The following is a 235,739-nucleotide window of genomic DNA, read 5'->3' on the forward strand; positions in this document are numbered from 1 at the left end:
AGGCAGGGACAGATAGGTTCATGAGGCTCACTGGCCATTCAGACTCACCTACTCAGAGTTCCATGCCAGTTAGAGACACTATTCCAAAAACTAAGGTGTTTGGCATCTGGGGATTACAGATGTGCACACAGGTACTGGGGATCTAAACTTCCCAAGCTCGTATGGGAAGCACTTTACCAGCTAGCCATCTCCCACCTCCCGAAATGTTCCTTTACCAAAGTTCACCTTTGGGCTTTGATAATTTGTCCCTCACTAATAGTCACACATGTATAGAACGAAAGTTGAGAGTCAACATTTCCTCGGGGAATACATTTTTATCACTAGGAAATTTCAGACCCTTTAAAAGAAAATTAATTCTTCAATGCCTTTTTGGTAATTGTGTGTCTGTGTACAGGGGCAGGTGTAAATGTGTGTGTGTGTACATAGGAGCTAGTGTAAGTGTGTGTGTGCACAGGAGCTAGTGTAAATATGTGTGTGCACAGGAGCTAGTGTAAGTGTGTGTGTGCACAGGAGCTAGTGTAAGTGTGTGTGTGCACAGGAGCTAGTGTAAGTGTGTGTCTGTGCACAGGAGCAAGTGTAATTGTGTGTGTGCACAGGAGCTAGTGTAAGTGTGTGTGTGCACAGGAGCTAGTGTAAGTGTGTGTCTGTGCACAGGAGCAAGTGTAAGTGCGTGTGTGCACAGGAGCTAGTGTAAGTGTGTGTGTGTGCACAGGGGCAGGTGCAAATGTGTGTGTTTGTGTACAGGAGCTAGTGTAAGTGTGTGTGTGCACAGGAGCTAGTGTAAGTGTGTGTCTGTGCACAGGAGCAAGTGTAAGTGTGTGTGTGCACAGGAGCTAGTGTAAGTGTGTGTGTGTGCACAGGGGCAGGTGCAAATGTGTGTCTGTGCACAGGAGCTAGTGTAAATGTGTGTGTGCACAGGAGCTAGTGTAAGTGTGTGTGTGCACAGGAGCTAGTGTAAGTGTGTGTGTGTGCACAGGGGCAGGTGTAAATGTGTGTCTGTGCATAGGGGCATGTGTAAATGTGTGTCATTTGTGCACAGAGGGGCAGGTGAGAAGGAGGCTGCAAACTCCTTAGCACGCTTCTTTTTGGGAAAAAAAGAGGAAGCTTGAAAAGTTTGCTTTCAATTCTTCATTTTACTTTCTTAAAATATAAAAAGTTCCACACTGGTTTGAAGAGATGGCTCAACAGAAGCATGTACTGCTCTTGCAGGAGACCTGAGTTCAGTTCCCAGCAACTTCCTGTTATTTACCTCTGGGGTAGCTTCTGGCCTGCATGGGTTCCTGGACTCACAGGCACATATACCCACACAAATAGCCACACAACTAAAAATTAAAAACAAAATCTTTTTTGAAAAGTTTAAATTTTTTAAAAAGTTCCATAGTGAACACATGTTATTCTTTTTTTTTAAGATTTATTTATTTATTATGTATACAGTGTTCTGTCTGTCTGTATCCTTGCTGGCCAGATGGCCAGAAGAGGGCACCAGATCTCATTACAGATGGCTGTGAGCCACCATGTGGTTGCTGGGAATTGAACTCAGGACCTCTGGAAGAGCAGTCAGTGCTCTTAACCTCTGAGCCATCCCTCCAACCCAACACATGTTATTCTTGGGCAATGAAGAATTTACTAAACAGAACAATAACCCAGACCTTTTCTCATCTTTCCTCAAATTGTATGGCCCTTTATCAGAGGAGATGGATGGCCCTTTATCAGAGGAGATGGATGGCCCTTAGGGATGAAATTATTATGGCAATAACACAATTCTTAAGCTTTTGTGATTAAGTTTTAAACGTTGCTCAAATTAATGTTTTGATATCACCTCCTGCTTTCTAGTGGGAGAGGGATTGCTCAGCTGTAGCTTGCCCTAGGGACCCAGTAGGGTGCAGAGATGGACAGGATCACACAGTCCCATCTCCAAACAAGGACTGATGGCTGGAGTTTGGAACCATCCAGCAAACTGGGAGCCACAAAAGGCTCGTTTATTCTGGGACCATCCCTAGAAATAGGCACAGGACCCAGGCCTCTCTGTTCACTCCTTCCACTCTTCAACTTAAACTAAGATTTTCACAATATGAAATTTTCATGGAAATTGCCTCTGGCATAATAGGTCCAGGTAATTTACCTGATAAAAGAATGTCAACATCAAGTACAGTATAATTTGTGTAGTGACAAATTGTAGCCATCCTTCCAGGCAAGAAAGGACACTGCTGTGCGTGGAATGGATCAGGGCAGGGTCAAGTACAAGCCCTTGGATTTAATATGTAGCTCCCAGAATCATCACTCTGTCCTTTCAGAAGATAAATGTAAATTATAGCTAATAAAGTTATCATGAGTGATTGCAGCCCCTCCTCTCCTGCATGGCCAGAGAATTGGGAGTGGGGAAGAGGCAGGTGTGAAGGAGACACCTATAAATTATGAATTAGGAGGCATCTGACGGAGAGTGCTCCTCGGTTTTAAAGATTAGTAGGACCAACTACTGAGGTGGCTGTGAGGTCAAATTGACCGAGAGGGGAGAGAAATGCCACATCGAGAATGTCTTCAAGACCCTCATCTCTACCTGTGGAGGCGGGCGAGGGTATGGGAGCAAGGCAGATGAGTGGTGTTTACTTTTCACTGGATGATGGCTATACAAAGTAGGAGACAAGAGCTATAAATGCAGAAAGCAATCACCCACACAGTATTATGGACAGTTAGGATTATTTATTCCTCTGCTACTTGCTGAAAGTCAGACCCCACCAACTGTGAGCCAAGTAGGGGAGATGTGACAGGCACCAGACACACAAGTCCCAGTACTTTCTACCAATATGGCAAACAGGCAACAGAAAGTAGTGGGGAATCTAAGGCTCGCCCCCCACCTCCAATTTATCTCTGAAAGCTGAGGGAACTGTGGGAGGAAAGAGAGGCTTGGACCAGTCATTTGCTCCCAGTAACTAGAGTGGAACAGGCAATAGTAGGAAGGCTTCTGGGTCATATCCAACTGTCTTAAAACCAAAGGCCAAATACTCAGCTAGGGATGGCTGAGAGCAGGAGAATCTGGTCAAACGGGAGTATTCATGGAGAATCTGGTCAAACGGGAGTATTCATGGAGAATCTGGTCAAACGGGAGTATTCACCTTGACTCAGCTGCCATTATTTCTCCTGGGGCATGGGGTAGAGAAAGTAAATCACTGGGTCTCCATCTTTGTCTCTGTCTACCCAACCCTGTCCAGTTGCTGTGAGGTGAGATGCCTTTTCTAACACATGTTCTTTCCAATATATTTTACCACAGCTACTATCCAAAGTGATGGAACCCACTGACCACAGCCTGAAACCCTGAAAACCATAAGCCGGAAGGAATCTTTAACCCTCTAAGATTTTTTAAAATATCTGATTGAACATGATATTGGGTTGGCTACATTAGCGCCTATCCATTCATAAACTCCTTAAATGAGTATGAAGAAATGGGTTGAAATCCGCTAGAAAGAAGAGAATGGGACAAGCAACAGCATGACCATGGAAGACAAAGAGCAGGTCAGGAGGTAACTCAGCAGCTCTGGGGAAGGTAAGCTCCACACCAGCGGCGAGGAAAGCTGAGCAGCAAGCCAGTACATGCCACACAACTCCCACAGCCTACCCCTGCCATGGTACCCTGGGCATTCGAGACCCCTCCCCCCAACAAGACAAGACAGCAGAGTCCAAGTCCAAGGTTTGGTAAAGTACGCAGAGAAGAACCACTCCGGAGACGTAGATCAGCTTCTGCTTTATTGTGTATGAGCAACCATTACAGAACAGAAGCCTATGGGCTGTGATTGGTCAGCACATTACCACGGATTGGAGAGTGAGTGCTCACACCACCATGGACTCTAAGTAGAAGCAGCACTGGGGAGCCCGGGGAGCCAGCTACTATCTACTCACACTACTTAAGAACCTACTGTTCTGGCTTCTGGGGCTCCGTGCTTCTTATTTAGAAGTCAGTATGCCGAGTAGACTGGCTGCCGAATCATGTCTGTATTTTCTCCTACACCCCACAAAGTACCATCAACTGGGGACCAAATGTCCAAACACGATCCTGTAAAGACGTTCGACATTCAAGCCAGGATAGCTACTGTTCATTCTTTTGCTCTTTTTGCTTCTCCTGCCATGCTACAAAAAGTCACTCACCAGGCTTATCAAACACTGGCACCCTGATCTTGGATTGTTTAGCCTCTAGAACCATGGGAAATTCATGTTGTTGCTTAGAAATTACCCACTCGGTGGGTTTCTCTAGCAGCTCAAACTGACTGACAGGACATTTCCGTGCAGTGAGAGCAAAGCACTGCTCCGTCTGTGATGGGAGCGACCCAGCATGGCCGCGCTGCCACCAAGCCACATGCCTTACGAAGTATCACACTAAAGGCACAGTGTGGTCCAGTGGCTGCTTTATTGTGTGTCCTCAGCAGTGGCTGTAGCCAAAAAGCCCCACTGAGTAGAAATCCTGATGGCAAGCACCCACTAGCTTGATCTATACAAAATGCCACTTTGTTCACCCCCCCCCCAAAAAAAATCAGGCAAGGAAGGGCAGGGCTGACTGGATCAGAGGCATGCCCACAGCTGAGTCATCTGACTTACCCAAAGATCACAGTCTGCCTCCCGTGAGTCTTTGTGTGGGTCACACATGCACACAGGGAGGTCACACATGCACACAGGGAGGTCACACATGCACACAGGGAGGTCACACATGCACACAGGGAGGTCACACATGCACACAGGGAGGTCACACATACACACAGGGAGGTCACACATGCACACAGGGAGGTCACACATGCACACAGGGAGGTCACACATGCACACAGGGAGGTCACACATGCACACAGGGAGGTCACACATACACACAGGGAGGTCACACATACACACAGGGAGGTCACACATACACACAGGGAGGTCACACATGCACACAGGGAGGTCACACATACACACAGGGAGGTCACACATACACACAGGGAGGTCACACATACACACAGGGAGGTCACACATGCACACAGGGAGGTCACACATGCACACAGGGAGGTCACACATGCACACAGGGAGGTCACACATACACACAGGGAGGTCACACATGCACACAGGGAGGTCACACATACACACAGGGAGGTCACACATGCACACAGGGAGGTCACACATACACACAGGGAGACCCTACTGCCAGGTGTCTTGATCTCTTTATCAGCAGTTTCCAGTGTATTTTTTTTCTGAATCCTGAACACCAAGTATCCAGTACAGAAGGTTCTAGCCCTGTCTCCTTTCAGGTAAAATGAACAATAGGGTCCAGTCTTGGGGACCTTCTCACAGGAGGATTGTCTGTCATTGTTGGCCTTCAACAACACCCCCAAACCTACAGTGCTACAACTACCTGCTTGTCGAGTGTTTTCCCATATGGCATGAAGAACTCTTTGTAAACAAGGCAATGGTCCGAGTGCTTGTCCATAGGTGCAGCTAAGCGACACAGCAGAGGCTTGGGGAGAGGGAGCCTGACCTGTTTGCTCAACAACATAGTTGACTTTAGGATCTGCTCTGTCCTAGACCTAGACTGTTGATAAAGTAGGACAGATAAGACTCACTTTGAGTTAGACACTTCATTTAAAGGGGTTTGAATGCTTTTTTTTTTAAAAAAAATTAAGACTTACATTTATGTACATCTTGCGATAGTTTGAATGTAATTAGCCCCCATAATTTTATAGGGAGTGGCGCCATTCACAGGTGTGGCTTTGTTGGCGTAGGTACGGCTGTGTTGGAGGAAGTGTGTCACTGTGGGGGTGGGCCATGAGGTTTCCTATGCTCAAGGTACCACCCAGTGTCTCAGTTGACTTCCTTTAGCCCACAAGATGTAGGACTCTCAGCTACTACTCCAGCATCATGTCTGCCTGCATTTCACCGTCTCCATCATGATGATAACGGACTGAACCTCTGAAATTGCAAGTGAGATGCCCCAATTAAATGTTTTCTTTGTAAGCATTGCCGTGGTCATGGTATCTCCTCACAGCAATAAAAACCCTAAGACAGTATTTATGTATGTATATGTATATAAGTATATATGTATGGTTGTGTATTAGTCAGGTTTTTCTAGAGTTATAGAACTTACAGATAAATATCCCCATCTAATATTCTAATGAATCCCCACATATATAATGTATATATGTATATTATAGATAATATATTATGTATGATGTGTATATGTATATATACATTATATGTATACATTATATGTATATATATATATATAAAATTTGCAGGCTAATCCAACAATGGCTATGAATGAAAAATGCAATACAGAAATACATGAGTTGCTTAGTTCACAAGTCTGGATGTCTCAACTCGTCCTCAGTATACTCTGAAATCCAGAAGAAGTAGGCACTAAAGTCAGTGAATAAATGGACTTGCTAGCAAGGTGCTAGAAAACAGGCAAAGAGCAAAAGCTTCCTTCTTCCAAGTCCTTATATAAGCTTCCAGCAGAAGGTGTGGCCCGGATTCAAACTGTGTATTGCAGAATAATATAACTATGTAACAGTGTGTTGCATTTGTTTATGCTCTATTTGTTTAACTTTGTAAAGATGTGTTGTTACATTTGTTTCACCTTGCTTGCCTAAGGCACCTAATTGGTCTAATAAAGAACTAAATGGCCAATAGCTAGGCAGTAGAGGGATAGGTAGGGCTGGTGGGCAGAGAGAATAACTAGGCAGAGGACTTGGCTCTGGAGAGAACCAGAGAGAAAGAAAGGGAAACGCCAGTCAGGCAGACACAGAGAAAGCAGGAAAGTAGGACATAAAGAATGAAAGAAAGGTTAAAAAAAAAACCCAAGGCAAATGTAGATACAGAGAATCAGGTTGAAGTAAGTTATAAGGACCAGTGGGACAAGTGTAAGGTAAGGTCCAGCATAATAATCATTCTCTGTGACATGATTTGGGGGTTGGCAGTCTGAGAAAGCCTACTGTAGGGGTATCTTGTACTGATTTAAAGGCATCTCTTCCTGCCGTAAAGCTCTAGATTAGAAGTGTTAAGGGATTAAGCAAAATCCCTCCCAGGTATACCGTACATTTTGGGGTTTTAGTTAATTCCAGACGTAATCAAGTTTTGACAACCAAGAAAACCCACCACAGTATGCATGTATGTATGTGCATGTCTGTACATGCTCATGCTATAGTGTCCATGTGCAGATCACAGGACAGCTCGAGGGAGTCTGTTCTTTCCTTTCATTATGTGAGTCAGCAAAACTTCTACAGCTTAAGCCATCTTGCTGGCACTGGACCTTCTGGACAGTTGACGATTTGTTTTGGTGATAGGCTCTTACTTGCTTTGTAGCTTTAAAAGTCCAAACCTGAAGCTGGGTATAGTGGTGCACGCTTTTAATCCCAGCACTTGGAAAAGAGAGAGAGAGAGAGAGAGAGAGAGAGAGAGAGAGAGAGAGAGAGGCAGAGAGAGACAGAGGCAGAGAGACAGACAGACAGACAGACTTTGGCTGGGCTAAGTCAAGCAAATCAATCAAACCACCCCATTCAATCCATTCAACACCCAAAGCCATGTGCTGGAGCAGTTCAACAGGCGTGAATGGGCAATAGAAAGTTAGGCTGAGTGAAAACAAAGACAGCCTGGTAGAAGTCAGGAGTTTGGGAGGCATGGGAGATGGTCCAGCAGGCCTTGGGGTACACTTGACTACTTGACAGGGCCTGATTAAAGAAGACAGTAAACAGTTTGGGGGGCATTCCAAAAGCACTGTCTAGAGTTAAGAACAGAATGTGGTTCTATGGTTGGCTGTTTTCAGAGCAAATGAAATTTGCCATTTCTGTGGGGCTTTTTGTTTGTTTGTTTGATTTTTACAGCATGTAATCTGAGGACTGAGTTATGTGTACAATGAAGCCAAGGGAGGACCAGTGTGGTAGTGATTTTCATTGTCTACTTGGTTGGATTAAGAAGAGCCTGGGAGTTCAACAAATCGCACCTCTAGGTGTACCCTTGGGGATATTTCTAGAGAGGATAAGCTAATGCTTTGAATGTAGGTGGCAGCATTCTCTAGGCAGGGGTGCCTGATGAAATAGAGATGGGGAAGGAGGAAGCCTGCTGATACAACCATCTTCTCTGTCTCCATCCCCCACTCTCTGAATCCTGTATCCCAAGATGTGAGTTGCTTCCTCCTAACGCCTCACAGTTGTCATAAACTGAAATTCTGCCATTGAGAGCCAAAATCAATCTTTCTCTTAGATTGTTTTGCTCAGATCTTTTGAGTCTTCACTCTGACCAAGATGCATAGATATCTGGTAAACATTTCTCCCTTTCTCAAGTTGCTTCTGGAGGAGACGAATATTTGGCTCAATGGACTGAGTAAAGCAGACGGCCTTCTCCAATGTGGGCAGACGTCATCTGATGCACTAACACCAGCGATAAACCCAAAAGGCCAAGAAAAGGTTGAATTCACTCTATGTGAGCTGGATACTGTTCTTTTGTGTTTGTGGAGCTCCAGGTTTTCAAGGCTTCAGATACATCCTGCAACCAACTCCATGGCTTTCTGGGCCTTTGGATGATGTTACTGGCCTTTCTGGGTTTCCAGCTGGCAACTTGATATGTCCTGAAATTTGTCAGCCTCCATAAACATGTGAATCAATGTACTATACCCTGTTACATATCTGGTCACACACGTACACACAAAAACACACACACACACACACACACACACACACACACACACACACACACAGAGATCACCTACAGGTCCTGTTTCTCCTGAGCAGGACCACTCTGCTATGACTCTTTTTCATGATACCTATGGATACATAGGTGTGATGGTTAATATTGATAGTTCATTTGAGTGGATCTGGAATCAAATGAGCCAGGCCTTTGGGAATGTCTGTGTGCCCAGTTTTAGGAAGGATTAACTGAAGTATCCTGAGGATACCTGAGGATACCTTCTGACTCAGCCCAGATAGAAAAATGTCTAAGGAAGAGGCATGCTGGTTGTCTGCCTGTCTCCATTTCCTGAGTCTTTATTTCTGCTGCTGTTGCCATCTAAATATCAGACTTCTAGATTCTTTGCATCCCAATGCAGACTAAAGCCCAGTGACTTTTCAAGAATCTTCTAGGTCTTTAGTGCCATATTGGTACTGCCAATGTACTGGGCTTCATGGACTGAGCCGCTATGAGATTCTCAGGCTCTGTAGTGTGCAGATAGCCTATGGTTGGATTACCTAGTCATAACTATGTAATCTGATCGAATAAATTTCCTTTATTCTATATATTCATTCTATCATCTTTTCTCTAGAGCAGTGGTTCTCCACTTATGGGTTATGACCCCTTTGGGGATCAAATGACTTTTCACAGGGGTTGCCTAAGACCATCAGAAAACACAGATATTTACATTATGAGTCATAGAGTTAACAGTAGCAAAATTACAGTTATGAAATAACAGTGAAATAATTTTATAGTTGGGAGTCATCACAACATGAGGAACTGTATTAAAGGGTCACAGCATTAGGAAGGCTGAGAACTGCAAGAGAATCCTTACACCACAGGCATATAAGATAGGTATCCAAGTTAAACAATTACTGATAGCAAGTCATAATTTAAGAAAAATTATGTACATATAAATTAACAGTTTATTAAAGATGGAAGAAAACTTATACATTAATAAGATGGATGTGCTATTTATTTTCCCATGAAGAATTAAATACTGTTGGAAGATTTGATATTGCAGAATATTGAAGGTGGCTTCAATATTTTCAAGAGTTCATCAATATTTTAATTTTATAACATCAATGTTAACAATGCTACTTCACATAAATATAAAGTACAAAATGGTAGAAGTATATTCAGAGTTATTTTGAGAATTGTAAAATTTTGTCTTCATTCCAAGTCAAAATTCAGTTAATGATTTTTTAGTAAAACACAAGCCACTCACATGCCATTTCCAAATCAAACGTCTTAACACTAGTCAACTCAAAGATATACTAATCTGAAATTTATGTAATGATGGTAAGAAAACATCACACATCTTTGCTTTCTTTAATTAAACTGTTGTGTTTCCTCAAGAGCAGAAAACTTTGTATACATAATAAAACACGACTCTGAGCTGAGCTGCTTCAGACAGAGTTCATTGGCACCACTTGGTGTGACATTATGCCCAGTGCAAAGTGTGTGGGTGCGTGCTCAGAGACAAGACTGCAGTGAAGTCACATGATGCAACTCAGGCGCGCACTGCCCAAAACAGTTCAGATAGGCAGTTTGATTTTGAACTAATTTTTGGTTGTCAAACACTCAGAAACCTGTTACTGTTCTTAAAACTATTCTGACTTTTACATTATATGAAACTATGTGGAGTCATATTTTTTTAAAAACAATTATGAACAAAACAGCAAACATAGAACTCTCTGGAGACTTAACTGTTCAACTACACTAGTAAAAAAATACACTTTTGAAATAAGGAGAAAATCTCAGCATGTTTCAGTGTAGAAAAGAAGCATGAAACACATGAAACAGTGGTATGAGCTGTGCTGTCTCAGAAACCTAGATCGACAAGCTTAGGTCTCTGCAATGTCAGAGTTCAGCAAACACTTGATTCACGAGTCACATCGGCTTCTTTGCCTTTGACCATGCAATCCAATTACTCGGCAGAATGTCCTTTGCAAATTCTTTTAATTCCCGTTTGTATTGGTTACTTTTCATCTTGGGACAAAATGCCTGGAAACAAAAAGCAACTTAAGGGTTTGTTCTGTTTCATGGTCAGAGTGCCTCTAGCTAGGGTGGCAGCACTGTGAAGAGGGAGAGAGGGAGAGAGAGAGGGAGGAGAGAGAGAGAGAGAGAGAGAGAGAGAGAGAGAGAGAGAGAGAGAGAGAGAGGAATGCTAGTGTTCCATCATGTCCTCTTCCTCATTCAGTCCGGGACTCCGGAACATGGAACGGTGTCACCCATTCTGCGTGGGTGTTCCCATCTCAGTTAAAACCTCTCTGGAAAATCAGTCATATCCAGAGGGTTATGTTCCAGATGGTTTTATTTTATTTATTTATTTTTATTTAGCTTTTTGTCTTCATTTTATTTGGTTTGGGTCAGTTTGACCTCTTCTTTCTATTAACTCCTGTGCAAATATATATATATATATACACACATATATTATATATTTTTTTCTCTCATATATTATATACTGACCTCAGTTTCCCCTCCATCCTCTCCTCCCAGTTCCACCCCCAACATCCTCTCTCCCCCAGATCCATTCCTCCTTTTTCTTCAGAAAAGGGCAGGCCTACCAGCCACATCAACCAAACATGACATATCGTTATAGTAAAACTAGGCAGGCACATCCTCTCATATCAAGGCCAGATGAGGTAACTCAGAAGGAAAAGTGTTCCCAAAGGAGGCAAAAAAAAAGTCAGAGGTAGCCCCTTCTCCCACAGGAACCCCTACATAACCATAACATATATGCAGAAAACCTAGCTCAGACCCTACAGGTTCCCTGTTGTCAGTTCAGTTTCTGTGAGCCCCTGTGGGTCCTGGTTAGTTGGTTCTGTGGGCCGGGTTCTTGTGATGTCTTGACCACTCTGGCTCTTAGAATCCTTTCTCAATCTCTTCTGCAGGATTTCCCGAGCTACACCTAATGTTTGCTGTGGGTCTCTGCATCTGCTCCCGTGAGTTGCTGAATGAAGCCTCTCTGACAGTTATGTTAATACTGATCTGGATCCAGAAGATGACTGATTCAAGTCCATATCTTCCATTACGAAGACTCTTCACTAGGGTCACACTTCTGGATGGTTTTAAGTCTCAACTTGACAATCAAAATGAAAACCACATCCTTTTAATTCACTAACATTAACTCTCGGAGCATACACACCACATCCATTCAAAACCTTCTCTCACTCTCTCAATGGCAAAGGAAGGGGTAAAGGCTGTAGAGCTCAGAAAAACTGTCTCAAGTGGGAGGCAGAACATCTGTAGTGGATCACACAAGAAGTCACATGAGGCACAGACATTTCTAGTGTCACTATGAAATGACTATGGTGTCATAATCAGGAGAAACTGTCTTGGAATCTTTGGGGACAGAGGCAGAAGTCCTTTGCTATGGCTATTCCCTAGAGGTTCCTTAAGCTATGCCTAACACATTTTGGTCTTGGGGTGTTCTTTTTATAGTCCCAGGTGCAAGGTTTGATTGAGGTGCAAGGTTTGATTGATAAATGCACATGCCTGCTTCTTCTGGTTTGATATTTTCATAGGTGTTATTATTTATTGGCATAAAATAAATGATCAGTTTGTGCCTCCTGGTGTGCTGGCAGATGGTGGGCACTTACCTGTATAAACAAAATTCAGAATAGCTAAGTTCAAGGCTCTTGGTTTGTCAAACAGAGCTGCTCAAGGATAGGCAGAACCTGAACGTGGCTATTCTATACTACAAAGTGACTCAGAGCAGGCCCAGCTTATTCTTCAGATGGAATGAAAGATAACTAGCAGCATAAAGGAGGAGTTTGGTCGACAGTGGAACACAGAGAGGAATTAGCCCTGGTGTAGCATAGACAGCCCCACAGGTATTGATGAGGATCCTGGGCTGGTCTAGGCTGAGAAGTGTAGTGGCTTTCACCATCCACCTTTGCAAATGAAGGCTGGACCTTTGATGACTGAATGAGTTCAGGTCTGGAATGGCACAGGTAGGGTTTCCAAGCATGTGAATCCTGCCAGAACCTGACTTGCGGGCTGCATTCACCTTCACTTCTACAGCTAGGCTTCCAAGAAACTGGAGACAATAGAACCACTGGGCTAGAGCACTCCAACAAAGGGGGTCGGTTGCAGGGCCGGTGTGTGTGTGTGTGTGTGTGTGTGTGTGTGTGTGTGTGTGTGTGTGTGTGTGAGAGAGAGAGAGAGAGAGAGAGAGAGAGAGAGAGAGAGAGAGGAGTGTCAGAGAGGATGGAGACAGAAAGAGACACAGAAAGACAGAAAAAGAGCAGAAAGAAACACAGAAAAAAAGGAGAGAAACAGAGTAGACACACAGGAGAGACAGAGAGAGAGGGAGGAGAGACAGAAGGTGACACACGCAGAGAGAGAGACACACAAAGAAAGGCAAGGAAAGAGAAGAAAAGGAGACAAGAGGGAAGAGACAGAGACAGAAAGGGACACAGAGAAAGGGACACAGAGAGAGAGGAGAGAGAGAGGAGAGAGAGAGAGAGAGAGAGAGAGAGAGAGAGAGAGAGAGAGAGAGAGAGAGAGAGAGAGAGAGAGAGAGAGAGAGAGAGAGAGAGAGAGAGAGAGAGAGAAGAGAAGAGGAGAGGAGAGAGAGAAGAGAGACTTAAGAGAAAGAGCCTCTGGCAATACTGTAACAGTTGGGTGACAAAGGACAGGGGCGGAGCTTAAGAATGACAAGGCGACTCTCTTTTCAAATCTCCCTCATCAGACACTGCCGGCAGGGGTGGGACCTGTGACAGCCACGCCCCAGAGCGGTCTTCCGCCGCTCTGTGACGCCATCAGCAGGCGACACTCGGGGGTGGGGCGCCGCGCTGGGGTGCTGTGGCCCTGGCTGGAAGTGAGTGTACCCGGCTGGGAGGAGACGCGGAGTTGAGTCTAGCTGGCGGGGCTGGCCGGAGCATGGCGGATCAGATCCCTCTGTACCCGGTGCGCAGCGCGGCTGCCGCCTCAGCCAGCCACAGACGCGCGGCCTACTACAGCGCCACCGGGCCCGGGCCGGGTGCCGACCGGCGCGGCAGGTAACCGCGGGCCCGATCCTTCCCGGCGCCGCGGGTCGTCCCCGCCGCCCGTGGTCCTTGAGGGGTCGTCGAGTCGGGCGTCCACCAGGCCTCGGACTCCAGAGTCGAGGGCGGCGGACTGAGCCGCGCCCAGGCGCTCAGGGACGCCGCTCCGCCTCTCCCGTGCGTCGGGAGTCCCAGAACTTACCGTGTGGGCGAGCTGGCCGAGGTGACAGGTGCAACTCACGTTGAGTGTGAAAAGCACGTCTTCTGGGTGTCACTGATTTTTCCCGACGCGAAGCGCTTATTAGTCCCACTTTGTCCTGAGCCACGAGTGTACGGAACAGTACTTTCTGTTGACAGCTGTTTTGGAGGGTAGACATGGATTCTTTAGAGAGGGGCCATAGTTTATCAATGCATTTAAAATGTGCAGACCTTGCTTCAAGCGGAAGTCTCATACTCATATATAATGTCTTACACAAAGAAAGTAATACTATGGTTTATAAAAGAAACTTTAAAGTGGAGAGTTAATTACCTTGTAGTTACCAATACCTCTGTATTGAAGAAACAGCCCTTAGTACGAAGAAGAAAAATGTAGATATCACTGAGCTAGTCCCTTCCAAATCAGAGCTTTTAAATACTTTTTGGGTTTAACATTATTTATTTTTCTGTTTAAAAACAAGGTTTCACTGTGTATCCTTGGCTGGCCTGAAACTGGCTCTGCAGAGCAGACCGTTCTCTAAATCATAGAGCTAGCTCCATCTGCCTTTGCCTCCCCTAGTGCTGGGATTAAAGGCATGTGCCACAACGCCCTGCCGGATTTGTTTTTATGGAAATTATTGAGTATACTGCAAGGGTCATCAGGCTGGACACTAAGGACTATTGGAAATCTAGAGACTAACAGGGCAAGTGTTCGAATGATGTTAGAGAACTGATTTGGATCTTGGTCCATGTACTTAACTACTATGACCTGGGGTCGTTTCTTTTCTCTAAGCCCCAGTCTCCTCATCTTTAAATTGGTGGTTCATATATTTTACTCTTATGGGAACGTTGGTTGTTAGGTGCTCCTTTTCAGAGTGCTTAACGTCCAAGAAGTAGATGCACCAAGCCACCATTTCTCCCATTCTCTTTGGTGGTACCCAGAAGAGAACTGCATTAATAGTTTTATAAGTGATTCAATTTTAGGAAATTTGGAGATGTGCAGCTTTTTAAATTCCTTCTTGTCATATTTTGAGTCTTTTTGTTCTACATACTCTGAAGCTCTCCTGTTTGATACCTACATACTGCTTGATGACTCCTGAGAGTCAATGTCTAATGCTGGGTTTTTGGTTTTATGATTATGTAATACTCCTCTTTGTTTCTGATTATTTTCTTTCTTTGTTCAGTTTGTCTAGGTCATCCCACTCCTTCCTTCCTTCCTTCTTTCTTCCTTTCCTTTTTTTCTTTTTTTCTTTTTTGAGTCAGGGTCTGACACTGTAGAGCAGTGGCCTAGAACTCCTTATCCTCCTGTCTCCACATCCCGAGTGTTGGGATTACAGGCCTACACTATCATGCCTGGCTCAGTACTTTTTGAAATAGGTATCTGAAGCCATTAATCTTCAAGCTGATTTTCCATACATTAGAACCTAAGTGCAGCATTTTACTTTCCATTTCTCATTTTCATCCTTTTCTGGCTGTCTTTTGGGTTATTTGAACAAACTTTTTTTGAGGCAGGTTCACTTTGTAGACCAGGCTAGCCCAGACTAGCCTTTCGCACTCATAGAACTGTTTTGACTCATGTATAGTGTTTTTCAGTGCCTCTCCCTGTGTTGCAGATAGAGTAGCTCTAGACATTGTAGTATATACACGTACAGTGCACCACAGTATACTATATTTAAGTGTAATATTTACCTCTTTATGTCCCTTTAGCCAATTCCTTGGCAATGTACTTGTAATGTTCTATGTAAGTTTTGCATTTTGAAAGTATACAGATGTTCCCCTTGTATATATTGGAAGCCCACATCTGACACTGTTGTAGCTTTTGCTTCATCTTTTAGTTTAGAAACCTCAAGAAGACAAAGTTTCTTGCATTGAGTCATATTTTTGCCCTTTCTGTTGACTGCCCATTTTCTGATATTCTAGAATTTCTTATTTCTGCTCCATTTAAACAATTCTGTAGTGATTCTTTGGGAGTAGGTTTGTTGAAAATAAGTTCTCTTAGTTTTCCTTTATCTGAGTAGGTCTCTGTTTCCCCAACCTTTCTAAAGGCCAATTTCACCAGTATAATAACTACCCTTTACACTTTTACTTCGTGTGCTTTCAAGTGGATGTATTATACACAGCATGCTTTGAAAATATTAAATGCAAATTTCCAGAAATAAGCAGTTTAGATGTGCTGCTCTGGATAGTGCATGAAGTCTCTTAGTCCATCCTGTCTGAGATGAGTGAGCCATCCCTTCTGTGCTCTGTCTCTATTACCTGATGATTAGCCACTTGAACTTGCCTCTATTCTTGTGTTGACTGTCATGGTGTTGACTGTTCTGCAACTTTAGTGTTTAAATAATTCCCATTTACCCAATAGTGTTCCCAAGCACAAAAGAAATGAATGTGTCAATCTCTTTAGACATGTATTGTTATTAAATTGTATTATAGGTGTATATGTATAGGAAAAATCGTAGCCATGTGTATTGTTTGGTAATGTGTGTTTTCAGACATCCACCAGGAGGCATTCCTGGAGGAAAAGGAAAAGAACTATATTGCAAATGAGAACGACATTTCTTTCAGCATCTGAAAAAGTTACGCCACAGAGAGCTCGTGGTTCTGATGAGCAATCCGTTGTCAGCTGAGTTGCTTTCTCTCTAGATGGGATTTCTCTCACCACTTAAAAAAAGATCAGTAGTTTAATAGTATGAGTTTTCCATGGATTTCTTTTGGTTCATCCTTTTATTTTTTGTCCTTGTGGAAATAGTTTTGAGCCTCTTTCTCTGGCATTTCTTTATCTGTGGCATTGGTAATACTTGAGAAGTTTTTCCTTGTGTTGTTTCCAGGCCCCGAGTGTCTCATTTGCTTGAGGTCCATTTCCTGTTCTGTTGGCCAGTTCCTCTTCTGTCTCAAGTTAGCCAGTTCTCCCATCTATTCTGCTCGCCTTTTCATCTTTAAATTCCACTTGGTTTTTCTTTATGTTAGCTCCCTGTGGGGATTATTTTTGCATTTATTATTCATATATTCAAAGTTGCCCACTGAAGCTTGTGTGTATATGTAATGTATATGTTCTTGTGGGTGTATCCATATGTTCATGTATATGTATTTATGTGTATGTGTGTTTGTAGGCCAGAAATCTATTTGGGTATCTTTTTGATTTGTTCTGCATCTTGAGTTCTTCCTTCCTTCCTTCCTTCCTTCCTTCCTTCCTTCCTTCCTTCCTTCCTTCCTTTTTTTTTTTTTGAGATAGAGTCTCTGTTGTATAGTTCTGGCTGTCCTAGAACTTTTTGTGTCCACCAAGTTGGCCTTGAACACATAGAGGTCCACCTGCCTCTACCTTATTTCCTGAGGCAGCATCTCTCATTGAATCTGGACTCAGCATTTGGTTAGGTTGGCTGAACAATGAGCTCAAATGTTCTGCCTGTCTTCATGTCCTCATCTTTAGGGTTAGAGACGTGCTGCTTCTGGCTTTTATGTGGATGGTAGGGATCCAATCTGAAGTCCTCATGCTTTTATGGCAGGCAGTTTACCAACTGTGCCATCTGCATAGCTTCCCATTTTCTTAGTTCGTGTTTCTATTTCTGGGAAGAGACACCATGACCACAGTAACTCTTTTTTAAAATAATTTATTTTTATTTTATGTGCACTGTTGTTTTGCCTGCATATATGTCTGTGTGAAGATGCTGGATCCCTGGAACTGGAGTTAGAGACAGTTGTGAGCTGCCATGTGGGTTCTGGGAATTGAACCCAAATCTGGAAGAGCAGCTAGTGCTCTTAACCACTGAGCCATCTCTCCAGCCCCACAGTAACTCTATAAAACAAAACATTAAATTGAGATTGTTGCTTATAGTTTCAGAGGGTTAGTCCATTATCATCATGGCAGGGAGCATGGTGGCATGCAGGCAGAAAAGGTTCTGGCTGCATTTTTATCAAAAGGAAATAGGAAATTGTCTGTGACGGTGGTTGGTTTCTTGAGCATAGGAAATCTCAGATCCTGCCCCTACAGCAACACACATCCTCCAACAAGGCCACTTCTCCTGCCACTCTCTATGAGATTATGGGGTCAATTACATTAAAACTACCACACCAGTTAAGCATTTTTTTTAGTGATAGATTTTTAAAATTCATGTCAGAAAATTTTGTGATCTGTAATTTTGATGCTAACATCTCTGGATTTTCTTTTTCTCATTCAAATTGAGATTTTTTTTTCTTCCTTCCCTTCTTTTTTTCTTTTCATTGCATCCTGGACACTGGATATGTGATAAGACTTGAACCTTGCTTAATCCTCCAGTTTTACCAGACTTCCTGTGGTATCATCTTAGTAGTACCTGGGGAATGGCGAGACACTGCCTTGAATGACCAGGTTCCCTACATAGCACCATTTGGTTAGGTTGGCTGAACAACCTAACCTGAGTGGGCAAGGATGTTCTGTTTGCTCCCATTTGAAATTCCCACTAGTCTTGTTGGCTTGCTAAAGGAGTGTCTGGTTACTGAAGCCTGAATGCCCCACAGCCTTAAGGTCTTTATATCTGGAAAGTGGTCTGAGTTCTTCACACACCCTATTTTCTCCTCTCTTCCCTCTTCTCACCCTCCTCCACTGTGTGTGCCTGCGTGTGTGTGTGTGTGTGTGTGTGTGTGTGTGAGAGAGAGAGAGAGAGAGAGAGAGAGAGAGAGAGACAGAGAGAGAGAGAGAGAGAGAGAGAGAAATTGAGAGAGATTTTAAATAAATTAAACCCAAGGAATGATTTGCTGCCAAACCCCTTGTCACCAGTGCATTCCTTCAGCTCTACTCTTTCATTTACAAAGTACTTTTTGCTGGGTGGGTGATGGTGGTGCACACCGTTTATCCCAGGACTACAGAGGCAGAGGCAGGTGGATTTCTGTGAGTTTGAGGCAGCCTGGTCTACAAAACCAGTTTCAGGTTAGCCATGGCTCTTACATAGAACAACCTTGTCTCTAAAAGCCAGTAAAAAAGAAAGAAAGAAAGAAAGAAAGAAAGAAAGAAAGAAAGAAAGAAAGGAAGAAAGAAAGAAGAAAGAGAAAATCACTTTTATTATGTATTTCTTGTTGTTTAACAGTATTTTGATATTTGTATATTTGTCATCCCATACACATCACTAATTTTAAGTGTGCAGTTTTTTGCTTTTTAGCTCAGTTATAGATCTGTGCAGCCATTACTGGAAGTGCTGGAGCATTATCATCATCCCCAGCAAACAGACAAGCGAACAAACTGCTTTGTGCCCTGTACCCTGAACCGTACCCAGCCACCTCAGCCTTCATCTTCTTACCCTTCCTTCTGAGTCATTCGGATCTATAGGATTTTTGTTTTATTTTTTGTTCGTGTGAGGTTTTGATTTCTCTTGAATACAAGTAAAGCATCTGTTGGTTTTGTGTTTTGTTTCTCTGTTTTAAGTGATGACTGATTTACTCAGATTAACTTTATAGCTGGAAGATGACTGAATGACAGTGAACATCAGGGTGTTGTTTACCCATGTTCGTTAGTACTTTTTCTTCGAGTTTCCCAGTGTTGGAGTTATTGGCCCTGCTTAGAGGCACTTGCCATATTATAATAGCTAAATTTCATTCTTTAATAAGAGACTCATGCTGAGAACAGATGGGTGTTGTCTGGTTATCTGCAAAATATTAGTGTTTCTTGGTGTATGTAACAAAGATTTTTATAATGCTAGCTTTCTTATGTTGATGATCTATACATACTTTCTTTTGATTTCTAAAAGTTTCATGATTCTGATGATTTAATATTTTAGTAATTATAAAGATGAAATTTTTTTGCTGTGATAATTACAGCTAAAGGGATCTGGCTCATTTGTGGTGTTGAGGATGAGCCCAAGACTCTGTCAGGAGCACTCAGCCTCACGGTGGGTCTTAAGATGGTGCTTTTCTGCTTGCTCTTTGGCCCATGCTTTTTTTGTGGGGGGGGATTTCAGAATTTTTTTTGTACAAGTTAACAGAGAATTTCTCTGGAAAGGGATCCATAGTTCAACTTGAAAACAAGAAATTCTTTACACTTTTCAGAGTAGGCATGCTTCAGTTAGTTTTTTCACATCTGAAGTATTAGTATGAAGATAGAATTGAGTCCATAATAGTTATAGGCAACTAGAATTTATGTCCTGAGCTAACAGGTCATGACCCTTAACATTTCTGTATTTGTATTTATTTTTGTGTTTAATAGTGGATATTATGTCATTATAGTTCAAAAGTTTCTATGTATAATATTGGTATAATTTCTTATTCTAAGAATTCTATAGGACTTTTTAGAAATCACTAATACATTGGGGCTGGAGAGATGGCTCAGTAGTTAAGAACACTGGGGGCTCTCCTGGAGGACCTGGGCTTGATTCCCAGCACCTATGGCAGCTCACAACCATCTGCTAAAACAGTCCCAAGGATTCCAATGCCCTCATTTGGCCTCATGAGCACCAAGCATACACGTGGTACACATACATACATGGCAGGTAAAACACCCATACATGATGTTGTAATAGGAGCAGCGGGGCTGCTTTTCATCCTGCCCGGCTCCCACACAGCTAGCTTTACACCAGAAATAACAACACACAAATTGTATTCTTTTAAACACTGCTTGGCCCATTAACTCTAGTCCTTACAGGCTAATTCTCATATCCCGATCAACCCATCTCTAATAATCTGTGTAGCATCAGTCTTACTGGGAAAGATTCTAGCCTACGTCCGTCCTGGGTCTGAGCTTCATGTGTCTGCCCGGGAGAGGGGAGCAAGCCTCTGCTTCAGAGAGCAGAACTGTCGAGTCTGAGCTCACTTCCTCTTCCTCCCAGCATTCTGTTCTGTTTACTCCACCCACCTATGTTCTAACCAGTAAAATGGGCCAAGGCAGTTTCTTTATTAGCCAATGACCTTCCTCCATCATTTCCCCTTTTTCTGTTTAAACAAAAAGAAGGAAGGCTTTAACTTAACATAGCAAAATTACATATAACAAAACAGTTATCAAGTAAAAATTACAATAATCTTTATCATAACTAAGGAAAACTATAACTCTAACTAACTATTCTTCAACTCCATCAAAGACTCCAGAAAGATACAATATTACCTAAGCAAACAAGAAATAAGCAACTTTCAAACTCTAGAAATGACAGAGACATCTCACTGCCTGGACAGTCACCCAAAGTTCTTTTGTACCGCTGGGGCATCCATCTTCGGCCTACAGGCCCATAGTATCCAGAGACATTTCCATGAAGCAGGAAAATTCAAAGTCAGTTCAGTCACTATCTCTTGTGTCCTGCAGAATGTCTTGCAGACTCCTTCATGAATCAGGAACCCCGAAAGATCATCTCACCTTTAGGCAAGTTCAGTAGTCCTCTCTCTGTGGATTCTCTGTTTCCAGTTTATGTAATAGTCCAGGCAAGAGCAGTTTCTTGCCCAAATGACTATCATACTCCATAAGGAGCCTCTTCAATGCCCATCTTCCTCTTGAAGTAGATTGGTGCTGCCAGAAGCAGAGTGTCTAAGTTTTTAAAACATTTAAAATGCCATATTCTATAATCTTTGAAAAATATGAAGAATGCCTATCTAAAATATATCTATGTACATCTAGAAAATCTTAACTAACATGACTACAAACTTGACTATTATGATTATCTATTAACAAGCTATATATATTACATTTTAAGTGAACTACACAATCACAATACCTTAATCAAGATCAGAAACACATATACATAGAACAATATTGACCTTAAATTTATATCACTAAAGCAAAATCCATGTCAATGCAAATTATTCATACCTATATCACATACACATAAAAAAATAATAAAAAATTTAAAAGACAAAAAAACCAACCCTACTAGTTTAATGTTGTGGTTACTTCCCAGCTCAAGGAACTAGCTAGCCTTTCTCCTTGTGCTTGTTATTTCAGCCAGGACCATGGCATTTCTTCCTGGTACTGTTTCCCTTGTTCCTTTGATGATGGTGCTGGTCAGTACTGCCTACCATTAGTCTAGTTTTAGTCTGTTGGTAAAGGGCAGACATTGCTCTCTAGGGCTCCATGTTTCAGTGTCAAGGTGCTTTAATGCCAGCATGTCTTCTTGCTTTTTCTGGGTGGCACCAGACCATGAGAGAGCCAGCCTCCTCCATGATCCCATTCGGCCTTTTTGAGGGTGACTCACACAGGAGTACCTTGGGTTAGGTCCTGTCCTGACGCTGAGACATTAAGCTTTTATCACACATTTGGAGAGGCTCAAAATAAAAACAGAATGCCCACACTTTAATAATCATGCCTGATCTCTAGTGACCCCATAGTACCTTACAGAGACATTTGGAGCTCAACACCCATGACCGAGGTACCTTACAGAAATGACCATGGGACAGAAGTGACCAGACTCAAAACAACTTAAGGCATAAAATTTACTACTCAGCAAGATAATGAGATGCCTGCCAGTTCACTCACATGTAGACAGATCTCAGATGACCCATAGTTAGGACACCAAGCAGTTTCCCTCCAACAGCAATAAAAGAATTTCAACCACCCCATGACTTGATAAACTCTCTTGCTTTTTGTTATTGTTTCTTTAAATTCTCTCTGTCTTTCCATGCACTTGGTGAATTCTTTGTAGTAATTGTGCCTCTACCTTCCGTAAGCCATTTTTTATGGCCAAGGGGCAGAGCATTCCAGCCTTCGAACCCTTTTTTTTCTGCTCATAGAGGCTGGAGAGGCTTAGTTTCTCAGCCGCTTCTTAGTAATGACTCGTTAGTGGCACAATTGAACTCCTCGGCTCCATTTAACAGGATGTATGCAATTTACTTATACAGCAGTTACTTGTTTTGTTGTTTTTTTACTTTGTTAGCGTGCAGGCAAAGGAGGTTATTTTTTCTAAAGTTTTGAGCATTTGGTTTACTTTAAATTTTTTTAATATAAATTCCCAAGAATAGTTTGAAACAGCAGAGCTTCGACACTTAAGGTAGCAGGCGAGTGTGAGATAGCCACCGCCCTGGCTTTCACTCTCTTGGGTCCGTGGAAATTGCGTGCCCTCCAGTACTTGAGCAGTCGGTCGCTGCCTGCGGCAACAGCTGAGGTGGCACGTCCTCCTTGAATGAGACAGTACACTTGGGTCTGTGTCATCTCTTGTTTTCTTTGTTCTCATTGTTTTTACTCATTTTAAAAATGTTTCCAGAATTATACTTAATTGCTGGAAACGTTGATTTCTCTTGAGTGACAAACCAATTAAGTGTGTATGACACCAGGCAACAAAGACACTTAGGATTCTCTGCTTATCCTGCCTCTGGGAAAAAAATCCATTATTCATCATCTTATTGTTTTTAAATACTGAGGTAAAATTTTCAATACAATAGGAAAATTGCTTTGGAGAGGGAACAAATTGCTTGCCAGTTCAAAGGCTGCATTACTAGACTTGGTATTGCTCAGAGTGAGCTTCCGGAGCCCATCACACTGCTCTTCCAGCATTCAGACTGGTAAGAATGCGACTCTTGCAACGTGATCATTGAGAGAACCTTAATGAAAAAATACCCTAAAAACTCTTATGTTTATTAGCTGGTGTTTTGAATTTTGATTGTAGTTTGAATAAATATTCATTTTTCTAGTTTATTTAGAAAGTTTGTTGAAAGATAGAATCTTATGCAGAAAAGAAAAAAAACGGACCATTTCATGGAAAATACTTGCTTCAAGCTCCTTTGTGCCCTCGCCATCGCCTACAATGTAATTTGTAGAAGGTAATATGGAGCCCCTAAGATGAGCTGACAGTTTGATTGGTAGAGAGGTTGTTTAAAGTGGGAGAAAATAGGTGCCATTTCTTTCTGTGTACTTACGCTTCACAGAGGTCTTCCATGTCATCACCCTTGGTGGCAATGAGGGCAGGGGAGCTGTAACCCTGCACTGTTGCCTGTAGCCTCAGGAGTTCCTTGTAGAGACCTCTGTCGCCCAGTCGGATGCTCGACTGCTGCAGAAAAGAATTTTAGGCCAAGTTAGCAGGAAGTAGCGTCAGACTTGAGGTTTGAATACAGATTTAAGCTCGGCATTTAGAACATAGGACAGGTCTAAGAAGAGCTCCAGGCACATGCTTTTAGTCCCAGGATGTACGAGGTAGAGGCAGACTGGTCTCTTGAGTTTACCGGCCTATATAGTGAGGCACTGTCAAAGAAAAGAAAAAAAAAAGTAAAATAGTTTTGGGCCAGTGAGAGGGTTCTTTAGCTGTGTAAGCTGAGGAGATGGGAGGAAAACCAGTTCCTAAAAAGGGTCCTTCTGACCTGCACATGTGCACAGACATGTGTACACGTTGTGTAATATTAAATAAGAAATCAAGAAGGCAGTATTACATATCCAGAAGTGTGCATGGCTTCTCAAAACTTTGAAGTTTCTCACTATAAGCTATTCACATGATTTTGTGGCTTTTGAAATTATAATACTGTAAGAATCTAAAAGATTTAGTAAAGAGTAAGTTTTGGTAAACTTATCTAAGGCATCTTTATTGAGGAAATGAGATCGTGGGTTGGGGGTGTGGCTTAGTTGGTTAGAGTGTTTGCTTGCCTCTCATGAAACTGAACATAGTGAACTGGAGGCCAGTTTGGGCTACATGAGACAGTGTCTTAAAAACATCAACCTAACCCGTCTAAAATCCCAAACAAGAGTGAGATCATAGGGTGGCTTCTGAGGTGTATTGATCATCTATAGACTCATAAGATAAAAGCATAGGTCACAGAGGGCTAAGGAATATTCTTATTTATAGACAGGTCAGAAGGAAACCAAGACATGTTTTTACTGATGACGTGGTTCATAATCTGGTTTGGGAGACCCTCTTGATTGCCAGTCTGCAAGGGTTAGGAGCCCCTTTTCTTTCTCATGATTCTTTAGTTTTTCCCTGTTTTTCCCCCTCCTGTACCAGCAATATGATAATCCATTTGTATGTGTGTGTGTTATTTTATGATGTGGGAGTCTGCTGTTTTGATTGTTGTTTTCATTGGTTAAATAAAGAGACTGCCTTGGCCCTTTAAGAGGACAGAAAATTAGGTAGGCGGAGAAAACAGAACAGAATGCTGGGAGAAAGAAGCTGAATCAGAGAGTCGCCATGATTCTCCCAATCCAGACAGATGCAGGGTAAGATCTTTCCTGGTAAGCCAGCTCGTGGAGTTACACAGATTATTAGAAATGGGTTATATCGATATGTAAGAGCTAGCCAATAAGAAACTGGAACTAATGGGCCAGGCAGTGTTTAAAAGTGTTTACAGTTTCCATGTAATTATTTCGGGGCATAAGCTAGCCATGTGGGCGGCCGGGTGCTGGGGACGCAGCCCCGCCGCTCCCACAACAATTTTACATGTATGAATACTTTTGTCTGCACGTATGTATAAAAGTACCATGTGTGTCTTGGTGCCTATAAAAGCCAGAAGAGGGTGTCAGATTTCCTGGAACTGGAGTTATGGACAGTTGTGAGCTACCATGTGAGTGCTGGGAACTGAACCTGGGTCCTCTGCAAGAGCAGCAAGTGCTCTTAACCACTGAGCTATCACTTCAGCCTTCCGCTGTGTATTTGGTCATGGGTATTAAAACCTTTTCTATTTCCTTGGCTCCTCTTTCAAACAGCCAGTGCAGTTCTGGTTACCTTTGCAGATCAATTTCTGCACATTTATTTCTATGGATAATGTGAACCTGCAGTTACAATTGCAGAGGCAGTAAGGTCTCAAGTGAGTTTTAGGCCAGCCTGATCTATATAGTCAGGCCCTATCTCAAATAGCAAAAGCAGAAGAATTACTTTGTCCTCTTGACAAATAAGGCAAAGCATGTTTTTAAAGTCCTTTTTGGAAACGAATTATTCTCAGGCTTAGAGCTGCTAATAAATAATGATAATTGAAATGAGAATAAAACTCCATTCTGATGCTTCCCTGGCAGTCCATGTCTTGTCCATGCTATGTGTCACGACCCTCTCTTTTCTATGAACATGGCAAGAACAGTTTTCAGAGTAGTATGGCTTTGTCAGTTTATATTTGTTTTGTATCAGTTTTATTGCATGTGCTTTGAAGATGCTTCTCCAGTACTTGCACATTGCTGCTCCAATACCTCTCCCTCGTCTTCAAGATCCCTGCTCTCTCTGGGTGGTGGTGGTGAACTCCTTTAATTCCAGCACTTGGGAAGCAGAGGCAGGAGGATCTCTGTGGGTTCGAGCCCAACCTGGTCTACAGAACGAGTTCCAGGACAGGCTCCAAAGCTAAAACAGAAACCCTGTCTCGAAAACAATAACAACAACAATGAAGGTCTCTTCTCTCTGGTCCTTTCAGACCCTCCATTGGGTGACCCCAGTACGTAAGGAAGTACACTGCTATTTCTCTTACTGCTGTAAGAAATACCTGATAAAAACAATTAAGGAAGGGAGGGTTTACTTTGTCTATATGGTCTGTTCTCATTGGGAAAGAGGAATGTGAGCCTCCTAGCCACATTGTATCCAAAGTCACCAAGCAGAGAGACACAATATTGATTGCTAGCTTGTCTTTTCCTGCTTATTCATCATGGGGCATCAGTCTATGGCATGGATGCACACACATTGAGAATGGGTTTTCCCTCTTTAACCAAACCTCCCATGAAACATTCTTCTCATGGATGTAGGCAGAGGAGGTTCTAACACCCATCAAGTTGACAGCTAAGGTCAACATCACAGGGAGGCTTGTTGGGTTTGCTTTCATTCTGGATCTCTCTGTAAGTAAACTGTTAGTTTACTTGTTTTGTCCTTTGTGCTTGTAGCCGTCACATGAGAAGGGCACGTATGCTTGTTTAATGCTGTGTGTTCATGCCTAGGACAAGTATAGCATGTGTGGGCTTCATCAGGCTTGTCAGTCTCTATGACCTGCTGACTGAAGAAGCCCTTAGGAAGTTTTTTTTGCATCCTGCTTTGTAATATAAGTGACAAATATACTTATTTTTGTTGCTGCTTCATAACTGTAATTTTGCTGTTATGAATCATATATCATATCTGATATACAGAATATCTGATATGCAACCCATGTGAAATGGTTGCTTGTGACTCCAAAGGGGGTCACAACCCACAGGTTGAGAAACTGCTCTATATGATTCTTTTTTTTTAAAAATCCTTCTTTTATTGATTCTTTGTGACTTTCGCATGAATTCCAATCTCAGTCATCTTTATCCCCTCACATCTTCTTTCTGCTCTTGCAATCTTCCCCTCAAACAAAACAAAATTTAAAAGAAAAACTTAAGACCAAACATAATAAACAAAACAACAACAACAACAACAGAAGAATCTCTTTTTGGAAGCTGTAGTATGGCCTTTAGTCCTTCATCTTTGCTTGCAAGTCTTCACTGACACATGTCATTGATGTCATTGGTCTGGCTCAAGGCTCTGGCTTCTGCTACACCACTGATGCTGGGGCTCCTCTTGGATATCCTTTGTTATAGAGACCCTGCCGTTTTGGAACTGTAGGTTCATCCTCTACCTGCTCCAACAGTTCATAGATGAGGTGCCAACTCACAGCCCTGGTTCTAGCTTGGTCAACCCATCAACTTTCCCTCAGTCACTACCTGGGTGAGCTCTCTAGTGCCACCTCAGGCGGCTCACCCAATGCAGCCTGCAGAAAGGAGCAGGGTCAGTTCTTCAGCTCTCAGGTCCTTAGATCCCAGTCACCCCTACCAGTCCAGCTCTACTGTTTTGTCCAGGCAAAGCTCAGGGCCCTCTCTCTCTGGATTGCTGTAGGGGACATTTGGGTAGCCAACTCTCCTTCTGCAGTAACCAGCAAAGTGCAGGGCCAGCTACACCAGGGCCACTGAAGAGTGGGACTTGCTCATCACAACATGGTTCCAATGACCCCCTGTGCTAATGTGGGCCATAAACATCAGCACAGACCCCAGCTGCAGTGGGACTGCAGCTCAGAGCTGGATGTCACTATGGCCCTTGATAGCACCATGGCCCTTGGACATCAACATGGTCTCAGGTGGCTGACCAGACCCCTGGACATCCACAGAGCCCTTGGTGGTAACAAGCCACGGACATTAACTCAGACCCTGGCTTCTATAGGGCCATGTGCCCATACATGGCTAATGGCAACAGCCGTGACGTGATCTGTGAATGAATTAAGTAGAATGTGGTTGGATAGAGGTTTTGTTTTTTCTTGTTTTTGTTTGATTATTAGATTTTATTAGTGATCTAAGCCTTTTAAGTAACAGTGGCCTTTTTAGTCCTGGCTGATTAAGAAACTGTTCTGAGGGGCTGGAGAGAGAGGATGCACCTGAATTCAGTTTGCAGCACATGTTGGGCAGCTGACAACCCTGTGTAACTCTAGCTCCAAGGGCTCTGATGCCCACTCCTGGCCTCCCACACTTGTGGCACAGTCACACACATATATACATGAATAAAATTTAATCTTTAAAAAGTATTTTAGTTGTCTTAGTAGAGCTATTTAGCTTTCTTTTGAGTAGTCTTCATGTTATGTCTTTTTCACTGTTTTTTAATTTTTTAACACTACATATTCCTGTATTTAAGGTTCTTCCTTGAGGAAGTGATTTTTGTACTCCAGAAGTTTTTTGGCACTACACAAAGACATTGTTGGGGCATTTTTATTGTCTCCACAAGGGGTGATGCTGCTGGTATTTAGGACCTAGAACTAGGGATGCTCTAGAACATTCTGTATGTACAGAACAACACTTCACAGTAAGGATATGTGGTCACAATGTAAATTATGCCCCTGTTGAGAAGCCCCACTCTGAGGGTTGCAGTAGCCATCATTACCTTAACAGTGTTCCTTGAACAGTGTCTGCTAATACCTTGTGTAAAACTAGAGGACCTTTGTTCTTCTTATTCTACTTTTACCAGTTGTCTTCGCGTTTTAACGTTGGAAATATAACTACACAGTGCTGCCATTTTTACATTTAGTCCTGCATATTCCTAAAGAACTTCTCTTGTTGTTCTTGATTTTATAGTTCTCATTTTCCTTTGGATGCTATTTTTATCTTGGAACTTTGCTTAGCGTTCTTATAGGGTGGAGCTGCAGACAAAATGTTGTCTTGGCTTTCCTTTATCTGAGAATGTTTTTTTTTGTTGGAATAGCATTCTAGCTGGCATGAACTAAAGTTTCCAGAAAAAATGTAAAGGCACATCTGTTGAAGAAGCTGTGAAACTGGATGACTGGCAAGAATGCAGTGGCTGCAGAGGGTCAGAGCACTGAGCACCCCACATTATCCTGGACTCTTTGTTCCTTTAGTAACAGTTTACTTCCCCTTGTGGGTCCCACCTAATACTCTGTAACATTTTAAAATTAGTGTTTTCAAACAGTTTGGAAGATTCTTCCTACTCCTCTGTCCTCCATTCATTCCCTTCTACTTTGATGTCTCCTGTTACTCTCTTCCCCTCCTCAACACCTTTTCCTCCTCTTGGGGTCCACCTTCTAGCAGTATAGCCTCCATACTGCATCCGCTTACATGGAGAACATGCAGTTTTTATCTGAGCTGTCTCGTGCTATAATACTTTCCATTCCATGCATTTTTCTTGCCAGTTTTCTTTTTCTTTTGCAGCTGAAATAAATTCTACTGTAGTATACATGTGTTACAAGGAGTGGTGGCTTGTTTGTCCTGGCCTCTGGCTAGCTTACACCTGAAATAATCACACAGAAACTGTATTCATTAAAACACTGCTTGGCCCATTAGCTCTAGTTTCTTATTGGCTAATTCTTACATCTTAATTTAACCCATTTCTATTAATCTGTGTATCTCCATGTGTCAGTGGCTTACTGGGAAAGATACAGCATGCCTGACTCTGGCAGCTTTATGGCGGCTCTCTGACTCTGCTTTCTTCCTCCCAGCATTCTGTTTAATTTTCCCCGCCTACCTAAGTTCTACCCTATCAACTAGGTCAAGGGAGTTTCTTTATTCATTAACCAATGAAAGCAATACACAAACAGAAAGACCTCCTACACCATATATGCACAGTGATTTCTGTAATAGCTGAATGAGTTTTCACTCCTCCAGCCGTGAGTACAGTTACCTGCACTGTCCCACATCCTTCACAGCGTTTGTTGTACCTTTTCTTATGTCATCCTGACTGCAGGGAGATGGGATTGTGAAGTAATTTTGAGTGGCTAACATTTAAATATATACAGGGCATTATGTGTCTGTTTTTGAGGATGATGTGTTCATTTTGTAAGCTTATTTGTCATCTGTCAGCTCTCTCTCTCTCTTTCTGTGTGTGTGTGTGTGTGTGTGATTTCTTTGTATAGTCTAGACAACCCTGTCTGTAATGGAGCTGGAAAGTGAGCTTATCCTGTAGGCTGTGTTCACTTCTATTGTTTTTCTTTGCTGAGCAGAAACTTTTAAGGTTTCATCTTCTCACTATTCTTGAGGCTGTTTCCTTTGTTATTGGAAACAGTTCAGAGAGTACTTGCCTATATCTATATATTGAATTATATTTACTATTCCCTAACTTATCTTGTATCAAGTTTTTTTTTTGTTGTTGTTCTTTTGCAAAGGGAATTTATATCATTATGTAGTAGTTTGTTTGCTTTTCACAATGGTTTGCCTCAGGTGAAGGTAACTTAGTTTTGAGAAAAACAGAAGATGATGTCTTAGTTATTTTTCTTTTTCCATGAAGGGAGAGACAGCATGACCAAGGCAGCTTATAAAAGCTTGATTATGGTTTCAGAGGGTGAGTCCAATTGTCTGTGGTCATCATGGCAAGGAGCACAGCAGTCAGGCAGGTGTGGTGCTGGAGCAGTAGCTGAGAGCTTATGTCTGATCTGCAGGTTGGAGGGAGGGAGGGATAGAAGGAGGGCAGGAGAGAGATTGATTGGGCCTGGAATGGTCTTTTGAAACCTCAGAGCACACTCCCAGTGACACATCTCATTCAACAAGGCCACACCCCCTAACCTTTCCCAAACAGTTCAACCAAAAAGGGACAAAACATTCAAACAAGAGCCTTTGGAGGCCATTCACATTCAAACCACCACAGGGGATTTATAAAATTTAGCCTGATACTATTCTAGAAACATACAGTAACAAAACTGCTTAGCTCTCTGTTTTCCCTTTAGGTACCAGCTGGAGGATGAATCTGCCCATTTGGATGAAATGCCACTGATGATGTCTGAAGAAGGCTTTGAGAATGATGAAAGTGATTACCACACTTTACCCCGAGCTAGGATAACACGGAGAAAAAGAGGACTAGAGTGGTTTGTGTGTGGTGGATGGAAATTCCTCTGTACCAGGTTCGTCTTCTGTTACTACCTGATTAGTGTGTACATGAAGAGTATGGATAGACATTTAGTGGCTAGAGTGTTTGTAAGTGGTGTCAATCTATGTTGGTATGAAAGCCAAAGAAAATGCACCATCATGGAGTGTTTTGACAACATTGTCCACATCAGAGCAAGTGGGTCTGAAAGGGAAAACATAATTCTATGGTGATATGCAAGATATTCATCAGTGTGGCTGTAGGATAGGGCCAGTTCAGGCGCCCTCTCTTCAGCTGCGCAAGGAACAAGCTGGGCACATCTCCTTGGACACCTGGGAACCCCTCTAGAGTCAAGTCTCTTGCCAACCCTAAAATGGCTCCCTTAATAAGATATCTACTTCCCTGCTCCCATATCCACCCTTCCTCCATCCCAAGCATCCCATTCCCCCAAGTTCTCCCCATCCTCCCCTTCTCCCTTTTCTCCCCCATTCCCCTTAATATTCTTATTCTTAAGAAAAAAGTATTTTCTTATGCAGTCACACTCCGGTAACCAAATTAATGAAATTTACCATTATTACAATACTTTGTATATTTTTAAGCCCATATTCAATGCCGTCTATTTTTGAGCAGTATTCTTTATGGTCCATTTCCCTTAATCCTTGGGATCCTTGTGTAGCATCTAGGTGGTATGCCTTTCTACTCTTGATTTTATCTGGGCCAGTTATTTAATGTTTATCTTCTGTCTCTAGGCATTTTGAAGAAAGCAGGTGAGTTATTATGTAGAATGCTTAAAGTCTTGGTTTGTCCAATGTGTGTTATTTTGAGGCTTCTGGCTGGCTGGCTGGAAATCACTCTGAGGCCCAGACTTGCCTTCGGCTTGAGGCAGTCCTTTGTGCTCAGCCTCCTGAGTTCTGAACTTACAGGCATGAGACACTGCTCAGCTCTCTGATTTCCTCTGTTGTTGTTATTTTTTGGGGCAGGGTCTTTTGTTTCTTAGGCTGGCTTCCCACTCACTGTGTAGCCAAGGATAGGCTTCCATTTCTGATCTTTCTCCTTCCATATCCTAAATGCTGCCATTGCAGGCCTGTACTACCACACCTAGATTTAACGGTGGTAGGCATCTGTCTTAGGGTTTCTGTTGCTGTGAAGAGGTACCATGACTATGAGAACTCTTGTAAAGGAAAGCATTTAATTGGGTGGCTCAGAGCTTTAGTCCATTATTATCATGGTGGAACATGACGGTATGCAGGCAGACATGGTGCTGGAGAAGTAGCTGAGAGTTCTACATCTTCACCTCACAGGCAACAGAAAGTGAACTAAGTGTCACATTGAGTGATACTTGAGCAAAGGAGATCTTAAAGCCTACCCCTATCCCCTATAGTGACACATTTTCTCCAACAAGGCCACACTTACTCCAGCAAATCCACACCTCCCAATAGTGCCACTCCCTATAAGATTTTGGGAACCAATAACATTCAAAAGACCACAGCATCTAATTCCAGGCTTTGTGCAAGTCCTCAACCAACTTAGCTATGTTCTCAGCCTCCTCTGTATCATTATGTCTAGGTTGACTGATATTCTCCGTGCAATATTGTATAAGTGATGCTTTGTTCCTCTCAGGGTGTTTGATTCTTGTTTTGTTAATTTTTGGTTCTCTTTTAATTGTTTTGTTTTGTTTTCTCTTACAGTGAATGATGTTAGTTTTTCTGATGGTCATTCAAAAAGTGAGTTGTTCAGTTTCCATGAGTTTTTATGGCTTCTGTTGTTTCTTTTAGGTTTAGCCAGCTTTAGTCTATGGTAGTCAGATAGGATGTGAGGGGTCATTTTGATCTTTTTTTTTAATCCTTTGTTGAGATCTGCTTTGTGTTCAAGTATGTGGTCAACTTTGGATAAAGTAGCATGAACTGCTAAGAGTAGTTTTTTCTTCTGCGTTTGGGTGAAATGTTCTATAAATATTTGCTTGGTTCATTTAATTTATGATGTCATTTAGCTCTAGCATTTCTCTGTTTAAATTTTGTCTGAGTGGCAAGAGCGAGGTATCGAAGTCACCCACTATCACTGTGTGAAGGTCAATGTGTGATTTTAGATGTAATAGAGTTTCTTCTATGAACTTGGTTGCCCTGTGTTTGGTGCATAGATGTTTTTAATTGCAATATCCTCTGGTGGACTTTTTTCTTTGATGAGTAGTGTAGTGTCTTTCCCTATCTCTTTTTATGAGTTTTGGTTTGAAGTCTATTTTGTCAGACATTAAAATAGCTGTACCTGCTTAGCTTCTTCAGTCTAGTTGCATGCAATATCTTTTTCTGTCCTTTTACCTTGAGATGATGTCTGTTCTTGATGGTAAGGTATGCTTTCTGGATTCAGCAGAAGGATGGATCTTGTTTTCTAAACCAGTCTGTTAGTTTGTCCTTTTTTTGTGGAGGTTGAGACTCTTGATATTGAGAGTTATCAATGACAAATATTTATTAATTCTTACTATTTTGTTATGGTGTCCCCCACAACTCCCTTGGTTTACTAGTCTGAGATTATTTTTGTATTATTTTGGTTATAGTTAACCTCTTCAGACTGAAGTTTTCCTTCTGGCATGCTCTGTAGAACTGGATTGCTAGATAGATGCTGTTTGAATTTGATTTTATCTTGGAATATTTTTCTTACTCCATCTATTGTGATTGATAGTTTTGCTGGGTATAGTAGTCTGGGCTGGCATTTGTGGTCTTTCAGAGTTTGTAGAACATCCATCTAATGTTGAAATAGGTGTGGCGGGGCTGCGTCCCCGGCACCCGGCCGCCCCCACGGCTAGCTTTACTCGAAATAATTACACGGAAACTGTATTCTTTTAAACACCGCTTGGCCCATTTTTATCTAGCCTCTTCTAGGCTAGCTCTCGCACCTGAATTAGACCATTTCTAATAATCTGCTGTAGCCCACGAGCTGGCTTACCAGGAATGATCTTAACCTGTGTCTGTCTGGAGTGGGAGAACCATGGCGACTCTCTGACTCAGCTTCTTTCTCCCAGCCTTCCGTTCTGTTTACTCCACCCACCTAAAGGTGGGCCTATCAAATGGGCCTAGCAGTTTCTTTATTGCTTAACCAATGAAATCAACAGATTGATATATGACACTCCCACATCAATCTAAGCCCTTCTGGCTTTCGGAATCTTCTGAATACTTCATTATTCAAAAGGGTCTTCCCTTGTTACTTAGTCTTTTTTTCCTTGCAACTTTTAATATTCTTTCACTATTCTGTATGTTTATTGTTTTGATTACTATGTGCCAGGGGGAATTTCTTTTTTGGTTCAATCTATTTCGTATTTTGTATGCTTCTTGTACCTTAAGAGGTAGGAGGTTTTATTTGGGTTGGGGAAATTTTCTTCTATGATTTAATGAAAATCTTTTCTATGCCTTTGACCTGCATTTCTTTTTTTATTTCTATTATTTATAGATTTTTTTTTTCATAGTGTCCCAGCTTTCCTGGATGTTTAATGCCTTTTTTTTTTTAGGTTTAACATTTTCTTTGACTGCACCATCCATTTCTTCTACCTTGTCTTCAGTGACTGAAATTCTCTCTTCCATGTCTTGTACTCTTGGTGAGGTTTACCGCTGAGGTTTTTGTTTGACTTCCTAAACTTTTCATTTCCAATTGCATTTTAGTTTGGATTTTCTTTAGTCATTCTATTTCTTTAATTCTGCCTTCATGCCTTGAATTGTTTTTATTATTTTATTCAACTGTATTTTCAAGACTTCATTAAGGGATTCATTCATATCCTATTTAATGTCCATGAGTATATTAATAATTGTTTTTTGAAGTCCTTGTGCTTCAGTTATAATGCATTTTCAGGCCTACTGTAGTGGGTTACTGGTTTCTGGTGGAGGCATGTTGTCTTGGCTCTTGATGTTTGTGTTTCTGCGTGGATTTCTAGACAGCTGGCGTTAGGATGATTGTGATTCTAGGTGTTGGATGTCTGGTATCTTTGTTGGGCAGGTGTTCCATTCTTTGGGTCTTGTTGCCTTCTCTGGGTTTTAGGAAAGCTATGAGTTCTCTGGTAGAATGTTTCTGTAGGTTGGTGGAGGCAGAGAGGAGTACGGATGGACTAGGAGAAAAGGCTGAGAGGGGCCTTGAGAAAGCCACACCAGGAGGTGCGGTCTCCTGGGGAAGCTGCCCACATCAATAGGTGCTGCATCTAGGGATTTGGTGGTGTTTGGGAATGAGAGGCTCCTCCGAGTAGGTTGCAGTAAGATAGAATATGTTTGGGGAGACAGAGATGAATGTGCTGGAGGACCCTGCATGAAGTTGAAGGAAGGGCACCTACAAGCAGGCTGCTACAGGCAGAGAGTGAGAGTAGAGAGATGAGGTAGTGGGCAGGAGGGAGAGTTGGTAGCACCTACCTGATTCCCAGTCTGGTGTGGCCACTGGGGTTCCCAGGTAGACAGTGTTTTCAGCAATCAGTGCCTTACACAGGGAATGAAGATGGACTGAGAAGGTCTACAGCACTGCTTCTCAACCTTCCTAATGCTGTGACCCTTTAATACAGCTCCTCATGTGGTGGTAGCTCCCAACAATAAAATTACTTCATTGCTACTTCATAACTGTAATTTTGCTAATATTATGAAAATATGTGATAGGCAAGATATCTGACAGGTGACCGCTGTGGACTTGGCAGCTCACTGCGAAGAGCTGCTGGTCGATAGGAAGAGGCAAAGCTGGGTTGCACCAGTGTTCAGTGTTGTCCCCAGGGTAGAACGAGAGGCACCTGCAAGCAGGCTGCTACAGTACTAGGGGTGATGTAGAAATAGAAGACAGGAAGGATAGTGAAAATTGCCTACCAAGTCATAGCCTGATGTGGCCACTCTTGTGTTTTAATATAGTCTATTAGATTGTATCATTTAAATGATAAGTTGAGGCCATTTGCATTTAAGGTTATTATAGAGAAGGGTTTCGCTGTTTTCTATAATTTTTAAAAGTGGTCTTCGGTGTTCTTGGACTATTGGCATTTCTTTTCAATTTCTTGCATTAGTTTTGTGGTCTTACGAAGTTGCTGTGGACATGGTTGCTAAGTTTATTTATATATAGTTCCATGGTCTTTCATCTTCCCCATTTAGATTGTTGCCCTAAGAACTTTCTGGAGTTCTGGCTTGGTTGTCATGAATTGCCTCAACTGTGTTTCTCCCCAAATCCCCTTATCTCTCTGTCAGTGTTGAAAGGCAGCTTTGCAGGCTCCCTGTGTTCTTGTTTCAGTCATTTACTTTAGAGCATGGAATATTTCAGTCTAAGCTCTTCTGACTTTTGTGCTTACTTGTCAGAAGTCTGATAATTCTAGTATTTCTGCCTTTGTTATGTGAGTCGTTCTCTTTCTCATCTTGATATTAAGATTTTTCTTAACTTTGTATTTCTGACATCCTGACTAAATGTCATGGAGAATTTCTTCACTGGTTATGTCTGTTTGGTGTTCAATTACCTCGTGTGCTGGAAGCTTAGTTTCTGTAAATTCGGTAATTCTATTCCATTCAATTTTTCTTCAGTTTCATAAATTCTCAGGTTTAGCCTCTTGAATGCACCACGTACTACTTAGACGTAGCATTCTTGTTCCTTGTTTTTGTTTCCCCCCTTACATACATACATGGTATATATGCATGTATGTATGTATGTATATCTGTATTTCTTTGTCCTCCCTTTCCGAAATTTGTTGGTCTTCTTGGTCTTGTCTGTTACTTATAGTATCTGTTGTGGTTTTTATTTCATTGGCCATCTGTCTCCTTTATTTCAGTTATTTCTGTTTTTCAGTGTTTCAGTCTTATTTTTCCTCTCTTTTGAACTTCAGTTTCAATCTAATAATTGTTGTGTTTACTTTGGAGATTGTCTTGTAAAGGTCTTGGACAGATTTTCTTAATTCATGCATGTTTGATAAGATAATTCTTTGAACAATAAGACTAAATTCTTTCTCAGACATTTCAGCTCTCCAATTTTGGATTTCCTTCTACAGGAGTTGGTCAGTTGGTGATGGGCTGGGTGGTGGTTTTGTGTTGATTTTGTCATGTTTTATGAGTCCTTTGGAGTGGGTTTGGTTTGACTTCCTTCAAACCCTTTGAGATATTCTCTTCTGCACAACGCTAATCTAGGGAGACTGATAAAACTTGGTATTGATTATGGTATAGATTGCTAACGTGGTCCTCTCTTGGCTATATGCTAACAGGACCAAGGATGGGACTAAATATTTAACACCAAGGTGATCAGATTGAATGAAAACCTGGGTCACCATTTGGATTCTGTGCCCTTGATGGAGACAGAATAAAAAACTTTATGCCCAGTGATTCTGTCTATTCTCTGGGGATGATAGTTAGAACCACAGGTCCAAAGAAACCTCTGGGACCACAGCAGTGTACAGATTCTGGTTCCTGCAGTGACCACTGGAACCTCAGAGATGAGAAACTCATTCCCATAGTGATGTCAGAGATCACTGAAATCAATGTTCTAGACTCTCAGGGGACCCTGGGCATACCGAACCTGAAGCTTGGGCAATGCATTGACCTTTTGAGACCACTGGACTGAAGTCCTGGTTTCAGGGCACTTTTTGGTCCCACAGAAACTGGAGGTCTGAGTACTGGTTCTCTCTAGTTCTGAAGAAGACAGAGGCCTGAGCACTCTGCTTTAACATAGTGGTAAATACACTAGTAAACCAATGTTTTGATTTTTTTTAATCTTTTATGACTTTTGTTTTTAAATGGAATATATAGCTGTGTTTTAGTTTTTATTTGTAATATGGTTCTTTCTTCATGGAAAATATTAAGAATATATTTTAAAATGTTTATGTCAATACCAAAAGGACCCAGGTTTAAGAATAGTGAAACAGCTCAATAAAATCTAAAGGTGTGTTTATAAATGAATACTTTATATGAATAAGTTGTGATCCCATGGGAAAAGCTAATAGAACCATCTAGAGTAGGTTGATAGTGGATATGGTGTTAATGCATGTCCCATTGTCTTGTGGAACTTGTAACCTGAGATCCTTACAATCCTGTGGTTTGGTTGGGGTCTCCTCTATAGAGAAATGGTAGAAATTAAACACTGTACTTAGAGAGTCCTTATATATTTAGCAATCAGCAAGGACCTAATTCGTTATTCCTTATATATTTTCAGTTTTGAATGTTTGTTGCTTTGTTTTCTAAATGCCAAGCATTCTTGCATTCAGAATTATTGTGGCTGTTTATGGTGGTTCTCATAGCAGATGGATAATATTAATTGCAGGAAGAAAATTTTAGTGACTATTTCAGTACAGTTAGATTAGAACTAAGGTTAGTGAGTTGTAGTGTTTTAATACATTATTATTCATCCTGTGAGTGGTTAAGGCTCATTTTAAAATTACTTTTAGTATCACCTCCTCAGTACTTTATGACTGCAAACTTTTATTTTTTTCAGATTTGTTATTTGGCAGAATTTCTAACCTGAAGACTTAGATATTTCTTGCTGAAATGTTTATTATTGCTATTTTTTTCAATTTGGCTTTGTGTCGTGAGAGTGAATGCTGCTTCCTGTAGATGCAGTGTGGGACATTGATGTATTGATCTATCTCTTTCTTTGATCTGGGCTGATGATCTTTCTCACGAGATTTACATTTCACTCATTATCAAAAATCACTTTGTCCCTAGAAAACTGGAGCCGGGAATGGCATTTCCATATGAAGGGAGGAGAAGGGGGATATCAGATGCTGGGCTTATTCCTGGTTCTAAATGGCTTTGAGTTAATCTGTAAAACATTTGGGGTGCAGAAGCATGGGAAAATGCTCATCTTGCAAGATGACATGAATACTATGTTGTTTTGGTCATGGTAACCAAAGATGCTTGCAATTAGATAGAATGGTCTAAGCTGTGGGAAATAATAGGAAAGAACTGGTCTATTTTGAGAATTTCATTATGAATAAAATTCTAAAAGATTCTTGATATGTAAATATATTTTACTTAATGCTAGAAGATTGCTTTGATTGTAGAGGCATTTATGAAAAGCTGATCATAAAACATTTTAAGGAAAAGTATAATTTGTATATTATTGGATTTACTTTTTATACAATGCCTATGCTGTCAAATCTGAAAGTGTTCTCTTTATACTTATTTAGGATACATAGAAATATTATTAAGGAAATATTCAGTTACCTCTTCTAGAGGACCCTCCCCTCTGGTTTTTTGAAGTAGGGTTTCTCTGTGTATATCTGGCTTCCTGGAACTAACTCTGTAGACTAGGCTGGTCTCAAACTCGGAGATCTGCCTGCCTCTAGCCCCCTTCCCCAGTGCTAGGATTAAAGGTGTGTGCCATCATTACCCTCAAGATTTCTCTTTTCTTGTCCCTCTTATTTTTCAGTGTTTTCTGATGTTTTACTTACATTACTTTGCCCTAAAAATTTTCCCCACAATTTAATTTTTTCCCTTAGTTCTACCAGTCAGTAAGGTTCACACATAGTTTTTTTGGTGGGACTAGGTATTTAGGATTTAGAGTTTCACAGTATAGCACAAGCTGGCCTAGAACGCACTGTGTTGCACTGTTTGGTTTATACTTTGGTGTCAGTCTTCCTCCAAAGGACTAGGATTACAAGTGTAACTCATCATACTCAGCTATTAGAGGATATATATATATATATATGTATGTATGTATGGTCATATGCCCTTTCCTCTGAGCACCAAAGTCACCTACCTTTTCTCTTTGACGGTCTTTGTGGTCTGTCTATATGACCGAGTGGGATTTGTCAGGACACTTCCACCCCATCATGAGTAGATTTATTCAGTTCTGTGTAGTAGTATGGGACCTGATAGTTGTTCTCTAACAACTCTATAATTCTGTCTGTGTGCAATGATATAATTAGCAGTAACACGTTTCCTAAATTTGTAATGTAGTTTTCAAATGCTTAGTCTTATGTATTTACTGTTTTAACTTATCTCTGTCTCTGTATATTTACATATCAGATTATTTGTTGAAGAACAAAGCTTTTTAACAGTGCAATTTTGAGGAATTACTGCTGCATTTTGAATGCTGAAAAGAAATGTGTTCATAAGTAGCTGTATTTGCTTGAGGTACCTGACCCTAGTTGGTTTGTTTATGACAAGTGGTGTCCTGTAGGACTCACTGTAGTAGTGGGAGCATCTGATCTCTAATGTTCCATGGAAGCTGCTAACCGCGGTGGCTGTTGAACTCTTGAAGTATAGCTGAAGATCTGAGTTGTCGGGGCTGGAGAGATGGCTCAGAGGTTAAGAGCATTGCATGCTCTTCCAAAGGTCTTGAGTTCAATTCCCAGCAGCCACATAGTGGCTCACAGCCATCTGTAATGCGGTCTGGTACCCTCTTCTGGCCTGCAGGCATACACACAGACAGAATATTGTATACATAATAAATATATTTTTTTATAGAGAAAAAAAATTCCGCCTCCTCCCAGCCTCCCACTCTTCCCCCCTCCCCTCCCTTCTCCCCCTCCCTTTCCAGTCTGAAGAACAGTCAGGGTTCCCTGCCCTGTGGAATGTCCAAAGTCCTCCCCTCTCCATCCTGGTTTAGGAAGGAGAACATCCAAACTGGCTAGGCTCCCAATATTAAAAAAGATGTTCTGCTCTAAAAAACAATCTGAGTTGTCATTTAAATGAATTAAAATTAAAATGCCCATTGGTGGCTACTGTATTCTGTATTGGGTTGTCAGTGTAGGTCTTCTTGAACCAGAGTCGACATTCAAAAACTGTGACTTTGTAATAGGGTATTAAAGGGCATACAGTAATGACATTAGCATTAGATAATCGCCAAGGAATACAATCAGTTTTGACTCTAAACTTGTAGAATTAAATTGGACTTTTTAAAAAGGCATACATCGTGTAGCTATATTTTTTGTTTCATGCAGTTGCTGTGATTGGCTGATAAATGTTTGTCAAAGGAAGAAAGAACTGAAAGCTCGAACAGTATGGCTTGGATGTCCAGAGAAGTGTGAAGAAAAACATCCTAGGAATTCTATAAAAAATCAGAAATACAATGTATTCACCTTTATACCTGGGGTAAGATGATTAAATCTTCAATGTCAATTGTATGTCTGAGCTTGCTACCTTTCTTTGCTTTCTGCCGATACATGGAGAGACTGCTGGCTGATGTCAGTCTGTCCACGCCAGCATCTTCCCATTTCACACCTTTCCATTTCAAATTAAGACTTTATTTTTTTGCATTTTTCTAGCTCTGTCTACTTTAAAAAAACGCACAGTTTGGTTCTTGCTTTCAGTTCTTGATAAACATTTATGTTATAGGAATACAAAAGAATAGAAATACTAAAAAAACGTAAATGATCCGGAAGCACATAATTTTGGGGACACTTGAAATTTGTTTGGAATGAAAAGTAGAATGTAGTGTTGAAGTCTGCCAAGGAATTTATAAAGGAAGTATACAATTTGTTCATATAAACAAAGTATTTCTATGTATTTATTTATAGATGCCCTTTCTATATTCAAGCTGTTATTCTCAGGCCTCGTTACATTGTTAACTCATTAGTTATTGGTAGTTGAATATATTGTTAAATTTAAAATCTGAAGTTTAAATATCTTAATCCTTTTTGTTATTAATTCTTTTGATTACATTATAAAACTAGTTTTGTCATGAATTTGGAATAGTGGATTGACTTCTGCTTTATATCAGTTTTTTTCATCTTTCTATTTATTTATTTATTTATTTATTTATTTATTTAAGATTTCTGTCTCTTCCCCGCCACCGCCTCCCATTTCCCTCCCCCTCCCCAATCAAGTCCCCCTCCCTCGTCAGCCCAAAGAGCAATCAGGGTTCCCTGCCCTGTGGGAAGTCCAAGGACCACCCACCTCCATCCAGGTCTAGTAAGTTGAGCATCCAAACTGCCTAGGCTCCCACAAAGCCAGTATGTGCAGTAGGATCAAAAACCCATTGCCATTGTTCTTGAGTTCTCAGTAGTCCTCATTGTCTGCTATGTTCAGTGAGTCCGGTTTTATCCCAGGCCTTTTCAGACCCAGGCCAGCTGGCCTTGGTGAGTTCCCGATAGAACATCCCCATTTTCTCAGTGTGTGGGTGCACCCCTCGCGGTCCTGAGGTCCTTGCTCGTGCTGTCTCCTTCTACTCCTCATTCGGACCTTGAGATTTCTGTCCGGTGCTCCAATGTGGGTCTCTGTCTCCTTTCATCGCCTGATGAAGGTTAATATTCAGGAGGATGCCTATATGTTTTTCTTTGGGTTTTCCTTCTTATTTAGCTTCTCTACGATCACTAAATATAGGCTCAATGTCCTTTATTTATGGCTAGAAACCAAATATGAGTGAGTACATCCCATGTTCTTTATTTTGGGTCTTCTTAAATGGGACCTCCTGAGACTGAGAAGCTTCTGTAAAGCAAAGAACACTGTCACTAAGACAAAAAGGCAACCCACTGACTGGGAGAAGATCTTCACTAACCCCGCAACTGACAAAGGTCTGATCTTCAAAATATATAAAGAACTCAAGAAACTAGACCGTAAAAGGCTAATCAACCCAACTATAAAATGGGGCACTGAGCTGAACAGAGAATTCTCAACAGATGAAGTTCAAATGGCCAAAAGACACTTAAGGTCATGCTCAACTTCCTTAGCGATCAGGGAAATGCAAATCAAGACAACTTTAAGATACCATCTTACACCTGTCAGAATGGCTAAAATAAAAAACACCAAGCCTTTGTTGGAGAGGTTGCGGAGAAAGGGGTACACTCATCCATTGCTGGTGGGAATGCAAACTTGTGCAACCACTTTGGAAAGCAGTGTGGCGGTTTCTCAGGAAATTCGGGATCAACTTACCCCTGGACCCAGCAATACCACTCTTGGGAATATACCCAAGAGAGGCCTTATCATACAACAAAAGTATATGCTCAACTATGTTCATAGCAGCATTGTTTGTAATAGCCAGAACCTGGAAACAACCTAGGTACCCTTCAATGGAAGAATGGATGAAGAAAGTATGGAATATATACATATTAGAGTACTACTCAGCAGTAAAAAACAAGGACTTCTTGAATTTTGCATGCAAATGGATGGAAATAGAAAACACTATCCTGAGTGAGGTAAATCAGTTCCTTTTTTTAATAGGTTCATGTTTCTTTATGAGCATAAAGGCAACTGATGGAGTATGAGTCTTTTTTATTCTACAGGAATTTGTTTTCTTTCTAATTGATTCTTTGGAGATCAATAAAATCAATCATGTATCTTACATTTCTGTAACAAAAGTGTTGGCAAAGTTTAGCTGTTGGTTCTTACTCTGTTTTGTAAGAAATGCTCTGTCTTATACGTTTATTCAACTAACTATGCTAAGTTTCTTTTAGACTGTAATGGTCTTTTCTACCCCAGTCCCCAACCATTCACTAATAGACTTGATATCTAATGTGCTTCTTTATTAAAACATGAGATTAATGACTCCATAATCAACAGAGTAATTTTTTATCCTAACAATAAAATGTAAACCATTTTGAGTCAGATATTCTCATTTTTTTTGAACAAAATCACTGTTTTCTCCGTAAGTATAAAGTACTAAATGCAAAGTGTCTAAGATGGTACATTGTCCTAACGGTCACTGGTCACTGAGGATATTGTAAAGTATTGGTCATAGTTAAAGCCAGTAGTGTAGCTCAACTTTGAGGAGTATAAATTCCCACAGCCATTGGCTGCATCCTGAGAATACCTGTTGATGGCTCTGCACAGTGCTTGGTTACTGTGGGCATGATTTTCTTCTTTAGCAAGTCTCGGGAATTAGTCTTTTCATCTAAAACGTAGTATTTCAGAAACATTTAGTAATTACACAGTAGGAATTCTATGCCATTTTTAGCACAAATGGCAATTTCTGAATTGCTAATAGATATAATTTGTGCTGAGATTTTACAGAAATTGCCGAAGAAAAAGAGCTTTCTTTCCTGCTGAGATTAGTTTATGAAATAATTCAAAACATTTTTAGACAGCAATTGAGCATGATTATGGATATAAACATATTGAGTATAACTCTTTGTTACACACAGAATTGTATGACGATGCAGGTAGCTTCCGTGTGTACAAACTGGCTCTAGCTCTTTAAGGCACAGTAGCCATTTACCCCATTGTTCTCTTGTAGAAATTGCTGGGTCTTACACCTGACACAAGGAATGGCTTTACAGCTTTGTAAGCTTAACTGAAAGTATTGTTATTTGGATTATTTTTTCTTTCTTTTCATTTTTTTTTTTTGATACAGGGTTTCTTTATGTAGCCCTGGCCATGCTAGAATTTACTATGTAGACCAGGTTGGCCTCCAACTTTCAGAGATCCACCTGTCTCTGTCTCCTAAGTGCTGGGATTAAAGTTGTGCATAACTGTGCATGCCTAAAATTATTCTGTTAACAATAACTCCAGTTGCTTGTTTTTAAAATTATTTTTAGCTTTGTTTTTTGCTATGTCATGATTAAATATAGGGCCTCATATGTGCTAGCCTGCTGCTGAGCTATTGTCTTCAGCTCCAGAAGACTTTTTCTGGATTAAAAAGAGGAAAAGAAAACCAAAACGAGCAAAGTAGCAAAACCTTTCAGTTTTAGTAATCTTAAAATGTATTAAATGATGAAATTTATTTTATGTTTGAAAATAATGTAACAAATCAAGTACTAAAAGACACTGAAGCAGATGTAGGCTGCTGTCCTCTGAAAACTGGTCTGTTATTTACATATGTTCATATGAATAGTTTTTCTATTCTGAGTGCTAGTAAGTCAAATATCTTTAGTCATGTTTGGATCTATTGACTTGTTCATTATATGTTTGTAAGGCTCAGTGTCTGCTGAAAAGCACACTGGTATTATATTTCATGTGTGTATGTATGTATGTATTATATTCTCCTGTTTCATAAATATTGAACATTTAGAGTTTTCCTTTTTAAGAGCTTTTCAAGACTCGTTGGTACTCAGATATTATCTGTGTGCTCATTTAAAGCAGAAGGGTGTCATCTGCTGTGATGTGTGTGTGTGTGAACAATGTAGATTTCATGCAAAGAAATTTCTAGGAAAGTGTACTTTTAATATAGTTGAAAGTCCTAATTATATTTAAAACTATATCTTACAATTAGAGTAATCTTAGCATACCTTTTGAAAGCTAATGTCAGAAGTAATTTACTCTGAATCAGCATACTTTCAATGATGGAAATGTGTTTGCGTGCTTTGTTGAGTTTAACTATTGGTTGAAGTATTAATACATTTTTGTTGAGGGGATTTTGCTAATTTCTTTATTCCTTTTTAGGTTTTGTATGAACAATTCAAGTTTTTCTTGAATCTTTATTTTCTGGTAGTGTCCTGCTCACAGTTTGTGCCAGCATTGAAAATTGGCTACCTCTACACCTACTGGGCTCCTCTGGTAAAATACTTCTATAGTTATGCTATATTATTTAATGCTTAGTATATCAAAGTTGACTGTATTTTTTATATGGCATTTTTGTGCATCATTGAACTTTTGGAAAGGACCATGCTGAACTTCCACGAGTCCTGTAGTAAGTGTGTTGTCAGTGCACTGCCTGCGGAGCTGCAGGAGTGTAGGTCCTTCCTCCTGGAAGGGTCAGAATGTATCTTGCCTGTGGCCCTCTACATCTGTACTGGGATAGAGGTGGCCTGCCTGCTCCTGCTGCTCCTGCCTGTGCACTGCAGGAACTGCTACTGGCTGGCTCTGTTGATTACTCTCCTGACACTTGGTTGATGGTGAAAGTTCTGAGGTCTTTGGTTGCAGGATAGTTTCTGGTTGCTTGCCCAGTGTTTTCTCAAAGGCTGATAATGGTATACCTCTTTCAGATATATTCTTTCTTTATGATTTGTTGATTGTTTTGCTTGCTCTTTCTTTGGTTATATGATCAGAAATATTGCAATAGATAAACTTATTCCCTCTGTGCAAGAAGGTGAAATGTTCAGGTGTTCTCTAAATGTGACTTTAGAATTGGAGGTCTAAGGTCTGCTCTTTAGCTGATCCATGCTAGGTCGTGGCCCTTTTCCCACCTAGAGACTTCTCAGTGCCGCTGTAGAGCTGAAGGGGAGTAAGGTCCTTGGCCCAGGTCGGGTCCAGTAAAGTTGTACTGAGGCGTTACTAATGACTTCCAGTCCACAAGCTCTAGCAGTACGGTTTATTTGAGGAATAACAGCAGCATTCCATAGTTGTATGGGATATAAATACAAAATTACTGAATAAATTAATGCATGTTTTACTTGCTAAATGTTTTATTGTTGTGAAGAGACACCATGGCCATGGCAACTTTTATAAAGGGAAGCACTTAATTGGAGTGGCTTATTTACAGTTTAGAGGTTTAGGTCATTATTGTCTTGGCAGGAAGCATGAAGGCATGGAGGCAGACATGGTGCTGGAGAGGTAGTTGAGAGTTCTTCTGGATTGGCAGGCGGCGCTTGGCTGGAAGAGAGAGTGGCACTGGGCCTGGCTTGAGAATCTGAAATTTTAAAGCTCATCCCCAGTGACACACTTCTTCTAATAAGACCACATCTACTCCAAGACCACACTGCCAATAATGACTTTCTTATGAATCTGTGGGGGCCATTTTCATTAAAACCACCACAAGCAGTTAGGTTCAAAGAGACATTGGCACTGATCTACAAGAAAATCTGATTTTTGACACACAACCACTGTAGCATAAATCTGTGTGGGTCACCCCTTTAGAGGGTTATCAGTATGTATTAAAGACCTTTAAAATGAGCTTACTATTTTGAAGGGGTTTATTCTAATGTGGTGCTTGGTAAGACCAAAAAATGCTTAATACTGTTTTTGAGACATTTTAGTATAAAACTGCAAAGGCTATGAAACTAGAAAGAAGTCCAAGGAGAGACAGAGAGGTGTGGAGGAGTGAGGGGAGACCAGTAGGACATGTGAGACAAGGAAGCTGTAGGGAGTGGACAGAAGAGTGTAAGGAAGGGGTGGGAGTAGACGATAAGAGCCCAGGAGAAAAAAGGAACATTTTGTTTGAAAAGGCTGTAAGGAAACGGATTACTATACATGCTCATTATAAGATCTTAAAGTACGTGTAGGCTGAATTCACAACTCTTGCAGGTCATTTGTGTCTAGCTCTACCACAGGTAATGTTGATAAAGTGAACAAAGCCAGACAAAATCCTACCCTTACAGAACCTGAATTGTCAGGGAGAAGATAGTTTAGAAACAGATACTGGGCGAGGTCATAGAACAAGTGCATAAACTTGCATTTCACAGCGAAAACAAAGCCTGGAACAAACCTCCGTCGTTTTCGCCTGGCCATTCTCATTCTGCTTCACTGTGAGGTAGCCTCGGTGGCTGGGCAAATGTTTGCGTGACTACCTTAATCTAACTGTGTGATGTTTTATGATAAAGTGATTTTTAATAATAAAAAATATCAAACCTATCTTATAAGTTTGAAATAAATTCCATATGGTTAAATTAAAAAAAAATTTCTTTGGTGAGTTTGTAATTAAAGAGCCAACAACATACCAAAAGCCTGTTTCTGAGATTTGATGATGAACCAATGTGCTCACCAACTCTTTCAGATTTCTGCTAAATCAAATGTTAAGAGACATGTCCACAGCACAAGCATTCATCAGTACTCATCCTTCTGATCTCTCAGATACAAGTTTTGCTACTGCAAAATCAAGAAACAAAAGAAAACTTCAAAAAATAATTCAATTCTCATATCTAAATTTGACAACCAAATTCAAGTCATGAAAGAAATAAAACAAAAAGGACTTTTCATTCCTACCCCTTACTTGCATAATGAACTAGTTCATATTAAAATACATATCTAAATACAATTAAGGCCTTATCTGCCCAAAAAATGATAAAGCACTTTAAGAACAAACGAAGCCAACAAACTTAAAATGAAGTCGGAAGAGGAAATGGGTAAAAACATGAAAGCAAGGACGCTGCCTTGGTGTACTGTATGTTCTATGGATGCATAAGCACTTGCACATGTGCATGCACTCGCATACATATACACGCAGAGACATACACATACAAATACATACAAGTTCATTCTAAACCTTGGTTAATTAACCAACTTTATGAAAAGATCAAATAAAATTCTTAATGAATTATCCAAATAAAAGCATTTTCCTTTTTTTTTTTCCTCGAGAAGCCTTTGGGAGACAGAGCCAGGCAGATCTCTATGAGTTGAGGTCAGCCAAGTATATATAGGGTGTTTCAGACCAGCCAAGACTACATAGTCAAACCTTAGTAGTAAAAAGAAATTAACTAAAAAAAAAAAAAACTAGTGAAACCAGAGTTAATAATAAAGGCAAAGTGCCCAAACAAAATATGACTAAATACATTTTACCTCAGATTTTCAGGAATTTGTAGTCTCAAACTATCATTGTTTAACTTGAAATAAATTTTAATCCAAACTACAAATATTATTTAAATGATGAGCGAATTATAGAAAATAGGGAAGAAATAAATACATTAAAAGCATAAATATGATTTTATTTAGTATTAACAAGTATTGTTTTAAATTTTCTTTAATGCTATATTATCTTTATCAGAAATAATAAAAGTAAGCCAGACATGGCGATGTGCACCTTTTAATCCTAGCACTAGGAGACAGAAGCAGGCAGATCACTGTGAAGCTGAAGCTAGCACAATCTACCTAGTGAGTTACAGACTACCCAGGCTACATGGTAAGGCCTTCTCAAAAATGAATAAATAAACTCTAAACTCCTAGAAAGTATGTAGCATACATAATACTTTGCAAATGCACATAAGTAGTTATGAAGAAACAAATTATTAATTACAGCATTCTTCAATAGCAAAAATTTAGAAACAACCTATCAAGAGAATGGGCATATACATTACAATATAATCTAATTAAAAATAGAGAAATAAAGATGAAATGGATACACATGTGCAAAAATGGACCAATTTCATAAATCTATGTTAAGCCAGAATAACATGTTGCAGTAGGATACAAAGTAAGGTAACTTTCACAGAATTCTTTTAAAGAATATAAGACAATAGTGTACCCTATTGTATTGATATATTCCTGAGTCCTAAAAGTTACTAAGAAATGCAGAAAGTTACAATCTTACCTTCTATTCAGAGCCTATGTCTAGTGGCCTACAGAGCAAGTCCTAGGATGGCCAGAGCTATACAGAGACACTCTGTCTCAAAAACCCAAAGGAACTACAACAATAAAAGCAAAGAGCAAATCAAAACAAAAAAGAAAACAGATAGGCTTCTATGGGATGATAATAAAATATAGTAAGATAAAGCAAAAACTTACATGCTCATTTATACTGAGCAAACTTCAGGAATAGAGACCCATTCCTTCACACTCTCGGTAATTATATCAAAATACTAAACTGGAAGCCGTAATATATATGTATGTATATTATATAGGAATACTATATATTATATATAATATTATTATTGATCTATAAGGTAAAAAGAGAAGAAAAATATAAATAAGATAAAATGATGATAAACAATAATGGATCAAATTTTAAAAAGTAAAGAATATTCCTGATACACATTGTGAGTCAAGGAATCTTCAAAGATATCCTTGAGTTCATTTTCTTTTGTGCATCTACTGCTGGACATACAGCCAGCCACCTGTAAGAGTAGTTTGTTTCCCCAGTGATACTCTCTTGAAGGAAACTAAATTTTTATTTGCAAGTGGTTATCAACTGGAGATGGTTTCTGGGTTAGAGATGGGGACATGTGTCCACTTCTCTTTTCAGATGTAGGACCCCATCTGCTGAGACCTGTGCAGACCCGTGCCTGCTGCCTCAGTCTCGGTTCATGTGTGCATTGCTCCTGTTGCTTTAGAGGGCCTGGTTTCCTTTGGTGTCCTCCGACTCTTACACTTTTCCTCCCTCTTCTTCTTTATCTTTCCTGAGCCCTGAGGGGAGGAATTTGGTGGAGAAGTCCTGTTTAGGACTGAGTGTCTCAGAGTGTTTCAAGGTCCCTCACTACACAGTGTCTGGCTGTGAGTCTCTGTGTTTGTTCCCATCTTCTGCACAGGGATGTTATCTCTGATGATGGCTGAACAAGGCACTGATTTATGAGTATAGCAGAATGTAATTAGGAGTCATTTTATTGATGGTTTTCTTTGTTTCTCTCCCTCCCTCCCTCCCTCCTTCCCTCCTCTTCTTCCCCTCCCTCTCCTCCCCTCCCTCCCTCCCTCCCTCCCTCCCTCCCTCCCTCCCTCCCTCCCTCCCTCCCTCCCTCCCTCCCTCCCTTTCTCTCCTCCTCCTCTCCTCTTTCTCCTCCTCCTTTTTTTCCTTCCCCTCTCCCCTCCCCCTCCTCCTCTTCCTTTCCTCCTCTTCTCCCCTCCCCACTCCTCCTCCTCCTTCTTTTTTTTTTTTTTAAAGAAGAGTACTATTTGCTTTTACTCTGTCTCTGGGCTATCTAGTTTTAGGTTGTTCACCCAAGCATTGTTGTATATGGGTTCCATCTCATGGGTTGGGCCTTAAGTCAATTCAGGAATTGGTTGATTACTTACACAAACTTTGTGTCACCATGGCACTAGCATATCTTAAAGGCAGAACACCATCGTCCATCCCAGAGTTTGTAGCTGGGTTGGTGTTCATATTCTTCTTTTGGTAACATTCTTGTACCAAAGACACTAGCACACAGAGCTGCAGGCTCTGTGTAGGCCACCAGCTCAACCCTCCATGTGCAATGAGTTGTGTAGGCGTTATCTTCAGCAATGGGACTTGCTACCATTTTGTCTAGAGCAACCTATAGTTTTGGCCACAGCCTGGGTTGTTTGGGGGTTAGAGTTAAACCGAGATATTTTATATTACTTGAGGCTATTGTGAAAGGTGTTTTCTCTGACTCTTTCACTGTCCATTTGTCTATTGGACATAGGAAGGCTACTCATTTCGTGAGTTCATTTTGTATCCTGCGAAGTTTGCTGAAAGTATTTATCCACTGTAGTAGTTTCTGAGTAGAATTTTTCAGGTCAGGTATATATCCTATCATATCATCTGCAAATACAGATACTTTGACTTCTTCCTTTCCAATTTGTATTCCTTTGATCTCTGTCAGTTTTCTTATTGCTCTAGCTAAGACTTCAAGTACTATATTGAATAGGTATGGTAAGACTGGACAGTCTTGGTCCTGATTTTAGTGGAGCTGCTTTGAATTTCTCTCTAAGTTGATGTTGGCTATGCACTTGCTATAAACTGCCTTTATTATGTTTAGGTATGTTCCTTGTATCCCTAATATCTCCAGGACTTTTATCATGAAGGAGTATTGGATTTTGTCAAAGGCCTTTTCTACATCTAATGAGATGATCATGCTTTTGTTTTCATTTTATTTATATGGTGGATTATATTTATTGACATACATGTGTTGTACCGTCCCTGCATCTCTGGGATAAAGCCTAGTTGATGATGGTGGATGAGTTTTTTGATGTGTTCTTGGATTTGGTTTATAAGTATCTTATTGAGAATTTTTGCATCCTGTTAATTAGGGAAATAGGTCTGTAAATATCTTTTTTTTTATTTAGTCTTTCTGTGGTTTGGTTATTGAAGGTAACTATGTCCTCGCAAAACAAATTGGGCAATGCTCCTTCTGTTTCTATTTTGTGGAAGAATTTGAAGAGTTTTAGCGCTAATTTCTTTGAAAGTTTGGTAGAATTCTGTGCTAAAACTATCCTCCTTGGGTTATATTTTGCTTTTTGTTTTTGCTTTTGTTTTGGACTTTTAATGACTGCTTCTGATTCCTTAGGGGTTATAGGTCTATTTAATTTGTTTATCTGATCTTCTTTGATAAGTAGTATGTATCAAGAAAATTATCCATTTCTTTTAGATTTTCCAATTTAGTTAAGTACAGGTTTTTAAAGCATATCCTTATGATTCTCTGCATTTTCTTGGTATGTGTTGTTATGTCCCCTTTTCATTTCTAATTTTATGAATTTGGATGTTCTCTCTTTGCCTTTTAGTTCATTTGAATAAGGCTTTGTCAATCTTACTGGTTTCCTCAAAGAACTCTTTGTTTCATTGATTCTTTGTATTTTTTGTTTGTTTCTATTTTATGAATTTCATTCCTAAATTAGAATATTTCTTACTGTCTTCTCTTTTTGGGTGTGATTTCTTCTTTTTGTTCTAGAGCTTCTAGGTGTGCTGTGGTTACTAGTAGTATAAGGTCACTCCAAGTTATTGTTTAGTTACTAAGTGTTGTGACCTTGCCTCTTAGAACCATCTTCATTGTGTCCTATAAGTTTGGATATGTGGTATATTTGTTTTCATTCAATTCCGGGAAATCTTTAATTTCATTGTTTCTCCATTTTTTCTTTCAATAGTTAGTTCAGTTTCCGTGAATTTATAACGTTTTTGTTGTTTCTGTTTTTGTTGATAGCCAGTTTTAATGCACGGTGGTCAGATAGGATGCATGGTGTTATTTCAATTTTATTTTATCTGTTAGACTTGCTTTGTGTGTGAGTATTGGTCAATTTTTGCAAAGTCCCATGAGATGCTGAGAAGAAGGTTCACTGTTTTGTGTTTGGGTGAAATGTTGTGAAAACATTTGTTAGGGTCATTTGGTTTATGTCATCTGTTAGCTCCAGCATTTCTCTGTTAGTTTTGTCTGGGTGATCTGTCTATTGCTGAGAGTTGGGTATCGATGTCTCACTCTCAGAGTGTGAGGGTCAGTATGTGGCTTATGCTGCTGTAGTAGTTCTCGTATGAACTTCGGTGCATACATTTCTAGAATTACAATGTCCTTTTGGATTTTTCCTTTGAGTATGTAGAGTCCTTTCCTGTCTCTTCTGATTAGTTTTGGTTTGAAGTTTATTTTTGTCAGCTATTAAAATGGCTATACTGACTTGCTTCATGGGTCTATTGGCTTGGAATATCTTTTTCCTCCCTTTACCCTGAGGTGATGTCTATTCTTGCTGTTAAGTTGTAGTTCTTGGATGCAGCAGAAAGATGGGTCCTGTTTGTGTATCCATTCCATTAGTGTGTATCTGCTTATTGAGAAATTAAGACCACTGAGTTGAGGCATATCAATGGACAGCGTCTATTGCTTTTTTTTTTGTGGTGGTGGTGGTGATGGTGGTGTGTCTCTCTGTGTGTTTCCCCACTTTTGATTTGCTTCTCCCAGATTATTTCTTGTGTTTTGTTGGGTGTAATTAACCTCTTTAGATTTGAGTTTTCCTTCTAGCCCTGTTTTTAGGGCAGGGTTTGTAGGCAGATACTGCTTAAATTTGGTTTATCATTGAATGTCTTACTTTGTCCATCTATTGTGATTGAAAGTTCGGCTGGGTATAGTGGTCAGGGTGGACATCTGTGGTCTGGTAGAATCTGTAGAACATTTTCCTGCCCTTCTGGTGTTTAGAGTCTCCATTGAGATGTCACTTGTTCTAATTTGTCTGCCTTTATATTTTACTTGGGTTTTCCTGTTTCAGTTTATAATCTTTCTTTGTTCTGTACATTTAGTGTTTTAATTATTATATGCTGAGGGGAATTTCTTTTCTGGTCCAGTCTATTTGGTATTCTGTATTCTTTTTGTACCTTATTAGGCATTTCCTTCTTTAGATTAGGGAAATTCTCTGATTTCCTTTAAAATTTTCTGTGCCTTCAACCTGGGTTTCTTCTTCTTCTGTTCCTATTATTTGGTTTTTTCAGACTGTTCCAGATTTCCTGGATGTTTCAGGAAAAGTCATTTTCTTTGACTGAGATATCTATTTTTTTCTATTGTGTTTTCAAGTATTTGAGTCTCTCTTCCACATCTTGCATTCTGTTGGTGAGGCTTGCCTCTGAGGTTATCCTATTAGAATTCCTAAATGTTTCATTTTCAGATCTCTCCCAGTTTTGGTTTTCTTTATTCCATTTCCACTTTCAGGTCTTGAACTGTTTTATTAATTTTCTTCCATTGTTTGTTCCTAGATCCTTCAAGAGATTTATTCATGTCCTTCTTAAGGACTTCTATCATGTTTATAAATGCAATTTAAAGGTTGTTGTCTTGTACTTTTAGCAATGTGACAATACCCAGTCCACAGGGACTGTTGTGGTATGCTTTCTGGAATCTAGTAGAGACTTACTGTCCTAGCTGTTTGTCATTGTGTTTTTATACTGACTTTTAGTCATCTGGGTTTGGGAAAGATTGTAAATTCTGGGTACTGATACTTGGTCTTGTCTTTGGTGGGTATTTTGTTCCTTGGGTACTGTGTCCTGTAGTAATATGGGCGGCGGCAGGGTTGTGTCCCCAAACACCCCAGCCGCCTGCCCGGCTCGGCTAGCTTATGCCCCGAAATAATTACACAGACACTGTATTCTTTTCATCACTGCTTGGCCCTTAGCTCTGGCCCTTACTGGCTAATTCTGATATCCCAATCAACCCATCTCTAATAATATGTGAGCACCGGTCTTACCGGGAAAGATTCAGCATGTCTGACCTGGCGGCTTGCTTCATTGCGTGCGCCTGCCTGCCTGGGAGAGCGGAGCATGGCCTCTCTTCTGCTCCCGAGAGGAGAGCTGTGGAGTCTGACCTCACTTCCTCTTCCTCCCGGCATTCTGTTCTGTTTACTCCTCCCACCTATCTCCTAACCAATGAGAGCCAAGCGCTTCTTTTATTTTAACCAATGACCTTCCTCCATCAGTGTCCCTCTCTGGTTCTTTGGAGAGTGTGGTGGCTATGTGTTGTCTGGTAGGTAATTCTTCTGGGATCCTGAGAGGCATTGCCAATGTGGGTTCCAGGTAAAAAGTATTGGGACCTGATAATTAGAAATGGGGATGAGCTGGTTTGGGGGCTCAAGGGATCACAGGAGGGAAGAAAGCAGGGAGTTCCACCATGATCTGCTTAGGCCCCTGGGAATGGGAGCAGAACGTGAAGAGAGGCTACAGCATGTAGTCTGCTACAGAGCTGATGATGAGACCTGGGAGCTGGATGTGGAGGAGAGGAGGGGAGAAGCTCGGAAGCTCTGCTGCTTGCTTCACTGATCTCCTTGCTTCTCTGGCAGCCTTGAGTGGAGGATTCCTAAAGAAAGCCTGCTGGAGCTGGGGCCTGAGGGAGCAAGAGGGGTGGGGAGGAAGGCTGGAGATCTGTGTGGTCTTGTGGATATGGAGGCAGAGAGGAGGGGGGTGCTGCAGCAGGTTGTCTACTGCAGACCTGGTGGTGAGACTAGGATGAATCTGGGAGGACTGGAGCTGCAGTCAGCCTGCCTGCTTCCCTGGCTGGAGTCTGTCGTTTTCTTAATGACACCGTTCTGACTGGGAGGAGATGGGATTTCAGTGTAGTTTTAATTTGCATTTCTCTGATGGCTGTTGAAGCTAAGGATTTCTCCATATGTTGTTTCTTGGCCATTTGTGTTTCATCTTTTGAGAACTGTTTTCATTTTACTAGCCCATTTATCATTTGGGTTGTTTGACTTGGTGCTTTTTTTTATTGTTGTTGTTGTTATTTTGAATATTTGTATATTTTGAAGTTATTACTCTATTTTCTTCCATCCACAATAGTTCCGTTTTCCCATGCAGGTAGTCAATGTAGATGAGAAATCAGCTTAAAAAGTGTCATATTTTTTTCAGTCCCATTCTTCTTTTTTTTTGTATTTAATGTATATGTGTTTAGAATTAGAGTTACAGGGTGCTGTGAGCCACCAACTGGTTGCTGGGATTGAACTTTGTTCCTGGAAGATCTGTCAGTGGCCTGAACTGTTGAATCTCCTCCCCAACCTTTAATTTTTTTCTATAGTTTATATTTTTTATGAAATTTAATTCATTCAGCCTTCCATTCATTTGGATCTTTTTTTAATTAGAAAGTTTAAATTTATACAGTAAGAACTAACAAAAGATACGTTATCAAGATCAAAATAAAAATGAAACTCACAGGAAATTGTTAAATATGTAGAAATTTGCAAAAACAGGATATCACAACGTTTTCAGCAGAATTACTAATCAAGCAGAAATATATCTGGAAGTGAATTTGAGTAATTCCTAAGAGAACATAATCAAGAGTTTAAAATTTTTCATAAATGATTAGATGCTAATAGAATCAATCATGACTTTTTAGGTTTTAAATATAGCATAGATAACATTTACTGTGATTTAATTATAGGGTAATTTTCTGTTGAAAGTAATTTTTCCCCTGTCACAGGCCCCTTTTCTAGTTTCCTGGCATTTACCCTCCCTCACTCCCACATAGATACACTTATATAAAAACTACACACATGAGAAAGAACACATGGTTTTTGTCTTTATGAGCCTGTGCTACCTCATTTTATGTAATTTTTCCAATTCTATTAATTTTTCTGCAAGTTGCATAATTTTATTTTTTCTGTATGGCGAATAAAACTCATTGTTCATATGTGTACCATATTTTTATTGTCCATCTATCTGTTGATGGTCATCTAGGCCAAATCAATTTCCTTGCTGTTTTGAATAGAGTAGTGGTAAAGCTGGGCGTGGCAGTGTCTCTATTGTAATAGGCAAAACCTTTGGAAGACCCTGCAGTGGTATAGCTGGGCTTTATGGAAGTTTTGTTTCTAGCTTAGGAGAAACCTCCAAACTGATTTCCACAGTGGCTTTACAGTTTATATCCCCAGCAGCAGCAGGAAGTGTTCTTTCCTATCCCAACATGGTTGTTCCTGAGATAGTCCTTCTGACTGGGATGAGCTGGGCTCTCAGGGAGGTTTCGATTTGTGTTTTTCTGATGTGGAAGGACGTTGAACACTTCAAAAATATTTATTGGTTATGTTAATTTCTTTTGAGAACCCTCTGTTCAGCTCTCAGCCTGTTTTTTGTTTAGTTTTCTGAGTTCTTTGTGTGTTGTCGATGCTCCCATTTACTCTGTACTCAATTAGCTTTTTATTTTGCTGTACAGAAGCATTTTTAATTTCATGAGGCCCCATTTGTTGATATTTGGCCTTATTTCCTGATACTGAATTTCTATGAAGTGCTTCCTGTTCCCATACCCTACTTTTTTTTCCTCCAGCATTTTCAGAATTTCAGGTTGAATGTTAGATTTTTGATCCATCTGAAGTTGATTTTTGGCAGAATGAGAGAATACAGGTCTAATTTGGTTCTTGTACATGTGTGTATCCAGTTTTTGTAGCAACAGTGTTAAAGCGGCTGTTTTCCCCATGAGTAGTATACGTGTTCTTGTAGTGTTTTTATTTTCATTCATTTGGTGTCTTAGGGAGTAATATAAATTGAAGGGGAAGAAGTAAATCTAAATAATAATTTCCTCTGCTTTTTTATTCTGCTTTCTAAAATACTTTTTGTTTTATAGGGATTTGTCTTGGCTGTTACTATTGCACGAGAAGCGATTGATGAATTTCGACGTTTTCAGCGAGACAAGGAAATGAATTCACAATTATATAGCAAGCTTACAGTAAGAGGTTAGCAAGAGACTTTTAATCCTCCTAGCATTTGCATAGTATAAGCATGTTAGAGTTAACATAGAAAGGGGAGCATGCTCGTTCTGGGCTTGAAAGCTCATGTGACTACATATGGGCTCCCATTTTCTTATAGTTTATAATGCTAGAATTTCAGGTAGAGTTTTATTCATTTTCTTACATGTGTACGTATGTGTGTGTTGTACATGTGCGCATATGTATATTTTCATATTTATACACTAACAAATGTATGCATACACTTACACAAACCTATATGCTGTGCTCTGTTAGAAAGCTGTAGCAGATATGAAAGAAACATGTTGTGTGATCCACAGTAGCTCTTTAAAGCACGTCTTAATTTTAATGACAGCCACAGAAGTCAATGTTGATATCATGGCATTAAGCATCTGAGTAAACGTCATTACCCAGTGCACTACAGGTGCATACACATAGTGCTCTCCCCGCATGTGGGCCTTTACAAATGCCTAAGAGTCATTTTCTTCATTTTGAGTCTGTATAGGAGTCAGTTTATGGGGAAGAGAATGGGGTACGCTGTTACAAACAGGGTTTGTGATAGTAGAAAAGAGACCTGATGAGTAAATAGTGTGGGGCACCCTGTAACTCTAAATGGGAGCTATAACCTGGAGTTCTGTTGAGAAGTAAGGTCCGAGTGGATATTGTATGTTCTGTCTCTGGACATATATAATGACTAACTTACTCAAAAAATCCCCTTATGCCTTTTGTTTTTAATACCTTATTGAGTATGATTTAAGACTTACAATCAGTGTTTTTGCTCTGTTCATCCATCACCGTCTAATTTTAGAACATTTTTAGCATTTCCAAAAGAAACCCAAAATTCACTGGATCATCTTTTCATGTTTTCCTCCTTTTCTCCCACTGAAGCCCTAGGTGACCTCTGCTCTACTTTTCCATCTCTAGTTTTGCCTACTCTGGACAGTCAAATGTATGGAACCATGTACTGTGAGATCTTCTGTCATTGGCTTCTTTGTCATGTTTTCAGGGCTTAGACATGCTGTAGCATGAAGTAGTGTTTTATTTTTGTTGACAAGACCTTGCTGCAGACACACCACATTTTGTTCATCTAGTCAACACTTGTGGGCATTTGAGTTGTCTGTATTCTGTAACTGTTACAAATAACCACACTCCTATGAATATTGTTTGCCAGCTTTTCATAAACTTCGTTTTCATTTTTCTGGGCTATCTTCCAGCAGGGAGGTTCCTAGACTGGGCAATGAAAGAACCACCACCCTACTTTTTAATTGGCTGTATCATTGGCATTCTTGCCAATAGTGTACATGGGTTCTGATTATGCCATGTCTTCATCAGTTACTGTCTGCCATGTTTATTGTAGTAGTATGGGTTTTATTTGCATTTGCTAATGATTATTGAGATTGAGTGTTTTTGTGTGTTTATTGGACATATGCCCACAATTGTATATTCATTCCTTCAACCACTTTTTAACTGAACTGTTGGTCTTTCTGTTGCTGAATTCTAAGTGTTCCTTTGCTATCTTGGGTAAGCCTTTGCCAGATTTGTGATTGCAATATCTCTCCCATTTTGTGGGCCTGTATCTTCACTTTCTTGATGCATAAATGTTTTATTTGGTCTGAATCATCTACTTTTCCCTTTTGTTTGGTGTTGTAGCCAAGAAATAACTGGCCAACTTTGTAATGATTTCTCTTTTTTTCTATTGGCTATAGACTTACCTCTACATTTAAGTCTGGTCCATTTTCATGTACAGTGTGTTATATTGGTCCACCTTGGTTTTCATAAATATGAAGTTATTTGTAACCATATGCTAAAAGACTAATCTCTCCACTCTATTTTTAAATTATTAAAAGAAATGAAGTGAGTTGGAGAGATGGCTCAGTCAATAAAGTGCTCGCTGCACAAACATAAGGACTTGAATTAGGATTCCCAGAACCCATGTAAAATGTTGGGTATTGGGATGAACATCTGTAATGTTGGATGTATGTTTGGGGAAGGGAGACAGCAGATTCCTGAAGCTTACTGGCCCAATCTAGCCATAACATTGAGCACCAAGTTAGTGAGAAACTCTGCCCCCAAAAGAAGCAGGACAATGGAGAAAGACACCCAACATTAACTTCTGACCTTCACCTATGTGTGCATACACACATCAACACATGTAAGTACTAGAAAAGAAAGATTTATGAAAAAGAACCCTCAAAGGGCCAGGTAAATTAGGTTTGACTTTATATTATATTGAGAACAGTTTATAGATTCTAGCTTATTATGAAATTAATTTTACTTTGGTATTTGTAGTTAAGCGGAGTGTGTTGATGGAGAAAAATAATTGCAGACTTTTTCTGATGAGGGTCAGATGTGGCCCTACAAGACATGAAGTTTAAACCAACTGTCTTTCCCCTGATCAAGAAGACAAGGAAGCCATGGGAGAAATTGTAGAAAAATATCAAGAGAATGATATATGAGTACTTAGAGAATAACTATAGAGATATGGCAGTTATATGAATATGTAAAAGAATTCAGGGTCTGAAAAATAGCCTAACTAATAAAAGAAACTTACCAGAAGGTTTTAGTCGCAGACTTAAGTGAACTGGAATGTCAGTGACCTTGACTCTATGTCAGGTGAAATGATCCAGTTTGAGGGGCATAAAACAAACATAAAGGAGCAGTTCTTGAGAGGCATTACAACAACATAAAGTGTATGACATGTCCGTCATAGACTTCCTGGAAGAGGAGGCAGAGAAAGGACAGAGTAGGGAAGAAGTAACGGCAAGAAGCTTGCTCTGTTTGATCAAAGACATGAACCTGTGCCTTCAAATTCCAGCTACCCCAAAAAGGATCAAGAGGAAGAGGTCATCACTGAGGCACAATCAGACTGTAGAAACTTGGTAACCCGGAGGAAAGGCCAAAAGCAAAGCAAATAGTCCAGATGTGATGTACTCAGATCAGCAGTCATGGAGGTGACAGGACGGACAGGCTTTTACAGCAATGAGAGTGGGACTATCAGCCAGGTCTTCTGTCTGGTAAACCCTGGCAGGGGTGGTGCACTCCTGTAACCCCAGCACTTGAGAGGCAGAGGCTTATAGATCTATTTGAGTTCAAGGCCAGCCTGGTCTACAGAGTGAGTTCTAATGATTGCCAGGATTGTTACAGAGAAACCCTGTCTCGGGTGGGGGAGACAAAAACTGAAGAAGGAATTAAAACGTTCTTAGATAAAATTCCCTGATAACCTTTTAAATTGTTTATGTGCGTGCGTGCGTGCGTGCGTGTGTGTGTGTGTGTGTGTTTGGTGTCTGTACATGGCTTGCACATGGATGTTAGAGGACAACTTCCAGGAGTCAGTTCTCTCCTCCTACCATTTGTTTCCCAAGGATCCAGCTCGGAGAATCAGGCTCAGCAGCAAGAGACTTTACCTACTGAACCTTCTATTTGGTCCACTGATTGGCTTTTATGCACTGAAGAAAATTGTCAGAAAGTGGAAAAAAGGGCCAGAGAGATAACTCAGCAGTTAAAGTCACTTGATCTTGCATAAGACACAGGTCAGTTTCCAGCACCTACCTCAGACAGCTCAAAACCTTCTGTAACTCTACTTTTTGGGGCTCCTATGCCTTCTTTTGACCTCCTCTGACATGTGTACCAGTTGATACAGAGAGCATACACTTAGCTACAGATGTGTAATAATAGATAAATAAATATTATAAAGGAAATAAAAACAGAGGAGAAAATATGTATGACCTGATAAAGACTCAATATCTAGATAAGTAAAGAACTCTGCAGTTTACCAGCAAAAGAAACTCAACTTAGAAATGGACAAAGAATCCAAATAGGTGGTTTTTTTTTTCAAATAAGATAAATAGCTAATAAGCACATGGTGTTCAGTTAACAGCATTAACTCATAGGAAAATGCAAAGAAAACCTCAGCAAGGTAATGCTACTAGGTAGGCCATCACTAAAGTATTGTAAGATGACAAAGTGTAAGGGCTGATGTAGAAATATTGGTATCCTGGAACATTATTTGGGGGTATTATCAGTGTTTAATCAGTTACAGTCATATCCTTCATGTTTAGATAGAATTTAATACAGAGACCCAAGAATGTAGTAATAGGAGTGGCGGGGCTGCGTCCCCAACACCCCAGCCGCCTGCTCGGCTAGCTTTTGCCCTGAAATAATTACACGGACACTGTATTCTTTTAATCACTGCTTGGCCCTTTAGCTCTAGCCCTTCCTGGCTAATTCTGATATCCCGATCAACCCATCTCTAATAATCTGTGAGCACCGGTCTTACCGGGAAGATTCTAGCCTAAGTCCATCCTGGGTCGGAGCTGGGGCATGGCGTCTCTCTGAGGCGTCTGCTCTGGAGAGGAGAGCTGTGGAGTCTGAGCTCACTTCCTCTTCCTCCCAGTGTTCTGTTCTGTTTACTCCACCTACCTATTTTCTAACCAATAAAATGGGCCAAGGCAGTTCCTTTATTAGCCAATGACCTTCTTCCATCACAAGAACATTTGCCCATGTTTATTATAGTCTTTAATATTTATGACAGCCCAAATGAAAACAGTCTATGAGTGGTTAAATGCCTAAGTAAAGTGCAGAATGTAGATTTATAAGTTACTATGAATTAGGGAAAGAAGGAAGGAGACAGCAAGTACTTACTGGGTGTGAGGGTGAGGAATGCTTTTTCTTCTGTTTGTTTTGTCCTATTCTGTTTTTTTTATTTTATTTTATTGTGCTTTAGATGCTCCTTTGTTTGCTTCCTTCCTTTCTCCTCTTCCTCTTCTTCCTCCTCTTCCTCTTCCTCCTCTCTTTCTCTTCCCCCCTCTCTCCCCCTCCCCTCTCCCTCTCCTTCCCCTCCTTTTTCTTCTTCTTCTTTTCTTTTTTCCTTCTTGTTTTTGGTTTTTCAAGACAGGGTTTCTCTGTGTAGATGTGGCTGTTCTGTAACTCACTTTGTAGGCTGAAGAGGCCTAATTTAACGTTAGTGCAGCCATGACAGGCTGCAGACTAACACTCGTGGGACTAGAACTCACTATTAACAATAAGCAAGAAAAGCCACAGACTATATTTTTCAGGGGACCAATCACAATTAGGACAAACAAGTACTAGGTGCTCCAGCACATTAAGAATAGCTTATCTAACTTGTATATAGATTGTCAATTGCCAGTCTTTGTTTGACAGGCTTCCTGCCACCCCACTCCTGTCCAATCAGGAGTGCAACCCTCATCTGAATCCGGAATTCCCCTACCGCCCTGTCCTTTACTCCTCCCTGCCATAACTGAGCTCAATGCTGCTCTCCCTAATCCAACCACTGTGCAGAGGGACAGAGAGCCCAAACTCGAGCTCGCAATAAAGGCTCTTAGCTTTTGCATATGAACTTGGACTCCTGGTGGTCTCTGGGGTGCTCATGATGCAGGCATAATATAGATCAGGCTAGCCTGCAACTCAAATAGATCTGCCTTTACCTCTGGTGCTGGGTTTAAAGGGGTGCACTAGCACTGCCAGGCCCCTTTGTTTTTTTAACGAGACAGAAAAGGAGTAGATTTGAGTGGGAGGGGAAGTGGGAAGGATCTGCAAGGAGTTGGGCTATTCCATAATCAGAATATGTTGTATGAAAAAATATTTTCAATACAAGAAAGAGAGAAAGATAAAAAATAAATGTCTCAAGCAGCCTAGTGGAAAGACACTATTGAAATAAAAGAACGTAACCTGAAAGTATAGTTTTACAAATGACTGAGTTAAACCAGAAGTAATCAAGTGTTTTAAAGTTATACAGTAATCACATATTCTGTTGGTATTGTTTATATATGCTGTCAGATCCTGGGATATCTAAGGACTTAAAAAAATTTCTGCAAGAAGAAATAGAAAATGTATATGATCCTCTGTATTGAGATTAAATTTCAAACTCTATGCTATTTATACAGAATGAGATAGTCTGTCCTTTTTTTAATACCTTTATAGCAATCACCAATTAATAGTGATTGCTTTGTGACTGAGTACATTTTGCTAATACCTCATCATGCAGCTTATTATTATATGACAATAATCTAATTCATTATTTAGTCAAATAATATAAAGTCAAAAAACACTGGCCAGGGTACTTTCTTTTATTTGAGTTTTTCCAATGTGGCCTGTGAATTTGGGGAAAAAAATAGGTATCTATAGTCAAAAAGCCCCACAGTTACTTATAAGTCAGTTTCCTATTTATGTTTTATCGGTATAAAATTTCAAAATATAAAATCAACAACCTTAGAAAAATGTTATGCTAACTTTTTCATGAAAAGAGCAAAATTTTATTGTCCTTACTAAACAAATTAGCTTCTGGAATTCCCAGGGCTATTGCCTCCTTAGACTGCAAGCTCCATGCAAAGCTGTGTGGTGGTTGTTTTTAATGTGTCCACAGCAGATGGCCACACGTGTTGAGGTGAAGCAGGGCTTCTAGAAGAAAGAACTTTTGTCTCACTTGAGGAAGCATCACTTTTATGGATTTTCCACTTTTGTAGTGCTTGAATTAAACATACTCTAAAGTCAGTTGTCAGTAGGTCTGTTTCTAATGCAAATAGCAGTATACCTTTTTATAAGTCAGCCACCATCAGGAGCAATGGAAGGCATGAGAATTTTACATGTGGAAGTGAAAACGACAGCTGTTTGACCCCACTCATAGTGTAGACGCCATCACTCCGGGTGCTTTTGGGAGCTACAGAGGGGACATCTGAAGTCTGTGTGGACTAACATGCCTCAGTCACAGCTGCGTGTGAGGTGGTGCAGTGTCCTTGCTTTGTGAATGAGTATTTTGACAGAATGCGTGGTGAGTGGAAGCTAGAGTGTGAAGGGAGCATCTGTTTAGCTTGTGACTAAGCACAGTGTAACTATGCATTTGAAGACTTTCATTTCTAGTATTTCATAGACGGTCTGTTGGAATAGTGTTTGTGGTGGCTTCCTTTCGTGCTTTACTGTGGTTGTGACATATTACTGCAGTTCACAGGCGCATTTGGATTGAAGGCAGCTGGGGAAATGGTCTGTTATTTCTTTTGTAAAGGAATGCCTCTTCTTGCTTTAAATATGCTAATGTTCTGAAAATGCTTTGTTTGGAAGCAGAATCTGCCCAAGAATATCACCTACTCGCAGCATGGATTTTGAGCTGACTCTTTGCCTCATTATCTGATAAGCTGCCTGCCTTGCACAGGAGTTATCTGCATTTCTGGCTGCTACCTCACTTCCTTTCTCTACGTGTAGGACTGTGTTACTACTTGTTGCCATCATCCATGAGTCTCGGAGGGTATTCAGTGTGCTAATGGCATTGTTTTCTTAAACTTGGTAGGCTCACCCACTGAAGCCTGTACAGGCAGACAGATTGCCCTTGTGCTAACTGGACAGCTACGATTGCACCAGCACTGCGTATGCCTTTTATCTGACCTGCTAATAGAGACAGTCTTTACTTTTTGAGATGTTTGCCAGATGTCTCAGGCTGTTGTCATATTTTTATGAGTTCTTTACCTGATGTGAATAAACTAGGAGTTTTATTTCAGTGTCTAGTTTTGCATATCACATTAGACAAACATGTGTGCATTGTTGCTCTCTGAAGTCTGTGGCAGTATCCATATTATTTTTTGATTATATGGTGCTTCAGTTACTGAGGTAGATATATCTAATACAACTCACCAATTATCATTTCATATTTCATTAACTCAGTATTCTTTCTAAAATTACCAAATTCATTTTTGCTAAGATATTTAGAAAAAATGAGGATCTTAAATTATGTCGATATAGCTAAAGCGTTGTCTAAAGCAAAGCTGGTGGGGAGACTAGTAATTTTTGATTTCCAGAAGTAATGATTTTTAACCCAGCAAGCCAAGGAAGAATATGGCATCTCACAGTAAGGAATAATAAAAGACACTGAGGGTTATAGTTAAGGTAAATGAGACTGCTCAGGCTTTTGTAATCTTTTGTTTGTTTTTCAACAGAGTTTTATTATGCCATCCTAATTGGTCTGAAACTGGCCGCCTGGGCAAGACTGGCCTTGAACTCACAGAGATAAGTCTGCCTCTGCCTCCAATCCAAGTGTTAGAATTATAGGAGTGCACCATCACAAGGGGCCAGAAGTCTTCCTTTTTTTTTTTTTTTCGAGACAGGGTTTCTCTGTGGCTTTGGAGCCTGTCCTGGAACTAGCTCTGTAGACCAGGCTGGTCTCGAACTCACAGAGATCCGCCTGCCTCTGCCTCCCGAGTGCTGGGATTAAAGGCGGGCGGTGACCACCGCCCGGCAGTCTTCCTTTTTTTAATGGTAACATTTTCAGGTCTGTATGTAAGAGATACTTCTGAGCTTTAAAAGATACATAGTTACAATTGAAAATAATTTTTCCCACAGGGTAAGATTATGTAACCCAGGCTCGCCCCAAACTCCGTAGTGCTGAGATTATAGGCATGTAGCACTGCACTAACTACATGACCTTTTGGTTAACTGAGCATATTAATTTTTAGGGTATGTACTGACCTTTGCTTTGGCCTAGGTACTTGGATTTTACCAGTGTTTTATTGCCACTGTTTTGGTGATGTAGGGAATTGAACCCAGGATTTTGTTTAAGTTCTCTACCTTTGAGTTATAACACCAGTCCGTTTAAATTTTGAGGCAGGGTCTTCTCCAGCTGTCCCCATGTCCACTCTTCCACTAGCACTTCAGGTCCTTACGCTCTGCTCTCATCATTGCTTTCTGTCACACTGACCACCTCCTGACTTGCCATATGACATTTTAAATTTTTGACTTGCTATATGTGTACGGAAGGTCCCTAGGCCAGGGCTTGGATAGTGGAGATGCTGCATTCTGTCTTCATGTCTCACTTGGGGTTTGCTGTACCTTAATTGACAACTGAGAACAAGCCAACTATGGTCTACCTGCACGAGAGCTCTTCTGGGCCAGGACACCAAAACAGCTATTGATGATTTGTGCGACAACATGTGTGGACCTCAAAACCAAAACACTGAGAAAACAAGAACCCTGGTGCAAAAGATGAGTCATTGTGTGGTTCTACCTAACAGTGCTTTAGTGTGTAGTTTAATTTGGCTCCTTTTATTTATTTATTTATTTTGGTGTTTGGCACCAACAGTATCATGTGTACTCTATTGTGTTTGCTTCTTTCAGTATGCTTTTGAGATAGGACTGATGGATAAAGTCCAGTGTCTCTACTACCCAGTAGGATTCCACTGTACAGTCGTCTTCTCTCAGGAATCAGTGCCTGGCTTTCCCCAACCATCGGCCATTCTGAACCAAACTTCTATGAATGTTTTCATTTAAAATTTAGGTTCTTGTTTTGTTTTTTGTTTGTTTGTTTTGGGATAAATACCTAAAGGTGAAATTCCTTGGTCACCAGATGGATTCTTACTTTTGTTTGCTTTTTAGTTATAAAATTTACTTTTTAAAAGTGGAGTGGGGCATGCCGCAGCATGCGTCCTCGTCCTGAAGTTTAATAGCCACTAGTAATATGGTTAGCATTTTAAGGTTAAGCATATAAGCTTTAAAGGTGTTTATCTTACTTAGGTTTTCTATTGCTGAGATAAAACACCATGACCAAAAGCAGGTTGAGGAGGAAAAGATTTGGCTCACACTTCCACATTGCTGTTCATCCTTGAAGGAAGTCAGGACAGAAACTCAAACAGGGCAGGGACTGAGGCAGAAGCCATGGAGGGGAACTGCTTACTGGCTTGCTTCTCATGGCTTTGCTCAACGTGCTTTCTTATAGAACGTGGTTTCTTATAGATCCTGGACCCACCATGGGCTGTGCCCTCCCCCGTTGATCACTTATTAAGAAAATGCATTCAGTTGGGTCTCATGGAGGCATTTCCTCAACTGAGGCTCCTTCCTCTGATGACTAGTTTGTGTCAAGTTGATACAAAACCTGTCAATGCAGTGTGTGAAAAATACAACTGGTCTTGATTTGAGTCATTGTAAGTTTACAGAACTGTTTGCTGTGTGATTAAGAGTTCTGGGATAGAGGGGTTTTGTTAATGGAACAAGTGCAGGAGTGAGAGTAAGCAAGGACCACTGTGCAGGTGCAGGGTGAGCTACTAGGTTGGCACCGAGCAGGCCAGTGAAATAGCAGCAGACATTAAGAAAAGGCAGAAAACTGATTTGAGATCAGCTATAAAGAACTTATTATACAAATCTGTATTGTCTTCTAAGTTATTGTCAAATAATGGAAGTTTGGGGGTTTAGAGATAGACCTAATGTTTAGATTTTTAGTTCTTTGGAATTCAGATTGAAGGAGATAAATTACAAGTGGAGTCTATTTTGTGTTATGTTCTGCATATATAGGTAAAATGAGGAGTATCCCTGAAACTGAGAGACTGGGCATATGTGTAAGGAGCTTCTAAGGGAGAACACACTGCTGTGCTTTGCCTGGAGGAAAGCTCAGTTCCAGGGATAAGCCATGTGGATGCTTTTCTCTGGCAGGGCCACTCAGTTGCTCTGCCTTGGCAGCACAGTGTCAGGTCATATGGTGACTGTGCAGAGCAGGCAGCTCCTCCAGTGCCCCAGGGCTCCTTGCCAGAGCATGGAAGGAAGCTATTCCGGTTCTGTAGTGACAGAGTCACCAAATAAAAAGCAAGCAGTCTTGTGAGTGTAAGGTTAAACTGTCCAGGAATTTAGGTCCTATTAAAACAATGTGAACCAATTTTCAAAATGTAAAATCATGACCTTTTAACTAGACACATTTTAGGCAGATGCTCTATGGTTTGCTATTTAGCTCTCTATAGTTCCTTTTTAGAGGACAGTCTTTCTGTATGCCCACACTTAGACTGCTGTGGTCAAGTGGTTCTCTTGAGACAACAGACATACACCACTATGACCAGCTTAGCCTTCTAACATTTTGTTCATAGCATAAAATTACTGTCTCAAAACTTTTGATACTATTTGCCATAAACTTTCCCCTTAAACATGTAATCACTGATTCCACAGAAATGAAAAGCAGTCACTATAGCATGTCTAAATGTTAAATACCATATGGTAAAATAGCCAACCTTTTGGGGATTTAAGGGTTTTATAAAAGAATAAAATATGGCCATGTCTTCTATGTTTTAAAATTATTTTAAACAATTTATTATTTTATATCATCTAACTACAGGTTTTTCTTTTCCTCCTTTTTAAATGTGTGTACTATTTAAACTTAATTGGCAGGAGAGAAAGTGAATTAAAAGACAGCACAGGGATTCTGTGGAGAGTGGCCCGAAAGGTCCGTGGCAACCCTTCTTATTTCATACTTAGCTGTGAGAACAACAGTGGCCCGAAAGGCCCGTGGCAACCCTTCTTATTTCATACTTAGCTGTGAGAACAACAGTGGCCCGAAAGGTCCGTGGCAACCCTTCTTATTTCATACTTAGCTGTGAGAACAACAGTGGCCCGAAAGGTCCGTGGCAACCCTTCTTATTTCATACTGAGCTGTGAGAACAACAGTGGCCCGAAAGGTCCGTGGCAACCCTTCTTATTTCATACTGAGCTGTGAGAACAACAGTGGCCCGAAAGGTCCGTGGCAACCCTTCTTATTTCATACTTAGCTGTGAGAACAACAGTGGCCCGAAAGGTCCGTGGCAACCCTTCTTATTTCATACTTAGCTGTGAGAACAGCAGTGGCCCGAAAGGCCCGTGGCAACCCTTCTTATTTCATACTTAGCTGTGAGAACAACAGTGGCCCGAAAGGCCCGTGGCAACCCTTCTTATTTCATACTTAGCTGTGAGAACAACAGTGGCCCGAAAGGTCCGTGGCAACCCTTCTTATTTCATACTTAGCTGTGAGAACAGCAGTGGCCCGAAAGGCCCGTGGCAACCCTTCTTATTTCATACTTAGCTGTGAGAACAGCAGTGGCCCGAAAGGCCCGTGGCAACCCTTCTTATTTCATACTTAGCTGTGAGAACAGCAGTGGCCCGAAAGGCCCGTGGCAACCCTTCTTATTTCATACTTAGCTGTGAGAACAGCAGTGGCCCGAAAGGCCCGTGGCAACCCTTCTTATTTCATACTTAGCTGTGAGAACAACAGTGGCTAGAAGCTTAGCATGACCATGTTTGCAATGATTAAAAGACTAATTCTTTTGTAAGTGTTTAGAATTACTGACTGGGAAGCTATGGTAAGATTTGTTTTATATATAGTTCTAAAGAACATTGCTGTCTTATGAATAAATGTAGTTGTAGCCTTTCTTAGTTTTCCTCATTGAAGAACACGGGAAAGATGTGCTGTGTGCTAAACAAAGCAACTCCAGAAACTTTGCCAATCAGACTCAGCTTCATTAGGGGGTGTTTAGGAAATCAGGCTTAATGAAGAGTTGATGGGAGCAAACTTGAGTAATGAATCTTGTTATGTTAGTTTTGGTAAAGCTCCAACTATGCTGGCAGTTAGAACACAATGCATATAAAAGTTGCAAACAAACCTATTGGTGCCATAGAGCTGTAGTTGTGAACACAGACCATCGGGTGCTCGTTGTTCTAAAAGGCAGAGGGAAGGCTGAGACAGGAGGAGGGAACGCTTACTTGAGTTTTTAGATAATCTGCTGAACATCCTATTGTATGCAATATTTTGTAGATACTTAAGTGTAATACATATTCATCTTTATTAACAGATATTCCATATTAGATAGACATTAAGGATTTACTCAAATATGTACATGGAAATATTACTTTTAGTAGTGAAATTTTCAGTTTTCAGTTCTGACTTGTATAGGCAAAGATACTAGTGGCAGATGATTTCATTTATTATTTGCTTTACTTTGTGTCTTTTGTGCCAGTCTGTGTAATTTGTGGTGTTAAGTGTAGTGATACGGTGAGCAGGCCTGCTTTTTGTCCGGCCCGGCTCCCACATGGCTAGCTTAGCCCCAGAAATAACAACACACAAACTGTATTCACTTAAACACTGCCTGGCCCATTATATCTAGCCTCTTCTTGGCTAACTCTCACATCTTGCTTTAACCCATATCTAGTAATCTGTGTATCACCATGGGGTCGTGGCTTACTGGGAAGATTCTAACCCACGTCCATCTCGGGCCGGAGCTTCATGGCGGTTGCCTGACTCTGCTTTCTTTCTCCCAGCATTCTGTTCTGTCTTCCCCGCCTACCTATGTTCTGACCTATCAGGCCAAGCAGTTTTCTTTATTAATTAACCAATGAAACAACAGATAGATAGAAGACCCTCCTACATCAGTTAAGGATTTATACATTTCCAAAATAACTCAGCTTCAGTCACCAGATTATTTTATTCAGTAATGTTCCTGATCATTGCTACCTTTTCTGAGAACTGAAATGCTAGCGAAGTGTGTGAAGTACTATTTACATAAGATCCTAACTTATCATGAGGAGGCCTGGCTCTGTTATTTTTACTATTATTAGGGGGTAGTTATTTAATCATGTTTGGTAGTTTAACAAGATTAATTAGGTGTAATTGCATATCTGAAATATAACTTGAAAATATGAAGAAATTCTGCTTTTAATTTTTTTTAAATTTGTATTTGTTTTTTGCCCTAGAGGTATTTAAAGTACTACGTATCAAAGTTCCTCCAGTGCACTTTTGTTTCTCTGAGTTGATTGTACTTCTTCTTTTCTTTTAGGGAAAGTGCAAGTTCAGAGTTCAGACATACAAGTTGGAGACCTCATCATAGTGGAAAAGGTTGATGCATTTTAATATACTTTACATCTGTACATATATCAGTCATTAACATTAGCTTAATTACAAGTCATTTGTATTTTGAAGGAACTGTTGAGATATTTTAATTCTTAATGTGTGTTTGTAAGAATTGATGTATTTTAATATAATTAATTATTTACATTTTCTGTTTTGCTAAAGTGTATTTTAATGTCTTTAGATAAAGCCATGTTTTTAAATGTAAGACCTGTGTTAATTGCTTAATGTATCCCATTTGTCTTAAGAATTGTGTTCATAGGTTAATAATTTTCTATCACTTTTCAGAATGTACTTGTCCAGATGGCTATATTAGACAAAATTATTGGCTCTAATTCCTTCGGTTTAAAATTGTAAAGAGAGAAAGCGAATGAAGGCTAAAAAGCACTAGAAAAGTAGTTTAGGCCATGATGAGAAGCCATGCTCTAATAAAAGCATGTCGGGCAGGGAGAGTGAATGGATGGGCGGTATACAGGTCAGGGCTTCCTCCTGGGGTGCTGGCCCTGCCTGTCTGTGACATGGAAAGGCCTGTGTGCTGCTATGTCTCTCTCTGTAAAAGATTCTTCCTGTTGTGCTGTCTCTGCCTTGTTCTTGATGTGTTGGGAGTGCTCTGCACACTACCTGGTGTGTGATGTCAGTGTGTGGGTGTGTCTTCTCTGGATATATCCTTACTTTGCCGTCTATATTCTTGGGAAATTCTTTACTGACTTTTAAAGTCTCTCTGGCATATTCCCATTTGACTTCCTCCAGAGCTGTCTGCAGTCTTTGGTGTTAGCCTGCATCTCCACTGCCTGGGGCTGAGGGTGTCTTCTTCCCATAGAAATGATCTTCTTGTTGCTCTATTCTGTATATAGGCGATGTGGTTTGATTTTACAAAGTGGAACAATGCTTAGTATGCACAGGGTACTAACACAAACATCTGTAGTGTTTCATTGTATAAATGCTGGAAATTACTAGCCTTGTATCCATTCAATTTTTGGAAAATTTCTGCTTTATGTATTTTTCTTATGCGGTTGAACTATTTCAGTGATCATTCTTGTATCTTTGCACATTTCTGTAAGGTAGATTCTGACAAAGGTGCATATAGATTTTGTTAAGTGTTTGCTTCTTGGCATAGGCTAGATGTCTGCTGTGTTGATTAATACACAGTTTCACCTTTGCCTTGTTTTTTTTTTTTGGTGCTGGGTAGTGAACCAAGGGCCTCCATTATGCCAAGAATGTATTCTGACACTGAGCCCTTTATTGCAATTTATTATATCTTACATTTAGAAGGGGAGGACGCTGTTACAAGTAAGGAAAATGGCTGAAAAGGTTAGTGACTGTTCAGAATGTACAACTCATAGGGAATTTTAAGCTATCATGAGTAGAGTTGATATTTTTGAAGTCAGATTAGATTAAGTACAATGTTTTTATGCCACATTTAGTATATGGAAGAGCTTCATGCCTGTGTTGAGCGTTGTACTTGGCCCTGGGGGTATGGCACTTGTGTTCAGGCTTTGCCTAGGTTGACTCCTTGTACCACATGCAAACAGCAACAGAAAGGACAATAAAAGCAGTTTTAAGGCTTGGTCCATATGAGAATTTAAGTAAAGAGTGAAGTGAATTCACTTTACTGTTTAGTCCTAATTACTTGATCTAAGTATTTTTCTTAAAATAATGTCATGACAGTACATTCATAATACTGAAGGTTTGAGTGCTGCCACTGATCATGAAGTCTGCTTCTTTATGTGTAAGCTTTTAGGTTTAAGTAATTAGCTTGGTGCTGGGGACCTTGTTCTTGCTGGGCAGTACTCTGCCACTAAGCTCCCTTAGACTCCCCCTGTGTCTGATGGTCTGTGCTGCTTTGATGATGGTGCTGAACAGCTCGATCATCCTCCAGTGCATTGACTTACATGCCCGGCAGTGTGTGTCTTGGGTGGAAAACTACAAGTTCTAACATTTCTAAGTTGTCCCCAATATTAAAGGGCTAACTTTTTAAAGAAACTTTTTACAGGAGTTCTCTGTTTTTTTCCCCTCCCCTTTCCCCAGGAAGCAACGTTTTGTTTTCAAAGTAAGCATTATATGATAGCAATTGTATTTGCCTATTCTCATTTGTTTGTTTGTCCGTGTTATCTCCTGGTGATGTGCTCTTTGGTGTTGACCTGGAGCAGCCACTGCCCATTTTCCAGGGCGTTTGGACTGAGGAGGATGCAGTTGTTATGTGACATACCATTGTGGAGTGTTATTTATGGTTAAGATGCTGTGGAGATAATATTTAAGCTTTTTCTAGACAAGAAAAGTCTGAATGCCATGTATATGGCTTGCTATTGTTTAACAAAACATCTGAATGAGAATTAAAATGTTAGCTTTTATGTAAAATTATGAATAATAGCTATTTTAATAGAATTTTACTTAATATTTTATTTGTCTTTTTATTAACTATTTCTTCTCTGTAATAGTATTATGTTAATGTACATCTTCAAATAACAATTAGTATATTACTTTTTTGCAGAACCAAAGAATTCCATCAGATATGGTATTTCTTAGGACTTCAGAGAAAGCAGGTAACTTTTAATGTTTTCTTTTACATTGCTGTAGTTTTTTTTTCTCCCTCCCTCCCCTCTTCTCTCTCTCTCTCTCTCTCTCTCTCTCTCTCTCTCTCTCTCTCTCTCTCTCTCCTCTCTCTCTCGACAGGATATTACCATTTAGCTATGTCTGATCTAGACACCAGGCTGGCCTTGACCTCACAGAAGTCTGCTTGCCTCTGCCTTTCAAGTGCTAAGATTAAAGACATGCACCACCATGTTTTGCTAGATTTCTTTGTTTTAAAAAGTAAAAGCAAGATTTCTGCCTAGAAAACTTATTTTTTATTATTTCAAATTCATTTCCAAATGACATTTAATTGTTGCTATTTTAAATAAACACTTTAGTGTTTAATAATTGCTTGAAAAGTTATCTGAGTAGATTTTCTTTCATAATAGTTTTGAGAACCTAATTACGTCAATAACAGTGTAACTCAAAATTTGATTGCTATTTTATATTTTCAGTTTTACTTAATTTCACATAGTGTTATTTTCCATTTGTTTTGTACACAGTAGTAATTGTGTGTTTGCTGCAGAAGAGACCAGCATCTAGTTGTGGATTCCTGCACTATAGTTATGGGTATTTGCCATGACCAGTTCATGGTCTGTGTGTGCTAGCACACAGATGCCCCAGTGTAATATCCTATTCTCTAGGCACTGTCTCATAGTGGAAAGCACTCTGTGTACAGGCATAGACATTTGGGCCTCTGTGAGTTGCCAGGCGCTTTGTGGGAAAAGCAATATTTAGAACCTGAGCTTTCAACTGGAAACCTCATGTGACTAAGTAGAAAAGCCAGGGAATCTCTGTCAGGGTCTGTTTGGCCATTTGCTAATGACTGGCTTAGTTGTGTGGGACACACTTTGGTTATCTCTAGGATGAGACAGCACATCACAGAATGCCTATAGCCTCTTTCTGCCCTATTCTTACAGTTCATAAAGCTAGCTGTCATTATTTTCTTTTCTAGGTTCAGCATGAATGCTATTTGTAAGTGTAGATATGCTTCAAAGGCCTGGGTGGGGTTCAGAGTTCATTTCTTGTTTCCTCTATGAAAAGCAGTGTGCTTTAAAAATCAGACTTAATTGTGTGGGCCTCTGAATGTGAGTGGCCAGAGAGTGTGTCAGGTTCCTTTGAAGCTGGAATTAAAGGCAGTTGTGAGCCATCCCATGTTGGGTGCCAAGACTGGAACTTAGGTGCTCTCCAAGAACAAATTAGGTCTTAACTCTTGAGCCGTCTGTCAAACGCAAAGCAGCAGACTGTTCCAAGAAACATTTTGAGTCCTGATAAAGAGAAACTCTGCAGCGCTGTCGAGTGCTGTGCTTGCTTACCTTGCTGCGTGAGCTGCTCTCAGGAGAAAAGCTATCCACGGTAGGCAAAGGACCTGTGAGCTGCTGTCTGTTTTGTGTTACTTAGTGTGAGCTCTATCTTCCCAGCTGCTGTAGAGACTGGCCAGGTGCTTCTAGATTGTCACGCACCAAAATTACAAGTTTGTCGTTATTGTGACTAGAGAACCTTAGCTGTCTGTCATCTAGCCCAGTTACTACCACTGTAGGTTGTAGCACTGATTTTTATCAAGAGAAGTTTTCTTCTTAGAATGTTTCCCTTTCTGTTTTGAGAACATCATTCGGATAACATACTCCGAATACACTTCCCAAGCATTGCTATCTAGCGAGTGTGGTGTGGCCTCCTCCTGGTGCATCAGCCCATCAGTTGTCCCCCGTGACGTGGCACCTGCAGACTGCCCAGTGCTGTAGGGTCCGTGAGACCTCCGTCTCCTCCAGAAGCTGTGTGCCTTAGCTGTGGACATGTGCAAGACTGTAGACCTCTTAATTATGGCATATAGCCCCCTTTGTCTTGCTAGATTTGACTTCTAGTGATTTCATGAGGATTTTTGGTCATAAAGGCTATATTTGGGATTCTGAAGAGCCTTTGTGAAACCTTTATTTTAATATCAGAGTAGACTGGCCTTAGTGTCCCTCAGGGTTGTTCTGTTCCTTCCTACTTTTTGAAAGAATCTGTAAAGAATTTTTATTTTTTAATGTTTGATGCAATTCATCCATGAAATGGTATGGATCTGGCCTTTGAGGATCTTTGTTTTATTTTTTAATTTCTAATTCTCGCTAAAGGCCTACTTACATTGTCCTTTTCTTCTTGAATTAGTTTTTTGTAGTTTGTGTCCTTTTTTAAAATAATTAGTCTACTTTAGGTTTTCTAATTCATAGACACGCTTCAATTATTCCTTCATGATCTTTAAAAAACAGTTTTAACACTAGTAACAGTAGTAGCAATGTCCCTTTCTTTGTTCTTAGTTTTAATAATTTGAGTCTTCTTTTTGTTTTGTTACTCTGATTAAAAGATTGTCAATGTTACTGATCTGTTGAAGGAACACATTTGGGTTTCAATGATCTTTTTTATCAGTTGTTTAGCATGGAACCTGACTACAGAGAGGAGTTTCATCACAGCTACCCCAGTGACTTCTTTGCATTCTCCAGATGCGTTGATTTCTTGCTATAGACATTTTTCTATGCCCACAGACCCACTCTCACCCCACCCCAGCCTTCACCTGTGAGCTCATGTAATTAGTTATTCTCCTATTTTTCCTGTGCGATGTCTTAGTTACTTTCTTTGCTGTGATAAAGCACAATGCCCACAGCAACTTTGAGAAGGAAGAATTTATGTGGGTTTTCAGTTCTTGAGGGCTAATAGTCTGTCATTGTAGCAGGCATAGCTGCAAGCAGAAGGCATAGTGGCTGTATCAGAAGCTGAGGGTTCCTACCTCGAACAGAAGCAAGAAGCAAAGTGGGGTGGGGGTGGGGTAAGAGGCTTTGGAACCTCAAAGCCTAACTCTAGTGACATATGTCTACCAGCAAAGTCACAGTTCCCAAATAGCACTACCAACCAGGGACCAAGTATGTAAATACATGAGTCTGTGAGGGCTACTTTAATGCAAGCTGCCATAGGGGATAGCAAGGAGCTTGTTCTTACCGCCTCCAGGATAATTTTTTCTCTGTTCTGTTGCAGGTGCATCTATTTAAAACTCTGTTGTTCTGAGAGGGGGTCCTCATATCCCTTTAGTAGTCATTGTCCACTGGTTATTTTTAGGGCATTTGGAAGAGTCATGACTGATAAGTTAAAGGATATAATGAAATAGAATTGGTCAGCCTCTGCTTTTTGTCTGGGGCCTTTAATCCATTTCTATATAGTATAATTATTGAAAAGGTAGTATTTACATCTATCACTTGCAACTAGTGTTTTCATTGTTGATATAGAGAAGTAGATTTTCAAAGGGTTTATCTAACCTTCATTCCTATTGATAATAGCTATTTTCTTAGGCTCTCTGTCTAATAGCGTACATGTAGTATAATAGGTTACTGTGGTAGTTTGAATGAAAATGGCTCCCATAGACTCCTGTGTTTGAATGCTTGTTCTGCATTGTTCTACCAAATGTTGTTCTATCAAAAAGTTGGTAGAACTGTTTGAGAGGGATTAGGAGGTGTGGCCTTGGTGAAAGAGTTGCATCACTGGGAATGGATTTTGAGCTTTTAAAAAGCCCATGCCACTCCTAGTAAGCCTCTCTCTTTCTACTTCGTGGTTGATACTCAGCATGTTAGCTCTCAGCTCCTTCTCCAGCACTGTGCTTCCCTGCTTGCAGCCACATTCCCTGACATTGTGGTCATGGACTCACCATCTAAAACTACAAGCAAGCTTTCTAATTAACACTTCCTTTTATGAGGCACTTTCGTCACTGTGTTTTGTTGTGGCAGTAGAAATGTAAGACAGTAAACTGAACAGTTGTGTTTGAGAGGTACTTTTACATATGAATGATTGTGGTCTGGTGGCTCCCAGCTTTAGTCTCATCACTTAGGAGGCTGAAGCAGGGATACTGAGATGCCATGAGGTCTGCTCCCTGTGTACTGAGTTCCAGACTACTGCGCTGCAGAGCGAGACACTGTTTAATATGAAACAAGCAAGACAGAAAAAAATAATATTCCAAATGCAAACAATGGTTTTGAGTAATTTCCTTTAAAAGGAAAAGAGTATACAGATTTTGTTGGGGAGTAAATTATAAACAGCATGCAGTACTGTAAAGTTAGGAGATGTTATAAATACTGATTTATTTTCAGAGGAGGTATGTGAGGACTGAAGACTGAGAACACTATTTTTAAAATTATGAAATTCCTAATAGTTTTGGAAATTAGCCAGTTTCCTCATCATTTTTCACTGCAACATTGCATGGCCTTAGAAGTCACCAGAGAATAAATGGAACACCAGTGGATTAGCAGATGAGATATTCTATGGTAACCTCAGCTAGGGAGCAGTCCAATTGAAGACCATTTCTTCAGTCTCGCCCAGTGTCCCTTGAGAATACCGATATCTTTGTCTCAGAAAAATGTACACAGTATATACATGGTTACTACATTCATATTATTTGCATACATAATACTGCGTGAGTACTAGTGGATTTGCGTTTAGGACCTCTGTGTAGCTGACGTCTGACTTAACCTATTCTGGTTCTATTATAACCTTCTGTTTGTCAAATTTAAACATTACTACCCGTTCATATGCAGATATTAAGAAGTCAGATTGCTTTTAATTGAGTCCTCCTTTATATAATAGATCAAATGGCTTCCAAATTTGATTCTGGATTCTTAGTTTCAGAAACTCTTGGGTATTTTTTTTTTTTAGGTAAATTCTGAAAGATCAGAGAGACAAAGGAGCAAGCCACAGCCATTTCTTACTTTGTTAACTCCTCAGCCCATAAAGGGCCAAGCACCTGTCTCCTCCCATCTATGTTCATCTCTCCATCCAGTCATATTACTTCCTGTCTGTCTGTACAGACCCTTAGACTATGGTTAAATAGTGGCTAGCTCCACCCTCTGATCTTCAGGCAAGCTTTATTTGTTAGAGTACAAACAAAATATCAACACAGTCCTCCGCATGAGTAGGCCACACTCTTAACTGCTGAGCCATCTCTTCAAGAACTAATAGACCATTTTAAAGAGAATCCCTGTGGTGGTTTGAATTGGTATGGCCCCCATGGACCTAGAGTTTGAATGCTTGGCCCATAGGGAGTAGCATTTTTAGGTGACCTTGATGGAAGAGGTTGTTTGAGGAAGTGAGTCACTGTGGAGGCAGGCTTTGAGGGCTGGCCAGTGCAGCATCATTTTCCCTTCTGCTGCCTGCAGATCAAGTTGTAGTACTCGCAGCTCCTCCTGCAGCACTATGTCTGCCTGCATGCTGCCATGGCCTGTCAAGATGAAAAGGCATACCAAGTGAATGCCAAGTGTGGATCTATCTTGCTTGGGTTCTGTGTTGGGTACACTGTAACTACTAATAAGGAACTAGGGAATCTCAGCAATAATTATCTGATGATGATAAAGAGTTCTTGATAATTTATATATGATTATGATTCTGTGATTTTTAAAATGTCTTTGTCTTTGGAGATGCAAATGAAAATACCGTTTAGATGAGATTATGTGTGGAATTGTCTTGAAGTTTCTATTGCTGTGAAGAGATACCATGGCCACAGCAATATGAAGGAAATTATTATAGAGGAAAACACTTAATGGGGACTGGCTCACAGTTTCAGAGATTTAGTCCATTATCATCTCTTGAGTAATTTTTGCGCTCTGCTTTTAACTGTAAAACGGTCAGAATGTACCGTGTACATTCAGCTAATCTTGCTTAAACATATGGTTGTGTATCACCTCCAGACCAGCAACTTCCAACCCAAGGTCTTCTTCCTTAGCAACCACAGTCAAGCCTTCTTCTCTTTGTTTCCAATATCCAACTTTTGCTTGCTGATTCTTCATGTTGCGGTGGCTCCTCACTGTGTTCCTGTAACACTCATGACCATCTCTCCTTCCTCTGGATTAGACCTCACGTGGGCAATTATATTTTACACTGTCTTGCAACTCTTCTTTCTGGGGTCTGGAGGGACATTTTACATGGAGGTCAGCAAAATGCACTTGGTCTTTTGTGTGGTTTTAAGTAATTACATAAAGTTTCACTGTTGTCTAGTTATTTTCAGAAAATAAACATATTCAGGATTTTTGTGTTATTTACTAACACTATTTTTTTGCTTTTCAATTTTAGCTTTAAAAAATTCTTTATAGCATGTCATTTTTTATAATAAAATTCTAAACTTTTGTCAGTGTACAAGTCCTAAGTAACATTGTGGTTTAGAGCTGGACATTAGCATCCGGGTGCTTGTCAATATAGCATGGTAAGTCAATCTGTGGCATTGTATTGACTGAGTATTAATAAGAGTATTCTATTGAGCCATGACTGGATTGTTTAGAATGTAAATGGAGCTGTTGATGGATCTGGTGACTGATGACTTAAATTCCAATTAATCAATTGTTCCATCAGTTTCTTAATTCAGATCAAATATCTCCCGAGTGCGCATAGTTCTTCTAGTGGTGTTAGCAGAAATGAATGCTTTAGAACTAATTTTTATCAATCTCTTATAAATGTCTATATCTTTTTCACTTGTATCTAAGTGATAACGTTATAGTTTAAGTGTTTAGAACACAACACAGCACCTCAGCTGTCACTTGTTAGTGGGATGACAGGCAAGTGGCACTGTTCTCATCCACATTATCTCTATAGAAAGATATATATTGCCACCAGTTTAAAAATTTCATGCAGCCATTAAGTCATATAAATATTTAAAAATCAACTTTAATGGCCAAAGATCTGATATTATAAATCCAAAGTCAACGTCTATTTTTCTTTCATAGGACATATACTCTAGCTTTTCCCTTTCATAGCTTTTGGATATGTGAGCTGTTGCAAGTTGCTGATGATGCCTCAGGATAGCTTGTTAGTGCTGTGACAGCTTCAGCTACCTCACAGGTCCCCTCACTTTGTCATCCCTTCATGTGGCTCTTAATGCGACACATACACTAGGTGATCTTAATTCGAGGTCATTAAACTGTCCTTTCCTGTCAACTCTTGTTAATTATACAAAATGAAATCAAGTATTCATAAGAAGTCTGTAATAGGATCTAAGCAGACCAGTTTAATAATTCAGTTTTACTGAGCTTTAACTAGTGTCAGTTATAGTGCTTTCTGTTACGTTGCTCTTGGTAAGATGGGAAGACAGACCATCCCAGCTGCACTCCAGAGTTTGTTGTGGTGCTTCCTCTATTGCCTCTGTTTCTTTTTATTTTTATTTAATTTATTTATTTATTAAGGATTTCTGCCTCCTCCCCGCAACCGCCTCCCATTTCCCTCCCCCTCCCCCGATCAAGTCCCCCTCCCTCATCTGCTCGAAGAGCAATCAGGGATCCCTGACCTGTGGGAAGCCCAAGGACCGCCCACCTCTATCCAGGTCTCCTAAGGTGAGCATCCAAACTGCCTAGGCTCCCCCAAAGCCAGTACATGCAGTAGGATCAAAAACCCACTGCGATTGTTCTTGAGTTCTCAGTATTCCTCATTGTCCGCTATGTTCAGCGAGTCCGGATTTATCCCATGCTTTTTCAGACCCAGGCCAGCTGGCCTTGGTGAGTTCCCGATGATAGCCTTTGCTGGAGAGGTTGTGGAGAAAGGGGTACACTCACCCATTGCTGGTGGGAATGCAAACTTGTGCAACCACTCTGGAAAGCAGTGTTTCGGTTTCTCAGGAAATTCGGAATCAACCTACCCCTGGATCCAGCAATACCACTCTTGGGAATATACCCAAGAGAGGCCCTATCATACAACAAAAGTATATGCTCAACTATGTTCATTGCCTCTGTTTCTTGAAGTTAGTAATTTTTGGTCTTCTTAGGTAATTTCCCTTTAAAATTTGAAAACAGTCTCTGCTTATTTAACAGGCACAAACCTTTTATCTTTAAAAGAGTGCAGGCTTAATTGTGTTTATAGTATCTGCTGTGTTGCTTTTGCTTTTGTGCTAGTATTGGAAGACATTTCAGAGCATCTCATCTGTTCCAATATAAATTTTGGAAAACAAGGTTTTAACAGTGGACAGGCAGAAAATAGAATTTTGTCCATTGAAGTTTGATTTTCTCTTTTATCAGAATGCATATACTCACATGTCTGATGGAAAAAAACCTCAGTTTTGAGTAAACATTTAACTTTAGAGTTACTTGCATATTTCTTACTGCTCTTTAGCTTTTCTATTCAGCATGTGAAGAATGTTTTCCTTTTTATAATCCTTTTGACAGTGTACAACAGTTTGTTCAGTTCAATTGTGCATATCTTCCCGAGTGCATATACTCAAGTGAAAGTCCCTTAATGTAACTTCAGCTGATAATGCAAATAGAAAAAAATCTTCTTGCCATGCTCCAGAGTAGGTTCTGACCTCAGAGTCCCAGAGTCCTTGTCACAGTGATAGTGCTCATGCTTGGGTCATTAGAGGGACTAGAGGAAGCGAAGTGATATGTTGATGGAACTGGGCAGTTTAGATGCTGGGCTGCTGACAGCTTTGGCTGAGATGCTTTAGCTCAATAACAGCAAAATGAACATTATAGAGTAGGGGCTTGGTATAGATACTGTTCCTTTTCTGGCAGTCAAGGAGAAACATGGTAATTATATGTATGGACTTTCATCTCTTTTCATTTCAAATGATTGCATAGAAAGGGTTATTGGATGTAGCTATGTAAAGATACAGTCTTACCTACTTTTGTCTTTTCAGATTTGAGAAATAATAAAAGTTATGAACAATCAGTTATAAGTTCATGTAACATACATTCTTTTCAGACTTCAGAAAAATTATTCTATAAGTTTTACAATATGGTTTCAAAGATATTTTTCTCATTGTGCAGATGAAGGAAAAAGAAAAACTAACTATAACCTTACATGGCACAACAGTTAGGTGTTGTCAGATTAGTGTTTGGCTCTAGGTTGTCTAATTCTTACTTCTGCATTGTGCTACACTTAAGTTTTGTTTCGAGAGTCTATTGTGGTTGATTCTTTATTACAACTTGACAGAATTTCGATCACCTCAGATTGGTGAGGGATACCACTGAGTGCACCTGTGAGAGCATTTCCATCGAGGGCTGACAGTGGGGAAGACCTACGCTGAATGACAGTGATATCTCACAGATCACTCCCCCCAAAGGGAAAAAGTAGAAAACATATCGAGCATTATCACTTTTCTTTGACAAGCACTTGTCCTTGGTCATGACTAGTTGTCTTCTCCCATATGATTGGCTGCCCTTTGGACATAAGACCAAGTGATCATAGATTAAATGTGATGAAAGCACGAGTCAACATACGTCTTTCTCCCTGTGGTTTTGACAGGCATTGTTTCACAACATGAGAGCAGTAACTAAAATAGGGGTACCCTTCTGCATTGTAGCTTCCTGAAAATACCCGTATCTTAGAGACTGGGTTCCTGGAGCACCTACAGCACATGATCTTGTGGAAACCAAGTGTCTCCTAACGCTACCAAGTGTAAACCAGAGTAGGGTTCTGGTTCTTGCTCAAGAGAACCCCCATGCTAACCTTAAATGCTCAGTTATATATCTATTTTACCCCCTCCCCACTTCATGTCAGTGTTTATCAACTTCCTTTTCAAGCAAACAGTTACTACTGCAAGACTACCCCAGTTTAAAAATGTTGATTGCACATCCATTACCTTCTTCCGTTCTTAAACATAATGTTTCAATTTTTCCCCCCTGAACTGGGTGTCCTATAGCCCAAACATTCCTCAAACTCTTTTTATAGCTGAGAACATCCTTGAATTCCTCTTGACTCTACCTTCCAAGTGCTGACATTGCAAGTGTGTGCCCTCATGCCTCAAACAAGTCTCTCTCTCTGCATGTGTGTGTACATATTTTTTCCACTTAACAATGTGTCCTATGGCTCTTTTCGTAATGTTGAGCTCTTTGCTCTTGTTCTCTTTTAATTGCTGCCTCAGCTGTTTTAGTCCGCTAGTTCTCTAGTCCCTGTGCCAATCTATCGTTATTGTAAACACTGTTGCAGCGAATGATCTGTGTATATCGTTTAGTGCATTTGTGTTTGCTTTTATCTCTAGATCAATTCTGAGAAAAGGGATGGTGAATATGGTCTGGGGGTAATTAGATTCTTGTGATTCAAATTTTTCCCCTTCTGAAATTTGATGGCTTTCTTATTACATATTAGTATTTACCTGGGTATTAGCATTTTAGTTGTGCTTATATTACCGAATGTTATGTTGGTCAATTAACATTTTATTACCAAGGTAATGTCAGACTCAGATATTTTTGTATGTATCTTATTATGTTGTCATCATCAAAACTTAGATTAAAAGTAAATGATCAGGATAGCTTTCTAAAACAAAATAGTTGATATTAAACCTTCACAGGCAGGGTTGTAGCTCAAGGGTAGGGAACTTGTCTAGCATGCTCAAGCATGGGTTTGAGCCATAGCACCATGCAGAACACAGACAGATACTGTCACTACCACCTCCAACAAAAGCAAGGTCACCAAACAGGACATAAGTAATTAAAAATTAGATTGATGGCTGTCTTTTTACAGATTTGTTCTTTGAACCAAATGATATCATCTGAAATGAGGGCTTTTAAAACTTTCTTCTTTGGGCTATTTAGATGAATCATTTTCTTGTTCCTGTTGTATTGACATCTGCTTGAAAACATAACTCAGTAGAACTCTTCTCCAGTGCAGTTCCAGATGGTGACATGTTCTTCTCTACCTCCAAGGTTCATGCTTTATCCGCACGGACCAGCTAGATGGTGAGACCGACTGGAAGCTGAAGGTGGCGGTGAGCTGCACACAACGGCTACCAGCCCTAGGGGTGAGCACCACTGGGCACTGTTCTCTCTCTCTCTCTCTCTCTCTCTCTCTCTCTCTCTCTCTCTCTCTCTCTCTCTCTCTCTCTCTCTCTGTGTGTGTGTGTGTGTGTGTGTGTGTGTCTTTTGTCTCCCTCTCTCTCGGTCTGTGTCTCTATCTCTTTCTTGCTCTCTTTCTTTTGAAGTGATTTCTAGGTGGTAAGGGAAGTTTCTGTGTCATTTTCTTTTTCCTCAAGGTCATTAAAGATGATGTGGTTTCCAGGTTGAGAGACTGTTTCAGATGGTTTTCCATGTCCTGTTGATTTGATACTTAGACTATCTGTGTTTTTATTTGTTGTAAGCTTCTTAATTAGATAATCTGTGTTTGACCTTGAAGTGCCAGGCAGGTGAGTCTGTTTCTAAGAAATGCTACTCACTGAATAGCAGGGTAAGGTCTTTCGGGAGAAGACCTTTTGCCTGCATCTTTTCCTTCTGAGGGCAGGAGAACTGATCTTGAGGAAGTGAGTGCTGCTGTCTTTTATGCTGAGGGAAGTGGGAGATCCTTTTAGATCATTGGGACACAAAGTCTAATTGGTCTTAATAATAAAAACTCAGAGTCAGCTATCAAGGGGTGAAAGCTGAAGGATCAGAGAAGCAGAGTGACCAGCCACTAGAGTTCTTACCTCTGCCAGTGCTCAGATCAAAGGGGTGAGCGATCCTGTCTTCAGACTGCTGCTTCAGACTGCACTGAGCTCTTGTCTCCTCTCTCCTTATATTCCTCCCCCTGCCCAGCCATATCATTTCCTTTCTCTACCTGCCTAGTCCTGAGATTAAAGGCATTGATCCCAAGTGCTAGGATCATCTTTGTATGAGCTTTGTTTCTCTTTTAGATTGGATCAATTTCATGTAGCCCAGGATGGCTTTAAACTAACCGAAGTCTGTCAGCCTCTGTCTCCCCAGTCCTGGGATTAAAGGTGTGTGACACCACTGCCTGGCTTCTAGTGGTTTGGCTTTGCACTCTGATCTTCAGGCAAGCTTTATTTGTTAAAATAAAATATCACTATGGACCACAGCTTAGTGGGTCCTCTCCTCACACACATACTCAGGGAAGCTGCAAGAAGAGCTTAGAACAAAGTATAAATCTTTGTAGATTTAATGATTTCTAAAGCAGCTCTCCTAGATTTCTGAATCTCTCCTGCTAGTATACCTGTTTCCCTCCCTCCTGTAATAATGAGGATAACTGCAGTTTTCCTAGTCTAGTTTGCCTAGAGGCTTGATATGTGAGGGGGCAAAGTAAAGAAACTGTTGACGTGAGTGCTCTTTGATACGGTTAAGATTTTTATTGTAGATAAGAGAGAGGACAGCCACAGATGTCTGGAAGAGTCCAGAGTAGAGAGAGAAAGAAGTAGGTTGTCCATGGCTAGCGGATGGGGCATGGCCAGGGCTAGAGAAATGGGAGAGGAGAGGATAAGGCGATAGTAGATGGCGAGATAGCAAGAGAGTGTAAGTGGGAATAAGAGAGAAGAATGAGACTAGCTAGGCTGTAAGACGGATGAGTAGCTGGGGAAGGAAACCTGCCAGCTGGAGGGAGTTTAGGGTAAGGAGGGGGTAAAAAGGGAGGGGCTTCTAGCTTGGACTTTGATGCCAGAGGTACTTGTGATACTGAGGGAGCCTGGGCTTCTTTTTTTTTTTCCTTTTAATCTTTTTCTTTATTGAGAAAATGAGAAAAAAAACAAGTTTCCACCTCCTCCCAGCCTCCATTTCCCTCCCCCTCCTCCCACCCTTCTCCCCCTCCCCCCACTCCTTTCCCCCTCCCTTTCCAGTCCAAAAAGCTGTCAGGGTTCCCTGCCCTGTGGCAAGTCCTAGGTCCTCCCCCCTCCGTCCATATCTAGGAAGGTGAACATCCAAACTGGGTAGGCTCCCACAAAGCCAGCATATTACGTAGGATCAAAACCCCTTGCCATTGTCCTTGGTGTCTCATCAGCTCTCATTGTTCGCCATGATCAGAGAGTCCAGTTTTATCCCATGCTTTTTCAGTCACAGTCCAGCTGGCCTTGGTGAGCTCCCAATACATCAGCTCCGCTGTCTCAGTGGGTGGGTGCACCCCTCGTGGTCCCGACTTCTTTGCTCTTGTTCTCCCTCCTTCTGCTCCTCATTGGGACCTTGGGAGCTCAGTCCAGTGCTCCAGTGTGGGTCTCTGTCTCTATCTCCATCCATCACCAGATGAAGGTTCTCACTCAGGATAGTGTTTTCTATTTCCATCCATTTGTATGTAGAAGAATGAAAATAGACCCATATCTATCACCATGCACAAAACTCAAGTCCAAATGGATTAAAGACCTCACTATCAGTCAGAACACATTGAACCTGATAGAAGAGAAAGTGGGAAGTACCCTACATCAGATGGGCACAGGAGATCGCTTCCTATGTGTAACCCCAACAGCTCAGACATTAAGGGCAACATTGAATAAATGGGACCTACTAAAACTGAGAAGCTTCTATAAAGCAAAGGACACTGTCACCAAGACAAAAAGGCAACCTACTGACTGGGAGAAGATCTTCACCAACCCCACAACAGACAAAGGTCTGATCTCCAAAATATATAGAGAACTCAGGAAACTAGACTTTAAAATGCTAATTAACCCAATTAAAAAATGGGGCACTGATCTGAACAGAGAATTCTCAGCAGAGGAAGTTCAAATGGCCAAAAGACACTTAAGGTCATGCTCAACCTCCTTATCGATCAGAGCCTGGGCTTCAATGTGCAGCCCAGGTAGCCATGTGTCCCTTCTGCCTGAGGTAAGGGAAATGACTCTTTTTCTGCAGACAAGTTCCTGAAGAATCTTGACTTCTATAGTCCAGCTCAGTATGAGCAGTGGGATAACCCGAGGCCTAACAGTAACAAAAGGGAATTCCATTCTTTCAGAGGCATTTCTATATCTTTGGAAATAATCTTGTATTTTTCTCTTTTATTAATATATAAATACATAATGTTTGCTTTTTATACTGACTTTGTTTTGTGCCTACCACAAAATAGATAAAAAAGATACCCAATGGGAGAAAATCCCACTTTCTCCCATTGGGTATCTTTTTCATGTATTGTAGCATTTGACTTTCGTATATTTGCCGAGAGAGAGAGAGAGAGGAGAGAGAGAGGAGAAAGGGTATATGTACATATATAGTCATTGTCTGTGAATTTTTTTTTCCTTCAGGGTCTCTTATGTATATTCTTGGTTCAAAATCTTGCAGCTCATCTTAGTCTTATCAGGACCCTGTTTACATATTTCTAGAGTGGGTTCCTTTGTGCTGTAATGCTGGTTTAATTCCACTGCTAGGGCAAACTCCTTCTAGGATCTACCAAACTCTTTGGTCTCCCCCCCCCCCAAAAAAAAAAAACTTGATGTCTTCTGAGCTCTCAGTCTGGAGGTTAACACAGTGCCTGGCCAGATGTGCTTAGTGATACTGTAGGCATCCAACTCCAGTGGAGATCTTTGCAGACTCCTCTTTGCCTTTCCACCACCTTCCCAGCAACTGCAAATACCCTCATTGTTACAGTTTTCCTGAGCTTGGTCTCCAGGTCAGAGCCTTCCTCCCCTGCTTGGCATCTTCTCTTGTCCTGTGAATTGGTGCTCCCTAACAAAGGGCACACAGTGTATGTCTGTCTTCTCGGGTCATTGTGTCCCTGTCTGAATATGGCTGCTTCCTGATTTAATCCCTCTTTATAGTTATTTTTGCCAAGAAAGCGGGTCTCAGTGAATCAACACCATGTAGAGAAGTTCATTAATTTTGGATGAGAAGTAGGTGGACCAAACAAGATGTATGTTACTGCTGACTATATCTGAATTAAGGCTTGATTTGTCAGAGTGGAACCCCCGCAAAATTGGCCTTGTCCTGGTCAGGTAGCCTCTCTGTCAGGGCTTTGTCTCTGTCCTCACTTCTGCATCAAATGCCGTGCAGACTTCTTTCTTAGGGTCCATTCCTTCAGAAAAAGAGATCAGGGTAAATTTGTCCCGACTTTAATATTAATGTGTCCATTGAAAATGCCCCAAGTGATAAAATGGAAGAAGCTCCCTCACAGTTTACCCTCAGCACTGGCTGCCATTGACATACCACATACATCCTCCTGGATAGCCGCATTTAGGACAGATACCATATATACTGTTTGCCAAAAGGACGTTTAAGAGTGTGTCCTGGGTCATTTTTTAATGTAAGTTTCCACAAGCATTTTTGCAGTTTCATAGTCTGTTTTTGAGCTCGAGTTCACTGTGTGGCCTAGGCTGGCCTTAAACTTGAGACTCTCACCCTTGCTCCCCAAGCGCTAGGATTATGGACATATACCACCATGCCCGATACATTTTATGTTTACATAGATTTTCATAAGAAAATTTAGTTAGGCCTGTAATGCCAGCCATTTGGAGACTGAGGAAACAGCATTGCAAATTCAGGTACCACCTCAGCTACAGCGTGAACATGAAGCCAGCTAGAATACTTAATGTGAAACCCGTCTTAGAATAAAGAGTAAAATGGGCCTGGGGATATGGCTCAGTGTTCCTACCTAGCACCCTAGGTGCCTGGTCTCTATCAGTTCCCAGTACTCCCAATGAAAATGTTTGTTCATATGTATAGTTTGTTGTATGGCCTACCAGTATCTTCAAGTATATTTTTTAAGTGAATACTGCTCTTAATTTTAAACTTAGACTATTTGCACTATTATAGTTTACATGATTTTGAAGTCATTTCTTCTATACTAACCATTTATTTCATACTAAACAGGTTATCTGTCTAGTGTCTATACAAAAAAACATAGCTCTCACCTCAAAGGTAATAAGAGATAATTATTATTTTTTTTCTGGAGCAGAAATTAAGTGACTATGGCCTAGAAACTCAGATTCAGACTAACTAAATTCTATGTTCTAACAGTTTCATAAGTTTTTAGAAACTTTTCCATTATTGTGTGTGTGTGTATGTGTGTGTGTTTGGTGGACTTGTGTGTGCTACAGTGCACATATGGAGGTCAGAGGACAGTCTGTGGGAGTAGTTCTCTCCTTCCACCATGCAGGTTCTAGGGACCACACTGAGGTCATTAAGAAAGCCCTTTTCCTACTCAGGCACCTTACTGACCCTCATGAAGGTGTTCCTTTTTCTTTGTTTCTTTTCTTATTCTTATTTTTATTTTTTGGTCATAATTAGCGTTTGATTTGGTGTAAACTCATGGTCAACTTGTACATTTCCAAATGCCCTAATTTACCTGTGATCATAAGATGTTAAGAGGTCAGGGTTAGGCAGGTAGTGAATGGGTACAAGGGAGGTTAAAGTTAATTCAAGATAACCTGAAACAGTACTTGAGAAACTCCATACTCATCATCCATGTTCTAATCAGTCAGTCTTATCAGCATTAATTTCAGGAGAATTTCTGAACGAGAAATCAAAATCTAATAACAAAACCCTGTTAGCCACCTGCACCGGTACTATTCCATGAACAAATTATCTCTTTTCCAACCTTAAAATTACCCTCAATTGGTTATACAGTCTCCGGTCCTCTTTCATAAGCAGGTGTGCCTGTTCTTTAGACCTTGGCTAAAAATGAGTTATTTTGATCTCTGTTTTTACTGCTGTCTTCATAATGTCTGTTGCTGTATAAATGTGTTAGGTTTTGTTTGGGTCAACACTAGCATGTTTTCCCAAACATTGACTGGTTTCCTTTTGGACCCTAATGCTGCTTTCCTGACAGCTCTAATTTGTCATTTTAATCATTCAAGTGCCTGTCAGTAGGTGGAGTCAAAGGGGTCATTAGCATTGAAAGTGCTGCTGTTGCTGAAATATTCAGAGGAAGAAGCCCATTGCACATCTGGGTGCTATAGAGTATAGGCCGAAAAGCTCCTTCCCACTGCCCACTTGAGCCAGGGCAGTCCCTTCCTTTCCTGTTTTTCTCAGGCCTTTTCCATGCTTGCCCTCCTTTTCAGTGTTTTACATTTTTATTTTATTTCTTATGTTGCAAAATAAAGTTGTACTATTATCTTAAATGTAGGACAACTGTCTTCTTATTTTCTTTCATACTTTGTTAAAATGAATAAATTTGGACAAGTAAGATGGCTAGCAAGGGTGTTTGTCATCAAGTTTGCTGACTTGAGGTCAATCCCCTGTAGTCCACATGGTGGAAAGAGAGAAGTAACTCCCTCCTACAAGTTCTCTGACCTCTACACTTGTTCTGTGGCCTGTGTATCCTGGCATACACACAATAAAGATGTGTAAAAATGAAAACATAAAAGCAAATAAAATTTCCTTGGGAAGTTACTTAAAATCCTGTGTTGAGTTGAGAGTTACTCCTTGGTTACACATGATCCCTTGTGTTACTGGTTTGCCAGTATGTCTGGAGTAAACTAAAAAGGATGTTTTGAAACTATTTGAAGTGGGTGATGACTCCACTTTCTGTTTCCCCCTTGAACAGCCTTCAAAAATGGCACTGACAGTAGGCAGCTGGTCAGTATCCACACTACTTGATAACTGTGTGATAGATTTGGCTTTAAGAGTAACAGAAAAGGAAGTGCAGAATAAGGCCTTGTCAGAAAGAATTTGAAAGAAAACTGAAACTTAACTAAACAAGAATATGCTGTTTGTGATTCAACTCCAGCAGTCTGGGAAGAACAGTTGGGCAGTTGAGGAGGGTGGGGTGGCGCTGGAGGACAACAGAGGAGAGCAGGAGAGGAGGGGCATTGTCAGACTGAGGGCTCACAACCTGCGCTCCAAGTCAGGTCCAGCCACTTGTCCTTTATCAATCAATTGGAAGAGCCAGGTTAAAAATGGAAAACAGAAAAGGGAGATTTATTCAATGTAGTCACATTGGGCAGAAGAATGGGGTACCCAGGAAACCCCTCAAGTCCATGTTTGAGCTCTGAAGTGATGAAGTGAGATCAAAGTTTAGAGGACCAAGGACACATACATCTAAGCAGTTCTGGTGAAGGTCTGGTCCAGCCAACCACTGTTGATCACTGACCGGGTTTTGGTGGGTCCCAGCCTGTAAGGTGGTCTGACAAGATGATAAAACCGTTCTAAGAGACAAGTACCCCGTCTGGCTGAGACCCTTTCCTTCTCCCAGCATGAGATTCTGGGGAAAATCCCCTTTCTTTGGTGTCTGTTGTTTCTAGATTCTCTTTAGAATGGCTTCTTTTCCACCAGGCCCTGCAGGGGGTGAAGGAGGGTAGAGGTGGAAATGGAGCTAGAGAAATGTAGAGGAGAATACAGGTGTGTGTGGGGTGTGTGGAGTTGAAGGTAGGTTGAATTGGAGAATGGATGTGGAGGTGCAGGAGATAGAAGTAGAGGAGAATGGAGATGGGAAGTGGAGGAGGGTGGGAGCACAGTGGGTGCTTGAAGGTCATGGGAATGTTGTGTACCTTGATTGTGATGCTGAAAATAGGTGTATATGTATATCAAATTTAATTTTGTATTTTAATTATGTGTAGATTATAATATAAATTATGTGCTATTAAATAATAAAAAATTTAGTATACTATTTTCTGTCTATAACTTTGAATGACTTCTATTCTATCACCATAGGAAGTCATGCTTTATTCAATATCTGGAAGATCTTCTCTTCATTTTTATTAATGGAAAATATGTATGTTAATTTTATTTAAAGTATTGTGTTATATATTTTATATAATGCAGTATTTAAAGAGGTATATATTTCACATAGTGCTACTTTCAAATTTTATGCCTGATATGGTATGATAGGAAGTATGAGTAACTATTGTGAAATAATTGTATAATTAATTAAGACATTTTGATATTTTATTTGGTGGTTAACTAGCAAGAATATTTCTTAGATGAGAACTGACCTTCCGATCCACAGATCATCATAAAAGCTGGACTCACTATTCTTCATAGAAAAGAAAGCTCTGATTTTACTATAGCCAGGCCGTTCAGTTTGTCATCATTTTATAGCTTACAATGCCATAGCTATTACTTGTTTTAACTCCTGTGTCTGTGAGTGATGGGTTTAGAGATACTTTGTGTCACACCACCAGTAATGTCCTCCCAGCTCCTGACAGTGTGGTGCAGGGTAGGTGAACCTGCTTGTGCTAGAGCCCCACCTCCCCAATGTGGTCAAAGAGTGGACACTGGGGACGGTGTTCCCGTGACCAAGGCTCCCCTGCTGCTCTCTGGTCCCAGATGTGGTTTCCACTTGCCGCTACCGAGTTGGCAGAGCACTTTCCAGACACTGTAGACATTTGGGAAATATACTTCTGGCTTTTGTGATCAAGCAAATTTATTAACAACCATGAGGCCCCAGCAATTTTCAATAAATCATGACTTGCTGATTTATTTCAAAAGATCCATATAGCAGTAAACAATACCATTTACATTTAATTAGTTTTATTGAACAAGAGGCAATTTTATTTGTAATGAAACACATGTTATGATTAAGGATGTATTTTAATGACCTTTAAGTAATGCGAACAAATGTTGCCCTTGACCTAATAGCGGAGGCTTTCCTACATTATTGAAAACTTCAGAATGATTTTTAAATTATCATGAAACGCTTCGAATGACACTCTCATTATTGTGCCATTATTCAGTCATTTGATGTCTAATATACTAAATGAAACGCATGCTTGTAAATGTTCATGTGTGCCTGGAAATGAGGGTTGTCGCCAGCTTGTTCATTATGTCCCTGTATCAAAAGGTGCTGTGTGCTGTGGAAGTTTCATGTCTTGAAAATTTCTACGACCATGTTTGCTCAATCATAAGATTTATGTTCATTTTTATTTTTTATATTCCAGGACCTTTTTTCTATCAGTGCCTATGTTTATGCTCAGAAGCCACAGCTGGATATTCATAGTTTTGAAGGAACATTTACCAGGGTAAGTTAAAGATTTTCAATATTTTTATAGGCTAATGGCAGTGCACCTTTGTTTAGAGAGAATAATTCAGTTAGCATAGCTTAACACAGAAGCTCTAAGCATGAAACAAAAGCTGTAAAATGTGTAAGTTCTTAGAGGTATGTCCTTTGCGCCATCCCTTTCTGGAGCACATGTGGTGCAGGCTTCCTTGTTTTTAGCACATGTCCAGTCTGTAAGATCCGGTTCCCATAGGATAAGAGTCAGAAAAATCGTACAGTGTAGCTAATTCAGTCTTGACTTCAGTTAATAGTCGGTGACCAATGTGCCCAGCACTTCTAGCTTCTTATTTCCCTGGAGGAAAAATACGTGTTTACATGAACGTACATCCTTTACTTCTGTGATGCTTGTTGTTATGGAGACTTGCTAAAGCTTGAAGCCCCATTTCTCTCATGACTGTTGGAAATAGAACAACTGAATACTTGTTTTAACAGCTTATAAAGGTTAACATATTTCTTAATAAGGGTCTTTATTATAAGACTTTTTAATATAGGAACACGGACATGTTTGTTACTCATCATACACGATTTAGCTCATGATCATTATCACTTGCAAAACTATTTGCAGATGCTAAGTGATTGACAGCTAATATACAAGTTGTGGGGATGCTAGTTCAGGACACCTGTAAGGCATTCAGAGCCCACGGGGGAGATAGAGATCATTTTGTAGCTGCTTATTTACATGTATGCTGTATAACTACTTGCCAAGATGTAATGGAAGCATGTGCACATGATGCTCTGTGGTATTTCTGTGCAAAGATTTTAACATATAAACAGCTGTCTCTCAATGTAAAAATTAATCCAACCTTTATTATGAATATTTTTTTTCAAGATAGGGTTTCTCTGTAGCTTTGGAGTCTGTCCTGGAACTCCTTCTGTAGAGCAGACTGGTCTTGAACTCACAGAGATCCAGTGTCTTTGCCTCTCGAGAGCTGGGATTAAAGGCATGTGCCACCACAGCCCGGCTACAAATCTTAAATGTTATTGGCATTTTGCTTTTTCTTCACTTTTTAAATGTTGGCAATATTTGTTAGACAGATCTTTGCAGACCTCAAGGTTAAAGAGTCAGAGTAGGCTGTCCAGAGCCTGGAGGGCACGTGTGCCATTGTGGGTGGGGATGTTAGATTGGAAACCTAATCAGTCATGCTGGAGGAAGCTGCACAGGAACCGTCAGCTTAGGGAAAGTGGCAGTGTTGGGGAGTTGAAGAGAGGCTGCGTTAGACTCCTGTCACCTCAGGATGGCTATGGCCACCCAACTCTATGTTGGACAGACCTCCAGCAACACCTGCCAACAGTGAGAGCAGGTTGAGTTCACTCCTTTTTATTCATGGATAAACTTGGGTTTGATAATTTCTCATTTTCTCTCTCCGAAAATGTGGTAAAATCCAAAATAGCAGAGTCCGTGCCAGGCTAGTTTCGGTGTTGGGAGAAGAAAAAGGTCACCCTTGGACATTGATGTTAGATAGATTTTTGCTCTCTGAAGAGTAGGTAGGATCACATGTCCTCTGTGTGGATTTGGTTAGGGTAGCCCTCCAATCCCCAGTGGACTTTTGGAATATATCACTCATGACTGTGTGAGAAACTTGTGAGGCAAAAGTGAGCTTCTTAAAGGTTTGTGTATCAAGGAAGCATAGTGAGGAAGGGAGACAACACTGGAGCACACAGGAGAGTCAGCCCACACCAGTACCACACAGTGATTGGGCTCATAGATGATGAGTTAAGGAGATGCCCTGTGTAAACTGAGAGCAGATCCCAGTTCCCATCATGAGAATAGAATCCCCTCTGTGTATCTGGTTCAAGAAAACAATACTTTGTTATGAACAGAAAGTTCATATCTCTGTGAGTTCAAGACCAGCCTGGTCTACAAGAGCTAGTTCCAGGACAGGCTCCAAAACCACAGAGAAATCCTGTCTCGAAAAACCAAAAAAAAAAGAAAGTACCTATGTACTGTATATAAAAGAATTAATGGGAAGATGGGAGAAGCAAAACTTTCCATTTAATAGAAATCCTCCAAAAAGAAACAAAGAAAAACTCCAAGGCAGAGGAACACTTGAACAGCTCTTGCTTCTGTCACTCAGTGGCTTGTCTGTCTCTTCTGTGCTAGGAGCTGCTTGAGGAAAACCCAGCAAGGGTCCTCAGACTTTCTTGGCAGTTATAGTACAACGTACCTGGTCAAAAAGGATCTCTTATACTAAATGTATTCAATAGGGTACAATTCAGGCCCTGGTATATATTTTGTAGATGAAGTCCTATATATTTATTTATAACTGCAGTATAGATTTAGAAATAAATAAAAATTAAACTACCCCGATAGCTTCAGGCATTTGGAACCTAAATTTAGAGACTTCTTAATAACTTGTGTACAAATGTAAATGATCTATATGCCAATTCCATGGAAAGAGTAGTCAGACTGTACACAGTTAGATCCCAATATATGGTGTCTAAGAAAACGCATTAAAGCCACTTATATTTCAAAAGTAAGAAGGTAGGAAAGTATGCCTTAGGGTGCCGCTAAGTAAAACTCAAGTGCTTATAGCAGTATCACAAGAAGCTGGGTTCAGGGGATAATGAGGAAAGGTTTAATTTATTGTCAGGACATAAAACCATAAGCATTTATGTCCCTAATAACAGCTTTGAAATTCATGAAGCCAACTCTTAGGACTGAAAGAGAAACAGATTCTTAATGGTAGTTGGAAATTTCAATGCCCTCTTATGAATTAATTGAACAGGTATAAAAAATATGTAGGAACATAATAGCTTTGAAGATTATCTTTAAAGTTGATTGAACTGACAGCTATACAAGATATCATTCAGCAGTAGAATGTAAAATATACTTATGGGTATGTGGGACATTTATCAAAGTAGGTCAAACAAATCTTAGTATATTTTTGAAAAAAATCCATTCATGTTCTCTAACCACAGTGTAGTTAAATTAGGAAGAAATATTTCTTGAAGTTTCTAAAACTTTAATAATAATAATATATCTTAAATAACTTATAAATAAAAGAATTGATTAAAAGAGAAATTAAAAATTGTTCCAGTATTGGAAGAAAACATTTATGATCATGAACTGTCTCAAGAGTTTTTCACTGTGACCCAAACTCTAGAATTGTTTTGAAAAGTTGATTCATGTGGGTGAGTGAAAATAAGAGTTTGCATATCAGACATAAGCACAAACATGTCAAAGCCATATGAGTTATGAGAAAATATATGTAGCTTACATTGTGGCTATATGGCTAACCTGCATTAGGAAAGTACTCTTAGAAATTGATCCAGAAAAGAATGATATTCTTATACATGTTACATAACGGGTGAAACTTAAGGACATTATTTTAAGTAAACTAACTTTTCCTGAAAGAACAAATATTCTATGATTATGCTTGTAAGAGGTGAGTAATCAGATTCTTAGAAAGTGGATGGTAGGTACTGGAGCCTTTGGGGTAACAGATGATATTTAATAGGGACAGAATTTCAGTGTTATAAAATAAGATGGTTAGTGGGGATAACCGTGCAGCATGATAAATGGGTTTAATGCTGTGCAGGTAAACTTGGTTAGGTCAGCAGATTTTTTAAATACATTTTTTTATTGATATTTATTGAGCTACATTTTTCTCTGCTCCTCTTCCTGGGTCTCCCCTCCCCCCTTCAAACCTCCCCCAAGGTCCCCATGCTCCCAATTTACTCAGAAGATCTTGTCTTTTTCTACTTTCTACTTCCCATGTAGATTAGATCTATGTAAGTCTCTCTTAGTGTCCTCATTGTTGTCTAAGTTCTCTGGGATTGTGGTTTGTAGGCTGGCTTTCTTTGCTTTATGTTTAAAAAAACACTTATGAGTGAATACATTCACAGAAAGTTGACTAAAGCTAGAGATGCCCACTGACTGCTGCAGAGACTGAAGATGTGTTCGTTAGGAGCAGGCGGTGGCATGTGTCCTTACACATTTCATTTGTATGGGCTCACCAAAATATGCAGAGCATGGGAAAGTTAGGTGTTACTTTGTGGAACTTTCTAGATTATGTATTTCTATTGATTTCTTAAAGATTCTTCATCTACAGAGCCTCAGAATATAGAGTCAGCTTTATGTGCCATGGTGCATATTCATAATTCTAAGCTAGGGTTCCTGTTTCCCAGATACTGTTTGAATTTAATGACAATGCCTTGTTTGTACTGACCTCCTTCATTGCTCTCTGTTGAGCATTTTCTGTATCCTCTTCAAGGCTCCTTTACTTAAAAGAAAAGGTTAAATGTATGAGTTTCTGTAGTTTTCATGTACTTCTATAGCCTGCTACAATTCAAAAGCTAGACCAGGGAAGCTACAGTATGTTGGCAACACATAATTTCTTTGGTAGTCCATATTGCATGTGTTTCTGTTTATATATTTATATATATATATATACACACATTCTCAACTTGGCACAAGCTAAAGTCATCTGAGAAAAGGGAACCGCAATTGAGAAAATGCCCCCATCTGTTTGGCCTAGGGGCATTTTCTTGATTGATAATTGAGGTGGAAGGGCCCAGTGCAGGTGATACTGGGTTGTCTTCAGAAAACAGACTAAGCAGGAAATGAGGAGCAAACTGATAAGCAGTTTACTCTATGACCTCTGCTTTGGTTTCTGCCTGCAGGTTCCTGCTCTGTTTGAATTACTGCCTTGGCTTCATCAGCTGACTGGGATCAGGAAGTGTTAGCCACATAAATTCTTCCCCAAGTTACTTTTGGTACTGTGATTTTGTTGCAGCAATAGAAATTCTAAGAAGGTGTCCCTGAGTTCCTATGCTGGAGACTCGATCCTCAGCATAGCTGTACTGGTACATGGGATTTTTAAGAGGTGCTTAGGTCACTATGTTTTGTGATACACGATTGGTGCTAATTGCAGAAACAGTATAATTGTCATAGGAGTGTGTTCTTGATCAAAGGTTCAGCTTCCCTCATTCCTCCCCATCATACGCATTATAACCTTGCCACTCGAAACTTCTTGGCATAATACATGCAGCCTGAAGGGCCTTACACCTGGTTTCATACTTTTTTGCCTCCATGAACCACAGATATACTTGTATTATTTATATGTTCCTAGTCTGTGAGATTCTGTTATAGCAGCATTTTCCCCTCTGATGTGATTTATAGTATCCTAACTTGTCAGGTTTCTGGGTCTGATGAATGCCACCTCTTCCTTGGTTGTGCTTTTCAGAATTTTCAGAAACACTAATCAGAAAGCACATAGGTTCTTCAAAATGTATGTTCTTTGCACTGTGGATGCATAAAGGTGGGTTTTGTGAGAAACTCTGCAAACCCACACACATATAAATGTATACACACATACTCACAAACATACACACACATATATACATGTATACACAAACACACCTATCCATGTAGACACACAGATACACACACATACATGCACACACTCTTATACATGCAGACACATACACACACACACACACACACACGAACATATATGCTTAGGCCAGTGAGAAGGGGAATAAGAAAATGGGTGCAGGCCCAGGTCTAGAAGAGGTCTGTGTGTGCCTGCTCTGTTGTTATTCAGTGTGAGGTTGATGGAGGAGGAAGCTTTTTATATGAGGGCCATTCCCATCTCTCATAACATAACAGAAGTCCTTTTGTCTTAGTTTTACATTGTGTATACATTTCTGTTCCTTTAGAGAGTAATACTACCAGAACCATCTAAAATGTTAACATCTAAGCCTTGTCTGTGATTTATTAAAACAAAGAAATATTTTGGGAGATGAGAGAACACTATGGGCAATACTGCATATCCAGAGTTTCATTTCAGAGGGATGTAGCGGGAAAGGGACTATCCTATATTATACAGAGTTGCACATGCTGCCCGCTGTGGATGCTCATTATGGAGGTAGATTCCAAGGGAGCCCCCAAACATGCAGAAAGGCAACATAGCTCCTTCAGGCTCTGCATGAACTTGACGAGCCTTTACTTGTGTTTCTTAAGGTCGTATCTAAGGAGCACACTTCAGGTAAATGGCCTTTTTGTACCCACATTTGACATTTTTAGCCAGTTTGTTTTTCTCTGTTAAATATATCAGTCTAGAATTTTAGGTTAATAAAGTATGAAAATAATTTTGCATGTACTTTTCAAGTATAAAGAAAGAAAATGACATTTAATATCTTTATAATTAGAAATTTAAATTTCATTTAATTATAGAAAAGTATTAGTTGAACATTGTTTTAAAGTGGTAATCCTATATACTTTTTAGTATAGTACAGTGAAGAAGCTACCCCTGTTGGGGGTCAGTTTGGAGACTGAATTAGGAAGTCATCCTCCTACATCTTGGGACAACCTGGCTGTATAGTGTACTGGAAGTCACCCCCCCCACACACACACACACACATCTTGGGACAACCTGGCTGTATAGTGTACTGGAAGTCATCCTCCTACATCTTGGGACAACCTGGCTGTATAGTGTACTGGAAGTCATCCTCCTACATCTTGGGACAACCTGGTTGCACAGTATGCACCAGGTCTGAAAGAGATATATAGAGACAGTAGGCAAAGTCGGAGAGAAGCCATGTAGCCACCTCCAGAGACAGATGCCCCAGAACCTAGCCTGTAGGACACAAGTCTCAAGGTAAATATAAAATAATAGAAATGGGTTAATTTAAGATATAAGAGCTACCTAGCAATATGCTTAAGCTATTGGCCAAACAGTATTGCAAATAATATAGTTTCTGAGTGATTATTTTGTGGTCTGGGCAGCTGGGAATGAACTAACAGCTTTCTTCAACAGTTACCCTCCTACATCTTAGGGCCACTGAAAGTGGTCTCTGCCTTTCCTCTAAATGTTAACTTTTCTTTTTATTTAAGACATAAGCCTTACCTTGGAAAGACAGGGTCAAAGTGGGCTAATACTTTTTGTTATCCATTACCAACATACCCCCATGTACCCCTGCTCTGAGTTTTCTACCTTGCTTTTTTGTAGAAGCCACAAACACACCCAACCTTTATTCATGCCTCTTCCTGTCAGAACATTGGACAGCTCCCTGCCTGTTACGCAGGCCACTGCTGAGGGACCAGCCTGGAATTAGAATATTTGATATTCCCTCAAAGTACATTTTTTTCAAACTACATAATCCTAAGAAAAAAAGAAACCAAACTGAAAGTGGTTTTGAAATTCCTGTTTTTGTCATTCCAATCTTTATTATTTATGCATGAGATTGGTAAAGAACTTTATAATGTTTTTTTTTGATATGTATTTGATATACTTAATGCTTACAGACTGTCACTCGCATGACAGAAATGAAGGGAAACCATGGAAAGATAACATGTTATAGAAAATGGGAAAACAATTTACATTTCTAAAATTAAATTGTATAGGATTTATTTCCACTTTAGATAATTGTAAAGACTGTTACCTGCTTTAACTTCTGTCTGTCTCTGAGAGTTTGACATAAAGGGAAAATACTAAGCCAAATGGTAAACATGTTTGAATAATCTCTAACACTTTTTATTAAGGAAATCTGAGGAAGAGGTTTTGTTGTGTTGTTAATTTGGTTTTATTGAGACAAATTCTTGTTGTAACCTTTCCTGGCTGTATATTTTTGCTGTCTAGACCAGGCCCTACCTCCAGTTTTAGTAGTTTGTTACCTGTGCTTTCTGATGGCTGAACTTGAGTCTACCACTGTGCCTTTAAAAAGCGCTCTAAAGGACTTTGTGCCTTTGTGCTCACCAGGTAAATAAAGGACATGCTAAAGGGAAGGCTATCCACACCCCTCCCTGGTGTGTCTGCTTCTTCTCTTGAGGCACCATGCTTCACCTACTCATGGCATTCTGTAGGATAGCTTAGCTTAGTGGTTGGCATGGCCTTGTGTGCTGCCAAGGTTGTGGGCTCATGGTGCCTGTAGAAGGTAGAGAGTTCCTCTTTATTTTTCAGTTATTAATGTATTGGATCACTTTATGTTACTGTTCCATGTGTGGAGGGCAAACATTAACCCTATAGTTGTTTAGGTTATGATCCTTAAGTGACAATGATATTAATTGTTAGGGTCTAATAGAAATGTGTAGTTAGGTCGTAATTTCATAAAATGATAAGTGTGCAGATCAGAAAGTATCTGCATCCCATTGCTGAAACTCTTAGACCAATATAAAATTGAAGGCTATACCATATTGGCTGTATTTAGTAAATAACGCAAAGAGCATCTGGATCTATCTCCAACAGTATTTTTCAGAACCATACTCTCTAAGTGATTCAGAAGTTGTCATTTCATTTCAGCCACAATGTCAAATAAAAAGCAGTGTGGTCCATCGAGATGACTTGTGTTTTCTAAAATTTGATTCTTTTGTTCTGTTAGACCATTAAATAAAGTAAACCTAATTTTCCTTAGATAATCATTATCTGTTTATCTTGAAGAGTGATTTCAGTTTTGAATTGGAGAAAGAAAAGCAGTGTATTCTTGGCATTGTCTATAGAAGACAGTGTTGGGAAATAGGAAGCAGGTTACTTTAATGTTTAATGTGTGTTTTAAAGACGAGTGATGATGTGGGAGTTCCCATGAAGAACCCCAGTAAACATTTTATTGCCTTTATTATATCAAAGTAAATTGATTAAAGTATAACCATGCTTATAACTCTGTCATTCTTAAATTTTGACTCTATGTTTCCCCCCTGCATACCTGAGCATTTATATTGTGCTGATATAACCCTCGGCTTTTCCACATAAAGAGGTGTTAGCTGGCCTACAGTTATTAGCCTGTGGTAGAGCAATTGTTTACATGTGTTAGATTCCTGCATTTATGAGTCGTGTCACCTGAGTAGACATGAATTAAGCTTTGTTCTGTGTTTTTGGGAGAGTTCTTTTTAAGCATCAATGCCCCCTCCACACACATGAAGATAACATAGTTTTAAGGCATGTCTATGTTTTAAACACTTACTGATATGACAGCTTTCACAGTCCCAAACCCGAAACCCAGGGCCCGACTAGGGTTAGGGTGCTCTCTTCTCTGGGTACTGGAGAGGGATGCAGGAGTCACACAGTTCTAAAACACAAGCTTGAGCAGTTGCAGGAAGGCAGTAGATTTCATAATTACTGATTTACTGTCAAGTGCATACCAGGCACCTATAGGACAAAGCAAAACCTTTTACTTTGTAAATGTTGGCATTATTGGTAATATTTTTGAAGTAGAAATAAGATTCTCTGCCTTATCTTTAATCAGATAATTTTGTACCAAATATATTAATTTCCTAGCAAGATAGTTGAAAAAGGTACCATTTGAAGATGGCCTGATCAATTAATGGAAAAGGTACACCCATAGGTCAAAACTCTGTTTTCTCCCTTATTTCTTTATTTTGGATGTGTCTTGATAGCATATTACAAGTTATAATAAAGATCCTGTGAAAGTTGCTGTTTTAGGGAGAAATTCTAACAGTCGACACAATGTGAGCTGTTTCTGCCCTGTGCAGACATTGGGGCCATTTACTGCAGCATGTCACTGTCAGATTCACATCTTTGGGCTCCTATGATCTTCCAGCAAGTCTCCCACAATCACAGTATGGACAGAAGCTGTTCATTAGGGTAATGTTGTACTGAGGCTGCTTGTTTGTTTCCTGGCTGCTCGGCAGCTCAGATCCAAAATAATCACATGGAAACTATATTATTTAAATCACTGCTTGGCCCATTAGCTCTAGCTTCTTATATTTTAATTCATCCCATTTCTATTAATCTGTATATCGCCATGACCCTGTGGCTCACTGAGAAAGGTTCTGTCATCTATCTCCAGCCGGGCTACATGGCTTCTCTTCTAGCTATGCCTTCTTCCTCCCAGCATTCAGTTTAGTTTTTCTCGCCTAGCTAAGTTCTGCCTGGCTATAGGTCCAAAGCATTTTCTTTAATCATTAATGATATTTACAGCATACAGAGGGGAATCCCACATCACCTTTCTTTTTCTGTTTAAATAAAAAGGAATGTTTTAACTTTAACATAGTAAAATTACTTAAAACAGTTATCAAGCAAGAATTGCAGTTACAGTATTTATATCTATTTTATCTTTTATCATAACTAAGGAAAACTATAATTATCAATTCTTTAACTCCATCAAAAACTCCAGAAGGATATAATATTACCTAAGTAAACAATAAGTTCATTATAAGCAACTTTCAAAACTCTAGAATTGACAGAAACATCTCACTACCTGGACATTCACCCAAAGTTCTTCTGTACCAGTGGGGCATCCATCTTCAGCCTAAAGACCCATGGTATCCAGCAGACTTTTTCATGAAGCAGGATATCTTAAAGACAGTTCACCTATATTGGCAGTTCTTTTGTGTCTAGGATTACTTTTTCAGCTTTTACATGGGTTTAGTCTACCATGTTGGTGAACCAATTTGTTGGAAAGGCTGCTTGTTTGTTTCCCAGCCACCCGACTCAGCCCAAAAATAACCACTCAGAAACTATATTAATTAAACCACTGCTTGGCCCATTAGCTCTAGCTTTTTATTTGCTAACTCTTATATCTTAATTTAACTCATCTCCATTAATCTGTGCATCACTACGAGGTCGTGGCCTACCAGCAAAGTTTCAGTGCATCTGTCTCTGGCAACAGCTCCATGGCTTCTCTCTGACTCTGCCTGCTTTCTCCCAGCATTCAGCCTAGTTTTCCCCGCCTAGCTAAGTTCTGCCCTGCTATAAGTCCAAAGCAGTTTTTTATTTATTAATAGTATTCATAGCATTCAGAGGAGAAACCCACAGCAGGGTGACATTCTCAGCTTTATATTTTATCTCTGAACATCAGCATGAAACATGTACATGTAAAACTAAACTGAATGTCTTACTACATATTGTGACCATCAGCATGAAACTTGTACATGTAAAACTAGACTGTATGTGCTGCTACATATCATAGTATTGCTATTTGGGCACATTTGGTGTTCACACGTATATTAGCAAGAAACAGCTTGTATTTAAGTTCTGATTAATGAAAAATATCTCACATTGTATTTGAAAAGGGAGCTTCAAGAGGCGACCTCTTCTTCCTGTGTGTGTTATTACTAATAGTCACAGAAGCATTTTTTGCTGTTCGTGAGCATATTTATCTTTTAAAGAATAGCCCTTGTCTTTGACAGATATTAGGAGAGGAAATTCTACCATACTTACAAAATTGTTTATTCATGGTTATGTCTGTGCTAATATTAATTTTTAAACTTTCCAGGAAAAGTGAATCTCAGATTAGGAAGCGTTGCTTGTACCATGCGTTTAAAAAAATATTTTATTCTATTCTCTACAAATAATCAGCATACCATAAGTGCACCTATGAAAATTTTAAATTATTTATTATAAATGTAAGCACTGAAGTGTTTATGCATAGATCAATCAAACTGTAATTCAGGTTTTTATATTCCCCTTGAAACTTATATTTGTAGTTAGTTGGGTATAGAAGATGGGTATGCTTCTTTTCTCACACTGCAGATACCTAAAATGTGAATAGAACATTGCTAATTTTCCAGTTTTGTTTTGTTTTGTTTTTCTCCCTGAACAGGAAGACAGTGACCCTCCCATTCATGAAAGTCTCAGTATAGAAAACACATTGTGGGCAAGCACCATTGTTGCATCAGGTAAGGGGGAAGTTTGCATCGATCTCACAGACAGGATGTTAGTGTTGTCCAGGCATTCTAAAACAGCTTTCCTAAACTTCCCTGTGGGATTTAAGGACTGGAAGCTGAGGAACCAGGAGATAGAGTTGGGAGTCTCTGGAGAGGCCTGGGTTACAATTCCCTCATGGCAGAACAAGGCCAGAAGCATGAGTGTGGTCTATCCATTGTTGTAGAGCAAGGGCCATTTCTCTATGTTGGGCATGTGTTACTTGATGCTCACCAGTGTGCTTTGATGAGGGCTGGGAGACTATTAATAACTTTTGATGGTTCTTACTTTTTGTCCAGTTGACAAAACCTAGAAGAGACTGATTGGGTAATGTAGGAGAGTGAAGGGTTAGATGAAGCCATTCAGGTCAGAAGAGATAGGACTAGACAGGGCTTTGGAAGCAGGGAAGGTCTGAATGTTGTTTGGGAGAAATTGGAAGACTGTGAACTACTGGTGGTTAAAGAGGAGGTTACTTAAGTTGACAGTTTTGCAAATAAATTTCTGTGGATATGTTGGAAATGCAAAGTTTTACCACCTTGTCAGAAGTAGGTTGACATCAATGATGATGATATTAGGAGGGAATCTCAGAAGTAGTTAATTGACCTTAAGGAAGGTACCAGGGATGAAGCTCGGTGTCAGGGAGCACAAGGAAAAGGATACTAGAGAAGATAGGAGCCTAGGGACACTAAAGGGCACTTAGCAGTTTTGAATAAGATGTCAGTTCTTCTTCCATAGTGCTGGAATGATGTGGTAATGGAACCTGTCAATAGACAGCTTTAGTGGGTAGGAAAGGCATGAGGAAAACGGTCCAGTTAATTTTATCTACACCAAATACCACAAAAAGTACCATGTCTTATGAAAGTATGTGAGCCAAGAGTCTTACAAACATGGTCTAAGAAAGACTTCTCTGAAGAAGAGGTGTTTAAGATTGATTATCAGGTGTGAGCAGGTGTGGTGGACGACAGGACAACTGTGGGAGTATTTCTGTCAAAAGACAGGTGGGAGAAGCCTGTGCTTGAAAGGACACAGTGCCCTGAAGAAGGCTGAGGTCCCTGAGCCTGGCCCCAGGTATGTGTGTGTAGGGGGAGAGAGGGCTATCAGACAGGAAGGCAGTTCTGTGATCCTTTCTTTAAATGGGTCCTGTTTACACCACAGCCCTAGAGAACTACAGATATTCACATTTGGGGCTAAAATATGAAAATTTTATTATACTATTTCATATTTTACAAACAAACATGGAGGCAAATTTTGAGAATCTTGAAAGTTTACTTTTATGAATTGTTTGATGCTTTGATACCCACATATATTTGTAAAATTGTAGATAGAGAAGCAGAGTTATCTCAGAGTGGAAATGCCAGGTCCTCAGCTCTGAAGACCACAGAGCTTTGGAAGCCCTCATCCCCTCTCCGACTTTTGCAACCCCTGCAGTCTGATGAGCCCTGTCCCTGTTCAGTGAGGTGATGCCAGTATTGGTTGTGCTCCTTAGAGTGAAGGATACAACAGAATGCCCCTGTGTGTCAGGCCAGAGCTGTCCAGCATTCACACCAGACTAGAGTACATGTGTTGTCACTGAGCTCAGCATCTGTTTATAAGAGAGCATCTGCATTATGGGACATCTAAGCACCTTTGCCCAGAATTTAAATTTTTCTGTCAATAATCATACTTTTTATGGTGTTAAATTGATAGTCATTAAGGGATTAAATATTTCACATTTTGTTCTTTATTTCTGTTTTAAATATGTATTAGACTGGTGACACCAAATCCTAGTATAACATTGATTTGTGGCCTTTCTTCTCAGAGACAGAAGCAACTTGAGCTTAAGGCTCTGAGACATCCTGTAGGATTTCCTGGACATAGTTTTTCTGTTTGACTTTCATTTTCAGAATGACCTTGGTGTGCAGTAGCTGCTTCTTGAATACTTTTGCAACAGACATTAACATAGGCATCATCATATCTGTTACCTCTCAGCCCTTTCATATTTATTGTCCCTTGTAGTACTGGGTTTGATGGGGTTGACTTTAGAACATCTTAGAGGGTGTTCTAGAGCATCGGTCTCAACCTTCCTACTGCTGTTATACTTTAAAGCAGTTCCTCCTATCTTTAAAAACAGGGCCTTAGGAATGTTGCAAATCTAAGACTACCGGAAATAATCTGAGCATTATCTCTCTGTAAGTGATCACAAGTTTAGAATTCTTTTGACTGAATTTAGGATGGCACCTTTTCAAAATTAGGTTATACTTATATCACTCCCCCTTCCCACTCTAAAGCCATGCATATATTCCCCTTTCCCTTTCAGATTCATGTTCTTTCTTTAACTGTTGTTGCACATATACACATGTGTTTGTGTGTGTGTATTTCTAAGAATTAATACAATTTGTAATTATATCTATTCTTAGTCTGACCATTTGGTGTTGGATACCTAATTGGTGTGCTCTTTCCCGAGGCTGACTTATTTCTTCCACCCTCAGCATTCCTTAATTTCCTGTGGTTCTTTGTCTAGGGTTTAGGCCTTGTGAACCTTCCCAGTACCATGTCTGTTGTTGTGTTATCCTTGTTCATGTTGGTGAGACTTCATGGAACTTTTTTTACGCTGTGCTGTCTTTTCTGTATCTCATGGCCTGGCACATAGTAGTCAAGCATTGTGCCACTGCACTGTACCCCTAACCCCAGTGTAACTCAGAATGGAGTTATTTCTGGCCTTTTTCTCTGTCATAGAGTTTTAAAAGTTTGGGATTAGCAACTCAAGTTACACAAAGCAGTAAGGTGCCAGGTGACCAAAGAGAGACCACTCCATGCTGCTCTGTGCATCAGTGTCCCTATTGACTCAGAGAACATTATTCCTTTAGATCACTGGCTGTCAACCTTTCTAATGCTGTGACCGTGTAATATAGTTCCTCATGTTGTCGTGACCCCCAACAAAAAACTATTTCATTGCTACTTCATAACTATAATTTTGCTCCAGTTTTGATGTGTAATGCAAATATCTGTTTTCTGATGGTATTTGGTGTTCCCTGTGGAAGGGTTGTTCGACCCTGTCAAAACTCACAGGCTGAGAAGCACTGCTTTGAAACGCAAGTCAGGTCCTTACATGGAGTTGCTCTAAACTTGAAAACAAGCCTTCTGAAGCAATGTATGGTAATGTATGTGCACAGATTGGATTGTCCATGATCTCTGCCTCTATATATGCTACTTATACAATGATGTAGCATACATGCAGATGGGGCTTCCAAAAGTAGTTGAAGTATTATGAAAAATGCAGAAGCTGAGAATAAATATTTTTAAACATTTATAGGCATTTGGTGTAATTTACTAATACCAAAAAAAAAGAGGAAAAAATAAAGATGTATTTTCTTTTGCTTGACTTCTAATTTATTTTCCTGGTAATTCATTTTTATTGTCTAAGTAGCATAGTTATGGCAGCAAATTTTCAGAATAAGGTCTGGCTGTTTTCTGTGTGTAGTTTGATATATTCCTATTCTAGCCATACATAGGTTGCTAAGAATTATTATTTGAGTGGAAAAAGACCACAATCCTGTAGAAAGTCATTCAAATATCAACCAAGAAATATTGTGGTTAATGGTGTTTACAGATTAATAATGCTTAAGTGTAGCATGCTTTCTTTTGGAGCCACTAACCAGCCCCAAATCATGACATGGAGGATTATTATTATGAATACTCAGCCTTATGCTTGTCCCACTAGCTCTTTTAATTTAAATTATCCTGTTTCTCTTCATCTGTTAAATATTTATATGAAGAATATCTTTTCCCCCAAAAATTGATGCTGTTAACATCTTTAATTTTCATATAGAAGTTATTTACTTTAAAATATAACTCAACTATTTATTTGGAATTGCTGTTTTATGACATTTAGATATGATAGCAGAGAGGCCATAGGATAGCCAAAGCATTAATAACCAACCTCCTCAAATGAAAGTATAAGGGATCTGAAATTTGCAGTCATACAGATGGACCACTCAGTGATCTCCAGACTCACTCCAAGAGGCCAGCCCGTGGCCTGGGTTTCTAGTCAGTAGTCATTGTGTCCTGCTTACACCAGCCATGCTTGGGACAGTTAGCATATGAATCTTTACTGTGATTTTCAAGTGACTTCAGTCCATCAAAGATATAGATTGTGACCAGATGAGTATATTTCAGGGCTAAGTACTCATAAGTCTTAAAATATTTTCTTGCTGCAAACAGCTAAATTTTGGTTCACTTCTAGACATTGTATCACATTGCCGTTACGGATTTTGTTACATGGTACCTACCTGATAGGAATTTCTTTGTGAGTGGAGTTTAACATGCAAACATACTTACAAATTTACTAAAGTTTCTCAATTTGGAGCCAGAAAGATAGCTTAATTTTTTACTACAAATATGGATTGAAATTCTTTCACTTACGTGCCCCCCCCCTGGAAATCTGAACACATTCGCAGCTGTTATATTTTGTCTTCTGTTTATCTGCTGCAGTACAGGAGTATGTCATATCTTATCTTCTCTTATCTTCCTTTCCCATTCTTCTTTCTATGGGATGTACAATGGTCTTAGTGTACACCATTCTATAGATGCAAACTCATTGTCCAAGAGAGCTGAGTGTCTTGTATAGCACTGGACTAATTCAAGCAATTCCAAGTAATTAAAAAGCATGAGGCTCAGAACAATAATGCACTTGAGCTAATTACACTGAGTAGTCATTTTTAGCAACCATCAAATGAGAAAATACAATGAGAGCCTTTAGCTAATGTTAACAGATTACACAACTCTAACATCAGGAATTGTGTTATATATGCTGTGTTTCTTGTTAGTCTTGCATTTCTTTGTTTAATTTGAATACTGTAAATTACACCAGCCTAGAATCTACATTGTTCAGAATCTGCCTTGGTTTTTAGGACAGGGGTGTAAAGCTTGATGGATCATTCTGAAGGCTTCTTTGACACTTGTTTGTTCTGCTGCTGTTAAGTTGCATTGTTTTGCAGTTGTGATTATTCAACAATAATGGCAAGTTTACATTTTGAAGAAGTAAAATTGGCAAATAGGAAGAAAATCTTTATCAGTTTATATTTAAAATTTAATTTTATTCTTTTAATATTGAAACAATTCTTTGGTATGAACTTTTATATGTGAAAGTTTCTGATAGTATTACTTCATATAGAACTAATATCCTATACACTAAATCCTATAAGTAAATCTTGTGTAGACTGTAAGTGGATCATGATACAGAGACAACCCTTGTGCTTCTGGGTGAGCTCCATGCCCCTTGTCGGCCAGTCGCTCCTTTCTAGAGCTTGGCTTCTCTGTGATACACAGCCAGGGCTACAAGCTCTGTAGCTTCTGTGCTGTGTACTGCTGCTGTGGACCATATGGCTCTGCCCTTCCTGGCTTGCTGAAGCAGAAGCTCAAGTTATATCATGTGCCATGTGTTGCTGTTAGTGCTCAGATAGAGCCAAAATGATGGAGCCATATAGTAACTTGTATTTACTTCATGGGTCCTAACTTATAGTTTGCTAAGTTTCATATGTTAATGCTGCACCTAGGGTTTATATGTGTTGGGAGTGTTGTTCTTTTGAGGTAGGTTCTTGCTGTGTATTCCAGACTGGTCTTGAGCTTACTAGCTTTTTTCCTCTGCCTCTGAAGCAAAACAATTTTTATATAATTGTTAAGAGTTAATTTTGTTTGGATGTTAATTTCAATAATATATGCATATGTATAAATGTCTTTCTACTTTTTCAATACCAAGAGTTTTAAATTTGAAAGACAATTAGGACATAAATGGTACAGATGTGATGTGGAGATCCATGGTTTTAGGCTTTGCAGTCTATGTATGTATGCTCTCAGCATTTTAGCATAGACTACCATTTTCTTAAGTTTAAAAAATATTACATCTTCTTTCCCTATTAACTTAGAAAACTAAACTTTTATAGATATCCATTAAAGAAATGAGTAGCTTCTAAGTCTGAAATCATATATTTTAAAATTATATTTCTGGTGGGTTTTTGTTTGTTTGCCTAGTTGATATTGTGTTTCTAAGCACATGCTCGCCCAGGGCTCCACTGAAAAACATCCTGGTCCTCTGATGTCGTCTGATGATGAACATCTGAAACAGCAGCAGACACTTCCTGGTCTGACACACACAGGAAAGTACTTAAGCAGAGGAGCTGGGTCTCCTAGCGCATCGTGGTTTTGAGGTCCAACACTGTGCTTTTCTGTTAATAATATAGCCTTTTGATGCCATTTTAACTTAAACTTCTTACTGTTTCTGTAGGCAGTAAGGAAAAGCCATGTCACTTCCATTGTCAGGGAACATGACCATTAATACATTTTTAGTGTTATATACAGGCAAATTTGTATTGTTTAACAAATCATTTCCCATCTACTTCCTTTTTAAAAGCTAAGGTTAAGTTTCTTGAACTAACCAAATCAAATAGACTGTTGGATAAATGTGTATAAGCTCAAATGGTATCGTATATTTTCTATTATGACAGTTCATTTGAAAGTGTCATCTCTGCTTTCAAGTGTTGCTATAAGGACCACTTTCCTGTTTTTGCAGGTACTGTAATAGGTGTTGTCATTTATACTGGAAAAGAAACTCGAAGTGTAATGAACACATCCAATCCAAAAAATAAGGTAGGCTAGACTAAGGAGTGCCTGCTTTCATCAACTTGCTTTTCCTTTCAGTAAGAAAGTCTATGTAGTCCCGAACAGCTCATTTATGTAGCTTAATATTTAATATGAAAATTAGACTCAGTTGCTGGTGGTGGTAATGAGTCCCTATGTTTGTGCACATTCTCATCAAATGTCCTCTGCCTCATCCTAGTTTGACGTGCCTTATATTGGATAGTTAATTCTTGGTTTCTCATTTCAAGTTTATTTTGTAGTTTGTGTTCTTTATCTTGATGGTTTATTTTTAAAATACTCTGTTAATCTTTAATATTATTGCTCTTGATAATATTAGTTGTTATATCCGGGTTGTTTGTTTCATTTCAGAAGCATGTTGAAAGCCTAAAGACTCCTGGTCACCCTCCTAAAATTATCACTTATGCAATCAATATATAAGTTACATCACGACTAAAATCAGTGTGAATTCTAATATTTACTGTTTGGCTGATTCATTGTTCACAATGAACTCAGTGTGTTCGATAGTACAGTTGAATGAGAAACTCCTTCTTACTGTTCAGTTTATGTTTATTTGAAATATATATAACATATGTATTTAAATAAAACTAACAATTTTCACTTATCCTTGCCTTATTCTGTAGGTTTGTAATAGTGAAAGTTGTTTTTTGCTAGAAATTTTTCTATTCAGCAGTAGAAATGAAATATACCCTTAAAAATATGTGTACATGTCTGGTATGATATAATCCACTTCTTCAGTTCAGAACTATTTTTAAAAAAATGGAAACAAACCAAATGTAGTGCCTTATGTCATTAAGTCCACTACTTAGGAAGTTGAGGCAGGTGGAAGATCCTAAGTTTAAAGCCATCCTGAGCTGCATAGTGGGTTTTATAATAAAGACCCTGTCTCAAAACCAAATCAACACAAACAAAACAGGAAAACATCATCAGCCCCAGTGGATGGCCAATCTCCACTACAGCAGATTTACCCCTGTGCATGCTGATGTCAGTGGGGCCTGCCAGAGACTCTCCCCCAGCACTACTGATCAGTTATGAGTCTCCAAGTGTTTGTGTTTGACTCTAAAGATGATAGATAGATTGAAGCAAGGAAAGGAGGAAAGAGACAGTAGTAACCCGATAGGTACATGAATGATGAAAGTTTGTATATATGATAGAATTTGCCAAGTGTTCAGTGTTAGTTTCACCAGATTAAAATTCAATGATATTGTGTGTATGCATATGTATGTGTATGTATATACTACTGTTCCCTTTAGGTTTATTAGCAATTCTATTCTGGCTATCAAATATACCTTAGTCACTACTTCACCAATAGAACTAAAGTTGTGTTAAGTTTATTTAGTATTTCAATTCAGTAAGCTAGTTATAGAATGATGCTCATGTTTATACATGTTTTCAAACCTGTTCTGTTTCCTCACAAGAACAGGTAGAGTACTACAATGTATATGCAACTTCAAGAGCTTTTTTGTGTTTTTACTTTTGAGTGTATGGGGATGTTGAGAAGAAATTTAATTTTAAACAGTAAGTTTAACATCTTAAAAGCTACCTTTTAATCAAAGTTTTAAATTCCATGTTATTCTTCAGCTGAACTTACATCCTATTGTTTTTTATTGTCTACAATTATCAACTTTATTCTTTACATATTTCATGGGCTCTTTGTGGTTCAGATAAGTTATGATCATGGTTAAGGATTCTGTCACTTGAGGTTTGTCAACTGAGGAAGAATCTAGGTTTTGCCATGGACCAGGTTCGAAACTTTTAGTAAATGGCTTAATTCTGCATCTTAATTGTAGTAATAAGGGCAGCGGGGCTGTGTCCCCAACACCCCAGCTGCCTGGCTAGCTTATGCCCGAAATAACAACACACAAACTGTATTCATTTAAACACTGCTTGGCCCTTTAGCTCTTGCCCTTACAGGCTAATTCTCACATCCCGATCAACCCATCTCTAATAATCTGTGAGCACCGGTCTTACAGGGAAGATTCTAGCCTAAGTCCATCCTGGGTCGGAGCTGGGGCATGGCGTCTCTCTGAGGCATCTGCTCTGGAGAGGAGAGCTGTGGAGTCTGAGCTCACTTCCTCTTCCTCCCGGCATTCTGTTCTGTTTACTCCACCTACCTATGTCCTAACCAATAAAATGGGCCAAGGCAGTTCCTTTATTAGCCAATGACCTTCCTCCATCACTTAATTTTCACATTTATAACATAGAGATGGTGCCCACATGTGGTTGTGAGTTATCCCCTGCACGTATTATTGTTAATAAAGAAATTGATTTCTAACAAGTGCTCAGTAGATACTGCATTGCTATTATTGTTGTTGTTGTTATTAGGGTCTTGCTGTGTAGCTTTGGCTGGCCTGGAACTTGCTATGTAGACCAGACTGGCCTTAAACCCATGGGGAGCAGCTGCTCATCTAGAGTGCTGGGTTAAAGGTGTGCATCACCATACTCAGCCATGTTCCATTTCCTAATGCTGTTCTGTGACATGAAATATTTTCAGTCTCAGACCTCATTTCCAATTTAAAAATACTTGCTGATTCATATGTAGACATCATATGTGGAACTAAAGAGAGGGCCCAGTTCAATTCTCAGCTCCTACAATCACTGTAACTCCAGTCCCAGGGCATCTGATAACCCGCTCTGGCCTCTTTGGGTACAGTAGTTTACCTCGAACTGAAGTTAAAGATGGTTATCAGCTACCATGTGGATGCTGGGAAACAAACCCGAGTCCTCTGAAAGAACATCAAGTGTTTTCAACCAGTGATGTGAGCCTTTTCTGCAGCACCTTTGAAATCTTGTTTCCTTGGTGTTAGGATATTACTAGAGAGTTCCAGGGTCCCATCAGAACCTTTGCAGGCTGTTATAAAGGTGCTCTTCAGCCAGTCCCACCCTGGGTCTTCTTCGGTACTCAGGTCTCTCCCCTTTTAGCCGCACTCATGGCAGTGATGGTTGAGGTCTGCAGAACACTTAGTACACTGTGGATAGTTTTTAGGGGAGGGGGAGGGAAATGGGAGGCAGTGGCGGGGAGGAGGCAGAAATCCTTAATAAATAAATAAATTTTAAAAAAAAATAAAAAAAGGTGTGCACTAAAAAAAAAGAATCTCTTTTTAAAATCATTTATCTTAAAACTTTTAAATTTTCTAAAATCTAATCCTAAAATCATTTTATAAATGATTTTATGTTTTTCCCCAAAATTTGTCCCTTCTGTGCACCTACTTCTACCTCTGCTATTTCACTGACATCTGCACCTTCATGTCTGAGTTTGCATATCCACACAGTGGGTCCCTAAAGAAGGTCACATGCCAGTGGGGATCACTGCTGGGGACCCTGAGTGCTCAGGAGGGCTTTCTTTCTGCAACTGAGTCTACGTACAATGAGGCTTCTCTAGGGAGTATTTCTCAGGCTTCATATTCAAATACCTATTTGTAAATTGGGAGTTAAGCCAAGAGAGGAATAAATTAGATGTGTTTCTATATGCAGTAAAGTCTTTCCAAGTGCTCAGTACTAGTTTTATAAGAGTAAAATTCCAGAAAGGACTTGAGCCAGGCTACAGTGTACAAAACAGCTAGGATTTCTTCAGGGAAATTACTGGGTTTGATGTATGTTAAATGAAAAAGAACATGTGACATTTGATTGTAATTACAGAACAGAAGACAGAAACGAATGTTTGCTGTGTGCATGAGATTTTCTGAAAGCTTTATTGTTGCTACAAATATTCCCCATCCCACTGGTCCCCCTGGACTGGGTTTTCTCCACCCACCTGTTCCTGAAGCTACTTATAAAATAACCACTTTGAGGCTTAATATTTATTATATACTCTTCGGCCTATTTGCTTAGGCTTCTTATTAACTCTTACATCTTAAATTAACTTATTTCTATTATTTTTTATTTTACCACAAGACTTGTGGTTTGTTAGCACACATCTTTCTTCTTGGGCTGCCATCTTCCTGCATTCAGTTTAATTTTTTTCTGCCCCACCATAAGTGAAAGCAGCATATTTATTAACCAATGGTAATAAAACATATTTATAGCATACAGAGGGACATCCCACATCGCTGTATTCCAGTGTTTTGTAGCTTTTATATTTCATTGATTAGTGCAAGCTAAACTAAACATTGCAGAGGAAAATCAGGTTGTTTTCCTATTTTGCTGGGTTTCATCCAGCAAACAAATGTATCTTGAACTCTCATTTCTGACAGTGATTCTAAGCATAGGACCTTGATTAAAAGAGTGATTAGCCAAGATTCAGCTGTGGAGCTCATTGCTAGCAGAATAGTTGTTACTTGAAATATGCATAATTCTGAATAAGTGAGTAAGTGCTTACCAGCCAAGATGAGCTAACCCATGCCAGATGATTTACTCTACAAACCATGGTGACCTCTGTAGTAGGCCCACACATATTTTGTGTCTAACTCCATCTAGCTCGCTCATCATGGTGCCTCAGGGATAAAGACTGGCATCTCATTTACCGTCTCTTAATGACTTTTACCAATGAATGACATAGGACTAATTTCTTTGGCCAAAGCAATTCAGTGATCTTATGTTAGTTCAAGGTATCAGGAAAGTACAGTCCTGTCCTGTGATCCAGTGGGAGAGGATATCTATTGACTAGTCTTAGTACACTTAGAGTTGTTTGTGGATGATATTTTCTTGGAGTCCTGCGACTGGTGAAAAGAAAAAAAACTGGAGTCCCAAAGAATGTTTGTTTCAAAAGTTTAACAGAAGAAGGAAATAATGAAGGAAAAAGAAAATTGAGTGAAGAGAACATTTTATTCAGTGGGACTTAGCAATAAGCATTGGTGAAGATTGCAGGATTCACTGATATAAAAAAAAAAGGAGGGGGGAGTGGTTAGTAGACTTAAAAGTCTGAAAAATATTGGTCCACTTTAGTACATTCAGTAGTTGCAGTAGATATTCCAGATTCAGGTAGGGTTCTCAGGTTTAGGGAAGTTTAAGGGGGACTGCGGGATGTGGTTGTCATGCTGCGGGACTGGGCTCAGGGTTAAGAGAAGGGAGGCTAACATGTTTTATGATCAAGATGCCAAACCAGGGAGAAGTCATGTTAATAAAAGACTTTGAGGAAGAGGAAGGAGGAAGAAGAAAGGGAGAGAAGGAGAGAGGAAGGAATAGAGGGAGTAAGGAAGGGAGAAGAAATTAAGGGAGGAAAAGGTTACAGTATAAGAGGACGATTTTATTGATTTGATTTTTTTTCTGGTAAGAAGACTTAGCATCACAGGTCCTGGCACTGCTCTCACAGAAGGGTATAAAGGGCATTGATCAAGAAGGAGAATACTCATCTCCCGAAAGATCAAGCCTCGTGCAGTCATCCAAGGTTCCCTGGATGTGGAGGGTTCATATGAGGTTGAGCACATAGAAGAAAAGCACATAGTGTTTCCTGACCACTCTCTTCCTGCTTGGGTAACATCCTGCTTTCATTATGGTGTGCATATGAGAAAACTGTGCTAACTTGTGGGACTTTTCGGGACTCCTGAGGTTAAGGTGCTAAGGAAAACCAATCTTGACCTGATGGTAGTGAGTCCTAATAGCTGGTGCAGTAGCCGAGTTGGCAGGATACTTGGACAGGGCTCAGCACACTTCCCCATAGGAGCAGGGATTGAAGCCTAGCCACTTAGCTTTGACTCTAGTGAGCAGTTTGAACAATATAGCTCTTAGAATTACATGACAGTACTATAGTAGAGATAAACAAAGGCCTTTTATAGTCTCATATATAAGAACCTCAGCTCAGGACACCAACAGATGGATACCGGTTTATCCAGGTCTCCAGATTGATAGGAGAAGCTATCAGAAGAGGACTGCCGCCCTAGAGGAAGACCAGCAGGTGATAGGCGCAGCTAACTATGCCAATAGCGGCCAGAATCCTCGTGTACTGGAGATTATAAGTCCTCTAAAAGAGGAAAGAGCACTGCAAATGGTCATCCACAGGCATAGCTGCCAAAGGAAGTTGTAAGCGGACACTGCTCTTCCGTTTTCTGGCCACCCAGACCAAATAATCACACAGAAACTATATTAATTACAACACTGTTCAGCCTATTAGCTCAGGCTTTTTATTAACTAACTCATATCTTAAATTAAGGTGTATCTATTAATTTGTGTATCATCACGAGGCTGTGGCTCACTGGTAAGGTTCTGGCATCTCTCTTTTTCGGCAACTTCATGGCATTTCTCCGACTCTGCCTATTCTCTCTATATATCCCTTCCAGCCTGACTGTATTCTGCCCTGTCGTAGGCCAAAGCAACTTTATTCATTAACCAATAAAAGCAACACATATACAGATGGACAACCCACAGCAGAAAGTAAGACTGCACTTGGTAACGAGGCAGAATACAGCCAGGGAAAGGAACTGTGGAGTGGAGGTATCATGGTGTCCTGGATACTAACCTGTGAATGTTTTGAGAAGCCATCTTGCCTCTTCATCTCATAAAATAAATGTGTTTTCAAGCAATTGTTGCTGACAAACAAGGACATAGGACTACCATTCCAAGAATTTTCATATCTTCAGTTTTGTTATCCAAGGAAGCCTTCAAACCTGGCTCCCTTTTATGACTTAGAGTCAGCTTAACAGTTCTGCTGCTTGTTGACTCACAGATGAGGTCTCCCACATTTGTTACCTCTCTGTGCTTTCACCCCTGTTCATCCTTGGCACTTCACTGATACCTGCACCATTATTTGACTTTGTTTTTTGCCATGAGTGTGGCTACCTAGCAGGTTTCTGTCCGTGAATTAGACTTTGTGAGTAACATTATCGTCTAGCTTAGTTGATTTTCAGTGGCTGTGATAAAACACCGTGACAAAATCAACTTCAGGTAGAAAGGATTTGTTTTGGCTCCCAGTTAGGAGTGTATAGTTCATCATGACCAAGAAGTGCTGGTGTTGAGAAGTGCTGGTGTTGGGAGCTTGAGGGTGATTATGTTACTTCCACAGTCAAAATGCAGAAAGAGCTGCTTCTTAGATGCCTTTCTTTGCTCACACAGTTCAGGGTCCCCACCATTAAGTGGTAACACCATAGTGTGCAAGTGTTCTGTACTCAAGTCAAGCAGGATAATCCTCACAGGCATGCTCAAAGGCCCATCTCTTCTAGATTCTGTGAAATTGGCAGTGAACTCATAATCATTGTCACAAACGACAGTTTGTAATGTGCTCTGTGGGTCTAGCAGAAATTTAATGCATGCCTGTGGCTCTAGCTGAGACATAATGCATACCCTCCAGTGCACACCCGCTGTACCCACAAAGGTCATCACTTGTGACCTTCCTAAGAACTATCTTGTACTCAGACCTCCCACTATCAATCCCCAAAGTCATATTAGCCTGCCAGGCTCTCTGTTCTTGGTGATGCTATTCTAGTAGATCTCTTCTGTGCCAAGAAGGGTACCATCTCCCACCAGCCCTCTTTCTCCTTGGATTCAAGTCAGAGTGTCAACTTTCCCAGTTAGGCTGGTGTATCTGTACAACCTAGCAGGTAGACATTGAATTTTCACCCAGTTTCCTTGATAATTTCATAAATCTATTTTTAAACTTGCTATTTGCCTCAGTTAATAACTCCAATATCTTTGGCCAATTTCCCTTTTCTCTTTGTTTCGTCACCTTGTTTTTTGTTTATTTTCCTTCTAGTAGTTTAAAAATAAAAAGCCAGCCCTGCAGCCTGGTGTGACATATGCCAATAGGGAAAGTAACCTCATTACTGTGAAGTACAGGCGGGACCTGAGACACCCCAGTTCCTTTTTTTTTCTCTAGGATTATAGATAGCTGGCATTTAAGCCTTTATGCATTTTCTTGATGTTAAAGTATAGATAAAATATGCCTAGCTTCTGACCTGACATCCATCTTCTGTAGCATGGGATGTCTGTCATTGCTTCTGCTTTACTGGGCTGTCAAGTGCAACCCCGCAGTTGGTAGTGCCAGCAACATGGCTGGCTGCTTGCACCAACCCTATCCCCATGTAGTACCTGGAAATACAAACTCTTGGGTGAGACTTCCTAAATCAGAAACAAAGGGCTTCTGCTTCCTGTGGTGCTGGTGCACACTAGAGGTTACCTCTGCTCTGGTGTCTGTTCCAGAAAGGTCCTGTGTCAGTCAGGACATCTGTAAGTAGAGAACTCTGATGTGTTTTTTAGATTCCTTCTTACTCTCAGAACTGGGAAACAGAGCTCTATGCTTATTTCAGGGGTCCCTGGAGTTCAAGAGCACAGCATTATCATCCAGACAGAGATAGAGCTCTCTACTTTTTCTAGGTGGAGGAAAACTTGCCCTAATCATAGGGCTTAGTCCGGAGAGTGACTCTACTTATATTTGGAAGTTATAAAACTTGGAGCAAATAAAAAGTTTTTATTACTAAGCAACTTCACAATGAAATTTGGTGAAAGTTTAAATTACAAGGACTACAACTTGAGTAATGGACTACTTTATAAACCTAGCCTTAGATGTATTTAATAAAATGATACTTGATTACATTTAAGAGGGAAAAATTCTTAGAGAAGGTTAAGGAAAATCAATCGTGACAGGTTGCCATTTTCATGCCGTTCATAATAATAAGTTGCTGAGAGCAAGAGCATCAAGGATGAAATGATAATACAAATTGCTTCAAGCAGTTATTGTAATCCCTCGGGCATATTGATTTGTGTTTCTAATAAAAAGATGCTTTCAGATGTCCCATTGACAGAGAGACAGGTGACATGTGCCATTACGGGAATTGGAGCTGCCTCTCGTTATCTGGATTGTTGCGAAGGCATTTTCAGACAATAGAACAAAATAGAGTCAGCTGCGGTTATGTTCCCAGTTGAAATACCAAGACAGTTTTGGAAAATGGATTTTTTATTTTAAAAAGGACCATTTATTAATATTTTAAGAGTCCTCTTGATCTATAGTAAAACATTACATTAGAATTGCTTGCTTTTGTCTTCCTGCAGTTGTATGCCATCGTAGAACCCCTTTGTTTTTCTAACAGCTACTTTCCTGAGTAGTAAATTCTCCAATTTAATGTGTGCTGCTCTACTTCAGCAAGAGCCGTATGGGGAGAACCTAGTGTTGCGGCCGGTCTCATGGATAGAGACCTGGATGCCTTCTTCACTGTTTACTGATATTAATAAACCATAGTGTTTCCAAGCCTCACCAGGAAAATGTGAACCATCATCAAGCCAACCATGAGGCCCTCTAGTAGGCAAGAAACACCCGTGCTTGGACTGTACTGACACCCAGGTTACCAGTAAATGCCCTGCGCACTGCGGCATCACAGCCACACACAGCATTGCTTGCATTGTGAGCATACACTTACAACTTCATGAAAACAGGGAAAAAGCAATCCTGATGGTAGCTGAGACCTGCTCTGCAAGCACATAGAAACATCTGAAGTACAAATGCCGTTGTCTCTGGATTTCTTTAAATATGAATCTGACTATAAAGCGAATGCCCTGCATAGGAATATGTTATATTTAAGTAAATATAACATTTAAGCTCACTTCTACATAACATTCTGAATAAGAAGTGCTTGCTGTATGTATATCTGTTTTAAGTAAGAATATATTTGGTATTGTTTCCTCATGCCTAAGAAAAATTATCTTTAAATTTGTAGCAGAGAATTTTACTTTAAGCAGGTTGGCAATTTCATTATTATATTCATCTATTGGACTACTTGATTCCTTACCCTGAGGCCCTGAAAACTGTTAGGAGCTTGTGATAATACTTACTTTTCACATTTCTGGTGAAAGTAACTTTTTCTTCTCCTGGATCATTCTGATACATTTCTGATGACATGGTCTGAAAGTAAGGCAGGGCAATACTCAGACATGATTGTGGAGTGTGGTGCAGTGGGCAGGAGAGGGAACCTGTTGTTAGAGAGGAAGAGTGGAGGTTACTCACATTCCCAGAGGAATGCATGATGCCACCTCTCTCAGGCCAGAAGATTTCTGTGAGCAACTGATGCTGACCTGGACTGGTTTCTGTGCCCACCCTACCCTGTCCCCTACTGCCCATTATTATGTAAATGGAAGTCTTCTAATAGCTATCACCTGTAATCAATGGGTCACACACATGCTGTAGGTTCAGAAGCAGACTTCTCTGGAGATAATTTGGAGCTAGCAGTCAATTAAAAAGGAGGGCCCTCGGACTATCATGGTTCCCTGCCAAAGTCCACTGGGGTGGAGTAGGGTTCTGTTTAGCATGTACTCTGCCTGCCTTCTGTTGCCTCTCTCATTCGCTCTAGGGATTGGGGAAAGACCCCTTCTATGGCACAGAGTCAGGCTCTGTCCAGGGGTGTCTGACCCTGCCAGTCAGCCTATAAGGGAATAGACAGCCTTTCCACTGGGTCCAGGAGCCTGCAGCTCATCGTGCAGAGAACCCTTGATTTTTTTTTTCTTTTCTTTTCTTTTCTTTTTTTTTTTTTTGGTTTTTCAAGACAGGGTTTCTCTGTGGCTTTGGAGCCTGTCCTGGAATTAGCTCTTGTAGACCAGGCTGGTCTCAAACTCACAGAGATCCACCTGCCTCTGCCTCCCAAGTGCTGGGATTAAAGGCGTGTGTCACCACCGCCTGGCTCCTTGATTTATTTTCACATAAGGTTTGTTCACATGCTTATCATTGCTCTGATAGCAAACAGTAACCTCTTTGCTATGTAGCCATTCTTCCCTCCGTTCACCCTCCTCTCCTTACTCTCTCTGCCTTTCTTGGAGGGTCTTTGTCTAAGCTTGAGTGCCATTTAGTCACACACTTGTGTAGACCTGCGATTATTCTGCCCCCTCTACCAGTTTCTTGGCTTGGGTTATCCAGTCATCCTGGTGTTTCTGGCACTCTGCACAAGCTAGCTGCTCAGTAAATGCTGGTTGAAGGTCAATCCGCCTGGGACAATTATTTAGTTATTTATCCCTGCCTTCCGTAAGGTTTTAAATGTTATGGAAGCAGAACTGTGCCGTGTGCATTCTTATATCCCATGCTCATCACACAGCTGATAGATGCTGGACAGCTGAACAAAGTTAAAGTAAATAAAAATGGCTCTTGCATACCTGTTACTAGTAGTTGCAGAGATGGTGACCACATCTTCTATAAACTAGAAATGTCATGCATGCTTGTAGAAGCACTCTGCTAGTAGAGAGAATGGTATAGGGTACATAGACAATGAGCACTTGCTGTTGGGTACCAGGCTCTGCCTGTGTTTTCCTGTGCAAACTCTGGTTTGCTCTTATTTGAGGAATTATGTAATCTGTTACTTTATTGGATTTCTGTTTATTTTCTCTTTCCTTTGACCTGTGGGAACCTTTGAAGCAGGTTCTGTCTTATCACTATAAAAGCACCACCCTGAATATGCTTTGTTTTTCCACTAAAGATGTGTCTGGCTCCTCTTGTATCTTCTTTCTTAGCTCTGTGATCACCCCACATTCCTTTCATCAAAGAGTGGCATTTAGAAATTAAGTTCTGGGAGTGGGGCATGGTCATTGCTGTTGAGCTATGGTGTGTCAGGCCCTTAGAGCAGACAGAAAGAAGGAGGGGTCAGGTATGTAGATGGATGTGCAGATGAGTTAATGGATGGTTAAGTTAGTAGATGGGTGTGCATACATGTATTAAATTGTATTTCTTATTTATGTATACTGAATCAGACATACTTCCAGTTCTGGCACAGGTCTATAGGGTTTGTTTAGTTTCCTCTCTGTACAGTAATTTTCTTCCCTTACACTGGGAAACTGCTGATATCTGTAATGTACTTATATATGTAGTCCCTTACTATCACTAGCCTATATCTCTGTATATTTGAGTTCTGCTGTCTTGTACCAGTTCACCTTGCTTATTTTCTTTCCTTTACTAACCATTATATAATGGTTTCATTGCATAAATTAATGAAAGGTATGTTTAAAAAGGCTGATGGTGAATATATAATAGTATTTGTTTTTTAAAGGAATATATATATATGCAAGTGGCTGACACACCATAGGATAGCATCCATCTTCCCATAGACAACCATGCTCAGATTTTGTTACTCAAAGCTCCCACCACCACCACCAAACTACTGTCAAATTGTCACCTAGGGGAAGGAACTACTAGCAAGTGTGTCACCTAACCTCTCATTTAGCAGGTCTGTTGTATTTTTCTTGGTAGAGAACTAGAAGCAACATTTCCTTTAGTGAGAGGCTAATTCAAAGAATGTTTTGTCTCCTGCCTCTTTTCCTGGATTTTGCACATTGTAAATAGAATGACAGCGTACACTGTAAATAGTCTGAGGAGTGACTTATGATCGCATCAAATATGCACGTTCTTTTAAACTGTGTTCTGACTTAAGTAACCTTAGTATTAATGGACAGACTTAAGGGTCTAGGCCTAGAACTCAAACTTAGTGTTTAAGCCACATAACCAGATTCCTGCAAACTTTGCCATTGATGCTGACATGAAGTATATTTTTTGCATTGCAGTAATGTTGATGGCTCACATTAATGGTGTCACGTAGTCATAAAGTTGCTGAACTGCACTGTGGGCACATTTCCCTCATCCCCAATAAAGACAAGCACAAACATAGCATAGCTCCAGAGAGTTCATTAACCTGTGAGAATGAGCAAGTTGTATATGACACAATTTAGAGAGAGATTTGTTTTGTTTTGGTTGAATATTTAGTCATTCAAGCAACAATTTTCTTAACTTAAAGTCAATAATTTGTTTTGTTATTACAATTACAAAAATTGTTTCATAGCCTTAAGATATAGACATGGTCTAAATTACACAATGTAGAGAATAGGATCTTCATAATGGATCAATTTAATACTCTTTTAATTCCAAACAATATAAAGAAAAATGACTACTCTGAGTTTAGTCTCGGCCTCAGATGATGCATTTTCCTCTTGTTTGGGTGGAGGCAGATCATGGGATTTACCTCTTCCTCCCAGCAGGCTGAGCACAAAGCCTGCACGGGGCTGGATTACCAGGTAGTGATGCTGAAAGAAGGCTGGACTCGTCTCCTTGCTCTCTTTAACAATAGTCCAAGCTCTTCCGAGAAACATTCCTGGATAACAAATGATAACAATCTAGAGGTGATTTATTACCTTATTTACTAAAACAAACAAGTGAGCCAGGCATGGTGGTGTATACCTTTAGTCCTAGCATTCTGGAAACTGATCTCTATGGGCTGCATATTTAGACCCTATGAAAAATGAAGACAAGCATCAGAGCCCCATGAGGTATGGCAGAGTTCATTGGTAAGCAGAGGAAGGGTTGAAAATCCCTTTGACTAGCAAGTAAAGGGGTCTAGTAATCTGTTCAGATTGTGGAAACTTGAAAAACAGATGCTAAAGCTAAAATGACTGTCAGGAACAGAGTACTCTTAGTGGACTTCTTCATGAGTCGTATGCAGTCAACAAAAAAACTAGCTTGTGTGGAAATCCCCACCCACCTGAGAAGCAAAAAGAAAATGGGGTACAATTAAAGAAATGTAAAGGGAATACTGGAAGGAGAAGGAGAAGGAAGAACAGGGAGAGAAATTCTTGTAGTAGTCTGAAAACTTTCTGAAATTATGACAAACAGCAAACAGGAGTCTCAGAAAACTACATCCAGGGAACCGTGTCCACATAGCAGAAAACTAGAAAGAATCTTGAAGGAAGCTAGAAGGTAAAGGCCCTGGCTGAAGGGGCAGCAATGTTTTCCATCAGAGCATGCTCTGAGAGGGTGATGTAGGACGTAAGACCCAGCTGCTGCCCCAGAAGTAGAAGTAATGCACAAGGAGAGCAGAGCATGAGGAGTTTGTCACTGAGGGAAATGATGGAGTGAGGACAAACGGGACAGCACAGGTAGGTGCTGGACAGCAGGAAGGACAAACGGAACAGCACAGGTAGGTGCTGGACAGCAGGGAGAACAAACGGAACAGCACGGGTAGGTTCTGATGGCAGGGAGGACAAACGGAACAGCACAGGTAGGTTCTAGACAGCAGAGCAGGCTTGCAGGGCTAGGGATGAACCCCAGGGCCTGTGCATGGTATGAATGTGTTCATCCACTGAACTAAACTCTCATTCCATAACCCAAAAGTTACATGTGTATATTTGAGGGTGGCAGGGACACTAGGAAAAAAGCTCACTTGGTATAGTTCCATCTCCAGAAGCAATGTGGAAAACTGCATGTGTTGTGATCCCAGCCCTGAGGAGGCAGAGAATAGCAGGATCTTTGGGAGTTCCCAGGCGTAGTCTAATAGGTGAACCCCAGAACCCTGACTCAGAAAGCCAAATAGAAGACAGCTCTGGAGGAAGGACAATTGAGGTTGGCCTCCAAAAGTAGTATGTACAAGACACCAAAGGATCTGAATTTTTTAATGTTTTCTCTAAATGTATATGCACCACCTATGTGCCTGGTACCCATAGAGGCCACCATGTGGGTTCTGGGAATCAAACCAAGGTCCCTTGCAAGAGTGGCCAGTGCTCTTGACCACTGAGCCATCTCACTAATCCCAGGATCTATATTTTAAAGATATAAGAGTAAGAGTAAAATATTTATAATTTGTTAAGTTTATTAACATTAACAGAAATTCTTTCAACCTGTCTTCTCCCAATGCATCTCTCCTGGTGCTCTTATTTTATCTGCCATCTTGAAGCTGTCATGGCATCACTGAACTTCTTTCCTGGCTAAATATTTTAGTCCTCTAAGCTTTACTGTCATCTCCACCGTGACATCATCTGCAGCTTGGGCATTGTGATAACTGACACTGTACAGTTTGTTGTCATTAGGACAACATAGAGCTGTTCTGTGTAAAGCATCAGATTCTGTGAAGGTATCTAACATAACTTGATAGTTCATAAATTATTTTGTCAGCCTTATAATTTCACATTTCAGAACTACTGTTTAGTTCGCAGCTGTGAGGATAGTAAATCTAGGTTTGCCCTTGTATAGTATCCTCTAAGCTTCCACTATACATCACGTGACCAACACTCTTGTGCTGTTATGATGCATATATGCTACACTAGAAAACGTCTGGCTGACACTTGAATTTTGCTAATAAGAAAAAGCAATATATCTTGGTTTATTTTTTTGTTTTTCACTGATTTAATACAGATGTGCAAAAATATTTTAAATACACTTAAAATAATCATCATATGTAGGGCTGTAGAGAATCAGTCTGCTATCTTTTCCCAAGGTGACTACCATCCTTCGTCTAAAATGCTAGTTATTTTGGCTTCTTTTTAAGGTTTTAAAGATTGAGTTAAATATGCATTCTTTTGTTTTGTGATATGTGTGTTGTATTTATGTTATTATAAGCCTATGACATGAATACACCTGATGTGTGAGCTTCCTGGCCTAATGAATATCTGGATCATATTTTGCTCACTTCTCTGAGTCTTGTGTGGTGCAGTGTTTACTCTTGGGGGGGTGCACCACCACCTAGCTCCCAAATAAATCACACACAGGCTTATTCTTACATAGGAACTCCTGGCCTTACCTTGACTTGTTTCTTGCCCACTTTTCTTAAATTATCTTGACTACTTTTTGCCTCTGGGCTTTTTCCTTTTCTTCTGTATATCTTTCATTCTTAGTCTATGGGTGGCTGGCCAGCTGGTCGGCTGGCCCTTGACATCTTCCTCCCCTTGTTCTCTCTTTGCTCTTCCCCTTCCTTGTTTCTCCTTCTATTTATACTCTCTACCTGTCATCCCCGCATATCCTTGCTCTTGCCTCCCTGTTGGCCATTCAGCTCTTTATCAGGACTATCAGATGGTTTAGACAGGCAAGGAATCACAGCTTCACTGAATTAAACAAATGCAGCATAAACAAAAGTAATACACCTTTACATCATTAAATTTTCCATAGCAAAAATAGTATATAAGTAACACACCTTAAAATCATATTCCCCAAAAGTCTTAGCCATCTTCTACAGCTGTGTAGGATTTCTCTGTTCATCCGAAGGCAAGCACTGTGTGGGCTTTTAAGTCATTATTTTCTCCTACTCTGTTGCTTGTAAACTTTTTTGCACTGAGATGAGCCACAGCCTTAGTTTTAATATGATCAGTGGGTGAGTCTTGTCCTTTTTATGACTGCAGGAGTCTTCTTGACCTGGGTCCTGAAGACACTCCCTTATTTAAATGACCTGCTCAGTAAGCTTTCTGACCAGCTGGTGTTGTTTTCATGTGTAATGTGAGCAGGGACCAGGCTTCTTAGAGACCCATACCACTGTGCAGCTGCTGCTGTCCGTGCTCAGTACAGCTCTATTGTGAGTCATTGCCATAACATGATGATGTTCAAGGCCTCCTTATATACTGGGCTATTAATGTATTCCATGCTAAAACATTTTGAGACTGTAAGCAGGTCTGTTATAATTGCATTTCATCACCATAGAGCTTTGAAGAGAATTGATTTCATAATTAAGTCTTTAATCAATTAGCATTGTATAGCTTTCTCAATATTCATTGTAATTTTGTAAAAGTTTCATACAATTTTGATTTATTTCTACTTGAAATTTTTTATTCTGCTTTAGTCATTATCTTTAAATTTTTTATGTTTGCTATTATATAAAAATAAAATTCTGGGCTGAGTTGGTGGAGTTCTTGCCCAGTATGCACAAAGCCCAGGGTTTGTTCTCCAAGCATAGTGTTATGCTCCTGTAACCTTAGCCCTCGGGAGATGGAAGGTCATTCTCAGCTACACATAGAGTTTGAGGCCTGCCTGAGTGCATGTGTGTGTGTGTGTGTGTGTGTATGTTTTTAATTTCTCTTTGATAGCACATTTTATTTCCAAATTGCTTTTCCGGTAAGATGTTATAGTTACAAACCTGACAGTGTTTAGATATTGACCACTCTCGCTCTCTGATCATGTTTTAAATAAGGAAGAAGGTAGCTGATTCCACAGTGATCTCCTACCTGCTTTTAGAATGCCCCTAATATCTCCTGTGAGCGTCAGCTTCCCAGCTTCTGTAATGAGAATGTGTTTGAATCCTTGGCACCCTATTAGTGGCACTGTTGGGGATGCTGTAAACATTTGGGACATTGTGGCCTAACTGGTCAGCTTCAGCAGGTAGGTACCAACCAGGGGAGAATCAACTGGAGGAGGAGGAGAAAGAGTTGCTAGGAACTGTGCTCTTAGTTAAAACACTCTGCCCGACTTATGGGTCAAGGGATAAGATGGGATGAAGTCAGGAAGGCTAACTAACAGATTGTACAAAGGAGTGTTCTAAACTGGAAAGGGCTACTAGGTTGTAAATTTCTGGAGATCATAGAAGATAAAGAAATTATTAGTTTTATTGTTTGTTAAGCAGTGTAAACCAAAAATTAAGCTTATGAATTAGTTATTAGTTACCTATATGGAGTTAATGTTGTCAGAGGAATATGGCTATCCATTTGGTTTTTGTTTGACTTGAACAATTTTATCTTCATTTTTCTTCATGGAACATAAACAGATGGGGCCTAGCCCACCATGCTCTCTGTCGGAAAGCCTTGGGCTTCCTACTTGCTGCCTCTTCTCTCTTGTGTCTCCAACTACTTAAAGTAGTACCATGTTTCCTTTTGGACAGGAAGCCTTTGCTGATAGCCTCTAATATTTGAGCATCTCCTAAATCTTCCAAACCTTGAAGAGCAGCGTATGCTCTGCTATCTCCTTTATCCTGAGCACTGGTGTTTGTTGCTATTCTGACCTTTGCTCTCAGCCAAGGTGCCGAGGTCTCAGGAGACTCTCCCTAGAATTGGGCTGTTCCGGGGTTCAGCCATGAGCAGCATTCATCTAGAATTAGAACCTGTTGACTCTGCATTGCCATAAGACAATTCACTAATTACTAGAATTTTAGCTCTTTTAGTTTAGGGCAACCTTTTTGTCATTATGTGGCATGCTTGTTTTTAACAGCTAATATGTGTAATTACATTTAAAATAAGTGCGCTCCAAGTGCTTTAACAGCATTTTGATATTGGTGCTGTGACCTAGCAGTTGTCTTCTGGTGGTTGAATAATTAATTTGTTTCTAAGAGCTTTTGAGTTTGATGGTTGCCTAACACAAGGGTTTCCTTGTGGAAGGGTTGCTGGCTCCCAGTGACCCTTTGCTGCCATCTGGTACAAATTCAAAGTGCTTCTGTCATCTGCTGCTAATTGCTGTCACCTGCACATTGCAGTCCCTCATAACTGAGACTCTGGGAACAAGACACTTGCCTTTTGGAGGGAGGTTCCTTGTGCACTTGCAGATGCACCCCTAAAAAGAAAGATGGGATTAATCCAGCAGTAACATTTCAGGTCAATTTATATTTTAATACCTAAGGTGTAAGAAATGGTTACCATTTTATGAAGGTGATTAATTCACTGCATCCCAGTGGTTCTGTCTGTTTATGATTTGTTTTAAATGGCTCTGGTGCTTAGTAGCCTCTTTAGGCTAGCAGGATCGTTTGTGCACATTTTCCAGAAGGCTTCTTTAATCCTCTCCCTAAGCTGATAAGCTTTCGACAGGGTACTAGCCTATAGCGCCATATTATATTAATGTATTTTACGTGTAATTTAGAGAACAAGAAGAATATCCTGATTTGAAGTCTAAACTGTCCCCTGTGGCACTGGCACAGCTGATAATCGTGAACGAGAAAGATGTGTATATCAAATAGTTTACAAAATGAAGCCAGCTGTGTTTCCCTACATACTGTGGCTTCCTGACATGCATCATTAAACCTTATTAGCTACTTCCTTTTACAAAGATTCTTGTAGTCTTGAACATTGCATATTAACATTTTCTGCCCCTCCAACTGGAAATTATTTGCTTTATTGTAGAGTGTCAACTTGCTCTAGTTTCTGATGCGTTCTAATTGGTACTTTAGAGTATAATCATCGTGAGATACCACGCCATGCATTTCTTTATTTGGAAATTAATACAGACCTTTTCACTTTATCTGTCAATCTGAACAACTTTTCACACAATCCCCAACTCTTGAGATTGCTTACAAGCCATTAAGTATGAAATGGTTCATAAAATGTCTGTAAAGACATAAAGTAACACAAAAATTTTACATGGTTTAAAATAATGTTACATTTGCCAAGATACCAGCAATAAAGCTTTAGATAGTTTTAATAATAAAAGGGTGATTAAAGAAGATGAAAAGTTTATTTAACCATATTACCCATATCATTTAAAATTTTCATTTAAAATCTTCTTAATTCTGTTTTCTTTTCAAACCAAAAACAATATAAAACATGAGGTGCTATGGATTTTGGAAGCTCAGGAACTGATTTAGAGTTTAGTGTTAGATATGATAACTTCCCTCCAGTCTTCTTCTCTTTCTTTGCTATTCTGTTATTGCCATTCTGCTGTGCTGCCTTAAAAATTAAAATGTTTATCTCTTATTAACTTGTAGTTAATAGCTACTTAAGCTGATGTGTGGGTGGGACAGAAAATGGCAGAACAGAGTTGTTCCCGATGATAGTAATTCTGAGGTGCTTCAAACACTGGCCAGCATTTTATATCTCCACATGTATTTTTAGTGTTATTATAAATAGGTGATACGTCTCTAATTGCCAGTAAACTTAATGAATTAACTGAAAGAGTGTTCCTAGGTTATAGTCCAGTGATATTTCAGGCATACACCTTCTGAGTCAGTGAGTGGCTCTTCATTCAAAAGCATTCTTGTTGGTTTTTTGTAGTGATAGATGTACTGGAGAACCAGGAGGGGAATTCTTCAGTGGTCCATACATTGCATATATTCAGTCACCCGAGAAATAGAAGGGAAGATTTAGACCCCATCTTTGGCACAGTGACAGCCATTTGAACTGGTTTTGGCAATCTGTGCCTTTTCTTCCCTTTTGAATTTCAGGGCACAGATGGGTTCTACCATAGCGCTGTGCAGATTCTTAGACTGTGAAGCCTGAAGAGAAGAGCTAGACTCTATGGCTGCCATTGTGTAGCCAGCCACTCAGAAGCTCCAGTATCACTCTGCACCCTGCCAGTGTGCAGCCAGACCCCCAGGAGCTCCATAGTCCTCTCGCTATTCCTAAAATGCTATGACTTTGAATTAGCAACCTCAGCTGACTTAGCAAAGTCCCACCAGAGAAAACAGACATTCTATGGAAACCCCAAAATGCATACCCTGCAACATATATATTTAGTGATTTCCTTAACAAGTCTTGATAGAGTTCAGAATTTTAATTTTGCTATCAACCTATTTAAAAGTACAAGACTTTTTTCTATTGAGTAATATATTTTATAGCCATCATCTTCAAATGAATATTTAGGAGTAAATTTGAAGAATGTTCTAACAGACTCTCCCTTCAAGGGAGGATTCTTGCTACATAAGGTACTCACTATGTAAGAAATAGACACATACTTGCGCATCTGCCTTCCAGAATAAAAATGTGTCAAATAGTACCTTTTATTCAGATGGACCTGTTAAAATAATGAAACAGGGAAAATAGGAGAGAGCCTGTGTCTTAGAGAAGGCAGTGCTTTGACTGGTTTGCCTAGGACCTGCCAGTGTCCCATGTGTTCTCACTCCACTGAGAGCGTTGCTGCCCAATGTCAGCGCTGTTTCCCCATAGTAAAGATTAGGCCAGTGTTCTGCTTCTTAAACAAATGCAAAATCTAAGTAATATCTATTAAAATATTTACAAAATTGCCAAAATGAATTGCATGTGGCCTGCTGCATGGGTACAGTTAAGACTTCATAGCCCAAAATATATAAAACTTAAGATGGAAAAACCTACCATATATTATCAGATGCATACACCCAAAATCCAAGGTGGGGTTGCTTAACAGTGAAGAGGATTTTCCAAGAGCAGCTATTATGGACTAAAGCAAAGCAAGCTAAAGAAGACACTGATTTCCAGGGCTGACCTGATGTGGCCATGAAACCCTGATTAAACGATCTGAGCGTCTATAGAGAGAGTGTAGCAGAATAGAGCTATCTCAATCAGGATAAAGGAGGCTACAGTGCACGTGTGCGCATGCACACACACACACACACACACACACACACACACACACACACTCATTTGTATGTTGTATATACACATTTTTAAGTTAAAAAGGAAGTAGCATTAATACATTATGTTGTTCATCAAAATTATTCGTTCCATTCTGCCTTTAAAAAGAGGAGTACACTTTGTCCTTTGATCCCTGGACTCTCTGGAGAAAATATGTAGCACTGCCTCACTGGCCTGGCCAATGAAATAAATACTAGCATTGCAAAGTGACGTTTTTGATTGTTTTGCCACTTTGCACATATCCTTAAATGACTGCCAAAACATTTCTCTAGCGTAACAATTTTTACTAGGGTGAAATTGAAACAAAAGAATCTTTGAATAATTCACAAAGACTCTAGAAAACTCAAGATTATTGAGTCTTTGTGTGTCATTAATAACAGTAACTGTCAATTAATGGGGTGGGGAAAACCTGCTTCTAGTTTTAAGCTCTGTAACAAGAACATTCTCTGTGTAAGATGTAAGAATTGGGTGTAGTTTAAAAGTTTCATTTAGTTAAACTAGATTGCTAAGTAAATACTTGACCTACTAACTACTAAATGACACTAAATACAGAGTGAGGTGTGTGGTATCGGTGGATAGCATAAGACGTTTGAAGTGAGTATTTGAAGTTGGTGGATGATATGGTAAAAATCATTTAAAACTGAAAGCTTTCTATGTTGTTACCACAAAAAAAATCAGATATCTATATTCAGGGTGCAGCCATTCTGCAGACTCCAGCTGCACTTGGCTTACACTTGTGTGTGTCATTGGCAGGGCGGGTTCAGAGCTTTAATAGGGTTTATTCCTTATAATTGTAGATTAGCATTCAGGAACCTCTCCTGCCCGTATAATCCAGAGTGTTAAAGCCTATCAATTCTGTCCTGAATTCTGCATGATAAGAAGATATTTAGGTCAACTCTGCTGTCAAAAATAAGTAAATCTATGTGGCTGCTGTACTGAGCTGCTGGTTTGTAGGTGACACCATGCTAGGCAGACAACGCCAGAAGACTCTGTGCCAACCTGGAGCACCCTCTGCTGGCAAAGCCTTGCCATGCCACGCACTCACTTTTGCTCCTCACTACTCTTAAAACATGGGCATGATGAGTAATGACATGCCAGCATGAACATGGTGCTGAGAATATTCAAACTTGAGTGAGAGTGAGAACTAGCCTTAGGACCTAGTCTCCTTTCATACTGATGTTAAAAATACTGCAGCTGTGTGTAATATGACACATATCTTATTAACCAGTGCTAGATTTCAATATCCTTTGTGTATATAAAGTAAAATTGAAACTTTTCAGATAGATCTTTTACACATTTCCCTTATTCATTTTTGTTTTAAACATGATTTTGACTTGTCACAATTGAAAAATTGTGAAATCTATAATTATTAAAAAGTTAACGTATGTTAACACCATTGTATTGTCTTATATTTCCTGTCTTTTAGCGTTTTTATTATATTTTAATACATGTTTTAATGTAAATAAAGACTGCTAATCTGCAGACAGCAGGATTAGCCTATCCATTCCTCGTGAACATACAGAATCAGCACAAGCTTTTCCAAAGCAGACCCGAGGCTTGACGCGTGCATGGGCACATGCACTTGGCAGCTATACTGCTCTCTGGTATGACTGGAAGAGAGGCCAGAGCCAGTGTGTAAAGAACAGCATTCTGAGAAGATGAACGAGTACCACAGTGCTCTTCAAGCCAGGAGTGAGTGTAGCTGCAGGAACCAGCAGACAGTCATTCACTGTGATGAAGCCATGCCACAGTGTGCATCATTCTTCCCACCAGGGGCCAAATGGGGCTTATCTTGTGTCATTCAGCTTTCTAGCCACTTGAAAGCCTTTTGTCTCCTGATTATGTTTCTCCTTGAGTGTTGAAAGACGTTTCACTCCTTTGTTTGATATCTGATGCTTATACTGGCATGTTTTTGTTTAGATCAAAAAAATACGATGATCCCCTTTCCTTGTGTGTGTGTTTATACCAGTGGAGGCCAAAGTTGACATCAAGTGTTATTCCCCATCACTTCTCCACCTTTGTATTTTGAAGCAAGTTTTCTCACAGAGCCCAGAACACACCCATTCTACTTCTCTGCTGGCCAGCAAGTCCAGAGTTCTCCTGCCTCTCCCTTCCCAGCAGAGAGATTTACACAAGTGTGCTGACACACCCAGCTTATACATGGGTGCTGGCGATTGCATTCAGGGCCTTACATTTACGCTTACATTATGCACTTTACCAACCTAGCAGTCTTCCCAAGACATCCCCCATTGTCTTTTTTAAATGTAAATAACCAAGGAAAAAGCATTTTGTATAACAAAGACAAGATAAAACCCTAAATTTTGAGTGAAGAATAGTCAGATTTTATTTGTAGAAAAGAACATGGGTTATGAATTATTGTTTCCTAGTAGACCTGAATGTCTTACATAAATAGAGTTTGATATTTTAAGGTAAATATACTATAATATTAAGCATTCTCACACTGATACTTATTTAGAGAACTTGTAAAGCACAGATTATTGAGCCAGTAGACAGTAATGGCCCAAAGAAGCCCTTCTTATTTCGCAGATCACTGGGGCGGCAACAGTAATAGTCAGCTACATCGTCAGCGTGGCCAGCTGCATGACTGCAGACAGTTAAGACTTAGTAGTTCATATCCCAAAATGATAAGTAAACAAACTAGAGGTGGCAAAAGGCTACCTCATTATATCAGTTTCTTAAAGTGGTAGCTTCAAAAAAGAAAACAAAACAAAAACCTTTTGCTAGTAGTTTGAGCTCCATGATAGGAAGTTACTGATGTAAGATTTGGGGATTAAATGTTCTGTACAACATTTATTTAAATACAAATGCAGGTCTTAAAAATTGCTCTTTTCTACCTTCTTAATATTGGACTAAACATGGTAGTATAAGCTGATTTCTTTTCAAAGACATTGAAATGGAATATTTCTTTTATTGGAATCCAGTTAGGTTCATGACAGTTTTATAACAGTGTTCTACTAAATCTGAATGAAGAGGCAATATTAGTCGAAAGAAACTGGTAAAAAGATATTAACAATTATAGATTCCTCCTTAAACATCTGTTTAAAGATAAACTCATGTTCATAGAGTCTGAGATGAATGAGACATCTGATCAGGGCTCATCTCTTTTTAGACTGCACTTAATTCATTGGGAAGACAGGGCAGATTAAAGCATATAGTTTTCTTCAGAGTGTAAACTGGATTGATGGAGGAATTGGTTAAATTTTGTGATTTTTGAAATACTTGCATGTAAAGAGTGAGTACATGCAAACCTTAGTGGATTGGTAAGAGTGCTGTAGTGTTTTGATTCTTCTAACCTAGGGACGATGTTACCAGCAGTTGCTAACACTTCAGACCTGTTTCATGTAATGCTTAAAAAATATGGGTAGAACCTAAGGTTTTATAACACACTGCTTTTGATCCAGTTTGGTGTGCACATTGATTTCTTAGGAACTTAGTCTATACGGGTACTGTTAACTTTGAGATGGATGAGGTGGTACTGTTCTACAGAGATAAGGTCCGATTCTCATTCGTCCATGTGTTCATTTAAAAAAAAAAAAACCTCACTGATCTTTTCTTGATTAAGCAGGAGAACACCGTATTTACCCTTTATTGTTGGTATAAACCATTATTTTACTGAGAACCATTAGCTATTTAAAACTTGGTACATAAATTAAAGAGGAGCTAAATGGATTTGTGATCGTTGCCATTAGTAGCATTTTAGATTATCCAGGCAATTATTGTGCTCATTACCCTAGAAGAGCCCCTTTGCAGAGCCGTTGTGCTTGTCTTAGGCATTATGCACAAATTTCCCCTTGGAGATTAAATTTTCCAGTAACGTATTTAATTTTGTTATCACAAATAAAACAAATATTATGACAAGTAGAAGAAAATTTGCTTTACTAATATAAGAACTTACAGTAATGTTGAAAATTACTTCCTAGAGTATTTAATTTACCTTTTCTCATACAGTCATAATTACTTAAAGTGATTAATAGTGTATCTTAAGAATATAAAAGGGTTTACAGTCATCGCAGAAGGACTGACTTGTTCAGGTGTTTAAGAAATTCTTTAATAATGGGGAAATACACATCAGAGCTGAAGATGACACTTTTAGAATCTGTAATTTTGGACTTGCTTTTCTTTTAAGTACTTTTTGGGTCCATCTTAGCCTCTAGATGGAGAAACTTTTAAAATGTTGCATAGAAATGGAATATAAAAATATTAATAATTGAAAATGTTTTTGCTTTTTAAAACAAGCTAGTATTGAAAATGTCTTTTCTTAATTCTGCCCTTTCTTAGAATTAACTAACGTCAAGACTGCCAGTCCAGTCCAGGAAGGGCAGGCAAGGCACCCTGAAAGAACGTGAGGAATACTGTCCTGTTATCTGGGGGAGGATGGCCTCCCACCATTCTGTGCCCGTCTTCATTACCTTCTTCTCCCTAGAAGGGAGCATTTGGTTGGCTTCAAAATTGATATCCACTGGTTGGCAGTCATCTACATCTGTCTTGGTCAATTAGAAAGGTATTAATGCCTTGAATTATCTGCATATCCTGTGCATGGGCTGCTTTTAGGCTTTCCATCCTCTGTGTGGCACTTTTTCAAAGGAAACTTTGTATTCATTTCTCAGAGGTTGTGCAAGCTTTTGGTCTTTGACTGCTATGATGCAGGGGAGAGTGTGAGAGGTAGTGGTTATGCATTTCGCAAGACAGTAATTCTTTATTTTATTACAAAAAAAAGGCCAACTCTGGAAGGCCAGATTAAATCATTCCTTTCACTTTTTAATGGGATTTGGATGAATAGAGTAAAATATGCACTTTGCATTCATTGATAGCATCTTTAGGTTGAGGTAATTGAGTCTTTTTTCCCTGACTGAATGAATAATGACTTCATCTGATCCTCAGTGAGGCCTGAAACTTAGAGCGCCTTTGTCACAGCAGAAAGATCTGGGCTTTGAAACATGCTCTACTTCCCTGGCTTAATTTTTCTTCATTTTAATCCAAAACCCTATTTTTCTCAATAATTCAAGCATAAACTACGTAGTAGTGAAGTAGCGGAAATCGCCTGGTATTTGTCCTCCTTGTGCTGCTTTTTAAATGGAGCTGATAAATCAGCCACTGAGGTCTGAGCTGCTTGGTTCTCAAGAGGGGGAAGCAGTGCTGGGGACTTGTCAGGACTCCTGAATACCATTCCTTTCAGAGTGCTCACTTTGTAGGGAAGCAGTCCTCACTGTTGTGGTGCAAGACCTGAAGATGGGAGGGCTCCCTCATGACTCCCTGGGCCCTAAGGCAATCTGCTGCTGAGAACTGGGCACATGGAAAGCTGGGAGTCTTCAGTCCCCAGAGTTTCTGTTGAAGTGAGTTGGCAGTGTGCAGAGGAGTCTCTATGCCAAACCATGTCCTGTTTGTCACGAAAGAAGTGAGGTGACACCTGTGTGAATCTGGCATGTAGTTTTTGTTTGAAATTTCCTTGATTAGGAGGCTTTTTTGGTCATGATGGGGCAGGGAGCTCAAGTGAGTGCATGCCTCAGATGCACTAGGCACACCCACCAGGGCATGGAGGAGCTGCCTGCAGCCCTGGGGCACTGGTGTACTGCAGATACCAGTTCTCCTGGGTTCTGTGCAATGGCCATTTTGTTTCTGTAGTGTTTACCAACGTAGTTCAAACAGAAACCTGGACAGAGAAGAGCAATGTGTTTGGATATTTCTCTTTCATAAGACATATAGTACCAGCATTCATTTTGTTTTTCTTAGTAGACTCTTTCTTACAGGTAAAAAGGAATTCTCATAATTAACTCATTTTCATAACCTTAGAGTCTAGCACAAGGTGTAGGAGGCATGTAATTACTTGCTTAATTAGTTTTCTTTACAATTGTACTTAATGAACTTCTGGGAAACTTGATTTTTTTTTTCTTTCTAGCAATTGCTTCTTGTGGTCTCCTAAGAGTTTGTGGCAACTATTAATCAAAACTAGATTTAAATTAAATTATGAACTATGGGAAAAGATAATTTTAAGGCACTATAGAATAAATTACATTAGCTGAGCTAATTCTCAAACTTTTACATTAGAGAGCTAGAGTTTTATTTTGCCTTTTTTTCTAATTAAGATTTTGGCAATCATCTTTTCTTTCCCTCTCCAATTCTCTCTCTCTCTCTCTCTCTCTCTCTCTCTCTCTCTCTCTCTCTCTCTCTCCCTCTCACCTGGTAGCGCTGTTCTTCTTGCCACCTGAGTCAGGTGCAGCCAGTTCAGTTCTGCACCCGTTACCAGGCCTCACTGGGCAGAGGCTGTGACCTTGCTCGGTATTACGTGTGTGCCCAGTAACCTCCAGCTACCTTAGTCTATGGATGGTTCCATGTCATAGAAGAGTTAGGTGCTGGGCCAGATGCAGTGGCTTATGCCTGTTTTCAATATTTGGGAGGTAAAGGAAAGAAGATTAGTGTTGAAAGTTAGCTTAGTCTGTGTAGGGAATTCAGGTCTGCCAGAGCTACAGAGCAAGGTCCTGTAAAAATGGTAAATAAAAAATGTTCTCCCGAGGCTAGTCCCCAGAGTCCCACAGGCTTTCTGAAGAGCCTGGATAGAAAGGTAAATATAGAGCCGTGAACACAGCACACCTGCGCTCTGTGGGCTACTGATGGCCCCTTATCCTACAGTGATAAAGCTGGAGGCCCTTTCAAGAGCACGCCTCCCTACTGCATACTCTGCTGCACTTTGTCTTATGGGTGACGTAGGGAGAAGCCAAAAAATTGCCAGAGCTCAAGATTGGAGTTACACATTTCAGAAGAGCCAGGTTTGTGTTCTCTTTGCTTTAGGACAAGGGCTGATTGGGTGTCAGTTGTTTCCAAAATCAAGGAGAAATAAACTGCTTTCTTTGATAAAATTTTCCATACATTTATGTGCTCAGCTAGTAATCAATCCAGAGTGAATTTCTGTGTAGTATATTACCCTGGAGGAATCAGACATGGGGGACTTGGATAAATCAAGCAAATTCTAATCCTAAAGTGACCTCCAGGCTTGGCCTATTTTTGTAAGTTCTTTCAGAGACTAGCAGAAAGGCACACACACACACTGTCCAGTACCTGGGGACTCTGCAACTGAGTGGAAGGTGTTCAGTGATACTTTAATGACAGCAGGGATGCTTGTCTGGTCTGACGTGCCACAGAAGATGGACTGTGTTGTTCACAGAGGTGTTTGATGCAGGACTGGAATGGAGAAGGCTGCTCATGCCCTGCTCTTATAATTCTTGATCTTGCTGCAATGACCCACACAGCGGCTCTAACTGTGCTAGCTGAGTTGTCTCCTCTGTTATAATGTTTTACCAGCAAATTTTCCCTGAGAATGTTCTACAGGTTACAGTACATTTTCAAAATTTTAAAATTTTCTAAAATTCTACCTAAATCTCTAAGAGGCTTATCAAGAGAAAATTAAATGTTTTTGTATTGCATTATTATAAAGACTATTAAAATCTATCATTTTCTCAAGTTATCATTTTCATGTATTCTTATAAGGATACTAGGAATGGGGGCATCTTGAACCATGTGTTAATGCTATGCGTTTCTTCTTCTTCTTCTTCAGGTTGGTTTGCTGGACCTTGAACTCAATCAGCTGACAAAGGCACTATTTCTGGCTTTAGTAGTTCTTTCTGTGGTGATGGTAACCTTACAGGGATTTGCAGGTCCATGGTACCGTAATCTTTTTCGGTTCCTCCTACTCTTTTCCTACATCATTCCCATAAGGTAGGTTTAAAATTAGAAAATGTCTCTTTGATAATGTATTATTTTGCTGAAATTGTTTTTTCTCTTGTGAATGAAGTTATCCAATCAAAGCTGTAGAGGAGGAAGGGGCCAGGAACCCAAGTGAATATAGCCATTCATCTATAGAAGTGCAGTTTGAGACATGACTAGCTTTGCTAGCATACTTTAGAGAGAGTTTAATAATGTGGTCTTAACAGTTGGAAGACACCTCTTGTTCAAACATAAATCTAAGGAGAAAATCTTTACAAATTGCTTGTTGCTATTTTATGTCCAGTTCTCTAGGGTCTACATGCATTGCTGGCATTTAAAAGTTTAAAAAGCCAGGCCTAGTGGTATGGGCCTGTAATCCTTAGCTGTAGTTAGGATGCTAAGGCCTGGCTGCATTGCAAGGTCCTCTCTCAAAAAACAAGGTCCCTGCTATTTAAAGGAGGCTCTGATAGATGGTTCAAGTCAGGTAATGTGCTGACTAAGGCACTCTTTGAAAGGAACTGTTTTTCAAAATAAGCAGTATAATGAGATTGATACGTAAACAGTTAATATTCAATACCTATTTAAAGACTCATTATAGTGTGAACAGCCACAAAAAAGGAATCTTTTTCAAAGATACCCTTAGTGTGTTTGTGTGTATGTTTACTTATATAAAAGACTGAGAATTTTCATATGAATAAACCTTGTGAATCATGAATGAAGTCTGAATCTGGACTAACCATTATTTGTAATATCAGTTAAGGTGACAGTGTTACAGACAATGAGGCTCTTGTATGCCACTGCCATTAGAATACTGAATCAGTGCTCATGTGGACAGTCCTCACTTTCTGACACAGTCTCAAAGCCAGCCAGCTCAGAAACTTTTGACATTGGGAAGGATAAGCAAGTACTAGATTATTGTTGTTGAACAAATTCTGTCTCCAAGCCTTGCCTGATACTTAGGCCAAACTTGCCTTCTCTCACCTCTTGAAGAAGACTATTTGCATATTAATCTCCTCACACGTAGCAGTGCTGGCTACTCAGTTACCCACAGTTAGTCCTTTGTCATCTAGGCGTCACCTAAGTGCACCCCTCCGGCCTGAGAAAGGTCAAAAGGTCCCACCTTGCAGCTGCAGGTGCTTGCTGTCCTATCAGTGACTGCATGCAGTTCTATGTGGGTCTGTGCTGATGCCTGTCTTTTTTGTTGACACTCCTCTCCTCCAGTAAGCTCCAAAGGGATATGGACTGTGTGAACAACTGGCTTTATATCCAGTACCAGAACCAGGTGGCACAGTGTGCAAGAAGGGCTCCTGTACATACCTGATTTTAGAAATTATTTACGTTCAAATCATCATAGGTACCATGTATACTCACATTGAATACTATAAGTGAACTCAAGGACAGATCTTTGTCCCCAAAGACACATCAAGTAGTCAAATAACCAGAGTGTAAGTGTGATGTCACGTGTCTGTTTTATTCTGCAGTTATGACAGAATTTACTCAGCTATGCAGATTCTTCAGGTTTTCTTAGTTGGTACCCTTTCAACCTACAGATGCATGGATTGCATTGATCCCACCCTCTGTACCATCCACCACCTTCTTCTAGCTTCTTGACCATCTATCTCCTTCTCCTGCCTTTTCCAACATCCACTGCCCTCTCCTGCCTTCTTCAGCATCCACTGCCTTCTCCTACCTTCTCCAGCATCCGCTGCCCTCTCCAGCCTAGTGTCTTTCTTTCCACTGTCTGTTTCCCCTCCATTCACAGATTTCCCCTTGCACATACCCACTGTCACTGGACACCAGTTGAAGAGGAAACATACTTGTTCATAGTAAAAAGAATGTGTCTCCTGCTTAGGAACTCCAGCTTAGGCCAGTTGCACAGTAGTGCCCAGTTCTGAAAGGAAGAGCTACTCCTAGACCAGGCTTCCCAGGTCCCAGACAGAGGCTAAACTGTACCCACCTTAATTGAATAGAATGACAGGCTTTTTCATCTGAGCTTAATGACAATATATTTCAGGACTACTTTGTTACTGTTTGCATGTTGTGGTCAGTTATAAATATCCGTGTGTGTTTAGAAGTATTTGTTTTTTCTGGAGTAAATTGTACACGTCATTAGATGGATCTCTTGGGATTTTAAAAATCATTTCTATGCTTCCTGTTAAAGGAAATATCCCAGCCTTTTAAGTACATTTCTTACCATGATTTTAGTTTCTTTGGTCTTTTAAAATACTTGCTTACAAAATGATGATAACACCATGCTGTCTACAGTCTTTTTCGTGCTCTGGATTTTCAGTAAGCAGGTGTAGCATCTTCAACCAGGTGTGCAGAGCCTGACTAGACAGTGTTGTAACCTTACCTTTCCTCAACTTCCCATGAACAACTACCTTGTACTGCACACCTGGACCTGCAGTTGTTCCAACTTAGCAGAAGGAAGGAGAGTTAGACTGTGAAAAGCACAGGCAGATTCTTTAGAGAATTGTGGTTTATTTTTAATGAAAACAAGTTTGTTTTCCTATTGCTATGTTGCCATAAAATTAGGATAACAATTCATTTTAGAATTTAAAGGTGCTTTTGGACTTTTAAGTATGTGTTATTTTGCAAAAGATGCAAATCTAGGAAGTAAAGTGCTTTTTTTTCTTTTGTCCTAAGAATCAGAAAGCTTTCAAATTTATAGAAGTTAAGAATTTTAATAAAAGTATTAAAAATTAAATTTATTAAAATAATTTTAAGCTACCTGATAAAATTTACATTGTCTTTTTTGTTTGTTCTGTGAGGTTTTGAGATCACATTTAATTACATTTCTGTCATTCCAAGATAAATATTACATGCTATAGTTTACGTTTTATGGTTCTACAATGAACATGTATCCTTCAATCTGTGCATGTCTCCAAACAAAGAAACCAGCATGTTCTTCTTAGCACACTGTCAGCACGTGTAGAACCCAACAGATGTCTTGGGTCAGGTTTTTGCTGTTCCTTGTGTGTTCTCCCCAGATGGTTTAAAATGCCCCGTGTTTTAATCGATAATCCAAACTGACTTCTCAGAGCTGAGTCAAAGAGACTCTGACTTCTGCATAAGGCATCCATGGGCAAGAGTGGCAAAAATGCTGTCGACAAAGAGATAATTATATCCCTTCTGAGGCACACTTGAGAACCTCTTGTACAGGCGGTGTCTTTTCTGGAACACTGAACTGCAAGGGCTGCTTGCTGGTGCAAGAGACAGTTTCTCTTTCATTTTGCTTCTGTCACCAAGTCAGAACATGTGGGAGGCTTTTTAGCAAAATTTCAAGGGTGGCAGGCTGAAGATTAGATGGCACGGGTCCTGTCCAAGTCCTCACCCTGAAGGCTGAAATAGCGAAGGTGTTGGTGGCATTGGTGCAGCAGTGAGCTCGCACTGAAGCAAATTCCTCAGCAGTCTCTAGAAAGTATTGTTGGTTCTGAGACATCTTATTTGTGTTCTTGTCCAACAACTTTTCTCCCTGAGATAGGTCTTCGTCTCCTGATGAGTTCTCACACTGGAGTAGATAACTAAGCTTTATACACTCTGATAGAGTAGTGTGTTCTGTTCTATGCACATACATCTATGTTCTGAACAGCCCTCAGGCTGGGCCACTTCCTTCAGCAGGTGTGTACACACAACCACAAAGAATGCTTGTCTTAAAAGAGTTCCCTGTATTACAGCTTGCTACAGCAATCTTTGAGTATTAATGCTTGTTTTTACTGTGTTGGAGTATTTCAATTTTATTTCTAATTGACAATAATTCTGTATGTTTGTGGGACACTGTATGATGCTGTTCTTGCCACATGGTCAGATGTTTTTCTCGAGGTTAACTTTTTGCTTTTCTCAAGAACATTGCACATACATTTACATATAAAAACATAATATGAATTTTTTGTTTTATCCCTTTATAAAGTTGAAATTATATTGAATAGTTTCATTTTTACAACTTTTTGTCTTATGTTTAGCATGACTCAATAGATTCATCCATATTTTATAGCTTGCCATCCTCATTTATGAATGAATCACCAAGCATTAGTCCACAATCAATTGACAAGTTTTGGGTTGTTCCAGTGTTGCTGTAAATACTCATAAACACACGTAGGCTCCTGGTATTAAGTATCTAGGAATGGAATTACTTGGCAGTGTACTTGTCTGTGGCTTTGCTGTATTTGCTTGTATTCCAATATCAATATAGAGGAGTGGATATCAACCCTTTAACATAGTTCCTCATGTTGTGGTGACCCCCCCCCAATCATACAGCTATTTTCATTGCTACTTCATAACTTTAATTTTGCTACTGTTATGAATTGTAATGCAAGTATCTGTTTCCCAGTGGAATTAGGCGACCCTGTGGATGGGTGGTTCAAAAATCCCCAAGGGGGCTCACCCCACAGGTTGAGAACCACTGATGAGGAGTGTCTTTTTTGTGAACTTTCTAACTCCTTTGTCTAGTCTTCTGGACAGTTCATAGTTATGTAGCTCTAACTTTTTCATTCCTGTTCTGCTGACATCTTTCTCTATAGCTTGACATTTTTGACCCAGCAAAATAGTTTCTGATTTTACCTTGTTAAGTATATATGAATCTTTATATATTGTCACATCGTGTGCCTAAATCTTCCTCTGCTCAAGACCATGTTCTCCTCTCACTGTCTGCTGAGTGTGAGCCTTCTCTGTGCAACACTGAAGTGATGTTCTCTTGTGATGCTGGAACTTGAGCTCAGTGTTTCAGGTATTGGAAGAGTACATTCTAACACAACGACACACTCCTACGGCGGTGGGAGGAGACAGAGACCATGGAGTGAACACATGCTAGACAGCTGATTCTTTTAAGTAGCATATGATAGAGTTTTTATATCCAATTTTTAAAAAAAATTGTCTCAGCACCCATTGTAAAACTAAACCATAACAACAACAAAACAGCTCTTTCCTAGGGACTGGTATCATCTCTGTCATGTATTCATTGCCTGTGGTGGGCTCCCTTGGTCTGTCTGCTGCTGACCAAATAGCAAACTAAATAATGTGCCTTCAAATGAGACAGTGTTTAACAGACCTTTCCTCCCGTGTCTTTGAGTTTTCATTTCTTTTGGTCACGAATCTACTGCTGTACCTCTTAACTGTATTTAAATTTTCTCTAAGCTTTCCCCAAAGAAAGATTATACAACTTTTGTCAGAGTAATTTACAGATGTTTTATATTTTTAAATCCTATTATAAATTTTTTTAAGTTCCCTTTTATATCTCTGCTTCTGGTATAAAGAAATGATATTTTATTTCTATTACTTGAATATGACTTTGGTAAAACCACGTTGAGTTTAGTTATTAATCTAGGATCTTTTAAACTTTTATATATTCTTTGCACCATTTATTTCTTTTCTTGTTAATAGGCAAAATCTTGTGTATTATTAAATAAAGATAAGAATGAAGTGCGTTCTTCCTTTGCCCCCATTATCAAAGGTGAAACACTCAACATCTAAGCATGCCGTCTTTAATAAAATCTCTAACATTTTCATTGTTTTTAGATCCTTTTGCTACACGTTGTTCTCAGGTCAATACAATTTTATATTTTCTAAATCTCATCGTGATTCTTCTTGTTTAAAATGTTTCTTAAATAGATCACATGGTAATTATAGTGATTGACTTTCTAGTACCATACCAGCTTTTTATCCCTAGGGGAAGAGCTAACATGGCCATGGTTTGTAATCTCTGTTTCACTAAATTCCCTTCACCTGCATTTTCTGGAAGACGGCTTCTACAGTTTCCACAAGGGATAGTCTTGTAATTTTGTCTTTTCATAGCATTTCTTGCAGTTTAGAATGAAAGCTTTACAGGCTCATAAAACAATGACAACGCTCCCGTTTTTCATCTCTACAGCGTTAACATTGGAGCTGTCTATTCTTTAAACACTAGTGTGTCGCGGAGACAGTTGGGAGCCTGTCTGCAGAAAGACTGCACAAATTTGCTTTCCTTAGTAATCAGTTTAGCCAAACTAAAGTTTTCAAGAAATATGAAAATTTTTAAATTTATTCACAAGTTTGTTTATGTTAGTATCCTGTCTATATATAAAGTCTATCATATTGATACAAATTTTTTATTCATTGTTTTTTGCTTATTTTTGACACAGGGTTCTTGTAACCCCTACTAGCTTTGAATTTCCTATGCAGTTGAGACTGACTCCCGTTCAGTGTGCTGGGATTAAAGGCTGCTGCATACTCCGTTTCATCATTTCCATCCTTCAGTCTTACCTGTCCTTCCTTCCGTATCTTTTTAAATCAGTTTCCAAACAACATTGGTAGGTTTTTGGAAATGCGTACTATTATCCTCATGTATTTTTCTACCATATGTTATTTTCTATTTCATGATGTTATTTTTTTGTTCCTACATAGTATTTATTATTTTTCTTCATGATGTAAATGTTTAACTGATTAATTTGAGCTCCCCTAGAATACATGTAAGTCATTAATTTCTTTTTATTATTTTAGTGAGATCTCTAAAGCTTTCGTGTGTAGTAGTTTTGTTATTAACAAGTACAAAGTTGGTTTGGATGTTGTTGTTGTTGTTAGATGGGATCTCATGATTTCAATAACTCAAGCTTGCTTTGAACTTAACTGTGTAGCCAAGAATGGCCTCAATTGATTCCACCCTACCCCTCCATCTCCCAAGGGCTGGGTCATGGGCAACTCTTGTGTGGTGCTGGGCATCACAGCCAAGGGTTCATACATGCGAGACAAGCACTCTACCAACTGAGGTACTTCTTAGCTCGAAATAGTTGATCGCCACTGTGACTTCTTGTATTTGTGTTTTTTACAGGGTTGGGTTTTTTTTTTCATTGAGTTTGTTTGTAATTATATCTTTGTTTACTTTAGCTTATTTTCACCTTATCAAAAACAGTAATGTTTTTCTTAAGTCACCTGCTAAACTACAATATTGTTTGTAATTGAGTAGAATGGAATGAGCTTTAGATATACGCAGATGCTTGAGCATTGCCTTAGTCCATGTGTGCTTCTGTAACAAAACACTGAGACTAAACGATTAGTATAAAACATAAATTTATACCTCATTCTCTGAGAACTGGCAAATCTAGTCAAGACACCAATGGATTCTATATGGTAAAGGCTACTATATTTGCAGGGTAGTGTCTTGGGCTATATCTTCATAAGGTTTTTAAATGGTGGAAAACAGAAAGTCAAACGGGGAAGTGGCTTGCCCTCTCGGCTACTCTGACAAAGCAGTAACCTATTCATGTTCAGCACTTGATTGTAGGTCCTACCTGTTAAGGTTGCTGCAGGGGAACAAAGTATGAATAAAAAGTTTTAAGAAAATAAAAACAACAAAACTTTTAATCACAATAGATGGAAACATAAGATATTCCATGATAAAACCAAATTTAAGCAATATCTGTTTATAAATCCAGCCATACAGAAGGAACTAGAAGGAAAACACCAACTTAAAGAACATAACCACACCCCCAAAGAAATCACAATGAATAAACAGTCTCAGAGTAATGAATCAAAAGAGGGGATAGACACACATAGCAACAACAAAATAACAGGAATCAATAAACACTGCTTGTTGATAACTCAATATTAATGGTACCCCTCCCCAAAGAAAAGAGACAGACTAATAGATTGGTTTAGAAAACTGGATTCATTTTTCTGCTGCATCCAAGAAACACTTTTATCATCGAGGATGGATATCATCTCATGGTAAAAGCAGAAGAACCAAAGAAACAGGCTGGTATAGCAATTTTATAGTTGATAAAATAGAATTGAAACTATCAAGACATAGGGAAGAACACTACATACTCATCAAAAGAAAACTCCACCAAGAGGGCCCAGTTAACCAACTCTTGTCACCAAATGATGCTTCTGGTACCAAGAATGGGTTGCATCTAATTGAGTTGTTAGCTTAAGGGGCTCCATGGGAATCCCCAAACAATCCAGACTGTTGCAAAGACTATAGGTTGCTTTTCACAAACTGCTGGCAAGTCCCCATTACTGAAGACAACATCTACACAACTCATCGAACATGCAGAAGTGGAGCCGGTGCCTACACAGAGCCTTCACCAGTACATGCTAGTATCTTTGATATAAGAAGGGCCTCTCAATGCTACCAAAAGAGAACACCAGCCCATCTACTAACCCTGGGCTTGACAATGGAGTTCTGCCTGCAAAATATATTAGTGCAGTGGTGGCACAAAGTTTATGAGAGTAACCAACCAATACCTGCTTTGACTTCAGACCCATTTCATGAGATGGAACCCATACCTGACACTACTTAGGTGACCAAGAACCTGAGACTAGGTAACCCAGGGATCTAGGGTAAAACCAAATACTACTGTTCTTAAAAAAAATGTAACAATAAAATGACTCCTAATGACATTCTGCCATACTCATTTAACTGCAATTATATTTGAATTTATAGAGCTATTTACAAATAACTGTCACCCTGACACCATCCCATTGAATAACTTAGGAACATCTTTGACACAGAATTTCATGTATACTAGGTTAACCTTAATCTTGAATTCACTACGTAACTGAGGCTGACCTTGAATTTTCAACCTCCAAAGTTCCAAAATTAGTCGTGTGCCATAAAACCTGGCTTTATTGAACATTATTTAGGTCTTTTACATTTTCTGCCAGTATTATTTTAGGGTATATATTTATCTCAAACACTTTATAGTTTTTTGCTATTGTGAGTAATATATGTTAATTTTGGTTATCATTGCTATATTAAATATACATAATTTGTATGTATTTGCCTTAAAAGTAAAATATAAGGAAACATTCACACCATACCAGGTGTCTTGTTGAGTATAATAGCTCAAATCCAAAAGCTATACGTTCTGTGATTACTTCGTACAGTTGCAAAATGAGATGACATAACAAGCCAGTGATTTTAGCGTGGGGCAGCATAGGAAAGGTGTGAGGCCGCTGTGTGTGCTGTCAAGGGGTGGTAACATGTGGGTCTCACACAATTGTTCTGATGGACTGAAGGCTTGTACAGGCTGGCAAGGTTCCACTCAAGTCTGTGTGGTTGATTTGCCAGTAGCTCCCTGCCTTGAAGAAGTTGCAGAAACAAAACACAATCAAGCTCATACCAAATTGGAGGCTGAGATCTCAGGCTCTATAGTCAAGAAGCTAAGAGTTTGCATTGCTGGGTGGACACTGGCCATTGTTCCCAGAGCAGAACTCTACCCGCCTCCCCTAGTTTCCTTTCTTCATGCAGGGAGGTTGGTCACCAGCCCCACTGGTACAGACCTTCACTTTCTTCATGCAGGAAGGTTGGTCACCAGCCCCACTGGCACAGACCTTCACTTTCTAGTTTAGTTTCGCTCATCATAACCAACTATGGTCTGAAAATTTAAATACTCAAACATTCTGAAAAAGACCACATTCTTGTTACTTTTATTGAAACATTGTTATAATTATATTTCATTGTTATTCTTAAATACTATGACTAGTTTATCTAATCTACTGGGAAGTAGAAAAAGACAAGATCTCCTGAGTAAATTGGGAGCATAGGGACCTTGAGAGAGGGCTGAAAGGGAGGGGAGAGGCAGGGAGGGAAGCAGAGAAAAATTTAGAGCTCAATAAAAATCAATAAAAAGTTAATTTCAGTAGATATTACATATCAGAAGAAACATAACATACCTAGAGTTGGTCCAGTCTGTGGTTCCAAGTATCTACTGGGGAGTTGAAATCCATTCCCAATGGAGTAGAAGGATGGCCAGACATAAACTAGCAGAGAAGGCATGTGCCTGTGCTGCTTTGTACTCATTACACTGGACTCTTGCTGTACTCACTCTTCTCTGTCAATCTGAATTATAGTATTTGGATGATTAGTATCTCTCTCATGTTTACAAATATATGTAATATCTCATTGGACTCTTAATTTGATGGTGGTACTTCTAAAACCTTTGAACAATGCATTTCTTTGTTGGGTTATGCACGCCCTGATCTGTATGTGAAATGGGAGAACAGCTACTGGAGTTAATTTACTCCTTCCACCATGTGGGTCCTAGGGATCTGATTCAGTTGTCAGGCTTGCTCTACAAAGACTTTTGCCCACTGAGCAATCCTGCTTGATCCAAGGTCTACTTTCTTTTGAAACCTTGGTTGACCACTAGAATCAAGTCAGCCTTTAGTAAGAGATCACAGAACTGACATATGTGAAAATTAGAAATTGACACAAGTTATATCTAGCATCAAATCTTAGCCTGACTTCCTTCATGTGGAACATAGAAGACAGTTGTCAGAATTTAGGAGGGTAAGTTGGCATGAGTTCATGCTAACCAGATTATACACATTTAACAGAAAGGTTGATCCATGCTGGCATTTGCTAGTAGGCGGATTGTTGGGAACAGTGACAATAGGGTTTCAAGTTCTGTACCTGGACTAACACATTTAGCTGGGCTTGGTGACTCAGGGCTGTAATTCTAACAGTTTAGCTGCTCAGAGACTGGGGCAGAAGGATAAAGAGTTCGAGATCTACCAAAGCAAATTCAAATCTAGCCAGGCCATCCAGAGAGAGCCTGACTGAAACTGGAGGGTGTAGCCAGTGGCTGTGGTAGAGCACTCTGAACAGGAAGCAAAGGCAGTAGCCTTGTGACTGCTGTCCTCCTGCTCACTAAGGTTAGAGGTCCCTCAGGTAGCAGTGCTGATCTCAAGCCCAGGAGGAGCTCAACTGGTCCTGAGATGACAGCGTTCACTGTTGTGTTGCTTGGAGCTGTTCTTCAGCAGAAAGCTTTTGGTGCTGCCTGCAGTATATCATCAGAATGAAACATGCAGGAAGATGTCAGATGAAAACTCAGTGTCCTTCGGCCTTAGCTTTTGTAGGAAATGGTTTTGATTGTATTTGGATAAAAAGTTCTGATGAAAATGGCTTCTCTTTTCTTTTGCTCAGATTAGAATTGGCATGTGAATTATTTCAGGTAGATTCGTTCCCCAAGGAGAATTGCATGTGTTTCTCAGGCAGGCTGGGGATAAGCTCACCTGGCAGTGATAAGTGCTGAGGTTTAATTGTAACAAATTAGAGCTTAAATATAGCAAGCATCCTGGGGCCTAAGTGGAATTGTATTGTGTATTTTGGGGAAAATGCACTTGAAATGTATTTAGACTCTGAATTTCTTCTTCAGGTATTTGTAGCTGTTTGTAGCTGTGGGACTAGACTGTTTGAACAAAAATGAAGGCAGTTTACATCTTGAAATCCACCTCAAATTTCCTACAATTGCAAAAATAAACATTTTCATATGCGTTCCCATTGGCAGCATCCCTGGCAGACTGCTCATCTAAGGCGATTCGTCTTTCATACTGTATGATAGTAGAGTCACGGCTGTGCCCTGGCTCAATGAACCATCTGAAGACAAATTGTCATGTTCTACCTGGAATAGGTCTGTGGCTAACAGGGTCATGGTTGGTAAACTAGCAGTAGAATGGACTTGGAATGCATCTAACATGTTTATGTAATGGGTTACAAAGCATGTCAGAGTTAGCACCTCCCTGCATAAAGGTCTGTACAGTCAGGGCATTACTAAGTCAAGTCAGTGTAGTGACAGCCATAACTTTGCTCCCGTAGAGTGTGAGTGCCTTAGAGACTTAGCATTAAAAGCAAATTATTCCTTTAGCATTTGACCAAATTCACAACATAGACCATGGTACATGTGCAGCTGTGATTCCGTGTGTGGGAGTGTTGTCCTATTTCACTAAGTTCTTTTTAGTGATGATTTTGTGTTCTGCGCTCTGTACATCTGTTTGTCCTCTAAAAGGTGTTTATTCTTCCCTTTGACACCAGCAGCCACAGTTCTGTATGTTCTTTGAGGTGTCTGTATTCCACTGAAACTGGCCCAGGAGTAATTTCTTATAATATGGTGTTCTGTGAACTAATGCATTTCTGTAACTTCAACAGCATAGATTGCTCGTGGTTCATAAAGAACAGTGCACAAAAGAATCTTGGTGAGCTTCTTCGGCTCTTTATAACCTGAGCCTGGTGACAGACAGACCATAAGCTGAGGACAGAAAACAACAGCCCACCCAGTGCAGGGTGACATTTTCCAAAACATCTTGACCCACACATAAGCAAATGACTGTGCTTTTCCAGTGTGCATGTCTCTGAGCCAAGTGATCAGAGCCATGGAAAATTAGACAGCTGTCCATCTCCCTGTCAATTAGACACAGAACGTGTCTTCCCTTAACTGGCCCACCTCCCAGGCTCAGTTTCCTCCCAGCTTCTGTCTGTGTTTATCTCAACAAGGGCAGTGGTCTTTCTCTCTCTTATTCATAAAGCACCTGTTTTAAGCCAGGTGGGTGGTGGTGGTGCATGCCTTTAATCCCAGTACTCCAAGGAAGAGGCAGGTGGATCTCTGTGAGTTCAAGGCCAGCCTGGTCTGCAAGAGCTGATTCCAGAACAGGCTCCAAAGCTACAGCGAAACCCAGTTTTGAATCCCAACCCCCGAAATCTCTTTTAAAACCCAAATCAAATAAGAATCAATGAGAAATGTTTTGTATTTCTTCTCCAAATGCCCCTTTTGACCTCAACCCACCTGGAAGGTATTGTGATTTCACACTTATCAGCACAAAGATCCCTCACACTGCTTGATACTTAACATTGAATCATTTGGCAGCTTCTCACAGATCCTGGGCTGCAGACCCACACAATGGTAGACCTGCACCTGGCCACTGGGCCTTCCTGGGATCCATTTTCTTTCCCTTCAGCTTAAAGACTGTTGCCATCTGTTAGTTTACTTCACTCTTTTAACAAGGGTGTGAGTAGCCAAAAAATGGAGAGGTGCTGGCTGAAGAGACATGCACAGTAATGCCAATTTAATGTCATTAATGTCATTCCTATCATTTTTAAGGTGTGAACCTTACAGGTAGATTAATGAAGTTATGCTGATTTGATGCTTCTTAATTTGCCACTGACTGATTCCTAAATATTGTTTTTCAAAAGTGTATTTATTAATCGGTTGAACCACGTGTCTTATAATGCTGATAGGTCATGAATGGTTGATGAATAGCAGTTTCACACCCATTTTGTACACAGTCTTATCTGCTGAGTTTCCATAGTTTAGTTAGGGAGACGTGAACATGTTTGAGTTGGCACATAATAGGTGTGCTGATACTGTTTCCTTCAGTGGGCAGTTTAGAGTGTGTTCTTATGTAGTTACCCTTTAATTAAAGCCTGGAAGACCTTCCAGAGGCCATCTAGTATAGTCTACTACTTACAGATTTTAAATATGTAATATTACAAAGTATTTAATATTAAAAAATCACTAGAAACAAAGCACCTATTCCAGATGCCTCAAGACCTATTTCACATATTTTCTCATAGTAACCCATGCTTGATTTCCCTTTCTATGCCCACAGTACTCTATGTTAATGGGGTACTCAGAACAAGTTGCCTGCTTCTCTTACAGCTCATACTGTAGCTTATGTGAAAGGAATTATCCACCCAACTATCACCTGTAAACGTATCTAGATTATAAAAGCATTTGAGCATTTGTTTCCTTAAATATGCATAAATAATTTATTTTAAAGTCTGAAATCCAGTATTTATTTCTATAAAAATTAATATGTGTATTGGGTGTGGATGTTATATAGGTCTGTCCTCACTGACCATCATGATGGTTTCGTTTACAGCCTGCGGGTGAACTTGGACATGGGCAAAGCAGCATATGGATGGATGATTATGAAAGATGAGAATATTCCTGGGACAGTTGTTCGGACCAGCACAATACCAGAGGAACTTGGACGCCTGGTGTACTTACTGACAGACAAAACAGGTACTGTTCATTTCTATTTGTCTCTCAGTGGACCAGATAACATCAGAAATATTTTTTACACATGATATATATCATAATTGAATGCTGGATTTATAGGTTTCCAGATTCAACTTTTGAAAACTTTATATGAATGAATCTCCATTCTTTCATACCTTCACTTCCTTTAAAGTTAGTGAACTGTGTCTTTGTTGTAGCTTTATATTTTAGTTTATTTTATATTTTATATTGAATTTTACAGAATCTCACAAGCTATTTTCTCACTACTGTTACGTACCTCTCTAGTGGCTTAAGAGCAAAATGTGTATTTGTTTTTTGTAGGATGATCCTTGCTTGAGTTGTTAGAAGTTAGGTAAATTCAGTGTTTTAACAGTAGTACCTCCAATGCAGATTACTACACCTATTTATCCCTTTCTGTGTTGTCCTTATTTGTTGTTCTTTCTATTAAAGAATTCTTAGCAATCTATAATGTATTAAATAAAAGATATTGATTTAAATTTCTAGTGTTAGTGAACAACATAGTAAAAGCAACATACAAAGCATAATTAAATAAAATATGTCCCAAATATGATCCAGCACCTTCTTTGATTAGTATTAGTTTCTAGCCAAACTACAAAGAATGCAAATACACTCACAACATAATTTAACATTGTTGTAGAATGATTTCCATTTGCAAAAAGATGGGAAATAAAAGCAGGTGTATAACCAGGAAAAACACATATGTACAGATGTGATGACTAGAGTAGCCAACTGATAACTAATTAGAATATTAAATCAGAAACAAATGGCAGGTTGAAAGTTAAAATACTCAAAACAACCCCTCTGGGTGTAAGTGGGAAACAGCTTCTGCTCACAGCAGCATGCTGTCAAAAATGCGGCTATGAACCAAAGGGCCTGGATGGCGAGTGTGAACAATGGCATCACCAAGAACTATAACCAAACATTTGATGAATATGAATTCAGCATTCTGCAGATGTTAGCTCCCATGGGGATTCTGGAAGTTTAGTGTAACTCAGGTTCCAGTTTGAGAATTTTTACTTGGATTTCAGTACAGTACCAGGTGGAGAAAATCAAGAAAGGTTAGTGCCCATAAGTGCAGATGACCCAGAAGTTCCTACTTCAAGAAACTTTGTAAATGGAAACTGTGCTTTCATTTCCTGGCTGTCCAGACCCAAATAATCACACAGAAACTAATTACAACACATTTTGGCCAGTGGCTCAGGCATATTCCTAGCTAGCTCTTACATCTTAAGTTGACTAATTTCAATTAATATATGCCTTACCACAACGCTGTAGCTTACCCATAATTCTCTGGCATCTTTCTCCTTTGGTGGCTACATGGCTCTCCCTGACTTCACCTATTCTCTCTCTTTCTCTATTCGGATTTCCCACCTCGCCTTTACTCTGTTAAACCATAGGCTGAAACAGATTTATTCATTAACCAATAAAAAAAAAACAATATAAACCATATACAGAAAGACATCAGAACTAGACTGAGGAAATGAATTATGAGTTTCCTTTCCCAATTCTAGTCAGCTGACAGGAAATTTGTAGAAGACTTCAATCTATAGCAATGCTAGCAAAAGTGTATAACGTTCCAAAATTGAAAAGATCTGGAGCAAGGAGGAAGTCAATACCAAGCATATTGAAGCTCAAGATAGCTCCTAAGATGAGCCACACAGAGGGAAGAACTCTCCAGACCAAAGTCTGGAGGGGTGGTACTGCATAGCTAGTATGCTTGGCAGACAGATACAAGAAAAAGGCCCTGAACATGAGTGCACTGCTGTTCAGTGTTCACAGGCAGCATTTGTTCAGGAGCCAGTCCATCAGAGTTACCAGTGGGAGACTTCAGGGTAAAATGATCCCACTACTATGAGCTGCCTAGTCTTGCTGATAGAGGCACTAAAACCAAATCTTCAGCATTATAATCAGAGTAAAGATCACAAACAGCCTGGGAGAACCTTCAAGAAAATTGTTGGTCCTTAAGAGAGTTTAGTTGAAGGCATAACCCCTGTATCCCAGCAACAGTTAGACACTTGCTGTGAAAATACAGGAGAGAAGACCTAAGTCAATTGATAGTGTGTGCTGATAACCAGGCTTTCACATTTAACATGCACAGGACAGCAGCTCCTTTTGCTTTGGGCAGGGATGGTGTAGGGTGCCACATTATAGACAGACCGTATGGTTGGAAAGCATGTGCTGCACTTCTTAGTAGTTATACTCCTGCTCCTTTTCCTTCCCAAAAAAATGTTTGCAGCTACATGGGGTGATTATAAAATGATGCTGATAATGTTGGTTTGGTTAACAAAAGCAAAATGTTTAGTTAAAATACACATAAGAGTAAACTTTTTTACAGTAGAATTTAGGGCCACCTAGTAGTACACACCTGCAAGCAGGAGACTGACTCAGTAGAGTTATGAGTTGAAGGCCCGTCTGGAGTACATAGTGAAATACTGTCTCAAAAATTAATTTTAAAAATAGCCAGGCGGTGGTGGATAGGTAAGTGTGGGTTGTCATACTGTCCAGAGACCCAACTAACAGTGAAAACAAGAGATAGATGTATGAATGAGCATGGAGAGACTTCAAATCATATTAATGAAGGACTAAAACACACAGAAGGAAAAAAGGAGTTTCTAATGTTTATTGGTACTAAGATTGATTAAAAAAAATTAAACCACCTCACACTTAAAGAAAAATAACTTAGCTGTAAAAGAACAAGAAGGAGGAGGAGGAGGAAGAGGAGAAGGAGGAGGAGGAGAAGAAGGAGAAGAAGGAGAAGAAGGAGAAGAAGGAGAAGAAGGAGAAGAAGGAGAAGAAGGAGAAGAAGGAGAAGAAGGAGAAGAAGAAGAAGAAGAAGAAGAAGAAGAAGAAGAAGAAGAAGAAGAAGAAGAAGAAGAAGAAGAAGAAGAAGAAGAAGAAAGAAAAAGAAGAAGAAGAAGAAGAAAGAAGAAGAGGAAAAGAAAGGGCAAAACATAAAAGGTAAAATAATCACTGGTAACTAGGAATTGAAAAAAGAACCTGGTTTCTTCCTAAACATCAAACAAGATAGACTCTACAATAAAAAGCACTTTTTAAGAAAGAGGGAACTTTACTAATAGAAGTTTGAAATACATATTTGCTTTAATGTTGCATGGAGCCACTTTTTAGTTCCCGGCAGTCCGGCTAGCTTAGACTCGAAATAATCACACAGAAACTGTATTAATTAAATCACTGCTTGGCCTATTAACTCTACCTTCTTATTGGCTAACTCTTACATATTAATTTAACCCATTTCTATTAATCTGTGTATTACCACATGGCTGTGACATACCAGCTAAAGTTCCCAGCATCTGTCTCCAGCAGCTTCATGGCTTCTCTTTGACTCCACCCTTCTTTCTCCCAGCATTCTGTTTAGTTTTCCCCACCTAGCTAAGTTCTGCCCTGCTATATGTCCAAAGCAGTTTCTTTATTCATTAATGGTAATCACAGCATACAGAGAGAAATCCCACATCACTTTAAAGGTTTCTATATACAAGCATAAAGTGATGCAGGAGAAAATTACAGTATCTGCTAATGTAGGAGGAAATGTTAGCATCATCACTTTAAGTAATTAATTGATCATCCAAGCAGGCAGGAACCAGCTAAACTAAAGTCTAAATAGTGCTGATCTCATGGAGTAGACTAATATCTTTATCTGCCACCTAGAGAATGTTTTTAGCTAGTGAGTGTGGGAAACTAATGCGGACTGAAATGAACTAGACCTTAGTTGAGTCTCAGTGAACTCCAAGGAGTGGGTGTGCCTACTTACGGTAATGGCAGAAATTACCATGAAAGTTAGGAACACATTGCAGATAGAACATAGAATTATTGCTATCTTTACCTAACATCAGAAATGGCCAAAGTTAGGAATACAGTGCAAATAGCACATAGAATCACTGCTGTCTTTACCTACCATCAGAAATGGTCAAAGTTAGGAATGCAACAGAAATAGTACACAGAATCACTCGCTATCTTCACCTGTGAGATATTCAAGGAACTTGTGTTTTCAATTTAAAAAAGAAAGAAAGATGGCGACTTGGTAGTATATGCCTTTTATTCTAGCATTCATGCAGAGAAAGGTGGATCTCTGTGAGTTTGAGGCCATCCTGAGAGTACCAGGCATCTAGGACTACATACAAAGACCTGGCTCAAGAAAGAATAAAATTTAATCATAAGAGCAGTAAAAGTCAATGACATTGGAAAGAGATCCTAAAGATGAGAACAGAAAACAGTGATGTGGTATTCAGAAGCAGGTGGAGTGTGATGGTTCACATCTGCAGGCCCAGCTGCTTGCTCAGAAGACAGAGGAGAGCCCCTTGAGTCTACATTCAAGGCCAGCCTAAGTAACACAGCAAGATTCCTTCTTTTTAGAAATAAACAGTTGTAAAGATAGAACAGCACCATTCAGCTGGCCAGTCTTTAGAAAAGACTTAATAAAAATAAGTACAACTTGAAGGTAAAATCTGGAAAAAAAATTAAAAAAAAAACAGATACAAGCATGTAGAGCAAAGCTACAATGATGATATTTTAAAATATCATAATGGAATACCAGCTCCTTATTGTCAGCAGCTTTTCAATGCAAGCACTAGAAAAATTCTTCAGGAAATGTAAGCCATTAAATCAGACCCAGAAGAAATAGTTTTTATCACCTGAAAGCATTTTTTAAATTTTCACCTTTATTTATTTATTTATTTATTTATTACTTATTTTCTGGGGGTGGTAGGTGCATGTGCATGCTACTTTACATGCATGGAGATCAGAGGACCACTTAGGGAGTGAATTTTCTCCTTCCACCATATGGGCTCTGGGGATTGAACTCAGGTCACCGAGTTTGGCAGTAGGTGCCTCTATCTGCTGAGCCATCTCACCCACCCCATCCAAAAACTATTAAAAGTCATCTTCAGAAGGATCTCCTACCACTAGCCCAAAATGATTTATGGGTATTTTTATCATTATACTTTATATAATATAAACTCGCTTTTTCAGATACAAGAATTTAGAGAGGGCATTTTATTTGTAGAAAACTGAAGCCTCAGCAAGGTCAGGAGAGAACAAGAAAGGAAAGGTAAAAGTATCTCTTTCATGTCAATCTAAAATTCCTAAATAAAGTGCCAAATCTAGTAATGTTCATATTTAAAACTCTGTACAAGTTAAGGAGAAAGTCACAATGAAGTACACAATAGTAGATAAAGCTTAACAGGTTTGAGACATGTGTTAGAAGTCATGACCTATTTATGATTTAAGAAGGAAAGCTGATAATAAAACTTGAATGTATTGAGATGCCCTAACTTTGCTGTTTGAAGCCCTGTAATCAACAAGAATATAATGTGTGAGAAGCCCCAGATAAATGTGGTCCAGCTGCAAGGCTTATTTAAATTCAGAAATCTATCACTATAAATTACAGCATTACTATAAGAAGGAAAAACCCAGGGACCTCCACCAACTCAGTAAAGCTTTTGATGAATATCAGTTCAATATATACACATGAATATCAGTTCAGTATATACACATGAAGTTCATTAGCAAGCTAGAGGTGAGGGTAGGTCAACTGTTTTCACTCTAGAAAAGGGGACTGCCAACATGTAGTCTTATAGTACGTAGCAAGCAAGCATTAGCACTTACCAGCAGGATATGTAAAGCTTTTCCCCAAGACTAGGCGCAACAAAAAGATAACACTGTCAATTTCATATTTGAATTACTAGCTCATGTCGAAAATCAAGGAAAAGATCAAAGGTTAAAAAAGGAGGATGTATCCTAACTGCTTGCTGAAAGGGTGGGTGTTGAGGCAGGAGGAATTGCAAATCCAAGGTCTTCCTGGACTACAGAGTAATTACAAAGGCAGCCTGAGCACCTTAGTAAGACCCTGCCTTAGGAGAAAAAGTAAACCATGGCTGGGCCCATGGATTAGTGTGGAGGGCTCAGCCAGCATGTGGAAGACCCTAGGTTTAATCCCTGGTACTACCAAAAAATAGGGGTCTGGTGAAGGGGGAGGAGACAGACAGCAAAGTACTTATTAGCAAATAAATAGAAAATCTAATAAATTTATAGATTAGTGTTAGAATTGGTAGGTCATTTTTAGCAAAACCAATATAGAAAAATCTATTGTGTTTACAAACAACAAAACCAAGAAAATTTTACGGAGTAGTATTCAATGACATAAACTTGAAATCATTGATGTAATTGTCTTCATGTGGTTGGAGACTGTGTTTTCTATAGCATTTGACCTTTCTCTTTCCAGAGGCTCATGCTTAGGCAGAGTATGCCCTTGCTTGGTGCAAGGCAGAGGCCCTATACTCAGGAGTGTTTGGCCTGCAGGGTGTGTGGTTGGCCGGACTGCTCTTTGTTGCCAGCCTTTCCTCTGACCTTATGAGTTGAGGGAAGTGTCTTATTTGGTTGGTGTTCCCTATGGGGATGCACCAAGTCTTCCATTTCCATCAAGAGCTTTTCTTCCTGTTTTATTGTTGTTGTTTTCAAAGCTCACTTGACTACCACCAGTGGGGCCAGAGCCTCTATAGGGTGGGTGCTGGGAGGCTGTAGAGTAAATGTCTGGGCCCTGAGGTGCTTTGGGCATTGGAGCCAGCAGTAGTGTTGATAAGCAAGGTGCTGGCCTGAGTTGTCCTAGTCATTCCCAAAAGCAGACTTTCAATGTCTGTCTCTGTTGTTAATATGTAGGTGTTTTATGACATTAGACCTCTTTAAAATGCTGATTTCCTCTTTTAAAAAACAAGAATCAAATTCTTAATTACAGCTGCCCATTTTCCATTGTGAAATTTCAGTTCATCAGAGTAAGATCCTGAAACCCAAAAATCCCTTCACTTGGTGCTGCTTTTAAACCTAAACAGTGCTTCTCAGGTACAAGCAGTCCTAGTGTTTGAGATTAGATAATAAGTCAAAAGACAAGAGGGCAGGAAGTTTTGAATATATCATTCTGCAGAAGGGAGCCACAGAACCAAAAGGCAAAAAGTAGCTGGAGCATTTACATGCCGACAGACAGTAGCTTCAGATGCACCACCACTAACCCTCAGGGCTCTATCTCACTGACCTGGGATACAAAGCCTCATTCAGTGAACAATTTGGGGCTTGAGGCTCCTTCTGCCCCCTTTTCCAATTCTAGGCTCTATCAAGTAGAACTTCTCCCAGCTCTCAAAGTCCTGAGACCAGCAGGCCTCAGCCAGAGGAGGGAGGGGTTTAATGTCTACAAACTCACCTCACATTGAAAATGGAGCACAGCCATCTTTCTTACATTGGTGTGATACTTAAGAATCCTGGCAGAACTGTATGGAATGTACTGAGGAGCAAGCCAGATGCTGTCATGGCTTCACTTGTTTGTTGAGATGGCATCTACTCTGCTTCCTGGGCTGACCTGGAACTCACTATGTAGCCTAGGCTGGCTTTGAACTCATGGTAGCCTTTCCACCTCCTCCTCCCGAATGCCAGGGTTACAGATGTGAGCCATCGTGCCTGGCCACTGCTGCCTTTCTACAAAAGCCTTTCACTCTAAGAGCCACTGAAGGAAATGTCATCCTTGGCTGAGTTTTTCCCCATTGTCTGCCGTTTATCTAGAAATGCTATGCATGTTGTGGCAGCATCTCCAGCTGCAGTCTCTCCCTACTGCTGGCTCATCACCTACTGATCCTGGCCTAGCTTGTGTTTCGGGGAAGGATGGACTCTGGATCCCTGATTCCTGAGTGTCCCAGGGGTTCTTGAAGGTGGTAGGTCTGCCGTGGCCTATCATAAAGTCCACACTAACTAAGTCATAGGCTGATGAATAACAGAGAACAAATGATATAATTATTACTGTCAGCAGCTAAGTGGCATTTCATTTCTCCCACCTCAGTCTTATAAAAAGCATGTATTTCACAGTCAGATGAAAAGACACGAGAGTGAGTGATGACCACCCCTCTAATTGTGATCTCAGATGCATCTTAGCTTTCCTGAGTGAGAGCTGTCAGCCTCTCCAGCTCAGAGGTAACTGCTGGTCAACTCTGTGGACAGGGACAGTAGATGAGCACAGATAGAAATCTGCGGAAGTCTAACAGGGCCCGTCTTGCCCCCTAGCCCCTTTTGTGTCCTGCTGAGACGGTGCACTCTTAGTGTTATGTTCCAGGATGTAAATTGCTAGTTCTGTCTCGTAGTCTCTATTTTTGTGACATAAGTAATGCTCTGTATTCTCCTGCAAGGATATGAATTCTCCCGAGCATATGTGTTGGAAGTAGGTCAGGTGTTAGCTGCTGATACCTTGTGTCCTCAGCCACAGCACAAGTTACAACAGTAGATGGTTGTTGGTGTGAACAGCTCTGATTCTGGTGAGCAGAGGTTTACTACTCGGGCGTCAGTCAGTTTTCAGACATCTTACATGGGCTGAATTCCTGCTGAAATGCTTCCGTGTAAGCTGGCATCCAAGAGCTTTACATTACCAACATAATTGTAAGGTGGTCCTTCGTATGATTGTAAATTGGGTTTGTGCTTCATCAATAAGCTTTTTGACAAGAAGCGTCCATCACAGTGGCTCTCTCATTTGCCACAGCAGAATAGAAAATGAAGTGTCCCAATAATTGCATTATAGTTTCCTTCTTGTGGACAAGAAAGCAATGTGGTATAATTAGGTTTGATTGGAGTGCACGTTTCCGGTAAGATCTGAAATTAATGATGTTGCTATAGTGACACATCTGCGGCCAGCAGCGCGTGAAACATAAAGTAATTCACTCGACAAGAGTCGACATCTGTTAGCTGCAAGGATGCAGAGCATATTGACACTGACCAGGAATGCTAGACGCTATGTGATAAATGAACAAATGATGCTGAAACAGGAGGACGGATAATTTGTACTTAATCTGCTGGGAGAACTTTAATCTTCTCACTGGTTGCATTTGACAATGCCATTGTTTAAAGAACAATGCTGCAGTGAACTCATAAATTTTAAAACTTAACTCACGGTGCAGCCTATTAAAGCAATACATTAATTCCTTTGCTAGGAAGTTTTTGTCTTCATGTAGAACAAAACCATTGCTTGAAACAACAGGATTTTTTTTGACTTATATTTTAATTATAGCCTCCATTACACGAAATGTCATGTTCAGGTTTGAATACTGTGAGGTTCATAGGACAGTACCATCAGGAGAGAAATGCTGTTTTCATAGTTTTTAAAAGCAGCAAAAATAATGGATGTATGTGCTAGTTAGTGTATATACAGTAGGAAGATCTTGAAACTAAGACGTAGAGGGAATTTTTAATGTCCTTCAAGCCAGAAGGCCACTGAGGTCTCTCCATACTGGTGGTAACTGCAATAGTCACTTGCAGCAAACATGCTGTCTTACTAGGGCAGCCATTCACTAAAGTCTGTACTTGGGTGTGAGTGCTATAATTAACATTTTGGGTGTTTAGACTGATTGAGATACTCAACACAGACAGTGACTGAGCAGACATTGGGAAAGGCCTGATTGACAAGGAAAGTAGACTACTTCTACATGAATAGGATGTGTGTGTCTGTGTGTGTGTTTGATTGATTTGTATATGTGTGTGTGTGGATGCGTGTGAATGTTCATACCTGTATGTGTGGTGGTCAGAGGACAAGTGTGGATGTTTTTCAGGTGCTCCCCACCATGTTTTTAAGATAGGGCCTCTCACTTACCTGGAGCTCCCAGGTGAGCTAGCTTGACTGACTGTTGAACTCCAGGCTGTGTCTCCACCGGGGATTACAGGTACATGTGGACTACTATGCCCAACTTGCTTTGTTTTGTTTTTTGACACAGGATCTTACTATGTCACCCTGGCTGGTCTGAAACTGTGTAGATCTAGCTAGCTTCAAACTCAAAGATCCTCCTGCCTCTGCCTCCTGAGTGCTGGGATTAAAGGTGTGCACCACCACCATGCCTCACCAACTTTAAAAAAAAAATGTAGGTTCTAGAGACTGGACTCTGGTCCTCATGCTTGTAAGCCACATATTTTATCAACTGAACTATTTCTCCAGTTTCGTTAGTTTTTTAAAGACAGTTCTCTACATAGCCTAGACTGGCCTTGAACTGCTAATCATGCCTCACCCTCCTGCGTGCTGGGATTATGTGTGTGCCATGATGCCCTACTCAATAATGTGTTTTAATGACCATTGCGTGTGGTTTGGCCATCACCAGGGAGATTTTGTTTTCATTCACTCATTGTTTAGCTGTGATGAGTGATCTTTATTAGCCATTTCTTTGCTTTGTTCGAATCTTCACAGAAAGTTCTGTGGACCTGGGATGAGCTGGTCCCTGTGTATTGTAGGTGGCTTCTTCTGTTAGTCTGTTAAAAATCACCTGTCTGTCTGTGTATTAAGGCTTGGTAGAATCTCAGTGTACCGTCAACTTGCAGCCTAGTGGCTCTGATCAGAGGTTCCCATCTGCTCCCTTGCATTGACTGCATCTGTGCCACCCTGAGAATGATGCCTGCAGGATCTTTCATTTCTTAGAAAGCAATTTCCTCTTTGCCTGCCTTGCTCACTGCAGTCCAGAAAGCTGCTGCTTTATAAAAGACTACTGTGTTGTTTTCTCTTAGAAATCACAAGAAAACCTGTTATCACAGGAACTGCATGTCATAAATAGCTCAATGTCATTCTCGTTGATGTGATGGCTCCCTCACCACCTGATTTTATAGCCAGCACCTCTTTTTTAATAGTTTCCAGTTTGGAACCTGTCAGTTTCTGTCATATTAAGATGACAAAGTATCTGGAAATCACAAAGTGATTGAGCCATGAAAAGCACCAAGATGAGACAGAGGAAGAACTCTGTGATGCCGGGCTCGCCTGGGACTGACGTAAGGGAGTCTGAATGACTGCAGGAGGCAGTGCAACAATGAAAACTTTTTTTTCAGAAAATTCTGAAGATCCCTCTTGCTTTGTGAGTGTTTTGTGCATTCACCTAAGGAGCGTCTGTCTATACACAACAGTGCAGATTCTACGATCCTGCCAGGTAGGATGTGCTTAACCAGAAGACTGAAATATCAGAGACACTTCATTCTTCTTATCTGGTGGGCAATACTATTCAGTGGTTTGAATATATCAGTTTTGAACTGTCTCAAACTGCTTATTATAGCCTAGACATTTTAAATATACAGTTATTACATTGTAGTTTGAGTCAAATGAAAAACTCAGACTATCTCTCTCTCTTCCACAGCACTGGTATAGCTATTATATAGTGCTTACCACAATCCAGGTTTAGAAACTTCTCCCAGAGCAACCCTGTATGCACTGAATCACTCCTCACTCAGTATCTTCCTCTGCTTATAGTCCGAAGAAACCCTGGCCCGACTTTCTTTCCCTGTGGATTTGCCTGGTGGGCACATATGGATGATATAAAACATCTGGGCCCTTTGTGTTGGGCTTCATTTAGTAGAATATTTTAAAGATTAATCCCTAGTGTAGAATATAGTGAGTACTTCATTATTTCTTCTGATAAAGACTATTCTAGTGTGTGTGTGTTTCATTCTATTTATCTACGAATGAATGAATGGACATTGGGGTTGTTTCTCCCTTTTTGCTTATTGGAGATAATTCTGCTATGAATGAGTAGACATTTAGCCAGAGCAAAGCAGACATGAAAAAGAAGTAGCGTCCATATTATAAAGGAGAGTAAAACTGTCTGCTTATGTATGGTGAAGTCTTGTATATAGAAATCATCGTGGATCTCTGCAAACCTAATAGCCAAAGTATCGACAACAAAAGCACTCTGAACAATGAATTGTACTTTTATATACTAGCAATAAACTATCCCAAGGTTGAATTAGAAGGCAATTTCATTTAGAATAGCATCAAAAATTAAAACATTTCATAGTATAAATATGCCTACTCAGGAGGCTCCGGCAGAATAATTACAAGTGAGACTAGCTGGGCTGCATAGCAGAAGGAAAGAAATCTAAATACAGAGCTTTATAATATCTTTTCTGGGAGGAGGAAATATTATAGTTATCTTCATAATTATTATCCTAAGAGGAGGAGATAATAGTTGTAACCTGGGTTTCTGTTACCTTTTGCATCATGTCTCTTAAATGTACTGTGCAACAATATATTTAATATTTTAGTGTTCTCTGTGGTCCCCCCCCCCATCGTCTTTGTGCGTGTGTGATGTTACTCTTGAGATTTCCCCAAAGATGCTAAGATGCAAGATACAGTAGCTAGCATTGTTGAACTTGGGAAACTTAGGGTGGAAATACTGTATCACGGGCTAAAAAAGGAGGATTAAATAGGCACATTCAAACCCTAAATTCACTGTCTAGAAATAGTTTGAATGGATTGATTATAATGATATGTCTTTGTGTTGGGAAAGCATCTGATACCACTGTGGACCTTTTGTGTTTGAAATGCTAGATTTTTCTTTGCCAGTAACCTGGGAAAAAAATACCCCATCAAATGAATATACATGATGCAAATACGTAGTGTCATATATGCCTTTTCCCATGCATCTTTAGTTCCTAGGTTTTTCTTTTGTTTTATCAGGTTTTTGTTTGTTTGTTTTCAGTTTTATTATTGTTTGTTTTTTTTGAAATGGGGTCTTACTACACATCCCTGGCTGACTTGGAACCTTGTAAACCAGACTGCCCTGGCACTCAAAGAGATCCACCTGCCTCTGCAGCTTAGGCGCTAGGTTTAAAGGTTTGGGCCACATCACATCTTGGTAGTTTCCAGTTTTAATTAAACTTTTTTCTTTATTCTTTTTATCAGCAGCAATTTTCACTCCAAGTTATGAGCTGGACTTTGGGGGTGACATTGAGATAATACAGAGTCAAGCTGGGAGGACAATCATGTGATGCAGAGCTTCATAGCCTGTCCAGAGCCAGAGCTTTGATCCCCAGCACTTAGCGGGCCAGATCCCTAGCTGGGAACAGTGGCACACAACTATAATGCCAGCATTCCAAAGGCTAAAACAGAGTCAAGAGTTGGAAACTAGCCTGGTTTATGTTTCTAGACCTTTCTCTCTTGGCCTCCTTGAGCCCTGTCCCTTGGGTCTGCCTTCCAGGAGCGTCAGTTCTAAATCTGCTTCCATGCAGTCCCTGAGGGCACTCCTCTCCATGTCTCGCTGCTGATCTCTTGGACCACTCATCCTCTCAGAGAGATTCCTGCCTTGCCTTCCCTTCCTTGCATTTGAGGCCTCTGGAAGTAAGGCTTTTTCCGATGCTTGTCTCTAGCTGTGGGATTTTGAGCAAAGGAACCCACACTGCCATACTTTATGTTTCTGAGATGTCATGAATCACCCTACACACTTTTAAAGACTGGGTGTGAAGTAGCTGACAGCAAACAGCACAGGCATGTGAACTCTAGTTGTTTACTACACCAACCCTATGTTTGCCACATAGGCAATTCCCCAGTTATTTGAAGTTGATGGAGATGTGGGAGTTGGGGGCTGTGGAAGGTAACAACCAGGTGTGTCAAACGCTGTAAAAAAAAAAAAAGGTAGCTCTAGATGGCATAATGAAGAATTCTATTGTCTAACCTGAGCAGTTTATATTTAGAAGGGTGAACCATATCAAATTACTGGTTACTTTTAATCAAGAGATTTCTGTTTTATAAATATAGCACAGGTGGGAAGTGTGTTAGAAAATATTAGACATGAATTTAAGAATGCCTTCAAGAGGTTCACAAAGAGAGCAGAGGAGGGAGAACTGGGAGTAGGGTGATATCAGGGTGCAGTTGGTAGCACCTCTTACATGTCTGGTACTTTATACATCCAGTGTGCCACCCGGATGCCTGTGAGATCCCTGTGCCACCTTTGGTGGCATGTCACTGTAAGGAGGCAGTGGTGAGGATCTTGCTTGTCAGTCAGGGCTCTTGCAGATGAACACAGTGTCTCTACAGCACATTTAACAAAGATCTGAAATAAAAGCAAGAGTTAATTATGGTTTACAGCAATTTATGAAGGAAATAGAGTGTGCACCTGCATTAAGCTTTTGGGCTCTGAGGGAGAGAAGAGGTTAGGATGACTTACCCTGGGTAATGACAAGACTGTGCACGAGCAGCAGCACAGCTGGACACAGGAGACTTGCTGGGTGTAGGAGGTGCCTGACCACAACCCACTAAGCTTCCCCAGGAAAGCTGCTCGGCCTGGAGTCATGGCAGCCAGAGCATAGCAGAGGTGCACTGTTACTGCTTACGAGTCTCTAGTACTTGCATGAGATTGTCTGAAGACAAAGAACTGGGGAGGCGGGCATGATGTTCCACCCTGACTGGGGCTTTGGCAGTTGTTTGCTCTGGGAGAGGCCATTCTTCTCTATGATATATCAGCCACATTCCCATGGAAGTCCACATATCTAAGAATATTTGGCCAGTTTAATTTGGCCTTGATGCCTGCGGAGATAGGAGTGAAGGGATGTGGGGGTGTGAGAGGGCAGGAAAGGTGACACAGAGTTGAGGGAGAAGGGACGTGGAGATGGCACTGTGAAGAGTTGGAGAAGGGAGAATGGCTATGATGAAAATGTATAAAATTCTCAATAAAATTATTTTAAATTATTTATAAACAGCTTCTCATTATTAGTCTAACCTATATCAGTATTTGTTGTAATATTATTTTAACTTTACATATAGAGTAAAATACTGACCTCCTTGGCCCATTCTAAGTTATCATCAAGGAGAAAAGTCTATAAAAAATTGCTATTTACATCAAGTCATCTAAAACAACATTTTTGCATATAATTCGTCTAGAATATTGTCAACTTTGGGAACACATACTTTGGGAACTTTCTGTTTACCAGTTAGTGTTTTATTTTATTACCTTTGACTTCGTAGTGCTGGAACCCTGTCTGTCTTTGTTATATACCATATACAGAGCTCCCCTTTTACCTGAGGCTGGGCTGCTGTTGTGATATTTAATGTAACATGCATCTTAAGGTAATTCCACTTTGAGACTGCCATAAACTACGTCTTACATAATGATTTCATTTCTGGTTCTCTGAAGCTGGAGCCATCTACTCTAGATGTATAGTGCCCACGGTGAGTGCACAAGGCTACAGCCAGTGTTGCTCTTGAGGAATTTGTAGTTATAATAAATGTGTCTAAGAGGGCTTGTCAAAATGTACAGATCTGCTCTTTTGTAAAGAAGATCCTGTATTATTCTGGAAAGTTCCAAGTCAATAGCCCATTTTGCTCTGAACGTAAATTGAGACTAGTCATTGACAGGTCCTGTCAATATCATGTATGCCAAAGAAAATAAAAGACATAGAGATGTTTTGTAACCATATGAAAAGCCACCGCGTTGGCCGTCACACTGCTCACTGTCAGTTGCTAACCTTGCTGTATGTGCTTTGAGTCCAGTGCCGAAGCCCCAGTGCAGACGAGACTCAAGTTCCTTGCATGGCAGCTCCCATTTCTCAGCTAAAAGGGCATTTAAGCATTCCTTTGTTGTTTTTACTTCTGTGAAATCAGGTGAACTAATCATGTGCATGTACTGCAGTGTGTTTGCATTACATGAGATATATGGGTTAACTATTTGCAGTCCTGGGTATAGTCATTTTAATGCGTCTGCTCTGCTTTGAGGAGACAGTGTTAAATAATGGCTTTCTTAGAAACTCAGTGAGGGAAATTGTCTCCCGTCTCACAACCCTTTCTTCTCATTGTAAGGGTTAAACATCTGTAGCATTTACCTCTCTACCAGTAATGATTGCTTTCAAAGGTCAGTCTTTAAGTCTACTAAGCTATGCTAATTTGGGGCTAGGTCATGTTGTTCTCCAGCTCAGCACTGTGACTGAGTCATTGGTGACTTAGCTTCCTATGTATGCCTTATTCAGAACAGCAGAAGTTGCTGTTATGCCAGTTAACAGATCTTAATTTCAAAGGCAGAGATTCAACTTCTCATTTTTCTAGAGGACCTTTCATTGTTAATGTGACATGCTTAGGAAAAACTCCTAAGGCTCCCTGTCAGAATGAGCATTCTGCTGGGCCTTTGCATCTCTAACATCTCCCAGGGACAGTCAGCAATGCGCCCAGCAGCCCTCCTGCTGGGCTCCTCACAGAGCAGCAGGGCCTTCCCTAACTGCCCATCTTCACTGCTGCTGCTCTCCCCACCACAGGGACTCTCACTCAGAACGAGATGGTATTCAAGCGACTCCATTTGGGCACTGTCTCCTATGGAACAGACACTATGGACGAAATCCAAAGCCACATCCTCAATTCCTACTTGCAGGTATGTGGATGACCTTCTGATGCCATCTTCTCTCAGTATACCCACACTGGTAAGCTATATTGAGCCTATTTTATGCTACTTTTAGTCCTTGTTATTACCTTGCTATCAATTGTAGTATCTCAGACAAGAAATTATAACTAGCATTTGTATATCAGCAGAATTATGGGAAATATAATGAGCTCAAATCATTTATTATATTATTTTCTTAGTGAATTTTTCTTTTACAGGGGTTGGGTTTTCAAGACAGAGTGTCTCTGTGTAACAGCCCTAACTGTCCTGGAACTCGTTCTTTAGACCAGGCTAGCTTTGAACTCACAGAGATCTGCCTGTCTCTGCCTCCCAAGTGTTGGGATTAAAGGTGTGTGCCACCACCACCTGGCTAGTGCATTATTTCTAAAAATAAACTCTTTAGTAAATAGTATTTTAAGGGGTAATTAATAGGTTACTGGTATTACTGTGTCTCCTAATAATACCTTTGTTTTTCTTCATAATAAAACTTTCTCAGGTTTTAAGAAAATAAATTCTGATTTCATCTTTTCCAGTAACTAAGGTAGATAACTCAGCATCACGCACCATCATGCCTGTCACTGAACTCTAGCGGCATGTGGATTCGCTGTATCAGCAGGCAATCTCTCTCTCTGCCTGTTATTTTGTGCAAGCAATTGTCATATGACATTTTAAAAAAGATAATACTACTTGCCAAGAGCTGAATACAAGGATGGGAGCTGTCTGTCCTCTGCAGAGGCTTGCAGACAGGTATGCCGTATGGGCTCCTCCCTTACCCAGCCCTTCCAGTTATCCATGTTGTCTGTATCTGCAGAGGCTTGCAGACAGGTATGCCGTATGGGCTCCTCCCTTACCCAGCCCTTCCAGTTATCCATGTTGTCTGTATCTGCAGAGGCTTGCAGACAGGTATGCCGTACAGGTCCTCCCTTACCCGGCCCTTCCAGTTATCCATGTTGTCTGTATCTGCAGAGGCTTGCAGACAGGTATGCCGTACGGGCTCCTCCCTTACCTGGCCCTTCCATTTATCCATGTTGTCTGTATCTGCAGAGGCTTGCAGACAGGTATGCTGTATGGGGTCCTCCCTTACCCGGCCCTTCCAGTTATCCATGCTCCTGACTCTAGTCATATCAGGACATTCTGTGTAGAGAATGTTAAGTTCAAATAGAGGACTTAACCCAGGCTTCAAGGAGTGTTTGTGACACAATGATTTTTACTCTTTCTTTTTTTTATTTAACATAATTTCTTTATTGAATTTTTGGGAATTTCACATCATGTACCCCAATTCTGCCCACCTTCCAGTCCTTTGTATCCTCCTCCACCCCTATAGCACGTCCTGAAAGAAAATTTTTAAAAATGAAAACAAACAAATCTGTCCTAATTCAGGAACACTGGCTTGGCAGTTCCAGGAAACCTGTCTAAAATATCAGGCAGGATAATTTAAATAATTGATGCTAGGAGCTCTCTTCTTGGGCTGCTGCTCTGCCTGCTACGTGCTTTCCTTTGAACATAATGATGCCCGTGTTTCACACTCTGCTCAGACGGGGGTGTGGCTCACTGGGTAATGTGTTAGTTCTTGGAGCACCACACACCTGTGACATCAGCTAAAAATCCAGCCGGGTGTTTTATAGTAATGTGCTTCAAACGTGATTTCAAAGACTAAATTGGACTTTCTCTCCTTAGAATTCAGTTGTCGACGATGCATTCAAATTTAGAAAACCTTGTTCTGTAATTACCACCAGCCCAACATATACTATGTTCTTGAGATGTTGCTAAATAGCAAAAAAATTTTACTTGTACAATATCCGTTTATTTTATATGATATATCTGCACAGATGCCAATGAGCATCTCACATGTGCAGATGTGATTTGTGTAGATATAATTTATATATGCTCTATGCTTGAAAGCATTTTTAAATCAATATTTTATTTTTATAATTTTAATGAAAAGTTTAGTCTTGAAAATTTTCTAAAATACAACTTTTGAAATCAGTTCTTTGTTTTAATTATATCATTTCTTTTTTCTCCCCTCCAAGCCCTTTTGCATACCCCTCCTTGCTCTCAAATTCATAGCCTCTTCCTTAATTTTTGTTACATAAATATTTATATATATATATATATATATATATATATCTGTTTGTTTTGTGTGTATGTGTGTGTATGTTCTTAAATACACAAATACAGTCTGCTCAACCTCTATGATGCTATTTGTGTCTATATGTTTTCAGAGGTTAGCCATCTTTCAGTAGATAACTTCTTGGTATGCTCTTCCCTTAGGGAAGGCCGTTTCTCCTGCTCTCAGCATTCCTTAGTTGCCTGTAGTTCTTTGTGTAGGGCTGAGGCCTCCTGATCTTTGACTCATCCACCCTGTCATGTCTGTTATTGTTGTCCTGCAGCTGATGTGTCGGAAGTCATGTTTGGTGTAGCTTCTGGCATTCCTATTGGATAGTGTCTTGCAGCAGATTCCATGACTTCACTAGCCCTGGTAGTTAGCTAAGTTTTCAGTACCAGGCATGATTTCCCTCTTTTGAGAAGATCTTAAGTCCAAATAGAGAGTTGTTGGTTACATGAAGGTATACATGCCCCTAATTTTACCCTGAGAGTTATCTTGCTATGCTGGTCATTGTTGTGGTTCATTGACATCAAAGTTGGATAAGATTATTGGTTGCTTCCTCCATTGGTGCCTTCCCATACCATGAAAGCTAGCCCTCCAAGAGAGGACTTTCAAATATTCCAGCCCAGGGGCTTCTAGGCCCTGTGTCTGAAATGCATAGCATCTTTAGCAATAGGGACTTTACCTTCTAGAGCAGGGGCTACCAATTGAGATAGTAATGGTGATGTTTGGAAGTCTCTTGGGTGACCCTGGCTAACAACTCAAAAGAACCATCTCATGCTAGGTCTTGGGTTTTCTGTTAGTTGGCCTTTGGCTCTTGGAAGGGAACGTTGTCAGCCAGGATAAAGTTTTCTTTTTTTTTTTATTTAATTTATTTATTTATTAAGGATTTCTGCCTCCTCCCCGCAACCGCCTCCCATTTCCCTCCCCCTCCCCCGATCAAGTCACCCTCCCTCATCTGCTCGAAGAGCAATCAGGGTTCCCTGACCTGTGGGAAGCCCAAGGACCGCCCACCTCTATCCAGGTCTCCTAAGGTGAGCATCCAAACTGCCTAGGCTCCCCCAAAGCCAGTACGTGCAGTAGGATCAAAAACCCACTGCGATTGTTCTTGAGTTCTCAGTATTCCTCATTGTCCTCTATGTTCAGCCAGTCCGGATTTATCCCATGCTTTTTCAGACCCAGGCCAGCTGGCCTTGGTGAGTTCCCTCAGTGTGTGGGTGCACCCCTCACGGTCCTGAGTTCCTTGCTCGTGCTCCGTCTCCTTCTGCTCCTGATTTGGACCTTGAGTAAAGTTTTCTTTTATACAGTATGTATTGTATACCCTAACTTATATGTACTGTAACAAAAAATCCATCACTGGGTGCTAACAGCTGAGACTCCTATCCAGACCTAATGGGAGTTAGGCAGATACACAGTGCTCAAGTGGACAGTTGTTTCACATGAACAACGGGCAGTCTGACACACCCCATTACTATGTCTAATCCTTGTTAGCTACAAACTAGACCACCAAAGTTCAGAGACCAGTGAACAGTGGGTTTACTTATGACATTCGAGGAAGTCTTAAGAGTTCTGGCTGCTTTGGTTTGACACTGTTTTATGTGCATGTGTGAGCTTACCATTCTGCCTTGATCTTTATCTTGCTGTTTTAAGGAGGAAAGTGTCAGTTGATGGATCTTAGGAGTGGGAAAGTGCCGGGTTTTAAGTATCATAGCAAATACTCTGGTGTGTTTGACAACCTTGAAAGAGCCAAGCATTTTGCATTGCTGAGACAAAAGTTATTTCTTTCCTGGGTACAGTGTAAGAGAAAGAATCAAATTGCTGTTCTTATCTCAAACAGCTTGCTTCACATCAGAAAATATGCCAGTAATTTCTGGTCCACATGTAGACCACTTCATTCTGTCTGCCCTCATTACATGACACCCTGTTTTAAAGGTACACTCCCAAGCAAGTGGGCACAACCCAAGTTCCGCTCCACTGAGAAGAAGCCAGTCTTCAACTCCTAAAGTTAAGAAAAGTGTCAGCAGCCGGATCCATGAAGCAGTGAAAGCCATTGCCCTTTGTCACAACGTCACTCCTGTGTACGAGGCTCGAGCTGGAGTCACTGGAGAGACTGAGTTTGCTGAAGCAGACCAAGACTTCAGTGATGAGAACCGCACCTACCAGGCATCCAGTCCTGACGAGGTCAGTTGCTTCCTTGGAGCATCTTGTTTGGGGAGGATGTTCTTCACAGGGCAAACCTGTGTGATCTGTTACCTGGACACTGAAGGCTTGAAGGTTGCTTCTCTGGAGCAAGGACACAGGACTGTCCTTAGCTGAAGGAATGCATACCTCTGGACATAATTTAGACCTTTCAAAGCTACCTTTGACCCTAACATGTCAATACCTAAGAGTTGGTCCTTTGTATCCTTGATAGCCACAGACTAGACCTCTAACATTCAGACTGTTTCAGGATTTGCTGGATTTGCTTATGATCTGAAGATTCTTAAGGATTCTGGCCCTTTAGCTTTTATACCACTACATTTAATGGTTTTTACTTGAAATAACATGAGAAAACTCAGCTGGCTTTATATAGTTCCAAAATAAACTCATTACTGTTACTGTACTTCATAGTCCAGTTTTTCCTCATGTTACAATGAGTCACTGGGTTTGTATATTAAATTTCCAGTCATTCTGTAGAATTCTTTAAAAAGATTTGTAGTATAAATAATTGAGAGACCTACAGAAATGATTTTTAAAAAAACTTTAAGTGTGTTAACTTAGTCATTTCTAACCTTACTCCATTAAGATTTGGAAAAATCTATTATTAAAATTTCTACTTCTTCTGCAGTCATTCTGAGTATGTATGTAGTCTGTCCTCTTGGAGTACTTCAATCAATTATATAAAATAATCAAAGCAACTGTGGAGACAGTGCTAACAAATTAGGTCTTTCAAATGTCCTACAAAATTGAATCTTATTAAGTATAAAATCAGTATGTTTAGGAAAGCTGCTAAATTCTGGTTCTGGAAATAATAGAAAAGTAGGCATTGAACCCCAGTGTTACTGATGAACAGAAAACAGACCATGAGGAGTAGGGAGTGGGTCAAGAAACATTAGAACAAGCATAGAGAGAGGGTAAGAAAGTGTGGTTCTCTTGCTGTACACTTTGCCCAGAGTCCAGAGCCCGCCCTGGCAGGTTACTAAGTGTGAGCACATGAAGTAGCCCAAGAAGTGGGCTGGGGTTATCAGAGCATACACTGTGCAGTCAGGCGCACTGTACCTGCAGCCAGTAGGTAGATGCCTTGTACGTGAGGAAGGGAGCCTTGTAATTCATTGCTAGAACCATGGTGTAGCCTTCTTCAGGATGCAGAAAGTGGTGGATAGATGCATGCCGAGCGGGAAGAACTCTGTTGTCTGCAGATGCATGAGACCCCACCAGGCTTGAGGGAACCTTTTCTTCCCAGCTGCTCTAGACTTCCCAGCAGAAGTCTCTTTGTATATTGTTTATGTTTGTCAAAGTAGAATATCTATACTTCTTGATCACTAGAAAAACCTAGTACTAAGTTTCTTCCTCTTCGTAGAAGTTACCTGTGGTGGTATTCTAACAGTCCAGGTGCAGTGATGAACAGTTGTGCTTTATGTGGATACTAGAACCACTTTCCTGATGAAGAGCAGGTTTCCTTTTGTGTTAGTGATGTTCTTGACCCTATCATGCAGCAGGTAGACTTTGCAGGACTTTAAATTTTTCTTTGAGAGAACTTTGATGAGTATTGAACTGCACGTTCTCACTGGGTCTCCTGTACGCTGTCAGCTTTGCACTCTGGAAGTCCAGAGCACTGCACTCTGGTGGAGAATCCCCAGTCCCGTAACCCTTCCCTTTGATTTCCCTTCAAGATTGAAGACTACTTGGCCAGGCTGGGTGTCAGGAAGTGCTGCCTTGTCCATCCTTCTTGCAGCCACTTTGAAAGGCACTCACTCTTTTCAGAGACTGAAGGCGATGATGAGGAACCGTGAAAGAAAACCCCTAGTGCACAAGCAGATTTGTGTCATTTCAAAACAAATGTAACTAGTGGCTATTTTCTTAAACAAGTTTATCTTAAAGTTTTGGATATTAACATTATTTCTGTTCAGCGAAAATACTATATTATTGTAGCCAGAATAAAGCAGTTCAGACATCGTAACATGTCATTTAACACATAAGAACTTAAAAGTAATGCAAAAACAGAACAAAATGAAAGCATTTATTTAGACGTGGAAAGCTGAAGACATTTGGTTATTCACCCACCCTGCCAGCATCACCACCTGGAATACTATTAATCAGCTTCTTGCCTTTCTCACAAGCTACTTGTTCTCCATGTAGTAGTAGCACTGGATGGTCTCTCTGCCTCATCTAGGACCCTACCTGCTTTCTTTTTCCTTCATTGTGACTAGTTGGCTTACTGCAGTGTTGATGCTACTCTGTCCTGGTACATGCCATACTCTGGGACCTTGCATTGCTAGAAACCTGCCTGCTCAGCCCAGATGCCTGCAGCTTCATCTCAGAGATTCCCAAATAAGCTCTGTTTGCCCTATCCAGAATCTTCTCCCTGACTCAGAGCATCTAGTTACAGTGGACATGACTGCATTGTACATTACCCATGGATTGAAGCACCAATACTTTGACTGTCGTCTAGATCTTTTTCTATTCCTCTGAGGATTTTCAGTAGACTTACTGCTGTTGTAATTCACCTGGGTCATTTATCTCTAAAGGCTGAACAAAGCCGAGTTCAGGCAGCTGTAGTTCTGCACCACTTTAGTCCCGCTCTGTTTGGCTGGTCATCAGTTGCTGTGCCCTAGGACAATTCTGAACTTGTTACTGTCTGCATAGCTCTCCTCTCTCCCCACTCAGGCAAAGAATGTTCTAGTTTGAATGTAACATGTTTCCCATATGTACTTGTGTTGAACTCTTGATCTGTAGCTGGTAGAGGTAGTTTGATATATCTGAAGAGAAAGGGAGACCTTTGGGGTCTCTTCTCCCTGTTTCTTTTCAGTCTTCCATGAGGTGAAGAAGCTCTCTGGGACACAGTGCCACTGTCATTTTCTGCCCAACCTCATGAGACCAAGCAGCCCATGGGCTGAACCCTCTGAAACCCAGAGCTGAAATCAATCTTGACTTTAAGTTGTCCTTCACATTTTGTAGTTGTTATTGTCATTACAACTATTCTTATAGAAAAATGGTGTTAGAGAAGTAGGGTCATGACTATTAACTACCAGGCCATGTGCTTCCTAAGCCTTTGAGACCAGTTTAAGGAGGAATCTGAGCTACCCTGGTCTACATGGTGAGTATAAATAACGATTTTCTTTTTTATTGATATGGGTTCATAGCTAAGATTATCTCTAGTATCACTAGAGTTTCTGAAGTTGAACCTTTAAAAAATGTTGGAACTATTAAGATTTTGTGAACTCTTTGATATGAACTAAATGGACATAAGAGATGGCCATGAGCCATTTGGGTCAGGGGAAGAATGTTATAGTTAGAACTTAAAATTTCCCCCACAGCCTTGTGTATTAAATGCCTGGTCCCAGCTGATGGTGTATTTTGAGAAGTTGTGGTAACTTTAGGGATAAGATCTTGGTGAAGGAACTAGATTGTTGTGAGTATTAATCTCCTTCTTCTTCCTGTCCCGCCACGCTCACTCTCTCCAACCACTGTGAAGGCCAGGCCAAGCTCAGGAGGGCAAACACCCATGGAGTAACCCTTGTGGAACTGTGACACAAAGTATATCTTTCCTCTGAGTTGTTTCCCTTACATATTTTGGCCACAAATACACAAATGTAACTAACACAATTGGCCGCATATACACAGGGCCAGAGTGGTGACCATGTGGGCTCCAGGCTGGACGAGAAACAGTTAACTTGGAAAAGACTGTAGGGTTGTCTAAAACTGAACTTGAAAGACAACTGGGCTGAAAACCCTTAAAGTTGGAGTAGGCTCTAATTCCTATGGGTTGGCAAGGCTCCATTCAACATTCAAATGTTTTCCTATTGGTAAACAATAAAGCTGTGATAAGAAATTTACGATTCTTCCTGGAAGTCACACCACATCTGATTTAGAAAAATCCTGAGGTATACATCTTTAATCCAGCACTCAAGAGACAGTGGCAGGGAGATCTCTAAGTTTGAGGCTAGCCTAGTCCACATAGTAAGTTCCAGGTCAGCCAGGGCTGTGAATTAAGGATATAAGAAATAAAAAGAAAAAGAAAGGAAAAAAGTACTGATGTAGTCTGTGAAGATCAGGATTAGTTGAACTGTTGGTGATAATTAGGAAGCTCCAGAATAGAATCCCATGTTGGTAAAAAGGGAGAAGCTAGGGCAATACACTTCATCCTTTGTATACCTGGCCCTGCAGTATACACCCCTTTAGTGTCCCTTCGCCATTGCCCCACTGTGTGCCAGAGATAACTTTTGTAACCAACAGTGTGTGTCAAAATAGGATCCATGTGTTGTGTGCATGCGGGTGGGGCTGGGGAGTCTTAGGAAGCGCAGCTCAGCAGTGCTGAACTGTTCGGAGATCTCAGGGTGACATGGTATGTGGTGGGATCTGTGTGACTTATAAACTGCTGTCTTCCTAGCCCTCTAGGAGGTTTTGAGGCAGACACAGGACACACTTAACTGCTTATGGAAGGAAATAAAAGCTACTGTTCTTTTTCTCAGAAAGGGCTAGCACTGTTTTTGCTGTTGTAGTATTCCTGAGCTCTTCCGTAATCCCATGTGATCACATGTTGAGAAGGTATTTCCTGCTCTTAAATGTTGGAAGCCTAGACCAGAGGTTTCCAAAGCAATTCTTATTTGAAGTTCAAAAATAAGTATATTTTTGAATTTTACATATTCACTTTATTGCCCACTAAAAAAATTAAGTTTTGTTGAAGTACATAAAAATTTTAAAATATTAGGAATACACCATTGAAAACATTTCATTGATTTAAAGACTTTTAAGAGCTTAGAGAAATTATAACAAAGAAACTGCTAACCTTATACTTAACTTTTTTGATTTGTATGGAAATTTGACAGTGATTAAAGGTAGAATGTTAAGTGATATGTAAAAATTCATGTAATGCATATTTTAAGTCTGAAAATGAAAACAATGAGCTTCGTCATGATTTTTAAAGTGTTGTATTGACCTGGTGTGTGCAGATCCTGGAGCCTCAGGACAGGCATCCAAATAGCCTGTTGTTTGGTGTATTGAACCTTGCTGCCATTAGCTTGACAGATGATAGCAATGTTTCCCAGTCACCACAGCACCATTGTAAAAGCATTTCTTATTGGATAAAGTGCTCAGAATATTGCACCCCGGAGCTTTATTTAGGGAAATAGTTCAATTGATGTTTTCTGTTTAACCCCAGTATTGACCTATCACAACATCCATGTTAATAAGCAGTGTTATCATTTAAGAGACTAGTTTATGCAGTCCTATCAATGCTATATTCATATAATCTTATTTATTCATGGCTCTAGCAGTTACTTCTCCATGATAACTTGTAAGATAGAGGATCCCACATTGTGTATATCACGTTCTCATAGTCCCATCAGTTCATGGGACTATTTCTTCCTATTCTTAGGACAGATGTGGTCTGTTTAGTGCTCCCGTTTTGAGTTTGTAAGCCAGTTGCTATTCTGTGTAGTATAAGCCACCATGGTTTTCATTTTCCTTAATAAAGGGAGGATCTTTTCTCTACCAGTGCTTTTACAGAGATGAGCTTTTAATCTGCAGGTAATAGAATTCTTAGAGGGTTAATTTTGAATTCAGAAAGGTACTGCTAGACACAGTAAGTACTTGCAGTGTTGCATCATCAGTTGCATGCTGTGTCTACTTGAAGGTCTAAAACTGGTAGTGATATCAGAGAATAAACAACTGACTTATATGTATGAGACAGGATCCATTTATGCTTTAGTCATTGTTTCTTATGATAAGTGATCAATATTTCATTTTCTCTAAGAGAAAAAAGTTCTATTTGCCTGTCATTTGTGTCTCAGGCTCATCATAGCAAACCAAAACTGAACAAATGTTAAATTCATCATAGACATTCCTTTACAGCATGAGCACCCAGCTTTCATTGTGTAGCTGCAGGTTCAGCGCTGTGGAAGGAAGCCAGAACTGAACTCAACCACAGGAATCTCAAGAGAACATAAGCTTAGGCTCAGTGCAGAAGTCATCAACATGTGATCGAGGCATAGCATGACCTCTGCTGATTGTGGACCAATTGGCTGTGGTTTTTAATGGCTGCTTATTCCTATAAACTACCTATTTATTAGTGGCATCCTTTCCCCTATATGGTTACATCTTCTCATATCAGTAAGTCCTATATTTAATTATTATCTCAAGATACAGCTATCTTTGTCTTGCTCAACTATTTATGTGTAAGAATCAGCTAGAATTAATGACAAATCACAAGTAGAATATTTTAAAATAAAGGAACAATATGTCCTTAATAGCATTGCCTTTGGATTTACAGAAGAGCTAATGTATGTGGAGTGCTATATTTTTTAATTCATTTTATTGTGTGTGCCTACTGAAGCAAGACTAATTGTGGTGTTTTGTCAATATATTTGTGAGGAGCAAATCATTGTCAGTGACACGAAGCCTTCACTCCGTGACCTTCAAGACCAATAGAGAATAAATACTGCATAGCCTGACAGTGAATATTGATTAGCACTTTTTCTAGATGATCAAATTGCATTTTAAGTTAATAATTCTATTAAATTATAACAATGATTGTAATAATCACAATCAAAAATGATGAGATGTCAATGATTAAATTATGATTTATAAAGCACATGGTAAAATATGTTCTCTCAGGGTACAGCTGGCACCTGTGTGTGCCTAGTTGCTAATAGGATAAAGGAAATTTCTGCCAAGCATTTCAAGAAGATTAGCACAGAAATTTCTGAATAATAGAATTATAGAGAGAGGGACTGATAAAATCTTGCCCCATGTTTTATTTCCTCCCGTATGGTGTGTCTCTGGGACATGCTTGCCTATACTGGTCCTTAGCTTGGGAACATGGGAATGTGAGATGAGGTGCCCATGACAGCTGGTTAGTGATCGCTAAGTGGCCCAGAGAGGAAAGTTCCCTCAGACTCTCACTGCTGTATTTTTTACATTCTCATTTTAATTATTCTTGTCTTTGAATTATTATCAATAGTCACATTATGTATTAGAAATTTCAGAAAGCTTGGTAGTCATAAAAATAGTCATTTAAAATATACAAAGCCTTTTACTTCCAGATTATCATTTTCCATCTCAAAGAAAAATATCCCAGAGGTTATTTCTTGTTATAATGCCAGGCAGCAATTAATTCCATTTAGTATAGATACACACAAAGAGTATTCGATAACCTACCTCTTAAGTTTTTATTTCATTACCTACAAAATTGCCTTATAAAATAGACTGAAATGAAGCATTGGATACACAGTATCATTAGATAGTGCTGGTTGAGGAATGCATTTTTTGGTTGCCTTTGCATCCATGACAGCTTCTAAAAGAAACAGGACAAGAGGCTGCAGGTGTCCCTCACTAGTAAAGCATTTGCCTAGCACAGGCAAGGCCCTACATTCCATCCCAGCTGGGAGAGAAGTGTGTAAGAAGACATTCACCTCCCTCTCCTCCCCTGAACCTGAGAGGCTCACAAATTGAACAACCATATAGTAAATACTTCGCTGGTTTCTTGAGCAGTCTTCTATTTTAATTCACATTATAGTTAGCCATATGGGTAAAAATATATTTTAAACTTCTGTACATCTCTAAAAAGTGACATCAACAGCCCAGTGCTTTCCTTTCTGGTCTCTGTGATAAGCAGCCAGAAGGATTTTGCCTTCTTACAGAGCTGTGAAGAGCATTCCAGGAAGCCACTGGCCAGGCCCAACATAACAGGAGCTTAGGACCTTGGCTCTTAACCCAGTTCCTACAGCTTTCCATGGTGAAACCTGCATCTCCAGCACACCTCAATTCCCCATTTTAACCATATCTCAGCGTCACGAGGACAGACGTATTTGAGGACCATGATCCCTGGTGCTTCCATGTAGTTCCACAAGAAAGTGTATGGGAAAAAACCCACATTGGGATCTAACTGTGGGTGATGGGCAGTGACCCAGGTATGCTTTACAGAGGCGAATTAGCAATCAAACTGAGATGTCAAATGCTATGGAACAGAGAACCACTTAAACCATTTCTGTAAAGTAATTTTAGAAAGGGACAGAGCACTTTGGAAACATTCTGGACAGTCAGTTAGTTGTTTGCACAAGTGAGCACACAGCCCTCAGGAAACTATGAGCAAACAACACAGTGTGTTGATGGAATGGCGGTGGGCTGCTTCCCGGCTAGCCTTACCCAAAATAATTACATGGAAACTGTATTCTTTTAAACGCTGCTTGGCCCATTAGTTTTAGCCTTTTACTGGCTAACTCTCACATCTTGCTTTAACCCATTTCTAATAATGTGTGTAGCACCACGAGGTGGCTTACCAGGGAAGATCTTAACCTGCATCTGTGTCAAGTGGGAGAGTCATGGCGACTGCCTTACTCGGCTTCTTTCTCCCAGCATTCTGTTCTGTCTACTCCGCCTACCTAATTTTCTGTCCTGTTAAAGGGCCAAGGCAGTTTCTTTATTAACCAATAGACATATGACCCTCCTCCATCAACAGTAAAGCCATATTTTCCCAGAAGCTCCCTTTGTTTTTACCTGACATTTTTTTTTTATCTGAGGATCATTTTCTCTTAGACTCTTCTTAATTGGAACAGTTTCTCACTTCCCATGTTTTTATGACACTTTTGGAGGTGACTGGCTGGGTGACTGTCTCTCAGATTGGGTTTGGTGGAATTTCCCTGCAGAGTAGATGGGTTAGGATCTTGGAAGGAAGAGCATGTTGCATTACCTCACATCACTTCAAATCAGTTTTCACGTACGCAGCACTACCAAGCTGACCGGCATCACTTGTCCCAGGTGTTTTTCAGTATCTCCACTGAAGGCTACCCTTTCAGTTTTTCTTTTAACACTGTCTTGTTGGTCAGCCAGGTGTGGTGGCATTCAGGCGGCAGAAGCAGGGAATCTCTGTGAGTTTCAGGTCAGCTTGGTCTACATAGTGAGTTCCAGGACAGCCAGGGTTATGTAGAGAGACCCTGTCTCAAAAATCAATAACAACAAAAGTTGTATTCTTGGTCAGGAAGCTCCCATGTACAGCCTGTCTCAAAAAGGGGTATTAAACACCCTCCTTGAGGGTGAAGTGCCTGCATAAGTTAGGCTTTGCACAGAGAGTTCTCCATGCTTTTTCTGTGACGTGTGAAGTCATCCGTTTATTCCTCACAATGAACTCATGAATACTTGTTTTATACTTGGGGTCTTAATCCCCTCTAGTGCTCCTTTCCGTATTTAAGCATTACTTTGTTTCCTGTGCATGCAGAGATGCTACAGGCACATCGTAAATGTATTTCTATCTTTGCTCCACTCTTACCCATCATTTCTTTAAGGATCCAAGTTGACACCTGAAAGGTCCACAGCCCCTGAAATGTACAAATGTACAACCATGCGTAATAATGCTGTTATGATAATAATGTTATCTGTTTCTTCAGAGCATGCTGAAGGAAGCATCTTTTCTAAAGGATATGTATTTTTGTTTTATTTTATTTTGTTGGTGTGGGGCAATATGTTCTGTAACTGAGGCTCATCCTCAGTCCCCAGAGTATATATCTTTGTTTGAAGCTGTAGGAAGAAGACAGACTCTACTGCCAGTGCCATTGAAACTTCCTTTGCTTTTATTTCTATATGTAATGTCATCAGATACAAGTCCTTAAAAGAATACCTTGGATCTATTCCAAATAAATGGGGAGAATTTGCTCTTTCTTTATGCAGTTCTTTAGTAATGGTCCCAGGGTTCAAAGCTCAGGCTGAAGCTGGAAAACGGCTGAGGGTGGGATAGCCGCCCCTGGGCGTTGGCTACTGGATTTACCCATTAGAGATGACAGTGACCGCCACGGTCTAAATTCACAGCAGTTCTCCTACGAGGCTGTTTCCTCCAGACACTTGTTTACCTTTGTATTAGCAAAAGAATTCTGCCCAATACCAAGCAGGTTACACTGGACAGTAATTAAAGTATCTGTCTTGTGGAAAATTTAACTCTGATTTGCTTGGCTGGATATAGAAATGTGATCCTCAGGGTGATTAAACCTTTTGGATGGAATGCTGGGCTAGGTGTAAGTAGCTAAACTGATTTTTGTTATAAGCTGCTAACTCAAAGGAGCTGTGAAGCCAAGCATAAACTAAATAATAAACAGATGTGAGTCACCAAATATAGAAAGCCTGGTCCTGACTGCAGTGGGGCACTGGGAGATGATAGGGTATTCACGGAAAGATGCAATTTACGGGTCACAGTGTAATAGTAACCTTTCACTGTAAATTGAAAATTAACCTTGGCATATTAGATCATTTGCAGCTTACGGAGTCATTGTCTTGGATAGGAAGAGGCACTGTGGTCAGGTGCCAGGCTCTCCTCTAGATGGGATTGTTCTCCTAAGATCTCCATGTCATCTTTGGTACTGTAGTTTGGAGCAAGCTGTTGATGCTCTCAGCTACAGTATTAGATCATTGGGAGATGTTGTTCCTTCTCTTCTGATAACCTGGAGACTTGGAGTATGAGTTTAGATTCCAGCTTTTACTGTGGCGCACCATTGAATATTTTGTGTGCCACCTTAACCAGCAAGTAACAACCGATGCTAAGAGGGTGGGAACATGCTGCTGTTGCTTTGTAGCGAACAGTACCAAGACTGGGCATAGAAAGCCATTTCTTTCTCATAGACACATCTGCAGCCATGCAGGTCCTCACGCAGTGTTCTGACTCAAACCGTCCCTACTCCCAGTAAAGATGACAAGGCTGCAAAGATGGAATGACCTGGTGGCCTTGTCAGAGGCAACCTGAGAAGATAAAGTCTGCTGATTCCTCACAGTACTGGAAAAGCACTGGGAATTCTGTTACTGTGTGTGTGGTTTTCTCTGTGCCTCGCCCTAGAAGTGTACTCTTAAAGTACAAAGGAATTGAGTGCACCACCTCAGATGGGACTGCTCGACCCACAGTTCTTGGCTGTAGTCAAGGGCTTGGTTCACTCTAGCGTGGTCCTCTGTCACACCTTCTTTTAGTCTATCCTGCTGAGTACACTATGACCTGTCTGTCATAGGCTAGTTATTTTCCCTAGTGCACTGCTTATAACTTGTGGACGTTAGCATAGAGCTACCCGTGTCTGTGTGTTTGTCATGTTAAACAGCTCTCATACGTGTGCAGTTCACTCCTTTAGGAAGTGTCCTGAAAGAGCAGAAGAGCCCAGCAGAGACTGCCAGAAGAGCGCAGTATGGCTGCGGGCCTGCCTGTCCATTTCTGTCTGCCCAGTACAGGGAGACAAAGCACCCCATCTCCCCTTGGTAGGGGGCACTGGGCACCGCATCCCATATTCTCTTGTACAAACTCTTCTGTCTTAAAGAACACCTGAGTCCTAGTGTCCCTGGCATTCATGCATGTGCCTGCTGTGTGCCCTGGGAGATCTCAGCATTAAAGGTCAAGAAACAGTTCTCCATCCCAGACTTTGGAGAAAAAAATTCTGGAAGTATTCTTCAGTTGGTTTTGTGTGGAATTACCTAGAAATTCTGATTTTAATAATGATTCTAAAGAAAAAAAACCAAATGGCCTCTGTGCCAAATGACCAGGTATTAACCCCCCCTGTCTGGTCACCGCATGTGCCTCCTGCTGAGGACCCTCCGACTGTGTTGGCTTCGTCTTTACCAGATGCTGAGCAGTAACCTCAGGCATTGTCGTTGTACAAAGAAGCGGATTTTGAGGCCGTCCCCATTACATAAACTCTGGATCCCTGACTGAAAGTTTTACCACATTCTTTCTAAGGGGATGGACATGGCCAGGACACTTAGAACGTATTCATAACACCTGGCACAAGAAGAGATTTAAGTATTCTTGAGATTTCTTGAATTCCCAAAGCCCAGGATAAAATCTAGATGTACAAGCAGTGGTAAAACTGAAAACACAGATAATCTCACTCTTCCCCAAAAGAGAATCACGCTCAGCAAGAACTGCATTCCTGGATGCTGGCCAAACTGCACTCGAGCCCCTGAGGGAAGCTGTGCCTTCACTGGGCTGTGCTGGCGTCCGTTAAGGACTGAGAGGGTTAAGTGCTTTTTTATAACAAATAACTATAAGAATAACTCCTATGTTTGAGCACCTCCATAAGCCAGGAATTCACTTATATCCTTTCAGCCTGAGGACAGTTCACAAGTGTCCTTTGCATATTCTAGAGGGAGTAAGCCTTGAAAAAAATAAAGAATTGGACACAGAACTGGGTATCCAGCCATACTTGGTTCAGATCTTGGGCTGGGCGTCTACTTTGTTATTGTCTCTGTCCTGGCTATCACTAATTGTCCACTTGACACAAACTAAGATCACCCGAAATTGAGTCTCAATTAACCATTTTATCATACTAATCTGCAGCCTGTCTGTAAGGGATGATTGCCAGAAGGCCCAGCCCACTGTGAGTGGGCCATCCTTAAACAGGTGATCCTGGGCTGTATTAGAAAGCTTTCGTACTTTAGTCTGGGAGCAAGCTAGAGAGCTGAGCCAGAGAGCATGTTTCTCCATGATTCCTGCCCTGCTGTCCCTCGGTCACAGGGCCTGAAAGTCAAAGCCAAGCAAACTTCTTCCTCCTGAGGCTCCTGTGAGCCAGAGTGTTTTATCCCAGCACCAAGGAAGGCAGTCTTCTTTACGTGCTGCTGTCAAGTGGGCACCCTGGTGGCTAGTATCATGAATTCATTGGTCAGGTATCAACTTATCTTTTCTACTGGAAGAAAGGGAAAAAGAGAATGTAAAACTGTTGTCTCCTTAGCAACCTGTAGAACCATAGGTGGTAAATTGGGACAAAACATAAGACTCAAGTCCCGGATAATGGTTAGGTATTCTTTCTAGGTCTAAAGCTATGTGCTTCGGGAATTCAGTCAATACACATTGTAGAATAGTCTTTGTGGTATATAATGGTCTTCTTCTGAACAAAAATTGTCATGTTCACTTGTTAAAGCGCTGTCCAGAAGTATGTGGGAGAGCGTGAAAGTTAGCACGCTTTGTTGCCCTGCATCGGTTATGTCTCAGTGGGCTCTCTGCACACCAGGGTGCTGTGTTTCAACATGTAGTTTTCCCTAACCGGTTCCTCCTCACACACTCTGATCTCCTCAGGTGGCACTGGTGCGGTGGACGGAGAGTGTCGGACTCACTCTGGTCAGCAGGGACCTTGCTTCCATGCAGCTGAAGACCCCCAATGGCCAGGTCTTGAACTACTGCATCCTACAGATGTTCCCCTTCACCTCCGAGAGCAAGCGGATGGGCATCATTGTCAGAGTATGTCGTGTCGCCCAGCTGTGCACACACACCAGTTCTTCCCACCATGGTTTTTCAGACCTCCTAAATCAACACAAAACTTCCCCCCAGAACATTTTAAGGTCAAATATTTACTCAAATACTATGTGCTTTATTGTTTGTTTAAAAAAGAAAAGAAAGGAAAAGAAAAAACCTCAGTATATGAACTGAGAAGCTGGTATGGCTCCCATTGATAAAGTCATTCTCCACTGAAGCAGAACAAGATGAGGGCAGAAGTAATATTTTAATTAAAATTGTTTTGTTTTGTCCTCAACATAAATCATATAACATGCCAAAGAACTTAACTGAATGATTTATGATCACAAAGTCATTAATTCATACCTTTATTCTAGTTACTTTAATTAATACCAGATTGTATTTTGAAATTTCATTTGCTAAATAGTGAAATTCTGTCACACATGAAGCATTAATACTTAGATTGCAGTCCAGATCTGTCTCAAGAATTAAAGTACAGCATCTCTGGTGTTTGCTGACTTTGACTTTCATTTCACTGGCATGTCAGGACAGTTTCTACCAAGAGAGCCCAGGGCACATTGTCTACGGCCTGCCTCCTCCAGAGCCTCTCCTTTAGGCTAGGGGTTCTTTACAGGGATCACTGCGGCCCGGCTCTCTTCTGAGTCTTTTCTTACCCTGTTACAGGATGAATCCACAGCAGAAATCACATTCTATATGAAAGGGGCTGACGTCGCAATGTCCACCATTGTCCAGTACAATGATTGGCTAGAAGAGGAGGTAAGCAAGCTATTCTCAGCGTTGTACAAAACGTCTTCAGAATATTTAGTAAATCAACGACAGAAGAGCAGTGCCTTTTCCACACTTGTACCATTGGAGTGAATCGTGTCATCACCACTTTAAGCCGCCACATGAATAGGTGGCCAGGGATGATATTGTTTTCACTAAATTTTCTGAATATTTATAGTTCTTCTAGGTCCATATAAACAAAGGCTAAAACCCTGGTTAGTTATAAAATTTTTCTTCCTATAGAAATAATTGCCATTTTTGTTTGGTGTATGAAGTATTCAGATACGTAAAAGTAGGTCTAAAATAGCATTGGATACATAGCCAATTAGACGTGCACATATATATATTTTATAACTATTGTAAGGAGAGTTTAATTTGTATTTTAATCTCATGCTAATTTTCTCTCTTATAAGAAAGAACAGAAAATAAGGTACAAACATAAGCAATTCTATATTATTATTCCTAAATATATTTATAGTTAACCTCATGAGGTTCTAATATTTATTGTTAAAGTTGTATATTAATCAGTAATTGAATGTCAAAGTAAAGCTAAGGTTGCTAGGATTATAGCCAGGTCTCTCTCTCTCTCCTGTGTATACATTGCTGCAGGTGCCTGTGTCTCTTTTCCACTGTCAGACTGCAGAGATGGTCTGTCAGCACAACAGCCACACCCGATATTCACGATGGTCCTGGCAATATGAATCAATATCTCCTTCAGGGCTCTTTGATTTAATCAGAGACATGAATAAATTAAACTCCCTGAAGACCTAGTAAAATGCCATAAAAATTACTTTTGGTCATAATGACATGCAATTAATTGTAAAATACTTGTTTAATTTATTTAGCTTTATGAGGTCAAATCAATAAATGTCTTGCAACAGACAGATAATGTCAGATTGTTGTTCAGAAAGATAACTTCATTAAAAATCCTATGCACATTTGTTTGTTCAAATTGTATTTTCTTGCCATAGATAAATCTTTTGCCTCTTCACCACCAGTATGTTTGTTGTAGTTCTGATGTAGCCTGAAAGCCTTTCACTGTACCAAGAGCAAAGCAAAAGGTGGTTTAGCAAAGTTCCTGGGCATGTTTATTAATATGCATGTTGATTCGGGTCCCTTAGAGCCTGATTCCGACCTGCAGTCTGGCAAAGCCCCCTTTGTTGGGAGTCACACTGTTTGTTTACAAGCATAGGTGATATTGGTGCCACTGGAGCAGTTTAGATTTTGAAATGAATCACTGGCTACCTTCAAACAAGTGTGCCTAGAACATAGGCAGCTTGTACCCCAAATCTTCTTTCTTTACCTTAGCCCCAGCTAGAATTTTTCTACTTTTAGTAGGGGAAAACAGTATTCTATCATAATTATTATGCACTATAAATAGGATTAGCATCTTATCACACACCTATTGAATTATTTCCATTTCCCATTTATTATATAAATAGGGTGGTGACTCATCATGGCCTCCTCTTTTCTTGTCCAGTTAAGAGCTGAGCCCCAAGCCTGGTGCGTAGGGTGGTGACCCTGTGTGATCGGCCCTGTGCATGTCTGTGGTGCTGTGTTTCTGCCAGACACCGGCATGCCACTTTATTCCAGGGACTAATGTCGTTCCAGAATAGCCCTGTTGGAACAATTTTATGATGAAACTGAAGCAGGCAGCTCAATGCTTTGCCCAGACACACAGCTGCTGTGATTTTGGGGCCCAGCCATCTTAGATCCCTGTCATCTCTCTTCCTCACCCCTCAGTGGGGCAGTTATGGTGGGGTTCTCCTGCGGGTGGGACACAGTGATAGAGAACTTGAAGACATCTTCCGCATGTTTCCTCTAACTTTCCTGGGCTTTGCCTGTCCTTTTTCGCTCAGCTTTGCTGTGGTCTGTGGCTCTTGAGGTTGCTATGCTTCCATAGTGGACCTGCAGGGAAGTGAGAACAAGACGCAGCACTGCTGGAGAGTAGTCTTGATGGGCCCCTGAGGCCTGATTGCTGTCAGCTCAGGTACTCCGGGAGCCACAAATAAGAGCTCCTTTTCTTGCAGTGTGGAAACATGGCACGTGAGGGGCTGCGGACCCTTGTGGTGGCGAAGAGGACTCTGACAGAAGAACAGTACCAGGACTTTGAAGTGAGTTACGCAGTTGTTGCCACTCGATCCTCTTCCTTCTTCTGAGAACGCTGTCGTGTCACTGCCCTGCAGCTTTCCGGTGCAGTCTGTGTCTCTGAGACTGGGGGCCCTGCAGTGTCCACAACGCCGGGAGTTCCGTTTCCTCAGCAGAAGCTGAGGGTGCCTCGGAAGTGCTTCAGCTTGAAGCTGTCTGGATTCTAGAATATTTGCCTAGATGGCAGGTTAAGTTATCCAAAGCCCCTAAATCCAAAATGCTCTCCAGAATCTGAAACTATTTTTTAACGTGATGTCATTGCTAGGTTGTATCTGACTCTTGATTATTTCAGGTTTCCTTAGGGAAAGTTAGACTAGAGTTAATAAATGTTCATGTAGTAGATACTTGAGTGCTTAAACATAGCATCTATACAGCATATTACTTCTGACCCCAAGAGCGCATTCACTCCACACAGAGAGAGCATTTACACACACGTTTGCCTGTCCCCTGTGCCCTCAAGAGCTGATACAGTACAACTGTGTGAGTCATACACATGAAGTGTGAACATGGTTGTGTACCTGTTCCTTCTGTCCTCAGAGCCGATACAGTCAGGCCAAACTGAGCATCCATGACCGGACCCTGAAAGTCGCTGCAGTGGTGGAAAGCCTGGAGAGGGAGATGGAGCTATTGTGCCTCACTGGGGTGGAGGACCAGCTGCAAGCTGATGTGCGGCCCACTCTTGAGATGCTGCGGAATGCGGGGATCAAGGTACAGCCTGCATCCTCTGGCTGCCAAAACTGCTTTCTTACTGAGTCAAACTCACTTTTTCCTTGAAATCCTGTCGTGGGTGCTCTATGGGATGACAGCTTAGCCCTTATCTTAGTCGTCTAGCTCCGGAAGTCTTCACAGTGCCCTCTTCCAGACTTCTCTCTGACTCTTTCTTTTCACCCAAGACAGCGTAGCCTTCCTGAAACAGGGCTCCAAACCTATCCCTCCCCATGGCACATGAGGATAGTCTGAGGAGGGCTGCCAGCTTCCCACTTGCCTTGCTGACTGTTTTCTCACCTGTACGCCATCAAAATCCTGCACCATCAGAGCAGAAGAGAAACCTTCACGGAGTAGTAGCTGCTTAATCCAATAAGCACCTGTGGTCCTGGGTCTGTTCAGGCGTCCATAGCACATTGTACGCAGCACTAGTTAGGGAGAAGTTTAGTGCAGAAGCCCAGCTTCAGGTAGGCTTTAGTTGCACTTGCTGCTCTAGAGCTGGGGTAGACAGAAACCAGTTGTTAGGGAGGGTCATTCACGGGCTATTCTCTGTCCGGCTAGCTATGCTTCTGAAGCGACGTGTATCCATTGCCACAGAGGTAGGAGGAGGGGCTGCAGCTACAAGCTGCTCTTGCACTTGGGCCCAGCCACAGGTAGCCTTCCTGCTGGGACATGCAAAAATGCTGATTCAGGCACAGAAGTGCTTTTCTCCCTGCAACGCTTGACATCACACATGAGCTCTTCCCTGGCGCCTTGTGGCCATCACATAACTCTCCGGAGACTGCCTTCTCTCCCAGGACCTCCCCTTGCCCACACAGTGCCCAGCTTCCCAGCTGCTCCATTGGACAAATTGGCAGTTGGAACACAGTGTTTGCAGGAATCCAGCTGACATTTCTGTCATCAGTTGACAGGGTCAGTCCCTTTCCCAGTGGACTTGGTTTCCAGGGTGACATTTTCCCTGGGGACATTCTCCCGGCCAGCTGTGCCTTAGTCCTCTTCTTCCTCGTTCATCTCTTTATGTCTAAATCTAGCATTTACAGTATAAGGTTTGGTTTGGGGATGCTCCTTTCTTAAGGTTAGGGTTAGAAATGGCTGAGTGTTTTAAGTAACCTACAACCTATTTTCTGACTGTGCATGCTAGATTATCAGTATTAAGGTAGTGAAGTTCCTTGGTATAGAACTTCAGGTATTTGTAGTAATTTGGTGCTGTAGTGCATATGACTGTAGACCTTGCCCTCTTAGCTCTTCTCCATGTACCCCCCCGACTAGACTGCTCTGAAGACAGGAATGTAGTGTTTATCAGTCATCTCTCAGTCTCTTTCCTGAGTGACAGGTCGCTCAGCAGTGGCAGTGCACACTGTGGTTACTGGGTTTGTTACAGCAGTGTTTCCTAATCATAGGCACAGTGAAGCTAATGAGAGTATCTGAATAAACAGAGCAGCCACCGCTGATTGGACCAGTGGAGGGGACATGTGCCATGCAGGTTTTCCTGTTTCCAGCTCCACAAATGTATCTTTCAACATGATAAAAACAATTGAGAGACACTGATGATAAGTTAGTAACACGAGGACTTTTGCTGTTTTGCATAAGCACCCTGATCACTTCACAGTCAGGCTTTTAAATCTTTTCCACTCGTGAGCCCGTTTTGCCTAAGAGACTTTTTTTTTACATGACCCTAAATATATACAAAATCATCTCACAAACCAACAGTTACTAATTATAAATCATAAATTTATTTTAAAACAGTTCATTATATGATTTTACCATCCATTAAAGACAAAAACCAATCTACATAGTAGTGAAATTAATGCTCCTTTTATTTTACTGTCAAGAATTAAGTCGTGACTGCATATTTGATACAGCAGTATGTGTAGTGAAGGGGGTGGCAGAGGTTTGTTTAGAACCACTTCAGAAATTAGGAATTCTGTCCCAATTCCAATCCAGAATTAGTTGAACATTTTTTTTATGAAACTCACATCAGTAACTCAAGCTGCAATTTTTAAAATTAAAAATTCTCACACAATACAACCCAGACATTTTCATTTCGAGGAGTGACAGCCTTAAAACATTAACAGCCTTTGTTTTCACAATTAAGCCATTCTGTTTGGGGAACAGAGAGAAAAGTTTGTACAGTAATCTGCTGCAGCTCATAGCATTCGGTAGTCTGCTGTCTGAACCGCAGCATCTCAGCCTGCTCATGGGTGCTGCACAGCCTGGGGTGAACATGTGTTGTGTGAGTCTTTATACATTTGCTTTTAAATTATGTTTCAGTCATTGCATGTTCAGAAACCTTTTTACTGCCATTTTTTACAGCCATCCTCACAAGCAGCCAGTTATGTGACCGCATATGAAATCCTGGCCTGCAGTTTAAGCAGCAGGAGTCCAAGTATATCCTTTGACATTGTGTTGCCCTGGTGTATGCAGCTTTTTATGTTGAGGGAGCACTTTGATATAAGTACATTTTGGGTTGTCTGTGAGCCCATTGTCCCGTTTGAACATCACCTGCCAGCTGAAGGTCTGTGTCATCTGCTGGCTCTGTGCACTCCTCTCCCGTCTTCAAGATCCTACCTCAGCCTCAGCTGTCCATCTGCGCACCACTCTGACCTCTTCTCCTGGAACAAATCGGGACTTTTTTATTGTGGCGCAAACATACAACCATAGTTGTCTGTTAGACACTTGGTAGCCGCTTTCTCGGACCACCAGCCCTGGAAATCATGGCACAGAGACTAGTTATTATTATGAATGCTCGGCCTTACCTTATGCTTGTCACACTAGCCCTCATAACTTGATTTAACCTGTTTCTCTCCATCTACATTTTGCCTTGGGAACTTTATCTTCTTTCATTCTGTATGTACTGCTTTTGCTGCTGCTTCTGTGTCTGTTTGGCTGGCAGCTGCCTGGCTGGCTAGCCCTGGGAATCTCACTCTTTCTCCCTCATTCTCTTCTCTCTTGAGCCTAGATTTCCTCCTCCTAATTATTCTCTAAATACCAGTCCTGCCTATCCCTCCTCTACATAGCTATTGACTGTTCAGCTTTTTATTAGATCAATCAGGTGCCTTAGGCAGGCAAAGCAACACATCTTTTCATAGTTAAAGCAATAGTCCACAATAGTAAGTACACAGTTTGAGTTCATGAAATAAACTCATAATGTTCTGCAGCCATTGCTGTTCCCGCCTCTAACTCTCCGTCTCCCCAGCCTGGAAGTCCCCACTTAAGCTCTTACTCCTTGCCCTATGATTATGGCTTCTCTGGACTCCTCATGATGTGGGATTATACAACATTTACCCTTTGAATCTGACTGACTCTGTGTCAGAACTTTCCATTTGAAGGGTTAGCAAGGTGACCGCATTTCATTTCTCCATTCAACTCAGTACGCTCTTGGCTTGCTTCTCCTCAGCCCTGCGTGAGAATCCTGAGTGTGGGGCACAGAGACCTGTGCACAGAGACACACTTTACAGAAGTAGAGTCATACCACTGACCTTCACAAGCTTCGGTTATTTTCCAGATCTGGATGCTGACAGGTGATAAACTGGAGACAGCTACTTGCATTGCCAAAAGCTCACACTTGGTGTCCAGAACTCAAGACATCCATGTCTTCAGGCCAGTAAGTACATTTCTAAGTCACTTTGAACTGTTAAATGGGTTTTGTTCATTTGTTTGTTTTTGTTTTGTTTTGTTTTGTTTTGTTTTGGTTTGGTTTGGTTTGGTTTGGTTTGGTTTGGTTTAGGATTCCTCCTACTTCCCCTAGACAAGGTGTGTAGCTCTGGCTGTCCTGGAACTTTTTCTGTAGACCAGGCTGGCCTTGAACTCAGAGATCTGCCTGCCTCTACTTCCCAAGTGCTGGGATTAAAAATGTGTGTTGTCATGCCCACCTAAATTGTGAAGTGTTTATCTTACAGTTAAAATGTGTATACAGTGATTGCTAAATATCTTTTAAAAATCAGCATTGGAGATGTTTTCTTATTCTGTTGTTGAATGATTTTGTCATGCATTTTGATGGTAAACAAGCTGCAAATTGAAAAGCATTTTTTTCCTATACATTTCATATTGTTGTTGCTTCCTATTTTAAGTAGGCATACTACAGTCATTTTCTACTCAAAACTTATAAGAAGCTGTATGTTGCTTTTAAACATCCATGCTCCTTACTAGCTGTACCGTTTGTGCAAAGGTTGCTCCTGGGAGACAGTGCAGATAGAAAGTGGAAGTGCTGGTCTGCTGCCACCCCAGACTGAAAGGTCTTCTGTAGCTAGTGCAAGGAGAGGGAGAGAGGGGGCTCAGTTTGTGTGTTTACTGTACTCACTGGTTATGATGAGTTTAATTCAAACGAGAAATACAAGTGCCTTGGGTCATGATTGATGGTGAGCAAGCAGACACCATGTGGCAGTGGCTGTCTGAATAAAGTGCTTGCACCTACAGAAATAATTATTTCAGTATCATTTACATGTAAATGTATTTTATTTTGAAACATCAGAATCTCAAATTATGCCCTGCAGACTACTATTTGCAATTAAATTATTAATGCTTCTGATAAAACTTTTGATCAATTTTTGTTGGCTTTTAGAGTTATGGCAGCACAAATTAAAAATTTCACAGTAAACCTACCTACTTAGAGACGAGGTGGTGATGAATTTGGAGCATGTGAAACTTCTAATGTATCTCACTCCTCTGTCTTTTTCTAATGCCTCTAAAATCTTCACAGAAAGCATGCACAAAACCAGTGCCTTAATTCCTGGCATATTTTCATTCTCAAATTAATATTTCAAGATTATGTATTAATTTTACCCTTTTAGACTCCTTACTTCTGTATATAATAAGTAAAAATGGGTTGAGTTAAAACTCATGGCAAAAATGATAGAAGTAACTTCATGAAGTTATTTCGCATTATTCCACATTTATAAAGAAGCATGTTTAAATAAAACCCCAGTCTATACAATTACATTTATTACCTGGTGTGTGAGAAGGGGGAAGTCAACCTCCTTGGGCCCTTGTATTCTGACTTATAATTTTCTAGGGCTCTGTTTGTGATTTGTAAGCCAGCAATCTTCAACACTGCTCACAATACCCACACCTTCACTGCCACCAGTTTAATAAATCATCTTCTAGACAGTGCTAGAAAATCCTTGGCATTACATTCTTATGAGAATATTTTTATAACAACAATAGCCCTCGCTTGCCTTCATGACCACAAACCAGCAGAAGGTGCAGGCACATTATCTGTAAGGACCTTGTTACAGCACTTCTGTTCTTAGGGGAAGCACCTTTCAGTTCTAAGTACAATATCTAAAGGGTCCTATTGTGAAACCTGAAAATGTCTTACTGCTCTATTGCCTGCATTTTTAATTCATGCTGCTTTTTTTTTCCTCCAATGAAGGTGACCAACCGGGGAGAGGCCCATTTGGAGCTGAATGCATTCAGAAGGAAGCACGACTGTGCTCTGGTCATATCCGGGGACTCTCTGGAGGTGAGCGTGGGGGTGGGCACTTGCGTTCTGGTCATATCCGGGGACTCTCTGGAGGTGAGCGTGGGGTGGGCACTTGCGCTCTGGTCATATCCGGGGACTCTCTGGAGGTGAGCGTGGGGTGGGCACTTGGGTTCTGGTCATATCCGGGGACTCTCTGGAGGTGAGCGTGGGTGTGGGCACTTGCGTTCTGGTCATATCCGGGGACTCTCTGGAGGTGAGCGTGGGGGTGGGCATGTGTGGTCTCTCTCCTTTGCTAACTGTGTACTACCTGTGTATCTCTCTGACTCCAGAGGTCAGACTACTCTGTAACAGTGTATGTCTTGCTTCTGAAATAGGACTTGTCAGTAATGTACTGTGTTCTTTCTCTCTAAGACTGTCTAAGACTGACCTCTGTGATTGAGTGTGTTTGTCTGTCTTCCCAGGGCATTCAGCCAGGATTTCCTGAATAACACATACTCCTCAGCAGCCCAGCCAGCCTCTCCTGTCATGGCAGTTTTTGGGTTTTGTTTTGTTTCATTTTGTTTTTCCTCTGTAACATCAAGACTGCTGAATGCTCAGTCCTAAGGACATGTGCTGGCCATGTCTGACTGACCCTCTGCCCCTCCTGTTTAGAAGCTGCTTGAGTTCAGCAGGTCAAGGCCCTGTCCTGGTTTTTGGTTCCATGCTCATTGTTAATGGCATAATCCTCCAGTGGTCATGACATACTTTACTCTCCATTGTCTAGACCAGTGTTTCCGTGTGTGTGTGTGTGTGTGTGTGTGTGTGTGTGTGTGTGTGTGTGTTCCATAGCTACCTGGGTAGAAGTGGTGGGCCCACCAGTCAACCTCTGGCATTCTCAGGGCACTTCAGAGTGCCTAAGTGGACTGCAGGAAAAACTCAGGTGGGAAATAGAGGCCATTGGGCCAGTTGTTATTTGTACTTAACTATATGTGTGGTTTTCACCTTCATACTCCTCCTGTTCTCCCTGCTTCTAGTCCTCCTGCCCTAACACACTTAGGTTTATGAGCCTCATATTGTGGAATCACACTACATTGGTGTGTTTCCAAGAGCCAGACTGCAGTTCTCTTAAGGTTCAGTAATGTCTGTTTATCACTGCTGTAATAAGGGATTTGGTCAGTCCTTGCTGACAATTCACAGCAATTGTGACTTTGGTTGTATCAATGTTATCATGAGATGTTATTCATTTGCTTTAATATGTTCCAGATAGTCTTTTCTGTCTATAAACATAGAGAACTATTCTCTTACATCCTGATAAGTAACAAAACATCTTGTAAGTAGCTAACTAAACCATACCTCTTCCATGAGATTAAAGGTTATATAATGAGAACTCTAAACCAAAAGAAAAAGAAGACATAAATGAAGATAGTTGTAGTGTGTGAAACCAAGTGCCTGGTGGCTCCCAAGGCGGCCTTGACACGGCCTCAGGCGTCTTCCTTGACACGGCCTCAGGCGTCTTCCTTGACATGGCCTCAGGCGTCTTCCTTGACACGGCCTCAGGCGTCTCCCTTGACATGGCCTCAGGCGTCTTCCTTGACATGGCCTCAGGCGTCTCCCTTGACATGGCCTCAGGCGTCTCCCTTGACATGGCCTCAGGCGTCTTCCTTGACATGGCCTCAGGCGTCTCCCTTGACATGGCCTCAGGCGTCTTCCTTGACATGGCCTCAGGCATCTTCCTTGACATGGCCTCAGGCGTCTTCCTTGACACGGCCTCAGGCGTCTTCCTTGACATGGCCTCAGGCGTCTTCCTTGACACGGCCTCAGGCGTCTTCCTTGACACGGCCTCAGGCGTCTTCCTTGACACGGCCTCAGGCGTCTTCCTTGACATGGCCTCAGGCGTCTTCCTTGACATGGCCTCAGGCGTCTTCCTTGACATGGCCTCAGGCGTCTTCCTTGACATGGCCTCAGGCGTCTTCCTCCCCTGAACAGAGTGCGGACAACACAGCAGCCCCGGGTTCTTCTCGGACATACAGATAGAAGGAGGTTGACAAGAATCCTGGCTACAATTGGAAAGGAAGTTACCACAGCTCCTGCAGGGTGTACACCTGCCACCCTCTGTGCAGCTGGCTGTTAGGTCTCTGGTCTTTTGAGAGATAAGAGCCCTCCTTTTGTTGGTGACCATCTGGGCCAGACGACCTGAAGACCTGCTCTTCCAGTCCCTGTCCTTCATGATGGGAAAAACCATAGAGAGCCTGGAGAGGGGGTAGACAGTGCTGTGAGATGTGTGGTTTCTCATGGGTCAGACCAAGATCCCCTGAGCCACATGCCTGGGAACCAAAATAGGAATATAGTCTGGGGGAAGATGTTTGGAACTGGCTCCAGAGAATGACACACATGTTTTGGACATATTAGCCCGGCAACTCTTCAGAATGTTCTATGATCTCTGACCTTTGCCTCTGCCTGAGACACTCTCCTCCCACAGTACAGTACCTTCAGGAGATCTTGTACTCTTCCTAACTAGGGGTCTGGCCACCCCTTGCCTATCTCTGTACCTTGCCCTCCTACAACAAAAGGTGGTTTGGAGGGCATAGTCACAAACCCAAAAATGCAAGTATACTTACTTGAGGAAGTCTAAGGCTTCCCCACAAGTCTACTTACCTGCTGCTTGAGCCCAGTAGTCACAGCACTGTCTCCCAGGTCTGCCTGAGGTACTACGAGCATGAACTTGTGGAGCTGGCCTGCCAGTGCCCTGCTGTGGTCTGCTGCCGCTGTTCACCCACCCAGAAGGCGCACATCGTGACCCTATTGCGTCAGCATACCAGAAAGCGCACCTGTGCCATTGGTGAGCGCACCACTTTCAGTCATGCCTTGGGTGGGTGGTGGGATAGTGTGCCACCTTCCTATCAACAGTGAAATGTGACAACCACCTTTTCAACATTTACAGGCAAAATTGTGTTGTCTCTAAAACTGACTTCATCTACATTATATTTATACTACCAGTAGTATCAAAACAAACATATAATGGAAAGATGATTTATTTAAACTTCAACTCTTGGTGCTTCCCAGGTGATGGAGGAAATGATGTGAGCATGATCCAGGCAGCTGACTGTGGGATTGGGATTGAAGGGAAGGTAGGTGTGTGCTTTCATCACACATACAGCACATGTGCTCCCTCATCAGCTGACCTGTTCGGGCCAGCCCCATCCCAGGAGAGAGGTCAGCAGTCGGTCCGTCCTTTTGGTCTTCAGGCCCAGCCATAGATTGTTGGTAAACACAGGAAACTAGCATCCTTCACCATCCTTCTTATGCTTGGAGTGTCCTTAGGACTCTCAGGTCCTCTATGCCCATGAGCCCAGTCCAGTGTCACTGATTCCTTTCAACACCTTCATTGGGTCTTGCCCAGCACCTCAGCTCCTCCCCCTGCTCCACATGGTCCATTCTGTGCAGGTAACCCTTCTTCTTGCCAACTCAGCCAGGGTTGAGGTTTGAGTTTGTGGCAAGCTTGACTGCTCCCTGTGTAGTCACCCAAATATAAACACACAGCAAGAACTAGAAAATTTGCACAACTTGATTTTGTCTTTTTCTCTTTTCGGGGGGAGGGGAATTGGTTTCTCGAGACACGGTTTCTCTGTAGCTTTAGAGCCTGCCCTGGAACTGATTCTGTAGACCAGACTGGCCTCAAACACACAAAGATCCTCCTGCCTCTGCCTCCCAAGTGCTGAGTGGGATTAAAGGCGTGTACTGCCACTGCCCAGCTGATTTTGGCTTTTTCTTTGGCTGCTCTGTTCTATTCTCCTTTGTGGTAGTTTTGAAAAAACAGAGGTAGGTTGCTTTTACAAATGTGACGAACAGAGGTTTGGAGAATTGTCTTGGAGAGGCCTGGGACCATGTGATGAGGTAGGGCATCCCCGTAGCCAGTGGTACCCCTTCCCATCTTACTGTCTGTGTTGCTGATAGAGCAGCAGCTGATACCTGTGCTGATGCACAGGTTCTAGTGCGGGCTCCTCTGCCCTGCCCCGGGTGCTCTTTAACCCAGATGAGCTCTAAAACTCAGCTCTGTGTGCAGTTCTTAGTATGTGCTGTTTCTCAGAGGCTCCTTGTGGTTCTTCAGGAGGGGAAGCAGGCTTCACTGGCAGCAGACTTCTCCATCACACAGTTCAGACACATCGGCAGGCTGCTCATGGTGCACGGGCGGAACAGCTACAAGAGGTCTGCAGCACTCGGCCAGTTTGTCATGCACCGGGGCCTCATCATCTCCACCATGCAGGTAGCAAGCCTCTGCCAGCATGCCACAGCAGGCAGGGCCTTCTCTGTGCCGTTGTCGTGGGAGGTGATCACAGTATCTGTTATGTGTCATTGCATTCTAATGAGACCCCTGTGTAGATGTGGTGTGAATGTGACCACAGCAGCCGTGCCTAACTTACGATATCTTCTCTTAAGGCCGTGTTCTCCTCAGTTTTCTACTTTGCATCCGTCCCGCTATACCAGGGATTCCTCATGGTCGGGTAAGTGAGTCAGATGCTCTTGGTGCTGTTCATCTTCATGGATGTGAGAACTTTTTTATTTGCTATTTGGAGAAAGACATGCGAGTGATCCTCAGGGTGTTCTGAGTAATTGCTACATATAAGCAGTTAAGATGACTGACTGCCATAAAATCTTATGTTGAGTTTGAGGAAATTTGAAAAACACCTGGACACTTGAGCTTTTTAAGACTCTGCAAAGTTTCTCACTAGATTTTGTTTTCTTGGGGAAGCCATAATTTGTGTCAGCAACCATGGCAGATCTGAGGTTTTATAAAAGGGCCCCATAGCATAATGAGAGGGGCAGAACCAAGGGGCGGGTACATGCCAGCACTGCCATCAGCAGGGGTTGAAGCAGGCAGGCCACAGCTGCAGGCCTCCTAAGCCTGCCCCGTCCCAGTGAGGATATAACTGTACCATGAAGGGAACAGGACCAGCCACTAGCCAGGAATCGAGGCCTAGAAAGCATGGGGTGTCTTCTTAGCTTTGGGAGAGAATAACTAGTTACTAGTCTGTCCCTAACAGCAACAAAACTGCCTTTACAGCAAGTGCTTCAGAGGTGGGGTGTGCCTGAAAAGAAGACTCCGAGTAAACAAACGTTTCTGCCATCCTCTCCTCAGTTGTTACACCTAGAGATCATACACAGAAGTGTGGCTGTTAGTACCCACAGATAAAAGCTGTCCCCTTCACTTTCTGTCTCTGCCCATCAAGGCTCGTCACTCACCTCAAATCAGGGCTTCATCCTATAACCAGAAAGCACTTGGAAAGGACAATTTGTAGCTGTGACCTTGTTGTCGCCCCAGGAAGTGGCTGTCCTCCTGACATCCCTGTTTGGCCTGTGAGGACAGCGAGAAACAGGAGATTCAGGATCGTGCTGGCTCAGACTGGAAAGGATTGGCTTGGATGCCCTCCTCCACAACACCATATACCAGCACCTTTCTCCACAGTGCTCAGCTGCCCTCCTGGCTGGTAGAGGGCAGACAAAGCAAGTTCTCTTACGAGTTGATATGAGTACGTTCTAAGTGCACAGGACAGCTCCCAGAACTCCTAATAACTTAAGCTAGAATCGGGGGTTTAGGTCTTTGTTAAATGTCAGGTCCTGTGAGTCACCGTCCTCTGTCAGTATCTGCTCTCTGCGGCGAATGCAGTGTCCTCTCTAGACTTTCCTTCTTACACCTCACTACATCATCAAAGCAGGTGTGCCTGTGGCTTTGCCACCACAGCAGCATGTCTTTCCCACAGTACAGCTGCCCTCTGTCAAGACTCTCAGTATCCTGTTGGGCCCACCCGGAGTCCATGATGGTGTCTAATGGATAAGTCCTTAGCGTAACTGTAAAGCGCCTGCATACTAGTGCTGACGAGGAGTGTGGGTCTCTGGGAAGCCAGTGTGTTTCTGACCACATTGTGATATCATGAAGAAAAGGAAGGCCTCCCATCTCAGAACCAGACGTGTTTACTGCCTCTCACCATCACTTGGCTGTGGCTTTGGGAAATGTGCATAATCCCCTGAGCCTGTTTGACCCAATAGGAAGTTATAGTGAGGAGCTCAAGTGGTACTACTGTACAGACAGGCTGCTTGTAAGTGCCCGGCACAGAGCGCAGCACGTCATAGGCAAGTCATTAAATAGGCCTCTGCTCTGTGACTAGAACCAGACCAAAGAGTGACAGTCTGTACAAAAATTGGACAAGCTGAGCATAGTGGTACATGTGTATAAACAATCCCAGAACTTATGAGGACCATTTTGGGTCTGTAGTGAGTTCCATTCCAGCCTTAGCTACAGAGTAAGGCCCTATGTTAGGAAGAGGGCAGTGGATGTTTTTACCAGTTTTATTTGTGATAAGCCCAAATTGGAAATAACCAAGATATATTTACACAAATGAACAACTGGTTCAATGAGTGTGGCTTATCCATCATGAGGTATTACTCAATTGTAAGGAAGGCACTGTGCACAACCGTAGATCTCCAGGGCACAGAGTCTGGAAAGCCGTCCCTAAACTTGCCTTCTGCCTATGAGATCACAGTAGCCCTCACATGACAGAATGGTTTAAGTACAGGCCTGAGGGCTAAGTGTAGTTGACAAGACATGAGCATGCCAGTGGGCTGGGTGTTGTAGTCAGGTCTGCCATCGGGTACTGTGGAGATATTGAGATGTCTCTGTATTAGGTGGATGCATGTGGGTCTGCAAGGATCATTCAAAGTTTAATAAGGAGACTAGACCTGTGGTCCAACACTGTGTAATCCTAGCTCTCAGGAGGCTGAGGCAGGAGGATCCCAAGTTCAAGGCCCGCCGTGGCTTCCTAGGAAGTTTCAGTCTTTCCTTGGCTGTGAGAACCCTGTCTCAAAAAATAAGTTTAATAAGAAAACTCTTACATTAAATGGATGCCTCTCTCTGTAAGAGTCTGTGATTTATATGACAACCCTGTGCTGGGCTCTGGAACCAGACTCAGGAAGAATCTAAATTGATGCCACCTTGGGGGTTTAGGTTTGTTTTTATAAGATTGTGTTTTCTGGGTTTTAAGACTGACCTACCTCTGAGTCTAGGAACGTTGTCACAGTTTTGTCGCAGACATTCACCAGGCTAACTCTATGTGGTCTTCTTGCTTTTCTAGGTATGCAACTATCTACACTATGTTCCCAGTGTTCTCCTTAGTGTTGGACCAAGATGTGAAGCCAGAAATGGCAATTCTCTACCCAGAGCTATACAAGGACCTCACCAAGGTAAGACCCCAGTGCCAGTCTCACCCAGTGAGGACACATCAGGGCTGGCCTTTGTGCATTCCAGCAAAATAGAGACGGCCTCTGTCCTGGATAGCGTAAGAAATGTATGGCATGTAGCAAGCATTAGAAAACATTTTGAAGTTTCGTTTTTAGAAAACAATTTTCAACTCTCTGTAATAGTCATGTGATGTTGCACATAAGAGGTTAGTGAGTGTTCTGAACCATTTGTGAGCTTTTGTAAATTTAGCAAAGTCATCCAAACCTGTGCCTTGAGTCTTACAAAGGACCTTCTCTAGGTGTGGCTCAGCCTGCCTAGCACTGTCCCCATGTGAGAGGCTGGCCTCCTTTGCTCCGTGCAGAATGCAGCCCTCTCCAGCTGCAGATCCCTAGAGTCCGTGACTCAGGGTCTCTAGTTGTGAGTTTCAGAATTGCACCTTGAAAGCGGTTCATGCATGTCTCTGTCCTGGAGACACACGCTGTTCTGTGGAGACAGTGCAGTGTGGTCTGACCTGCAAAGACTAAAGCTGCCACCATGAAGAGGCCCCACTCAGCTGGGAACAGCGCTCCTAAGAATAAACTGTTCCTAAAGAGGCTTGAAGTTGGCCGTGTATTACATCGAAGCATATTTTTAAAGATAAAAACCAAGAAGACAAGAATAGAGGAATAGCTGAGCCCTGCACATACAAATTCTTAAATATTCAGGATTTTCTACATGGCTAGCTTTTCCTAAACCAGAAAACAACTCCAATTTAAGGCAGTATCCATATGATATAGTGAAGAAGGAAATAGATTGGGTGTTCAAAGAATTAGTTGCTGGTCCAACTGACCATTCAGATTAGGATGTAGCCTAGCTAACTGCTAACTAATGGACTAGACTGTAGTTCAGCTGACTGCCAGCCAACTCACTAGACTGTAGTCCAGCTGACTGCCAACCAACTCCCTAGACTGTAATCTAGTTGATAGCTAACTAACAGACTAGACTATATGTAGTTCAGCTGACTGATTACTAACAGACTAGACTAGTTCAGCTGACCATCACCTCACCAGATAGGTGTTAGATAAAGTCGCCTTACTTTAGAGGTTTAATGGTATTATTATTATAATTACTAAATTTATAAAACTTAAAGCCTCTTAAGTTTTAAGCTCTTAAAAGAGCTCTAAAGTATCCATATAATTCTGTTTTCAGGTTAAATAAATCTTCATCTTTATAGCATAAAATAACATAAACATCAACTATTGTCATGATGATAATGTAGTTGTAGCTACCAGAAGAGATTTCCCAAATTTTTACATATTACAACCATAAAAGGAACACTCTGAATCTAAAATTCTAAAATGAGACTAGGATCAGAATATGGCCGTAGGAACAAAAACTGTAGGAATTTATTGCAAATGGTTAGTTTTAGTAGCTCGTTCATTTGCTTATCTCCAGATATTCTGCAAATGTTTGATTAACAAAAGAAAAGCAGAAACCAGCTCTTGATACAACTTTAGACATCCCACCCCCTAACCCCACCCTTCTTACATCTAGACAGTCTGCGTCCCTTAGAATTGGACACTGTAGCATGTTGCTCAGCTATGACACTCGCTAGGACACTGTAGATTGTGTTGCTCAGCTATGACACTCGCTAGGACACTGTAGATTGTGTTGCTCAGCTATGACACTCGCTAGGACACTGTAGGTCATGTTGCTCAGCTATGACACTCGCTAGGACACTGTAGATTGTGTTGCTCAGCTATGACACTCGCTAGGACACTGTAGATTGTGTTGCTCAGCTATGACACTCGCTAGGACACTGTAGATTGTGTTGCTCAGCTATGACACTCGCTAGGACACTGTAGATTGTGTTGCTCGGCTATGACACTCGCTAGGACACTGTAGATTGTGTTGCTCGGCTATGACACTCACTAGGACACTGTAGATTGTGTTGCTCAGCTATGACACTCGCTAGGACACTGTAGATTGTGTTGCTCGGCTATGACACTCACTAGGACACTGTAGATTGTGTTGCTCAGCTATGACACTCGCTAGGACACTGTAGATTGTGTTGCTCGGCTATGGCACTCGCTAGGACACTGTAGATTGTGTTGCTCGGCTATGGCACTCTCTGGCAGGTTTAGGATTCTCAATAGCAACAGTGAAGTAATGGGAAAGCACAGTCTTCCATGGGCATTAGAGGAAACATGGCTTTTACCACTTGTAGCAATTTAGTCCTTGTATCATTACAGGCACCTAAATTATCTAGTAACAAAACTATGGATAAGGTCACAAGTGTCTCAGTAGCTCATTGTCTCTATGTATGCATCATTAGTTCTCACCATATAAACTCAAGGAGTTTCTTGGGTTACATTTCATCCGGGTAAAGTCTCCATTTTTGTAAAGAATTTAGAATGTCTCAACATGCCAGAATGATGCCTGCATTATTTTAACAATTCAGCTTCCCATTTTCTCTAAGTTCTCTTTTCCTGTGATCCAGAAAGCTGTAGTTTTTATCTTTGTAGTATCTAGTAATTACACATCTGGTATACTTCAAATCCTTCAAAAACAAACTCATAGTAATTGGATTAAGTTGAACTGTCTTGTCTTAATTGGAAGAACCATTTTGAAGCTTTTCATTTCTTCTGAACACTTTGGCAAGACACCCACATGACAGCTCTTTCCATCCTTTAATAATCATGGAACCAGAGATGGGACACCATGTGCCCATGTAAGAGGCACCTACTATAATTGAAGGACATGCTTCTGATGAGCCTACATTTTAGCAGCAGGAAAAGAAAAGAAAAAACCTATTTTGTGGTAAATGCCAGGGTGGTAGCAGAGGACAGCCGCTTGAAATAAGCATTTCTAGCAGTTGCCCACTGCTGATTTATCCAGATATTTTCAGTTGCTTATCCAAAGTCAAAGCAACCAAAGGAGGTACTGTCTTCTTTGCAACAAATACCTGCGACTTAGTCACCCTTCTGTTGTTATGAATAGACACCATGACCAAGGCAACTTATTAAAGACAGCATTTAATTGGGGGCTTGCTTAGAGTTTAGAGGGACAGTCCATGACCAGCATGGCAGGGAGCATGGCAGCAAGTGAGCAGACCTGGCGCTGGAACAGTAGCTGAGAGCACACACATGATCCTCAAGTAAGAGGCAGAGAGTGAGAGTCTGGGCCTGGCATGGGCTTTTTAAACCTCAAAGCCCACCCCAGGTGGCAGATTTTTTTCCCCCAACAAGGCCACATCTCTTAACTGTTCACAAAACTGGTCCACTAACTAGGGACCAAGCATTCAAATTAGAATCTTTGGGCCTATTCTCTTTCAAACCAGCACACACTGTTTTCTATTAGTCAAGGGTATAAACAGTGCATGCATTCCAGATCCACTGTACTGTTCTAATCAGATCTGCTAACTGTGGGCCTAAACATTTGTTGGTCTGTTTCTCAGCCTAAACCGTACCTGCCCCTTCTTATATGTCACCAGGTGTGGTTTAGGCCTTGGCGATAGAGATGGCAATAGTATCTGTTCACTAAATGGTTGTTGAATGAATGAGAGAGTAAAGCAGTCAACCACATGAAGGGACACCAGTTTCCTTTCCATACAGAAAAAAATGTATTTATAACTGAACTATTTCTTGTTCCTTTAAAATCCAGTTTATGCTCTGAACTGTTAAGCATTGCTTCTCTTGAGGTCACTCAATCTCCACAGGAAATTGATGTGCCCAAGGCCTCCCTAGCCCTGCAAGTTCCTCCATGTCCTGGGTGGACACACTCTTAGAGAGCTAGAAGTGAGTGTGAGAACAGGCTACAGAGGTGATTCCGCCAGCTGAGACAGCCCATACTTGAGGTGTCTCTGCTTGGCTGTGAGTTTGGCTCACGAGTCACAGTTTTACATCATTGATTAATGGCAGAAATAATTGTTTTTTAAACATTTGTAAGTAATTACAAATGGCCTTTCATAAGAACCCTGCAGCTGTCTACCATTTCTTCTTTCCTGTAGAATATTCTCAAAATGATTCTATCTTTTAAAAATGTGTATATATGTCCTTGTTTAATTTTTAAAGTAATGCTAAATAAAATCAAAAGTTAAAGGCACAGAATTTTACAAAGAAAAAAATTTTTGATTTCTTTTTTAGGTGCCATAATTATGTTGAAATTTCAAAAAAAGATAAAAATATGTGATTTCTAATATACTAACAATAGTTAGACCAAAAATTAATATCATTTTATTAATATAAACAGAGCACTTAAATATTACTGATAAAGTATGCAAAACACATGCATTGGAACTATGACACACCTCTGAAAGATTTTTAAGATGGAAAGGGGTGTGCTAAAGCAGCATAATCCACAACTTCATTCTAAGGCCTATACACCCACAAATAACTGTGCCTGTCACCCAGACCATCACAGAAAGCTAAAGTAGTCAAAAATCACAGATCATGGAGAGCCCACCCCCAGCAGACACATCTAAACACTGCTCCTGCACCTAAGGTTCAGGGACATCTCAGAAGAGAAAATGGAAAGATCATAAGGACCTGAAGACCAGGAAGTCGGCTATGAGATTGTCTTGTAGAAATGACAAGGAAGCAACACCCATGCTAGCTCAACAATATGACTGCTTAAACAAGACCTGAGCAATGACAGTACCAAATAAGGGGAAAGCCGTGCAGCCCCACCCCTAGAGTAAGAGCTGCGGGCCACTAACGGATGCTGGGAGAGGGAGAATTCGTCTCTCCTTCTAAAATTGGTTATCCATTACAAGATGATTAGCTCTGCAATCATAACCAAGCCACCCAAATGGACTCAGCAGTTTGTATCTATATATTTATACACACATATTCATATGCAGTATACACACACACATTCAAAGAAAAAGGCCATCCATTTGAGAGGAAGTAAGGGAGTTTGGAAGGGGGAAAGGAAAGGGGGAAGTGATGTAATTAGAGTTTTGTTTAAAAATAGACTTAAAAAAAAAAGAAATGCCAAAGTTCCATGTACTTTGAACTCCTGTGTCTCATCTTAAGCTGGTGAGGATGTGCATCAACAGGAAGTGTGTGCTAGCTTTGTCATAGTCGCCAAGAGCTAGAAGCAGCCAGCTGTTCCTGGAGCAGGGAGTAGGTAAGCATTCCAGTGACTACAGGATAGCTGTGATGATACTCCTGTGTGGTGGAGTGTTAGTGACTACAGGATAGCTGTGATGATGATGCTGTGTCGTGGAGTGTTGTGCAGAAGAAGGGAAAGCAGGTCACTCATACAGTATGAATCACAGGTGGATATGAACAGTGTTTTGCCAAGCAAAACTCAACTCTGCATTGCTTTGCTTCCTTTCCTAAAATCTGGAGAGGACAGAACCAGAGGGCAAGAGCAGATCAGTGGTTGACAAAACTTTGTGGGGTGGGATGATCTCAGGGGGTTTGTGTCTGCCACTGTGTTATGGATACCTCACTATGCTGGTCAGCCCCTCCAGATGTGTACACAGCAGAACAGATATTGGAATGATGGGATCTAGGTAGTAGCAGAAAAATCTCCATCAGATCACACCAGAAAGGCCAGAAATAGGAAGGACTGTACAAGCCCCAGTCCCTGTGTGTAAATGTACTTCTAACAGGAGACTCTTGTGTGTCCTTAGTGTGCAGGAAACACGTGTGAATGAGTGGCTAATGAGAAGAGCCTTCTAAACAGATAAGACACAGGAGTTCAGGGCAGGCTTGGTCATCAGCGTCTGTTGGGACCGGTTTTGTTGCAGATGAACAGAAAGACACATTGCAGAGTGCGAATGTGTATGAGTATGGCTTAGCCCTCATGTTGACCTGGAGCCAGTCACTGTGAGCACATCTGGGGCCATACTCTAGTCAAAGAATCCACAGTGGTTTTCAGCCAGTGGAGTTGGGCCCTATCGGAAGAGTAGATTCCAGGTTATGCACAGAGAATGGAAGCCAAGCTGAAGCACCGTGTGGCACCAGACACCTGCTGAAGTCAGTGAGGATGATGGTGTTGAACTAACGTGGGGCTCAGCCAGAAAGAGTTCCCTCCAGGAGACAAGAAGCACAGCAATCTTACTAGGGCCACATTAACGTAAAAGGGGAAATTCCTCCTTAAGGAAGAGTTCCTGTACTAATGTGAAGGACGCCAGGAACCACTAGGAGCCCCAAGGGTGCTAACGACTAAGTGAAACAACTATATGGGGCATTTCTTGGGCTGAACGTATATTCCCAAGAAGGTTTGGGAATACCTACAGCAGCAGTTTAACAGTGGAACCCCAGGAGATATCACCTCTAAAAACTGAACAGGGGTACAGTCTTGGATGCCCAAGTTGGACGTCAGTAGTTTTCCATTAACGTCCCTGGGTATAATTAAGAACATTTGCTGTCAGAGACATCCATGTCCTGGTCTCACTGCCACCTCACCATCATTCCACTATTTGTCAAGGATCCGGGTCTTCCAAAGATACCAGCCAAGTGCAAGCGAGAGAGTCTTTTAAAAAAAAAAATGAGATAGCCTTGCTGTACTAGTCCAGCCAGTGCTACACAGCAAGGCTGTCTCAATAATAATAATAATAATAATAATAATATAAGGGTTCCTTGCTGATTTAGGACCAGTGGTTGCTGGGTGGCTGTGGGCAAAGCAAGCCCCTGGCCAGGCTGGAGAGTCGGTGGCAACTGTCCTCTGCTGCCACCGCTCCTGTGGGGATACAGAGCAGTTGTTCCTCACTCTGCCAGCCCTGACCTGGCCTAGATGCAGACTGACCAAGAGCAGTCGGCCACATATCAGATTGCACAGTCTGCTTTCGGGTCTTACATGTTCAAAAATATTACCAGTTAGCTAACAGGTCTTTCTGTGACATCACCATGTGTATCAGACAAACTGTGATTTGTTCTTCAGTTTCTATTCTATTTTCTTTTATTTTTTTAGTTGCCTCTATGATATTTATACTATAGACCCTGCCTCCTCATTTCAACCTTGGGAATATAAGAGGAGCAGTCGTTTTGTTGTTTCTGATAGGAAATAAAGTCATGTATAATCATATGTGCACATCAGTTGCACACCTGTAACCTGCATGGTTACAGCATGATTCCAGTCCACTTGTATGTCATAAACACATGTCACTAAGCTACACATGCATTCTATACCCAGTGACATTTTGTGCTTTCATTTTCATGATTTTACTCATCTTGGGGTTAATTAACCCTTTTGTAAAATTCTTTTTTTTATTACATTTTTGGTTCATCTACATTTAAAGTGTGTAATGTTTAATTAGAGAAATATCAATGGTAATACCAATTGAATATGCTATCATTCACAGTTCCCTTGACCTGAGATGCATGCCATTAACTGCATTTCAAAGAGGATAAAACAGGAGGTGTGTGCTGGGCAAGGCTGACTCTGGACGTCTGTGTCTACCACATGGACAGAGTCCCTGTTGGGTGGCCTGGTCTTTGGTGCTTGAGTGAGCGATTGAGCCTGTCAGTTAGAGGAGCAGGAAGAGCAGCCTTCTAAGCAGCCTGCAGTCCATAGGACTGAGCTGCTTCAGTGGCTGATAGATTTGTGCCACAGAGTGGGATTCTTTCTCCCACGGATCTGTTTAGAAGCATCCACATCAGGAAACACGAGCCTTATGCACATTTCCTCTGATTACTTATTGATGGTTTTATACCCATTTTATTAGTCCAGACTTACTAATCTGTGGCCTCTGTAGTCAGTAGTCGTCATACATGCCCTGATATGTTTGCAGCCTTAACAAGACACATGGCACAAAGTCCTCATTAACTTCCAACATCTAAATTGATCATTTTCTCTCAGTCTCCATGCATTTCAGAAAATCTGGCTATTGAGTACATCTCTTTACTTATACAAAACATTAAAGTTAAATTTCCTTTTAAATTCCTGAAGTAAAATTAGTCACATGCTTAATTACAGATGAGTTTTATGACCAGAGACCAAACATGCTGACAAGAGAAGTGCCCTTGGAAATTAGGTGCTAGAGAAACCTGCTAAAGTTCTCTGCTTTTGAAAATCAGTATTAACTTTAATCAAGTACGGTAGAGTTGATTTCTTCTTAGGTCATCTGTAGTGAGGATTGGGGCTCAGTCAGCATCTTCCCTGATAGACACTTGTAACCAAGGAACTGCTTAAATGGAAGTGTAGCTATTGTTTGCAGTTACAGTATAACTGGAATTAGAGTATACACATGTACCTGCATGCATGTGTGCTCACCACATCTGTGCAGGTGCCCGCAGAGGCCCGCGTGTGTTCATGTCCTCTGGAACTGGAGCTCCAGGTGCTCTGCACTGCCTTGTGCTGGAGGGGCACTGCGCTTCCTTAACTACCAAGCTGTCTCTTCAGCCCTGCGGCAACACATCTTTCTACTTTGACCACTAGAAGTTCCCACCATGCTCCAGTCCATTGCGGTTCTAGGCTGTGGTGTGTTATTGCTGTCCTGCATCCCTGGAGTGTCCACCTTTCCTTGTACGCACTTATACCCACATCTCCTACAAGAACCCTCTCCTAGGGAGTGGAGATGGGGGAAAAGGGTGTATTAATGCAGAACACTGGAATCTGAGTCAGTGACATCACAGGATGCCAGAGGCATGCAAGAAGGAGCTGAAGGACCTGTGCACCTGTCTCCACATAGAGGCTCACGGTCATCCTACTCTGGCATATGTCACCTGATGGGCATAGCACTGAGTCCTTGACAGTCCTTCCTTGTATTGGAATATCTTAAGCTGTGAGATTCAGTGCAGGGGACTAGGCAGCATCTCTTGTCTCTGGACCATGCTGGGAGCCTGTGCTTAGTCTGAATGGTAAGGCAGAGTATACAGGAAACCATCTCATCTGTCTGTGCTGGACTTACAGTGTGGAAGGTTTTCATGAAAGGATTACCAAATCAGAAATTCTTACTCCAGTTGGGACAAGTCATAACTGAAATGCCTTCACTGTTTCTACTTTGGGGTGGGAGAGTCCAGAGAAAACTGAGAAGTAAATAATTATTTCTAAAAAGTAACAAAGTAGAGGGAAAATATTTTTATTACAGTCTTTATCTATTAGTTCAGTTAAAGGTTTGTCTGTAGATACCAGCTTCTGGGTTACTAGGAATCCAAGGACATGGCTGTGGCTTAAGAATTCCACACATGAAAAAAGGCATATAAAACTCCAACCAACCATGATGCCCACCCAGGCTGAGGCCCCCTTTGTCAGGCTTAGGACAGCATATAGGTGGGCCCCTGCCCTTGGGACTATATAGTCAGGCACGCTACTCTGCTCTCCTAACTAACCGTTCCACTGTCCACCCTAGGGCCGGTCCCTTTCCTTCAAGACCTTCCTCATTTGGGTTTTGATCAGCATTTACCAAGGTAAGATGGCTCCTGATTTCACCAGACCAGAGAGAGAGTGTGTGTGTTAGCAATACTGTGTTCTGTTTTTGCCTGCAAATTAAATTTCAATGGTTTAAATTTCTTCAGCAGTCAAGTTTGTTTCTCTTGTAAATTGGTATTCCAGCGTGGGGATGTGTGCATTGATATTCTGGGGAGAGCTTTTGATTTTGGTTTGATTTTGAAGGTTTTGAATTTTAGAGATAAGGTCTCTTGTAGCCCATGGTGGGTTCAGGCAAACTCATTATGTAGCTGAGACTGGTCTTGAACTCCTGATCCTTCTATTTGCACCTTCTAAGTGCTGGGATTACAGTTGTCTATCACCGTGCCCAGTTTGTGTGATGCTAAGGGTCAAACCCATGTCCCCTTTATACAAAGCAGGTACTCTACCTACTTAGCTGCATTCACAAGCCCCAGACTGGTACTTTTTAACTATTGTATGTCAGCCAATCAGAAAACTCTGTAAGTACTTTTTATATTGTGCTACACAGTGGCTGTCTCTGAGAGATGTATTGTCCTCTGCTAGAGTTCCCGGGAAGGAAGGATTGTCCTAGCATCATTAGCTGCCTGATCAGAGAGCTCATGTAAGACATACTGTGAAGTTGGCTTCCGGCAGATCTGCAAGACTGGCCTGTCCATCCTCACCAGCAGTGGCTGTGCTCCTGGTCCCTGTTGCATGTGTGTAAGCCAACCATTCCTGTGCTCCCTTCCAGGTGGCATCCTCATGTACGGGGCACTGGTGCTCTTTGAGGCAGAGTTCGTCCATGTTGTGGCCATCTCCTTCACGGCACTGATCCTGACTGAGCTGCTCATGGTGGCTCTGACCATCAGGACATGGCACTGGCTCATGGTTGTGGCCGAGTTTCTCAGTCTGGGCTGCTATGTCGCCTCACTTGCTTTTTTAAATGAGTATTTTGGTAAGTGCTTGGAGCTTTGATTCATTATCTGTGACTAATTAACCTTTTGTTGTTATCTCTTCAACAGCTTATATTATAGACAAGTCCCAAAGCAGAAAGTTTCACAACACAGAAGTTTGTTTTTATGGAAAGATAAAAATCATGTAGTGATTTATAAAATTAAGACCTTCGCAGTCCTGTGTATGTTTGCTTGCAATCATTTTCCCTAAAAGAACTGTGCTATTGATGTTTTCATGGTGGAAGCTGATGAGCGCTTCAAGGCAGCCACTTTTGGAGAGGAGGTCTAGGTGGGGGAACCACATGAGTTCTACTTCCTTCTGCTGTCTGCAGAAGTCATAGCAGCCCAGCAGGCAGCCAGGCTCCTCACCATGTGACTAGGGGTCTTCACCAGCACCTCCCTGAGTTGGAGTCCAGGGCCTGTTGCTTCTAACACATTCTTTGTGCTAGCCCCAGCCCCAGCTCACAGTGACTTACTAGGTGACCTTGGGACTATGGGGCTACCCTGAGCCCTGTGCTCTCAGAAAAGAGACCCTAAGTGAAATGCACTGTCTCCTGAGGAGCCGCCCGTCTGGGTCTACACTCGTGTGCCCTCAACATTCCCAGTAGCTCCCATGTCCGCTAGCACTGCTCCGCCCTCACTTGGCCCACTCCACTCTGCTCTGCTAGGTTTCATCACTCTTCCTCCCCAGCCAGAGGCTGAGAATGGCAGACGCCAGGTCACCTCAGCATGGTCATTGTACCTAATGACACCACGTCTGATTCTTTCCCAAGATCTATAAAATCACGGCCGAAGGAAAAGATACTCCTTGTGCATCTGTCAGTGTGGGGCTGCACTGCTCCTGGAGTATAGAAAGGCCCAGCTTCCCAGACTTCAGAGAGTGCTTCCTGCTCCAAAAAGAAAAGCTCCAGACTTCAGAAAGGAGTTCTCCACACCCATGACAGTGGCAACAGCTGCCTTCATGAGCAGTTGTCCATACAAGTTATTCACCCACCTGAATAACAAAGCCCTCTAGGTGGTAGATCAGAGCCACAGTGGTGAGTTCACTCACTGTAGGCCGTCAGTCTTTAGAGCAGGCGGAGTGACGCAGGTGGGAATGTAATCAGCCTCAAGTCCACATTGCACGTGACGTATAAGAAAGGGCTTTCAAATGAGACCATCAGGTGTGGCAGGGTTCTAGCACAGATCCAGGGGGCATCTGGGCATTTGCTTCCATATTGCAGTGATGTAATTGTTATATTGCCATTCTGCTTAAAAGATTATGTGGCAACAGGCAATGAAATGCAAGTTGAAACTCCCAGCACAAGTGCATTTCCTGCTAACATTCTACTGCTTTTTAATGCATTTCTCCGGTAAGTAGCGAACTAACCACTGAAAACACCTGAGCCTCTTTCCGTCTTCCTTCATCTGCTTTATCCATGTTTTCTCTCGGCACAGGTATAGGCAGAGTATCTTTTGGCGCTTTCTTAGGTAGGTAAAGTTATTATTCCCTTCCAGAGTACAGACTTTTAGCAAAAAAGCGTTGGTTTGGCACTCCAGGCTAATTCTTGAAAGCCAGTTTTCCTCTGACTTAGCACTCCTCACCCACTGAGCCCTCGCGAACCCTCCCTGAGCGGCACAGTGTGCTCCTTGCTGTAGGTGCCAGCTAGAGACTGGGCGCTGAGCTCCAGGCCCAGCGTGAGTCTGTTACTCCAGTGAGCGGACCCTCTTATCCCGGCTTTGACAGCAGTTTGTGGACTCCTCAGCACAAGTGAGGCTTTCCCACCTGTCTTGCCATGAGGACTTTGGTGGCCTTGTTAACCACAAGCGAGCTATGTCCTCTGTAAATCATGCTGAAAGTGCCGTCTGCCCTGTTAGCCAGCTCCAGGCCTTCCCAGTGCCAGGATGTGCTTGCTCCCTATGCAGAGAGAAGCACGAGTTGGACAGGTGCACAGTAAGGACAGTCAAGGTCAAGGCAGACCTGTGGGCATGGCCCCGGTGGAGCCCATGGCTCTGGGGATCCTGAGGGGCTCAGTCTGGGCTGGGAGCTCCTGTAGCGGCTCTCAATATCTCTCTCTCCTCCCGACAGATGTTGCCTTCATCACAACCGTGACCTTCTTGTGGAAAGTGTCAGCCATCACTGTGGTCAGCTGCCTTCCACTCTACGTGCTCAAGTACTTGAAGAGGAAGCTGTCCCCTCCCAGCTACTCCAAGCTGTCCTCCTGAATATGACATGAGGCCAGGTAGAAACACTCCTGCGCTGGGCAGCGTGAGGGACTGGCCCTGCTGGTGGGCTTGAGGGCTGAGTTCCCCCGGCTCTCCTCCCGGTGTCTGTACTGTAGCAGCGTGAACAGCTACTGAAAGGAAGTGATTGCTTCAGCACGGCTGGGCAGGGTTTAGTTCCTGAGCACCGAAAGCTAATTTCTGCAGTGTCCCAGCACGCAGCTCCTTCCTTTGATGGTGTACTGTAGAAAGCCATTGCTGCTCAGACTGGAGGTGACATGGCTGCACATGCCACCGCGCCACAGCAGACAGTGGACCTGCTCGTCCACCCTGACACTGGCACACTCCTCTTCAGACGCAGTTTTGCTTTTCACTGGACACCACACACATAACAAGCCCAAGTGGCCAAGCAGTGACACTTCTGGTATCCTAATTCCGTTGCAGCTATGAATGTAAACCGTTCCTCGAGGCACTGCTGTTAGCCGATACGTTTTTATACCATGAAACCATATTCAAAGCCGTTTACGTAGAACTCAGCTGTCCTGTGCAACTCACAGCACCACAATGCTTTGCTTCCTGAGTAGGGGTTCCTAGACGACATGGCTTTACCTCAGCACTCTGAGCTTGTGATGGCAGATCCTCTGTCGAAGGCTGCACTGAGGGCTGGTGGGAGTTCCCTAGGGGCATGCTGGGCTCAGTTCGCCCCATGCATTGTGTGCGTGCAGCTCTGCACTGTGCAGTGTGTGTCTGCCACACACACAGTGGGCCTTGTGACCTCAGCTCTCCCCACTGTGCGGCAGGCTGTGGGAGTCTCCTTTGCACTAGTTTTTTGTACGTGCCTGTGCTCTTCAGCTTGACTTCCCTCACATGTAGGCCCTAAGACCCTGAATTCCTTGGGGGAGGACAAGCTGCGTGAGCAGAACACTGCGGATGTCCCCCTCACAGGCTGTGGGTCTGTGCAGGACCTGCCCCAGGCTTCTGTGAGCGCTGCTTTTCAGAGAGAAACTCTGTGGCGTAAATAAAGCTTCATTTGTCCCTATAGTGCCTTTTGACTTGACCGCCTTTGTTACTAGTAAGGAACCTTCTGGGTATTTAAGTATTCCTACAGAACTGCCATCAGGAAAAGCTGTTTCTGACATTCCCCACAAGGTGTCACTGTTTGTTGTCAGTTCACAGGCTGTTTCTCCTCTCTGTTGAAAGAGGGAGTCCATAGGCCACTGACCAACCTATCTGACTGGACTTCACTGATGCAGCGGGAATTAAGGGTGTTGGATTCACAGCAATGCCAAGGGGCCACGAGGCGAGGGCAGGCACATTGCTTAGGTCAGGGTGTGAACTGACTGCAGATCACTCACTGTGCATGCTGTTTTGAAATAGAGCTCACACGGGAAGCTAGACCAGAAGGCGGTAAAGAGTTGCAGGCAGCCTCAGAGAATAGCACTGTGAGTCTCTGGGGCTCAGCAGCTTCCGCACAGCAATGGGATACAGAGAAGGAGAAGTAGTTGGGCTTTGTATCTTCAGAGGCTGAGATGCACGCAGTCCTCTCTGTGGGAAGACTGTGGGAAGCCTATTGCTCCTCCATGAAGTGAACATAATCTCCCCCTCAGGGTGCCGCTGTCCGGGTCAGATGAGACGACGGCTGGAGGAAGCCCTGAGCAGATGCCTGGCACACAGTGACTCAGAAGGCTGTGTAGCATTGCTCCTTGGCTGGACTGAAGAAAATGACTGCTTAATAAAGGATTGTTTGACCTGATCTAGCTCAGGCCTACAAAGTAGCTCTTCAAGTGTCAGGGAAAGAGGCACCTTGAGGAGCAGCGCTGTGAGTTTCTGCTGGCTTCTAAGACAACCTCGCTGAGTGTAGTTTTAAATTCTGGAGCTATGTCGGCCCCAGAAGTTCTCCTGGACATTCTTGCCTGCTGATGAGCACTGTCTAGCCCTCACAGGACTTCTGCAGGCCTGCTCTTCTGCCTTGTGCAAAGAAAGGGCTCTGGTCTCCACCTCCCTCCCCATTGGAAGCTCTAAGGCAGGAAACTTTCACAAGTTCCTCCAGTACACAAAGGCATGTGACAGACATGGTCTTGCTCGTTACACAGGAAAGTGTAGATGTAAGGGAGCTAGCAGGACAGATAGCAAGTGGAGAGACTCCCTGGAAAGACGGAGTTGAGCCAAGACCAGAAAAGATCCATTCACTCCAAGAAGGAAACAGCTCTGGGATCAGAGGAGCAGATGGAGCCGAGTGTAAGGGTGGCTCGGAAAGGACAGTGGGGCGGGCATGGTGGGCGAACAGGGAGAATGAGCAACTGGACAGTGGGCAACTGAATAGATAAATAGGCTGGCGTATAGATAGCAGGTGGGTGGATGGATTGATGGATGGCCGGGCGCTCCAGCAAGTGAATAAATGAGTAAGCATATAGACAGGTGGACAGATGAATGGATGGACAGACGGGCATAGATGGGTGGGTGGCTGGGTGAGCTTTGATGACCACGTAACATTTCAGCCTAGGACCACCAGGCTTTTCCTTCTGGCCTCACTGTGTTCCCACAGAACCATGACATTGTTAAAACGGCCCCAGGCTCCTTCCCGTGGTGCTCAGAGTAGCCAAGAGGCCAAGTGCTGCTCCACCTCCGAGGGAGGCCGGCCTGAGGCCTCGTCCTCATGGACAGCATCCTGGTATGATGAGTATACCAGAGGCCTTCGTCAAAAGACAGGTGATCCAGCTGGGCAAAAAGCAAAACTAGCAACATTCTGTACTGAGACAAGAGTGGGCTGAAAGCAGACGGACGGGGCAGCTGCGTGTGCTACCAGGAGGTATCAGGAAGCCAGTGGCCATGGACAAAGAGAACACTTGGTGGAAATTGCGCTAAGGTGAAGTGGAAACGTGAAAGAACGCTCTGGTCTCGGCAGGCCAGTTGCCCTCCTCAGTAGAGCTGGTTTCTTTAGTTTTTAAAGGTTTTTGTCTCTGTGTACATACAGGGTGGGTGGTGCATGCACTTGTGTGCAGGTATGCCCACCCATGCACACATGGAGGCCCGAGGGGGATATCAGGAGGCCTGTTCCATTACTCACTGCCTTATTCCCTTGAGACCAGGTCTCTCACTTAGCCTGGGGCTAGGTTGGTAGCCAGCATGTCCCAGGATCCTCCCATCTGCCTCACGGTGCTGGGGTTACAGGTGCAAACAACCACACCTAGATATGTAAGTAGGTGTTAGGGTCTTGAACTAAGCTCTTGCTTACATAGCACGTGCTGTTGCCGCTAACGCATCTCCCCACCTCTGTGACTGGCATCTTTACCTCTGTTGGTAGTAGCAAATCTGGAAGGAGAGAGAAATCAAGGTGGTGATGTCAGGCCATCACACTAGCTGGGTGCCCAGCCCGTTGCAGAAAACACAGCAGAGTGGCCGTGTGCTGACTCAGTAACGGCCCCAAAGAAGCTCAAAGCCAGAATCAAGTAGACATGCTTGACACGTGCCTGTAATTCCAACATGTGGAAGACTGAGGCAGGAGGATTATAAACTCAAAGGCATAACAAGGCCCTTTTTCACAAATCCAGAATCAAATGGCCTACTTCTAAAGAAGGTGGAAGGGGATGGTTAGAGAAATTCTACATTGCTTTCAATGAAGTGAAAATGTCAGGATTTGAGAGATGCAGTTAAAGCCATGCTTGAGGGACTTACAGGTTTAAATGCTTACATGAGAAGGGGAAGTCTAAAATCAAGGCTTCATTTTGGGGAATCTAGGGAAAACAGCAAAGTGCACTTAAACAGAAAGAAAAAAAATGATGAATGTCAGCAAAGAAAGGTTCACACTAAAGGCAGTAATCTCGAAAGCCAGCTCTGAAGATGAGCTGAGCTCCATCTATCTGCCCCACGTGCTAAGGAGAAGAGACCAGATTCCCACACTTGGGTTCGGTCGATGAGACTGCAGCACACTCATGTGAAAACATGCCTGAGAACATGAGGAAACTGAGCAGTCAGCCCATGGTCTGCTGGAGCAGAAACTCACCAGGGAGTGTTAGACCAAAGCTGCGCTCTTGAAGTGGACAGGAGGCAGGGAGACACAGCAAGGGACCAGGATTGCCGTGTCCCCTTCCTTCTGGGCACACCCTAGTGGCCCCATCTCTGACTGAGCCTCACAGTTCCCTCAGCACTGTCTCCTGGAAACCACACATGAGCCTTTGGAGGGACACTAGTGGCATTCTTGGGGCTTGCAAGGTGGGGCTCCCAACATCCTGTGGCAGGCAGTAGCAGCTCTGTACCCCACCATTTCTGGTTCTTACTGTACATGGTAGACAATGGCAGGGTTCTTCCCCACAAATTAAAGTTTCCTATGAATCTATATTCAAAATAAAAAGTTTTAAAAGCAGCAAAGATCTGCTGAGGACTGAGAAATCTTCTGCTGAGTGGTCGTCTGGTCAGTGGTCAGACCCTGGCCCGAGCGTAGGAAGTGAGCTCAGTCCTGGGCTGTAGCCCTGCAGAGCCCTTTAGTTTGTCTGGAAGGAAAGCCAGTTGGTAAGACCAGTCGGCTGTGAGCAGACATGAGAGTGGCAGAGATGCATAGCTTGCAGACAGCTCCCTTGTGGGCCAGTCCCTGTGAGCCAGCCCAGACGGGAAGAACCTGTGGGCCAGGGGTCCTATGTCTTAGGAAATGCCTGCCTGCCAAAGCATCCAGCCTTGTGTTGCCAAGGAACAGGACTCCCCAGGATGGCAGAGGGCGCAGTGGGCACCAGGAGGGAAGCCTGCCAGTCTCAGAGCTGTCCTGCAGAATGTTCCTGGACCCCACGAGGACTTTGTCCTTGGCACCCTCTTTCCCACCACATTTGGAGTCTGGCACCTCCTGCCACTGGCACCCTTGAGGGTAGAACTGGCCTTGCAAGCCTTCACGCGTCAGGAAAACAGCATGGCACCGCAGGCCTGCTCGGAGTGTGCAGTGTCAATAATTAAGGGTTGCAGAAACTGAGGCACAGAAGAGTTCAAGGGGTTTCTCAGAGTGAGGGGACCAGACCTTGCACACAAGAGTGGTACACACGTGGACCTGGCTGTGCCTAGTGCACTGCTTCTCAAGCCACGGGTCCCCATCCATGTAGGCCCTAAATCACCCTTGCTAGTACATGCAGGCCCATATAGAGACCTGAAGGGATGGGAGGGAAAGAGCTGGACATAGACAAGCACCTTTGTCCTCCCTGCTGGATCTGCACCCCACAGCCCTCAAGTATTCCCAACCAGGGCCTCCGCGGGATCTAGTCAGTTCTGGCCTCTCCACCCTTCTCATGCAAGACTGACTGCCCTCCACATTCCTAAATCAAAACTGCCTGGCTATGAACACAACTACACAATCATGCCAAGCCCTGCATTCTCCCTTCGTCTCCTTGTAAGTGTCCACAGGACTTGGCAGAAGGCCCAATAGGACATGATCTGTTCAGCTTTGGGCATTGGTCAGTGACTTGATCGAGTGGGATGTTTGTCTGGGAAGGATCCTAGAGGGAAAACTCCAGCTCTAGGTTCCAGTCAGGCACAGGCACCAACCTGTGTCATCGCATGGTGCCTTTTAGCAGTACGTAGACGCCAGGTTATAGAATGCCTTCTCCCACCGCTGTGCCTCCCACAGTCTGCATTGGCACAGTCAAGTATAGGTGTAATTCCAGATCATCCCAGGAGGGGGCAATAGAACCCAAGAAACGGTGCTTCCGCATTGCTCTGGCTGTCCAGACTTTGGTGGGGTTAAGTCAGCTAATGGACAGAATGAGCACTTCCTCTGTGCAGCATCTGCATGGGGTCCTGGGTTGTTCTGATGGGAACGTGCTGCTCACAGACACTTGCGTGTAGATGGTATCTGGTTTTGCCTGAGTGGGAAGCCTATTTCCCTCTGCAGTGAAGCCCCAAGTGCCTGGTTCTTGTGGGAAAAATTTAAGAGATACGCTCAGGACCTGGCCTGGGAATGTCATAAGATGCCAGTCATCTGGGAGGTCCTGTTTATCTATGGAGGCACGGGTCTCAGATGGGGGGCTGAGGTCTTTCCTTTTGTTATGCTGATCCTGAACACGGCATTATTGACAGAATCTTTCAGAACCCATCACAAGACAGAAAAGAGCCAGGCATCTTTTAGTAACACTTTGAGTCTTCCAGAGTTTCTGTGCTGCAGTCTGCTTCCTACCCCTGCAGCCCAGATAGCACTGTGCTCAACGCACTAGCAGCTGGTATGCTCCCTACAGACCCAGGGGGAACTGTGGCCTCAACCTAGATGCGCACACAGATCTGTGTGGGAAGCTTTGCAAGTAGGGAGTTCATTGGCAAATGTCTGAGGTCTTCCAGAAACCCCCACCAGGGAAAAGATGCCGTGGGTACCACTCCCCTTTGGAGGAGGGAGAGTGAGGCCTTAAAGGCCCCTCACATGTAGGTCGAGCTCTGCACAGGAGATTACCCTGGGTCAGGACCATTTCCTTTCAATTATGCATCTGGCCCCCACGTCCTCAGGGTGCTGTTAATTGTTGGTATTTCTCTTTCTGTAAAGAGTCCTTTGTAGCCCCTGGAGGTTGTGGAGCTAACATTACCTGCTGTAGGTCTGCTGGAGAAAGCGCTGCTTAGCTATCTTAATTTCGGTGACTAATGGTGTGTTCCTACCCCTCATGCAGAGCTTCCCAGGACCCGTCCCTTCAATTCACAGCACACATGCAAAACTTCCCGAGACAAACCTCTTCATGTTCATTTCATACATGCAGAGCTTCCTAGGACCAAGGAAACAAACTGCTGGCGTGGAGCTAGATGGTATGCTAGAGACAAGGAGGGAGCGGGCTAAGTCTTCAGCTAGGAGTTAGGCGGCTATGCCGAGGGCAAGCATAAAGCTGTAGAATACCCAGACACAATGGGACAGGGAGCCCGGGAGCCAGAAATGGGAGGGAGGGGTATCCTGGAGGCATAACAGGTCTCCTGATACAGTACACTGAAACTGAGGAGAACCCCTTCCCTGGGCTGCCTGCTGACATCCTGCCCTGTGGACCTCTTGAACACTAAACAACACAGCCACTGTCTGCCGTACCCCCAGGGCCAACTTAGCCTCTCTTGAGGATCTGACTGGCTTCTCCCTTATTGCCACCCCCCCCCAGACCACCTACAGGCTCTCACACTCTCTCACCCTTGAGATGCACCAACCTGAGTGTTCTCAGCTCTGAGAAAAGAGACTCATATCCCATTTCCGGAGCCTATGGCTCACATGCCCACACAAGTCCTTGGTAGCAAGATGGACTTCATAACCATGAAGGAAATGCAGTCCCTAGTGGGCAGCTTGCTCACCCGTTAGCCAAGATCTCTAAGGGACTCTGGTTCTTTCCAGTTAAGCAAAAGCAGAGCCTTCAGTGCTACCTGCTGCTGTTACTGGCCATGTCCTTACTGGTTTCAAACCCCAGAACTCCAGGATACCTGCCCCAGCCCCATGCCCCTTGTCCTCATCTAGGCTGGGCATTAGCACTGAATCTGTAGAGGTTTCCACTGCCTGTCCTCGGGCCTCCTGTGAAGACCAAATGCGAGAACACAGTGGCCTGAGGACCAGAGCCCTCGCTAGGTGCTTAAGAAGTGACCGAGCACCACTGGTGGGGTCCGAGGCGTGGTAGGCGGTATGGAGAGGGTGCAGAGAAATTAAACAGCATGTGACAAGACGCAGAGGAGCTCGAAGGTCAGCTGGTCACTGCGGCATGTGTCTCTGGCTACTGCTGCTCGAGAGGCCGAGGCAGGAGGATCATCTGAGCCCAAGAGTTCAGAACAGCCTGGGCAACACAACCAGATATGGTCTCAGAAAGGAAAGGAAAGATAAGGAGGAAAGGGGGGAGAAAGAAAAGGAAAGAGGAGGGTAGGGGAAAGAGAGAGTAAGGGAAGGAGGGGGGAGTGAGGGAGAGGCAGGAATGAAGGGGGAGAGAGGGATGGAGGAAGCGGGGAGAGGGAGGGAGGAACGGAAAGCAAGCACTCCAATCAGACATTCTATTAGCCTTTGAAAAGGGGGGGGGGGGGCCTGGCACATGCTACAACATGGTAGAACTCAAGGGCCTTTGCTGCATGAAGCAAGCCTGACAAGAAGGGCAGGTAAGAAAAGGTTCCATTAAAAACTATATATAGACACATACATACTGTGTAAGAGTGTTTTGCTTGCATGTAAGTGTGTGCTGTGTAGGCGCCTGTTGCCTGCAGAGGTCAGAAGAGGGCACTGGGATCCCCTGAAACTGGAGTTAAAGGTAGATGCTGAAAACAGAAACTGGCTCCTCTGTATGAGGTAATCCCCCATCCCCAGTGCAAAGCCACCTCTCCAGCCCTCCAGTCCCCAGAAGCCACCTCCTCCCCAGCCCTCCAGCCCCCAGGGTACCAGATCTTTGAGAAAGCAGTCAAGTGCTGGGAATCTGGCATGGACAAGATGGGGACAAACTCAGCTTGGGAAGACAAATCCCAAAGGCGGAAGTGGAACCACGTCATGGAATACACACACTTAAAATGGGCTTCACTGGGGCTGAGGAGAGATGTGAGAAGCTATTGTCATACAAACCTGAGGGCCTGAGCTCAGATCCCCAGAACCCAGAGCTTGGCACATCCTTGATCCCAGCATTCCTGAAGCTGGGTAGGTGGTGGACAGGAGAATCCCCAGAAGCTTGGGGGCCAGCAAGCTTGGAGCATGCAGCCATGCTCAAGAGACAGGTGGAAGGTCAGGACACTTGATGTAACCCCCCCCCCCCCCCCGCCACACACACACACACGGCATGGCATGGCATGGGAATGCCTGTATACATTCATACACAAAACATTTTTTAAATGGTTCAAAATAGTCAATTTCATGTTATGTTTATTTTTTAACAGTTTTAAAAAAAGTAAAACTCCTTTAAAGAAGACTTTCTGGATAGAGTCTGAGCCCTGGGGAAAGCCCCAGGCTCAGAGGGGACAGCCTGGGCATGCTATGTTGGTAACTCGAAGCCTTACTGCAAAGAGACTTATGTTCATTTACACTTTGGCAAGATGCCACTTCCTGTTTCCAAGAAGAAATAAAGAGCTGAGCAGACTTATAAAAAGCCCCACATCTTCTTGGACATCAAACGGCCCCACACAACCTCTTGATGGGTTGGGTGTAAATGAAGCAGAGACACATGGATTAAATTCCCCTTGCAGTTTGCTCCAGTTTAAAAATTAATGGAAAAGTGCCTGGCAAAACTTGTTTAGAGCTTTATTGAACCAAAACAGTTTAAAAATAGTTTGGGAAGCTGGGCCTGCGCTGGGTGGATGGAGCTGCGTCTCGCCAGGCTGCGGGGCTCCTGGGGCAGCCAGAGCCACACGCTCTGCAGTGGAGAAAACTGCCACCCATGAGAAATGAAGGCAGTCATTTGATATTAGAGAAAGAAAAGAAAAAGCGCAGCCTCATTACCTAGGGCTGGGGGCAAAGTGGCTCACCGTGGGCTACAGCTTAATTAAAATAGTCCGGGAAAGCGAATGTTTGAAGACGCTTACAGTGCTGCCATCAGGAAACGGGTGTTTCTCATTATAAACATTTTGCTATTAAAACAAAACAAAACAAAAGGCCCTATGAGTTTGAAAGGAGCAGACCTGCAAACACAGGGCAACCTAGGAAGTGGCTCCGGCAGCCCCTGCCAGCCTAGAGGGAGAAACAGGAAGTGGCTCCAGGAGCCTCTGCCAGCCTCGAGGGAGAAACAGGAAGTGACTCCAGGAACCCCTGCCAGCCTAGAGGGAGAAACAGGCCTTCTCATGATGGCCATTTCTCCTACAGAGTGGAGCGAAGAAGACCAGGGTGACAAAGTCAGATCAGACTGTCTACAAACACACCTAGGTGCAGCAGGTGAGGTCATCCCCAACCTCCAGCTGCCTTTGCTGCCCTGGCCAGCGGCACCTTCAGGTGCAGACACAGATCTGTCCGCAGCCTACTAGGAAGAACACATGAATTTAACCAACCTGCACCAAGAGCCGGTAGCCTTGCCCAGTGCACACTTGCACACCAGTTTTCCCAGAGACATCTTCTTGAAGGGAGTGTTTCTCCTGCCCGGCATGTCAGCAAGGCCCAGAGGACACAGCGGGCTGTGACGGTGTCTCAGTCCATCACCATTTCCATCCTTCCTGGTGGGAGGGGTGTGTGCTTTCCGATACTCCTCCAAAGTTGTTCTTTTAGTGCATGGGAAGGAAGAGGAGATACTGGCCAGATACATCTAGTTGCTACTATTACCTAAGCCATGGCTCTGGGTTCTGTAGGCTCCTATCAGATGTAAGGAGGAGGATCCCGAACCAGACTGGAGTGAGCCCAAAGAGGAAGTGATTCTGCCACAAGGTGAGATGTTCTGGGGCAGGTTTCCATGGATGCTGGAGCAGGGCTCAGCCTGATCTCAGATTCTGACCCTGGACTGGGTCCCCTGTTAAGTGGCTTCCTCAGATTGGGGTAGCCTGGAGCTTGAGACCCTTCCGCCTGTGGTAGGGAAGAACACTGAGTGGCTAGTTTCTATCAGGCAGGTAGTGAGAGGTGGGCAGGCAATGACCCATGTCAAATTAGGACCTTCCTCCAACAAGTATCATAGGATGGGTCATGCATGCAGCACTGGGCAGGAGTGACCTGGCTGCTGTCCCTGTTGGGGCACTGGCCCAGAAAGAATGTCACCCACTTTCTCCACAGTAGGTGTTTTGGAAGAGAGCTGAAGGGGGTGGTCCCTTGCCCCCCAGAAGAAGGAAAGTAGCATTCTGGATACGACTGTGGTGTGCTATGGCACTGTGTTCAAATACTGAGCGTGATGGCTGGCTTTGGCTGTTAACTTGACGACATCTGGAATTAACTACAACCTAAGCAGTTGGGTCCACCTGTGATGGAATCTTTTTTCTTAATTAAATCATTTGAAGTGGGAAACCTGACTAATACAAATTTTGGTCATGTTCTCTGGAGGGGCAGAACTTAGAGAATAAAGGGGATTTATTAGAATGGTTTACAGACTGTGGTCCAGCTAGTCCAACAATGGTGTCTGCCCGTGGTGGGCCCAAGAATCCAGTGGTTCCGTCTGAGAGGCTGGACGTGTCCGTGGGTCATCGGTATATGACAGAATCCAGAAGACACAGACTCGAAAGCCAGTGGAGGGATGGATTTGCCCGTGAGCGAAGAAGCAGGCCTCCTTCTGTGTCCTTCAGTAGAGGCTGCCAGCAGAAGGTGTGGCTCAGGTTAAAGGTGGGTCTTCTTCCCACTTCAAAAGATCTAGATTAAAAGTGGGTCTTCCCTGCTGGCCGTGGTGGCGCATACATTTAATCCCAGCACTCAGGAGGCAAAGGCAGGCTGAGCTCAGGCTGGTCTATACAGCAAGTTCCAGGACCGCCAGAGCTACATAGTGAGACCCTGTCAAAAAAAAAAAAGTATTTCCACTTTCAATGATTTAATTAAGAAAAACCCCTCCCAGGTGTGCCCAGCCACTTGGGTTTTGTTAATTCCAGATGTAGTCACATCGACACCCAAGAACAGCCACCACAGTGAAATAGGCTACTTTAGAAAGAAAGGAAGATCATTTCTGCTCACAGTTCTAGAAGTCCATGGTCCTGTGTGATGGCGTCTGTCTAGCAAAATTCCAAGGCAGAGACACGGAGCAGATGCTCAGTTCTGGGGTCTCACGCAGTCGTCAGAGGGCTCGTCTAAACATCATGGCCAGATGCACTTCCTCTACCCTGTTAAGGCCACTCAGTGGGGTGAAGTTTCACTGAGCCCCTGGGGATCACTCAGGCCATGGCCAAACCACAGTAACTGATGTCCTGAAGGGACAGTACCAGGGACCACAGGGACTAGCCTTAAATGGATAGAGAGATTTTGCATAGGTCAGAAGTTCAAAATCAAGGTATCAGTGGGGCCAACCTCCCTGAGACCTGGGGAGGATGGGAGTTTCTGCCTCTTCCGGTCCTGGGTGGACTTCTAGTATCCTCTGCACTCCTTGGCTGGCAGAATGTCCCCCCCAGCTCTGGCTTTCTCCTCTTTGTCTGACGTGGGTCACGCTCTCTTCTTATGAGAAGTTCTTGGTTGAGAACTCCAGCGGCTTCATCTTAGCCACCTCTCTATGACCCCACAACTAATGAGCTCCCATGCCCAGGTGCCAGGGGTCAAGCCCTTTGAGGTCCATTCAGAGGATGGAGTTCAACCCACAACTAAAATGTACCGACTCCTCAAGAGTGAGGCCATGCATCCTTCACAGCTGCCCTGTGAGGCAGAGCCTGTTAGCATGGCACTACAGGTAGATGAGGAACAGTCTGTGGGAGACCAGCTCGCAGCAGGAGGACGGATGAGCTGTGTAACCCATCCCCCAAGGAATTGGCAAAATTACTTTTAAACCCCTATTTAAAGTCTCTGGAAAGGAACAGACACCCCAAAGTCCCTAAAACAGGCCCAGGGGCAAACAGTAAATGAAGAAGCATCTGTGGAGGAAAAGCCCTGTGGGGATTTAATGAGAGAGGGGGCCTCTGCGGCCTCTGCACAGCCCCTCCCCCACTGGCTTCTTCAGTTTCTTAGCTTTGCTGTGGAAGAGTGGCGCATTGTGTTTGAATGCCTGCTCTGGTCTGCCAAGATGGGAGCTGCTCTGCCAAGCTAATGGCAGGCTGCTCCACAGAGTGGAATGCTGGGAGGATAGATGGCTTTGTCACCTCAGCCCAGGAGAGGGGCAGCAAAGCCACCGGATTGAAGAAGGGTTCTCACACCCAAGTGCACAGCTCCTAGGAGGGATGTGGTCTAGATCGAGGTTTGTCTTCATCCCTGTTCTGGCTCACCTCTTCCTTGGGAGAGACAGCTGTTGTCTTCTCCCAGAGGGTTTGACGTCACAGGCAGCAGAACTGGGTGACTCTCACACCTAAAGTCACTCTGGAGAGACCAGGGAGTCATGGAGCTCAGGAGGACTAGTGGTCCCGAGAGAACCTGAGAAAGCCGATGCTGAGGGGATCCTCCCCAAGCTCAGGGTGGCAGCAAACATGGCTCCAGAGTAGAGACACAGTGTAATAGCTCATTGGTGGAGCAATATATGCTCCAGAAGGTTGCTGAAAATGACACCCCACTCCAATGCCTGTCAAAAGTATATAACAGGGGAATAAAGTCTGTGAGAACAGGGTCTCTTCTGAGACCTCGTCAGGCAGGAGGGAATCTCTCAGCCATGCCTCCCGAGGGGAGCAGTATCATTGGCTGATAGTGCTGGGGGGGTGCTCAGATGTGGTTCCTCACAATGGTGCTTCCTAGGTCACTGACAATAAGCCTATTAACCAATTAATGAGCTAATCAGGGTTATCTAGTAGGCCTGAGCATGGCAAATATTGCAGACTGGTCTTACGCACTCCCCTGCTCTCTCCCTTCCTAACTCCTAGATTCCATTCCTAAAGCTAGCCACAGGGTTGTAGGAGAGTGTGGAGACTAGAACCTGGAGATTCTGTAATGCATCGTCTAAACTGGCTCGTTTCCAGCTCCTGAGATGTGCAAAGAAACACAAGCTGTACGCATCAAAACACAGAAGATAGAAATCGGGTGCTATATTTACCCAAAACAAGAATACGAAAACCTTAAACTCTCCTCTGTTACTATGCCCACGGATCTGGAGTAAAGCTTGGTTAATGAAGAGGTAACATGAGGAAATCCCAGCAAACTCCAAAGAAGGTGAACTCTAAATAGAGTCCACCAGCAGAGAAAAGGCGCTGCAGAGCAGAAACCAGTGGGATCTCCAGAGCTGGAAGGCACAGTAACCCAGTTACTGCTGTAAATGGTCTCTCACAATAGGGCCTCCGCCATCCATCTGAGCAGGCATGAAAAAAGAACGGGCGGATGTGGTGCTATCCCAGTTGAGATTTATACAAGAGAGAGAGAGAGAGAGAGAGAGAGAGAGAGAGAGAGAGAGAGAGAGAGAGAGAAGCATAAACTATCACAAATGTGTTCACCTACCTGCACCACCAGGAAAATTCTAACAAACTCCCAGGAAGATAAACCTCAAGAGATCAACAAACTGACCCCAAACAGTAAAACCACAGAAAGTAAAAGATGAGGAGAAAATATCCAAGGCAGAAAGGAGGGAGGGCTATTATCTCTTGCAGTGGAATCCCCAGTAGGTAATATCAGATTCAGAGTAAAACAGCTGAGGCTGAAGGACAACGGTGCAGTATGACCCAAGGGCACTGAGAGACGCTGTTACACACCCCTGTACCTAACAAAGCTTACTTCAGACTCTAAGACAAATTAAATGTTTTCCCAGAGAAACAAGAAACACAAATATACTGCTAGCAGAAAGAGCCTCCTTGCAAAGAATACAAGGTGTTCTTCAGGCCAGTGCAAGAATGTCCGGACAGTAGCGTGCATCTACACCAAGAGGCAGTGCGCGGGGGGGGGGGGGGGGGGGGGGGCAATCACATGACTTTACAAGCCAATATAAATGCTTTCTTTCTTCTATTTTCACAACTCATTTAAAAAGCAATCACATAAAATAACATGTATCCAATGTCATGTTCTGCCCATAGCTTACAGAAATGTGAGCCAGGTGTACTGTATTTGCCAATAACAACACGAAGCGTCTTAAGTGACTTCAGATGGCAAAGGAACAAATTCCCGCAGTGCACTATGAAGTTTGTCACATCACTTGTTTGTCATGGCGCAGGACATCGCCTCACTGGGGCATTGGGAGGACAGAAGTAATGTTTCTGTCTGTCCCTCCGTGGAGTTCCGCGTAGCTGCAAACACAAGAGCAGCCTCTAATTCTAGGGAAGCACATTTTCACCCAAAGCACCCTGCAATGCAAAGAAATCAATCAAGAGATGGAAAGAAAAAGACACAGAGAAAGTAGACACAGAAAGAAGACACAGAAAGAAGAATTCAGCTTTATCAGCTAACACGAGATGTGAACAGATTAACACAGCAATCAAAGGGCAGCAGTAGTCAGAAGGGAGAGTAAGACATAGGACTTCGTGCTGCCCTCTGGAGATGTGCTGTAGGTGAAGTACACAGTATACACTCTCTGCCAGGATGGAAACCATACCTGATGCCAAGAGAAACAGCCCAGAAGCTGGAGTGGCCCTATGACTGGTGGATAAGAGACTTCGAAGGGAAAAGTGTCGAAGATTGCTGAAGTGTGATTGCTGAATCTTCCTCCAAGTCTCAAGTTAAAAACATGGTCTCTGGAGAGGGGTTGGAGTCTTTGAGAGGTGAGGTGACCTGGTAGGAGCCCCCAGGTTTCTGGAGGCAGCCCTTCAAGAGCTTGCTGGGCTCTCAGCCTTTCTTCCTTTTGCTTCTCTGCTGAGACAAGGTTGCCATGGTCTATCCCATGATCCCACTGTGATAGGGCAACAAAGTACTACACTTACCAAAACTGTAAACTAAAATAAACCCTTTCTCTTCATATGCTAATCTTTGGTGTGTTATTTCAGTGATAGAAATAACACAGATTGAGAGGGCTGCTTCTCTGTAACCAAAGAACAGTCTAGGAGAAAAAGAAACAGTTATAGATGTGTGTGTGTGTGTGTGTGTGTGTGTGTGTGTGTGTGTGTGCGCGCCTAACAACAGTTCCCAACTGGACAATGCAAAAACCACAGGGGAAAAAAGACAGAATTCATGTTCTTCTCAAGCATGCATTTACTGGGAAAGATCATGAAACAAGCTCCAGCTGATGCTAGAGGCCTCTCTGCTTTAGCCTCAAGTCAGGTAGGCACTAGGCTGGTGGCAGTGAGGCTGATCCAAGAGGTAGAACCTCCCACCCCAGGCAGAGGCAGGGAGACATACTTGATCCAGCAGCTACCTGGGACTAGCCTTCAGGGGTGGGGCAGGTTAACTCCAATGGGGGGGGGGCTGAGTGTGACTCAGAATGGCTTCAGGGAGGAGGTCCCTCATGGGTACTCCTGACAAAGGGTGTGAAGTAAAGAGCGCCAGGTATCAAGGGAAGCAGTCTGGCCTTGGTCCTGATTTCTTGGACATATCCTGGGAGAGGCTGCTGAGCAATTGATTGATTGGTTGGTTAATCATGACTTTTTGTTTTATTATTGTTTTTTAGGGCTGTGCCAATTTCTCACTATAAGACAAAACACCTTAGAAAGTTAACTTTGAAGGAGGAGTTTATCTTAGCTCAGGCCTTCACAGTCTCGGGCTCCACTGCCTTTGGGGAAAGCAGAACATGCAAGCAGCAGAGCACACTGAGAGAGAGCTGGTGACCTGGAGACCTTGGATAGCGGAGCTGGGTATCTGGTTCTCAACAGGCTCTTCAAGAGTGTGGCACTCCACTCAGTGGCCTTCCTCTTTACTGGGTTCCATCGCCTGAAGATTCCATCACATGCCCATGACTCCGTCAGTTGGAAAACAAGTCTTTAGCCATGGCCTCCTGGGCCTCTTGGACCCTAACCATTAGGCCTTATAGCAAAATGGATGGCAGACTGGTTAAGGCAGAGGAAGGCTTCTGCACTCGTCCAGGGAAGAGGGGCGAGGATTAAACAGGTGTTTCACAAGTAAAACTTAACAGCTCTCTGAACACCAAATTTATGATCCTTCAAAATACCCCAAGGTCTGAGAAGGGGCTGGTGAAGGTGCTAGAAAACAACTCAAGACAGCTGGGCGACTTTACTGGAGTGCATAAAATAAAATAAAATAAAATAAAAGGCCTGGTACCCTAGAATCTCAGAGATAGAAGCAAGAGCCCCAAGAGTTCAAGGCCAGCTTCGGCTACATGACACCATCTTCTAAAATCATATCGTCCCTGAATTCTGGCTTGTTAATCTTGCCATCTACAGGATCTGGGGAAGGCCCGGTTCCCCAGCCTTGCCAATATCTCTGAGCCCCGAGCTGTGGTGCCAAGGAGATGCATCCAGTTGGAAGCCTCAGGTGCAGTAATGGGAGTTGTAAAGAAACCACTTCTGTGGTTCCAAATGCAGATGCAGTGAGATCATGCGTATTTAGCTACAGATGTTTTACGTAGCTTACGCAAGCAAGATGCGTGGGGATGAGTGGCTCTGTGGTACAAAGAAGCCCTCCCTAGCCTGGTGCCCTGAACCTGCCCACAGTGCAGTGTGCACAGCTCTTGGATAGGCCAAAGGAGGCTCCAAGTTGCAGGACTGAGAATCCCGCCGCTGGCAACTCAGGCTCCTGCACTAGAAGCGCCCACCCTATCTTGCTGGGGTTTCCTGGGCATTTGTGTTTTCGCACCAGGTTAGAATCAACAACTGCCCGGCTCTTGGAAACTTTGAGCTCTGGGTGGATACCCAAGTGCGCCTCAGGAGGAAGGATTTGTCGTCCAAAGACACTTTGTAGATGGTAAGGTTCTAGGGGTGTATTTGCCCCAATAATCCACAGAAGCAACAGTAATCTAAAAATAGTCTTGTTTTCTGTCCTAAGCTCCTTTTAACTTTGTTAGTCATCGCCAACCCTTAAAATAAAACCCGTGTAACGTCTCTCCTGGTAGCAGCTATAAACAGACCTCCTCTAGAGGAGGCCGAAGGAAGAGGAAAAGAGGCGGTAGGGACGCACAGGGAGCGCGGCCACAGGACGAGGCTTGAGCCCGAGGTGGCCACAGGGCCTGGCGGACAGCGTGGAGCTGGCCGAGCTCCTGCGCCGCTGCCTCCGGAACTCCCTGCGCCTGGCATGCGGCCACCGTGGTCCCGGCAACGGCATTAAACAGAGGGAAACAGGCCCGGGATTCCGCCACCCGCGGGGGATAAGGAGGGCATTGAGACAGACAGGAAAGGGCTTTTCTGGATGGGGTGAAAAGTTATTTATTGGAGAAAGAAGGGGAGGAGCAGACAGGAGGAAGAGGAGGAGCAGGAGGAAGAAGAGGGGGGAGGAAATGAAGGGTGAGGAGATGAAGGGTGAGAGCAGAAAGGAGAGGAGATGAAGAGGAAAAGGGGAAAGAGGAAGAGGAAGGAGCGGAGATGAAAGACGATCCTGGAAGAGTCCTGGCCCCTTCCTCCAAGCTTTGCACAGCCGGTCACGTCCGGAAAGTCCGAGAGTACGGACAGGCCAGTGTGTTTGACGCGACGTGTCATCGGAACTCCTCTGGCCTCCGGAGTCCCCAAGTTCTCGGGTGGGCCTTAGTCTTCCCGCCACGCCCCGCGGATGATGCCTCCGCCCTGCCCCGCCTGGTCCGGGGGGGAGGGAAGCGGGGGCGGAAACTCTCAGGGCAAAATCTTGGCACCTTGTCTGGCGACACTAGGACTCACTGAAGAATGGATTTTTGGGAGGTTGGGTGGAGAAAAGGGTCTTGGGCAATGGGGTCCTGGCACCCCCTAGCGGCGGCCTCTTCTGAGTAGTGCAGGGAGGCTTCCGCGCATCCCAGCAGTTTTGGGGGGTTCGGCTTTGGCATCCTCGCCCTACACACCAGCACCCAGCATCCTCATTGAGCTCGCAGCTACTTCATAGCTGCTCTCCACATCGTCGCGGAAGCACCCCCAGCCTCGCTTGCCTCACTATCCTCTCGACCTATGCTAGTGGCCCTTTCCTCTCAAGGCCAGAGGCAAGAAGTCCGCACAGCGGCCAGGTCTCCAAGCGAGCAGCAGGCCAGCAGGCAGTACACCTGAGACATGCTGGCCATCGATTGTGGCCATGCAGCCCCCACCGCTGAGCTTCTCCGCTGTGGTAGGAAAAAGGTGGCTCTGGGAACACTGGAAGGAGCGGGTAGATGCTTCTGGTGGAGTGAATGGGTTTAATACAAGCACTTTCATATTATTTAACATGGGGCCCAGTTGGCGAGCTCTGCTTGCTTGTTGGAGCAGATTTCCCTAGGTTTGGGGGAATGTGAAGTCCTTTGGAGAACCCACTGGCTCAGTACACGCCCCTCGCGCCCCACAGTCTCGCTGCCCCACACCCAGACACGATTTTATGCCTCGTGGTTTTATTTTAACGCTCATGAGGTGTGGGCCAATAGACTTATGATTTCTATATACCAGACGTTCTAACTGCCCAACCCTCCTATGTCTTCCATCCAAAGCCAACAAGAAAATATGGTCGACTTCTGGCAGCAGAGCTGCGACCTAGAAGATGCGAGGAGATTTGAAAGAGAAAAAGTGTGAAGCGAGGCGGGACAGAATCCGCAGAAGTTCCCAAGCACCAACTTCCACCAAAGCCAGAAACCTCATGGTCACACTACAGAGATCATCCTGTGGTCCCCTTTCAGGCCCGCTGGTGGCAGGGCAAAGACATGGAGAAAAAGCTGTGTAGGTGGGCGCTCTCTCCAAGACGTGCTGCCCCTCCCCTTCTCATACAGCAAGAAATCTAGTTGCTCAGATATTTACAGAGTAAAAATGACAATATCTGGCTGTCCCGGGACGCCCATGCAATCTGTTAGTAATTTAGCGGGATGGGAATTTCCTTACTCCAGCCTGCCAGTGGAAGCGCTTTTCCAAATTTCCACAGCGGGGGAAGCCTGCGATTTTACATAATGACTTCAGCATGCAAGGCGTCTCGACACCCCTCCCCCGCCGCTCGTACCCCCCAGCCCCTCATTAAAGGGGAGAGTAGCTCTCTCAGGACACCCGCTTGAAACTGCGGCCGTCCAGGCTTGGCGCATTCACCTATCGCACCCTGGCAAGCCCTTTCCTTTCCATTTTATCCTCGCCAGTCCCTAAGCCCCCACTCTCCCCAAGAGTCTTT

General features: G+C 41.6%; 1 protein-coding gene across 11 annotated transcripts; it reads left to right on the plus strand.

The window, feature by feature from the left end:
- Positions 1–13,441: 13,441 nt before the first annotated feature.
- Positions 13,442–217,909, plus strand: Atp9b (ATPase phospholipid transporting 9B (putative)). 11 transcript variants are annotated; one of them, XM_075968159.1, is made up of 32 exons: positions 13,458–13,682; positions 30,870–31,043; positions 40,872–41,022; positions 45,247–45,360; positions 57,192–57,300; positions 70,875–70,933; positions 73,437–73,488; positions 84,154–84,248; positions 93,003–93,083; positions 104,624–104,699; positions 111,272–111,348; positions 139,823–139,983; positions 153,604–153,746; positions 169,791–169,903; positions 173,952–174,200; positions 187,252–187,413; positions 188,092–188,184; positions 190,224–190,307; positions 190,879–191,049; positions 194,552–194,650; positions 196,418–196,507; positions 199,142–199,286; positions 199,511–199,575; positions 200,535–200,711; positions 200,885–200,949; positions 203,575–203,683; positions 212,965–213,022; positions 213,754–213,957; positions 215,214–215,307; positions 215,393–215,425; positions 216,024–216,177; positions 217,765–217,883. In XM_075968159.1, exons 1-31 carry the CDS (start codon positions 13,564–13,566, stop codon positions 216,169–216,171), a joined length of 3,570 nt encoding a protein of 1,189 aa, XP_075824274.1. In that variant the 5' UTR covers positions 13,458–13,563; the 3' UTR covers positions 216,172–216,177; positions 217,765–217,883. The 11 variants fall into 11 exon arrangements, with proteins under 11 accessions (XP_075824283.1, XP_075824274.1, XP_075824279.1 ...); XM_075968164.1 differs by lacking the exon at positions 215,214–215,307 and having other exon boundaries at positions 200,556–200,711; positions 217,765–217,909; XM_075968162.1 differs by lacking the exon at positions 215,214–215,307.
- The last annotated feature ends 17,830 nt before the right edge of the window (positions 217,910–235,739 follow it).

Source organism: Microtus pennsylvanicus, chromosome 4 (assembly GCF_037038515.1).
Source record: "Microtus pennsylvanicus isolate mMicPen1 chromosome 4, mMicPen1.hap1, whole genome shotgun sequence".
NCBI lineage: Eukaryota > Metazoa > Chordata > Mammalia > Rodentia > Cricetidae > Microtus > Microtus pennsylvanicus.

What these genes read in the sequence shown, in the direction of transcription:
- Atp9b (XM_075968159.1), top strand. Translation starts at nt 13,564, where the DNA reads ATGGCGGATCAGATCCCTCTGTACCCGGTGCGCAGCGCGGCTGCCGCC. An exon ending in GGTGCCGACCGGCGCGGCAG is followed by an intron (nt 13,683 to 30,869) that starts GTAACCGCGGGC and finishes TTTTCCCTTTAG; the next exon opens with GTACCAGCTGGAGGATGAAT. An exon ending in ACCTCATCATAGTGGAAAAG is followed by an intron (nt 70,934 to 73,436) that starts GTTGATGCATTT and finishes ACTTTTTTGCAG; the next exon opens with AACCAAAGAATTCCATCAGA.